Raw genomic sequence first — 285,296 nt, forward strand, 5'->3', positions numbered from 1 at the left:
ACTGAGTTGAGAAACACGGCACTAAAGAAATGAAACTGTTCAATGCAAACATTCCTATTGGTCTTCAACACGGAGGCATCTCTTTACCTTTATAATGTATAATGGCCGTGTTCTTTAAATGTCCACAGGGTCTTCCAATAATGCTTGTGTATCCCAAGATGTTGTGTCTGTGTTTAGTTGTCTGGATGGATTTGTATCCTTAAGGGACTCCGTTACAGACTAAGAGAAGAAATCAGCATTTCAGAGTAATGGTAATGACTGAGAGGTCTCGATAAACGCTAACAAGGAGGTGTCTTTCAGGTGCTTGTACAAAAAGGAGCAGGGATGAGTTACTGACAAAAAAACAACACATTAAGCACAGGAAGTTACATTAAAGAGCAACTGAGAGTTAAAATGAGAGGAACATTAACTAAAACCAGTTAGATTAGTGTGCTGGTTAAAGCACTAGGCCTCCACCCCTATTATTCCCTTTCACAGACAGATATTTTCCTCAGATTTGTTGAGCTAAATGAATCTCCTCAGTTTCACATTTCAGAAAGAAGAGGCACTGCATTACAATCTCAGTGAGCAGGTACCATGACACGGACAATAAAACCTCAATCCATTCATCTAATTTAAGAAGCAGGTCGGTTGGGCTATCACTTAATTTTTTTTACTTAAATTGTTTATTACGTAATTAATTAGACGTTGAATATGAACAAACATAGCTATACAATTGTGGGCTTTAAGCATTTGGCGCGCTGTAATAATATTCCCAAATTAAGGAAAGGTTCTCTTAGGGCTGGGAAGTTAATCAAATTTTAATGTCAATTATGACCATGGCTTCCAACGATTATCAAAACAAAATAATGCAGATAAAACGATTATTGTGCCCCATTTCATCTTGCATTGATGATCCCGTTTTGTGTTATAAATTCACTGCACTTCTTCCCAGTTCCTTTTATTTGTTTCTCAGTTGAACTATATTTGGAGTTCAAGGAAATCCACTGTTTAAAAGACAAGTTTATTTATTTTTTTATTTCAAGAAATGCATGGCATTTCCAACGTCAGTGAGTAATTGTGTTAAATAACTGTGATCACAATACTGACCAAAATAATCGCGATTATGATTTTTGCCATAATCGAGCAGACGTAGGTTCTGTTTTATGATGCTAAGATGTAACCTCTGCTTCAAAACGGAGACTCACCAAAAATTCACACCAATTACCAAGAGGGTGGAATTGGTTGGTAGGAGACAACCATGGAGACAGAAGTACTGCAGATACATGCAGATACTGAGGGTTTGAAGAGCATATAATTTCTTATCTCCATGGAATTGCTATGCATTCATTTGGCTCAAAACTCAAAACTGCTATGAACTCGAAATGAAATATCTGTTATCTGCATGTAATTTTTTTAGATGATTAACCTGATAATTCACAAAACTGACATACTAACTTGGTATGTCATTCCCTTTTTGGACTATGCTGCTCCAGTCCTCTAATTTGCCCCCCACTCCTACCCTTGAATTGGGACGCCGTGCCAGAGAGCATCCTGCCAGTTGGAGGAGCGATAGCCATTCTGCTAGCGATCCATAACTCACAGGTGCCTAAAGGTCCAATGGGACCATTTAGCTGTAGACAGTCATGCTGCCCAACTGATTTAAGCATCAAACTCCTGGGCAAAATGGGGCAAAGTTTGTTCTGCTGCAGTGAAGACCAGGTCACACTGCATTAATGACACAATTCTGGTTGCAACCGAGAACTCAGTTACAGCTAAATGCTTTTATATACTGCAGTGCAATTAATGATACTTTCAGCAAAGAATAAGTCTATTTTGGTCGAAAGAAATATGGTCCTTGTGCTCTGACTTATAATTTATTTTATACTAGATTCAGATTCACGCACAGAAAAGCTTTAAATAGCTTTTAAATGTTTGTGAACTAATTGATGTACTTTACTATTACAGAAAGAGTAAAATTATACCTCACAGTTTACCGTACTAATCGATTAATCGAGACATACTTTAGAAAAGTGCAATTAATCGGAATAAATTAGAAACAAATGCCTTCATTTGGCTCAAAACTGGAGAAATGCCAGTTTTGTATGAGAGCAGCTTCTGGTCTCGCCTGCTGCAGCACATGCAGTGCAGAGCAGTGACGCGTCAGTGTGCTGTTGTATCAGTGTGCCTGCCGTATTAGTGAATCGGTGCATTTCATGCGGTGTATAGTGCAGCTAATCAGCGAGCGTCTGCCGAAAAGCCCTTCAGTTTTCCCATCTACTGTGGTCCAGTCACTCAGAACCCTCATCCACTCCAACCTAATAGCCACTTCACTAACAGCAGTCTTCTTCAAAAGGCTCAGCATGGCCATTACATACAGATGCTTGTAGCTACTCTGCCATTATACAATGCGGAGTTAATGCGTTTATGCAAAAACATCAAACTGTGTTGTTTTCGGGTGACAAATACGTATGATTTTTGAACTTGGATATTCAAAATGGCTTTCTAAAGAGTGTGTAATGTTTGATGTTAGTGGAGTTGGGGGGGAGCAGGGATTTTATCTGGGACTGAGAGTGGAAACCAAAACATGGCGATTGGGTTCAGGTAAAGGGTCGGAATTAGGGTTAAGCGCTATCCTACCCTACAGACGCCAAACACAGTAACTACCCTGCCAATGAAGCTGAAAAAAGGGGCTTCAAAGGTTGTTACTGCCCCCTATGCATGTGTGGTCACTGTAACCTTCACACATCTTCCCAGCATTCAGCCGAGCATAGCCCAATTAAGATATCTGGTTATGAGATAAAACACTTCACGATAGCTGATTTCGGTCGTAACTCAACTCTCACAAAATATGCAGTTAGGGTGTTTTGCTTTTGTAGGGCAGCGCAGTCTGGACAGTTTTTCTGGACTGTGAGAAAACGGAACTAATATTATAGTCAAATATGACCATGAGAAATAGGGGCAAGATGACAGGACTAAATGTGGCCCCACCCTGGGTGGCCTATGCCCCCCCCCCCACCTCTTACAGTTAGTAGCTGCCAGTCACATATATAAGTAACAAGCCTCTTACAACTGAACATAACAGCCTGTGTAAATAACACAGCAAAACACAATAAAGGTTCAGTGTGTTACAGTTGCGAATGATATTTACAGTTGCGAATGATATTTACAGTTGCGAATGATATTTACAGTTGCGAATGATATTTACAGTCATTTATGTAGAGATGTCTGCCATGCCACAGACCACTCCGCAGGCTTGTTCTGCACCTTCTGCAGGTGTCAGACTGATGTGCGTAACGAGTATAGAGAAGAACGAACTGAAAGCGGAAATGATACGGGGGGGGGGGGGGGGCAAACACATTATAAGGGACTAATTAAGGAGCTCCGTGCCGGTCGGAATGGAGGTAATATGGAAGTAGGGCAGGCGTGGCAGCAGTGTCACTTAGTAGCCTAAGTGGGGTCAGGAGGTTAGGGTTAAATGTCAGAGGTCAAAGGTCGCAGAGCAGCGGGTCTTGTTAAAATACCCCTCAGCTTCCTGAAGAGATGTTATGTAATGGCTGTTGGGAGCTGTTAGTGTGATGGTCATCGCGTTTGTGGTCTGTCTCATACCGGAGGTATTTTATTACTATTTTATTAGCATTCACAATAAGTGCAGAGAGGTCAGAGGGGTCTGGGGTTAATGTTTACTTACTTCTAAAATGATCTTCCCTCTCATTTTTGCGTCGTGTAGCGTTTTTCTCAGTCCTTCAGATTCTCCTGACAACTCAGCCCCGACAGAGCCGGTGAGGGAATACATTTGAATTAAAATGCTGATCAATGTTCGGCAGATGGGATTTTCAAAAAGCCCCCTTTAAGCGTTAGGTCCCTTCCCGGCCCGCGGCTCTCAGGGTTCTCCGGCAATGGCTGTGCTTCAACGCAGGAATCATTCTCCGTCCACACTCCCTACCTCCATTGTCTTTCTGGACACATTTTTAACCTTGCCTTTTCATCCCCCCCCCCCTTCATTTCTCATCCTTCCTCCCATCCTCCGTGCTCTACCCACCTCTCTTTATCAGTCAGGTGTCGTTAAATTAATAAATTGATATTGACTAGCTATCAGCTAGGGGAATAAATTATTTGGGACCAGTAGGGTGAGATCACGTGACTTTTAGTACCCACAATTCTATAATTACTCCCTATGAGAGGGGCCGTGGTACATCCCCCACCCACAATCCCTCTACTCATATATTCACACTATCAGCTATTGACATCTGCCAGTACAGTGGACCAAACCAAATGCAATATGGGAGGTGGTGTTAAATTCTGCTCCTACAGCTACTTGAACATACAAAACAGCAAGAATAAACAATATATATACTTATCCAATTACTACAAATATCAAATAAACTATTTGAACCCAGAGAAATTGCAGTATAAACCATTAAATCATTTTAAAATGTGCTTGTGGTTATTGTGTATATTAAGGTTCCTTTGTGCCTGCAGGTATGGCACATAAAGACCTGAACTGCTAGAAAAGAACATTCAAATTATGGATTTTGGCTCTTCAGTGCCCAAATTTCAACTTGGATAGTTTATTTACAATACTCTTGTAGTACAGTATTAAGACAATGATTTACGGAATGAAGCTGTGAAGCAAAACGGTCCTTTTGGTCTATGGATGAAGGGTCAGCAAACACATCAGAGAGCCAATCATAGATGTGCTTTCACTGCCCTCTGGCATCAATGACCTCCTGCCCCTGGCCATGACCTACAGGTCAAGAGTCACTAGCTGGGGTCAGCAAAGATTGCTGCTGCACTGACCAGAGAATTGTAACCATAGCAACTACACTGTCCCAAGAGGCAGAGAGGAAAAGAGATGATGGGGGCAGGAGCTGGACTGTACTCTAACCCCCCCCCACGTACATCATCTTACCTCTTTCTGGCTGCATTTTCGGTCGCCTTCAGTCCAACACATTTATTCGACCCCTTGATATCTTTAACAGTGGGTAGAAAAATGATCGCTGACTGAAAAATAAATTATTGCGGATATGCGGAGCTACGTTGCAGCTCTTTGCCTTGCGTAATAATTTAGCCTACGAGTTATCTCAAAGCAGCCGAGCAACAAGGGGTTAAAAGGTTTACTGGTTCTGGTGTGGCATTAGCACATATATCTGGCATGTCCTTTGAAACTTTTCCTCGGCCTCTGCGAGAAGAGATAAAGATCTGTTCACCTACAATCAACATGTAAACTGGAAATCTTAAAGTCTGACACTGAAACCCTAAATAAGAGGACTAATATAAATGTGCATGTATAAAATATTTACAACCTTTTAATCAGAGTGCTGATTTGGTGGTCGCCGGTTAATTGATCTTTTTAATACTTAATTAAACGTAATTAGTACAGGAGTGAGTTGGAAATCCTTCTTGCTCCGTTTTTAATATGGAACCAATTGACATTAAAGGGTTTCTTTTCTGCTTTCATCTTTCCTGCTCGGTGTGAGATTTTTTTTATTTTTTTTGCTCCTCAAATTTTTTTCAGTTGATTTTATGCGATCTGGGGTCGGTCCAGCTACATAGTCACGAAACAGGGGGGTTTATGGGGAATACATGTGTAATTTTCTAACCAGACTGAATTATGACCCTTGTCCTGTTGCTGTAAAAAAAATTTAAAGTAATTCTTGTATACAGTTATTGCATACATACGTATATGTGTTAATACAGTGAATTTCCTTCAAATTTAATTTTATACAAGGACGTGGTTTTATGGAAATTGGCGATTTATGGGCTCCTTGCGTCACCTGGCGGTCAAAGCGCGGAACACAAACAGGTTGCGCTAGTGATGCTGCGCTCCCACGTGGTCTCTGCTCTTCCCTTTCAGCATGAAAAATAATCACTCACGGACTGCCAATCTCTCCCGGGAGTAGCGGTCGATGCCTCGTTCTACCATATGTCTGAGCCCAGCTGCCAATCAACAGGTCAACGCGACCCCAGGGAGAGAGAAAGGGATGGGGGAAGAGATCAAACAGCGTACCATGGGCTTGACAGATGCAGATGAAAAGAAGGGATTTAAAAACATTACTACAGAGATGGAAATGGGAGTTGGTGCACTGGGAGCCAAATTATTGTTAAAAGAAACTCGCATTCATGATCGATTGACTATTATAGGTTATTTGACGCTGCAGTGGCGCTTTTTGTTCCGGAGATGCTGCTAGACAACGGTCAACTTTTTATATTTCTCACTAGATGCATGGCAGTAATAATAGCTACTGCTAGGCCTAACATGCATATAATAATAATAATAATAATAATAATAATTAACAAAACAATAACATTGTTTCAGTGTGACTGATAGGGCCGTTTCACCTTGCTTAAAGTCACTATAGGGTGTTAAAGCGAATTAATCGTAGATCTACTAATACTAAACAAATGTAAGTTAATCCTATTTAAATCGCTTATTCATGTCATTGTTCATTAACCATTCTTAGCACCTTTGCACAGCAGATGAACATGCTTTTATCTAATGAGAAGATGAAATTAATAACTTTATTTGCCGAAAATAGCGCGAGTGCTAAAGCCCCAGTATAGGCCGATCCAGACACAGCACAACAGTGTTTCGATCCAATGCACGATTCTTCCTTGTTGCCGTCAGCTTTCCTGTCATTGGCATATTTGACAAGTTTACAATTAGCTATAAGATATAGGGCATAACATATGCTGGATATATTTTGCTGTGTGAATTTTTCTCGTTTTATCATATATTCCTTCAGGTTACATTAATGCCTGGCAGTAGCGTACTGTTGCCATACAAGGGCGCAGGAAAGAGTTTGATGCTGGGGGGCGGGTATAACTTCAATGCAAAGGTATTTTTATTAGGGGGGACGAATTTCGTTGTGGTAATTATACAACGGGATAGATTAAAAGGAACAAAGATTTTTTTCTATTTATTTTTTTTCTTGTCAAGAGCAGTATCGCCGGATTTACATGCATTTAGATGGCTAAAGCAGGGGATGCTTTGTTTTTTATTAACTTGAATAGGTAAGCTAGACATTTTATAGTCTATATACTGTTCACGTGCATGCTTTCCTTAGGGACATACTCACTTTCATACAGTTACAACTCATTTTTCTTTGTCGAGGTAAAAAAACACTGAATGCAAAATCATTTCACCCCACGATTAGGCCTATATCGCCTTTGTTTAAAGTAAGCCCCCTGAGGTACGATTTTCATTCAGCTAACAAGTTTATAACAGATTTAGATGGCACAGTGTAAGGTAAAGTTACACCTAATGCGATTCGACAATAACGTTAAGGGCAAAGCAGTGAGAATGTTATCGTATGCAGGCCTATATTCGCCTTTCACAGTTCAATCAGATACGCAGCATGAGCTAGCCTGTATACCGTAAATCCAGTCGTCTCACAACAACGTAGACTAGCTAGAGATCTCGTGGAATTTGGTTATTATTGTTAACCAACTAAATTGTTCTCGGCATCACTTCCCTTTTTATTCTATTAAGTTGATTAATCGGAAAAACTAACATACCTCCAACTACCTTTAATTATTTCGGTGTTCACGTATAAAATAGCTTAATAACGTTTTCGAGATCTTTTTTAACCATGTCCTTACTCCATGATGTGGACTTTGACTGATATGCAGTGATTTGACGATGATACCGGAGATGAATATCAGTACGTTATATTGCCGTTAATGGTTGTCATTTAACCCCAAGAAGACAATCCAGACTTTCAACGAATTGGCGTTACGTAATGCAGCGTGGTTAAGTATGTGGGCTCTTGACCTGAATCGTACAGGTTCAAGTTTCCGCTGCCCCCCCCCCGCAGCCCCCTTGAGAAGCGCTCATAATTTCACTTATTTTTTATTATTATATATATTTTATATTATGACATGGATATGCTAAAAAAATATCTGAAAATGGAGCAGAGGTTTATGCGGAATACGCAAAAATACAAACCCATGGACTTAAACATGCATGAATAAAGCTTGGGTGAATTTCCATCAGAATATGGACCAGAAGCATGATACCTCTTTCGATACAGTAACACTGCAGGTCAAAACTACTTTAACATGCTGAAAATGTCAATGTACAAACCACGACATGAAAATCTTTACAAAAGTCACGGGTTTGTATACCTCCGGCGTGATTTCTTGAAGAAACGATTATTTGTTAGAAAATAAGTAAATAAATGTTTAAAGGAGAAAGCAAATGTTACCATGCGTTCATTCGGGTTTTATAGAAACCGTTTTATGAGGGAGGAGACGAGTCAATATGCCAATGTGTCAAATAGGTTTGTTTCTTTCTTCATTACCCCCCTCCTTCTCTCTCTCCCTCCTTCTCGCTCTCTTTCCCTCTCTCTCCGTGCGCGTTAGTGATTCGTATACTACCGGCATACGGCGACCATATGCAATTGAATTAAAACCCTAAAGAGGTCAAAAGGAAGCGGATTTAATGTAGTCACCAGTGTTTCGAGACTTAAACAAATTAGTATTTCAAATTAGATTTTCTCTAACTGAAAGAATGAAGGGATTTCACCTGATTGGATGGACTTAAAGTAGGCTAATTAGAGTGAATATAGTCACCAAGTTAAGAGAAAAATACTTTCGAAGCGGTAGTCTCTTTTTAAGAATCAACCCTATTCTATTACAAAAAGAAATTATGTCATTACCGACCCGTTCAAAGGGCATTTTGCGGATCGACGGAGGAAACTTTTAAATTGTTTGCGTGTATATTGAGAAAAAAAACTGGCAGCAATAGAAAGCACACCTTTCAGTCGTGTATTGATTAGGGCGGCTATTGTTATCGCACTAGGGCGCCAGAGCATTCTAAATATTGTAGGTTTTCGGGATAGGAGTTTTTCCAACTAATCTTCATTCCGACTAGATTTGCTAATAAATTGTCCAAAATCCGTCAGTTCTATTTTATTTTGTTCCAGGTGTTAACCTAATTATTCATTGGTTTTGTGTAATCTAAACCTCCTTTACTTCTCTATTATTATGCAGGCCTATTTATTTTTCTTTTGTGTAGGCCCGTGTCTGCTTCCTCTCTATATACATACTCTGTGTTTTCTTCCTTAAGCTCTTAACACACATCAAACAACTGAACACGCACTTCCTTTTCCTTACTTCTCTGATGGATCTTTCCCTCTTTTCCCCATTCCATCTTTGGGGTTTCCCCTACGGCCGCTCCGTCCTCCACGCGCTGCGGGTGTCATCCCCACAATCACTTACGAGATTATGCTGCGTGATAAGCCTCCTATTTTTCGAAACTACTTGAAGATTTCGGGATTTAGCTGGATTCTCATCCCCAGATCCAGCTTTACATAACCTGCTTTTAGGCTCCTTAGTCACTGGGGATTTGGCCCTCAGAAGGATCAGTCTAGCTAGCACTTAACTATAGGCTCTGGCACGCGTATGTGTTCGCTTTTAACACCCCGCAGGAACACACACGCCGTGCGGAGTCTGAGCTCTTATCACTTAAGACGGAACAATCATACCGGTTATTTTCAAAGCAAAACCGAGCTGATCCACATCTGATATAAAACACGCCTGTTGTTGCCTTCAGTAATAATTCTATTAAAATATTTTTGGTAGGCCTAAATCTTAAGAACACATATTATCGGTAGCAACCACATTATTGCGAATGCACTATTTGTTATAATATTATTTATTTTATGGGACTTGTTCTTTTAAAAAGATAAATACAAAACAATATAAAATTATAAACATGCATTTCACGTGCATTATAACATGATTTTTATATTTATTCTTGGTTTTGGGGATGGGAAGATAAGTTAGCATGCCTGAGTGGATTTCTGAGTGAGATGGTTTTCGTATGGTCATGCTGTTCTGAAATCACCGTAATCGTTGTTTGTAAAACAATGGATATGATTAAGGCATAAGAACGGTATAACGAAATCAAGCCTTGTAGCTAGCAGATGCTGTATGTTTCGCTGGTGGCGACACTGTGGTGAATGAGCCTCACGCTTGTCACTCAAATATGGTTGACCTATCAACATATTCAACAGATTAATTTGCTTTTATGATTGGTTACGGATCTTGTCGGTTCATAGTGGGTGGGATCTAAGCGGCTCCCATTTTCAGCAATGCGAGGTCAAGCCTCAGGGTAATGAAACACGAAGTTATGGGAATTAACCAATTTTAGCACAAAAATATAAGCACGCAAATGCAGTGGTAGTCTCTAATAGAAAGTACAGTTTTTAAAATGTAACCTTAAATTTCGCGTATTGTATCAAGAAAACCATAAATGCAGTTTTTTATAATAATGTTTTACGTTTGATTCTATTATAATGAATGTTTCCTGTTCAGACACGCATCAGTGAATAAGTAAGAAACAGGTAATGTTCATGTTATTTTTAAAAATATATATTAACTTTAATCTATGCCAGTAATAATATTAAATATTACAAGGTATTTACAGTAATATTTTTCACAATGTGTAATTGTCACAAAAACTACAAAACATTTTACATTATATATTAAAATGTGGCCCTTGGTTAAATTTAGTTCTGAGTCCAACTGAGGTTTGTTTGCAGGTAAAGAAAAAGCAAAGTGAACACAAAGTGGGGTTGGCATGTTAGGGCAGTGGGTCGCACCTCTGGGACCCGGGTCTGGGTCTCTGCCAGGGTTCCATGTGTGTGGAGTTTGCATGTTCTCCCCGTGTCATTGTGGGGATTCCTCCAGGTGCTCCGGTTTTCCCCCACAGTCCAAAAACATGTTGAGGTTTCCTGGAGTTACCCAATTACCCATAGGTGCGAGTGGGCCCTGTAGTGGGTTGTACCCATAGGGTCTGAACTCCCCCCGCCCGCCCCCCAAATTAGGATAAACAGTTATAGTAGATGGATGTAAGATGAAGTAAGACTTCTCAGTACTACAATTTGTATCCCTGGAGGTTGGGAACAACCTGGGATAACTTAGACTGAAAGTGACGATCGTCCAATAAGAGGTTAGGTAAGGAGCATTTCTACTGGACAATCATAATTGTCCAATAAGAGTTTTGGTAAGGTGCATTCCTATTGGACGATCATGACTACTAGCTTGAGTTAACCCAGCTGAGAAATCCAGCTTTGTGGAACACCTCCCTGTAGCTCAGCATTTCTCAGCTGGTGGGTCCATATTCAATAGGTACTGGAGTGTGTGGCGTAATTAAAAGTAGAAGATGAAATTATCGCTCCTTCCACCATTGACAACTTTTACCTTTACTGCCCAATGAGTCGGCAGGACTTTTATTATGAAGTAGGTTCATGTCTCACTGACCAAGAAATAATGTGGCTCCTGACGCTGTCATTAAATAGCTGTGTAGTAATTACTGCAGCGATATGAAGAATGGCCTGGCAGGCCCATAGCACCCAGGCAGTGCCAGTTCCAGCTGATACTGGCAGAACAGCAGGCAAGCTGGTGGCTCGGGGGGCAGAAGCAATAGGCGGAGTTCCTGGGGTGGCGTGGCGGGAGATATGGAGAGGGCAGGGGGAATGCGAGCTGGGCCGGCATGCCGCGGACCCTTCTGCGGGCGCGCCGACGGTGGAAATCCCCTCGGGAAAAGTCGTGCAAGTTGGCGGGGTGGATGGCCCAGAAGTGGCCCTTGCCGTTGTCACTGCGGCCCGCTTTGACGAAGCACTCGTTCAGAGACAGGTTGTGACGCACGCTGTTCTTCCAGTTCTTATCCTGCACAACCAAGGACACAAAGAGCCTGACATTTGGAAACACAACAGCATGGGTAGCTGAATTCATGAGATAAGCTCGGTTCACAGACAGGAAGGCTTTTAGGAAAACATCTGCAGTAGCCTGAAGACATCCATATTTGAGGTATTTTGATTTATCTTAGTTAAAATAATTCAGACTTTGATATCACAGATTCTCCGACAATAAAACTCATGACTAATAAAACCGGAGATCAATCTGCTGCTGGTAATAAGCTTCTTTGTTACTGATTTACTGGGAGCTATGATCTTTAACTTGTGCTAGGTCGAGGAAGGCTAAACCGCTCCAGTAAACCTTTTGCTACCGTGCATAAGGTGCCAGTTTCACTGCAAACCAGGAAACCCCTAAAGTGGATTAACACACCGCCCAGCCTACTCGACATACCCAGCAACAACTAGATTATTCCATCACCCGGCAGGATGGAATTAAACCTGTTGCAGAATCTCACCACTTTATGAAATGGGTTTTAATCATGGACTCCTATTAAAACTCATTGCATTAAAATGAGTCATGGAAAAATGTGCCGAAAAGAATGTTGCCCAAGCTGCCTGAACACCCAAGGCCAACCCTGTTCAAGGTGCATAATCCATGTCATTTATTCTGTGTCACCATTTACTGCAACTGATATGTTTTATCATTGCAGCCCTTTACTATAGTTAAGAAACTATGGAAGATGGATGGATGATGAGGTTTATTTTTCTCTGTAAACACTTACAGAACATGAATGAATGATGTAGTTTATTAATGAGAATTATATTCAGCGCATCGTAAAGTTTAAAGGTTTTATATGTCTTGTGCTAGTGATTATTTAAAATGCACCTCTGGCACCAGGGTTTGGGTCTCTGCCAGGGTTCCGTGTGCGTGTAGTTTGCATGTTCTGCCCGTGTCGTCGTGGGGTTTCCTCTGGGTACTCTGGTTTACCCCCACAGTCCAAAAACATGCTGAGGTTAATTGGAGTTGCCAGACTGCCAGTAGGTGTGTGTGTGTGCGTGAGTGAGTGGTGTGGGTGAATGGTGTGTGAGTGACTGGTGTGTGAGTGACTGGTGTGTGAGTGTGCCCTGTGATGGGTTGGCACCCCATTCTGGGTTGTTCTCTGCCTGTATTTATTGTCTTAAACATTTTATACTATTCGATGTTTTTTGCAGACATGAAAAATTCAGTTAATTTACTCATACTTTTAAAATCTATCCATCTAACAACTGGTCTACAAGGACATGCTTACTGACAGCTGGGAGCCTGTCATGGGTGGCACAGGGAAATGTTTCACTCAGTACATCAACTTCAGGCTTTACAGTAAAGTATGTAGGACAATTGGGGGGAAAAAAATACATTAACGACAAAGCAGCAGACTAGACCAATGCATGCTAAAGCTGAACGTTTGTATATACCATCAGGGCCATACCTAAAAATTCAGCCCCCAGGGCCCCTATCAGGTGCTGCTCCCCCTGAATCTGCCTGGGTGTCCCAGCCCCTCTGACACCCCCATACCTTACTCTTGAAGTAGGGGTAATGCTCCAGAATCCATTGGTAGATGTCGCACAGCAAGAGTCTTTTTTCTTTTGAGGCAAGGATCGCCATCGAGATCAGAGCGAGGTAGGAATGTGCTGGCTTGTCCAGAAGGTTCTCTGGAGCAGAAGTCCCACTCACCATCTCCTTTCCATTGTCGTCCTCTGGCCCCTCTGAGTCTCTGTGTTGTACTGTCTGCAGCTTGAGGTCATCTTGTGCTGTAGAGACTCGTGGACTTGGGTCAGGTGCGATGCGACAGGGACTCCTGTTTGTTATGGGACTCTGATTGCTGGACTCTTTTCCTGAGTCCTGGCTTCCCTTGTTGAACAGCAGGTAGTCAATAGTGAACCTTAGACCCACGTGCTCTTGACCACCATGACAGTTTCCCATAACTTCCATGCTGCCTGCGGATGTCTGTGCATCAAATGTCGATGCAATAATAAAGTTACCTGTTAGCTCAGCTTCAGTGTTAGCTCGGCTTCAGTGTTAGCTCAGCTTCAGTTTTAGCTCGGCTTCAGTGTTAGCTCGGCTTCAGTGTTAGCTTGGCTTCAGTGTTAGCTTGGCTTTAGTGTTAGCTCAGCTTCAGTGTTAGCTCGGTTTCAGTGTTGTATGAACTACAAAGTGCAGAAGGACAGAAAAATTACTGCCCGGCTAATATGTGAAGCTTCAGCACCAGGTTGACTGCTAGTATGCTCCATCACACAGCCCGTCAGTCGGTGCGGAGCCCCATGTTCTCTTTCTGAATCCACAATGCTGATGAGATCTCAAAAGATTGGGCTTGAAGTGACCATCTTTAAATCTCCGCCGTGAGGTTAATCTCTGAGTTCCTCAGCGGTTCATGGCAGTTCAAACGAACAAGCATGGTGATCCCTCTTTAAATACGCCATCTAAGACGATACGGAGCACAGGCGGGTGGGGTGTGTTGGGGGGGGTGTCTGCAAGATTATTATCCCCCCCCCCCCCCGCCGACAAAGCTCAGTAATTACAAAGGATTGCGCCGAGAGATTTAGGTGACCAAGGTGTTTAGAGACAGCTGCTGGAAACGCCAAGCGGATTCTGGACACTTCTATCCTTCTTAATAGGTCTTCAGGGGAGAAACAGTAGGAGGATGTTTATGTACAGAAATCTGAGTAACATAGCAACAATAACATAAATGTGTATATTAAAATATCCCAAGTGACCTTTTAACAACTACAGGAAGCATTATGAACTATATTTTATTCTCGACAATATTACTATTACTAAAATGTCCATTGTATATTATATATAATATTTTAAATATATGTATGTGTATATATGTATATATACATATGAATGGCAGTAGGCAGTATGTATCAGCCATAAATGAGGTCTGAGAGCCAGCAGCTCGACATGTGAGCTCGCAAATCAACAGGCAGCAGGGTTGCAAAGGGGCTCAAGAATCCGTGTACAAATTCCAAGAGTATCGGGTGCCGAGGGGTACGGACTCAAAAATCATGACAGCATTTGACAAATAATGACATCATAAATAAAGGAATAGTGGTCATAAGTCAAATGACACTTAGCAGGATAGTCGCTAAACACATCAAAAGTGTTTTAACACATAACTAGAATTCCCTGTGGTGATATTCTCTTTTCGCCTATTTTGCTCCTTCCTGCTCTCCGTAGCACCTTTTAAACATCCTCTGTCACCCTGAACATTTCTAGACATGCATGTGTGACTGCAAATGTCCGAATCAGTCCTGCCAAACATTAAACAGACGTTACCCTGCTAACTCCCTAGTACAATGTCCAGGTAATTTCCGACTGACTCCCATGTGTGAAGAAGGCAGGGAGAATTCCGTAGAATTCACCGCAAACCAGTGGGCGTGTCGATGACATTTTTTTATCATGCGACTGTCACGAAAACAGATGAATACAAAACATCCGAGGGTGAAGAAGAAGGATCATTTACACAAAGACGACTCCAACGAACATGGCTAACTGGAGAGACGACGGGATTCGGGAGCTTCTGTCAGTGGTGTCGCAAACAAAACACTGCGATTTCCGTAGCGTACTTCTTGCATCGTGCCCTGGCTCATGTGGGCTCTATCCAAGCACCACCCGTCGTCTAAACCAGCTAGGGTATTTCTAGTATGGGTGAAGACGTCTGACACTGGCAAACTCCGATTGTGTGCCGTATGTGTGAAAGGGCAACTCTGGAAAATATCTGGGCCTGCTCCTCCGGACAATGTCCAGAATTCATGTGTGAAAATGGCTCACGGAGAGGCCCGGGATGTCCAATCGGAAGACAGCAGAATTCCCAGTGGGCCACTTAGCTGCTTTGCTGATCAGAACAATTTGAGTTTAAAATTGAGCCAGCCAGAAACAAAACAATTTTAATAATTTTAAAATTCTACATCAATGATTCAGAATGTTAACCGGTGAGTTTTCTCTCTCTCTGTCTCTCTCTCTCTCTCTCTCTCTCTCACACACACACACACAACATATCACGATTGCTCAAAGAAAATATGCAAATACTGTATGCGACATGCACATCAGCATGTTCGTTTGTCATTTAGAGCCGAATGAGCGCAGTGCGTGGTTGCAGAGGTGCCACCATGCACCTCTTCCAGGCTGAAAAAATAGTCCCAATCTGTGCTTGCTCAAGAGGCACATACAGGTAGGAGTAAGTCTAGGGGCCACAGCATGGGGTCAGCCTGGAGTTAGGGGTTAAGGGCCTTGCTCAGGGGCCCAGTGGCGGCATCAGTCAGCAAAACCCAGGATTTGAACCAGTGACCTTCTGATCATGAACACAGAGTCTTAACAAAATAAACCACATACCTTCCCTTCTTCCCCAGAGCTGTGACCCTGTCTCACCAAAAACTAAATCTTGCGAGCTACAAAATGCTGGAGTTGTGGCAGGGCTGCTGTTTATATTGACCGCTAATGCAAAGACACCAACCCTGGGGTAAGGAGCACAAGACCTGGGCTCCTGAGGAATGGGCCATGAGAGGAAGCCAAAAGACGCTGTCAACCCACAACATAGGGGATCTGCAATGGTGTGAGCAGTCATCTTGTAGGAGTCATTCGGTCTGATGATTGTTCTACTCAGTTGTATATTGGCCAAGAAATACAGGAATATGTAGCCATTTTAAACTGCAAAGAGTGTTTTTTCGTGATGGTTTCATGACTGTTTGCAGTTGGTCTCATGAACGCCAGGATGAAGTCACACTCCTGTCCCAGTCATCACTTCTATAAATCACTGAACCTTTGTGGGACAGTCTGGAGTGAATTTCCATCTCTGCCATTGTTGTCAAAGAATGATACAATAACTCAGTATGACAGCATTCTAAGATGGACTGAAGGTGGCCCTACTCTTCATCAGGCCCCTCATCTTCCCTCAGGACAATAAAAATTGCAGTATGAATGAAGACTTCTTTTAATACTTTTTCAATTAGATAGTCACCTAGATGTGAAGGCAAAACTCATTGCTTAAAGATTCTCATGTTTTTCTTGTGAGAGATAATATCTTACACTGAATCCCGTTATGTCTCACAAAAATAATTTTAAAACTGCAAATGCAGTTTTAGTATTATAGCATCTAGTTATCTCCTACACGATTTTATTTATAACTGTTACACAGTAATAGAAAAAAATATCCTCATGACAGGTAGTTATACTGACCGGTGCACATACTCTGTGGAAAAGAATAATCTCTTCTTCACATATGAGGTTACACAAGAGTACCTACTTTATGATACAATCAGAACTGGATGTTGCATTGTATTTTAGTATCACAGTGTGTTGTGACAAAATTAAGTGTTACCACAATTTACTAAAATGTATGCCGTTATTTAATTATCATAACCTGAACGTGTACTTGCCAGAACATGCATATCCTCCTGAGACCCCACCCATCCATTGTAGTGGACATTTTGTTTTTGCATTTATCTTTTCACTGATGTAAGGAAACATTTATTCCTGTTGTACACTATAGAGGACATGATGTGAAATTAAAAATAAATTTGAAAAAACCTAAAATGTAAGATGTCTTATTTCCTCCAAAGACAAATAACATACAATTGAAGGACATTTTTTTCCTTGGGTCTCAGGAGGATATATTGATTAGCAGAATGGAATAAAGTTTACTCAAAGGAGTCTGTAGCTTTAAGCTGTAGCTTCGACGCCTCAACCAGGTGTTTGAAACAACTTTGCGTTGTGAAATAAAATCCCACTCCAGTTTTTACTGTAACATCATAAATAACAAACTGCACAAGTTCACTTGTTTGATATTATCCCCAAGTACGTGGATGAGTTTACCTCCTTCTTTATTAACATTAGTCGGCTACGCTGTGGGGCAATTGAACCGCCCGCAACAGACGCAGCACGTCCCGATTTATAATATCAGAGTAACCCGGATGTCGGGCTGATTTGCGGCTGATGGTGAAACATGAAACATAGAAATTCATGAAAAATAAAATTTATCTTAACACGGAAATTTCACGACATAACATTCATGGAGCTTTGATTTCAAAACTTTTAGTTGAGAACCAAATAAACGCAGAATCAGCATAGTGTTTAATGTACATATCCGCTATCAATAGTTAGTGTCAAATAATTACATTGAGTTCATAATGAACATAAAACAGCAAATCCTGTATTCATCCATTCTTCTTCTATTATCTTACATTCCGTATCCACCCTCCTGTAATGCGAAATCATATTATTAACCCGTGAACGACGCATTTTGGGTTTACTGTGCTAAATGGTATTGCAGGCCTTTTTCCGTGCGAGATGACAGACAGTGCTCTGTTTCCCTCTACTGGCCGTACTTGCGTTGCAGAAGTGTGTCGTCATCTCACAATCGGTGTTTCCAGATTATTTTTAGAGTACCACCATTAGTACCGAACCTAACGAGCCCCGAAGGGCCGTGAGGGGAAAAATAAATTGTGAAATAGAAGTCGTGGCCAAGACATTGTATGGCTTTTCAGCAAAACACACAACTGGTGCTCAAGAGAACCGTTCAGTACGACTGGTTTTTATATGTTCTCGTCAAAGAAAAAAGAAAAACATATTTAGTTGCTATATATTTATTTATGAAGTTACATATTTATTTATATAACCACATCAAATAAAATTTAAAGGTAAAACTGAATATTAGAATCATCTTCATTTTCAGGTCCCCACAAAGATCTGTGAATGCAATCAAAAAGCAAAAAAAAAACACCAAAAGTCTTGTATTTTGTTTAGTTACTTATGGTTAGGGTTAGGGCTAGGTAGGGGTTAAGGTCGTCATGTTCGGATTAGAGTTTTCCCCATAGAAATGAATGGCGAGTCTCCACAAAGGTATAATTACAAACCTGTGTGTGTGTGTGTGTGTGTGTGTCCTCCCTCTGTTGTGTGGCGTTTCCTTTGTTTACACCACTTTCTTCCCACAGTCCAGAAACCAGCAATCAGGCAAACAGGCATCTGTAAATTACCCATATCAAGTGATGCTGTACCCTCCAATGCACTGGCATCCCATGCAGTATATCTGCCTGCCATGTACCCAGTGGTGCCTGGGATAGGCTCCACCCTCCCCCCTTATTCTGCACTGCAAAAGAGATGGATCCTTTTATTTTATACAATTACATATAAAAAATTAAGATACAAGAGGAAAAACCTAAAAGGGAATAAAGGAAATACAATACAGCAGACATATATAATAGCCCACATTTGTTCCATTGTATGGACGTACAATTGCATAAAAAAGATCCACACCTCCATGGCCCCAGTACTGCTTACCCAAGATGACCCCTAAATTTGTTCAGACAAGACACCATTTCAGCTCAATTCTAAAGCAGCTCATTGGAGTGAATCCTCTAAACCAGCCAAACTGTATTTAAAAAAAGACCAGTGTCACCTGTATCACATTTCAGCTGTGACATCTAGTAACTGTACCACCCCAGTCAAACCTGAGCAATTCATTACTGGTTGAAACAAAAACCACCACACACTGGGGGCCCCAGGGAACCTATGTCCTCAACTATTACAGGTGTAACGTGTTGCTCATTTGCTAACCAGGAGTGGCACGCTGACGCATCTTAAAGACGCAACGGCCCTTTTTGAAGCATATAATACTCAAACACAGATGCAAGGCTTGTTACCTGACCTAGGTGAAGAAAATGACTTTGGAGCTAAGCATTGTAGTCTGCTGAGGCCAGAACATTCACTGGATGAACAGATACCTTAAAGAGTTAAATTATGCACCACACCTCTCTTACAAAATGCTCTTTATAGCATGTGCTGCACCGTACTGCTTCTAAACCCAATGAACCTTGATATGGCATGTTAAACCTACTCCTTGGAGTGAGTACAAATATTGGACGACTCTGCAGCATTTCCACTCTAATCTTTACTTGCAAATCCTGTTGTTACCCTTTCTTACCCCACTTGACTCTTTTCTACTTTGTATTTGTTAACTATCCTAATTTATTTGCAGTTTCATTTTTCATTTTATGACCTGTTTTTATTGTTTTTATCCTTCATTTTTTCAAACATGACTGAGCTTTTCTCTAAATTCTCACCGATCTGACAATATGTTCAGTTCCAAGGTTGCTTAATTTCTGTCTTGGCGTTTTTAAGGATGTATGTGTCCAATTAAAGATTTTGTTTTGATATATCAGCGTAACCTCACTTATATAAATGGGTGTGAGCTAAATTAGCTCTAAAGTAATAATAAAGAAAAGTGGTGTTTAATTCAGTTTCCATTCTTGTTATAAACTCTCTAGATTTCAGATCCTCACTATAAGGTAATATAGATAAATACACATGAACAAAGTATTAACATGTTAATACTTTTAACGTTACAAGTTACGTGTTTGGGGCCATTAAGCCAATTCTAAAGCCTTTCAAAGCATGAATATGGGTGAAATATGCACTATATTTGCTTTGTAGAATCTGGACTGGCACTGATGAGGCAGTGCTTTGTTTCAGTCACAAAACAGGCTGCATTTTAAGGGAACCCGGATACACCGTTTTCCAAGGATTTCCGGTCCAGTCACGTGAGTGCCCTGTATGGGTGTCTCTGTACTGCCTGCAGTATATGAGAATCTGTGTGTAGGTGATTGTGAGCCATGTAATTAACTCCTACAGTGTTCCTTGTGCTTCTTGGGGTAGCCTACAGACTCATCCAGTCTCCGAACTGGATCAGTGGTTAGATGATGCATAGAAGTTGAGGGTGAAATCAGAATTAGATTTATTATTAATGTATGTTCACACGCACAGGGAATTTGTCTCTGGTTGTCAGTGGCTCTAGTACATTAGGTACAAGACAATACGACAGTCACATAAAGTCGGGTTTATATATGCAATGTGCATGTATGGTTGATAGCAGTTTTAAAAGGAATGCTGAAAGGAATATAATATGTGCAATACAATAAAATAAGTACTTACAACATTGCGGTTTTGCACGGTAATGAGAGGGTGACAGTGCAGCTGAGCTGAGGCAGCTGGGTCCTGAGAGTGATGGATTGTGGGAAGAAGCTGTCCTCATGCCTGTTTCTTTTGGCACACAGTGGTCTGTAGAGGAGAGAAGTTCAAAGAGGATGTGACCTGGTTGTGGGGGGTCTGCGATGATTTTCCCTGCCCGATTCCTGACTCGGGGTGAGTGGGTCCTAGAGGGGTAGCAGGTTCTGGGTGCCACTAGAGATTTTGGGCCCCACGAAATCATATTTAGCCCTCAACCCAGACCAATCAAATTATGTTCCAAATTCTTTTAGGGCCCCTGTCACTCAGGACCTTGAATCATCCTAACTTTTGAATCACCCCCCCCCCCCCCAGACCAAAATCCAGACCAAAATTTTATTTCAGCCAATCAGTTGAGCAAAAAGAGTCACCTTCACAGAGTACTCAACTCTGAACTCTTTGGTTGAAACAAAATCTTGGTCTGGATTTGTACTTTCTGAACCCGAACTGTCCACCTCTGGATGTAGGCTGATCTTTATTTTTTTTTTTGGTGCTTGATCTAAATCAGACTGAGATGGATAAAAAGAGGACAAAATGGATAGTTACTGTATAGAAATTGATCAGTAGCTCCTGGGACAGGTCGAACTTCCTCCGCTGGGCCTTTTTTTTTATCATAGTTTATGTTGGTTTCCCATTTCAGTTTCCATGGCAGACACAGTGCTATTGAGTATGGGAGGGGGCAGTGTGTGTGTGTGTGTGTGTGTGTGTGTGTGTGTGGGGGGGGGGGGGTTCCATATAAGGTCACTGTCATCTTCACAGTATTGAGTTTGTTCCACTTCCGTTTGTTATAACCACACTGGGGGGGGGGGGGGTGGGGGTGGTATGTAATATTGTAATACTACAATATTTAAATATAAGGGTTCATTAATTGTACATTTTGTACAAGTGATTTTGTTTTTTGTTGCATTTTGAGGTGCAAAAATTAAACAACTCATAATGACCCATTTAACTTACACTACGCACAACGTACCTTTCCTACGTTACTAAACGCTACATAATTTCTCATATGAAAACTTGATTGAAACAAAAAGCAACATAAGCAGAATCAGCAATCGGGAGTATTTTATATGAGAAGACAGACATGGTTCAGGGTAATGGGACCCTATACATTCGCACACTGCGAATCATTTCACAGCCCATTGCATTTCCAATCCCATACATTCTCTACAGTCTACACTGATGCGCGGATCATGTCCATCTTGTGACGTACGCCGGCGCTGATTGGTGGAGGCTAAACTTTGACACGTGATCCCGATGCCTCTCATTGGCGAACGACTGCCTTTCAGCTTTGGCTCTCGCGGGGCTGCTGCGCGAAGATGGCGGCCGAGCTGGTGGAAGCAATGGCAAGTTGAGCTCCGTTTGTCCGGGTTAACCGAGGAGACGCTGAGGGTGTTGCGGGTTTGCGTGCGGATATTAAGGGAGACGGGCAGTAGGTGCATTGTAGGCCTCCCGGGTTTGTTATAAAAATAGGAGCTGTGAAACGGAGTAGCTTGCGCTGTCAAGTACGACTAGGCAATGGGGCATATGGGAAATGAATGATGAGACCATAAATAAAAACAATCGCCTGCAGGGAGTCGGCGCGAAACTACATTAGCTAGCTAGCTATCTTCGTTATCCTTACGTTGTGCTTCCTCATCGTGTCATCGTGTGTTACTATCACACGCTGCGATACGTTTGACAATAGCATGCCCGTTAAGAGGAAAAGGAGAGTATTTCAGTGCTCGCACACTGTCGGGAAGTGTGTCTGCGTGATGTGCCACATTTTGTGCGCTTCGTGACAACACGCACAGTCGGGTTTCATCTTTAGTGCAACTTGGGAGCTTAATTCATCAGCCTTGGAGTCCAGGCCGGACTCCTGGACTGCGGGGATCGTGTTTATTAGCACGGTTAATAGAACAATGGGTTCTCATTGAGTGACGGTGCTGGGGTAGATCGGTTGAATGACATTGATTTATGGAACATGCATGGCTAGCGAGCGGTAGCAATAGCAATTAGTTTAAAGTGTACATCTTTGGAAAGTAACGTTTTGTAAAAGCTGGTATTAACTGATAGATGCTTCGTTTTGCTTAACCTACTTCAAATAAATGATGATGTCTTTTAATATTTGCGACCTACCTCGTGAAGCATTTAATTCACCTGACGTAGATAGCAATTCGTTTCTAAAGTAGGAAGCCTTGTCACTGTAACTTGGGATGCTCTTTTGATTATGAACTACTATTGCTTTTTTCGAACTGTATAATGTCATTTTGATTCTGCGATAATCCTCCATGTTAATTTAGATAAAACACTTAATGGCGTTTATCAGAATATCAGTATCTTAAAGTTGTCTTCCTCCATTCTTCTCCACCCTTTTGATGACTTCGCTCCGGCCACGACTAGAACATGGTGAAGAGTTTCAGAGTGTCTGACCTGCAGACACTGCTGGCTTCCATGGGACGCAGTAAAAGTGGCCTGAAGCAGGACCTGGTGGGAAGGGCCTTGAGACTGGTACAGACGGAATATAGCCCCGAACTGCTGAAAAACGTCCGCCAGCTCTATGAGTCGCGCTTCCCCAAGGCGACAGGCTGGCTTCCAGCACGCCGGCCCGAAGTGGTCCCGGTGACCCAATCCACTCGTAGCACCTCGCCATCCACCAATGCGCAGGGCACAGACTACCTCAATGGCCTCCCAAAGCCATCTCCCACCCCTGCCTCAGAAATAAAGCTGGTCTCGTTGCCCTTCTACCAAACTCTGGAGACACTGGTGCCCCCGACAGAGCTGCGTGAGTTGTTTTGTGTGAAATTTGTTAGTGATGAAACCATACACATCGTTCAGTGATCAGGAGGAAATTGCTAGAGTGATGGCAGTGTGTGTTTTATGTCTGAAAAAACTGATATTGATCAGTGCGAGGCTGGTAACAATACTCCTAGGAGATTCTTTCTCCAACATATCTGTCTTGGGAATATCTATTATTAATTCACACACAATTCGAGATTCCAGCTTTCAGACAGCACCACGTCTGCCTTTCGTTCTTCATCGCTCTTCCTGGATGGTTTTTGTTGTTGGTTCAGATGGACACAGCTCTTCCTTGCCTCTCTGTCCTTGCAGTTGCACAGAACAGTGAGAAGCTGCAGGACAGCCCATGCGTGTTCGAACTGACACAGAGCCAAGTGGACCAGATCAGAAACTCCAGGTGAGTGTGGCTTAGGGTCTAGGTTTTCCTGTATAGAAACATCTGAAACTGACCTATAGATAACCTTACATGTTTAACTGCTATCATATTGAGTTTTATACTGTGGAATAATATGTAGATGCTGGTCTTGGAATGACTGTGTTTTTACACTCTTTTTAAAAATTATTATTTCAGTGAGCTTCGTCCAGGGATCAAATCAGTCCAGGTGGTACTTAGGTGAGATTGCAAGAGGTTTTTTTTTTTTGGAGAAAGGCTTTCATGTTATCTGTGTCTTTTAAATTCACCTATTAGTTACCCATTGTTTAAGGGCAGCATGAGCTAGTAGATATGTTTTTGTTTTCATTTAAAACTGACGCATCCATGCGAAGCAGTAATTGGTTTGTAAAATAGGTCGTGTGCAGAATGCAGAAGTGCATAGTATTGGAAAGTACAGGCCATTTCCTCTTTTCCTGTTTTCTGTGTACTTACTGTTATTTATTTATTTTTTTGCTAGAATTTGCTACACAGACACTGTTGGCGTTCAAGAGGATCAGTATCCCCCAAATATTGCAGTCAAAGTTAATCAGTCCTACTGTCACGTCCCTGTAAGTAGATGTGAAGCTCCCAGCTTCCTCAATGAAGCTGTAGTATTTTAAAGATTTCCCATTCACTGATGAAGCCCATTAGCACGTGGTATTTCTCTGCCGTTTCAACAAGGATTCTGATATCGGATTTCGGGGCCTTTCAGGGCAAAGCAAGTTAAAACAAGTAATCAATTTGTATTTCTCAGCCTGATCAGAGAACAGAGCTTTATTTTAGTGTGGAGTATAGTGTGACAGTAAGTTGCATGCTGTGTTTCGGTCGAGTGATTTTTGTTTTTGACTCGGCGGTTTGTAAAATGACTTTGGTACTAAAGTGACTTTAGTGGGTCACGTGATTTTTGTCTGTGAAGATGCACATGCAGTGTGCAAAATGACCTCCACCATCTTATGTCATATTGTACCACTTCATTGTGAAAAGCAAATTGAGCCACCTTGTCTGTTTTTACACACACTCACCCTCCCCCCCTCCCTCCTCCCCTTTCTCTTTAATGACACCTGCATACTTTTACTTGGGTCTTTGGCCCTATGAGCTGCCTTAAAAGAACACTGGGACATTACATTTTTACACCCTTTTTATGTATCGGCCTTGTGAAGTTTAAAATCTCCAAACAGTTTTGCAGGATACATGATGGATCCCCTTGATATTAATTGAATGCAGATTCATGTCTAATAAATACCATACTATAAAATGCTCAGCATTTCTCTCTGGTATTCAAAGCTTTGATCTGTATAATAGTCCAACCCCTCACGCTGTGGAATGAATCTGATTTTTTTTTCCCCCCAGATTCACTTTTATACAGTGGAAAAAGCAGTATGTGAACTTATAATTTGCAGAACTGTTCTCCAGTGTGTGTGTTTGTGTCTCATAAGACTGACTGCTAATTTGAGTAAAAAGTCACACATTGTAAACATATATGCTGAGTGAAATTGAAATTATTAATATAAAACTATTAGGCTGCCAGACCGACCTGTGCAGTTACACAGTAGTAAACACCCATGTGACATCTCCAAGCCAATAAGAAAATGGTATTTACCAAAGCCGTGGTATAAGGTTTGCTGTTGCAGTTTTCCTTCTTAATCAGCCGATCTTCTCCTTCGGGGTTTTACCCCCTGAATGCAGGGTTACTACCCCTCAAACAAGCCGGGTGTAGAGCCCCGCCGGCCGTGTCGCCCCGTCAACATCACGCCCTGGTTACACCTGTCCACCGCCCTCAACCGTATCACCGTCACCTGGGGAAACTTCGGAAAGGTATGCCTGCTTGGTGTGTGGTTATGCTGGTATTATGCTTTAATGTCTATTTTCAACGATGGCTCCTCTAACGCTGTTTTATTGGCATGTTCAAAATCGCGTGTCTGAGTCGGCCTATATAATGCTTTGTGATGTCATTCGTATTATTACGATGGGGAAAAAACTCTGAGTTAAACGCATATTTGTTTGACACAGATATAATTAATCTTGTGTATGTTGGTGCTTGCACTCAGTATCCCTGTTGTCAGTTGATATCGGATTTGGGGCATTATCTAAAATTCGATAGTTTGTGGTTTTCGTCTGTGAGATGCGGCAGGCATGACTGTTTGCCTCAGCCTGCTGTTCTGTGAGAATCCGCCGTCAGAGGATATGTGTGAAAGGTCACGCCGTGGAAACCAGTGACCGCGGTCAGCAAGGAAATGTGCGGTGCTGCACTCATGGTTTTCCCCCTTCAATGACAAGGTCTTCCATCATCTGAACTTAAGCCCTAATATACACCCCTATATACAACCCACTTGGGAGTTGAAAATGCATGGTTAATCCATTAGGGAAATGCATTAGAGAGAAAAAAAAATAAAATATTGCTGCTTTTAGAAAGCTGGGAATTACTCAATAAGTTAAAGCACATGTCCAATACACACAATCTGGTATGCATATGTGTGTATATTTATAGTTGGTGTTGGAGGACCAGATTCAGAGATATTGTGGAAAATACATGCAACTATCAAAAGGTTGTGCAACATATCATTCTACATATGTAAAGCAAATGCAGGATTGAATGGGGGAAATAAAAATGTCCAGTCCCAAGGCAAGGTCTGCTAGTGGCACCAACCCCACCCTCCTGTCTTCTGTGTCCCCCCCTTTTGGTGTGTAGCGGTACTGCGTGGCGGTCTACCTGGTGAGAGTCTTCACCGCGGCGGATCTCTTCAGCAAACTCAAGCTCTGCTCGGTGGAGAGTGCCGACCGCTGCCGTGAGCGCAGTGAGTATGGAGTGTGTGTGTGTGTGTGTGTGTGTGTGTGTGTGTGTCACACTTTCAGGTCACACGGTGCAGATCTCTCGTGGAGTGCTTACTGGTGCGACTTGTGCTTATGGAATGGATGTTGGTATCAGGTGTTGTACTAAAACGAACTGCTGTGCCCCCCCTGCCCTTTGCAGTCCAGGACAAGCTGCGCTTTGACCCAGAAAGTGAGATTGCTACCACAGGGCTGCGAGTGTCACTCATCTGCCCTGTAAGTCCTTGTTCCTCTTCATTGCTGTGTGTTGTTCATACCTCCAGTCCAGCAGGGGGCGTGCTGCTATCCTGGTGTTTGTTTTATATATGGTTTGGCATCCTGTTTGTTGTTGCATATGGTTAACTCACTCGCGTGTTGACTTTTCCCCTGCGGCCAGTTGGTGAAGATGCGTCTGAATGTACCATGCCGGGTCCTGACCTGCGCCCACCTGCAGTGCTTCGACGCGGTCTTCTTCCTGCAGATGAATGAGAAGAAGCCCACGTGGACCTGCCCCGTGTGCGATAAGCCTGCGCCCTTCGAGCTGCTCACCATCGATGGGTAAGCAGACCTCTGGCATCCAATCGCATAGAGGACTCCGGTTCTGCAGGCTGGTTCATTTCCTGCTTTGCTATCCTCTCCTGAGCATGAGCTAAACCTATGACCTTTTGGATTTTGGGGGGTGGGTGGGATTGTTCAACAGGATTTCTGGCTGAATGATTTTGTATAGATGTGGACTGATGGACTTGTGATTTTGCGTAGATGTGGATTTGTGGTTTGACTCTAGTGTCTGATTTTTAAAAATGATGGACTGAGGTATGCGCCAAATTCTGGATGTGGTTTAACGTTATTCTATAATCTGAGCTGATGAGCTTCGTGATGTGTACGGCCAGGGCAAACTGAATGACATAATGAGTGCACACATTCTCTGGAGTAGGACTGGGAACCCTCTTGAGAAGAGGTTTAGTCATCGGTAGAATAATAATAATCCTGCAGGTGAAATGGTTGGTTTGACCCCCTTCTGTCTTCGAGGTGCACATGGAAGTTTGCACAAAAGTTTCTGCGCAGCCTTGCTGCACATCCCTCAGTTGACCTGAATCTAGGTCATGTGACACGAGTGTGCGCTCAGTGGGCAGCGGCGCGAACGAAGAGACACGCGCGCGTCCGGGGAGGCCGAAAAACCCTAACGGACGTTTCCATGGCACAGGCTGCTGTCTGAAATCTTGAAGGAGACCGAGGACGTGGAGGAGATCGAGTACCTTACAGACGGTTCCTGGAGGCCCATCCGGGATGAGAAGGAGAAGGAGAGGGAGCGGGAGCGCAGCCACACACCTGAGTATCCGCTGCTGCATATATGTAAGCCCCAAGTCTTTGGCGAAATCCGCCAACCACGCAATTTATTTTCTGAGAGCAACATCTCACATTGCTGTGCTAGATCAGGATGCATGATGCTTTGCATGCATAGTATGTGGTTATTTGATGTGGATGCATTTTCTTTATTAAGTAGTAGAATGAGCATTTTTGTTTCATTTCCTAGTATCTGGGTCATGTCTTGTAGTTTGCAGTAGCTTTCATAGAAATTCCCAGCAAGCTTTGTACTGTTACTGAGATCTTTTTATAGCACTAGTGTTTCATGGGAAATTTAGGATTAGACGACATGAAGGTGTAGTCCTGTCCTTTTTTTTTTTTTTTTTTTTTTTTTTTTTTCTCCCAAGTTTTAAAACTTGAGTGCATGAGTTCACAAGAATTAGAAATCCAGGTGGCTGGAGCTCCTCACTCAGGAGAATAACTCGCTCTCTGTGTTTGTCTGCTATTGTTGTTGACTGGTCTTGGTTTTTCCAACACCGAATACAGTCACTAGTTGCTTCCTAACCAAACCTAGGTTAGCTTACTGAGTTTTTTTTTTTTGTAAGATTGTACAAATGAAAATGACAAACACTGCTTATTCTGATGTAATCTAAATAAATTGCATTGATACTATACACCAGGGCTATTCAACTCTGGACCTCAATTCCAGGGTTTTCAGTTGTTTTCCGTTCTCCAAGGTAATTAGTTTAATAATGACTGATTCTGATTGGTCAAGGAGGCTTCACACCTGGCTCACGGGTAAAATAAGGCTTGAAAATCAGCAGTGCTCGGTCCCGAGAACCATGATTTGAATAGCGCTGCAAATACATTGTGCTGATTTTATGAATTTAAAGCCAGATTTATTGAGTTCACATGGTTCAATATTATACATCAAGTAACACTTTCTGATGTGACAGGACATCATTGTTATTTTTAATAGGAAGAATGTCCTTGAGGGAGCAGTCATGCTGAATATTTGGGGTTTGCATTCACTCACTCTTCTATACTCGTGATGCTTTTTTGTGCTGTAGGTGACTGATGCCTTGCACTGATGGCAGTGGTGCTCAGATTTCTCACGGTTACAAGATGGCTTCTCCGTGTCTGGATGTGTGCCGTTTTCTTTCGGGCCACAGAGAGTCTGTAGTGAGAAGTAGCCTGTTAGCTCGCCTCGTGTTGCTGTTAAGGAGGACTGGGACGGGCCGTCAAGCAGGCTGCCACTCACGGCTCCTGTCTGTCTTCTCAGGCTCTCCGGAAGCCAACGGTCACTCCCCGGCCCCCACCGTCACCAGCCAGCCTGCCAAGTCCGCCGCGGGCACTCTCGCCGCCCCGACTGGAACCGGGGCCGGCGCGGTGGTGGACCTCACTCTGGACTCTTCCTCGGAGGAGGAGGAGGCGGACGGGCCGACGGGGGACAGCGAAGACACGGACGACAGTCAGGACAACCCTGCCCCGAAGAGAGGCCGCTATGACTACGATAAGGATCTGGTCACTGCTTACTGACCTCCTGGACCTACAGACTTGAGTGAGGGGTTTGAGTAGAGTTGTGGAGGGTTCAAATTGACCTACTCCCCCTCCCCCCTTTTACACACACACATGCACACACTCACGCGCACACAAACACACACACACACAGCTGACTTCACTATAGCACTGCAGAAGCCACGTGATCCATAGGCTACTCTTCCTCATGGCCTGTTATTTTACTGATGTACATCTCACTAACTTCAGATGGACATGAGTAGCTCTTTCCCACTTTCTGTCCTCCCCTCTGTTTTTATCTCCCTCCTCCCCATAGCCTGTACTCCTGCTATAAGAGCCATAAAACGTGTTTCCTTCACCTTTGACGACTAAATTACACGCAAGGTAGGAAGTGTATTTGAGGACTGAGACCTTGCAAGCAGTGAATCTCTAAAGCATATTTCAGTTTCACTTTCATTATACTTATAGGATGTGGTATAAAATTGCATGGGGCTTAAGTCTATTTTTTTTTCTTTTCTTTTGTCCAAATCCTTCCTTATTTTGGTCCTAGAAACTGACAACCTACCTCAGTCAAAACAAACTTGATGGGGAGATATCATTTGAAAAATTCTGGCTGGAGTTTTCTTCTTCTTTTTTTTTGTTTTTTGAGTCACACTGGAGAGGGTGTCCATTTCCTTTTTGGAGATCCGCCCGCATTGGGGCATGATGACAGTGGAGCTAAATGTAATCTACTTTCTTACTGGTTCGTCTGCTGTCACATGCCAAATTTCTATTGGGATGCTCACATATACAAATAATGGTTGGGTGTCGCACTATCTGTTCAGCATTTTAATTACGATATCCATATTTTCATAAATACATTTGATCAAAAAAAGCATTTTTTCTATAATTTGGTGAACTGCAATAACTTTAATGGTAAAGTATTATGAACATTTGGCACATTTTATGAAATTGATTTCTGTTATTTATTTCCATGTTTGTATGTGTGAAAATGCTGGTGTTTTTTTTTTTTCTTTTTTGTTTCTTAAACATATTTTAATCCCGGTAAGTTAAAGCCTAGAGGAGGATGTTGATGGAAGTCGATAATCCATTCTGTGTTTTGTCCTCTTGAAATCATTGCCTGTTACAGGTTAGCCAACATCTACAGTGACTTTAAGTGGGATTCCATACAACAGCATTGGTAACATTTTGAAGTTCTCTCTTTCACTTACTGTTACATTACAAAATGTGCTACGTTGTGAACTGTTCATGACATTTTGAATTTGGGGCATTGGATCTGTTTTTGGACTCGGTAAAGAATCTCAAATGGACAGCGCAGTTCACCATAAAATGATCAGAACTGGGCTGCGATGTCCATTTTATCTTAAACCCGTACTTCTACAGGAAGCAGTTTGCTGCTGATTATATTGTTGCAGTTGAATGTTATTAGGCTTTGAACTGGGAAGGGTATTTTGACCTTCTGGTACTGAGGTTTTCTTTGTGAAAGATCGAGCTACAGGAAATGGCATCTGGTTATGCTGGCGTGGTGTGCACGCACCTTAATGGCTGAAGATTGAAAGAAAGGGCAATAAATGATCTGCACTCAGTCTGATTACAGTAGCAGAATAAGACCTTCGGAATATGCATTAGGAGGCGAGAATTCATAGATATTCTTCAGTTGTACGATTTTTGGTTAATTGGTGTTTTAATTGATATGATGGCGTTCATGTCCTTGAGACTGAGTTTCATTTGTTTGTATATGCCTGGCTGTTTTATTTTCAGCTTTGTAGGCCATCAGACATACTTGTAAATTAAGGGTGGTCCAAAAAGGCTTCCATATAGACAGAACCATCAGATGTGCCTTGTAACCACCTTTCTGCTTCTCTCTTGGTACATTTGAACTACATCAGACTGGGATAAGCATGAAATTCGGACCATTTCCCTACTGTGATGATGGATATCCCTTGTGGAAATGGCTGTAGTAGAGTTCAACTTTTAATTGACGTATCGGTATGATCAGCTTGGGTCTTGGTGCTTTTTTTTTTTGTTGCTTTTTTTTCAAATTTTGCAAATTTTGAAATTTTATGAAATCCTTGGCCTCATTCATTCCTGAACTTCAAGCACTTGCATCAACTCCCAATGTTCCCTTTAGAGAAAAGGTTTGCCAGTTGTGAAACAGCTACTACAGCTAATGTATATGACGAGATCCTTTCTTTTTCCGTCAGATCATTTTAAAGGCTTGTTCTTTTAAGAATAATAACTGCAAGCTGCGGCTTACTTTGGCTGGCGTTGTTACACAATGAAGGCCGTGTAGTTCACTAGGGTAATAGTTAGTCCTTGTGTGTAATTGTACAACATCCATAAGGGCTTACATTGGTGGAAACGGTATATTGTAGCTAATTGTAATAGACTTTTCCAACAACTTCAATCTTCAGATGCCTATGTGCGTGAATCTACCATTCGTGCTGATTAATACCCGACTTAAATGAAAAGCAACCTTGTATTCTCATTTTACATCATTGTCCATTTCTAATAAAGCCACTTTTTTGATAGCTGAGATCTATAGGCCCCTCATAATTATTTAGCAAAAGATTTAAGAATATAATTTGTAGGTTGTTTCCTGTGAACGCCTCTCAGCCTGTCTGACGATTCACGCAGCCAGGCTCTTCTTTTGACTTGTGAAGTTGATCAAAATAACCTCTTAATTACATATTAAATAGAAACTCATTTCCTCTGAAGTCTTATCCATGCTTTTAGTACAGCTGATTTAAAAAAATAAATTAAAAAAATGGTTCTGTTATTGAATTGTTTTAAACCTTGACTACCATTGCACAACTAATATCCGGTTTGTGTCCATAACTGAAATGAAAATAGGTCCTTGTAGAGTTTTTCAGAACGGGACTGTTCTTAGTTGAAATTGAGGGGGAGGATCGAAACAAGGGGAGAATATTGGCCTGTCTGGATCCCGTATTGCAATGCCTATGGTGCCATGGACAGTGGCTTACTATTCCCTATGTAAATGTTTTGTGTGTTGTGTCTTTTTATATGTTCATATTAAAAGCCAACAAAATGAATAAATAATATTTTATCAAGCTCTGATTTGACTCCGGTTGTTCCGATAGGCAAACACTCAGAAAACAGGACTCAGGTTTTAGTTAGTATGGCTTATATACATAAAGCTGTAAGCATGTGTGCTACTGAATGGTCTGGGGGGATCTCTAGAGGATACCGTTGTTGTTGTGCCATCTGTGTAAATGGCAAATAAGATTCGAATTTTACATAGCGACGTGCTAAAACCTGTTATTTACATGTAAAATTACAAATTAAACAAATTTTAAAACATTACATTTGTCCTGCTATTTATTTTAGTACAAGCAAAAGTAGATGCGTATTATTTTGTGCGCTAATGGAGACTAGTGTTTAAACTTAAAAAAAAAAGTTTTTCTCGGAAAATGAGATGTGTTGGTATCATTGTGTACTGTAAATAACGTCCCTGAAAATAAAGCAGACCCTGAGAACGCACAGATAGCCCTATAGCCACTGTGGGTATTGAAGCTTCTTTTCTAACACCAGTAGTCTTGAAAAGATTAACAATATTATCAGTAAGCCTACGTGTAATATCTCGAAGGAAAATCGATACGGCAAACGGGGAAGATAAATAATTAGTGATTTTTATAATTGTAGTTCACTAATGATTTCCAAACCCCGTTTAGTGTATGTAAACACCAGCGAAACATCCTTTAAATCATGTATTGTACACATTATTCGGAGTTTAAACACAATTTGTTTAAAATACGAATTCCAAACTCATAATACTCTTCTTATGTCCAGGATTTTGCATAAACTCTCCTTTAAATCAGCGCATTGTACTTAAGTGTTGGACAGTTAACAGTAGGCGCACAGTCCGCCAGGAGCTGTACGGTCAAAGTCTTCCATCAGCCTGCCTTTAAAGGTTATGTGTGCTTGTCGAATTTGCGACTTATAACGCAAAAAAAACGAATTAATATGATCAACTTTTTAATCGGCCACTTGCGTTGGAAACTTGCTCGTTCAGACCAGAGGGACCCACCAAGGACAAATTGACACCCACACTACAAATAGACGACAGACGTGCAACTGTCCTATGGAAACATGCAACATTTAGACAATACAATTCACATAAACAGTTGCGAGTGATACTGCATACAAAAGTAGTCCAAATTCAGACAGATGTGATGTGGACGAAATGGGGGTTAAACGTTCCTGAATCTGGTGCTCGGCGTTATAATTCTCCGAAACCTCCTACCCGACTCCAGGAGTAAGAACAGCTCGTGGCCGGAGTGGTTTGGATTCCGTAATACAGCAGAACAAGCATCCATCTACCTAAAACAATAAGATCAGATAATATAATAACACTGTAACATCGACTACCACATCACACTCGGGTCACTCGTCGTGAATGAACTATTAATTAAGTCATGACGTATAAAAACTTCCGGCATGCGCTGAATTCGGAGGGGCGGGACTAGTCAAAAAGTTTGGAAGGCAGCTACAGCTGAAGAATCGCGATATTTCAACCCAGCCGGGGGTTCCTGGAAGAGCAGACGCGTGATCTCGCGAGTTTTAAAGTCATCTCTGCATAGTTGCGGCTTCCTGAACCGGGTTCCGAAACGAGTCGCTACCGGCCACCCAAGAAAAATCCCTGTAAACCTCGCACTACGCCCTCATCTCCAAATGCATAGCCCGATGCTTCTATGTTAGGGCCGATCGTTAACGGACCGGTGTGCCAGCTGTCATCCGCCGGCATTTACCGGTATCCGCTAATATTAAACTAGCAAGGGCCGCTAGAGAAAAGCCCAAGACAGGGCTCTCTATCCGGAGAGGAAGACGAGGCGACTGGCGGCGATGCTTTCTGCTAACAGCTGTTTTCCTCTTGTTCAAATAACCGTTTTTAGCAGTTTAGCGATCCTTTAAAGTTAAAAATACATCTTAATTTCACTAGAAGAATTCAGCCGACGAGTGACCCTTTTCAGAGATATGAAGCCATAGGTTTAGAGCATATGACATGTTAAAAACAGTCTGGATAGCGAGTTTATGAATATTAAAAACCAAAATAAGCAATAGGTATTTAACTGGGTATTGTTTCCAAATAACGGGTTATTTTGTCGTTTTCTGTAGTTGCAAATAATTTGCCAGCGAGCTAGCTCCGTCTTAAGGGGACTCCTAAGTCACTTAAGTTAGACATGGCTCCAAAAAAGAGACCGGATCCCTTGACCATAACGCCTGCCGGAGAGGGACAGTCTGGCTCCACAACCATCGATGCGGCATCTGAGTGAGTACTACTCACAGCAAATGCATAGCGGAAGAATGGCATTTGCAACTACACAGATGCACTCGGCTACTTTAAATGCTACTATCCTGTACATATAATGCCTATAGGAAGTAAAGAGCTGTAGCGGAGCTCTGCTTTTTATTAGTAACACTTCCCCCCCCCCCCCCCCCCAAATATTTTACCTATATCAATTTATATTTGTTTGCTTTATGTCATTAATTGAATTGAAGAGAGCTTTTCAGCATGGTTTCTCCTCATTGCTGATGTCAGGGCCAACCTGGAAGCCCTTCAGAAGAAGCTGGGGGAGTTGGACCTGGACGAGCAGCAGAGAAAGCGCTTGGAGGCTTTCCTCACGCAGAAGGCCAAGGTGGGGGAGCTGAAGGATGATGACTTTGACCGTATCTGCGAGCTGGGAGCGGGCAATGGAGGCGTGGTCAAGAAGGTCCGACATAGACCCACGGGGTTGGTCATGGCCAGGAAGGTGAGCTCAGTACACAGGGATGGGGTTCTGGGGGGAGCCTTTCAAACACAGGACTTCCCCAAGCCTCCTGGTTGTGCTTGATGGGCCTTTGGCTCTATGTGGTAGACAGGGATGAACTCTATGAACTGTGGCAGTTCTTCATGTCCGGATGTCAAATTAGCGCCATAAACATGTCAGTTTACATCTCATGCTTCATTTCTACTTCTTTTGTGTAGTTACTGTATTATAATATTGTACCACTATTACATTATTTCTGTTTCTTATATTTTGAGTAATTCCTTCCCAAATGGCAGCGTTCCGCCCAACTTATGTTTTCTAGGTTACGGAACCGCAAAAGGCTTCTTAAGTTTTTCCAGGCTCTTGTCTTCAAGCAGTGGCGTATTCAAAAACTGACGCCCCCTCAAAGGCGGAACGATTTTAGCTGCATTAGCAATCCTTGGTAAACTTTAGTATTCGTTTCCTTTGGGTCCCAGAACAAAGTGATGCGTCTGGTAATGAGCAGGCAGACACTGCTGCTAAGGGACTCAACACAATGATCCAAGAGCACTTAACACCACCTTCAAACCTCAACCCTCCCTTGAATATAATGAGGATACGGCAGGCGGAATGGGACAAATGTAACTAAAAAAACTTCATGGCATCTTCGAAAGTTGCTGAGACCAGATTGTTTATGCCAGGTGCCAGATAGGACATGCTAGGCTCATGTTTTTTATTTTTATTTTTTTTTACTAAAAGTGCATTCTCATAAAGCACATTTTATTGAATTATTGTTCTTTAAATTGCATTAGGCAAATGTTCTGTTTAAGTACTTAAAGAATGTTTACATTGGTTCAGCCAGGGATAGTTATAGTATTTGTTGTCAAAGATCAGTCTGAAACCTCTTATATATAAAATGTGATAACTGTCGTTTGTTAATCACATTTATTGGTTTCTATGTCATGTTATCTTTTTCTGTCTTGCATATTTGTTTCTGTCTTCTTTTTTCTTCTTTTTACTGTTTTATTAGAACTCTGCTTTTGCCATCGATATAGTCTTATTTGCTGGAATGGTGTTAAAACCTGGTTCAAAAATACTCGAGGTCATGGAGGCAGTAGATAAACCAAGCAGTGCATATTGTTTAGAACAATAGTGTTTGGTGTGTATCGCTCACTTGAGTCTTTATGTGCTGGTAGGCAGCAACCATTGAAAGGCTTCCAAGCATCAGAGAGACCACATGCTAGATTAGCCTCTGTTTGTTTAATGTCATTTAATCTGAGTAAGGCAATACTGCACCTTGTTTTTTCTTTTTCTTTATCTTTGCAAGTATTTTAGGCAGATGTTTACCTAAATATCAAAGGTGTTGGCCATATGTTTCCAAGGGATAGCCATACATCGAATGAGTGTATGAATATGGTGGATGCTACTAACCATATCACCCTGGCCTGTTTACTTGTCCCACTCCCAAAAAGCTAATTCACCTGGAAATCAAGCCGGCCATCAGGAACCAGATCATCCGTGAGCTGCAGGTGCTGCATGAATGTAACTCCCCTTACATCGTTGGCTTCTATGGGGCCTTCTACAGCGATGGCGAGATCAGCATCTGCATGGAGCACATGGTGAGAAAAGCAAGGGGGAGAGGCAGCTAACTAGAGGTCTGTTTGAAAATCTGTACGGCATGGTAACCCGGCAAGGTTATCCCGTAAACAATACTGTAGCCATGCTGTTCTGTGACCCAGTAGCGGGCCGTGAACGGACTTTGTTGGGCCGTGGAACGGTGGTAGGAAAATGCAGTTCGGTCAGTATAGTGGGCTGCCACATGGACACAAGCTTGATTGCTGCCCGGGGAAATTTATTAAGAGGCCACCGACATGACAACTGATGAACAACTGGGCGTTGTGGTTGGAGAGGTTGACGGAGCCTCTTTTATGGGGGTTTAGATGTGTACTTTAACCCTGAATATAAACCTCATTTTGTTATAGCCTCATGAATGTTGTTTCATTGAACTTTGTCAGGATGTACCAAGTTGAACTACTTTCCTTTAACATATTTTTCCTTTATCATAAGTTTTAATGCTGCCACACTAATACACGATTCAGCCAGTATAAAGTATTTCATAGCTACGCTCTCTTTAGGACGGAGGCTCCCTGGATCAGGTGCTGAAAGAGGCTCGGAGAATCCCAGAGGAGATCCTGGGCAAAGTCAGCATAGCTGTGAGTACCCAAAGTTGACCTAAGGGTCTTGTAAAGTTTTCTGTGTCATGGGTTGTGAAATCATACAGATTTTGTTAGACCTGATTTGTACAAGTATGTTTGACAGGGGCCAAACATATCTTTCAAGTAAGAGCAGTTAGAGAGAAACAGATTCTAAATTACAGGCAACTTATTATACCTGAGTGTAATGTGGTACATCTGCACATCACTCTTATGGTCAAGTTCAGTGGTGAATAGTAGAGGTCCAGAAAGTCAAAGTCCAGACCAAGAGTTCTCCTCTGTACCTGACCATAAGAGTGATGTGCAGAAGTACCACATTACACTCTGCTGTATATTGTTGAGAGCCAAAGTTTCATCAATAGTCTATCAAACTTCTCAAATGGAAGTGGTTGAGTTGTGATACAGGACATCGCGATTACACCTTGGAAGGTACTCTTGCAAGTAAGGTTCTGCAGAGAACGGAGAAAACGGTCATATGGTCAGATGAGTCATGCTTCACCCTGTTCTCAAGAACAAGAGAACATGTGTGGCACACGGCATAAGCAGCCGACAGGCTTGAGAGCTTGTTTTTCACCATGGAAATGTTCCCATGTTTTTTTTTTGTGGATGTGAGGTGCAGTTCTTTGACATGATGTAACCCACTCAACCTCTTTGAGACCAGGGCAATTTTTAAATAAATCACTGAAATGTGATTTCAGTGATCGTGTGTAATAGTGAAGTGTTTTTTTTTTTTTTTTCCTCCTGGTGTTACTGAGATCTTCCGGCATGACAACACACTGACCCAAGTGGGGTCACTGAATCATTTGAACATCAAACAAAGTAAAAGCAAGCTGCAATGTAAGCTGTATGCCTTTGCGTTCCGAGGTACCTGATACCACATGGGGTTTTTTTAGGGATTTGGAGCATTGCCTATGGCAACCATCAATAAAACGCCAAATGATGGAATTTTCCAGTGAAAGCAGTGTCTCATCCCACCTGGAACTTACCAAACATTTGTAAAATGCATGCCACACTACATTTAAGCTGTTGTACTTGCTCATGGTTCCCCAGTCCTTGATTTGTTTATGTAACATTGCTTTTTTCATTAAAATGTATGTTTGTTCCCAGATTCTGTATAGAGTTCCTGCACAAAGCGGGCACCTAGATTGTGCAATAATTAGCTTTTTAATTAACTTTGCTTATTAACGTTTTGGCAGGAAAGAAAAGACTGCATACTTGGCCTGCAAGGTCTGGATTTGCTAACTCGCTGTATAAGTAGCCTTTGACTCATGAGCCTTTTGAGATGACATGGTGGAATGTTTTTGAACACCTTCTCACGCAACACGGCAGTGTTGCTAAACTTCAAATAGGAGAGTGACTTCACTAAAGAGGAAGGAACGCTTCTTCCTTTGGTATACTTTAAATTTTATTGTGTTACGCAGCCGGCACACAAAAAGTTGATTGTCTGTGTGGCTTCAGGGCTAAACATTTATTTAAAAACCTGAAATGCCTTTATGGCTTGGGGGGGTTTTTTGTGTCCCCCCTCCCACAAAGTTACAGCTGACAGTGCTAGCGGAGTGGACTTTGAACTGCAGACACCTGCCAAGTTCTAAACACAATAACGCCAGCAGGTGTCTGATCAGAGCGGGGTTCTGGTTATTTTCCAATGTTGCAGTGGTTCCTGTTGTTAACTGCAATGTAGTAAATGTAATTGGAAGCACAACAAATCAGGAATCCTCCGCATGGAAATCGATTGGGGTTAAATGGCCCTATAGGGGTGTGTTAACGCTTTTTGAATCTCCCCTTCCTTACTTTCTGCCTCTTTGTGCGTAACAGGTACTGAGAGGGCTTGCTTATCTGCGAGAGAAACACCAGATCATGCACAGAGGTAAGTGCCACACCAATACCTCAGATGTGTAAATATAATATCCTTATTTGTGTGTGTGTGTGTGTGTGTGTGTGTGTGACTCCAGTCCTGCCCAAGCCCAGTAGAACATAAACGCCTCCCAGTAGGGTTGTTTTTTCTTGTATTGGGGGAAAAAAATGGATACTGTGTTTTCTATGTACTTCCTTTACTAATGGGGCCAAAAAATTATAACTTAAGTTAGAGGAGTCCTGGGCATCTGACCTCACTGTTTGAAAAGCATTTCTTTTTTTGGTGGTGTGGTGTGCAGGAACTGCCTTGTGAAGCTGGTGTGTAGTTTGGTTCAGGTACCAGGTTCGCTGCTTTTGAGGAGTGTGCAGCCTGACCCTTGGCTGTTGTCCGTGTCTGTAGGCAGGTGGAGTGAAGTCGTATATTGTGGAGGCGTGTTTGGGTGGAGTGGGGGACCCCAGGCCCCTGGGTTGGTGCTGAAAGGGTTACCGTCAGGGATGTGGCAGCTGGCAGGCTGATGGAGCGCGACGCTGTCTGGAAGCCCAGGCCGCAATTACAGGCTCTCAGATGTGATTATATGGCTGCCGCACCCATGACCCCCCCCCCCCCCCCCCCCGTTTAGTCCTCCCCCTCATTGCCACTGCCCCCCCCTGAACATTTACCCAGGAGTGGCCAGGGGGGTGGGGGTCACCACAGAAGGATTGTAGGTCCGCTGAGGGATTTGGCTTCGCCGGTCCTCTGTGGAAAAGAGGGTGGACCGTCCTCGCGGGCGTGGCTTCTGGCACTCTCGGGGGGTCCTTCGCGCCATCCTTGGGGAGGCCGGGACGGGACGGGTTGGATCGGCAACCCCACGTCACGTGGTTTCTCCCGCGCCCCGCCACACAGACGTCAAGCCGTCCAACATCCTGGTGAACTCACGCGGGGAAATCAAGCTGTGCGACTTCGGTGTGAGCGGCCAGCTCATCGACTCCATGGCCAACTCCTTCGTCGGGACGCGCTCGTACATGTCGGTGAGTTGAGCCCTCTCTCCCTCCCCCCGCCGGGGCCCAAGGCCATGCCCGCCATCGGGCTGCCTGCCGCCGTCCCACACAGAGCCGGTTCTGCTCTCTTGGCCGCGTGTCTGTGAGTGATGCGAGCCTTCGCCCCGACAGCCGGAGAGACTGCAGGGCACGCACTACTCGGTGCAGTCTGACGTGTGGAGCATGGGCCTGTCCCTGGTGGAGCTCGGCATCGGTCGCTATCCCATCCCGCCCCCTGACGCCAAAGAGCTGGAGGCCGTCTTCGGGCGGCCAATATTGGACGGGGCTGATGGCGACAGCACCTCCCCACGCCCTCGCCCTCCAGGCCGGCCAGTCAGCGGTGAGCACCACCTTTTAAGTGCTTCTTTGTGACTTTTGTAGGTTACTTTCAAAATATTTCAGTCAATGTAAACAATACTTTATGGAGGAATTCTTCCAAGTCTTAGTCCGTGGGTAAGCTGGCGTGCTGACGCTGTCTGTCTCTAAGGACACGGGATGGACAGTCGACCAGCCATGGCTATATTTGAGCTGCTGGACTACATCGTCAATGAGGTCAGGGCCCTCCTCGCTCGCCTCCCCTGGATCTCCCAGCCCTCGGAGGCGTCTTACTCACCTCCTCTCCTCCTCCTTTTGCAGCCTCCCCCAAAACTCCCGCATGGCATCTTCACTTGTGACTTTCAGGACTTTGTGACAAAATGGTGAGATTTCAGACAGTCACTCTGACAGCAGAAAAAAAGATCAGCCTGAGATTTTCTCATTTTACATTTAACTCGTTTGTCTGATACTTCTATCCAAAGTGAGTACCGTAGAGGAATGGGTGCACGCTCCCTGGAGTCTGAACCCACAACAATTGCATTGTTAGCGCAGTGCACTACTTGTTGAGCTACTATACAAGTTCAGTGACTGTTCAATCCCCTTTGCCTTTTTACATGGGGAAAAGTCAGCTAGATCATCCCAAGGAGCACTTTGTGCTATTATAAGACGAGTAGGTTTACTGTTTACATTTGAAAAGGTAGCCCGACATTAGCATTCCGCTAAGACTTTGTATGCCCGAAATGTTTCCCCAGTCTCATGAAGAACCCAGCAGAGAGAGCAGACCTGAAGATGTTAATGGTGAGCAGACATGACCCGCCATGTGAACTGTGATCATCGCTTAATTTTAGCGAAGGGCAAAACTCCACCCAAAATGTGATTTATTTATTATGGTCATTTGGAGACTGTCACCTGAAATTCCTGGTCTGTTAAATTGTTCCAGTCAACGTAAGATGCGCGACTGATCTGGTCATTCGAAAAATGTTCTTGAGTAGTAATCGGTGTGGTCCTTTATTTTGCCAGGTTACTTTTAAAGAACATAAAACATCTGTGTTAGACAATTCAGCCAGTTCAGTTATGTCTCTACTAACCCATTTTGTAACCCTTAGCTTAATTTTTGTGTAAAATGAGTGCCACTAAATATTCATAGTGATCTGCACTTTTCACCCCTGCTGCCCCATTAGAGTATAGTGTCATTTAGCACAGTTTGCACTCTGGCTTGTCTTTTAAATGTATATCATTGCTGCGCCTGTCCCCCTCCCCCGCCTGTGATGCTAACTGCTGATTGTGTGTTGTGTTTAGAACCACACGTTCATCAAGCGCTCTGAAGTGGAGGAGGTGGACTTTGCCGGCTGGTTGTGCAGAACCATGGGTCTGAGCCAGCCTCGCACTCCCACGCGCAGTGTCGTTTGAGCGCTGCCCGCCTGTTTGTCTGTCTGTGTATCTGTCTCTGTCTGTCTGTCTGCTTATACCTCCCCCAACCCCTGCAATGTGCACGCAGACGGATACCTACATGTACATGTATACATGTCATCATGCTGGCCACGCCGTTTCAGCGGAAGCATACTCTATTTTCCTGCAGTACACAAAAATGGGGTCCATTTTGATAGTGATTGCTGTATCTGAATGTTGTTTTTTTTTTTTTTTATTATTATTATTATTATTGTACATTTAAGGTAACAGCATGACGGTGTATGTTACCAACGAATGTTTTCGTCAAGTCCCCAAAATGTGGGTATTTATATTCACTTGGGTTTTCCTTTCTGCAAAGTAGATTTATTAATCGGGTGTTAATTGTGTGTGTGCGTGTGTGCGTGCATTCATGTGTGTATGTAGAAGGGTGTGTGTATGTTCGTCTGTGTACTTGTGTGTGTGTGTGTGTGTGTGTGTGTGTGTGTGTGTATTCTACAACCATCATGTTATGTCCTGTCTGAAAGCCATCCTTAATGTGTCCAAGGTAAGCGTTTCAAAATGAGAAAGTATGAAATGAAAGCTGCTTTTTCTGGACTTGTAGCCAGTTCATAGCATTTTTACCTTCCAATGTGCCCCCTGATGTTGTGATTGAATTAGTAGAGCCTAGTTAGGTCAGTCACACTCCAAAGACTAACTATAGAACCTCTCAATATAGGCTTCTTGATTGACCAGTTTTTATGCTTAGGACAAAATAATTCTCCTACGTTGCTGAATTTGCTTCTGTGACTTTAGGAAATAATACATTTTTCTAAGTAAAATTTCTGCTGGGATTTGAATTTTTTTTTGTTTTCTTTTTTTTTTTTTACACATAAATGGAGGATGACCAGGCAGCAAATGACTGAGTTTGTGCTCTTGGGGAAACATGCCTGCTTTTTAGCAGCGGGCTGTGCTCTGGGTAAAAGGCGATTTTGTAAAAAATTTTATTTCCATCCTGCACTTTACTTGGTTTTAAAATTCGTATTAGGGCCTGATGTAAACGGTTCTCTCCGAGTTGAGCCTGTGTAGTTGGGTTAGGTTTTTTCCTAGACGGGGTCGACCGCCGTTCTCGCACGACTTAAGCCGCGCGCTGCAGATTACGATAACGCATCGGCGCGGCTTAAATGTTTATGGCCGAAAATATTCAAGGTTAAAGAGGAGTTTGGCGTGATGTCATCTAGATAGACAGCTTTCAGAGGAGGTAGCCTGCAGACCTGAGACTGTGAATGCTGGTGACTGTCCTAGGGGGGCCCTGCTCTGGCTCCTGTTACCTGCAGTCCGGGAGGACCTTCCGGGCTTTGAAAATGTTTATCTTTGTCTGTCTGTGTCTGTGTATTTCCTGTTTCTTTTCACATTCTGTGATATGCAGCCCTAGCCTAATTTAAGTACCATTTCAGCAGAAAAAAAATAATCTTCCCGTGTGGAAACTGGATTGGGTTGTGAGGCAGCAAATCATTCTTCTGTCACTGCTCATCATTCCTCATCTGAAAATGCTGGATTTTATTTATTTACATGTTGACATTTTGTATTCTGTCTCCCACTGTTTTTTTTTTTCCCCTTTTCAGTTTCCTGCAAAATAACACTCCATTGAACACATTCAGAATGTACTTGTGATCACAATAGGTAATGGTTTTATGTTGTTGTTTTTGGAATATGGGATACTAATTTTCTTTCTGTTGTCAGCTTCCCACATTGCTGAATGCGCACATGTATTCACATGTGTACAAAATGGTTCACGTATGTCTTTATATACATGTTTTTTTTTTGTCCTAATTTGGCTGATAAACAGTATTTAAATGTCAACAACAATAAAGGAAAATAAAGTGTACTAGCGGTGAAGGTGAATTTGTGCAAAATAGGCAAATAGAGTGTGTGTGTGTGTGTGTGCGCGCGTGTGAGCTCGCATTTGTGTGTATTGTAAAGCTTATAAATATTCATAAACAGACACATGTAAACCTGTGTTCATTAGAATAGCACTGGATATTCATAGCAGTGCTGTGCTGAACAAACAAAATGGCAGAAAGCTGAATGACTGGTACCTGCTGTTTTTGTGTGTTTTTTTTATACCGTAATAAAGGTATAAGTAATGAATACTGATAATTCAGAAAATACATGTTATCTATACAATCTCATTATAAAAAAACAAGAACAAGACAATCAATCTGTAATCCTAAATGTTGCAGTATCTTTACATTAAGAATTACCCAGGAGCGTTTTTGTTAATATGTTGCCTTTTATATGCTATTAACATATTAGCACATTTATGCTAATTAGATTTTTTTTTTTCAATTCTGATTTCAAACAAAAAACCTGGGTTTATTCATTATTCTGTAACTTCTATACAGTAATTCTAAAGATGCTCATTCAACAAAATACTAAAAGACAACTTTATTCACAATAACTAAAGTTTGCTTTGGTGGAGCCTAATGAGTGCAAGGCTGTTCATGAACTCGGATTGGGACAGACAGGCCCCCCCACCCCCAGGAGCTCGGATTAGCACGAGGCCCCCACCCCCTTTAGCATTTCATAACTTTCCTTTCTAAGTACAAATGGGGCAAAGCCTTGGTTTGCTTGCTGCATGTTAATGGCAGCTGACATATAGCACTGCGATGAAGGCCTGGCCGGTTGCAGTGCTCCAGGGCTGCAAAGCCACTGGTTTTTGCTTGCCTCACCTTTTAATTGCTGTTGTGAAGTAATTATTTGGATCGTTAGCAGGCTGCCCTGATGCTTCAGGTACGGTGCTATCGTTATTAAAACGGATTTTGAGGCTCGTCGTGTTGTGACTCTTACGAGGGAGTGGAGTTCACTGTCCGTACACACTGTAACTTTTATATATAGCTTTGTTTTTTTTTTTTGGATTGTGTATTACCTGCCCTAATTCTTGTGATCGCCCTCTGTGGTAAAACTGTGTATGGCAAGCCTTTTTAACATTAAATAAGTAGGCGGGATAGTCATTTTAGATATCTGCACTGTAATTCTTTCGAGTACAAACTGGCATTTCAGATATCTGTAATTCAATTCTTATGAGTCCAAATGAGCATTTGAGATATCCGTAGTTCAGTTCTTCCTAGTAGGCATGATGTGACTTTTCCTGTTCATCTGTACTGAGGTTTTCATTTGAGAGGGCCACAGTTCCATTTTAGATATCTCAAATGCGAATTTTAGATATCGTATTACATAAAATAAACATTGTCACTAGTACTAATTGCAGTCATCTAAGAATAAAATCGTTACTAGTAACTACTATGTAATTTCAGATATCTAGAATTGACATTTAAGATATCTAAAATGGAATTGCTGCCCTCTCAAATGAAAATCTCAGTACAGATTAAAGGGGAAAACTGGCATTCCTATAGTAAGAGCTGAATTACAGCTATCTCAAACGCTCATTTGTGCTTGTAAGAATTGAATTTCAGATATCTGAAATGCCAGTTTGTACAAGTAAGAATGACAAGGCAGATATCTAAAATTACTATCCCACCTACTTATTTAACGTTAAAATAGCCACTTAAATATTTGAATATATCTTGAATAGAAATTTGTCCAGGATAGTCTAAGTTATAGATATATTCAAATACAGTTTTTACTAGTAAGAATACAGTTTTGGATACATGTAATTTTCATTATATCTAGCAAAAATACAATTCTTAGATGGAGAATTAGAATTCTGAATATTTTAAACGCAGTTACAGACGGGAAAGGGGTGTGTTTAAATGTTAGAATGACATCGCCATAGACTGTGCAACTCCACACTTTATGATGGTTCATAATTTTTGCCTGTTTGAAAAAGGTTTCAGCTGTCCTTCTGTGATGCAGTATTTGAAGAGTTTACCTTCGCTAAGCTGGTAAAAATATTATGGTGCGTATAATGCAGGTGTAGGACCTGTCCTCTCAATAGAACTGGTAATGTATTAGCCCAAATTCAATTCTGTTCTACTTCTGTGTCCCCTGATGGACAGAAAAATCCATCCAACACAGGACATCTTACCTGAGGTCCAAGATTATCTTGAAATCCTGTTATTTTGACACTTTATAAGGAGAAATGAAATACAATAAGATATTTACCTACAAAACCAGCACACACTTTTATATAGGTGGAAACCTGAACACACCAGTGGAAGATTGAAAACAAGGAAATAAGCAGGAACAAATATGTAATGAAGGGTGTGTCACAGACTAATAGCTTTATTATAATGATGAGTCAAACTGGAATTTCAGTTTTTGTGTTTCGGGGTAAATCAATATTGCCATCTTAATTTGGTTTCTTTTCCAACTGTATGTAGGCCCGTGAGTATCTAGCCAAATGCAGGCACTGGAAAAGTTTAAAGTGAGATTGGAGGGTAGCTCTGGGATGGGGCACCGTATTAAAGAGTGATATTTGGAGAATGGGGGCCAAGGGCCGGCCGGAGCAGCCGCCACTGCTGAGGTCTGCTGGCATAGGCGTTGCCTAGGGGACCCTCACAGAGAAAGCAGATTCGAGAAAGGGACGCAGTGGAGAAAGTGGCGGGCGGGTGTGGGGGTGGGGTTGGTGGGGGGTGTGATGCTGGCAGTCCCTAAGTGTCCTGGAATGCGCTCAGGCTTGCGTTTGGGGTGGGACCACATGACCTCAGGCTGTGGGATGGGTGGGTGCGACTTGGTGCTCCCAGAGAGAACGAAGAGGAGGAGGAAGAAGAAGGAGAAGATTAAGAAGGGGGGAAAAAAAACGTGATTCAACCATAAATAGACCACGCTTTCCCACTTCCCTCCCCCCCCAAATCACTGGAAACTTCCTGATAATAATTTAAAAATGGAGGACATAAAACTAGTAATATCCATTGTTCGCTGCCCTGCTGTCTGCTATGTTTGTTTCTTTAGAAGCCAGTGATCATATCCTGACTTGAATGCAGAGTCATTTTTTTTTTGATCGTACTCCCCAGAGGACGATGAAGGAGAAACAGGGGAATGCTGTCTCTTTAAGAGAGAGAGAGAGAGAGAGAGAATGAGAGAGAAAGGGAGGGACCTCTTTGCCCTCCAGAAACCAGGAAGGGACTTGAGTTGATCTGCTGCTGCTCGGTTAGCGCATACGGGGCTTTGAGCAGCAGACAGTTTCGGGGAGAGAGAGAGAGGGAGAGAGAGAGAGAGAGAGACCTCTGTAGAGGAGGAGAGGAGGGCTGAGCTAACCCACAACAAGCAGCGCCACGGCAATCGCAGGTGAGCCAAAGTCGTCCCCGCTAAACCCCCTACCATCTGCTGGAGGCTGGTGGCTTGGGGGACCCTACAGAGATGGGAGAGAGACGGTGTTGTGGGATGGGGGGGGGGGTGGGGGGGTCGGAGAGGGAGGGAGAGAAGGAAGCAAGCAGGAGTTAGGTTTTTTTTTTAACACTTGAAGGAAGTTCTCGTTTTAATTTCGGCTTTCCTCACTTTGCTTCGCAGAACTTTATCTGCTTGAATTTCCCACTTTGTCCACGCAGGTGAAAGTACTGACAGGATTCAGGGAAGCGGTGCTTTTGAGGGGAACTGATCGGAGGAAACTGCCAACAAAAAAATAAAAAAGCCCAGGGAAGGACAAGGTGTAGTGGGAAGCAGTGAGAGCTACTTTTTGGAATGTTGTGGCTTTGGGTTTAATCGCCGTGAAGTGAGTAGCTGTTCCCTTCTTAATAAATCCAAATGTTTTTGATACTTGTTTCATTATGATCTAGAGGGGAAAAGGACTTAATTTAGGTCAGGAATTCGGAAATCCCAGGAAGGCCAGTGAGAGGCACGGTGGGACGAGGCTGGCTCCCCTTGTCAGTGTGTAGTTCTTGCTGCATCGCGAGATTTTTTTGTCATATGGAGCAAGGCCCTTGTTGTAGGCTGGACTGTACTTTCAATACCTGGCATCCTGCTAGCAACATACTGTAGTGTATAATTCAGCTTTGAGTGCTTACGTTGAAACAGGCTTGGTGAGGGGGAGTCAGAGGAAGTGGAGCCTGGGAGTTGTAGTTTGGGAATGAGGTTTTGCTGCATGTAGATTAGAATATCTGGACTCCATCTCCCAGTGTGCTTTGCACTCAGCCACACAGGAAAGGGAACGTTTACCAACCTATCAGGAATGGGAGGTGTGGTGAGTGATTAGAAGTCGAGCCAATCGCAGAAGCCGAACAAAAGCCAGGGCAGTGGGCTGAAAATAAAGAGGGGGGGAGTAGGTGTCTGCTTGTGTGGGATCAGGCTAGGGCTTGTCTGTATGACTAGGGCCACTCTGAAGTTTCCCCTTTCTGAAGGCTACGGCAGCGAGGCAGGGCCCTGTCCAGACACGGAGGCAGGCGGGCAGGCTGGGGGGGGGACTGACTGGACTGGGCCTGAGAAACAAAGACACACTTCTGCCCAGCTGGTAAGAGCAAACACAGCACACTCTCCACGCATTCTCCAGTCGCTCTCACTGCTGCCTTCTATGACAAGGGCTGAATTACAATAGTAACTAAATTGCTAAGGAGCAAAAATGCTCAGGGTCTCCTTTACTGGCCATTACTGGGGGGGACGGGTCTCAAAACTACTCGACCCACTTTTTAAATAAGGTAGAAGCAGAAAATTCTGTTGCCACGTATGTCCTTAGGGAATTTAAGAGAAGAAAGTTTTCGTGTAGATATAACTTTTCGCTGGCCAGGACAATGAAATGGTCTTTACGTGTGGTGATGGGTAATTATGGTAATGAATAATGACTAACGAACGTTTAAAGGGAACAGAATCGTTGCTGTTCCTTTCTGACAGCACATATGTGGCCCTTATTGACAGAAGCTCTGGAATAAATATCGATATTTAGTTTTATATCAGAATTATTATATTCCTGGGATTATTAACACCATTTTGATGTGTTGCAGTAATTAGGTATGGAATAGTAAATAACAGTGTTAGAGAGGATGCTATCGGTATGCAGTATGACTTTTGTGTTCTGGTTTGGGGAAACCTTTTGGACTTTTCTGGCTTGACTCGTGTCCTGTAGCATTTCATATGGAGGGCTCAGCACCACTTGTCCCACGGTGTAGCTATCAGTATTTATGCTCAAGCATATTTTTGCAGCCTCTACTTGTGGAACCCGTTTTGGGTGATAAGATATAGATGGGGGTGATATTAAATAATAGCATGCCAAAAACGGCCTATGAAAACCTGCTTTACCGTCCCGGCTCCTCGCTCATTCCCGTCAAAGCATACACACGCACCTTTTCAGAGCTCCAGGTGACTCCCCCGTCCAGAATGCACCAGTGTTTAATTATATTTCCCATGGGCCTCAGCGACTGTGTTGGCATTCCTTGGCCGTATAATTTCCTTGGAGGCGCCATGAGCCTGGTCTCATTTGAACCCGGTCCTACATCATAGCTTGGGCAACTGTGCTGTGTAGCCGCCCAGCTGCCGGGAAGAGCCAGGGGGTGGTTGTGGGTTCCCCGCGGAGCGGTTATTGTCGAGCAGGGTACCCGAGCGCACTCCGTGTTGCGGTCCGCCGCGGTACGCGCAGAATGCCGGCTTCGGAGTCCGCCTCCAGGTTCTTCTTCGCTTAGCGGCATCGAACTGGTCTCCTCTGAAGAATTTCTAACTTGCAGAACCTGATCTAATTATAGGCTAAGATGCATTTTTGGGCCCTGGTGTCACTTTGTAGTTTAACTACCCATAACTAGTAAGCTGATCTCCCTCCATACCTTAATTGTTTCTTAAACCAGGGGATTTTGTTGCATCCACCCTCTGTTCTCATCTGAAAGTGCATTTTCTTTTATTTTTGCGAAGTGCAGTCAAAGTGTGCGACGGAAGCGGCCTTCCAGAGTGTCCGTGCTTTGGCATTGAATCGTCCGCCTCCCAAAACAATGTCATGTAGAGGTCCCCTTTCGGTAAGTGCCACTTCCTGACTGGTGCTCTGCGAGACGTGTGCGGTGGGCGATCTATGGCTGGTGCAGGAGAAAGGGAAGTGGAAGTGCGGAGGGCTGCCGATGGGGGGGAGAGCGGCATGGTGTCTAGGAGCTTGGTCACCTGATAACAGAGGAGATTCTGTTACGTGGCCGTCCCAGACACAGGGTGGGGGGTTACAGCAAAGCTGAGCGGACGATGGGTCCCCTAGCCACGTAGCCATTGACCCTGGTTGTTAGAGGAGGGCGGGGTATTTTTGTTTCATTAATTTCTTCATAATTCATGAGTGAGTTTATTCATGCATGCTTGCTTTCCTGAAGGAAACCTGTCCGTGTGACGGGTTTAACAGTACCAGCTTCGGGGATTTTGTCTTTGGCAAGTCGGACCCGAATCGGCGCAGCCTCACTATGTTGGGTCCCTGACAAACAGTTGTCCACCCACTTGCTCCTGAGCATTTTTTTCGCTTCCTGCCATGACCTAGTTTTCAATGAGTCCCTTAATGACGCCTATGATGATCTTAGACCTTTGGATTTACGTCGTAAATGTGGGCGACTGTCTGGTCCTTGTAAAATTTTATTGACAAACATGAGACAACGGTGTTAAATTATCATAAAATTCTCCAATCTGGAAGGATCTTGAAGGGTTAGCTGAGGCTGTCGGCAGAAACCCCAAGAGTTGGTACTTTAGCAAATGAGCACTTGAGTTCTCTGTGTTACCTGCTGCATTGTTTTGGTTTGGAGATGGATCTTTTCAGGGTCTAAGGAGTGTCTGACTGGGCTTCAGCTACATAGATATTTTGTAACAGTAGGCTTTTGATTGCATTGCCCAATACCTTCAGGGGCTATGGGGGCGGAAGTCTGCTTTTCTGGCAGCATCCTGACACGACCCTTAGCCAAAAGCCCAACCCCATAACGAGTTTTATCAGTTGTCCTCCCCCTTCCTGCCTGCTTGCTGATCTACCAGTGAGGCCTTCCTCCTAGACTCTCTAGCAGTGACTCACGCTAGGACCTTGCTCAAAACCCCGTGCTTCTTGGAAGCTGCCCCCTTCCCCATTGGTTTTCCGATTTTATTCCATAATATCCTATAGGCCCCAACCTTCACCCTTAATTCCCGTACAGAGATACCCCTGTCTGTCTCCAGGCAGCAGCTGAGAAAGATGAAGTGCCTGAAGAAAAGTTGCGTGCCCTTAGTCCCCCAGCCCGGTTGAGCTACGGTTTGTTGCTGTTGCATATTGAGATTGACAGCGCTGCATAGGTTCGCTCCCCACCACCGATCCGGTCATCCAGCCTTCTTAAAAAAGTGGCATCATTACAAATGTGGGGGGAGGGTTGTGTTTCTTCTTATTTAACTGTTTTGGTCCTGGAATTTTGGCCTTTTGGACAAATCTGGCCTTGTGTTATGCAGTGGTGGGCAATGAAGTCACGCAGGGCAGTGAATATTACCCAAAAAAATAGGTGGCTTTTGAAACTGAGGTTCTTAAACTGCAGGAAGGAACAGTTGAGCTGGACTCCCTAACTGGGGCAGAGTTTCGACGTGTTCGGCACGTGGTAGAGTGGCAAAGAAACCCCCAATCCAGTAAGTTGTGGTTTGACTTGCAAAGCAGCGACTGCCAGCCGCTCGGAGGTGCTCCGCAAATGTGGGAGGGAGGAGAGAGGGGGAGGGGGGCTGCGTGGTGTCCCCCGGCATTACAGATACGCAACTCGGGACATTGAAGCCCCCAACCAGCGTCGGGATCGCAGATGTGCTGCTCTTGCCGTCCGAGGTGTTCCGGGACGGACCTGTGCCGGGTTCTGCGCACATTGCGGGCGGACTCAGCGTGGCAGGTCTGAACGTGTCAGGCTTAATCCCGGGATCCGGATCAGGGATATGCTTCTACTGCAAGGGCGTCGTTGACTAGCCGCCTGAATTCGTGGGCGAAGGCAAAGTGAGAGAGAATGCCTGTTTGAAGATCTGCTTCACCGGCTTGCCGATTCTGCTGGCCTGCTCCAGGACGCATCGCTCGCTTTTCTTAACGTCCCCTGTCGGGATATTCAAATCTGACATTGATAAGGCAGCCTGTGGGCAAATTCTGTTATCAGGTGCTAAGTGTAGGACGAGAGGGGCATGTGAGCAGGGGCTCGGGGTTTGAGTAGGCTGCTGTGCGAGATACCTGCAAACCCAGCCCTGTCACTCGGTTTTTGTGGAAAATGTCCGATTTTGGCCAGTAGCCTCTGCAGTGACTGAACTGTGAAGTATCGATTTCACACGTGGACAGACAGTTGACCCCAAGTGAAGGCTGTAAGTCCCGGTGAGGTTCTGGTGCTGGTCTGACCCAAAAGTCCGAAGCCTCTGGCTTGTCCCTAACTCTTGCTGGCTTTGGCGAGGCGTCTGCAGAATGGCCTATTTTTTTAACAAGCTGGAGGTTTTTAAGTTGGGCTGGTTTTATGCTTGCTTCCAAAGGGTCTTTATCTGAAAGAATGTCGTGCATACGTTGCCCTTATAGAGCATAATCTCCCTCCCGCTGGCTTTTACTGGCAGATGGAGGGGGAGTCGGTGTGTGTGTGGGGGTGGGGGGGGGGCATGGCTGCCATATACACACACACACCATGGTGTGTACCCATGGACAAATTGAAGAAGGTAATAGTCCAGTCCCTGCTGGCCACAGTCAATTATTTTCATCCCCCCCCTACACACACGTGAGCAAGCGGACAGCCTTTCCCAAAACTTGGCACATGGCACTGGGTGGGGTAACCGGCTCAGACCGGATTGACAACCTCCCTCTTAATACCATTCTCTCACAGCTTGCTGAGTATGTTGCCCTCCTCCAGTGGGTTTTTTCCACTGTGTAAGCTGCAGACAGCCCCTCCTGCCCCGCCCCCACCCCCTCCTCACCAAACTTTCAACTGCCACCGAGAGCTCCCCCACACACACGGTGCTGTGCGACAACGCCCAGGACACACCCCTCTCTCCGTTACCGCTGGCTGCCAGGTGGGCCTGAAGCTCCGAGCCGCTCGATGGGGCAGGTGCTGCGGGTAGGCCGAACGGCACTCTTGCACGAGAGCAATCGCTAATGCCCGTCTGTGGCGTAAAAGTGACTCCAGTCTGCTATCCTCGGGCCTCTGCATGAGTCCCCTCTATTTTGGCCAAACAGCAACGATGGGGGTTCTCCACGAGCCACTTGCACGCAACTGTGTCCAGCAGTCGCCTTGCTGGGCTTTACTCCAGCTGTGCCTGTCGCTACTGCGAAGTTTCCCGGAAGCTTCTAGCACATGTGCAGCTCCGATGTACGTTTGTTGTCTTTTCCTGGTTCAATTCCCACTAATTCCTCTTGCCTCACATTATTACATCATCTACGCCACCATCGTTATCAGCATATTTCCTTAGAAGCGCTGTGATGGAATAATCGTACCTAAAACTGCAGCTGGAAATGGATCCAGTCCTCACACTGCACACGACACTCATGTAGTCAAAGTCATTCAGCGGAATGAGACTGGCATATGTGTGGTCCCTGTGAACTGACTGTTTGATGCCCCTTCTTTGCAGCATTAAAATGCATGAAGTGAAGATCTGACCCAAAATTTGGCATGAAAGGATCTTTTATACTGAAGTATAGAGTCTGCGAAAATTTTTCAGTGGTTGGTGTCAAATTTATGGCCTTGCTTTTATAATGCATCATTTATGAAAGTAATAATAATAATAATTATTAGTTACGCTGGCTTTTGAATGGTGGCAAAAGCAAAAGGAATTTAATTTTGGTTAATTGTTGTGCTGTGGACAGGTGCAGCGTTGTGTTACTCTGTTGTCATCGTCACTGTCTTTGTCACCAGAATGAACCCTCTCACAGGAATTGCTCTCTCTTCGCATGTCCCGCCCCCTCAGAACGGCAGACGGACAGACGGCAGGACGGACACGCGGGCAGCGGCTGTGATCGGTGGCTCGGCGGCAGGCTGGTGGAAGATGTCGCTGGGGGCCGGAGGAAGGGGCGGGCGGCACGGGCAGGCAGGGGCTGGGGCCGGCGGTGCCGAGGAGGGGCCCCTGGGGGTGCCATTCCCGGAGCACTGCGCCGACGTGCTGGGCGGCCTCAACGAGCAGCGGCTGAGCGGGCAGCTGTGCGACGTGCTGCTGGTGGCGCAGGATAAGGAGTTCCCGGCCCACCGCTCCGTGCTGGCCTCCTGCAGTTCCTACTTCCACAAGCTCTTCACGTCAGGCGCTGCCGCCGACCGCCAGAGCGTCTACACCATCGACTTTGTGCGGGCTGAGGCTTTGTCCGCACTGCTGGAGTTCGCCTATACCTCCACGCTAACCGTAAGCCACAGCAGCGTGTGTGAGATCCTCAGCGCCGCTCAGCTGCTGGAGGTTCCCCCTGTCCGGGACGTCTGCACACACCTCCTCGACAACAAAGTACTCTCCCCGCCGGTAGGTCCTCGATTTCACTTTCCCAGCATTCACTGCACACCACACACACACACACACACACACATACACACCCTGGCATTCTCGTTCCGAGTCGGGACCTAAACTCCACACATGTGACCACCATGCGGCCGCGGGGCATCCTGTTTAGGAGTCTCCATGACGACAGCAATGATAACAATGTTTTTAGCCCCTATGGTCTGTTTGTGCTTCTAGGCAGGAAGTGAGCAAGGAAAGGAGGAAGAGGAAGAGTGTGGGGAGCAGGCGGATGGCGGCGGGGCCGCACGTGGCTGTCGGATCAGGGCCCAGGAGTATCTGGAGTACTTCCAGCGAGGGGCACAGTGGCCCAGCAGTTGCAGCACGCCCGAGCTCAGGGACCTGCCCACACACATGCACTTTACCCAGCGTAACGGGACTGGCGGCAATGGTGTTCCGATGGTTTCTGGAGAGTACTACTCCCCCCTGGACCTAGCCCAGGTGCCGGTGGGGGACCCTGAGGATGAGGATGAGGACGACGAGGACAGGGAAGGGCTGACGCCCGAAGCCAGGGACCTCCTGGCTTGGGCCAGGGGTAATGGTGGGGGCACGGCCCTGCCCCTCTTTGCCACGCCACAGAATGGACACCACTACCTCCAGCCGGACAGCAAACTGGAGCAGGAGCAGAGGCCGGAGCCAGAGCAGGATGGAGCAGCTGCCAGCGCCTTCCTCAAGCACATGATAGACTCCATGGAGCGGCCGAAGGTGGAGATCCCCGACAGCGAGGACCCCGACATGGACTTTTACTTGAATTACTTCAACAGCACGCAGCGGGAGGGGGTTGCCTTGGGGCCCCAGAGCCTGCTGCCCTCCTGGGGTGGGCAGGGCGCTGATGGCAGGGGCCCCGGTAGCGGCGGTGGTGGTGGCGGCAGCGGAGGGGAGAAGAAGATGCGCTCCAAAGCCTACCAGAAGTGCCCCATCTGCTCCAAGGTGATCCAGGGCGCGGGGAAGCTGCCCCGGCACATCCGCACGCACACTGGAGAGAAGCCCTATGAGTGCGCCATCTGCAAAGTGCGCTTCACCAGGTGAGAATAGGGTGGGCGGTTCCGCCGTGTGTCCACAGAGCGGGACGCGAGCCAGGGTTCAGTGCAGAAAGAGAATACTGCCAGAGGAGGTCTGGCTGCTCCAACCAAAGTAACGAACCTTAGGGGAACCTTAGCACAGGGGGGAGTTTAGCATGGCAAGGACATTAGCATGGGGAGGAAACTAGCATGGTGAGGACATTGGCACGGAGTGGTGGTTAGCATGGTCAGGACATTAGCACATGGAGGAGGTTAGCATGGTGAGGACATTAGCACATGGAACAGATTAGCATGGCAGGGACATTAGCATGAGGAAAGGGTTAGCGTGGCGAGGACATTAGCATGGGGAGAAGGTTAGCATGGCGAGGATATTGGCACCAGGAGGACATTAGCAAGGCAAGGACATTGGCAAGGTGAGGACATTAGCACAATGAAGACATTAGCAATTTAAAGGATATTCACAAAGGGAGGATGTGAGCAGTGCAAGGATGTTAGCACGGGGAGGACGTTAGCACAAGGAGGATGTCAAGACCAGGAGGATGTTAGAATGGTGAGGATGTTAGCATGGTGAGGATGTTACCACAGGAAGGACGATTGGCATGCCAAATACATTAGCATGATGAGGGTGGTAGCATTAGCACCTGAGCTTTAGCACAGGGAGGATGTTAGTGTAGGCAAAGGCATTGGGAGCACAGGGAGGATTTTAACATGGCAAGGACTTAAGCAGGGGGAGGACATTAGCATGGTGAGGACGTTAACACAGGGAGGACATTGGCAAGGCGAGAACATGGGCACAACAAAGACGTTAGCAATATAATGGACATTAGCACAGAGAGGACATTAGCAGTGCAAGGATGTCAGCACAGGGAGGATGTTAGCACGGTGAAAATGTTAACAGAGGGAGAACATTAGCATGGTGGGGACATTACCACAGGGAGGACGTTAGCACGGCAAGGATATTAGCATGGCAAGGATATTAGCATGGCAAGGACATTAGCATAGGGAGAGCATTAGCACAGGGAGGATGTAAGTATGGCGAAGACATTGCCACAGGGAGGAAGTTAGCATGATGAGGACATTGGCACAGAGAGGACTTTAGTAATGCAAGCATGTTAGCACGGCAAGGACATTAGCACGGGGAGGACGCAATCTGCGTTTTTGGTGGTTGTTTTTACTGGTCCTTTGGGTGGGTCTAGAAGCAATTGGGCACATGACAGTGCTGTGGAATTTTGGTACACGTGCCTTACGAACACGTCCCTGCGGCATGCCTGGAGGGAGCCATCCACAGAGAGGCCGCCCAGGTCCTTAGTGTGTGAGTGCCGCGTCTTTTCCGGGTCTGTGCCGCTGTCACAGCAGGCCGTCTTTCCGAAAGTTTCTGTTGTGTCTAACCAGCTGCCCCTGGTGTCCCTCCCACCTCCGAGTTAATGATCCAGGAGGGATGCACGCTGAACGCCTCTCAGAGCAACTCAGGCTGGGAGGATGCTATAGTGCTGTGTATCGCCATGTCCTAATCCTGCTCGATGGCTGCTCTCGGTGCGGTTGATATAAACCGCTCCTATTCTTCATGAATAATTCAGCCACACTCAGCCGTGCTTCACTCGCAGGTCTTGGTCGGCTTATAATTTAGCTCAGCGACATCGTGCGTGACAGGAGCTGAGAGGTTAGAGGTGGGTAAAAGCGGGGGTGGGGGACGGGAGGAGGGAACTTTCTCTTGTGCTCTGAGATGTGGCTGTGCCCCCCCCCACAGGCAGGACAAGCTGAAGGTGCACATGCGGAAGCACACGGGCGAGAAGCCCTACCTGTGCACGCAGTGCGGCGCCTCCTTCGCCCACAACTACGACCTGAAGAACCACATGCGGGTGCACACGGGGCTGCGGCCGTACCAGTGTTCCAGCTGCTTCAAGACCTTCGTCCGCTCTGACCACCTCCACCGGCACCTCAAGAAGGACGGCTGTAACGGAGTGCCCTCCCGTCGGGGCCGCAAGCCACGCCCCCGAGACCCCACCCTCCTCGGCGCCGAGAGCGGACTTCCGGGGCCCGGACCGCGGGGTGGCAGGGGCCGACGGCGGGTGGAAGCCATGACGCCCCCAGTGGCCGTGGACTCTGAGAGCCCCATGGACAGCCAGAAACAGCTGGAGGAGTTAGCGGAGGCGGGCCAGTGAAACGGAGGCAGTGGATTCGCGTTCGTTTGGGGTGGGGCGGGGCGGGGCCGGGGGGCTTAAGAACGAAGATGAAAAAATCAAAGGCAAACAAACAAACAACAAAAAAAAAAACTAACTACTTCTCTATATACCAAATCAGGGTGTCACGACGTCTAATGTTAAGTTTATTTGTCCATTTGCTTTGGATACGGAATAACCGTCAGCGCTAAAATCACACCGTCTTCTCTTTCCGGACCCTTCTGTGTGGTCTCACTGCATATTGGCAGAAATAACCCTTCCCTTGTGGCGTAAAAAAACAGAAGTCTGGGAGAAACTATGCAGCTGAAAGACATTTTATGGCTTTTGTTTACATTTTGAAGAAACACTGAATACTCTAGAACGGCTAGAGAGTCAGAAAGAGGCACCGAGTGCACTCCCGGCTGGATCTGGCGGGAACAGCCGTCCGCATCCGAACAGGAAACAACCGGTTCCTTTTAACACGCACACAGAACATCACTAAATTAGATCGAAATCCAGTCAATATGAGCATATGCAGAACAGTGCACAAGTACCACGCGATGGTACCGCTATGATCTGGAACGGCCGGAAAGAGTCAGACACGCTTGATTTTGGTGCTGCTCGCCGTGTTAAAATGGTTCCATCTTTCTGAATGGTGAGCACTGAATGGATCCAACTTCTGGGGAGGTCCACTAGCCGTCGGGGTTCCAGGAGAGGGGTGCAGAGGCCTGCGTTTCTCCAGAGCTACAGCAGTCCTCCACCCCCAGGGGGCGACATTTTCCCGTCGCACCCTAACCATCCCCAGATTTTCAGCTTTCTCATCCTTCTTCTGATTTGTCTTAATATTTTTGTTTTATTTTTATTATTATTATTACGTTTTTTTGTTTTTTTTGCTGTTCGTGTTGTTTGTTGAGCTGAGTTGAACGCTTGGGTACTTGACACTTTATGTTTGTATACGTGTATATATACGTTAGGTGGTTATCTTAATAGTTCTTTTTTTATAAGATGAGGCCTATTCCCTATTTGGTTTTATTCCTTGAACTTGACGTCTAATTTCTCAGAGAGCATGAGACAAGGGCAGAAACTGTGGACATGTAGGGATATGTTTGGGAGGCTTTCAGTTTCCGTTTTCCTTCAGTTGGGAAGTTACTTTTTCTATTTTCAGTTGATTGGCTTAGATGCTGTCGTAGGGAACACCTTACAAATGGATGAAGCCGGTTTCCCTTTTCCCCCACATCCCGAGGGGTGTGATCCTGCCACGCGACCGGCCGGGGACACGCGAGGACGACAAAGTCTGAGCGTTTGGGGAGAGAGACGGAGGACGAGAGAAGGAAGCAAAAGACAAGCACCTTTTGCCCTGATTTTTGCACATGCTAAAAAGAGAAATCTGACCAAAATATATGTTGTACTTTGAGAGTGTTGGGCTAGCGGGGTGGGGTGGGGGGGGGGGGACTTTGAAAGAAAAGAGCACTTATTCCAGTCTTTTTTTCCCCAGGGACCACAAAACCACAAAACAACTTGCGTGATGAAGAGAGCAATAATTACCTGTCCAAGCTGGGGGGGGGGGGGGGGGGGTCGGCGAAGGGGGGCACATAAATAAGGGCACAACCAAGCTGCATGGTGGGAGGCTGGGTTGGCGGTGGGGGGGGTTTCTTATTATTTGCACTCCAAAATATAACCCCCCTTTACTTCAGTCCCCTTAACCCCCTAAGAAAATTGCGCTCTGGGTTAGGTAGAGCGTCTTGGTGACGTGTTCCCCGCATTTGAGGCGTACATAGCATGGGCAGGTACCCCGCTGGGGTGGGGGCGGACCTGGGAGTGCTTCTGGCACATCAGGCAGAGAGCGTGAACATTCCCCAAAATCCAGAGGAGCACTTTAGCTCGGTGTACCTGGGTTGGTGTGGGTTCCACAGCCATTTGTATCCATTTTATTTTCCCCCAGAGTAGCTGAGAGTGCAGATATTTGGTATTCGTCTAACCGCTTCCATCTTCTTGGACAGCACAGTGCTGTGCATCTACGTGGCCCAGCTGTTGTCTGTCCTTTTGTTTTTAATATATATATATTTTTTTAAATCAAGTACCAGGAAGGTTTCTGACTAATATGTGGAGGGGCTCTGTGGCCCCCTGTGCCCAGACTATCAGTCCTTAGCACCTTATTGAGATGGAAGCCGGTTCTGGGAAGCACTTTGTTACTGAGAAGGGCACTTTTCTCCAAGAAACGGGTACTTTGAAACACAAAAAAATCAAAGAGGAAAAAAAATTCCTCCAGCTGTGGACATTTGGCTATTTCAGTTTTTTCTTTTTCCAGTTTTTGACGACAGGCTGCCAAAAAAGAAGCGTGTACGGAATCTCAGTGACAAGCTCATACAGGGAACAGTTGGTTTAGGAATCGGACGGGTCAGGTTTTGTGACTTAAAAAGTTGAAAACCAATCTAACTGATTGCACTTGAAGTGAGATTTTGGAATAAGAGTGATTTTTTTTTTCTTCCTCTTTCTGTTCATGTCTTAAAGGGGGGTTGAGCTCTTCGTTGGGGGTGCTTACGGTGTGTATGGCATCATGGTCTGACCACAGGACTTGTCAAACCAGAACAAGCCAGCTCCCATATTGCACGAGAAGGCCACGCTCCTGTGTCTGCTTTATACCATCTATGGGGAACAGTTTTTCCACTTAGTGGACAGTATACTGCGCGCTAACTTATTTTTCCAGGCTCAGGTCTGAAAGATTCTCAGTTTTCGACTTTATTTATTGCTCTTTTCCTGTAAGATTTATTTCCCGCAGTCATTCTGAAAGCTGAGAGTTGTGTGTCTAAGTGAATGTAAATAAATCGTCCCTCTGGTCTATCAGGACATAACTACAGCCAAAAACAGATATATGAACTTCACCTTAATTGCTGTCAGGTTTAATCTTAAGCTGAGGAAGCCATCTTAGTCTTTACTCAAGTAAAACTTGATGTGTGCTATCAGGACGCGTCGGTGGTACCAAAGGGATCGTCTTTGAGGCCTGAGTGGTGGGGTGACCCTTAGCAGAGAGGCCCTCAGGAGGTGATGGTGGTGGGGTGACCCTTAGCAGAGAGGCCCTCAGGAGGTGATGGTGGTGGCACATTCCCTGTCACGTTCCTCACGCTGCCATTAACCGCCCCAAGCCCCCCCCCCCCGCTGGGCTGGGAGCCGCATAATGCCGCGCCCAAATCCTCTTACTTCATGGACGTTATTGCCCCGCCGTGTCCCTCTGACCCTCGTGGCCCGGGCAGGAGGGTATATATAAACCGCGGAAAGCCGAGTGCCACCGATGCGAGGCGTGACCCGGGACGCATCTGGGACGCTCCTCGGATCTCGCGGATCTCGCGACTGCTGCAGTTTCTCAGTCGGCTTCTACCTTCCTTGCACGGCTGTTCCACTTCATTTTAATCAGGCGTGGAATGTGACTGTGGTAGTGAATTATGGGAAAATAAATCTTTCGCGTTGACGATGGGACTGCCCTATAGCCATGACATGCCCCCCCCCAAGCCAACCCCCTATGTATGCAACATTTTGTGTGGAATCATGCAGTATGTTACTTGAGTTCAGTTGTTTTCTCTTTGTTTAATTCATTTTGTTTTCTTTAACTGTTAGAATTGACTAATTTGTAGGTTTAATACATCTTTTTTGTAAATGTCATTTCAGTTTTGAACGGTGGCTTCACAGCTGAGTGTTTTTGTTTGCGTTTTTTTTGTACGAAATGAGTGGCTGTGAATGTATATGTGGGGGGGGTGGTGCTTTAGGAGAGTGGGGGTGTCTTAAGTGGTGTCAGGGAAGGGTGTGTTTGGGGCGGGTGGGTTCTCGGGGGGGGGGGGGGGGCGATGGTGGGGTTTTAGCGAAGCCTGACAGCACTGGAAATGGTGCTTTAGCTTTAGGGAGCAAGAGTTTGCACTAAAATGTCCTCGTCCTGCTCGGGGCAGAGCACAGGAGCTTGGTGGGGCCTCCAATCGAAATGGACGGCACGTGGTACACACTGTAGCCCAGTAGATGGCGCTCTTCTTATGCCAGCACAGTCCACTTCTCAGATACACAGCAGCCGACATGTTATCATTCCATGCTAACACCTGCGTTTGCACAGACTGTGGTCGCCGGACGTGACGATCCATTCCATGAAAGCTGAATGTGTGGAACTTCAGAGCATTAAAAGATATTGTTCTTCTCTTCTTCAGTCCTAAAATAGCAATCTGGCCGGGGTGGCTATAGGTGTGACTGAGGCAAATTGCAGAATGACCTGGATTCTCTGTCATGGTCAAAACACATGGTTATAAACACTTTGCCTAGTCTATACCAGCACTACAATCACGTCCAACGGTTAAGGATCACCACTGGCCAGAAATGCAGCAGTCAGGCAGGGTTTAAGTGTGTACCATGATGCCAGGCCTTGTCAGAGGTAAATCTATCTTCATTCAGTCCGGTTAAAGTGCAGGGCATCGGTTCTGGTCCAAGGGAAAGTTCTGGTGGGGCTGCATCATAAAATGTAACACAGTGAATTAAGTGACAGGATGGAGATTTATGTAAAAAAAAATAAAAGTCATATTGGCATGGCAGCACAGAACCTAACTGAGCACCAATTCATAAATTGACTCTGAGGTCACAGCTTTTAGGTTTCAGACGGCCAATCAGTGCGTTTGCGTCGGCCAATTGTCTAGCTGCGTATACTGTGAACTTGTGCGGCAGGCGAATCACAATAACAGATGAGATGAATGAACAAACTGCATTGTGCTGAGTAGAACTCGTTAAAGTGGGAGAGCATGAGTCCTGTTCTCCATTCTGGCTGGTGTTACCGCCCCCCCCCACACACTTTTCTTACCCAGCATCCTTTGCCCTGGACTGCAGTAACTCAGACACTACAGTGCGATTGTGTCCTAGAGAGTCTGTAATCCAGGCTTTTGTGTAAATTCTGAGCGGAAAATATTAATTTAATTAATGAAACCTGAAAGCATTCAAGCGCAAATCTTACTAGATACAAGAATAATGATTATAAACAGGGAAGATAAAGTCAGTGATGATACACATTTCTCTGTTGAAAGACGTCTTATCTGTTTGTTTTCTTGCCACTGCTTCCGCACAGGTGCTCTGCAGACTCATAAAACACCACAGCTTCAGCCGAGCGGACGTGAGCAGGGACGGGGGCCACGGGCCACTCTCGCACTCTCATGCCGCTGGCCTTTTGCACTAGAAATCCCTTTTTGGCTTAGGGGTGGGGCGGGGGACCCGTCCCAGGGTGGCTGTTTTGCGCGATGCACCTTGCTGTGTTTCATGGGTCTCTGCACCAGTGCGGCTCAGCAACATTCTCATTTTTCCATTCCATTTGTACCACCTTGGTTTGTATGATGCACTAACAGGCGTTTGATTTTAAATAGAATTGTTAGTCTATTCAGGTTGTGCTGAAGCTTGGGGAGTTATTCTGCCCCCCACCCCCAGTTGTGTGTCTGTACCCGCCCCCCTCCATTACATCCAATGCCACCGCCATCCATTGCTGTCAATTACGGTTTTGAAAATGTTTTACAAGATGGAATAAAGATGCAAATGCAACTCTTCCTTAGAGAACACGAGAGGGCTGATGGGAGGGGAGAACCCCCCCCCCCCCCGCCACATCCCCTGCCCCTCCCTCGTTTGTCACCTGACCACAACTGTGCCACAGTCCCTGCCGACTCTTGTCGAGCCGCTTGCGAGTGGGAAGGGGGTGGGGGGGGAGGGGCAAGGAAAGCACAAGAAAGGCCGTGTCATGCAGCCGAAGACGGGAACACGCTATTGGGCTTCGGATACAGGCAGGGGGCAGAGCTACGCTTCTGGGATCTCAGGTTTAGAAAACGACCCGACCCCAGTCACCCCCCCACAGAGGATACATTCCAGGGCTCAGTCACCGTTTTCTCTCCTCCCTCACCCTGAAGAAAGCACTTTGTGAAAGGCCATCCAAAAATGTCTTTTTTGTTTTCATTATTACTGTTATTGTTTTTTTGTTTTGTTTTTTTATTCGCGATGGTATGTTGTTGTCTTTCAAATGCAGAAGCCGCATGGAAACAATAACGCCAGGAACTTTTATCGTTGGATGTATTTGGGATTTAGGTCTATTTTTACTGCTGTTCTTCAAGGTCACACCAGCCTGTAGATACCACACAAGCCAGCAAGTCTGCTTAAGGACCTACTCAGGCAGTGGGAAGGGAACTACAGCTTCAAAAAGTCTGTCTCGTCATTCGATCAGATATGCTCTCAGGGGGGAAACAAAGATCCCCAATTTATCTTAGATATAGCTCACGATTACTGTCAGCAGGGTCTCAAGACACCAGTGATTGCTGCGAAAGAAAGATTAAAACGCTGAGTCTGCCCCATTTTGGAATCTGGGCTAGATCACTTTCACACCTAATAACAGAAGACTGCCCCCCCACACACCCCCTCAAAAGAAGGTACTGTTTCGATAATGTAAGAGCACAGTTTCGGTTCTTTACAATAGTGCCCCCCAGTGGCAGATAAGGGACCTGCAAAAGGAGTTAGGTGGGAACTGTAGTCTTGCATTTGAGCCATGCTCTCCATTGAGAATGATGCAGAATTGTTTGGATTATGCCAGACTAATAATGAGGGGTTTAGCTAATATCTGGAAACAAACTTGTTTCTGGATCATTGTAGTAGATGGTTAGCATATATGTGTGCATCCTTATTTAAAATGTATCTCAAAGGATAGTAACCTTTAACTATGCAATATTAAAAAAGGACAGTTCAACTATTTCATTGTCAGACAGCATAATTCTTGTTAAGGTCTGAAGATGTCATTTAACCCCTGCAAATCCCCTGAACATGCACCAATAGGACAATTTCTGGAGCTGGACGTTTTAGCGTGTCTGATTGCAATGTTCTTAGTCATTGTAGTTCATGAAAGAAAGGGATGGTGAGGGGGGGGGGGGGGGATTTACACTTCAGGCTGCAAAAAGACTTTTTATACAGCAGAAAACTGCTGAATTAACATTTTCCCAACTATACGGTTCTGTTTTTATTTCATTTTTTTTTTTTTTTTTTTACAAAATACATCCAAATATCTCTGGCATCCTGGATTAAAGCAAGATATTTCTATCAAAAGAAAATGTTTGCATTTTGTGAATGCATGTATATCTGTGCCTGCCCATTAAGAAATGGCATGTGTCTTCCAGAGATAAAACATCACCGTGGTATGCACGGTCATCGGAGTGGTGGTGGGCGGGATTCCTACCCGGGGTGTTACCGCGCCTGTCCTCCGCTTCCTGGGGTAGACTGTAGGATGACCGTAACCCGGTGCCGGAAAAGCAGCGTGGGAGAAGAGTGAATTGTCTGGTCCTTATATCCCTCCATCGTGTGTCCATTTATATAACTTTATTCAATTTTTGCCCAGAGACACTGCACTGGATAAATGGATGGATGTATTTAATTTGTCCATCTAAAACAAATAAGCATATTACAGCGATTTCTGTTTACTACAGAATATCCATTAGTCAAGACATTTTTAGCAAAATTAAGAAAAAATATAAATATAAACTTATGACAGGGTAGTAGTTCAGTTAGTCAAAACTTACATTTTACATGATTAGAACTTTGACAGGGGTTGAAAATATTCAGTAATCTCAAGGATGATATTAAGAATTGGTTCCAAAATGTCAACTGGACAGGTTTTTTAAAATCCCCGTTTCTAAACTCAGCAGAAACAAACAGCTCTTCTCTCACCAATAGATGGCAGCACATGTCATGATTCTAAGCTTACCAGTTGTGGCTGAATGAGACTATATGCAATTATACAGTAAGTGTAACATCTCCGCCCATTGGAGAGATGTGCATTCATCCAAAGCTCATCAGCGCTGCCATCATGATGCAGAGACCTTTTACGTGATGCTGCCATTGTCTTCAGCCTTCCAGCGTCTAATTCGCTATGGCCGACCCGTATGGCGTATGGGACGGGGATCCAGCTCGTCAGACAGCTCATTAACCCCACAGCGGCAGTCCTGATCTCCGCACAAGTTCACGCGCTACGTCATTGTCTACCCCCAGTCCAGCTACCCGGGCCGTCCTCGCTCCCCCCTAACGACATCTGAGAGGCCACAGTACATGCTGAGTGAGCGACAGGCTCTTGGCATAGTGCTGCATCGGTGTACTTTGGGTCTTCTTCCCCACCTTCGCACAACAAAGGTCATTATGATGTATCTGTGACACCGAAATCAAAGCCATTTGGATAATAATATATCTCTGTTAGAGGTCTGCATTCTGTCACTAAAATTGTTTCACGATTTTATTTGAATTCCATGTATCATTTGCAGATTCGGAAACTCTCTTACACAACCCCGCACCATTTTGCTGACATTCCAGACCCCTCTGTGTGACGCACATTCATTTCTAAGATCTAAATTCTTTCATTTTAATTGAAAACGTCTATGGGCGTCTGGCGGGATCAGTGCTCAGACGTCAAGCTCCTTCCTGTCTCAGTGTGCGAGTTCCTGTGCTTGACGGCCTACCCGTATGCCTGTGAATATTTATAAGCCGCCAGGCCTGCTATGTCTCTCGATTCCCAATGATTGCTTGCAACAAAGACTCTGAGTAGTTATTGTGGTGTGAATGAAAATGATTAACGGTTTCGCTGACAGAGAATAAGCAATCGCCTTCACTAACAGAGCTTTCGGTGCAGAGCCTGGACTGTCCAGGGCATCTTAAGTACTGATAAATATCTCTGGCAGTTCACAGTATCAAGATTTCATATCATCCTAACAAATTCACAACATAGCTAAACACATAGGTAGCAGTAGATTTAATTTGGTGACTAATATTCAATGAGGTCTATGCTAGGAAGAAAAACTGTATGAAATGTATGGTTCATATCATATGAGCACATTTGGGCCAGACACATACATCCAGTATATTACTGCTGCCCTTGTGTCCCTCCCAGTACGTGTTTATCCACCAGCGACATGCGACTGATCTCACTTCTGCTGCGTACACACACACGCATGTCTGGCTGCTGGTACGACACTAAGAGCTTCTTCCTGCTCTTTGTGCCTGGCATTTTATCCCGATTGTGTAGCTAATTAATTTAATGTGCAGATCCTGCAGAATTATTTGAGGTGCTCGCCTTTCTCATGCTGATCAGGGACACTGGCCCTTCACCCCTCTACTCTACTTTCCACCGTTCCCTTCCCCAAGGGTGGGTACTCGGGGGGGGGGGGGGGGGATTGTGTGGGGGGGGGTCCCTCTGAGGCCTCAGACTGAGCCCGTGGCTATCGTCCTCCCGGGAGAATGAGGACGAGGTGCCTTTAAATCACTGCGGCAAAACCCCCCACACAAAACTCTGCAGTCATTAATATGCACACATGCAAATGAGTAGGTAATTAAGAGCCTGAAATCTCCTGAGTCCCTTTGATTGCTAATTAATTCTAATCTGTGTAAAAGGGGGAGGAAAGGCAGAAGGAAAGAGGAAGGAAGAAATACAAGAGACAGAATGAAGGGAACTTGGAGACCCATGGACTCCCTGACTTCTGGAGGCAGAGTTGAAATCCAAGATCACATTTTTCGGTGCCAAAATCAGAGAGAGATTCAGCTTCCGCCAGCAGCAGACATTTGCATATCGTATCAGCCTCACCAAATATAAGCCCCGCTTGGACATATATAAGGCGATGGTGACCATCCGCATCTCAGAGTCACGTCTGTCCACGGAACTATGCTGACGGCGAGAACCGAATTGTGGAGCTGAGACATTCACAGCAGATAGGAGTGTGGCGAGGAATCACAAAGCACAGCTAAAGGCAAAAAAAAAAAAAAAAAAAAACCCAAAACAAAACACTGCAGGATAAGCAGCCCGTAATGGTGGGAAACGTTGCCGATTCAATTAAGACCCCACCACAGGATGTGTAAAATCGCATACCATGTCCAGGGGGAGAAGGGCACAACAGACAAGCAATAACATGCAATATGAACAAATTGCATTAAGTAGGTAATGTGAACGCCAACACGGTGTAGAGCACGACGGCGGAGAGCAACCTACGACCCCGCAAAGGAGCACCTCCTCCTCTTCCCTAATCGCTCACCACCATCAAAAAAAAAAGAAAGAAAAGAAGAAAAAAAAGCAGCTCAGGTATCTTGGCAGGAAGTGTATGATGGCAGCAGCTGTGTTGTGGGGAACAGGCGATGTCATTTCCTCAGTTTACGAGCACCGAGTCCCCGTTCTCCACATACACGCTGCTGTTATTGTTGATCCAGTGCTCCCCCGACACCTACCATCTCTACCTCCCTTCCCCCACGCTCGCATCCATCTCCCTTTTACTCCTTGCTTTCATCCTCCTCCCCTCTCCCTTGTCTTTTCAGCACAGCACTCGCGTCCTCTCAACAAATGAGCTCCCCTCTGCTGCCTGGGCCATTTATGCGTCAGGTTTGCCACCAGGGCTGACTCCCGTCTGGATCTGGCTCAAACGCGAACAGCTACTCTGGTTTAGACTCGTTTTCCCGGTCATGGACGGAGCGCCCTGTTGATGTCACCTGCAATGCTCCTTTGAAGCACCATGCACGTTGGCTTACTGTAGAGCACCATTTGTAGTGCAGTGCGGCATAACTTTATTCCACCCTGGTTATGAAAGTTGGTTTCTCTCTGCATGCCCCCTCCCCCCATCCCTAACCTCTTCCTTTTCACGCTTGCTCCTGAGACCGCAGGCCTGCACAGTAGCACAGTCGTGAGGTGCCTAGGTTTGTCAACAGGAAGCCTGTGCTCAGTGCACTGTACACCGAGCGTGGGCGGACGCACTGGGGCAGCCCAAACACACAAAAAAAAGAGAGAAACAGACGTATCTCGGTTCTGGGATTCCAGGAAGGCGGGGGCGTCCGACAAGGTGTGCAGAGGCGGTGGATGGGGATAGCCCAGAGAAGTGCCGCTCCGTCTTCGACAGAACACCCACGCGATGCCCCCCCCCCTCTGCGGCCTGGACACTCCAGGGGTGGCAAACAATGGTCCGCACATTTCATTTATGTGCGACATGACCCATTCCCCCATGTGTGACACCTCCATGAGTGATGCCTCCATTCTAGCCGAGATTCCAGAAACATTTGGGATGCCAGCTTCCTTTATTTATACTCCTATGGCACCATTCGCTCAAGAAACAGGAATCGAGTCTTAATATTATTTCCATGCAGGAGATGCAATACAAGCTTACAAGCGTAGATACAATTTATGCTTAATTTTTAGACTTGTAAAATGACGGCAAACTATAAACTCATATTTTATCACTACCTGTAGCAGTTGGTACCTTAAAAATTGGGGAAGTAAGAAGACAATGCATTCTTCAATACTACAGTTGTTGTTTTTCCCCAAACAAGAGAGAACGTGTATTTCTAAATGACAATAACATTTTATTAATGAGTTATAAAATTCAAATTTATTTTAAATGTATTTGTTTCACAATTAAACATCTAAAAAATATAAGCAGTACAGCCTCCTTCCCTTATATGGATCAGCCTCCTCTGGTCACTATATATTTGATGTAAAAATATTTATTGCAATTTATTTTTCGTTAATTTGACATAATATTTTCATTACATGTTTGCAATGGCGTCAATGAACTCAATAAATGATTGACCTGTTATATCCATTGGAAGTAGGGGAGGTAAATGAGACTAGACAGGAGATTCTGAGAGGGTGCTGGAGGCGTGACTTATCGTGTGAATAAGTCACTTGTTCTTTTCTGAGTCCCGCGAGCGGGTGGCGAGGGCGATGGTGGGGGGGCTCAGTTTGGACATTCTCTGTCTGCCTTTCCATAGCGCGAGCCCAGCGGGGGTCGGTTTACCGAGAGCGACGGAAGCAAAACAGATAGATTCCCCTCTCCTCCCCCTCGCTGGGAAAGAAGCAGGAGAGAACATGGGCAAGAAGCCAAAGCAATCCATCTATTCTCTCCCTCCAGCAGCGCCTGTGTTGCAGCTCTTTTAAAAGCCACTGCGACGTGTCTCCCTCCAAAAAAAAAAAAAAGGCGTCAAAGTCACTCCCTGTGTTGAAACATGGTCGATGAAAGCAGCTAACCTTCACCGACATTGAATCGTACGCAAAGAGCTCGATTTCTAAAACAAAAATGTGCACAGCCTTTACACAGGCTCTCTGGATAGGGGGGAATAGGTTGAAGGAGGTCTTGTCCTATTTCCTTGTCTGATCAGAACCCTAAACCCCAGCGCCCCTCCCCCACACTAGCCAACGCTGTCGTCACACAAAAGAACAGACTGAGAAGGAAAGGGTCATTTCCTGGCTCTAATACGCCAAATTACTCTTCTCTGTGTCAGTGCTGGTTTGACACACGGATCCTCTATGGCCAGACTTCTCAGGTTCATCGTCACAATGGGATATACCTGCCTTTTTTTTGCCCGGTCTGGTCAAGTTGTTGTGTGGTACATTTAATGGCTTGGTGCATATTTCAGGTGTGATTCATTGTCTGATCATCATAACTTCTGTTGCCATGTTTCTCAGGTGGACCCATCCATCTTCAAACCACTTATCCTGGTCAGGGTTGGGGGGGTGGGGCCTGGATCCTATCCCATTTAGCATAGGGCACATAGACGCACACACTCTCACACACAATCCTACTCTAACGGAGACTTAGAAGTGGCAAGTCCAACTGCACATCATGGGGCTGGAACAGAAAACCTAAATGCCTGGCAGAACGGAATTGTCACTAAAAGAACATACAAACGTCACACACACAATGGTGGGATTCGAACCCCCATTTGTTGAGGTGGGAGGCAATGGTGCTGCACACTTAGGCACCAAACCGCTATTTCTGGTTAATTGTTATATGATATGCCATACAATGGGTTTTGTCATATCAATTATTGTATAGCACAATTAATCGCTAGCTGGAAATTTTCGGCTTTGGTTCATTGCCTAATACAGAGTACTGTGCAAAAGTCTCAGACAGTCAAAAGAAACGTTTAAGGCTATTTATCTGGGTAGCAAATGCACCTTTGTTCAGAACAAAAACAACACACAATTTAGCATTAGAGCATATGCAAATTAAGAGTAACAATAAAAACTAGTAATAATTTCTTCTGTTCTCCAAAAGGTTACTGTTGGATGATTGTTAGATAAACATCGCCTCAGTTCTCAGATTCCTCCTCAGGGGCATACCAGCCATTCCATCGATTTGTTAAATTTCACCACCAGCTCAATTAATTAATTAATCAATTAATTAAGATATTTTAAAATGTCAATGAGATATTGAATAGCTATATGACGTGTGCTAGTGGTCAAGTAAAAAAATATATGGGTGTATTGGATGGTTACTGGAAATACTGGGGTGATTTTAGCGGAGGGTTTGAAATGGCTAAGCTGACACTTTGACAGGCATAAAATCATAGCTTTACACCAACACGAAGACCATTTAAACATCATTTACTTTGGCTGCCTAAGACTGTTGCACAGTACTGTACATAACTTTTATTGTTGGTCTTTTCCAGTCCATGACTCTCTTAAACACAAGGCTTGTGTGGCTGATTCTTTTTTCTAGGCTTTCTCTCTGTGTTATATTTGACTTCTACGGCTTTGTGATGTATGGTGGCTGAAGTTTAGGGGGTTTAGGATGGTAAGTGTAGTGAAAAGTAAGTGTAGTGAAAAGCAGTGCAGAAAATCAGTGCCCTGTGCTGCACTGGATGAAGACAGGAGGCATGCAGTCAGTGCTTGCTGTGTCCCACTGCGCTGGCTGCTACAGGGCATGGCGTTTCGGCAATATGCGTCCATTTGCAATTATCCTTGGATAAAAGTGTAGTACAGAGTGATGAGCTATTGTTTGGTTCATCCTTCCAGTTTTAAAATAAATGTATAAACTCACAGGCAGATCGTCATGGGGGTATTTTCCTCTTGGAGTACAACAACTGAAAAGCTTTGCAGGGTATCATTTGTGACCTTTTATTAGTGCCAAATTTCCTACAAGGCAGCTCACAATATTACCCTTTTATGCTGTGTAATGTTTTACTGGAGCAACTGAAGAGAAGCATTTTGCTCAAGGGTACACCAACGGAGTACAACAATGGGGTACAAGAAATTCTCTTTAAATCTGACTCAAACCATCAGATTTAAGGTTATAATCATGCATTGTCAACTGCCAGCTGTCCAATTTGAAAAACCTTTTTAATACAAATTGATAAAAGGTCTGACAGTAAGTTTCTCTAGTAAATGGTGGTTGGCACATAAAACAGTTGTCATGTTTATTGTGAAACAAAAAACACATAAAAATGATCTTTGATATTAACTTGCGGAATATGCAGGGATAAGGTGTTTTTCCTCTCTCCATCCATCTTTCCCACAAGCATGTATTCAGTTAAGGTTTGGGTGAGTCTCATGCCAGCCAGAACACCTCAGATAGGATTCCAGGCCAACAGAAGGTGATAAATGTTGCTGGATTGTCAATGGAACCAAAGGCTTTACAAAATGTAAAATTAATCTGTCCAGGTAATTAGTTAAATAAAACCACAATCAAAAATGGGCCTATCATGTGACTATTATTTTTCCATATTATATAAATACATATAATTACCTGCTCAATGAATAGCACATTATTCACACAGGCTAAATACACCGAACACAGTCACAGCTGTTTTAATAATCAAAATACATTTTTAATCAAAATTATATTTTCAGACTACTCACGGATATTTAAGTTGATTTGTGTGTTTCTCCTGCACGACAGCTTTGTGTGGTTGTTAAACCCTGCTCATTACTGGGACAGTGCTCTCCATGTCTTGCCCAGCTGTTATTGCAAACTGCCTTTACGGACCGAGTAGCCGCCATAGCTGTCATTGACACCTCCCACTATTCTGCTAATCTACAGCCTTTAAGCTTTAATGTCAAAAAGTCAGCCTAAGGGTGCCACCAATTCTTGGTGAAAATGGGCACGAAATGCCTGCTTACTAATATAGCATCAGAGATCACTTATGTGAACATACTGGAAGGTTAAATGTGATTTATATGAGTTTTTGCACACCATTTTAAAAATACAGTCAAGGTGAAGGCTTTTTCCTTAGCTTTACAAATGCATGATTAGTTTGACTGTCCTGTTTTATATATTTTATATAACCAGCAGAAATGACACCATATTGTCAACATGACAAGCAGAGCGTTGATTACGTTAAATGTCCAGCTATACAACAGTAAATAGACACAAATGACAAGTTAACAAACAAACAAATCAATTTAAAAATAAGGGATAGCATCTTAAGCATTTTTTTTAAATCATTTATTTCAGTGTATTGGAGTTTTAGTCACAATAAACTGGTAATTCACAAAAGAAAAAAATTGCTTCATGTGAAATAAGGTATTTTAACCTGATGCGTGAAAGTTTAAGGTTGAAATGTAAAGAACACTGTAAAATACATTAGAATTTTCCAGGAAAAGTTTGTAATTATTTTTCATTAACAGGCACTGATCAAACGCATGTATATTTTGCTTTTATTGTTTAATAAGAAACGTATCCCTACTTTTTCTCCGATCCACAAGCACTAGCGCATGGTACACTGGCCCAGGGGGGTAATTATCACACTTTGCCGTGGCTTTCTCCTCTCCCCTGAGCCACCCATTTGATTATTTCCCAACGTGTCCCACTGGAAGTCATCATACCATTCTCCTATTCAAATTCTGTAATCTGTGCAATTACAAGGCACGGTCTAGACACCTGGGAAAGTCTGCTATGAAGGGCATTCATGCTCTCCCCAAACTGGGGTGTCTGCAGTGGTCATCAAACAGAGCATTCCTGTCACCAAAGGTGACATTTTGTCAGTCTGTTTTATCAGCCTCTGTGACTTTCCGTTTTGCACTTCATTCAGCCCCGTTTATTGAAAATTTCTGCTCCAAGGTTGCCACCTCTTTCTGCCAAGTTTTTGGAGTGGCTTCTATGTTCATTCCTGCAACTCATTCCTTAATTTCCTTCATATTCTGCAAACCCTGTTTCCCGTATTGCTGTTTTACACCCACGAGGTCCACCACGTTTAAATCCTAAGTAACCCTCTAAAAAGTAATGCTGAGATCGTGTGTAACATAACCCTCCCGCATTCCCTCTCCTCTTCCTCCTTTCTCATTCTCCGTGTTGCCTAGCCCTTCTCCCCTCCCCCACAAACTGCTCTGTTATGATCCTGCACCCTCTGAGATCCCGTACTCCTTTTGCTCTCCCTCCTTTCCGCCGAAGATACTATGAATCAGTCACACCGACACGAAAAAAATTTATTTTCTGTTTCTGGTCATATTTAACAGTCGTCTTAAGCTAGCAATAACACGCGCGCACTATAGGATTGTTATATCTATCTCTCCACGTCACAAAATATAATCATATTAAATGTCGCTACGTCCAGATCAATAATAAAATAAAAATTAGCCAGTATTTATTTTAAGGGTATATTTAAGAGTATTTACAAATTACATTTCTTGTATTGTTACTTATTAAAAATGATCAGATGTGTATATTTTATCACGTGTCAACCTTAATAGATAATAAATTAATGTTGATACGTTTGGAGATACGTCGGTTGTGGATGCGCATGACTTGTAGCGATAATATTTAAGAAACTGATCGATCGCGGCAGGCGAGGACGTCAACCACGAAATTTAACGATCATGGGGCGTCTGTGTCCAGGCCTCCCTTCGCCAGCCGCAACTGAGCACACAGGCAGACGGAGCATGGAGAAGGGGGTCGGCCTTTGAGCTCAGTTGCGAGCGGCTATTGGTCGGTGCGTCTGCTCCTCTAGCGTCATCGTTGTTCTATTGGATAAACCGCTGCGGGTTTATCATTCTATCTAGCGCTGCTCCTGCTCCATTGCAGCTAACTTTTCGTGCGTTTTCTTCCGCTAACAAGCATAGTTCCTAAATTTTCGTATATTTAACTATACATCGGTAACAGGAAATGCGATTAGATAAATGCGAGTCGCTTACGCACTATTTGTAGAAATTGTTCGGCTCTTTGCAGGTTTTGAGGTGAAAACGGCAGGATTCTTGTTAGGCGTATGAAATTGGACACCACTTGCGTTGAGGTCCCTTTTCATGCGGATGGATACGGTATTGCTTCTGACAATGTGGATGGATGTTGTTAAGATGTCTTCTCGGAGGATGAAATGAACTCAGTTGTGGCAACAAAAAGGATTACCATAGAGTGATAGTTTGGATGCAAAGCGCTCTTTTTTATTTTGTCGAAGTGCACTGCCTTGCGAGTCAAGGGAGGCTATAAGAGAACAAATTGTCGCGCTGATACATACTGCTTTTGAAGCCCTGTGGGCGAAATTCACTTGGAAGTTTTATGTCTTTTCCCTGCGAGCGTCAGTCTTTATCTTTTTTTTACTGTTGGATGCCAGACATTTGAGGAAAAAAGAAAGGTAAAACCGCCTTCAGCGCACACATGCGGCGTTTTGAGACGTGTAGCGTGTTATTGAGTAGGATGAATCACTGACGCGGTGTGTTTTTCCATTTGAAAACGTTGAAGTTTGGCGAAATACAGAAGTTTTTGGGAATGGGGGACTGGGTGAAGCGGAGAGTGTGGCTGGACTTTTTGTCTGCTGTGGTGCTGACTTGAGCCTGTTTGTGGAGGTATCCGCACCAGCGCCTTTGTTCACTTTTAAGAGACATTGACAAGTTTAAAAACTGACTTTGAAGTTCACTCTACTATTATTATTGCCCTATCTCGCCTGCGCTATTTACCAGAGCTAGCTAGCCGAGTCGCCTGTGCACTTTCGATAACATCATAATTATCAAAAATAGTTTAGCAGTTATTGAAAATATAATTGCGGTGCTATCAGTTGTTTAATGGTCGGTTTTAGATGTAAATTTGATCACTTTGTTGAGATGTGTTTCTGCTGAAATCCCACAGTGGTGCTTGGCTACTGGAGCTCATTTATTTATGTTGTTTATTGCACATTTGGCAGGAAATTCCTTATTGCTTGACCCCCCCCCCCAACCCCCACCCCCCGACACACACACACACACACACACACACTTGCCCCCGTATTCCCAGGCAAAACTTAGCGGCGATATTGCGAGCTCTTTGTGTGTTAAGTTGGGACTTGTGCAGCCCTGTTAGGTGAAGTGCGCGCCCTCGGACTGCGATGCCACTTCGCCGTGTCCGACATCGCCGCTTTCGGGAGCCTCGACTCTTTGTGTGTGTGTGAGTACTGTGTCAGAGAGCCCCCCCCCGAGCACGGCCACAGTTTCCATGTTTTTTTTTTTTTTTTTTTTTTTTTTTTACCACGGCCAGTTCAAACTTGGGCGATTTAAAAGCATCGACAAATTCTCGTTTAAACACCTTTAATGTGACTTGTCTGAACTGCTTGGCTAGCACCGTTCCTTGTGCTTTGGAATCTTCTCCCGAATATGATGGATAGAATCTGAAGACGGTGAAGGAGGAGTGTATTACATTTGAAATTTAATTTTATTATTATGATTTTTTTTTCTGGCTGGGAATCTTGGTAGAGGAACTGAAGGCAACGAGACGCGTTTCAGTGCATCGGCGTACATAGGTAGCCAGCCAAGTTTTTCAGGTTGCTGAACACATTCACGGTATGGGTTTAATCGATCGTAACGCTTGCATATGCACATATATTTTAATATTTTAAAACAACTTGTGGATCAGGCGTCTGCTTCGAACGATATATTAAAAACAAATAGACTTTGATCGCGTGCCGGTAAAGGTTTCATATTGATAGTGATGAAATGTTGCCCGGTTTGTATGTGTGAAATTGGTGTTTATTGCAGTGTTTCGGGCGCACCGAGGCTGACGCCGGTGTGTTTTGTCACGTTAATATTATGGCCCGTTTGTTCTCACGGCCTCGCGGATTCGCACCGCGCTGTGTGCTTAATTGGTCTAAATCTGTTGCTTCCGAGCTGTGTTGTCTACAAAAGATGCCATTTTGTGTATTACATTGTTAACATGATATTACTCACATGCATTCTAACCCATGAAACAGCAGTGTACCGCTGACTTGCCAGGAACGGTACATTTTCGCGATGTGCACTGTGTGACTTCATGTGTTTGTTTCTATGCACCGATATTGTCTAACAGTCAGGCTTCAGTTAAGTTTTATTCCTTTACGACCGGCATATTATGCAGCATCTATACACACTTCTGAGGTCAGCAAAACTCCGCACCTCCTAATTTTGCTTGGTTTTCCGTGCTTAAATTTTACTAAGCAATTTGGAACAATAAGGGCCGAGTAGATTTTTGTGAAACCTCAGTTTTAAAAAATTACTTCAGTTGTGTATCGATGCGTATCAAATAAGCATACGAAATGGAGTTGAAAATACTAACAGGCCTGCCTGTGTGCGCTTGGTCCTTATTGAGGTCGATATAGACCTTTTCTTTGATTGAAGGTCTAGGCAGGGACCTACTTGTTAATTTCGATAAATTAATACCGCTCTAGCAGAATGTATACTCTTGGAGTGAAGTGCAACAATGGCTGTGAAAGGTCTCCACCTGTTGGTGCCCAGTGTCTAGGTCAGGCACTGAGCAGTCAGCATGGCAAATCAGAAAGTTTCATGGCATCTCTCACCTTTAGATTTTAGACTCATATGCATGGTGTACCCTGAAAGAAACTGGGGATTGGGAAGTTAGTCTGTCATCAGTTTGGCTGCGGTCATTAACATCCATTCAACCCTTTTGGGGGATTGTAAATGTCACGTGGAGCTTCTTGCCAAAATGGCTGATGCCTGAGTCTTTGTCAGGGATGTCTAATTAAGAATTATAGGGACAACATTTCAGAGGCCCTTCAGTCCCGCTTCTTGATGCAGGCCTGTCTTTATGCTTGCCGTATGTGGATGTTTTGGTTTAATAAGAAAAACCTTTTGGCTCTCAAGTAAGAACACACCATATGCATTTTATGAACAGGACATTGTTTTGTAGAAATTGTACCAGCCCCCCCCCCCAAAAAAAAATAAAAAATTTGGGAAAGGTCACGTTTATTGTGCTGGCCTATCATTCTCACATATGTGATTGTGTGATGAATGTTACAGGTTGAGGCATTTTTGCCTTGCATTGGATTTGTGATGCGTACATCTTTGCTTGTGCTGTTAAACAATGGGCTGTGACTTGCTTGAACTTCTGTCTGGTTTACCCTGTGCTAGTTTGGTTTCTGGTGCGTGTTTTAATGCAAAAATTTAAAAAATAGTAGTGAAAGTGAAAGGTTTTGTGGTGGTGAGCTGGGTTCCCTTTGAGTTATTCTGAAAAACCGAGGCAGCTGAAATTTAACAAGTCACATTAGGCACTGTGCCTAGAAGTTCACTTTGTAGAAAATATCTACAATGTGTCTCAAGGATGTCGTCTATTAGTTGTTGATGTATCAGGTGTTTGCCAAATGGAGAAAGCATTGAGGTAAATCTTTAGAAAAATTGAGGTGTTGGTTAAATCCCAAAACCTTGTTAGCAGTTCAGTTCTTTTGGAGATTTGCAGTGAGCGGCCATGTCCTGAACATTCTAAGGTTAAATTTAGTTTTCTTTGAACCAAATACATTTGAAAATGTAGAATTACTGTTCTGTTGTCTAGTGTTAAATCCCTGTGTGAGCGGTTGTTCATACAACTTAAATAATGACTTCAATTTTTAAAATATTTCAAGCCCTTGCTTTAAAATATCTGTGGATAGTGGTTTATCTTGCTTTGTTGCTTTTGTTTTATGCTGTGCACTAATAACCTTGACGTTGCAGCGTAAATTTGTCTTGACTTGCTGCCAGCCCTTTCAAACACTAGGGGGAAACACTGAAAGCAGCAATGTGCATTTTAGGTTGTCCTATTTAATATGACATCTCTTACCTGTGCAATTTGGCAGTGGAAGCCTAACTCTGATTCAGTGTTATCCCAGTTTGTGTGAAAGTCTTTTATGTGGTTTGTAGTAGTGTGGTTTGGAAGAGAGTAAACATTTTAGTGCATAAAATGTATAAAGTGTGTTTCATGGAGATGGATGTCAAATTTTGCATCAAGGAAATCTCTGTTTTTAAACCGGAGAGCGGTGCTCTCAGTTCTGTGTCTTCCTGCTGAGGTTGTGGGTCAGAGACAGTGAGCAGCCAGAGACTCCTGCTGCAGGCCAGGCAGTGTGTCCATTTGTTATTACTCGGGGAGAATGTTGCTTACTAGCTGAGTGTTCCTGGTGAAGGGAACCATTTTCAGATTACTCTTTAGGGTAGATTGGACCCTGTGAACAATTGAACATTAAGTCCTGCTATGTCCTGCTTGATGAGTAAAAACTGGGTGGAATATTCTTTCCTAATCGTAACGTGTGTGTTATTTGGATAAACAGGCCTAATCACTATTTATTTCTGACCGATACCCAATGGTGAGTCACTGGAAAAGCAGATGAATGGCTTGCACTTAATAGTAAAATGTTCTGCTGAGTCAAAAAAGAAAATCTGTTATTTTAGGGTATAGGGCAGAATTTTTCTTGCCAACTATACATTACTACACTAGATTAAAACATGTCTGTCTTAATATTTGACTTGTTTAGATGCGTTTTTAGTACTTGCTGGTCATCTAAATGTGCTGCTCACTTGCAAAAGCGGAATCTGATTATGGTATTTGCACTGCTGTTGACTACATATCTATGAATCCCTGAGCACTGAATCATCGCTGACCTGGCAGTGGGGCATTTGTTCTGCTTGCCCGCATTTCTAGTGCATAGTGTATGCGCTTCTGGGGCCTCTGCTATATGAGAGGATGAGCACAAGTTCCCTACATAGTGCCTCTTTGGGTTAAATCAGGATGCTTTTCAAATATTGCTTTTTGTTAGACTCCTTAATGCGTCGTGCAGTCAGTGAATTTCCTCTCTCAGTTAACTATTTTTTAAAATTATTATTTAAAAACATCTCTTGTGGGTCAGAGTAACGGTCATTCTGTCCTCTTCATAGGTTTGCTAGTGGCTAAGACCGGATTGGCACGTACGAGCAGCAACAGAGAATGGCTGCTGTGGGAACAGACAAGGAACTCAGTGACCTTCTGGATTTCAGCGCGGTAAGAATTTATGGGGATGCTTGTATCTGGTGGTCAAGAGATCCTCTATGAGTGGCCTTTCTGAGGGCTTGGTGCCGGGCAGCAGGGACTGCCTTATCTCCAGTGGCCACTGCTTATGCTCGGTTTTTGAATGACGTCTTAGGTGCATCTGAATATTTCATGGGGTCATCCTAGTGTTTGCCTTTTCAGAAAAACCAGGCATGTTGTGCGACGTGTAATATGATACATGTAGATAAATAGTACCTGAATAGTCTTAATAACCTGTTCCAGTGTGGGAGATTTAAGAGAATACCTTGCGCATAGTAGACTTTGAGTCTCTTTCTTTTGAAGGTAGGGTAGAATTCAGATATTTCCTGTGCTTTAGTGGTCATGCTCATCACTTGCTAGCTTTTTTGGTGGATTTCATGTTTTCTGGGGTTGTCCCATCTGTATGGACCTTTTAACAATATAACTGTGACCTTTTTGCTATAGATTCTTGAAATATTACCATGTAAATTACAGGAGAACTGCAGCAGGCCTGTGTTACTGGTAGTGTGGTCTGATGTATTGTTGAATTAAGTTGGTACAATACAAAAGTAACAGAAGTCTGAAGAGGCTAGTGCCAAAACAACGAAGTGTTTTGAAGTATTATAGGGCAGATGTTGTCCTGAACTACTTTCCACTTTCACATATGCATTCAGGCAGTCGCCACACAATAGGGCTGTTAATCTTTGGAAACATGGGGCAGAAAAGGCTAATTCCTTATAGACCTGCATCTGAAACCTCAGCGCTGGTGCTGCAGGACTCAAGCTTACAATTAATGTTTGCAAATGCGACCGGGTTCAGGACGTATATGCCGCTGATTAATTTCCCTCGATGGTAACGTCAGGTACTGGCTTTCCTCTTCTGCTGAAGCCAGAAATGAGCAGAATGTTGCTCAGATGCAGAACGAGTGCTTGAAAGCAGGAGGCACTCTTCAGCTCTGAGAATGACTTCATAAATGGCAAGGAACCAAGGCAGTGCAGTGAAAATGGAGTGGACCGGATTAAATGCATTGAGCCCCTTAACTGGTTAACATTCATGGGGCTCGTTTGTTCCCAGAATCGACCTCACAAATTGCTCCATTCTAGCGTGGGGTCTCGTCAGAGGCCCGACGTGTTGACGGTGTGCTGAAGCGTTGTCCTAGTCAAATTTCTGTGTGCTTTGCTTAAATGTAACCAGAACACGATTCAAAAAAAGGAAATGATTGCGAATAAATACCCAACACAAAATAGACACAGCACCAAAAAAAAAAAAACCCTGATTAGTCTTCTGTTAATTCTGTATCTGTCATTTAGATTTTGGGCTTCCAAAAATATGGCCTGGCTTGTCATATTGTTTAAGAGCTGGTGACTTTTTGGGTACATGCTACCCTCAGCCCCCTCTTCAGCCTGAATTGTGGTGGGGGTGTGTGCGCCAATACTTTTTTTAAATTTTTTTTTTTTTTATATAAACCCATAATGTCTTCTGTGTGTTGACGCTCTTGTATTAGTGGTGGGTCATAGGGGCAATTTTGTAGATGTTCCTACTGGTTTCTCCTGCTAACCATGTGGCTTGTAGGACACTGAAGATGCATGTGAGATGCATGGAGATGGCACATAGCGTGGACAAAAAAAATGATTAATTAGAAACCTAAGGTGGACTTAATTTATTGTAATGGAAATTTGCCATCCCTGCAGAGTGTCTAGATGTGTGGCTGCAAATGCTAATTAAGAAAATGTTATCGTCATCTGGCCCAGCTAAAATAACAATTCCACGAGTAATTAAAACTTACTGGTATTTAAATATGTCCTTAAATTTAAATGCAAACTCTTGGTGAACTGGAAGGAATTATTGTCTGAATACTATGTGATGTAATGTAACTAGTTGAGGAAAAATGCCACGCGTGTCTTAGTCTAAACTTAATAATCTAGAAAACGCAATGACCACCAGCTTAGTCTGTTTTTTATAGGTAGCTAAAAAAAAATCTTTAATATGCTACAGCTTGTCGCGCTGCCTAGTAGACTGCTCTACATACAGATTCTTTTGAATTTCAATGGCTGCTTGTGTGTACGTCCCTACCCCCCTGTTCAACCACAAGTCGGCTTGGTTTTTGCTTGAAGTAAAATGTGTTGCCGTTGGCGAAGAACAAGAAGATGTAGTATCTGTCCCGGGAAAAGTTAGTGGTGTGACGATGCATGGCGTGCTCTGCTCTTATCTGAATGTTATTGTGGTGTCAATCATGTCTCCCCCCCCCCCCCTTCTGTCACAGATGTTTGCCCCACCTGTGGCTAATGGGAAGAACAGGCCAACGACACTTGCCAGCAGCCAGTTTGGAGGATCAAGTAAGCACATGCATGATTGAGCTTGTGACATGTTTTCAATGTGTTCGGGGCATTCAAATTACTTTTCCCCCTTAAATGTTTGAAAGTGAACTTCTAATTGATCTAAATTAGCTTTTCTTTTAAGGCTAATTAATGTCTTGATGACGGTGTCCAGCATATTGCCTGGCGCTCACTGCTCTAAAGGCTGAATTGTAGAGTGTCCTGTGGTGGTGGAAATGCTCTTGTGTAAGTGTTCCCATTCCCTGGCTCTCCCCTGTCATTATCCTCTGTCTGGGCTTTCTCATCGCTGGGCCAGCGAGCCTCCTGCCCAGCCTTATTGCCTTTGATCAGCCTGTACTCTGTGAGCTCACAGGAGACCAGGGCAGGCACATGCATGCATTGATTCCCTCCCTTCCCCCACCCCTTCCTTTTTATGGTTCTGAGATGGTTGAACAGAGCAAAAGCTTCAGGCTGTTCATGATGCCTTTGAACTTTGTAGATGTATTACATATCATCAACTGGAGATCTGGAATCCTAGAACGGGGGACCTAAAATGGGTCCTTTTTGGTCAGATGGTGTAAGGATTTTTTTTTTTTTTTTTTTTTCACTTTCTGACAGGTATTCCTTATCCTTGAATTTTGCTTTAGTGTCACTTGACAAATTTCAAAGTGTCGGTACTGTTGGATGTACTTTTTTAGACCTGTTACCCGTTTTCCCACAAACTTGAACCTGTGCGGTTTATTGGTTTCTTTTCTTGCGGAAAGTTATGAAGTAGTGCTTGAAAATATTAGCAATGAGAGTGTGCGTTATTAACATATGAAATGTAAGGCCGTCTTGCTCCCCACGTGCCACACAACATTCAGGGTGTTTAAGGCTCAAATAAAAATGTATATTTTTGCATCTGTACAGAGATCCGCATTGTTTCGATACTGTTGAAGTCCGCACCCCTTTTTCTAGTCAGTTACACTTGTGTTCTTTTTGCACACAATTGTACCATAATGTCGTAAAGCATTTGAATGAGACTTTGTTAGTATAAGCAAACTAATGGCATATGGGTAAACATTCACACGTCCCTTCTATCTAAGAGGTCGTTTATTGTAGGAAATACCCAGAAAGGGGATTATAACTGGAAGCGTGTCACTGCTCCAGCTCGCAGACTGAGGCTTCATCAGCTTTTCTGAGGGTTTTTTTTTTTCTCTCTCTCAACCCATTATGATAATTTGAAAATGTTGAAAAGAGCATCTAAATTTCAAAATAAACATTTCCTGTTTGGTAATTAATATTTAGAAGAGTACTGATTACCTTAAGTTTTATTCTGCGTGACCATGGTACGGAGCTGTCTGTTAATCCAGTTTTAGTTTCTCCTTAAATTTTATCTTTCTGTTCCTGTAATTTCTGTGCCTTGTTTTTAGGAGTGCTCATCCCCAATTAGAATCCTCCATAGTCGTTTTTAGTGTTAGCTCTTTGAGCTAACTTAAACTGCTAGGATTTAGTCCAAAGTGGTGTCAAGGAAAAGTTCTATTTTCTTTTGCCTCTTGACGGCATTACGTTCCAGCTGTTCTCAACCCCTCTAATATAGAACTGTAAATGCTGTAATGTAACATTCTGTGACCAATCCTGGAGGCTTTATGCTCTGTCAACATAAATTTTAATGATACCATCAAGTGTAAGAGTCCTTTTCCTGTTCCACACAAAGCCAGTGGTCACTGGCTCTTGTACGCTAACTAAATGCATTGATTTTGTCTGAATCTAATTGAACTTGCAGAGTAATTCAGTTTATATGCGAGCCAACTTAACATTTTTATTTTTTCAAACAGTTTACTTAATTGTTCATAATATTAAAGTTTACTTTGAGTGTTAAAAGGATAAAGGATTAAATTCCATCTCTGCTAGTAGGCTTTTGGTGAATATTTAGTTTATTCTTCAGTCCAAATCTTTGTTTAACTAAAAATGAACTGGCCGTTAATTTTTTGGAAAAGTTTAGAATTCCCTTTCTGCTGTCTCTCGTGTCACATTTCGCTCCCACCTTAAATGCAGATGTCAGACGTCTGTTTGTGCATTTGTTATGATACCACGCATCTGCACATAGTACTTTAGCATCTGTACAGTGTAACCTTGTTTACCCAAAGTAGCCAAGCACTCATTGCCCCATATGCGTTTTTGTGTACGGATTATTTAGCTTTACAGATTCTTCACTTGGTGGAATCTTCATTTTATACTTTGCCTGCTATCTTTTAAATATTCCAACAGTCTGTCTCATTAGATGGTTTCAGACCATATTCCCCATGCATGCTTAGAAATTCCCTCACCCTACTACATGTGCAGAACACATTTGGGCAGGAATGAAGGCTGCGTAGCTGCTCGAATTCGGAAATCTTTTTTTTTCTTTTTCTTTTTTTTTTCCGAAAAATCTTTCTTGATGCATCCTGGAATTGCAAGAATGTTGCATTGACAGGGTATGGTTTTCAAGTTTTAAATAATGCTTGCAAACCAAAGGAAACTTGTCCATACAGACCAAACAATCAATATTCTGGGGATGATTACAGAAAGAGACTCATGTCCATAGTATTGTTGCCTAGTAACGTGAAAAGAGCAAGGAACCAGTTGGTGTACTGCCAATGCTAATGAGTAACACAAAAATTGCAACAACAAATTTAGCAAAAGGCCTCAGTCACTTTGTCATAAAAGCATGTGATGACCTAGTTTTGATGGACAAAAAGGTAAGATTTTATTTTTTGAACTTGTTTTTTAACCAATTGCAACATGCTGAATAAAAGTTGCTGATTACTAGACAAACTGTTTTGTGTATCAGAATGTGAAAGCCATTAAATACTACTTAATCCAGGGTACATCAAATGCATGGCTTGTCATTGGTTTGCGCATGATGAGGGAGAAGATAAAGAATGGAAATATGGAAATAATCAGCTGCCATTTCACATCTTCAGTGTGATCGAGCCGCTATCACCTTACTCTGTGATACTGTTACACATCACTATCAATTCTCTTTAAACATGGTGACACATCTCCAGAGTGTTCTTAGCTTCTGGAAACCTGTGTTTCCTAATGTGTTTTCCCACATATATATGTTGGACATTTACAAATATTAATTGATCATTGCCTTTAACTGCCAGAATGGGTGACCCGGGTATCATTTAAAAAAATCCATACCCAGAATCCTTAGCCCAAGGAAGAACCATTATCCCCGTCCTTCGTTTGTTTCATTAGCAGCGCCGATTTTTGTGGGATTTGTTAATCTGCTGTGAGTTTAACAAACAGCTTTGCTGTTATTGCAGTCTGTCAGGTCTCTCAGTATACCATTGAACTGATTTTTAGGTGACTGGGCTCTAGGAGGAATATCAAAAGACACTTGACAGTGTGCTTCAGCTCAATGTCTAAGAACTTGTTTCAAAGTAACCACACATTTATTTCAAACTAGACAAATATGGAGATTCCAATTTCACCCATCCTTTTGTTTATTTAGACTTATTATTAATAATAGCATTATTATTATTATTATTATTATTATTATTATTATTATTTATCTGGGTTAGGGATGTGTGTTTAAAATTTCTTCAAAAATTGTCTAACTTATTTTCCATTAGCATGTTTGAGATTTATAAATGCAAATCCAGACGTGAGAACCTGGTTAGTCTGTGTTCTTTTATAGTGGGAATAGTGAGCAACTGAAGCTGCTGTTTGGATATTCCTTAAGTAGGTTTAAATTGGTCTGCAAAAGCATGACTGTTATGACTGAATAATGAAAATGGATTTTTTTTTTCCTTTTCTGAAGGACCTCCGGCTGCTCTGATCGGGTTCGGGTTGTGCTTCTGAAGTCTAGCTTAGCTTAATGCCAGTACCACTACGATATATGCATTTTTTTTTAAATGCTTTTCTTATGGGTGATATGATCTGTGACTGTAGGTTAGCTTTGGATTCTAAACTTTGTGTTCTATGCCACAATCATGTTTACTTGTAATATTGAAACCTGGATGCTTCTGCAGATAGAATCTGTAGCGTTCGTTCGTTCATTCTTGATAAAGCTGTCGACTGTCTGCTCGAAGTTCACCCGCTGGTTGAACGTGTCTAGCTTACTTCCCCTTACCTTGTGAAATTGAGACATTATGGTAACCCCCCCCCCCCCCTCCCCCAAAGTGTGAGAATACATCAAGGAAACAAAGGCGAAGCGTGGCTCATGTCCTTTAAAGGCTTCACCCGCCCCTTATTTGGAAAGCCCCCCCCCCACCCCCCCTACCCCCCTCACCCGCTGGCTTGCAGGAAATGGTCTGAAAGGCTTGAAGAGCCGCCCCCCCGCCCCATGTTGACACAGCACGGAGGCTCTATGGCAGCCCTGCAGCCTCTCCCGCTCACCTCTGCAGCTGCTGGCCCTTCATCACTTTGCACGTGTCAGATACAACAGTCCTGAGCAATGGAGCAGCTCGGTCCCCCCCTCCCTCTCGTCACCTGCCGCCTGTCCCCATCGCCGCCTTCCAGTCATTAACCCGTGCGACTGCCTCTAAATGGGTTTGCTGCAGCTTCCAGCCCCTGCACCGCAAAACGTGTCCCGCTCTGCCCCGTAGGAATGTTGGTATAGTCCCACCCCACGCCCCCCCCCCCCCCCCAAAAAAAAACATTTCCTTTGTCCTTTCCCATTAAACCGAATGCAGTTCATTAGCAGAACTATGGGATGGCAGTGTCATTTTTAGGCCCGCGTACGCGTAAGCTGACTTGCTAATGTTCTCCCGTTTAATAATGGAAATGCTCATGGTGTCACAGAGCTACAGATGTGAAAAGGGTTTGATTGAATTTAATAAATCATTTGCTTCTGGTGTTACTGTTATGATTGACTTATATACTTTTTGTTTCTATAGTGCTGTTATTCTGTATCCTACCTCGTCTACGTTCTGAAACATTTTCTAGAACAGTCTATGATATGCATTGTCCCCTCCACCTCCAGCAGCTTAGCACATGCATTGCAGTTCCTGAACGAAAATGCGGAAATATACAAATGAACGTATGTTAACAGCAGCATGTACGATTAGTGTTGGGCTGATGCTAATGTTTCAGTGCCATTGGTGTGGGACTTGCCCTTCTGTTAAGGTGAACGGCTGCATCAGGAAGGGCTGCTGCTTTTCAGGAAATTCGCTCATTAAAAACCTGTCCGCTTCTGGCCTGCGCGGCATCTCTTTGGTTCTCGCATGTGCCTCCGACTTGATCCGTCTTAGCTTCTCCGTCACTGCCTTGGCACGCCCTGGGCGGTTCCGATCTGTGCAAAGATCCTCCGGTTCTGTGTGGAATTAGCGTCTCTGCTCCGCCGTCAGTAGGTCCCCGTGAGCGGACCCTTGCGTGCCGTGTACTACTTTACAACTTATCTGTAGTGCCGCAACTCAAATCTTTTATACATGTTAATCTATGGCCGCTGCCAAAGTCTGACTTGTCCTACATAGTATGTTGTGATAGCAGCTGACAGCCAGGCTCTGCTCTGACTGACGTGTATTAGGATCCCCGTGTAGATCGTCTCCCGCTAAGACCTTAAGTCCGGCAGCATTTGAACAAAACGATTCTCTCCGTGGGAGCTAAAGCATGGATTTGGCGGGGAGGCCCGCCTGGTACGCGGTTAGCGTCGCTGCCTTGTAAGACGGGCGCACGTACCTCTCCCCTTTTGACTTCATCTAGTTGTCATATTAGAGCTTTTTTAATTAGGAGTGAAATTAAAAAAATCGCAATGAATATGCATAAGACTTAATTACTATGCACAATTAGATCTTCTTTTGCCCCATCACTTTTTTGATAACCCCTGTATGTAAAACCTTGCTACCTCCCCGCCCCCACACCTTTTTTTTTTTTTTTTTTTTAATAAAAGCTCTTAAAATAAATAAATAAGCAATACCCCTCCCTGCCAGAATGGCACAAACGTATTAAGTCTTGTGTACTGGCTGCCTGCTGATTTCTCTTACACTTGAGCCTGGCAGAACTGCCTGGTGTCTGTCACTGCAGAGCCTCTCTACACCCTGCTTTAATTGCTTTTGAGTTAATTACTCCACAAAATGTGGTAAACATTGAATTTGGAACATTAATTTCCCCAGCCAAAAGGATGCAGTCACAATGCACCTCAGAGAGTGGCTTAAAATGTCATTTTAGGCACCAAATGTGAGAGATTACACTACTGGACCGTTGATTTGAAGATGCAAACGGCTGAGCCTTGCTTCCTTATTTAACGTTACACCCGTCAGGTTTAGTTTTGAATTTTGTCAGGAGTCCAACTTTTGTTCCCAAATAGGTATTGATATATTGAAGCAAATATTGTGTTGATTGTTGATAGTGAATCAAAGGACATCGGAATCTGCACATCAGGCTGTCACACGTGTGAAACTTGTATTTTTGTACTTTTTGATAAACTTGCTTCTGATTTACGCAACTCCCTGTATTGTTTTTCTGATGGCATGGTTTAGCCTGTATGCTGCGTGCTCATGCTGGGGATGTGTGAATGTGTCGCGGCCGTCCGTGGGTGTACGCGCCATCCAAATATGCCTCGAGTCAGACCCGAATTTATGAAGCCTTTCCATGATGGATGCCGCGTCGCGTGACGAAAAACCGACATGTCGCAGAGAGCCTGCATGGCGACGCCTTTCGGTGACCAGCAAACGTCGACCGGCGCTGATCTGTGCCCTGTGACACCGCAGGTCTTTCCTGCTGGGTGCCGTGTCTACTCCGGTAATTACGGGCACGGCGGGCTCGTCAGCTGGTTTGTGGAGCAGCGTAGGGGATAACGTGGCCGCGCTCTCTGGCCTCTTGCGCTCGCGGCCGTGTCCGTCGCTGGGAGCCGCGGCTGGTGGCGCACTAGTAGGAGCCTGTACTGCTCTCTGAGCCCCGTCGCTCATTCTCACTCTCTGCAGTTCAGATCCTCCCCCGCTTCCCTCTTTGTTTTAATTAGACAACAAAATCAAAAGAAAATATGAATATTCATAAGGCATGCACATTAATATGCACAATTATGTAAATCAGGATGCAATTAAGACTCGTTTCTCCAGAGAGCCTGTGCAGCTTTAACGCACGACTCGGAAAGGAGGGGGGTTATTAGCGGTCTCTGTTTCAGCAGTCTTTAAAATGCTTTCCCCATTGCCAGCCTGTATTTTATATGCTGTGTTTTAAAGGTGCATTTCTGTGGCTGTGAGACCATGGCTGTGGAATGAATGGCTAGGTTTTATATTCATGTATACAGGCATATATTAAACTTATCGTTTAAAAAAAAAATTAAAACTTACCATTTCCTTGACTTAATTAGTGTAAGACCACAAATTGGGGGGGGGCTTTTTGGCACAGAAGCCCATGCAGATGCTTAAGGGGGAAAATGCCTTTTTTTCCTGATGATGCTGTGTGGTGGTGCGGAGGAGTTTAAAAAAAAATATATATATAATATATATTTTTTTTTAATTAAATTATTAATAAAACAAAGTTCACCGTTTGTCTACAGGCAGCCTTGTCAACGCAGAGCTCTGTCCTCTTGCCTTTTGTCAGGGGTCTTTGTAAATGAACTGGTGAGAAATGAGAGTACACATGACCCTGATTGTGAGCATGTCGCATGGACCCATGTATGTCTGTAGGGGGCGCTGCACCATCTCGCGTCGTGTTTCTCGATGGGTAAACGTGGGTCTTTCCTAGGTATGGACGAGCGTGCTGGTTCCGGGTCCTGGCCCCCCGCAGAACAGAACAGCCCCTCCTTCAGCCAGGGACGGGTAAGCAATGTCAGGGAGTCGGCGCTTTTCGGACATTTGCGCCGCGTTGAGTCTGTTACCGTGGCGGCAGGGAGCCCCGCGCTCAGTGTCGCCACGGTGCTGCGTCATTGACCCCTTTAACATCGCCGGGTTCCGTTAGCGTGGCCCAGCTGATTCCTGCTGGGGAGTTCGCTGTCTGGTAAACAGCAGCCTCAGCCTGCTGGCTCTCCACGAAGGGGAGGACCTCTGAGAAACATGATGAATAATACTGGGAGACCTTTAATAGGTTTTTACTTACAAATTTTTGGACTTGCTGTATTAAGCTGAAGTATTTAACTGATGTTTTTATGAGGAATTGTAAATGCAGAATGTTTGAGGTACGACTTAAGATGTCAGTGTATACCCTGATAAAATGGGGGGGGGGGGTGGTTATGCCGGTTTCTGTCAGGCTGAGACTGCAATCATGGTCAGACTGGAGAAGGGGTACAGTTTAAATAAAAAAATGTAAAAAGCGGCACAATCTGAACAACTCCCTGTCCCAACAGGGGTACGGCGAAGGGGCGCACTACAGCGAGCACGAGGGGCTGTCCACGGCGCCCTACCTCAGCTCAGGGATCGGCGGTAAGTGGCTCGCCAAATAGCCATCGTTGCGTGCTCGCCCAGCGCGCCATGGGCACACGTGACTGTTTGAGGCCGCGTGCGGGTGGAGGGCACGGGTGAGACGCAGTGCCAAAGTCTCCCCAGACTCGGCTACAAAACGCTGAGGGGGGAGGGGGCGGTTTAAGGGCAGTCAAGCACAAACAGTCCTGGGGGGTCGGCTCTAGATGCAGCTGGCCTGACACTAAGGCTGCTCTCATTCTCTCTGGTCTGTACGTACCATAGAAATTTTCCATCTTTGAATGCAGGATTACAAGCACAATTTTTCGGGGGGGGGGGGGGGGGGGGGAGTGAACCTCAGCAGGCGAAGAGCCGGTTTATCCTCCGCTCATAACGCATCATGGCTGTCACGTGTTTTCTGTGTTGATTCCATGCATCGTTTGTGCACCAACACTAGGAATTAACACTATGCATACATGACATGCAGTACCACCAAAAATCTTGGCCAGTATGGTCACCCTTTGTCACAGGTCTAGGTGTTAATGTATGGTACAGTTAGTATTAAAGTAGCGTCTTTTTTTTTTTCTCTTCCTTTTAAGAATGAGTGGCTGAAAGAAAATATTCCAAGCCCTGTTGTGTGCCTCTGTGTACAGCATCGTCAAAATGCCAGATTGTTCCTTCTGCTTCTGAATTCAGTCTGAGCGAAGGAAGTACTGTCATATGTACAAAGTACAATGAAATTCTAACTTGAAATTCTTATTTGACTACTTTGATAAGCAATGTTATTTTTCAGTACAGTTCCGGTATTTAGAAATCTTGTTGATAAAATTTGCTGAGAGCGTTGGGTTTGTTTCGCTAGAATATTTATATTGTTATAGGAAACAATTTTAGCAAGCTGTGGAATTTTACTGACCGCTGCTTTTCAACATTATCTAGTATATGTTTAATGTTAGTTTTAAAGTTTACTGCCACCTTCTGTTTGCGCTCTCTGAGGCATTGAAATTAATTTATGTATTTCAAACTTATTTTTGCTTCATAAATATTGCAATATTTATTGCAAAAAATATTCTCCCCCCCCCCAACGGTATTGTATAGCTGTAATACTAAGTAAGAAATACTAAATAGCACAAGATATCTAACAACCATATGATGCGAAATTCAATATGAGGTAGTGAAGTGATATGTGGCAGAGTGCTGTGATATGAGTGCTGTGTATCATACGCAGCGGTGGGTGGAATATTGAGAATGCAGCAGTATTGCAGAATTAGCACCTGGCTGTGAAGGCAGTGAGCGTACAACATTTCATGCCACAACCCCATGCAAACAAGTAAGACTGTAAACGACAGAGCTGACCGAAATGGGTTTTCTCGCACTGCCCCCTGGTGGACACGACCTTTAATCCTCCAGATTAACGTAAACTACTCGTGCAAATATGAACAGCAGCACTGCTTGTGTAGCAATAACGCCTGTAAACGCAGGTATAAACCAGCCCTAAGTAGGTTAGTTTAACCGAAGTGTCGTGATGATGTAAGCGAGCGGAGATGAAGCAGCATTCACGGATTTCAGATATTTTGCCCCAAATCTGTGTGTCTGTTCAACTTGGGGGGCAGATGGGTGAAAACTATTGAGAATCTAAATATTTAATGCCGTTTGTCTGCCATTATTGACAAGGTTACTGCTGTTCCTGATCAGCGTCTTTTGTTGCTAAGCTTAGTGTCACCTTAGTGTGTCTTACCAAACACCCACATGTATATATATATATATATATATTTTTCTCCTCAAGGTAAAAACGAAAGGGGCCCATACTCATCTTTTGGAGCTCAGGTGAGAGAATATTTGCACATTCCCCCCCCCCCCCCCCCCCCCTTTTCTAATGGTGGCCTACAGGCAGTAGGCTTCCACCTCTGTAGGAAAAACTGTGAATGAGGCGGAGTTGGTACATGTATCTTCCTGGTGGGGGCCAGAAAAGAGCCTTTCCCTTAGTACCAGTTTCCGAGGGTACATTATGTACTGAGGCTTGTGGCCCCGCCCCCTTTGACCCAGTGTCGGCCTTACAGCTACGCCTGCGTGCGGATGACACATCGCATTCCTCCCGTCTGCAGCCCGGCTTCCTGTCAGGAGACATGGCTATGTCCAGCCCCGACGCTCTGTCTCCCTCAGGCCTGAAATCTGGCTCCCAGTTCTACTCCCCATATCCAGGCAACGCGCGGAGGCGTCCTCCCGACGGCGGCATCGGTAAGCCGCCGCTCGCTCCTCCAAGGGGAAGGCCGCCGAAATTCAGCCATGACTTTGACACGATCCTTATTTGCTGTTGTCCGGAGGTCCTACTCCCTAATGTACCTTAATGTACAAATTGAGGGAGGCAATAGTTTTAAATGCATTAAATTCCGTTTGTTTTTGTATGGCTCCCTTCTAGAAGTTTGTCCCAAAGTCTCAGTTGGTATAACTGACCTACCATAGTTGATTTTGCTTGATTTCCCCAGACGACAGTGTGCCGGTCTTTCCCTAAGATTGAAGGTTTTTTGAGCGGTGTCCAACTTTGAGTAATGCCGCTCAAATAAACTAATTCAAGTTAAGCAGCATCTTTTTTTTTTTTTTGACCTAATAAATTTAGTCAGTGTTGTACCATTACGACACTTTTCCACTAGATAAGATTTCATTTGATATTTTAGTTCCTACTTCCAAGTGAGAGGTCTCTATATTTAACAGGCAGTGGCTGTGAAATCATGAAACTCTATTGCCGTTTTATTCTGAGTGAGGGCAGAGTGTCACTGTGTAATTCATGGTGGAAATTCTCGCGAAGCAAAGTGAGAGGCTTGCGATTCTGAGGTCAGGCACTGGTGGGAAACTCAGGCCCTCGACGGGGCTCTTACAGGGTCCTGCAGACCGGGGTTTCTTACTCTGCTTCATTGGCAGTATGTTGCATCTCTCGGTTCCCTTTCAGATGCTCAGCCAAAGAAGAGGAAGGTTCCTCCTGGCCTGCCGTCCTCGGTGAGTCCTGCCTGGGGCTTGTCCACGCCGGCCTAACGTCCGGAGACCCTCCGCTCGGTGCTCTGCAGGCCGTCAGGCCTGCCCTCCTCTTCCTCTACGCTCACCCTTCTCATCTATGCGTCTCCTGCTTTATGCGAATCTGACATCTTCACGTTGATATTCACGCAACGTTAAATTAGGGTAATTTTTTAACGTTTGTCGATGGAGAGCCCATCAGCCAGCCGCTGTTTAATATTGTACAGTGAGTGCATTTCCATGTAGGTTTGGTGCAGATGAACTCGCAAGCTAACTCCCCCCCCCCCCCCCCGCACATTAGTGCCTGTGAGTGTGACCCAGTTGTGACGATGATGCTCGGAGGCGACGGAGGCCGCCGTCTGAGCCCAGATTACGGCTTGCTGTCTTCCCTTCCCCTGTGTGCCGAGCTTCCTCCTGTGCCCTGTCCACGCCCTGGACAGGCAGGCCGTGTGGGTGCAGATTCCCTCGCCAGCTTCAGGACGTCTTTACCCTTATTAAAAGTTACCGTCTGCACCATTCAGTTGGCCTTTACTGTTGACATTTAAGCAGGTTTTAAATTTTTTATACATATTTTTTCCTTACTTCCTCCCTCCAAATCTGTCAGGTCTTCATTGAATCAGTGAACTGTGCCGCACTGTGGTTCATTTGTAACACTTTCCCATTATCCAGTGCATACTGGTTTATTCTCTCTCTCTCTCTCTCTCTCTCTCTCTCTCTCTCTCTCTCTACCCCCGGTACATTTGTTCGTTCCTCTGCTAAATTCTCCTTTCCCCAAATATGGACTCATTCCCCTAATTCACCTCTTAATTCTTTTTAAAAGAGTCAAAGCCCCTAAATCCTCCTGTCTGAGCGTCCGCCTGCTTTGAGCCCAAAGCTGCCCCCCTCCCAGTGTATCCTTGCTTTTTTTTTTGTGCCCCTTCCTCTTGGATTATTTTGGGTTTTACAGTTTTGTAAGTTTCCTTTTTATATTCTCTGTCTCTCCCCGCTCCACCCCCACGCCCACCACATTCATATTTGGTCAACGCCTTTTTTCACTGCATTTTTTTTTTTTTCTCCCGGCTCTGTCACAACCCCCTCCCGGGCCGAGCCAACCCCCCTCCACCAAACTCCCCCCACCCCCCTCTCCTCAGCCCAGCTGCCTGTGGAGTTGGACAGGCTCCAGGAACGGGCAGATGGCTCCGTAATTAGAAGTGCATCTCTCCGTTCCCTTTCCACTTCTCCCTGTTAAATCAAATTACAGAAAAAGTCAGCTAGCTGGATTTGCATTCTCTGCTGCCTATGCTTTTATTTCTTCCTTGCAAAAAAAATGTATATATATAAAAATATATATGTGTGTGTATGTATGAATGGGCATGTGATGGGCATCAGGGAAGGGGGTGTTTTTGCACATTTGCCTTTGGGGCGGCTTTGCAGTGCTGGCTGCCCACAGCGGGCACCTCCAAGGACACATGCTGCTCCTCTGACTGTAGTCGCCACTATTCCATTTTTAGTTGTGTGCCGATATTCGATTTATTTATTTTATTTTATTTTTAAAAAAAGGTTTTCAGGCACATAATAGGCACCTGAGACATGAGAATTACCCCAGGTGCCCCCTCAATCTGGGGGTGGCAGCTTCCAGAGCCCCTCTGGATGGGCTCGTGCTTGGGGACGTGACGGTTGGGGAACTGGGCAGCCTGCTCGGGCCTTTCGGGTTGGGGGGGCGTGGTAGCTGGGGGTCCGGGCGGCTGCGGTGGGCTGCGCTGCTATTTTGGCCAGCTCCAGGACCGGAGGAAGTGTCCGCTGCCTGCCGTCCCCGATGACGCCGCTCCCTGTGTGACACAGCTGTTGGTCGCCAGGCCCGTGCGGACCCTGCCAGCCCCCCGCCCCCTCCCCGTGGCTGCTAGCCGTGCCGCATGACAAACCCCCCCCCCCCAAACGGAAACGTGTGTGAAACGAACGGCGTTGTTAGTGTGCCGCTAGACGGGCTCTGCTTACCTGCCGACGCCCCGCCCGCCGGAGGAGCCTTTGCGGTGGCAGTGGGTAGCAGCTCCAGAAAACACCCCCCCAGACTGAAGCATGATGGTACGTTCCTGCTGCTTGTCTTTTGCAGGTATATGCCTCGACGTCTGGGGACGAATACAACAGGGACAATACGGGGTACCCTGCCCCCAAGCCGGGGACCGTCTATCCAAGCTCCTTCTACATACCAGGTCAGGAGCCTCGGGCTCTGCTGGGGGCAGCTCTGCTTTCACATACAGGATTGTGTGTTTGTGAACAGTGCCTCTTCCCTTGACACCATTTTCATCAGTGTGCATTTCACTCATTTAGTCAATACTTTGCGTTACTTTGTACTGTTTACAGAAATAGGAGACCCACACAGGCCGATCATTGAGCTGAATGCTCAACCGACGGGCGTTCTGTTACGGCCCAAGTCCTTTATGCCCTGTGATCGTGTTGAGTTTACATTGTGTTTAAGTCTGAAGTTGTTTGGATCTTTTATTGATGGTTACAGAAGCAGGAGGCAGCGCCGACCCCAAAGAATGTCCCTGTCTCATTCCCACGTTCCTCTCAGCTGCTTTAAATTTCAGAAACTTGTTGACAGTGGTTGACGGATTATGGCCGCGTGTGCGTCCTGGGGTGGGGGTGGGGGGGGCGCTCTTTTACTGTGGCGTCTCGTCCAGCACGGGGCTCCGGTGACTTCTGTTCATCTCCCTCTCTGCCTGTGTTTACAGAGGGTCTGCAGCCCTCCTCAGATCCCTGGGGCTCTTCTGGTCCACCTGGCCAGCTGGGGTACTCCCCGATGCTGGGGAACTCGCCTCACATCGCCCAGCCAGGGTCCTTCACTGCCATTAACCCCCAAGACCGCATGGTGAGCCCTCGCATCACTCCCAGCCCTTCCTGCTTTATTCGCTTGCTTTTCCGTCTCCCCACCGGTCACCGGAGACCCCCGCTTGTCTCTTTTGGATCATGCTCTGGAGTGCGCGTCTTGATCGGGCCCATGTCTGCCCCCTACCCTGCCCTGATCCCCGCCTCTTACCCCACCTCCAGAGTTACCCTCTCCATGGCAGCGAAGTGAACAGCAGCTTGCCCTCAGGCTTCCATTCCAACCCGGGGGGGTACGGTGTGTCCAATCACACCCCCCCCATCAATGGCGCAGACAGCATAATGGGTATGACGCTCGGACTCCTTACCGCTTAATGCGGTTACTGCTCTCTGATCTAATTGCCCCCATTATATGCACCTGTTTCTGGAAAGTTCTCCTCAATGGCAGGGGCTGCACGGTGCATGTCTTGCCTTGCAGACCCCGTGTGGTTTTTGTTCTCTTTTTGGGAGTCGTGCGTGTGTCACTGCGGTATGTTAGCGCTCTGACATGTTTTGCGGCTTTTCCTTCGCAGCCAGCAGAGGCACGACGACGGGGAGCTCCGGGGACGAGATCGGCAAGGCTTTGGCTTCGGTCGGTACCCCCCCCCCCCCACCACCGACGCTGCCCCAAGGGGCTTCAGCCTGTCGTCTCTGTGGAGCCTCTTGGTTTACCTGCATTTTTTTTAAAATTGCAGATCTACCCCTCCGACCACAACAGCAACAACTTCTCCTCCACCCCGTCCACTCCAGTGGGTTCCCCTCAGGCTGTTGCAGGTACGGCATGCACACTGAAGTTGTACCACGGGATGGGGGGGGGGGGGGGGTGGTTGGAGCTACGTTTTTAGCCAGGGCCTCATGCTTGTCAGATTTTCGAGACATGCAGAAACGAGGAACATAGTGCAAGACCGCAGATGTTCCTTAACTGTGGTCAATGGCTGTCGAAGTCTCAAAATGGCTTAACAGCGCCATCTGCTGTGTACCGAGGGAATAGCAAATTACCAGTTATGCTGCATCTTATGGATGCGATCTACAGAAAGCTGACACTTGATCCCCAGAAATCCAGATTTATATATGGATTTGGTAAGAATCTAGATTTAATTTACCGAGGATTGTTAACTAAGGCATGTAAAATGTAGTTGTTACTGTCTATTTTTTGAGATGCCTAAGTATTTAAGTGTTCAAAAGTATATTTTCTTCTGACTCATTGGTGCAGTTTTTGTAATTGGAGCAGAGATCCTAAGAAGACCTTTCGAGTCCTGAATTCAGGTTCGTTTGTTCATCTCTTTGTCCACTCCTCAGCGGCTGGATCTCAGTGGCCCCGGACCCCTGCGCAGACCCTCTCGCCCAGCTACGAGGGCGGCCTGCACACGCTGGTAAGTGGGGGCGGGCGTTGGCGTGGGGGGGCTGCTCTGTGCTCTCTGACGGACACGCCCATGCAGCGCGTCTCTGATTGGCTCTGACCTTCCTATGCCCACCCCTCTGCTGCAGAACAAGATGGAGGACCGGCTAGAGGAAGCCATCCACGTGCTGCGCAGCCACGCTGTGGGCCAGCACTCGGACATGCACAGCATGCTTAGTGCCGTGTCCTCCGTGCACAACGGGGGCCTCGGGGGGCTGACGCCGGCCTTCTCCAGTGCCGGCCTGGCCCTGAGCAGCCGGCACCCCGCCATGGTGAGACTGAGTGCCCGCGGGCCAGTGACTGGCGCTCGGCTGGGCGCCGATCTCTCAGCTGCCGGCTGCTCCTCCACTTCAGGGCTTTTTGTTCTGTAATCTCCTGCGGAAAGACAATAAGAAATTGATTTTGTTGTATTGGATTAGATAAATTCTTGCGCATACTGGTCCCAGGATAGGCGAGCATACGCTTAGTGCACAGCAGATGTTGCATGGATGGTCCACAGTGCAGAGAAAAGGCTAAAGTCTACAAGAAAATGTATGTTTATTGTATAAAAGTTATCAAATGCCTTGGAATAAGATGGGGGAATATAAATCCTAAAAATGAGTGTTTATAATAATAATAATAATATAGATACGACCCACAGATGGATGATATGACAATTTGCTATAAGCAGAGTTATACGCCATGATTCTCAGAGGTGGCTAAAGGTGCCCGTGCCCCTTAGGGTGCCCACCACGAGGATTCGGCAGGCCTCCCCCACAGCGGCAGTCTCCTGCAGAGTCACCATGCCTCAGTCCCCACGCAGCCTGGAGGACAACCTGAAGGCTTTGCCAGTAAGCGTCCGGGCGGGCCGACTGCCCCCCTCCTTTAGGGCTCCGACGGCTCTGTGCCGCGACAGATGTTAACACGGCCTGCCTCCGCAGGCCTGCCCGGGGCCATCGCTTGCTCCTCGAACTCCAGCAGCAACTCCGACATCAAGAGGGAGGACAAGGAGGGCGACGAGAATGCATCCATCGGAGACAAGTCTGATGATGAGAAGAAGGACTCCAAGGTCTCGCACTCGAGAACAAGGTGTCCGCTCCGGCCCGCTCTGCTCGGTACCCTCCTGCATGGGGGGCTGCTCACTCGCGCACTCAGATTATATATCTGCATTTTTGTGGGGACTCTCCATTCATTTCTATGGGCATAACTCTAATCCCAATTATGAGAACTTTATCCTTGAACCGTAAGTATTCTAAACAAGATGGAAGACTTATCGTTTTTTGGCAGCAGTCACAGGTTTTTATAAATGAGTTTCCCCCTGTGGGGACCAAAATAACAGCTTTTTGTCACATTGTGGGGACATTTAAAAAATATTGTGGGGACCAATATATCAGTAATGCATACACATACAGACACACACACATTTGTATTTTGTATCTTTGTGGGGACTCTCCATTAATTTCTAAGGGGAAAACCTCTAATCTCAACAATGATAACCCTAACCCCTACCCTTAAGCTTAGGTATAAGTAACCAAGCAAAATACATGACTTTCGGTATTTTTATTTTTTTTATTTTTATAAAATTGAGTTTCCCCTCCCAAAACAATGGTCCCCACAAGGTCAAAATAACAGGTTTTTGTCAAGTTGTTTGGACATTTTAGTTCCCACAATGTAATATTTACGACACACACACACAAAACAGAGTCCCGCTGTTCTCTTATGGTTCTGTATTCCCTGGCATATTTTCACACTGTGTTGCTGTCTGCTGTTTTCTTTGTGCGGCACAGGAAGTCCTGACTGTGTTGTATTTTACATGACATGCAGGGTTAAGTTGCACCTCAGTCGCTTCTCTTAACTTATTTAGACTGGACCAACATTTAAGACGCCACCTGTAAAAGAGCTCTAAGTGTGTTTTGTGTGCATGGAGGCGTCGACTGCATCATTAAGTTGCGTGGTTGTAAGTTGTGTCCCAACAATTGAAATCCGGAGAAGGAGACTCTGAGCACAGATGTTGCATTTGAGTTCTTCTGGATTGACACTAACGTAGCTGGTGTTGGGTTCTGAGCAGCGGTATGGTGTGGCATTGCGATATGAGCAGGCGCTCGTTCCCTCAGGTGACACTCAGGAGAAATGGGGGCTGTTTCGCAGCCGTGTTCATCGTATTAAGACACGGCAGGAAGAGGTGCCTTGACTGTGTGGAGCTGCTGGCTCCACGACGTTGCAGCCTGATGAGCTTTTGCTGCTGTTTCCATTTGGCCGTTTGGTCGTTCGCTGTAGCTTATTGGGGCCACATTATCGTCGACGGTCCGGTCTGAGTGTCAGGGCACGTGCTTTGGTGTCCAGCTGCAAGGTGCCTCTCCAATATTCGTTGCTGCTGCCTTTCAGTCAAGACGAGGATGATGATGAAGACCTCCCGGCCGAGGTGAAGATCGAGCGGGAGAAGGAGCGGCGGGTGGCCAACAATGCGCGCGAGCGGCTGCGGGTGCGAGACATCAACGAGGCCTTCAAGGAGCTGGGCCGAATGTGCCAGCTGCACCTGAGCAACGACAAACCTCAGACCAAACTGCTCATCCTGCACCAGGCCGTCAATGTCATCCTCAACCTGGAGCAGCAAGTGCGAGGTCAGACCCCCGGCCGGCCGTCGCCCACGTCCCTGTGCCGTTTCGCTCTGGAGCGGCTCCTGTACCTGGCCGGTGCCGCTCTGGAGCGGCTCCTGTACCTGGCCGGTGCCGCTCTGGAGCGGCTCCTGTACCTGGCCGGTGCCGCTCTGGAGCGGCTCCTGTACCTGGCCGGTGCCGCTAATTATTCCGGACTTCTGACTTTGAACAAAAATCTGATGCAGACCTTTGACCAAAAAGTTACACGACCCCTGACCCAATGTATGCATCAGGAAAATTTAGCATTACTGTCTGTCTCATCACCCATCTTATCTTTAGTTATTCAGCTCACTGGTTTTGCCCAATGGAGCTGCTTCTAAAAAAACTGGTCTCTCTCTGAAGTTGCTTGAGGGATGTGGTACATTTTGTTTTGAAGGTCTTAGCAGAGTATGTCCTCCTTGATGCTGTGTCCCGTACACTGCAGTGCAGCAACTGATGTTTGCATTCTTCTGTCAAAGAACGCAACTTGAACCCCAAGGCCGCCTGTCTGAAGCGGAGGGAGGAGGAGAAGGTTTCTGGGGTGGTGGGCGATTCCCAGATGTCGCTCTCGGGGGGGCACCCTGGCCTGGGAGGCGATGGGCACAACCCCGTCAGCCATATGTAACACGCAGGTAGGCAAAGGCAGGAAGACACCAAACAGTAGGTTAGGATTCATGCAACTGAGTCCAAAGAAAGACATGTTGTTGTTTTTAAGACTGTCTATTATTTACAGCACATATTAATAATAATAACATAACATTTTGGCAGAAAATAGTGTCCCATTTTACAGAGAGCCTCTGCCCACCCCTGGGCCATGGAACATAAAAAAACAAAATAGAAACTATTAACCTAAATAAGGGAAAACTAATGAATGAATAATTATATTATATATTAGAACTAATAAATTGTATTCAAGTTACAGAATCAGTCTGGTTATTTAGGCCCTGTTATTCTAACCTTTGGTTTGGTGTTAATGTACAACTGTCTTAACGGTCTGGAAATATGTGTAATGGTGAATTTTTTTTCATCCTACAGATCCTGTGGAATTTCCTGGGTTCTTGGAAGATGTGGCCTTATATGAATCTTCCATCATTCTTCTTAGTGTGTGCATATATTGATGTCTGTGTACAAACAAGTGAATAGCAATGCACATACAAACCTATACACACATCCATACTGCCAAAACTGACATAGTGAACTGACGGATCAGAGCTACCAGCGCAAATGTGAATTGTTGTGGGTTTTTTATTTTATTTTATATATATATATATATATATATATATATATATATATATATATATATATATATATAAAAAAAAAATCAACATTGGGTATCAATCTTAACGTTATGGATCATGGATTAGTGCTGTCCTGCAGCACGTGGACATTTCACACTGCCCAGAAAGTTACTCGGAGGAGAGGACATCATCAAAATGAGTCACGGAGATCTGTGCCTAGTCGCATGTTTTGTGAGACATTTGAACACAATTACATCTTTGGAACAAAGTTTTTCTTCTTTTTTCTTTTTTCTTTTTTTTCTTTTTTTGGGAATTGCTTCTACGAGCAATTGCAGTTATTTTATTTTCCTGTGTAGTTTTGTCATTAATAACAGTAGTCTTATATACGTAGAGAAAGAACCCCCAGCCATATTTATATTGAAGAAACGATCCGGACTTCTCGGCCTTGACTTCCGCATAAGATGGGGCCTGGAGCGGGACATGCGGATTTGCTCATTGGACTTTCTGCATGGGGGGGGATGGGGGAGGGGGGTTGGCTCTTCCAGTCCAGTGTTAAATGGCAAGGCATGGGGACCCTGCAGTATTGTGCTCCACAAAGTCTCTCTAGTGGCATATCTGTGTTAAAGAAAAGTACTATTTTAAGACAAATATTATATCGTGGGTTGCCCCCTTTCACTGTTCTTTTCAAGCCAGGTGTGGAGGCTTCAGTTGACACGTGATCCTCATCTTCTCCCTCTCTTGCGGCGTGTCTGTACTGCAGCGAGCCCGGCTCTGTCAATGCACGTGCGCGGTACTCCTCTACGCCGGTCCGTGTCCGGCTCCCGAGTAAACAAAAGGGATTTCAGGAAGTTTAAAGTGACATGCTCTTTCCCTCCGTCCGGCATTTGACATTCCCTTTCTGCTTGCCCCTCTGGAAAAAATCGTGGCTTCCCGGGACCGTCGGCAGACCGGTTCCGCTGGAATCGGGGACGCAGCCCTTCCCGGAGTTACCGCCGCCTTCCTGGCTTCTTCCCGCCACGCTCTTCTGTTGGCACCGGCTTTCCGGAGCAAGCGTGGTGTGAAGCTACATGATCTGTGTCCCAGTTCGTGCATAGGTAAAGGTCAGGATGTTATTTTATGTCAGATGAGCAAATTTAAATATATAAATATATATATTATATTTTTATCAAGCTATACATTTTAGGTGTTTAAAGAATTATAGCTGGGACTTTGTTTTTTTTTTTGTAGAAGGGAATAGAGATGCGATCCTTGCTTTTTAAATCTCATAGGAGTCACCATTCTGTTTAAATGTCCTCTTTGCTTCACAGTTCAATTCAGAAGGTGATTTTTTTTATTTTTTATTTTTCCCCTTAAGATCAACAGTAAAACGCAAACTAAAATTGTGAGGAACTTGCTCTCTATAGTACTCTGGATGAATTGGAGTAAAATTTGTCTTCTGATGTAATTCCACTTAAGCTGACATTAAGTGGAGCAGTCATTTTTAAGGTAACTATATATAGTTCACTCTGTCTATACTGAACAAATTCAGAGATGTCAGTGTGTCAAAAGCACAGATTGCTTTTGAAAATGGGATGGCTTCTTGTCACGTTTGTGGTCTGTTCGAAGGCAAATGCTAATTACCAGCTATAGAGAGCAGGTGTATCCTTAGAATTTCACGTTTTGGTTGAAGAACTTCATGAAATGGGGAGAAGATAATTTACCTTGTGGCATTACTTTCTGAAAATGGTGAGAACAAAGGGTTTGTTTTTTTCCTCCAGGTCGTGTAACTTGTATAGTTATAAGTGGACTTCCAATTTAGTCATTAGTGTGATGCTATTTGTTAACAAATGGATTCTTGGCCATTACGTTTGTGTGGTTGCGGGAAGGTCCACCCATCTTTCTTGAGGATTCTAGGGATGTTTGTGGTGTCAAATTGAAATGTAATGTCATTTCTGTTTTTGAGATATTAATTTCCTTTAAGGAAGGTTAGACACCATGTAATAACCCTATACCCATTTTAAGGGTATATGCTTCTAAAGAATACTATTTTAGAGCATCAGGCTTTGAGACTGGAGAACCTCCCTCATTCATAGTGGTTTGGAATGTATAGTTCAGATGCTGATGCTGACTGGTTCTGGATTTTCAACTAAACGGACATCAAGTTTATTCCTAAAAAAACAAATCTGTTTTCCACACATGAATAATAGGTTTTAGGCTCCAAATGTGGCTGCAGTATCCTGAAATTTGTTGGGAAATGTGTAAATGAAACAGTGGGGCTGTTGCATGTCAGTTACAAAAAAAAAAAAAAGGTTTCAATACATCCATATTCATGCCTGTTCGAATACGACTGAATTCTCAGGCAATTACCAGTTCAAACAAAAAATGTATGTGCATTGTTAGTCTGGAATGGGGAAGTTCTTTTGAGTGATTTTCTTTCAAGTTCACATCTAAAAAATGTCAGTGGCCTTTTCATTCTAAAGACTTCAGATGTCATGATGGGAGGGTGATGCCTTTTCAGTGCCTGAATATGTTTTCAGATCAATCTGTTTGTTTTTAAAGAATAATGTGTCCTGTATTTCATGATGTACGGTACATCCTATTTTATGTGACTTAAAAAGAAGTTAAAAATATACAAGAAGGAAATGGAACATTAAGACAAAAGAGCAAAACCTGTTTTTTTTTTGGTAGATGTTTTTAAACTGGATTTGATCGTTTCTCCAAGCTACTGTTTAGATAATGCTGTGGAGTATATTTGTTGTCCTTCTTTTTCGTTCTTCCTTCCTCCTCCCTTCCTTACTGTGTGCAGCGGCCGCATGACTGACAGCCAGTCAGTGCTGCTCGAGACATGAGTTTGGAGACGCCAGGTTCGCCGTACAGATTGCTGTTCTAACATCGCAGCGTTGAGTGGTGTGGACTCGACAGTGTTCAGCCCCTTCTGGTGGTTTTAGAGAATTTAACAGTGCTCTCCTGAATCCAAGGTTGCCGTTTTTCCCCCCCCCCCCCGGGAAGGCTGAACATTCTCGGTGAATTGGTGAAAGTGCATCTCATGTAGAATGTTTTGCTGGTGGTGAAATTGTCTGATGCTAATAACAAAAGGATACTCTGTCCTTCCAATCACATCGTGGATGCGCACTGCTACGGAACCCGGCGTCTCATGTTTGCATTGAGGACACAAGTTTTGTGTTCTTAGAGTGCCTCCTGTCCTTGTCTTCTGTTCTGTCTCATACATATATACATTATATATATATATATATATATATATATATATAAAATATACATATATATGATGTATATGTAGCTACTGAGAACTGTCCTGTATATAACAGTAATGTAGCAATAAATGTGCCATTTTTAATAACAGAATTATACTTTTTCAGTCTGTCTTTTGAAACTTGTATAATTAAAAAAATAAAAATAAGGGTTTGATCATTTTTTATTATTGATGATTTTTTTAATATCTAGCAAACCCGTGATCTATTGGAAAAAATTCAAGTCTTAAAATTTCTACATCATGACAGTCATTCACAGTGGCCTTTCAGTGCTGTGTTTATGCTGCTGTTTGGAGTGAATTATGGCATACAACGGTAAGCAGTTATTGATCTATATATAATTTTAGGCTGCTCCAAATTCGTTATAGCTCCAGATAACTTTTATGTGGATGGTTTGAGGCAAATAAAATATTCCGAACTGCAATAATCAAAGCTATTTCTGGAATTCTCACCATAAACCAAATGCCATGTTTATTCTAAGCAAATGCTATAGAGCGGGAAAAGTGTGGATAGGCCTGAGTAATTTACACTTCTGTTTGCATTACTTAAGCCTTTTCTAAACAGATATTTGTTATTGAATTGGGGTTTAGTACAAAATTAAATGTCACTTTGATAAAACGGCATATTTAGGCTACAAGGTCCACAGACATTTGTGTTAATTTACTTGGCAGATCCTTTTGTTCAACAGTGTGTAAGTGAGCAAAGCATGGGGTCAGAGTCAGACCCAGTGACGCTGTGATTGCCTACACAGACTTGGCGGTGTGACGCCACACGCCTTCAGCTTTCTGCTCAGAATGTACTTGCTAGAACAACATTTCAATGGTTGACAAACCTGGGAGCAAGGGTTGTAGAATATACCATACTGCAGGTTTCTCCAATTGCGGTCCTGGGAAGCCGATTTGCAACACTGATTACAGATTTCCCTGCTAAGACACACCTACTGTACTGGGTGCTTGGCTGATTAGGATGTTTGACCAGGGAAATCTGCAAACTGTGCTGGATTCCAACCCTCCAAGACTGGACAAGGGGAACGTTTCCATGCTGTATAGCTGAACACACGAATATACCAGCTGATGCTAAAATAGTGGTTTCACAGATGAATCTATAGGCATATATATATTTTTTTAAACTTAATCTTAGGATTGCTTTTTCAGAATGGTTCTTCAACTGATTTTTATTCTTTTTTTTGTATGTTTCATTCCATCTGGTTTCCAAGTCCTAACACTTAGAGAGCCCAGCATGCTGCAGTGCTGAATGTCGTTATTTGTTGAAACTGCCTAATCTGAAAATCTGTATCTCAATCTGCAACAGAATCTTTAAAATAAAATTTCAGTTTCCCGGCAGATTAAAGAGAGAGTACTTAAGTTAGGACATACTTTCCCCATTTTTCATAGTTTTAAATGCAAGGTTAACCAAAAAATGTAGCATGCTGTTAGGGTCACTGATAACCTGCATGAAGGGAATTTGAGAAATCAACATTTAGCTGTAAGATTGCTGTAAGAATGTGAACTGTATATGTGAGGCTAGTTAATGATTCAACTGAAATTGTTAAATGCATGTTTATATACATGCCTATGTTGGAAGACTATTATAAGTCACATGAAACTGCCTGAGGCAAATCTCAAGAAGCACAAGGCTGGAGCCACCTTGGATAGAATAAGACTTTAGAAATTTATCAATTAATGCAATTTGGTGCTTATAAACTTAACTTTTATGGTGGAATGCAAATATACACACATCATTCCTTAGTCAAAGTCCATGCTGCACACTTGGCTGTTTGACCCCTGTATACATTCCTGCCCCCCACTGGAAATTCAGTGGCATGTCTGCTTCCTTAGTAACTCATCAAAATGACAATGAACAAGTGCACTCAGTGCTCCCTGTTAACGAGTGAATGTGGAGAATATTCACTGAATCGTGTTATTCCCATGACTTCGTGTAGAAGTTTCATGTTGTGCATGCGCACGCATTTACATGTATGTAACAGTTTTATTACCTTGAAAATAGTCTGTAGGGTTTGAAATCTACCGCAACGCTTTTGAGGTAACTAATTTTAGGTTTCTGATGGAATAAAATAGATTGCCGTAAGATTTCTTTCGTCTGCGTGAGTCAGAAAGCGCGAGTGTCGCACCAGATGCGTGAGTTAGCAACCCTGTTGCCTAGTGCTAAAAGACGTTATTAGGACTTCTTTTGGTGTTTTATGTGTATTTTAAAAGAATCCTAACACCATACTCTAATTCGCAACGTCCTTCTAAATTAGCCGGTATATTTAGTAAGTATCTTCCACTGCTGTTCTAGTATTGAATACCTATTCGCCAAAAAGTACTGGGTTTAGACGGAATTCTTAAATGCAAAAAATTAAGGCAGAATTTGTGTTTAAATCAAACAAAATTAAGCATTAGGTGTTAAACCATACATGCATCACAACTGTGAAAGAAATGAATACCAAACTACTATATAGATAAATTCCGGTTATTCTCGACGGTTTAAAAAAGTGAAGTGCCCGGCGGCGTTGCAGTCGTTATCCCGCATGCGCAGTGGAAAGGCCACATTTCTAATTTTTGTGCAGGCGCTCAAGACGACTACAGGGGTCCTAGCATAGTCATCAGACCCTGTACTGTGCTACAGAAGAAGGTCAAATTTGATCATGCTTACTAAAGCGGTTGGACCCAAATATATTTCCATCTTCAAAGCGTGGTAAGTTTGGGACAATTGCGTTCGGTGACTGTGAACCGATATTAATACGGACTGTGACTTTTTTTCTCGTTACTGTGAAGCGAATGGCCCACCTTCCTAGTGTTCTTTGACTCTGACGCTGCTCCCACTAGTGGATAAAATACCACAGAAGACATTGAATTATTTAGCATATAGAGGGGGATACTTAAGGACATCAGTATAGTAATCATAGGTGCATGTTTAATTTCTGTAGGTTGATGCAAGTAGATAGTAAGATTCAGTCCAAGGTTAACCCGGTAGTTAATTGTTTCTAAAGCGTTATGTGAGCAACCAGATTAAATACAACGTGTTATTAAATAGACATGATATCTATTGTGATACTCACAAGGGAATGCACAATGTAATTTTCATATTTACTTTGTTAAATTAATTTATCGTGTGCATTTTCATTGACAGGGTTCCCACAATGGTCGGCTGGGGCACCGTAGGTGCGGTGGGTCTAGTCCATTTCACAGACTGGAGAGTAATTCTGGATTATGTGCCCTACATAAATGGAAAATTTAAGAACGACGAATAGATGCATAGCCGTGGGATGGACGGTGAGTTGGTATTTGAAAGCTTCGTCGCCCCCGCAGCCTTTCATATTCGCTGCAGATCACATGAGGAGCGCATTCAGGGCTTCCTTAGAAAAGTTTACACTACAGTTCAATGGGTCTAAGCACTTCTGTTAAACGAAATAAATTACTTAGAGATACTGAACTATTTCTGTGTAGCGATGTACTGTAATATTTATAAGGAGTAGATGGAATTATTTTTACTCTTTAAGAAAGGAACTGCAGAAGCATCAGGTACCTACATTGCTTTTTTTAAATTGTCTTGCAGACATACTGACTGTTTATTTGTACAGGGCTGGAGTGTGCCGATGGTTTGGGGGTGGCCCTCTTCGTCTGCACTGAGCTTGGAGGTTCCCTGGCACAACCACGTGGGCTGTTGGCAGTGGGCACCGTCCATAATCCGCTACTTTTATGTTCATTTTTTGTAATTTATGTGAATAAACTTTACTTTCAAAGCTATTTCTGTATGTGTCCGATTCCGTTCACTTTCTAAAAAATAATAATGATAACCAAAGTTCTGTAAATGTATTTTAAGCGTTTCTTATTTCAACTATGTGTGATGGGTTCCAAAATAATTACTACTTTAACTTACATCAGTTAAGATTGTTTCTGTTGAAGGGTTTAAATTAGTCTTTTCTATTCAAGCAACTGACTTTTTCAGAACACTGCTTTTTCAGAAATAAAATGGTTCAACCCTAGCTCTGTTGCTGAAAGATATTTATGGTCCGCTCGCTACACAAGGGTGGAACAAACAACCGCTCGTGGATGTAATGGTGTTTTTTGTTTTCTAATGGACAGTACTCCTTGATCGGATGCCCATACAAGGCAGCTTACAGCCCAGCTGTTATAAATTTCCTTAAATCGCCAAAACAATAACCCGTCACGCTTTCACAATAGCGTTTAAAAAACAGCTACTTTTGTAAACAGTCTTTGTAAATTTCTTCTAATTCCCAATGGAAATCTACTAAACTGGTCTGCATTAATTACCACATGTATTAGTTCAAGACATCTGCTAATCGTGACTGAGACTGTAATGCACTGCCAGAGTAATCGAGACCAGTTAAACTTTTGCTGGAAAGTTGCGCTGGAATTAACATCAGAAGAGACCGTCTGTATATCATATGGTACAAATTTTCCTTGTTCGCACCTGCGTGTCATGGTATTTATAAAGGCACGTACATGTCAAAAACAAACCTACAAAAATATGCATTCGTTGCGATAAATTTCTCTTTCGTGGATTAAATACTATTAAAAAAAAATCCCCGCCTCCTTCGGGTTCTATTGCATTACCAATTCTCCAAATCTGGCATCGTTTTTTCCATGCTACTTGCACAAATGATGTCCTTGATTCTCTCATCGAAGGGGGAGGGGAATGAGAGAGGGGAAGGAGAGAACGGATTAAGCGCATACACCAAAAGGGAGAAATCGAGGTAGTATGCGAAATGGACAAAAACGAGTAAGTAATGCCCGCGCAAGAAACAAGAAAAAATAAATGGCGAGCAATATTTAGCTTTGTGTCGTAGTTAGAAAGACAGCTAGTCGTGTAAAATGTTTTTGTCTGTTTCATGCATGTCTGCAGTTGAGCCGGTGCAGACAGTGGCTTTTTGTATCTCTAAAGCTTTTGGTATTAAAAAAACGTTTATAAATAGCATACCATTGCCAAGAAGGCTTGAAACTAGTAATGGTAATTTTGAAAATCTTTTGTTTCTCAACAAACGTGCTCCGTTTGAGAACGGAAATTGTAATACTTCGCGAAAACGATTTCTTTCTCTCGTTCTTTTAGAACAAACAATGCAAATATATATTTGATGATGTTAGTTTTAAATGCAAACTTCGGTTTCGTTGTGCGTTTTCTGGCCCTGCAAATATAAATTGGTGCAATATGGCGTGCACGCACGGTTTTCATCTGGCTGCATTTAATGATTTATAAATTTAAGAACAAGCTCGGATTAGTGCTTTGTTACGAATGACAAGACAGCAGCCGTGCAAATCACTTTTTTATTTTGTTCCTAAAATATTGAATATGCAGTTTATGTTGAAATCACCTTATCTTCTAGCCTAATTGTTTACTGCGAGGAGATATCCAACTGCAGTTGAAGTATTTGCTTTTCTTTCATGTAAAACCTCTAAGAAAATATATTTATTAATTATTCCTCTTGATTTTGATGACACTAGCGTACTCTACTAAGTCAAATACACACCTTGACGTTATGTATGTCAACTCAAGCTTAAAAATTTCATGCTGTACGCTTTGTGTGTGTTTTATAAGAATATCTTGAATTAACTTTTTATACACCGCAGCGTCATCATCAGTTACACGATGGTGGAAAATGCTTCTTTTTTGAAGACATACACTGACGCCTAGCGGATGAATCCTTCTTTGCCCTATCTTGACAGGAGGGTCGTGATGCGGTTTAGTGACGGCGGAGGGATATGCTGAGTGACAAAGGGGAAAAAAGATGCGATATAATTACTGGAAAGATAGCAACCGCGCGGCTGAAGGGACCATGTGGTATTAAATACAAGAAAAATTAAGATTTGCTGAAGCTGTAAAGTTAACGTTTTATTTATTCGGGTTGGGGGGGGGGAAGAGAGTACAAAGTCTCCACTTCGGCGGAATAAAACTCGGGAGAAGCATGGAGAGGAAAAGGTGGGAGTGCTCGGCTCTCCCCAAGGGCTGGAAAAGGGAAGAAGTGACCAGAAAGTCGGGTTTGTCTGCGGGGAAAAGCGATGTCTATTATTTTAGGTACTGAGTGAGGAGGAGATGGTGATACTATGTAGTTTTACGGGCAGTACTGTCGGACGGGGCATGGGGGGGATACAAACAAAGTTGGTGGGGGTGGTGCTATTTTGCGGCGTCAATGAATTTGCCTTTGGCTGCTGTTTTTTTTTTTTTTTTAAATACTAATATTAGTTTCAACTAAAGTCTTGTTTTCGTAATGCTACAGGTCAGGAACTGGGTACACGAGGTACTTGGCTGTTTTTGTTTCTCTTTTGGCGATGGCCGTCTATGGGCGTCAGATTGTGCAAGTGGAGGGAGGGGACTATGGCCACTATTCTTCCTTCCATCATCGGAATCGCATGCTTAGCTTACTATGCACAGGAAACGACCCGCGCTGTCCTTTTCTTAGCAGAAGCGAGGAAGAGGAGGAGGAACAGAGGCGAGGAAGGGGGGAGGCGGGTCGTGTGTATAGCTTGTGGTACCGTATGCTCGTTTTATTACGCTGCGCTGTGGTGCACGCACGCAAACTGGTTGATGGTCAGTAGCTATGGAGATTGTGAGCTGTTCCGGGGGGGGGGGGTCCTGCATGTGATGAATGCTAGCTCGACGTCTCATTGTATTGTCAATCATGCAACGTGTTTGTTAGGCCTTGCATATGCCGGTGCATCACCCGGGGTTGGGGGGGGGAGGCACTGATTAGGCTGGCTGCTTTCGGGCATAGTGATCCCGAGCTGCTAGGCCGGTATGTCGGCATGTGCGGCGGCATCCGCAGGAATGGCCGTCGCGACGAATTAGATCTAATATTGCGGCCTTTAAACCCCGAATAGCTGCCTGCTTTCACGTAGTAGTATATAGGGCGCCAAAAGTAAACTACAGATACATATGTAGGACTTCAACGCCGCAGTATGCAGTCGATCGTATCGCTTTGTGCCAAATGCGACAAACAAGTCGCAGTGAAAGGCTAATTTTACCATTCATTTGTTGGCACTCGACTTTTGAGTCACTCTTAGCAATTCGTATACCCAGCTCGTAACACGTGATCTTTCGATCTATCCAATGTTAGTCATATGTAAAAATGACATTAAGTAAGCAGTATAATGAAAAACAATAATTAGACGACAGTTTTTTTCTCATTGTTAAGAACATTATTGATTTGTTGCGATCGACGATATTACGTTTCAGATTGATAAACACATTTCAGCTGTTTTCACCTTCGTGTTCAGGTTTAGTTTAAGCCCCCAGGGTAACAATTGCATGCCCATGTTTTTGCCCGTTTTCTGTTCATATCCATGTCTGGTTCCTGTGTTTGATATTGTCTGGACTTGTCTTTGGCTGGTAAACTCTGCCTTGCTAATATGCTTATTTTTGCATGTATGTGTGTGTTTGTATCTGCAGTACTGAAATCAATGCACATATCAGAATGCAGTTGTGACTTTTGTGTCGCCCCCGCAGCCTTTCATATTCGCTGCTGCTTGCCCACCTGCTCCGACCTATCAGTGTCCGGTGCCGACGTGATGGGACACTGTAATGTGTGCTGTCCCCCATTGTCTCCCCCAGCCCAGCTGGCAAGAAGTTCCGGAGCAAGCCACAGCTGGCCCGTTACCTGGGCAACTCCATGGACCTGAGCTCCTTTGACTTCCGCACCGGAAAGATGTTGATGAGTAAACTGAACAAGAATCGACAGAGAGTTCGCTATGATAACAACAACCAGACAAAGGTAAAGGCTGAGGGAAGAGTGCAAGATAATTCCCTAGAGCTCCAGGCCGTGCTGGTATTGCGAAGAGGGATCTATATGCTGACAGAATCACATAATCTTGGTCTCTTTCAGTGCTGTTGTTCTGAAAGAACTCCTCCCGTAAATACTATTCATACATGTAGAGAGTAGTCAATCTTAGGAGTAGAAGCTGCAATCTCTAGTTGTCCGTATGTTACTAAGTGTATTTTATTATCAACCATATTTCACTCATGAATCATTTTATTTTCTTAACCGTTCTTATGCTTGCTGCATAAAAACATTATTAACCATCTAATGCTGTTCCTTTAGACCGTCAGCCATGACATTTTCAGTTTTATCACATGATTATCTCTAATCCCAATATCTGATGATGAAATGCCCATCAAACCAAGTCTCACCTATACCAATGAAATGTTTGTTTGAAAATATGGTGAATGTGCACTTTGAAATGAATCAGTTGCTATGCTACAGTAGTGGTCCATGAACAGCTAGCTAACACTTAAACTTGGTTTCGATAAAAATGAGCTGGTAACTTGGCCAGGTTTAGTACGTTACCAATCTGTCTTCACCTACAATATGTGCATTGTACATGTTTGACAAGCATTTGGTTTTAAGCATCAAAATTAATTCCATTAAGACAGAAGTACACTACAGAGTATCGAAGGCTTGGCTTTTTTTCCACATCAGTAATCCCTCACTCTTCCTCACACTGAAACACTGAAACAACTTCTGATGGGTTAACTATTATGAGTTTTTTGGCCTGATTGATCACTGTTTGAGATGCATGAGCTATGCAAGTGAACATTATCTATGTTGCTGACAGTTTGAAGGCACATACCCATAAGGGATTCTCACTTTGGCCTGTAAGTTTATTAATCTTGTATCATAAACTTGTCATGTGCTCTTTAGGTACAGTGTGTGTTCCTGGTTAGTTCTTGCAAAAAGCATTTTTCTCAGTCATTCAGTTGAAATGAAAACTTAGTTTGGATTTTTTTTTTCTGATATGCACACCAACACCTTTTTTCCAAGTTTGAGTAAAAAGGCTGTGATGCTTTAAAGATCAGCTAATGGCACAGGTTTCAAACACCATTTTCTTGTTGCATAAACAGGATGTATTGAAAATCTTCTGTTTTTTTTTCTTCTTCTTCAAACTGAGGTTAACAAGTACTGTTTTAGCTTTGTTTTTGCTTCAAGGAAACAGTATTTCACAAACCTTCAGTTACTTATTAAGGGGGGAGGGCAGTTTCCTTGTTTGACAATGCAGACCTTTGTAACATGCAGACATTCTGAAGGCAAAAACTACTGTTCTGTAAGACTGACTTATTTGTCTCTAGCTTTTTTTACATTTCCTTCTGTTCATAATGATTTTTTAAAACCATTATTGGTAGAAGCCCTCTACTTGGCTGGTTTGTCTGGTGACTGCAGTTTATCTGGATTTGCATGGTTAATCTGAGTTTTTTTCCCCCCCAGTTCTTTATGGTTTGCATAGGTTAGTTTCTGGTTGTTAGAGGAAAATGTTTTTAATCTCTGGACAACATATTAATCGAAAGATGATTAGAAAGTTGTCCATGTGCATTAGACAAAATTCACCATTTTTGCAAGTCCTCGATCATTATCTTCTCCCAAATGGAAATTTATAGTGTCGTTTGTTCCTTAGAGTGTCTGTGATTCTTGGATATCGGATGCATATAGTCATACTCCAGTTTCTCGGTACCCTCTTCACAGATGGTATTTTTTTCATTTATATAGAAATATATGGTCCCTCCCTCCTTAGTGTCCTTAAGAATCCTCTGTGCCATTGCTTGGGGGTTGGGGGGGGGGGTGGCTTTGAAATGATATTTCTAGGAGCCTGGTAACAAAGAGCCCCATGGTTTGGCCGAGTAAATGTGAGGAATATGAGAGTCTCGTCTCATTTGTTACAAGGGCTGCAGTGGTTGGTGGATTAAATATGAGGAACAGCTCAAGTTGATCAAATTTCAAGGGGATTTTCCTGTAACTGCATGGAGGCTCCATATTTAAGGGGAATTACTCTGGGAAGAATATGAAATTCCTTTTGTATATTGCATCAGGCCTTCTAACTCTCCATAGAAAACTGTTGCATCAGTCTTGAACAGCCCTTTTGTATAGCCTCTAGTTACCTGGAGATATTCCTCTTTGGGGTTGTTAAATTGGTGAACTTCGAAAGTCAACTGAATTTCTGTTTTTTTTCTTCCTTTTTTGTACCCATGGAATCTTTTTTTTTTCTTCTGATCATTGTGCTGAAATTAAGAAGCTTTACTGAAGGCCATGATGTTTTAAAATGTTTTGCATATTACCCAGAGTGCACCCTGAGTGGTCTGAAACCCCCCCCTTGTTTGGTTCTTTCTTTGGTAGTTGCTGTGGTCTTTTTGTTCAGCCGTTAAGTGGTAGAATCCATTGTCGTTTTTCCACTGCCACCAAGGAGTGATCTGTACCCAAGCTGTACCGCGAAGAGACAGTTTTCCTTTGTAAATTATGCAAGCCACACACAACCCCTTACCTGTGCGGACATGGCAAGGCCGAAAGTGTGACCAAACCACCATCTGATTGGTTGAAATGCACGGAGATACTGCTGATCTGTGTCAATATGCATGGATTATCTGAAGGATATATATTATTTATTATTAGTAGTATCACACGTTGTGATGTATTGATGCATTGTCAGTAACTACTAACTTAAAAAATTTTCTACCTGCTAAGTAAAAAGTACTATACACTCCTGGGCAAAAAAATGGGCCAAAGCTTAATGTGCTATTTGGGTTTGGCTCATTTTTCTTTGCCCATGAGTGTAGAATGGCTGAATGGAATGGATTCGTAATGCAAATCAACACAAGCTAATGCTAGTTTTACTAGTGTTTGATACTAACATAACATGGCCATTCTGACAGAGGTGCTCGTGGAAATTAGCGTCTCCGGTTTTGTCACTGTCTTGTTCCAAACCTAAAGTGAGCTGGAGCCGCGCTATAACAAGTATCTTTGCGTAGTACAGGTCGAGTAAGGCCCGGTTCCTGTATGCCAGTGGAAAAGCAACCTATATTGTGGGTAAATGTTTCATTGTTCTTCTGCTCATTTAGATCAAGGCAGACTTGGCGCCTTTGTGAAAATTCCCTGCTACTGCTTGTATATTGCTGAAATTCACTGCTGAAGCTGCATTTATGTAAAGTAGTATTGACAAGGAATGGTTCTTTGATGGAAGGACATTAACAATAAAAGGTTTGACTGTATATGTACTGCTTTGGTCTGGCCTTATACGGGATAGACGCTTGCATTTCTCAGAGAAGGTCACAGTGACATTTCTGACTAGTTTCTGTGGCTCATTCAGATTTTTAAACAACCCTGATCATTGTGGAACAGAATAGTTCTATGTTTTTACAGCTGCTGTTTAAATTCCCCAGTATTGAATATATGGTGGTGTTTACCTTTGTGTCAGTATGTTTTTCAGCATTTTGCTGCATCAAAAACTTCCTAGAATTTCTCCCTACCCTGTTGAATAGCATCAAGCTCTAACCGGACTGGAGAGACAACATAACCATAGATGTTTATTCATTTTTAACTCTTTTTTTTCGGTGTGAATATGATGCAAAGAACACCCCCTCCCTTCACAAACCTCCATTGTCATCCATCCATCCATCCATCCATCTATCCGCTGTACGGGTTTGTCCTATTCAGGGTCATGGGGGACCAGAGCCCGTCCCAAAAGCTCTTAATATTCAAAAGCTATTCCAGTTAGTGGTTGGCTGTCAGTATAACTGGGGAATTGATTCAACGATGGTTGTAGTGTGTGACAATAGTGCAGTTCAACACTTACCAGGTTTGCAGCTTTGAGTTGGGCTGGCTGCTCGGCTAACGGTGCCTTTGTTTGCACGCTAAAGGGAAAGCCTGACCTGAACACGTCATTGCCAGTGCGACAAACTGCATCCATCTTCAAACAGCCTGTCACCAAGGTCACCAATCACCCCAGCAACAAGGTGAAGACAGACCCCCAGAAAGCAATCGACCAGCCAAGACAGGTAAACTGCAGTCTACAGTGTTAGACCTTAGAATTTGGGGAGGGGGTGGGGGTGATGGTTCAATCATGAGTCAGACTCTTTTAAAGTCCCCCCCCCATCTAGTAAACCAGGTTATAGGCAGAAGATGGTCTGATGAGGTTATGCCTTAAGCCAGGGCTTTTCAAGCCTGGCCCTCCATTCCAAATCCAGGCCTTGTATTCAGTTCTCCCAGGTAGTTAGTTTAATAATGACTGATTCTGATTGGCCAGAGGCTTCACACCTGACTCACAGGTAAAGGAAAGCTGGAAAACCAGCAGTGCTCAGTCCTGGAGGACCGTGATTTGAATAGCCTCCCTGGACAAAGCATAAAAGTATAGTCCTTGACTTGGACAGGTGAAATACGGCAAATGTTTAGCCTTTGTGTGTGCGTGTAGGTATGTGTTGGTAAACAGTGTGTTTTTTTGTCCACTCTACATGATGGATTGTTGAGTAATGAAAAAGATGTCCTTTTTTTGTGGTCTGGAAGCTGTTCTTGATTTCTAATGTGCCCTGTCCTATGTTATTTATGCTTGCAGCTGTTCTGGGAGAAGAAGCTTAGCGGCTTGAATGCTTTTGACATCGCGGAGGAGTTGGTGAAAACTATGGACCTTCCCAAGGGCCTTCAAGGTGAATGAGCGCGGAGGCTGGGTTGGCTGTGTTGCATTCGCAGCTATCCTGATCGCGCTGGGAGCAGTGCGGCATATTTGTCGTGGGTAACATTCTCAATCGCACGCGTTTATCGCGCCTCAGGAGTGGGCCCGGGGTGTACGGACAAGACCCTGCTTTCGGCCATCGCCAGTGCCCTGCACACCAGTGCTGCTCCCATTACGGGCCAGTTGTCGGCCGCCGTGGAGAAGAACCCGGGGGTGTGGCTCAACACATCGCAGCCCCTCTGCAAAGCCTTCATAGTGACGGATGAAGATATCAGGTACCCACTCTGATTGGAGATTCTGCAAGGAGAGCAAGAGGCCATGTGTAATGATTATTTGTCTGCCATCTTTCTTCCATTTACCCTGTGTCGTAACTGTCGGTGCAGAAAATGAGCAGGGTAGTCGTGCTTTCTTCAATTGCATTTTTTTCCACATGCAAATCTGATACGAAAATGCGATTCCTTTGGGCTCCATGTAAAATGTGACAGTTTTTCTGAGGCATCGCCTGCTTATGCACAAAAGGAAAAGGCTTCGAGGTTTACAGGCATACTTGCCGTTTCCTGAATCAGGAAGCAGGAGGAGCTGGTGTACAGCGTGAGGAAGAAGCTAGAGGAGGCGCTGATGGCTGACATGCTGGCCCACGTGGAGGAGGCGTCCAACGACGGGGATACGCTCAAAGAGGAGGGGAGCGGAAACGACGACATGGAAACGGTATAGCAGAGGTAGGCTGTGCCAAGCTCTGCAGGAGGTTCCTAGTGCCCAGCTGGTCCTCAGGTGGTGCTCAAGTAGCAGGTCCTGGTATCTCCACTGTTAAAAACGATGTATAACAGACAGCGAGTATCTGTACCATAACTGGCATGCAACATTTGAGTTTGTGTTTAGGCTGATGCTAACCTAAGTGCTGGTTCTTAAGTTAGCATCAGTCCGTTTTTTATTTATTTATTATGAAACATTAGCTAGTTACATTACGAAGCATTACTAATTAACGTTTATAACTATTTGCTCTTTTTTTTGCTGTGTAGATTTTGTATTTGTATTTCACATGTACAGATAAACGTACAAAGACGGGCATCACACATAGTTTGAGTAAATCCACGGACAAGACATTGGTGTGGCTTAATAATCCCTGGATTTATTCAGATGCAGCTCATTCAAAACTTCAGTTTCACCAGAGTCATTTGACTGACTGTCACTGTGTCGAACATAGACTCGGGAGAGCAAGCACCAGTTTTTGATTGTGTAAGGAAACGTGTCACGGTTGCTCTTTGCAGGCCAATACTGAATACAAATCAGTGAACCACTCAAACTTTTTACATATCATACTGTTTTGTGTTGTTTCCCCCCTTTTTAAAGTTATATGTAACATTTAATAATTTACTCAGTACTACTGATGCGGCCTCTACTGTAATTTCCGCATGTTTTCAGCAAATGCTAAAATCAAACAAAACGTTTAACACTGGGGAGGGAAAAGGTTTACATACACTGCATTGTTAACCCCCTCCCCACATTCTGACGACATGGGTTTGCAGTTTCAAACGGGCAATTTTCTGGTGCTGCAGCCAATTTTTAAGGCATGGCAACAGTTAATTTGCAGTGGAAAGGTACGGAATTGGTTTCAAATTACTCACCAGCAACCAACATTTCTTTGTTCTGTTTGGCACAGTTCATATGGTATTGTGGCTACCTGGTGTGGTCTTATCCAAAACTAATACCCCTATTTTTATGTGTATTAAACTACTGCAACTGAAGTATTAATGCATGGTGTTCTTGCGTGGTTAATTGTAGTCGTTATTACTTTTTTGTTTCTAAGCATATAATTCATATTTTGAGGCACCAGCCCACATTTAAGAGTCATAGTCATTTACATTATGTTTATGTAGCAAACACTTCTGTCCAAAGCAACTTGCAAATCAGAATCGGTGAGCAGGGTCACACGATGCTCTTGAGCAGTTGGTGTAACGTCCCTCTGCTAGCCAAGGGATTTGAAACGGTGACCTTTGCCAAACAAACCCATAGAACCTTGCACTGAATACCCCTGGTGGACAGAAGATTCTGGAATACAGGACTGGTTTTATAAAACTGAATGTTCATTTTCTGCAATGTTAAAACTGAGCAAATGAACTATTTATGCAATCTCATGCTGAACTAGAAAAATGTATGAATTGTTGGTGTAAAAGATTTGTCTGTCAAAGTGTCAACCTTTTACCATTACAAAGCCTCTTCACAAGTCACCCGAGTAACTGCACTTGCTGTCATATTTTTATGAGCAGCATATGAAGTGAGTTAAATGTCTATGAACTGGGCTCATGATGACAATGGTATTCATTGCATGATGGAAGAAATCAATATTGAAACAGGACAAATCCTGGCCTTATAAGGTTTGCTGCAAAAGTCATAAGCACCAATTCTCTATTCTGGAAGGGCACTGGAGATGGAATCTAAGTATACAAAATCCTGAGAGCAGTAAACATGGCTGTTTCCTCTGATAAGAGAACATGATACCACGACTGAGAAGGAGACCAGTGTAGCCCAGAACAAAGAAACGGTTCTTCATGTAAAGTGTACTGAAGGTTTTAAGTAACACTTGTTCCTTGGCTTTTGAATGTCTATATGAGAAGTGGACTGAAGGATGTCCTTTTTGTTTGACATTTTTATGTGTGAGTTTAATCTTTTTTTTTTTTTTTTGGGGGGGGGGGGTCCTTTGCTGCAGTGAGCATTAATTTTATTGCATATTATGTTTGAAATTTATCAGATGTTAACTGGCTCATGTATAGTGTACAGACTGAATAGTTGTTCATTTGTGTAAATAGGTTGCTAATCAATAGGAAAAAGTCACTCGAATGTCATGTATACACCAATTTAAAAAAAAAAAAAAAAGGCAAAATAGTGACTTATAACCACACTTGTACCAAAAATGCCCGTCACGATCAGTGTTTTGTAAAATGATCGATCGCTCTTCCTAGACTTAGTAGTTGAAATATGTGTTAATTGGCTGCAGTAGTTCAGTGTGACAGAAGATCTCTATGAAACCTTTTCTTTTTCTTTCAGGACTGGAGGGTGCAGTAGGGCTGCCTGGAACGCAGGATTACCCCTAGTTCTTCACAGGACCCCGACCAAGACCCCTGTACCAAACCAACAAAACACTGCTGTCCCTTTCCCTGACTCGTCTCCCTGACTCTGCCTCGTCTCCCTTTCCCTGCCTCGTTTCCCTGACTCTGCCTTGTCCTCAGCCTTTGACCCAGCACAGCATGGAGACATCTGGCCTCACTGCTAGGAAAGTCTCCAGTTACAATCCTGAATCAAATTGATTAGTTACATAATATGAATCTTTCATTTTAAATAATATTTTAAGGTGCAAAGTAATGGGAGAAGTTTACAGTAGGTCTGCAAAATCAGTGTTTTTTTTTTTCTTTTAGTTTGACTTTTTATATACATTTGCTTTTATGGACTAGGATGGTAACTGTGTTAACTAGGAATGGTATTATGACAATCTTGTCAACTGTATCCAACCCATATGCACAAACTTTCTTGTAAGAAAGACTTTTAAGAAGTGTGTGTTAAAAAATTGACATCCAAATTTCTGACGACCGACTGGTTATATCTTGCCCCATTTCTTTTTGGACTTTTCTTCCAACCAATGAGATGTTAAGAGAGTGCAGTGCGTTTTTTTTTTTTTTGGATGGGGAGGGGGGTGTCCTAGTATTCCAGCTTTCTCCAGATGTAAAGGAAGGACTTGAATGACTGAAAGAGGGGGGGGGAGGGGGGGTAACAAAGTGCCACTTTTTTTTTTTTTTAAGCATTTGTGTGATTTGATTACAAAATAAACTTAATATTGGGCATGAAGGTGATAATGACCGTTGTTTCGTAATGGTTGCCAAAATGTATATTCTTTTTTTTTTTTTTTTTTTTACCAAAGAAACTTAATCACATTTTAGATATTAACTATCCTGCGCAGTCAGTCTGATCTACAGCTTGGTAGGATCTCACCTTACGGTGCACACCGTCCATATTTATTTCCAATGTTCTCATGCCCCCAATTATGACTTAATGGATTTTTGGCTTGTTTAATAAATTGGGCTCTTTATGGCAGTACGGTATATCCCAGTCCCCAGTTGTCATCGCATTATTCTGTATTTGCTTACAGTCTGCTTTGTCCTTGGAGCATGCAGACTCCTTTTATTAGGTATTATACCTCTCAATCAACACATCCATCCTGTTTTAACATCCAGTCTGTTATGTTATAAATTATTGTGAACTTTGTCCCATCACAAGTGCTGCTTCCTCTGTCCATCACTTAAGCTCGATGAAAGTAATAGTAAAAAACAAACATTTGTTAATTCTCCCTCAGTTAATCTGCACCTTGGCAAAACCTGATGAAAGACAATGGTTGGAACACTTTTAAATATTGATTTTTTGACAGTTACACCTTTTTTTAAAAAAGTTTTCTTTTTCCAGTTGATCCACCCATTACCATGTTGGTCTACATTTGTAAAACTGCGTGACTGATTAAAATGTTTGTGTATATCCAATGGGGATTGTGTTTTTGTTCAGTGAATTACACTATCACCAGGCTATTTAGCTTACTGTTATGATTAGTTTAACCCTTGTTTTACGTAATTTTGAAGGGATATTTTATTCCACAGATCATTTAGAGGGTGGCATGTTGGCTCCGCGTGTACTACTATTGCCTCAGAACCCCAGAATTGAGGACATGTGAAGTTTAAATGCGCTCCCTCCGTCCTCTGGATACTCCGTTCCTTTCTGCTGTCCAAAGACATGCGAATTTATAGTGGGACTGTGTATGTATTTTTTTCCGTGCACGAGACTGGGATCTTTGGCCAGATTGTGGCCACCCTAACGCCCCCACCCAGGATATGTGGTTGTGGACTGATGGACTATCATGATCGTCATGTCAGGGCTGTAAGAAAGGAAAATTCCCAATCTAGTGCGGTTACGCTGCTGTTTAGAAGAAACACTGAAATCGCACATGAACTTTTCAAATTAACCCGAAATGTAATACTTGCGTGTAATGCGGTTAGATACAGAAATTGAAAGTATACCGGTATTCATACACTAAGCTGAAAGAATAGTTTTCGAGTTGCATTATCAGCTTAGCCAACTTCCTTATTTTATCATAAGGAAAATAGATAGATCCGATAGATTTGTAATAAGAAGAATACCACCGGTTGTGAAATCTGTTACAATATTTATGTATTTATTTTATTTCTGCAGAACGTGCTGTCATCGGTTCCGGTATGGCCATCTGGAATTTTCATGTTCATTGTTGTCATATAAAATTGATCGCCTCCCGACATATTCAAAGTTAAGGAAGTCTTTCCAGTGCCCTGAATACCCATTTGAAGTAAATATTCACGGCCATCTCTCCCGAACGTAAGTATCACTAACATAACTGAAAACCCTCTTATTCAGGTCACCGCAATGTATAAGAACTACAGACTCCCAAGGCGTGACAATGAGTGCGAATACTATTGGATGTCTGAGTATGACTGTCATCATGCTACATTTTGGTTTATCTTTTTTTTTTAAAACAGATTTGGACATATATTTTGATTATATTTGCAATAAATCAAATGCGATCGCACGCGTCATATAACTGTTGTCGATTACCCATATCCTACAATTGTCTCAATGTGCTTGTGTCGATCACACTGGACGTTTCACGTACATAAGGGAGGGGGCTGCAAAACAGCAATGATTTCGACGGAGACGCATTAACAACAGAACTGCGCGATGCGCACCGCCGCTTAGCGCGGAGTTATTCGGGGTGAGTGGAAGCACGCGGAGCGTGGCCGCGGCCGCGCGCGCCTCTGCCGCGTGGCCTTTGAACCCATTGTTGTGTCGCGGGTGACGTCGGCGCGGTGTGCACGGGCAGGCAGAGCGGCGTGCGCCTGGCGAGACAAAGGCGGCGGATGTGAGCACGGCACGAATAAAGGTGTGTGGCAACAAACACCGCAAGGTAGACGCGCTTCACTTTAAAGAAATGCTTTTTCTTCGATAGCTAGCGGAACGAAGAAAGTAGAAACTTGAAAGGGGGGTAAACGCGAGACCTGCTTTCTTATTCCATTGATACGGATTCTTTTCTGTTTTGATCTGAGTTGCATCTTTATTGCACTGTTAAATTGATCGCGGGTGATCAACTAACGAGGCAGACTTCATTTAGGACTCGGGAGAAATATGAGAAATGACATGTCTAGGGCCACATCGTTGAAAGCATGTTTAGCAAGCTAGTTCACGGCAAACCAGAAAACAAAGAACTTGCAGCTAATATCTCGTAGGCATGCTCAACTCCGTCAGTGCGCGATCTAGCCAAGTTATTGTGCTTTTTTAGACAAAGGCCAAGACAACGTGAGCAGGGACTTAAGGTTGCTGCCTACGAAAAAGTTCTTATTTCAAATTTATAAGCTTTTCATGATCTCTTTCAGTAAGGTGTAGGGGAAGACTGCAGTTTGAAAACAGTCAGCAATAAAGTCACGGCAGGAAAAAACAGCACTGCTTACAACTAAGCAGTGCGAAACCTGTGATGCAAACATAGGGAGAAATTATCTTCTGAACAACAAAAAAAACAGGAATAACAAAAAGAAGGGTGAAAGAAAAAAGTGATTGGGCTTGGGAGTGGAACTGGGAAGAAGGGAAAGGGGGAAACAAAAAGAGGATCATCTGAGAATTATGCGCTGATTTAGATGTTTACGTTAAAGGTGTGCTTTGATTGAACATTTTTGTAAAATTGGCATTTTCGGTGCATGGAGAAGGATTAGAAAACTGCATCGCACCGACACTAATGCAGAAACTCAGGAACTATGCCTAGCCCGCTTTTTCACTCCGAAATAATGGATAGTGAGAGAGTGATAAGCAGTCAGCACTCCGGGGTTGTCTTGCCCGATGACTCTGAGCCAGAGTCCCGGGACGAAGAGCATCAGGACGCGCTCCGCTTCGCCCTCGATCAGTTGTCTCTCATGGCCGTGGAGACGGACTGCAGCGACGGGGGAGGAATGGTCGACTCCCTTGATGCTACAGACTCTAACCCTGAGACTTGCAATGGCGTAGGAGGAGGGTTTGGCAGCTTGCAAATCCTCGATCACTCCGGTGGATCGCCCAGATCTTCGGTATCATGTTCTCCTCCCGAGGAGTACTACGGCACCGGTGGTTTTCATATGAACGGCCCGCTTACTCACTCCATGCTGGGGGAGACGAGCTCCGCACTCTGCAGCCGAAAGAGGAGCGTCAATATGACGGAATGTGTGCCAGTCCCTAGTTCGGAGCACGTTGCAGAAATCGTGGGAAGACAAGGTAGGAACAGTTTAATGTCCGCCGTTCTTTTGTAATTGGGGATAGACTCTACGCGCACAGTGGCTCTGTAGTCACGAAATATAGTATTTTGTATTGTGAAAATCATTTGTGCTATTTAGACGCATGCCGTTAATGCTCTGCAGATGTTCCCTGTGTCTGGGGAAGCGCTTCTGCAAAGCCACTACAACAACGTTAAATAACCACAATATTATCACGTCTGCTGTTTATTAGTTACGGCTGTGTATCGTGGCTGCATGTCGGTCATGTCCTTAAGCTAAATAAGCATTAGGGGAAGTAGTAACTTCAGGTTAAAACTTTAAAAACTACGGCTGTAGTATAGCCCAGTTGTCAGTTAAGTAGTTTCTGTCATTTGGGTTAATGCCGGTAAAAAAAAAGCAGTAGTTTGGAAGCCTTTGTTTTCAGGACTATTGCAGTTGGGTGCGACTGTCTTGCGGCGGTCAAAAGTTTGGCTGCTTATTCACCGCGGCCTGACAGCATCTGGGTCCGGCGATGGGGGAACTTGTCCTGCGTCTTGTACCAGATCGACAGCGCGATCGGCCGAGTTTATTAATGCAGGGGTGCATTATTCTTCGGGCGAGTGGCTTAAAAAGTGCCCGTTTAGGAGCGGTTGGCTGCCGCGGTAGTGGGGAGAGGGGGAGGGGCGCAGACAGTCAGACAAAGCGACAGCTTGTCGGAGTCTGGGCATGTCTGCGGAACTCCAGCCCTCGTAAACAAAGGATATAGGCTGTTGTGGAGCCTCGGTGTTTGCCCGAGCAGGCGTGGCTGTCCGTATCACCTATTTAAAGGAGGCATTGCAGATCTATTCGAAAACAAGTTATTGGTAAACACTTATTCGTTTATTAATAATTGATTGTATGCAGCAGCTGAACAGCAGCCTGGGACGATCAATGCGCGCTCAACGGGCTGAGACTGCGGACGCGGATCTGTCCCTTTACTGTCTAAAGTGCGTGTAGGAAAATGCATTTTCAGTCAGTCGGAGAAGGTAAACCTTACGCTGACTAGATTTTGAGATAAACGGTTCTCTGTAAGAGAGGGAATTCATTGTTCCCTTTGTTTGAAGATGCCATGCTTTCTGGCTCCTGGAATGACATCACACACTCTGCACGCCATTGGTTGTATCTTAAGCCCCACCCCTTTTTAAAGGCGTACGACAGTGTATTCTGCGAGTGTGTATTGGCTGCAGTATTGTTACTTTATGCGGGTCTGCATAGTTAAGATGTGTTGACAATGTTATTATTAAAACGGAAAGCCTGATAGCCTTTTATTTACTTCCTTCCAGACGATTCTCGGGTAGATTAACTACACCGGTCTAATGCGTAATTCTCAGCATACTTAATTGCACCTTTTTAATGCAGATCCATTGAGCTTAATAATGTCCCATGTTTGTGTATAGATTCACCTGTTATTAACTGGAATTATACATGAGTCCTCTGTCTGTCTTTCCTTTTTTTTTAAACCAGGTTGTAAGATTAAAGCTCTGCGTACAAAGACCAACACCTACATCAAGACCCCAGTGCGAGGAGAGCAGCCAGTGTTTATTGTGACTGGGCGGCGTGAAGACGTAGAGATGGCCAAACGGGAAATCCTGTCTGCCGCCGAACACTTCTCCATGATCCGAGCTTCGCGCTGTAAGGCCGGGGCCGGCTCTTCTGCCGGAGCCGTACCGGGACCCCCCCATCTGCCGGGACAGACCACCATCCAAGTGCGGGTGCCATACCGTGTGGTGGGTCTAGTCGTCGGGCCCAAGGGGGCTACCATCAAGCGCATCCAGCAGCAGACTCATACCTACATCGTGACCCCGAGCCGTGACAAAGATCCCGTGTTTGAGGTGACGGGCATGCCCGAGAACGTGGACCGGGCGCGGGAGGAGATCGAGACCCACATCACGCTGCGCACTGGGGCTTTCGTGGACCTGCAGGGGGACAACGACTTCCACAGCAATGGCACAGACGTCAGCCTGGAAGGGCTGGGTGCCATGGGCCTGGGTGGCGCTCTGTGGTCCAGGGCCAGCCACCCCGCCTCGCCGTCCGCCCCCCTCTCGCTACACCACCCCACCAGGAAGGTGACACCCGCGTCCTTCTCCGGCGGCGGCAGCCTGGGCTCCGAGTCGTATTCCGGAACACGCCGGGCACCTGAGAGCGCCAGCGGCCCTGGGAGTCCCTTCAGTGCCGTCGGCGGCGGCGGCGGCGGTGGTTTCACCTTCGGCGGGGAGTCGGCGCCCGGCCTCCCCACCGCACCGGCAGAGGAGCTGGCATTCGAGTTTGGCGCTGCCCACATCTGGAGACCCTTACTGAATGGGTCGCAGCGGCGCAACAGCAGCGGCCTGAGTGGTGGCACCGTCACCCCGCGCCTGTCACCCACCCTGTCTGCGGACCAGGCCGGCCTGGATCACCCCCTAGCCCGACGGGCCCAGAGTGACCCCCTCAGCACCCTCTCCTGGTTGCAGGCCGGTAACGCATCCTTCTCTGCAAGCAGCAGCAGCAGCAGTGGGGGCAGCAGCACCGGCTACTCGTCATCCTGCTCCGCCTCCTCTCTGCCTGGGGGTTCTCCCACTGAGCTAGAGGGGGGGGTCGGCACCTCGGGGATGCTGGGTCACTTTAAGGCCGGCGCCCTTGCCGTGGGTCCTGCAGAGGCGTCCAAGGACTGCTTGGTGTGCTACGAGAGCGAGGTGACTGCTGCCCTAGTGCCCTGCGGCCATAAACTCTTCTGCATGGACTGCGCTGGCCAGATCTGCCAATCGGGCGAGCCCAGGTGCCCTGTGTGCCACACGCCCGCCACGCAGTGCATCCGAATCTTCTCCTGATGTCCCGTATATCGCAGCCAGAAATCGGGAGTGGACGGTGTGTCACCGGAGGCGGAGATCCAGTCGTTTCGTTGAATCCCGATGACAATGTATGCTCAGAAACAGACAGCAGATGCATTAGTCACAACACTCAGAGTGATTTCAGTGGACGAGGCAGTATACGTTCAGCATATGTGTCGTTTGGAAAGGGAGACATTGCTTACTGGATCACATGACTACTGTCCATCACTGCAGGTTCCGTTCTGGAGTTAGGGGAAAAAAATACAGTGTCTTATCTATCTTCAGGAGTTAAGCTTATTAATGCAGTTTGTTTTAACTTTGTATACTTTTTAATTGTTAAAAGCAATTACTGCGTAAATGTAAGGATTCCGTTGTTTTGCTACTTAAGTTATTTAGCTGCAAGGACCTGGTGCACTTTTTAAATGTATTTTTAAAGAGAATATAATTCATATAAGGGGCTAGATATTTTTAAACGATTTTTATCCTGCATTTAAACTTTTTTTCCTTGAATGATGACAATTGTTGCGAGGTCACTGCGGTTGTGGGAGTTCAGTGTCCTCGCGTTGCAGTTTTTCATTGCCAGTTATCTGTGAAGTTTCGTGCTCTGGTGTAGTTTTAGGCTTTGATATTTCTGTGTGCGTGTGTCGCGATAATGCTTAAATTTATAGGATAGCGAAGTGACTGATCGGAAATACAGATGGATAATCATATTTTTTCTTTGTGTGTAGGTGTTGATAAGAGAATACTTTAACGACAATATATTTATGCATAATTACTGCGAACTCATATTCTTTTAATCGGGAGATTTTACTTGAAAACTAAGACTGAGAGACCTAAGATATCTTTTCAATGGCTGATTGTGTTTTTTTAAACCCTTTTCTCCGCTATTATTTTTCCAATTTTTATAGAAGCTTATAGAAAGAATTTCAGACAATTTTGTGATTCTCCTACTTTCTTGTGGGTTTTGTTTTATAATAATGAAACCAAAATCCATGCGACCACCCGGATCCCGCTGCAGGTTGACTGTGACACTTTCCGGTCTCCAGTCAAAACTGGTTGCTAACTGTTGTGTCTGGTTTAAATGGTTTTCCAAAGCCAGACCTGCCAGCATGTAAATATCTGTTAAGGAGCCTGTAAGATATATGGTTGTTTTTATCTGTATGATGGCTGTGCTTTGTGGCTGCGGGGTCTGGTCTCACACTAATGTTTGGAGAGCATCTGAAGAGTCGTGGCACTTTATCACATGACTGTGGAAGACGGTTTGGTGATCGGTAAACACACCAGTGTCCTTTTCAATGGACTGTGTCGTAGTTTTCCTTTTATTCAAAGCCACTACACTTTCTGCCACTGAGTTCAAGTAAATATGTCATTTTGTTGGCATTTTTAATAGCAATATACAGTGGCAGGTGTTTGGCATCCTCTCCGTATGTGTGGATTTTAATTTTATTTCCCCTCCTTATGCCCCAAATGGCGGTCTTCCATTTTTATAAAGTCCCTCTCTTCCCAAACTAGGTATTTGTTTAATTCTCAGTGTATAAAAAATGAATTGCTGGGATTAGCCCCTAAATGCAAATAGCATAGACACCCAGGAGATGCGAGAAGCCATAAATCACTCATGTAAGAAGGGTCTACAAACACTGACTGATATATTTCACTGTTTACCGTCTTTTCAGCACACTGTCAGCAGCGTCGTCTTGTAGGAATAAACCGCATCAGCGGCAGCTACTCAAGATGCAGAGCTTCCAGGTGCTTGACGTACTGCTGCGGCTTTTGTTAATTGTTAGTTTGTTCCATTGACCATAACAAAGATCAGCTCACTCCCAAAGTGTTGGGAGTATCAACGTTAGGGTTCGGTGTTGGTGTGTGATCGTTTGAGCTGAATGCACGTGTTTAAGTGGCATTAATGTCATGAACCAGATTTTTTATTTTTTTTTTTTAATATTTTTCTTGGATCTTTCCTTTAATAAAATGTATTAAGGCGCAGAGAGACATGATCTTATGACTGCCTGTGGTGACACATAAGTGTTTCTTTAAAGCATTTCTGTTTTCTTTCCAGTCTGGGATGCTGCTGGTGAATGTTTTTGTTTTGTTTTTTTTTGGTCGTGGATGGTAGGTGATGCCTAAGATTACCTCTGGATTACCTCGTTTAAGGTCAACAGGAGCTGTACAAAGCGCACTATGGTGCAAACGATGGGTACGTAAACGGGGATCCCCAGGCGGCAGCCTGCAAAATGTACATCGGCTATGTGAAAGGTACGATCCAATCAGAAATTTGTTCCTAGGTGCATTGTGGGAACAGTGAACTGTTACACGGGGAGGACGGCCATCTTCACTGCCCACCTCCCTCTCGAACTGCCCACTTGTCTCTTCCATTCTGTATTTTGGTCACTTCTTTAGCAGTGTTGCATTATTCAAGAACCAATGTGGACTCTTTATTTGTTCACAATCTGCATGCCTTGAATTAATTGGCCGATAGCCAATACGATTGTCTTTTTTTTTTTTCGTATTTGCTTATGACCTAAATGTCCCTGATCATGTGACCTTTTTTTTTTTTGAGAAAAAAAAACTTTTTTTCTTTAATTGTAGGCAATTTATGACAGATGGCAATTTTATTGAGTAGAGTTTTACATTGATATATATTTTATTTTAAAGTTTATGGACCTTTTAACCTTAAAGGGAAGTACTTCTATATAGTACATATATATCTGAACTGACTTAATGGTTATGAGAGATTGTATCAAGAGTTTTATTTTTTATGGTTCTTTAATAAATGTTTTTTGTTTCTGTTTTTTTACTGTAAATGGTATCTTGTGTCATTGTGCATTACTTCAAGCAGCCAGTTTGGCGGGGGTGGGGGGGGGCAGCATCCATGCCGTTTTAGCTAACTGCTATCTCAGTATGATTCACAGCTGCGGAAGTTAGTGATGTCTGGCTTGTGACACACAGTACAGCAGGACCATCTCTGCGTTCATAATAAGGGAGTCTTTGCATACGGCTGAACGAAATAAGGATGTTACTGTACCACACATCTGCAAAATTATTTGGATAGTTTAATTCACATATGATCGGCAAGACAGGAGATTGGTTCAGATGCTAGCACTGCTGTAGCCTGTGATAGGCTGGCAGTCCTGTGCCGTGTGATAGGCTGGCAGTCCTGTGCCCTGTGTACCCCAGCCTTGAGCCCTGGGACTCCAGTGGCCTGTACTACGAAGCAGGGTTACTGGCTTATCGGGGTAACTTGTCGGATTTAAGGTACCGCAGTTTAATTGCACTTCATATTCGTTCACTTACATTTTGCCCGGACCACCTTAAATCCGACAAGGTACATGGGTCATCTAATCACCAAGTTTTGTCAAGAATGTTCACATCTTACTGAAGTCAAATTGAGTTCTAACAAGATATCCTGAAGGCTCAGTGCTACTGGTCTGCACAGAATATTTTCTAATATCGTTCAGCTACAGCTGTTTTGTGTAAGACCCAGCAGGACATTAAATGTGGCCCTAAAATAAACAAAGACATGGTTTCCGGAGAATTCTCCACTGCCATCATCAGAGCCCCTTCTCCCTCGCATATGTAGCCTCATAATAGGGTCGTTCTTCCCCAAAATGCCCCAAGGTCCAAACATGCATTTCAGTTAATCATATGGGTCTGACTTCACACAACACTGATTTACTAAATATTCATCTATGATGCAGGTCAATGGCCATAGTACTAATAAAGCTCTTTGCACCCACAGCTCTCCATAGACATATTTCTTTAGACCAGGGGTGTCAAACTGCAGTCCTGGGGGGCCAGAGCCCTGTGTAGCTTAGTTCTTTCCCTGTTCCACCACAAATGATTCAGCTCAACTGCTATGTGGTAATTAGCACAAGAAGTTGAATCAGGTGTGTTAAATGAGGGGAAACCCAAAAATGTGCAGGGCTCCGGCCCCCCAGGACTGGAGTCTGACACCTGTGCTTTAGACTGTAGCAATTACTGACCCTTAGGAGATTTTTTTCCCACAAGGGTGTGTTTAGAAAACCCAACGGCAAAATGAAAGTTACAGCCCATAATGGGTGTGTGGTCCTTGCTATGTGCTGCAAAATCCCTCAGTGAAAGTCCTGAGATTCCAAGGAGGTACCAATTTCTGACCATCGACACGCGGCACAGGTGAGAAATTAACAGACCTCTAACTCTTCCTACCGTAATACGAAGCTAACACTGGCATACTTTAGAGGTACCTTTAAAAGAATCGGTGCTGAACGTTTTTTTTTTGCTGATGATCAGTGGGTTTACTTAAAGGAAATACATTTCTCTTACAGGTCTGAATTTTTTTAAAGACAATTGTTTTTCTCATATGTTCGATTAATGGAAACATGGGAGGAGATCTGTGGCAGTTGAAGGTTTTAATGAAGTAGAAGTTCTTTAGAAGGCTATTGAAGTAAAGTACGAAAGGTTAATATTCCCTTGTGATCAAAGGAAGTAAATAAGGTTAATATTTTGCACGTGCAATGGTCTGTTGAATAGCACCAAAAAGAGGAAGGAAGTTCAAGTGCTTGTAAATAACATGTCCTCATCTCAGCACGTGCACAATGCCAGGTGTGTGCACGGCTGGTGACTTTTGCGTGCCCCTGACTCGTGACAATATTTGATGTAGTTTCAGAAGGGCGCAGACTCTGCAGAACACTGGAGTATAACGTTTACCTGCGATGCTCTTCTTGTTAAATCTCTGTGAAGCGCTTTGTGAGGCCTGTGGGAAGGTCGACATAAAAAAAAGTTGAATTGATTTGGAAGAGGCAGTCAGTGCAGATAGAGCAGTAAACTCATTCCTGCAGAGAGAACCTCCCCCCTCCCACACACACTACCAGCCCTCTCCGGTCGTGCTTCCAAAGACATAAAACTTTCAAAGTTACCTGAATGAGCGCTGAGAATTTGACTCGAGGACCTTGCTATTGAATGATCCAATGACCTTAGTAATTCAACGATTCCTTCGAAATTTTGAGGGGTAAAAGGCGAGATAAGACAAAGGGAGTTTTATTCCCTTCTGTCAAATGCCACCGTAATGAATGTGCAGATACTAGAACACAACAGTGCAGGTTTTATTCATTTAAGCTGCTTCATTGGTCTCGTCCCATAAGAATCTGTGTCCGGGGTATTTACTCGCTGAATCTCAAGATCATCTCTCATTGATGAGTCGGGGTAGTAGCTGTGCTGTGGTCACTCATGAATGAGTAATTAAAGCCACGAACTTGTAGTTAATTAGCAAGGTAATTAAGAAGTGTCCTGCAACGTAGGTTAAGATTTGTCTCTGAGGTCCAATTTGAACTCTACCCATCACTCTACCTCTAAGCCAAACACATTTTTTGGAGAAGCTAATGCACGAAGAGCCTGGAAGCTTCCAGCAGGCTTCTTGCTCACCGCTTTTCACCTACAGATTAACTGTTAACTTGGCTGTCAAGGTTCCTCTTGTGTCTTTCCTAGTTCAAAGTGCACCAGGGTGACTCCTCCGCTGGAGAGGCAGGGATAGCGGACCGGTGAATGGGGACGATCATCTCAAGATACATAGATTTGTAGTATCAATGTTCTGACCTGCCGTCTTCCACTCCGCGCTCCGTGTTCTTTCTCGAACTCTCTAGGGAGACATCCCAAAGCAGTCAGGTTGATCCAGAAGATTATGGCCGCCACTGACCTGTACACCAAGGTAGGGGTGAGGCAGGAATCTTATTTACCCTAAATTCGACTTGAATATCCATTTATTATGATGTCTTTGTAATTTCCTTTATGAACAATGGCTTGTGTGCTTTCTTGTTAGCTAGGTATTGGCAGATTTAAACGTTGCAACTGACATGAATTTCAGTAATGATTCATATTTAAAACTGTTAGCTAACGTTAATGTTGTTTTTTTGTTTTTGCTAGTGTGTCAAGGCTTTTCAAACAAAATTATATATATCACAATAATTATATCACAATAATTCTCAGGTATCTGCTTTTCAGTTTCTGTTGATTTGTAGTGATTGTGTTCACAGACATAATAGGTACATGAAAACTGCAGCAGAAAGTGGAATAGGTCTACTGAGCAGAGAGTTATACTGCAGGCGAAATTCTAGAACTTTCCATGACTTTGATATCCGAAGGCTAGGCAGTACCTGCTGGCTGATTCCTGTCTTTTGATCAGAAGAGCGCCTTCGTTTGATTTTCTGTATGGATCAAAATGTCGGATTTGATGGCTGAAGTAAACTGCCCATTACTGGGAGGAGAAGACTGTGTTATACTGGGAATAATGAGTAATCTCAGCTGTCAGAGCGCAAATGGAGGTGATTAATGTTAATTTTTAACCAGGAAGATGAACTTTTATGCTGATGAGAGGTAAACCTGCAGTCGGGGTGAGGATGAGGTATGTACTGGGCATGTGAGAATAGTCAAGGAAACAAGCGAGTCGGGGTTAAGTTGTACTGCACCACACAATGTATTCACACTTTTGCATTTTGGCTTTACCAATAAGGCTTCCAGGGTTTATTCCGCCTTGCACTGCCGGATGAGATGTCGGACGATGGATTGATTACTTTACGTGTGACCGTGCATTTACGTGTGTATATGACAGGGGGCGTGCGTCTGGTTACCGGACCCAGATGCAGTGTGGATTTCTGGCCAACTTCTACAGGACCTCCAGCTGGAAGCCGGACACCTCCTGCTGCAGCTCAGTGACGGCAGGGTGAGGCGGCGACGTCGTCACTGATAACAGCTCAGCTACTGTGTGCTCATCCTTGCCACTGCGTGCGTCTCCACTCCCACTGTAACTGCACCTACTGCATTTCGCAGGCAGATCTCACTGGCAAACACAGAATAACCGTGTCAGGCGTTATCATGTATAACATCTGCTATTAGCTGTTCTGCTGATACATCAGAACCAGTCAATAGTTAGACTTCCCCTGCTTGAAATGATACTTGTCTGTGTTGTGAAGTTTATGCATCTCTCTATTAAAGTCAGTTTTATGGACTGACGCATCAAAATTTGAAGTATTTGGGTTAGGGATGCTATGTAAAATGTAAATAAAAATGAATGCAATGATTTGCAAATCCCATACAGCCCTGTAAAAAAATTGAGACCACTATATATTTTTTTTAAATGTGCATTTTTAAATCCTGGTTCTGCTGGCAGAGGCTACACTGCATGTCAGGCTGCTTCCAGGCTCAAAGTTTCTAAGACAGCAGTAAACAAGAACAAGGTGAAGCAGGAGACACTGGCAATAACCAAACACCAGCCAGGTAGAGGGCAGAAGCAACTTTCTAATGCCAGAGATGAACGTCAACTTATCCGGCAGTGCCTCATAAATTGGAAGACGACCTCAAATGACCTTCAAAAAGAATGGGAAGCATTAAGTGGTGTGAAGTGCACTGCTAGGACGATCACAACAGGCTGCTCGAAGCATGACATGTTCCTCAATGTAATATTGCAAAGAATTTGAGAATTCCATCTTCCACGGTATATAATATCATTAAAAGATTCAGAGAATCTGGAGAAATCTCTGTACGCAAGGGAGAAACCCGAAAAGCAATATGGGATCATCGTGATCTTCAGGTCCTCAGGTGGCAGACAGAATGCTATAGTGGAAATCATGTAATATATGTTGTCTACTGCTATTCTGTCTAAAAATCTTGGGCCCGTCTGTCAGATTTCTTCTGAGTTAGGAACGAGATACATTCCCGAAGCCTGTCTTTAAGTCAGATTTGTTGGTAAGTTGGATAAATAATATCACGATACATAATAACGACACAGTAATAATAAAAGTTATGTCGTAGAGCACTGTACTGTACCTCAGCCGGCAAACCGCTGAAGACGCGCAACCTTTTCACGAGTGTCACAAAGCAGCGCGAGCCTACGTTACTATGAATACTATGTATTTAACGCAAATTATTAATATAATAAGCTCTGTTGCAGTGAGTTGTCTATAACTCAGGGACTGCCTGTATTAAGGTGCATAATATGGGTTATGAAGATTCTCTGTCATTGCAGACATTTCATAAACATCCCTTTCGCTCCCCAGGAAGTGCGGCATTCTGTGGCATCGCCATCTGATCTCCCTCCGCTGGGTAACCCTGAAATCCTGGAGGGGGAGAATGACCTCACCTGCCTCAGCTTCCTCCATGAACCGGCTGTATTGCACAACCTGCGCGTGCGGTTCCTTGACTACAACAACATCTACACCTATTGTGGTGAGAGAGTCTGAGAAACCCGGAGAAGCACAGATGTGGATAGGACTGCTTGAGCCAATGGCGAGTTGGTGTTAAAGGTCACATGATCTCTGCTTCTAAACCTCATTTTGTCAGGGCCTTAGTTTTCATTGAGTGTAAAGTTCAGTAAGGAGACAACATTCCGATTTGTAACAAGTCTTTTGTGGATGGCTGCCTACTTATTAACCAAAGACCACAGCTGACATGTCCTGAAACTCCTGTCCAGAATCATTTTTCTGAATGGAGATGGAGATTGTCTTTTCTTGATATAAGAAACTCAAATATGGTAAAGTCTTGAATAAAACACCTGTTTGTGCTATAACTCATCATATTTAATTGTGCTGTTGTCTGGTTAGCCCAGTGCTTGCTGTAATGTTATGCTTTGTAATATCTGGCTCAATAATAAGTGAAAAAACCTCAAGTGATTTTTTCTCCACATATTTCTATGCATGTTAGCTAAATGCTAACAGTAGCTGTTTATCCACGTGCTGTGCCTAATAATGAAATTACCATGACCTGCATTCTTTGCACTAAGATCTTGTCAGCTGGACCTCTTGTCCCTTATAGGAATTGTCCTGGTGGCCATCAATCCCTATGAGCAGCTTCCCATTTATGGCGAGGAGGTGATCGACGCCTACAGTGGCCAGGATATAGCCGGCATGGAGCCGCATATCTTCTCTGTGGCTGAGGAAGCGTACAGGGCCATGATCAGGTCAGGGCTGAGGGGGCGTCTGTGGTCTGTAGAGGTTGAGATTTCAGGTCCAGAAAGTACAACTCCAGACCAGGATTTTGTTTCAACCAACCAGTTGAGCATGAAGAGTCACAGTTACAGAGTACTCAACTGGTTGGTTGAAACAAAATCCTGGTCTGGGTTTGTACTTTCTGGACCTGAAATCTCCACCTCTGGTGGCCTGTGGCTCTACATGGGCACCTATTGGCGGGACATCGCTCCCTGTCATGCCCCTGCCAATGTCTGTTACACAGCCCCATCATGATCTGCGTTGGCTTGACCTCATTGTCATATTATTTGAGGAGGTAAAAGTATGTGCTTTGGTGTGATTTATAAAACTTGCAGGGCCAAGGGAATAAAACAGGTACTACCTATGTGTAGCTGTGAAATGTTACCCTGTGTGGTTCACATGCTTATTGTGAATGCAGTCACACTGCTATTGCATTAAATGACTTTCCTACACTTTTTGGCTCATATGAAGATGTGGCTGAAATGCAAGCTGCTCTTTACTGGAGAACTTAAGTTTACACGGGATGCAAGGCACACACTTGAAGATGGATGGTTTCCTGTCACTGTTTCCAGAGAAAAGAAGAACCAGTCCATTATAATCAGTGGGGAATCTGGCTCTGGGAAGACAGTTTCGGCGAAGTTCACCATGCGCTACTTTGCCGTGGTGGGGGGCGCAGCCCAGCAGACCAGTGTGGAGGAGAAGGTCCTGGCTTCCAACCCCATTATGGAGGTATAGGGGGTGTGTTTGAGACGCGTGTTGTACATGTGGCTGCTTGTGGGTGTCGTCTGCTGAGACATAAAGGCTCCGTTTCATTCTGGCTTCTCAAACTCAGCTAAAGTTAGCCCTGGAATAGAGGTAGCTCACATTATTGTTGTTTTTCTGCTGAAACCCCTGAATTAATGAAAAGTATAGTTGCTTTTTTGTCATTTAAATAGGCCATTGGAAATGCCAAGACTACCCGTAATGACAACAGCAGCCGTTTCGGAAAGTACATCGAGATTGGTTTTGGAAACCATGGGGACATTATTGGGGCAAACATGAGGACCTACCTTTTGGAGAAATCCAGAGTTGTCTTCCAGGTGCCTGTATATCGACGGTTCACTATGCATCCAATTAAATTACTTAGCATTTAATGACTAAATACGTTTAATCAGCTATATCTGTAATCTGATATTATGTATAGTGTGCGGTTGTTAAACTCATCTTCAGTAAGTCTTAAATATACCTCTTTAGAACTGTTTGTGAATATGGTCTTGACCACTTTTTGTATGCCGATCATATTTGATTCATTTAAAAATGTGTTGCATGTCAAAATGTTGATTAAAAGCCTGTTTTGTCTCTAGGCCCAAGAGGAGAGGAATTACCACATCTTCTACCAGCTGTGTGCAGCCAGGAAGTTCCCAGAGATGAGAACGCTGAAACTGGGTGATTCTTGGCTCTGTCTTAAGTATATCCCTGTCTTCAGCTGTGGCAGACGCTGATCAGAGCCAGTACACATGATGGTACTGTTGGTACAGTACAGAGGGGGCACCGCATGGCCTTCGCTTGAGTGTTTTGTCATGTTCTTGTCTTGCAGAGGCAGCTGAATGCTTCCGCTACACAAATCAAGGAGGGAGCACTCAGATTCCGGGCACAGACGACCTCGCTGACCTTGAGCGGGTTCGCAACGCGCTCGCCGTTCTGGGTAAGGATTTTTGAAACCCTCCCTGTAAAGTCACATCTTCGGTGGACTTCTCTGATTGATGGTTTCATGGCGTTTGCTCTGTGCGTCCAGGTATTCGCTCTGACCAACAGATGGAGGTATTTCGAATTCTGTCCGCCGTCCTGCATTTAGGAAACATCAGCATCCAAGCCAGCGGGAGAGGCGGCGATCGAAGCTACGTCAATGCAAGGAAGCCTCTTTTTTTTTCTATAAAATTTTTTCTTTGTATCTTGTCAATATCCAGGCTTTTGTGAAGGCGGGCCTTAACTATACTATATGCACACCGCCCTATGCCATGACTCTTGAAGACCACTAGGGGGTGCTGCGATATCTGTGTCCATCCATCATATCACAATGTTTTCCTAACCTGTAGATCCATCTGTTATAGGCTGAGGACCCTTCTTTGCTCGCGTTCTGTAAGCTGCTGGGGGTGGACCGCGCTCAGATGGCTCACTGGCTGTGCAACCGGCGGCTCGCTGTGGGCGGGGAGATGTTGGTGAAGCCCATGTCGGGTCAGCAGGCCGGAGACGCGCGAGATGCCCTGGCCAAGCATGTGTATGGGCAGCTGTTCTCCTGGACCGTCAGTCGGCTAAATGTGGCTCTACGGGCAAAAAAAGAGAAGCCCGATTCGTTCATCGGTGTCCTCGACATCTACGGGTGGGCAGACAGCGTGGCATTATGCTTCTGTCTTTATTACTTTTTATTCTTTATATATGTACTCCTTGCCTTATTATTTATTAAATTACCATTTCTCAACTGAGAAGTTAATGTGCTCCATTATGCAGTATCCACAATTTTTCTGCCCTATATATTATTTAGACATTGGGGAAACATTAGCATTTTGACAGTGATAGTTATGTGAAACAAAATGATCTTTGTTATATCCTTTTCTTGATATCGCCGAGATTAAAGTCAGCGCTCGGAATGCCAGGGAAGACTGCCGGCAGCCACATGCTGTCATCTCTGCTGTCTGACTTAATGTGGCAGGTTTGAGACGTTCGCCAGGAACAGCTTTGAGCAGTTCTGCATAAACTATGCTAATGAGAAACTGCAGCAGCAGTTCAACCTGGTAAGTCTCGGTGGGAGTCTCTCTGCGTGATAATGTGTACGTGCCGATGGCCCCCATCAGCCGGCGTTATGTAAAGCCTATTCTGGCCGCCCCCGTCCCGTAATTGTCTCGCCGGCGCTCCTGTCTCCTCCCTCTCAGCACGTCTTCCAGCTGGAGCAGGAGGAATATGAGAGGGAGGGGCTTCCCTGGAGCAGAATCGAGTTCAGTGACAACCAGCCGTGTATCACTCTGATCGAGGGGACCCTAGGGCTTCTGGATCTGTTGGATGAGGAGTGTAGGGTGAGACCCCTCATTCCCACGTGGACACAGCACACAAGTACTTACACTAGAGAATGACGGCCGATGGGTGTCTGTAGCATTGATTAGGATGTTGGCTTCCGAGCTGTGCAGAGACTTTTTGAGGGGAAGGTGTTCAAAGGTTGAAAAGAGGGAATTCAGCACCATAAAACTTAATGCACAAGTTCATTTTAAATAGTTCAGACAAAATGGACAAGTACGTTTGTTATTAATGTATATTAAAGTTGTTAGGGTATGTTAGGATGTTAAGGTATACTTACATGCTGCTTATGAATGTTCTATGAATGCATAATGAAGGTGCAATGAATGTTTTACGAATGCATTATAAAGGCATTATGAAGGTGCAGTTAATATAAAGTATATCACTTACAAACAACGTGAGCTGTTATGGGATTATACTAAACAGCCTGGATGTTTGCTGTTATTATTTATTTACCTCTGAAATGTTCCCATTCAACAAGGATAAAGAACAACTGGAAGATGATTCAGTTCACATCATTAAGAGTTGATAAGGACAGACAGTGACAGAAATAATTGCATCCAGTTTATCAAATCCCACATCAGGGAGGACGGCGCAATCAGAGTCATTTGAAAAAAAGTCTTGCAATCAGAATGGATTCAGAGAACTGAAGCGGGTCGTTATTGTTCTTCTGCAAGCTGGGCACACAGTGAAAGTTTCTTGGTAGCTCCGGGCCACATATGATTCAGTAATTTGTCTCTGACTGCTAGTCACCCGTGTCATGTGACTAGGGCTGCGAATGAGCTGCTGGCATACCGGGCGGCTTGTGACCCGTGCCTGCCCTCCTTTTCTCCCTTGGCTTGCCCTGCTTGCTGGTAGATGCCCAAAGGCTCGGATGAAAACTGGGCTCGGAAGCTGTACGATCAGCACCAGAACCACAGCCCACACTTTGGCAAGCCGCGAATGTCCAACTTGGCTTTCATCATCTTTCACTTTGCTGACACGGTGAGCCCCCACCTTGACTCTCATACTGCTCTGCTTTTCACAGAGACCCCCTGGGACATGAAGAACATGAATTTAATACAAAGATGACACACATGTTCACATACCAGAATTTTCACGGGTGGATCCAAAAAATGAATCTCTGCATGACCTGTGTCTTTCCGTGTCTTAAGGTTCGGTACGAGTGCGATGGGTTTTTGGATAAAAACCGAGATACGATATTTGAAGAACCTATCAACATCTTGAGAGCTAGTCAGGTAAACCTATATCACCTGAACTTCTTGATGTTCTGGAGTTCTAAGTGCTTAGAGGCTGGAATACAGACAGTAACCCCTGAGTTCTTGGCCTGCACCTAACTGAGCTCTGTCTGCTACAGTCTGAGCTGGTGGCAGAGCTCTTTCTGAAGGAACCAGCAGGGGGAGTTCTCTCCTCCTCGAATCCCAGCGTTCCCAATGGGAGCCTACACTCTGAAAAGAGGGCTCACAGGGAGCACAAGCAAACAGTAGGGTTCCAGGTAAACCTTTTCATTGCAACTTCCTGCTTCTGATGCAGTATGAATCCTGGATGTTCCACTTTTGGAGTGGAGTCATTTCTGTTATTTCATATAAAAATAATTTTAAAATGGTAAATAATGGCAAAAATATATTTTGAATAAGGAGGAAGCTCAAAATAGCAATTTGTTCTTTAGTAAGTCTTTTGGTCAGTCTTTAATGACAGATTAGCAGTATCCTTGAATGAAACACTTTGGTATTACAGTAATAGTAATGAAATGCATGCAATTATGGATGGATGGACGAATGGATAGATAGATAGATAGATAGATAGACAATTGATTGATTGATACATACATACATATATACATGCATAGACATGCATAGATCCCATAGGAAATGTTAGATTATTTTGCCATCGATTGCAATTTAAATGTTTCCGTCTTTCTCCCATCTTGCTCTCAGTTCCGTCAGTCCCTGCAGCTTCTGATGGAGACCCTGAACTCCACAAACCCCCACTATGTCCGCTGCATCAAGCCCAACGACCTCAAAGAGCCCTTTGCGTGAGTTATGAACCTCCTTCTCTGTGCCGGCGAGGCTGCGTTCACGCGTGTGATACTTTTGGGTCGTCTGTTTGCAGGTTCGACCCGAAGAGGGCGGTCCAGCAGCTGCGGGCTTGTGGAGTTTTGGAAACCATACGGATCAGCGCCGCTGGATTCCCTTCAAGGTCATAAAAAAACAACTTATTTTTTCCACTTGAGTTAGGACGGTGTCATGTAAATGAAATAGATTTTAATATCCGCCAACTGCTGTTTTCAGAATTTCTAATTAGCTTGGCTAATTTATTCTGTGGATTATGTATTTGTATTGATCTAACGTCAAAGGAGAATTTTAATTAGATGTGTTCACCTGTATAATATGAAAAATGTGCAGATTTATAAATTGGCCAATATAGGTCTGATTAGCTCGTGCTGCTAGCTGATCGCATTGTGGCTTCCTTCTTGATCTCAATCGGCTCCGTGGCGGCCAGGTGGACCTATCTGGAGTTCTTTAGCCGATACCGCCTCCTATTCCATGGGACGGTGGACCAGGAGGAGCTGCGGGCCTCGTGCCAGCAGGCCTTGGCGGCCCTCATCCCTGACCCGGATCAGTACTGCTTTGGAAAGACCAAGGTGTTTTTCCGGGCCGGCCAGGTGGCGCTGTTGGAGAGGCTGCGTGCAGAAAGGCTCCGGGAGGCCGGAGTCACCATCCAGAGCCGGGTCCGCGGGTGGCTGGCCCGGCGCCGCTACCAGAGAACCCGCTGGGCTGCTTTAACCCTGCAGAGATATGCCAGGGGAGGCCTGGCCAGGAGGTAAAAGGCAGATTTTACCGTGGGAGAGACGCTATACTTCTGTATTCCTGGCTCTTTGCTGTGCGCTGTTATGGGCCATGTCATCGTGTTTGCTGCCTGATAACATATGTTACTGAATATTTAAATATCGGTGGCACTGAATAACTGTGTTTCTGGTGGGACGGCGGCTAGCGCAGAAGCCTCTGGGGTTATGGGTTCGAATCCCGCGCCTGCTCTCTGTGGGTGGACTTTGCATGTTTTCCTTGCGATTTGTGGATTTTTCCTTTGCAGTTCAAAAACTTGATGTTTCTGTGATGGACGGGTAAATTCATAGTACAGCGCAGGAGTAGTGGGCACTCAACGAAAATGTTTAAGGCTGTTTATTTGGGTAGCAAGTATATATTTGCTCAGAAAAAAAGTTTAACATTAGAACCTATGCAAATTAACAGTAGCACAATAAAAAAATAAGATCGCTTTATGTTCTCCACCAGCTCACTTAATTAATTAACTAGTTACTGAATGAGGTATTGATTAGCCAAACAAGACGGGGTAGCGATCAAGTCAAAAAATACATTGGTGTACTGGACCGTTGCTGCAAAAAATGGTATTCACTGTAATTTTAGGAGAGGTCTGCAAATACCTAAGCTAATATACTTTGACAGATAGCAAAGTTTTACACCAGCATGAAGATGATTCAAACATCGTTTTCTTTAACTACATAAAACTTATGCACAATGCTATAGTTATATACCCATGATATGTATTGTACTGGGTTAATATTGTTGAAAATGTATTGTTGTTTGTGTGGTACCTTTTAACTAAAGCTAACATCTTAGCATTCATCGGTAAAGGGCAAGCCATAATCAATTAGCAGTGCTTAATTGCTTCCAGAGCTGTTAATTAATACAGCGCCTCTGATTAAGTGGTACAGTGTGTCTTTGTGTGTGGTATGTGCAGTGTGACGTGAAAAAGGCATTTCCTCTGCATGCCAGGTTGGCACGTACTCTGCGCTGCACTCGCGCCGCCCTGCTCATCCAGAAGACCTTCCGCATGGTGGCCGTGAGGAGGATCTATCTGCTGATCCAGGAGGCCACTATCACCATCCAGGCCTTCATCCGTGGCACGCTGGCACGCCGCCAGTACTGGATGGTGAGGGTCCCGGATGGGATGCTGATTTCCCCATTCAGCCAGCAAAGATACACCCATGTTTTTATCATTTAAAGGCGCTTGGCTTTTGCCGCCCTCAGAAAGTGACGGCTGCAGAGTCACTCTCTCCTTCCGGTCCAATGGGGTCACCCAAACCCAAGGCAGCTCCACAGCACCCCTGCTGGCTGCCAGCAATGGTGTCACACCTGATCCAAGCCGGTGTCACACCAATGAGACGCCTCCTGTCGATTTCAGATGTCCTACTGTCACCAGATCTAGCTATCAGGGGCGCCGTAAGGGGGAGGAAAGCTAGGACGATTCCAAGGGCCCCTGAGTGACAGGGGCCCTAAAAAATTAGGAAAATAACTGGATTGGTTTGGACTGGGGGGCCTAATATGATATGCTTTCATGGGGCCCAAAATCTCTAGCGGCGCCCCTGCTAGCTATAAATATAAAATAAGGTCTGAGAAGTGACTGAGCAACAGTGGTGGAAAGTTCAGGTCCAGAAAGTAAACATCCAGATCAAGATTTTATTTCAACCATCCAGTTGAGTGTAAATTGTCAAAGCCACAAAGAACTTAAGTGGTTGGTTGAAATAAAATCTTGGTCTGGATTTTGACTATCTGGACCTGAACTTCCCGGCTCCGCCGAGCAGCAGATGCGGTGTGGCTGTGTGTCTGTCCCATGGTGACACGCTGGTCCTCTGTGTGCCCGGTCCCCAGCTGGTGGCCCAGCGGGCGTCAGTGGTCCTCCAGACGGCAGTGCGAGGCTGGCTGGCTCGCCGTGCGTACAGACGGACTCTGGCGGCCGTGCTGCTGCTGCAGTGCTGTGTGCGTCGCCGCGCTGCCCGGCGGGAATTGCTGAAGCTGCGGGCAGAGGCTCGCTCCGTGGAGCGCTACCGAGAGCTCAACAAGGGCATGGAGGTGAAGCTGATGCAGCTGCAGCTACGAGCCGACCAGCAGGTCAGCCGCCTTCCGGAAGGGTCCGCGGGGGTCTGGGGCCATACAGAGATATTGTAGGGAGAGTATGGGCCTGACTGTGGTGATGCGTTTCAGTGGGAGGGGCCTGGTCAGTAAGCGGTCATCACCCCCCCCCCCCCCCCATTTAGGCCCGTGAGACTGCCATTCTGCGAGAGGCACTGCATGCAGAGAGGGAGTCCCACACCCTGGAGCGGGCTCGCCTGAAGGGGGCGCTGCTGAAAGTCGAGGCCCAGCTGCGGGAGCAGCCTCCCAAGTCACTGGCGGAATCCCTGAGGGACGAGGAGGAGAGGCGGAGGGCAGAGGAGAGATCAGCGCAGGAGGTGTCTCGGCTCACGCAGGTACTCCGGCTGCCTGTGAGGGTCACCTCCGGAGAGTAGAGGACTCACACAGGCCTGACTGCTGGCCCTTCCAGGAGGTGCAGGGCCTACAGGCGGAGAAGCAAGCTGTGGAGGACAAGTGGGCAGCACTGCGATCCCGTTTGCTGGACCAGGAAGCACTGCAGGATGGTGGGTGCTGCCGTCTGGTCTTTCCTCTCTGGTGTGCAAGGTCCCGCTCAGGTGCGGAGTCGTTTCTCTCGTCAGCGAAGATCTTCTGCCAGGGCAGCGGTTTTTAGAACTTTTTGATTGTGACAGGAGCCATCCTGGGGCAGAGGAGAGTCAGCACATCTTCCTGCGAGACTCGCGGAGGCCTGCCTTATCTCCAGCTGGCAGGGATACGTCAGCCCGCCCATTCGCAACACGGCCTGTTGAGCGATCCAGTTCATTTATGACCAGTTTACTTATTCGCCGTCGTGCTCGTTCACGCCAGAGCGGGTGGCGCGCTGTGTCGCAGAGGCCAGCGAGGGTCTCCGGGGGGAGCTGGAGGAAGAGAGGGGGCGCTACCAAGGCCTGCTGAAGGAGTTCACCCGGCTGGAGCAGAGATACGAGAACCTGCGTGAGATGAGTGTCCTGGCTGAGGTGTGTGGGCAGTGGACTCTGTGTAATGGTGTGGGGGCTCATTTATGTGAAGGGCTTTTCCAGTGCTGTAAAGCTTATGTCACCTGCCATTTAATGGTCTATTCAAACAAGGCAGATTTTAGGATTTGACCTGTAGGGTGGTCTTGCCAGATTCAATCTGACGAAACATGGGATGCCCCCCCCCCCCCCGGGTCCCTGACAATAAAATTAGAAGAGTATGGGGAAGGGTCCTTTTAGAATCTGTGTGAAATGTGAAGAAAAAATATCTGAAAGTTTACTAAATGGCTTTAAATAAATGTTTTTTTCAGAGGGACTGAGACAAACAGTAGTGTGACTGAGGCACCCATACATAGGGTCTAGACTCACCTATGTGTTTCAGTGTGAAAGCCACGTTGATGAATGAGTTGCTTTGTGTTATGTCAGCGTTCCAGGGGATGTCAGCGCAGCGATTCCAGCCAGAGCCTGGTGCTGGATCTACCATCGCCGCCGTCCTCCTCGTTGTCCTGCTCCCCAACGTTCCCCGTGGCCGAAGATGAGCGGCGAGTCAGTGTGACGTCGCCCTCTTGTGAGAGGAGGCTCTGGAGCCACGACCCGTCGCTGGTAAGCGAGGGGCCTCCTCAGGGGCCGTTCTGAGCCCTCCCTCAGTGCTGGGCTTGCTGAGTGGTCCGGTCGCTTGTCAGGACGCTTTGATGGGAAGCATGGAGGTACCTAAGGATGCAGCAGAGCGGATTCAGGGGGAGGACCTCAAGCTGGCCTACGACGCTGTTCGTGTGGCCAACAAGTGAGTCACTGTGAGCAGCACTGCTGTGACGTGCTGATATTTATCCCGGTATCTTGACAAATGATGTTAGCTGAAAGCTGATTGGCCCCGAGAGTGGCCCCACCCCTGTCAATCACCGATTCGAAACATATCATTGGTTGGCCCCTCTATATGAATTTTGATTCTCTTGTGACCCCCACCTTAAAAAATACTAGAATTGCCCCTGAATATTGTGCTTTAGTACAGAGTCCTTGATATCTAAGCGTGGTGGGGCTGCTACATATGCAGATTTTTTCTGGGGTCTTGTCTTGGGGGGGGGGGTGCATGCTAAGGGCTTGAAGTGTGAGATCCTGTTCCAGGGTAGGGGGCTGATTTTTCAAAGAGCACCCCGCTCTCCGTTATCCAGGTTCCTGGAGGCCCAGCTGATCTCACAGCGCTCCCAGTGGCGGGAGGAGCTGTCTGCACTCCGGCAGCGGGTAGAAGGTCCCCGGCAGACTCTGGCGCCCCCCGGTGGCCCCTTTCCCGCAGAGCTGCAGGACTTTATTTCTGCTTTGTTGAGTGAAAATGCGGTGAGCTGAGGAATGGATGTGGGAAGGGGGGGCGCTAGGGAGTATCTGTGTGTCAGAGTGAGGAAAGCCTGCAGGGTGGTTAGTGAAATGGCGAGAAAATAATAAACATAAAATACATAAAAAATATTAATCTGTATAAATGGGCAAGATTGGAGCCCAAAGAAGGTGCTGAGTGAGGCGGCTGCTCGGGTCGGCGTGCGGGCCGGTCCTAAGCGGTACTGTGCCCATCGACTCAGGAACTGGCAGAGCATGTGGATGCTGGACAGCAGGAGTGTCGCAGACTGGGCCGGGAGCTCGGGGACCTGAGACGCACCAGCACTCTGAGGAAAGCGCTGATGAGGACGGGTGTGTGCAGCACGGACACGTGCACAAAAATGCACACGCACGCGGGAATGCACACGCACGTACTGAACACACACATATAGACACACACATGCGTGAATGCACATGCACACGGGAATGCACACACACACGCACACAGGAATGCACACGCACCGCACACGTGAATGCACATGCACACACACGAACACACACATGCACACACACACGCACGCAGGAATGGACACACATAAACATAATTATGTCATATGTACAGCTATATTTTATGATATATAATGTTATATGTCATAAAAACTGCTACATTAAAAAAAAAACAGATAAAGATTGCTGTTTTATGGAGAATTCTATGCACTATGGAATTTTTTTGAGCTTTTGAAAAACACGGATATAATTTAAGCTTTTATTTAATGAGGCTTTATGGGTTTGCATTAAACTATTTGTAGGTGGTTTTCCCGTGAATGCTCATCCGAAAGTCAAAACAGCCCCCCCCAACCCCCCCGCACCCGGCCCCTCCCCTCCCCTGGGTGGCCTCTTCGCCTTTGTATATCTATGGGGAGAGCTCTAATACCAACATGGCAACCTTAACCCCTACACAGCTCTGACCTTAACCATAAGTAACCAAACAAAATACAAGACTGTTGGCATTTTTAGTTTTTTGATTGCATTCACAGATCTTTGTGGGGACCTGAAAAATAAGAAAAACATTTAGTCCCCACAATGTAATATAAACATAATCCACACACACACACACACAAATTCAGACAAACATGCCCACTTACACTAAACATTACCTCATCTCCCACCGCCTCCCAGCATCTGCCGCGGGCTTGCCTTTCGGGCAGGAGGTGCGTCCGCCCCGGTGGAGGGAGCAGGAGGTGACAGGCTTGCTGGAGTGCAGGAAGAGGGACGAAGGGAAGCTGATCCGGAACCTCATCACGGGTCTGGCTCCTACTCACACAGACATGCACACGCCGCTTTTACAGCAGAGATGTGTTTTTCAAAGCTGATTCTGTTCTGCCTTTGTGACATGCAGAACAAGGTTTAAATGTAATGCCTGGCTCTTATTTGCTCTTAAGAATGCATATTGTATTGTGACATGCCCACAGTTTATACTCCACTGCTGAAGGTACGATTTTTTTCGATTGAATTTGGCATGTGGAACAGAAGCATTCAATAAATGAGGTTTAGAAAGATATAGATTTGGATTTAATCAAAAAAACTGATAAAATATCCCCAAACAGTCCTCTCTCTTTATTCAGACTTGTGGAAGGAGGAGAATTGGCTTAGTTAAATTTTTAATTGTTGAATTAACTGCCCCTTCCGGGACCTTTCCCCCGTCAGACCTGCGAGTGGACTGCGCCCTGTCCCTCCCCCCCGGCCTGCCGGCCAGTGTGCTCTTCCTGTGCTTGCAGCAGGCAGACTGCACCGGGGACCAGGCCCGGGCGAGCTCCCTCTGCAGCGCTGCCATCAACGGCATGAAGGGGGCGCTCAAGGTACAGCCCATGCCACGAGCTATGCCAGGGGCGTGTGGCTCTTTCTCTAATGCTCTGTTATTACTGTGCCCATGAACCCGACGGCCCCAAACAGAAGCACAGCGCTGACGTGGACATGACAGCCCTCTGGCTGAAGAACAGCTGCCTGCTGGGTGACATGATCAGCCAGCACCATGTGAGCCTCCTGCCCGTGAGCACTGCAGCCTGTCTCTGTCTCTGTCTCTGTCTCTGTCTGTCTCTGTCCCTGTCTGTGTCTGTCTCTGTCTGTCTGTGTCTCTGTCTGTCTCTGTCTCTGTCCCTGTCCCTGTCTGTGTCTGTCTGTGTCTGTCTCTGTCTGTCTGTATCTGTCTGTGTCTCTGTCTGTGTCTCTGTCTCTGTCTGTCTCTGTCCCTGTCTGTGTCTGTGTCTGTCTGTCTCTGTCTCTGTCTCTGTCTGTCTCTGTCCCTGTCTGTGTCTGTGTCTGTGTCTGTGTCTGTCTGTCTCTGTCTGTCTTAGAGCTTAGATCGGGCCCAAAAAATTAAACCCGACCCTACCCGAGCCCGTGCACCTTGTGTCCGAGCCCGACCCGGTCCGACACATTAACTGTAATTATGAGCCCGAGCCCGATTTAAACCCGACTATTTTTTAATACGTGAGCCGTTGTAACAGACGTTCTCAACTACAATTCTAAGTTGTTTGAACTACAGAAATTATTTTAGATTTATCTTAATGAAAAATGCAACAAGGACGAAGCATGTAAACTGCATTGTTTGTTTATTCAGAATTGATTTTTGAGACACGTTTAGAAGAAAAGCACGTTTTCACTTATCCAGTTCGTTTGCTGCTGGAACCAGTTTGTGTGCTCGGCATCGAACTTTAAGTAAAGGGTTAAGAAAAAGGTTAAATCCTTCCGTAAGCAGCCAACGAGGTATGTGATGTTAATTAAGTTTTAGTTAAGTTTGTTGTATTTAGCCATGTAAATGTAAATGCTAACTGAGGTTCGTGTTAACTGTATATGAATTCTCTAAGCTGTCTTTATTGTTATTTATGTTTATATTTCATTTGAATTTCAATGTTTGTTAGCTAATATTGTAAGTAAATGTGCTTGATTTTGTGTTTCCGTATCTGTATTTAGTTCTCACGTCTGCCATGATGGTGATAATAACGAAGCCACTGTCTTTCGAATAAACCGTCGGCTCAGTTAAATGCAAAGGACTCTTGTGCTCGTGTCTTACGGGAGGGAGCTACATTTATAATTATGGCATAGCTCTCCACCCAATTAGGCTAATTAAGTAATGATTTAAAAAAAAAAAACCACACACAAATGCTTGATCATGGCCCCGCCCAGCCCGGCCCGGCCCGAAGATAGTGGCAGGAAATATCGGCCCGACTCTGTCTGTCTCTGTCTCTGTCCCTGTCTGTGTCTGTCTCTGTCTGTCTGTATCTGTCTGTGTCTCTGTCTGTCTCTGTCTGTCTCTGTCTGTCTGCTTATGTCTCTTTGTATGTCTGTGTACATAATGTGTCTGTTCACCTGTCTGTTTGTATGTCTGTTTAAACACTTTTTTTGCATATATAAATAATGTCTCTTTGACTAAGTATGTTTGTGTAAGTACACATCTCTTTGAGTGTATGTATGTGTATGTCTCTTTGAGCATACAGTATGCATATGTATGTGCATGTCTCTGAGCGTATGTATGTATAAGTACACATCTCTTTGAGCATATGTATGTGTATGTGCATGTCTCTCTGAGAGTATGTATGTATAAGTACACATCTCTTTGAGCGTATGTTTGTGTATGTGCATGTCTCTCTGAGCGTATGTATGTGTAAGTACACATCTCTTTGAGCGTATGTTTGTGTATGTGCATGTCTCTCTGAGAGTATGTATGTATAAGTACACATCTCTTTGAGCGTATGTTTGTGTATGTGCATGTCTCTCTGAGCGTATGTATGTGTAAGTACACATCTCTTTGAGCGTGTGTATGTGCATGTCTCACTGAGCGTATGTATGTATAAGTACACATCTCTTTGAGCGTATGTATGTGTATGTGCATGTCTCTCTGAGCGTATGTATGTATAAGTACACATCTCTTTGAGTGTATGTATGTTCATGTACGCATCTGTTTTTAAGGGTGTATATCCAGACCTCTCACCTCTCTCAGAGTCTCCCGCAAACTGACAGCAGCTCCCTGACACCTGCAGATGATGCACAGTGCCCGGGAAACCTGCTGCTCCACAGATGATGCGCAGTGCCCGGGAAACCTGCCGCTCCGCAGATGATGCGCAGTGCCCGGGAAACCTGCCGCTCTGCATATATGCGCAGTGCCCGGGAAACCTGCTGCTCCGCAGATGATGCGCAGTGCCCGGGAAACCTGCCGCTCCGCAGATGATGCGCAGTGCCTGGGAAACCTGCTGCTCTGCATATATGCGCAGTGCCCGGGAAACCTGCCGCTCTGCATATATGCGCAGTGCCCGGGAAACCTGCCGCTCTGCAGATGATGCACAGTGCCTGGGAAACCTGCCGCTCTGCAGATGATGCGCAGTGCCCGGGAAACCTGCCACTCTGCAGATGATGCGCAGTGCCCGGGAAACCTGCCGCTCTGCAGATGATGCGCAGTGCTATTCAGTGGTGGTACAATTTCCTGGCTAGAAGTTTTACTACCACAACCCCCCCCAGAGAGTTTTCATTTTTAATACTGTCCAGACATTATACCACGGGATACGGTATTTAAAAAAGCAATTCCGGTATTTACCGATAAAATTTGCCGAGTGGGGAGGAGTGCATAGCCAGTCCATCACCCCCCCCCCAGTTGTCCCTCATCCCCCTGGAATCTATGTCTCTAAGCTTATTTATCTGTGTGTATAATGTCTGTTCATTCATTTCTGTGGATAAACCTGTATGTGTGTGTGTATGTCTATATATATATATATAGACATATTTCTGTGTACGTAGACGTCATTATATTTAGCTGAGTGTATGAATGTATTTATATATTTCCATGTGTGTATGTATGCCTGTTTATTTTGCGTATCTGCATATTATCTGTATGTGTGTCTCTCTAAATGTGACTTATGTAACTTGCTTGCCTGTTCGGTGAGCATTCAAGCTGCCGTATGAATATAGTCTCCTGCTTGTCCCAGGCTGGCCGCCCTGTCCCCGGAGCCGTGCTGCCGCTGACCTGCGACCTGAGTGAGCAGCAGCGCCTCCTGAGTGACCTGTCCATACAGACCTACCAGCAGCTCCTCTCCATCACCGAGGCCCGACTGCAGCCCCTGATCGGTATGCCTCTGATGGACGGCGCGCCGTGTGCGCGTCTCGTCTTTGTCCTCCGCTGCTATACTGTCCTTTGTTTAGCGACTATACTGCGGTTTCCCTCTTTTTAAAGTGCTACACTCCATTTCTTTGCTTCATACTATACTCCATTTGTTTACGGCAACACCATGCTGTTCCATACTATACTCCATTTGTTTACGGCAACACCATGCTGTTCCATACTATACTCCATTTGTTTACGGCAACACCATGCTGTTCCATACTATACTCCATTTGTTTACGGCAACACCATGCAGTTCCATACTATACTCCATTTGTTTACGGCAACACCATGCTGTTCCATACTATACTCCATTTGTTTACGGCAACACCATGCTGTTCCATACTATACTCCATTTGTTTACGGCAACACCATGCAGTTCCATACTATACTCCATTTGTTTACGGCAACACCATGCTGTTCCATACTATACTCCATTTGTTTACGGCAACACCATGCTGTTCCATACTATACTCCATTTGTTTTTACGGCAACACCATGCAGTTCCATACTATACTCCATTTGTTTACGCCAACACCATGCTGTTCCATACTATACTCCATTTGTTTACGCCAACACCATGCAGTTCCATACTATACTCCATTTGTTTACGGCAACACCATGCTGTTCCATACTATACTCCATTTGTTTACAGCAACCCCATGTATCTTTAGTGGCCATGGTGGTGTAATTTTGCAGATTGTATGAATGCCTTTGCACACGACATGCGGCTGTGGATGGATGGACGGAGGGACGGATGGGTGTTAATGCCTGCCTAGGGCTGACGTGTCGCCTTCCTCCTCCTCAGTGTCCGCCATCCTGGAGAGTGAGATGATCCCAAGCCTGGCAGCTTCGGGAGGGAAGCCGGTCGGCTCCCGCAAGAGGGCAGGGTCTGACGCCAAGCCCGGCACTGCGGAGCCCATCACCATGGCGACGGTGCTGCGGGAGCTGGGTGCGCTGCATGCGGCGCTGTCCCGCCAGGCACTGCCCCCTGCCCTGCTGGAGCAGGCCTTTCGCCAGCTCCTGCACCTGCTGGCCGCCACCGCCTTTAACAACCTGCTGCTGCGTAAGGACATGTGCTGCTGGAGCCGGGGCATGCAGATCAGGTGGGCGGGGCCGGTCGCTCTGACTCCGCCTACACAGTGCCCTTGTCATCAATCCCAGGAAACATCGGGGCTTTCTCAATATGCGCGCTTGACCATATTTGCGTTCTTGCCCCATCCCATATATCAAGGATACATCTCTTGCATCAATCCCATGATTCATTGCGCCCTAAGTACTTTCTTGGGAGGCAAGTTAGCAAGACCAGTCTTGCCAAGACCACGAGTACGATCTTGGTGTTCTTGGTACCGAGAAACATCCAGTATCCCATTGGTCGGCTGACTGATTTCACTGTTGACATAGATGTCAACCTAGCTGCGGTGACAATAGTGGGATGGGTGATAGAGCCATCAAAAAATATGGCAGCGGGTGGGGGGTTTGCTGACCGGGGCAGGGTCCTACATGGATGCATTTATTTTATAGTCATTATTGGAATCCCTTTTAAAATGACATAAGATGTTGCAGCTGACGGATTCTCCTGATTTTTTTTTCCAAGGTATAATGTGAGCCTCCTGGAGGAATGGCTTCGGAGCAGAGGGCTGCAGACAGGGGGCGCTATGGCGTCCTTGGAGCCTCTGATCCAGGCTGTCCAGCTGCTGCAAGTTAGCAAAAGATCAGACGCTGACGCACAGGCCCTTGTCCAGACCTGCACTGCTCTCTCCAGCCAGCAGGTGGCGTTTGAGTTTGCGCTCATTTCGCCAATTTTGAGTGCCACCGGAGAATGACATTTAACTCTCGCTGGCATGAATTTTTGCAGATTGTGAAGATTCTGATGCTGTACACCCCTCACAGCGACATCGAGGAGAGGGTGACGCTGAATTTCATTCGCACAGTGCAGGTACAGCACACAGAGGCATCGGGGGGGGGGGGGGACCTCCCGCCGTCCTTCTGAAACTGCTCCCTGAACAGAATTATTTTATTAGTCTTATTTTAAATGATGAAATCTTGATAATTTAAAATCTTTCACGATAGTACTGTTGCACGTGTGCCCATTGCAATGTCATGATACTCATCGCACCCCCCGCTGGTGTAAATTCGTCCTGCCCCCCCCCGTTTCAAACTCCCTCCGATGCCACTGACAGCACAGACATTTTCTTTGCTGATTATGTAATGATGTCGGTTAATTTTTGCCACGTCAGTGCTGTCGCTTCTGCACTTCCGTGTCGTTCTGCTCTTTGACGTCCCCTTGGTTCCGTGGTTTCTAATCACCTCTTTTTTCCTGCATTCTCAGGGCCTTCTGAAGGAGCGGCTCGACGGTCAGACTCGCCAGCTCCTCCTGGACGTCCGCCGCGTCTTCCCCGTCACCTTCCCTCACTCGCCATCCCCTCTCCTAAGGGCTGACCAGCTGACCATCCCAGATTCTCTCAAGATCTCCTTCCTGCGCAGGGTCTGAGGTGTGACTCATTCTAGGGAGTCGCTTGGGTCGACAGAATAAGTGGCCCTAAGGCAGGTTCCTTATGAGGAAACCATGCGTGAACATGCAAGAGCCAAACGTTTTCCTCACAGCAGTATGTGGTCCACAGTGCTAACTCTATGTGATGCTAAAATATATGTCATTTATAATATATATGAAACAGCATTTCGGCCTTAACACCACTAAACACTATAAAGTAATGCTTCATAATGCATTCATAAGCAACATGCAAGTATACTTTAACAACCCTAACCTACTTTAACAGCGTTAATATACATTAACAGACATTATATGATAACAAACATTTTAATCATATAAGAAAAATCATAATCTCATAATCATGTAATGTTTGTTAATGTTTGTTCTACAAAGGCATTATGAAGGTGCAGTTTATGTAAAGCTTTAACCAATACAACCACATGATAATTCTATCAATAAATAATCAGCAATGAATAATTAGTTAACCACAGAAGTACTCAAGACTGAGTGGTAAAATACATAAGCCGTGCGTTTCGAACAAATAAATTCTGGGCGCTGTAGTTCATGTCGTTTGTGATTAAAAGGACCACGCTGGAATCTGCAGAAGTGCATTCTTTCCGGAAGTTTTTATTGGAAGCAGAAACAGCGATGCTGCAGTCCCCCACCTCTATCCCCAATAAGAACAATCATAATAATAAAAAAAATTATAAACATCTCTGTATAAAAAAATTCTCTCATGCGTGTATTTGCACCACTACACATCAGTAATACATATTTATATATTCACAAGCCTTCGAAAAATAGAAAAACTGAAAATTAAATTACTCAGGTTGAAAATAAAATTTAAAAAAATGAAAAAAGACAATAGTCAGCGAGTTACATCAAAAAGACACGTGCAGCACAAGGAAGACGTTTCCCTTCATGCACTCCTTATTTACAGGTGGGCGTCACTTTTCCTGTCTGCATGCTTGTGTGTTAGTTTCTCTCAGATGTTTTGTGCTTCGGTGTGTTTATGCACTCTTGCATGCAGGTTCCTGGGTGCCCGTGTTAATTCCAGCACCCACGCTGACTGATTGCAGGCCTTGGGTTTTGGGCATCGATCGAAATCGTCAATGGCATCAACATTGTGCCACAGCTTCCAAAGCTTTTTCCTACACAAGGTTAATTTTGAGATTTTTCTAATGCAGTACCGCCCGTACAAATAACGTCAACACTGAAGGGATGTTGTTCAACTCAATATTTAACAATATTTACTGCCCAACTCATGTGGCACCAAATGCAAGCTGACTTTTAATGAAAATAATGGCATTTACACACAAGCTACAACCAAAACCAGCTGATTATGTGGCTCTAATGGCCAAATCCCTGCCATACAGTGAATTTGCATAACTCTTTGTGTCGTATGAAGAAGAGGAATGCATCACTGTTTCCCTCTGAGAAGATCCATTTAGCTATTGCCTAAGATTTAGTACCACTAAACACAACCTACACTGTCACATTTAAGTCCTGTTTAGTAGCAGTAAACAGCTGTTGCAATTAATGTTTAATATGCTCCTTTTCTTCATGTTGAGATGAAGCCTCCATTTGTTGTTTTCCATCTTACCAGGCCTGTTAGCTATATCTTACACTGCCATGACATGCGTATCAAGCACTTGTGCTAACATTAATAATTTGTACTGTAAACATTTCAAGACTAATCAGAATGGATGGGTCTATTTCGTTGTTTTACTGAATGCATAGAGGTACACCGAAATTAACCGCGGCAGACACCGTAAGACGTCGATACGAAGTGCTTTTTGGGGATAGATCAATTTGTGTAGTTCCTATGGACTGTTATGCGTCAGAATGACAGCTACTCATAGGACAGGGCACAAATGGCACTTCTGGCTACTACTCGGCCAATGGGAGTCCTGCAAAATGTGTCAGACTTTCCCGATAGGTTCGGCCGGGTGTATAGACTACACTGGACGTAATACTCAACCCAAAGAGAATCAGTTGAGTCAAGGGTGTGTTTAGTTGACCACATCTATACTCAGGATAACATACTGACTACCTCAACAGGTTCACTTGAAGATGCCATCCTCTCCAAATGTGGGGATTCTGAAATGTTATCTGATCCTAAATCCTAAGGAAGACGCATGTCTTCATTACACCCTCACCTTGGCTTGGGACAGTTTCTTCTAATGGTAGCGAGGAAAAGGCTGGTGTCTTCTGCAACACTGATGCCACCACAGCCCATGTATGTTAGGGATCTCGCCTCGGCTGCCAAGCAGTGCGGATTTCGGAGGGGAAGTGGTCGGGTAGCCCTTTGCGTCTGTCCCGGCAGCCCGGTCTGCGTGCGTAAGTCAGACAGATGCCGGGGGACTGTCGTTGTGCTTTCCCGGAGGGGGTAGAGGTAGGGGGGAGGAGGATAGGTTAGCAGGACCGTAATGTTGCCAGACACAACCTGGTATTGTTGCCGTGGCAATCCATCCACGTTGGTGATACACCGGGTCAGGAAAATGGAGAATGCGCGTTCTTCTGGAAACAGAATGGTGAACATCTTCAACATCTTCACGCCCACTGCATCTTTGCTACGATGTGCCGCCCAGTTTCAGGTCTCTACAGTGGATTGTAACTGGCTAACCAGCGGGCAAATATTTGGCAATCGATTTGCCACTGTCCCCGTGTAGTAGACCATTGGCAAGGTTCTCAAGCTGACTGTCTAGACAGATACGGCTCTCACCTGACACTGCTGTCTTCTCTTACTTGGCCTCGGCCACTGTTGGCGATACATTGGTCTACTGGCATCCACCGACCACGATCAACAAGGACACGTCTATTTCATGCTGGAGGAAAAGCGCTTTCATCATGCGGAGAGCTACATATATACACAGAGAAGGGTGGCTGACAAGATGGGGCAGCATGTCACGGGGCTCCTGGACACGTGTAGAGACACATGGAGGTAGTTACTCTCACTAATGCATGACATCTACACATAAAGCTCAGGAGCAATCTTCTTTTTTCTCATGTGAAATATCACTTAAATGATGATAATTGGAATTGCCTTAACCCTTTGACACTTCATGAATATTCCATATGCAACACCAAGGAATATAAGGTCTGTAGAGCTCGCCTTGATGTGGCCCCAAATATCTTGTTTATTTTTTATTTTTTTTTTTTGTTTTTTTTTTTTGCCCAGAGTGGCGATTGTGTGGCTGATGGGCTTGAGAGGGTTTGAGGAGCAAGGAAGGGACACCGATCCTGACTTCCTGTCCCAGCATGTTGATACGTTAATATCGGGGACGTGCACGAGCCTCCTGTGCGGATTCATCTGCTCAGACAATGCAGATAGAGGAGAATTTGAAGGAGGGAGGAGACCAGAGAGATCAGAGCGTGAGAAGGACAGGACATCGTGGGAGGCATGCTGCTCTTTTCTCAGCTTCATACACACTACCGTCTTGATATTGTCGATTTTTCTTCATCAGCTAAAAATATAACATATTTTATACACAATTAAATATAATTTTACTCTGCAAGTCTGACGTTTTTCTCAGTTGGCGACTGACAACATCAAATACTGGAACCTCAAGGTGAACGTCTGGCTCAATCGAAAAGTGCGACTGGTAGAATTTCGGCGCCACCAACCGACGAAGCAGAGTAGGGTCTGGATCAAATGCATGTTTCTTTATGAAAGAGACACTTGCACTAGGATACCGTTTATGGAAGGTGGAACAGGAAAGTGAGTGGAAAGAGAGAGGGCAGTATGCTGTTGGCTGCAGAGCTCATATTCACAGTTAGGGGGCGCCTTCACCTCAGTCCCTAGCTCCCCCTGCCCTCTTCGGCAGAGCGCTGGTCGGACTTGAGCTTGACGAACTCCTTGGCCACGTCGTCGTTGTTGCGTTGTGACAGGATACGCAAGACGGTCAGGCCCGTCTCGTCCATATGGACCCGCTTTCCCAGGGGCAGCCAGCAGGCGGCGCTTCCCCGTGCCACAATGTCCTTCAGCTGCATCACCGCCATGCCAACTGTGCGGTCTTCCCGGGCGAAACAGTAGTCCTTCACGCACACCTGCAGTTCGTAGCACTCTGGCCCTACCTCGCTGCTTAGGGTGCTGGGGAAGAAGGTTGCAGTTCACTTACCAGTGTGATATCTAACACAGAAACCTCAATACATTATAATGAGTCCAAAAAAAGGTACCATAAAAGGGGAGCCCTGTAAATCAGTACTAAAAGGTATTACAACGACAGCTACCTCGCAATCAAGGACAAAACGGCGGTGGGCCAACACGACGCTTGCGTTAAACTTACAATTGGAAGGTTTCGCTGTATTTCGGAGCCCAGCTGTTGTTTTTGGATTTGGTGGCAAACTTTCTCTTCTTGTCGCTGAGATGCGGCCCGATGATATAGACCTCCACGAAGGGCCGGAATATTCCAGAAGTCTGCCACCTCAAATCATTCGCTGCCACCACTGAGGAGGGAACAGAGAATGCCACTAGCACTTGTAACAGTTACTCAACGATACTATGTATTATATAGTGTGTAGTACGTATATAATATGTCGCACTTAATGGCCATTGAATAGTCTTATTAGGTTCTTAATTTATTAATGGTTATTGTGCAATTGTTGTGTAGCTCCTGCTCCAAAACTGCTTACATTCACACCTGAGCTTTCGCTGGAAGCTCAGCCTAGATGCACTATTGCCTAGTTGACTCCTTGACAGGACAAATGTTGGCAATGTGCTATTTGCCTCGCTGGACAGAGATGTCTGCTAAATGTGTAAAATTTAAATGTAGAATATGCTCGGGTAGCATAATGCTTAGATAATCCGTGTGGGAGAGACTCGCCTTTCACTGTGACCTTGTGTTCTCCTGTGTTGGGGTGAGTGAAGATCTCCACGTGGATGGATACTTCTCCCACTGCGTCATCCACACCTGAACCTGGGAATGAAGCAGGCCAGTACAAGAAGGAACAAGGAATTAGAATAATTAAATCTGTATTCTTCCAATAGTGGTTTGGTACTAATCAAGACAAGTTGCCTCATCTCAACCATCTTCAGTTAGGCACCAAGTGAAAAGTACATTTCCGCAGCTCATTAGCTCAGGCAGTGCACCGCTAATGATATATGTCAAGAAGAATTGAGATGATGCTTCCTGTCATGTGATTAGGCTGTAATCTGGGTTGAGCAGAGGTCACAGCTATGAGTGGGATGCTTTATATATATATTTTTATTTTTGGGTATTGTTTTTCTTGGGAGGAATCGATCATCAGTGTGGAACAATGCCATTATACACATTGCTTGCCCACAGTACATCTAAGAGACGTGCTCCTAGATAGACAGTTGGGTTGGTTCAGCTGCCATCCATAGCTGCAGTTTGGCTTTACTAGCCAACGAGACTCTGGTGCAGAGCAGGAAGAATGGGTTGTGGGAAACAGGATGTGTTAGAGGAGGTATTTGGATTATTAGGTGGTCGTCTTCTGTTGTCCTTCGGTTCACCAGAGCAGGCAAGGTGTAGAAGAGTCGCATGCTGACATGTATCCGGTCAGATCCATTCCTGGATTCTCCTTGATTAAAGCAGGCATAAGGAGGAGGTGATAATGGAAACGGGTCTTACGATCCAGCCCGGGCTCTGTAGAACCTGAGAGCAGCCCAGTCACTTATGGACTTTCATCACCAGAAACTAAACTGGCGTCGAGTGTAGAGAAAACAGAGAACCATCTGGAAAGCCAGCCTAAATGACTGGGCTGCATGAAGAAGGTTTAAATGGCTCACTCTGCAACTGTACTGAGAGAGAAGATCCTACGATCTTTCCAGGCATACAGCTTCCCAGACGGCGCTCACATGGGTCTCAGCGCCAGTCAGTGTGCTCACACTGCAGGGCATCTCTGTCCTTGCTGGTTTTGGTTCTGACGGAGCCCTGGGCAGGATAAGGCCTCAGTTCCATGCTACTGGTTCTGGGAGGCATGCGGTGCGGCCCAGTTTGTCAGCGGGGGGTGGGGTGGGGGGGGTGCTTGGGGCATGTCAGGCTGGAACGCAGGGAATGACGGAGCGTTACAGCCGATCTCAGCTTCGCCGCTGCACTTTATTCCTGAAGCTGAAGACTTAATCTTCAGCTCTCTTCCACACCACTGATATTATATCCATCTGTCCCTCCCAGTGAAAATCTCTCCAAATGACAATTTTCTTGTCCAGTGAAGCCAACATCAGGACCAGGACCAGTTAGTTGGAAGAATATCTAAATATATCGAGGTGACTCAAACCCACCCGCCCCCCCAAAATCCTATGATATGACTGAGTGCTATGATTCATGTCCACTTAGATGAGCTGCCATCTCACTGCATACCACCACCTAACAAAAGGCTATCATGCATAAAAGAAATGGACACTTTTTAGCAGGCGAAAATGTTTTTAAAATATCAAATCGAGAGCTTGCTTATGTACCCGGTAAGTGCTTCTGTTGCTGTTTAAGAGATTCTTATTTTCTGAAGGCGAGGTGGCGCACGAACCACGAACAGCCCCAAGGCTCCGCCCAGAGGGAAGCGGTTCTGCTGGGTGATTAAAGGCCAGTGAACAGGCCAGTAAAGTTCCCTCCTTTAGCACCAGGGGCAGCTATGGCAGAACCAGCAGGACATCACTGCATGCAGTGAAAGGTGCCCCCATCTGCCTGTGCTTTCCCCAGGAAGACTACCAGCTGGTTTATAGGGTCCTCGCTCCTTCATAATTTTTTCAGAAAATCATACGCTTCTGTCTTTAAGATGAGTCACTTGCACCATGCACGTGTACTGTAAATGCATGTAGAGCGTAAGGTTTAACTGTGTGTCAATCAAAATCCTTACTCGATACGTCAATCCTGATTAGAAATTTGAATTCAGCACAATACTGTAAGATTCACCTGTTTTGATCTGTGTAACAAAAACAAAAGCAAAAATGCAGAAGGACGTGCATGGGCAGTTCATTTGATTATACTTGACCCACCTATGCATGCACTAAAAAAACAGTGCTGTCGAGTTAACATCCTACGCAGGGGTGCCGTGGGGGGGTAGATTAGGACCCTAAACAATTTGGAACATACTTGCATTGATCTGGGTTGGGGGCCCGATACGATGTGCTTTCATGGGGCCCAAAACCTATAGCAGTGCCCCTGATCCTACATGAGATTGAGGCAAACAAACTTGCCTGGATAAAATAAAAATCCCTTAATTGAAGGTAATGCAAACACGGTCTGGCAGCTATACAGAGTGTAACAAACACTGCAGAAGAATCTCACTCGGGTTACGACTGAGAAAATCGGGTCACTGCAAGCTACAAACTAGAAGTACAGGTTTTTACAAGAATAGATCTGAAATACGGGAACACCAGGTGGTGTCCTATTTTAAACAGTGACTCCTATAGGGAAAAAATAGGGCTGATGGGAATATGTGGGATTGGATGATCCTCTTAGGGTGATGCCATTGGCCACGCCCATATGATGCGAAAGGGAATGAATGCATGGTTCCTGACTGCACGGGGAGGGGAAATCGACTGTGGAAGGGGGATGTTAGCCCCAAAGAGGCTACCCAGGAGTGACAAAGGGGCGCCCCCTGCAGACAAACTGAGCCAGCCATCGTTTCCATCCAACATTCATAAAGACCAAGCAAAAAAGAAGTGAGACCCTTACATTCTTAGCCCGTCGCGACAGAAATAAGCGCAGATACTCACCCAATCGCTCACTCATTCAGTCATGTGCACGCACAGGCATAAGAATGTCCGCTACCGAGCCCCACAACGGAGGCGTATGCGGAACATCAGCGGGCCGCGCCCCCACACCCAACTGGCGTTCTCTGATGTCTCAGAGGTGACGTCCGGTCACGCCTCTGAGGGTTCAGAACTCCCATACATACACACATATGTATGTCCACAAACGCAGCGGTTCGTACATGCATGTGTGTACACAACACACACATCAAGCCATATGCTGTGTGTGTGTGTGTGTGTGTGTGTGCGCGATCGCTTTCAATGCCAACGGGCAGCTTTGTTCTTGGAAGTCCGGCTAATATGGGCCTGCAGGCCCCGCGGACACACGTACCCTTCTCCGGGTACGTATCCTCGGAAAGGGTGTATCTGACCCCTTTCCCTCCGTGAACTAGCGGAGAGACGGGGGAATGGGAGGGAAAGAAGAGAAGGGGAGAAAAAAAGAGCAGAAACAGAAGACAAAAAAGGAAAGGAGCAGAATCAGAAAAAAGGGCAGTTAGAAGACAGCCCAGACTCCCAGATCCCTCAGCTCCCTCTTCTATGGAAACCGCGCAGTGTGAAGGAAACTCACCTGCATGTGTCAAAGACACTGACTAACTGTGCAATGTGGAAAATAAACCCTCTCGGCTTCCTTTACTGAGGTTTGCGTACTTATATAAAGGCACAGGAGGGCTCTGGGATATCAGTACCGCATCAGCACTACTACAGCTGGGAGCTGATAACAGCTGAGCTGGATTAACGAGAAAAGGCTGTAACGGAAAATTCTCAGTTCTGTCATTATTAAATAGGGCCTAGGACTATGAAGAGCCTGAAAGTCCAGCATGGGCCAAATTTCCGCTCTACAAACATTAATAAAAGATAAACCATATGCTTTTTTTTAAAAAGAAGCAGCTTGTGGAATAATGAGAAGATATAGTGAGGACAGGGGCCTATCAGAGCGTGGGTTCGGATGTGAAGGCCGAGGAGATCAAAGGCGGATAAACAAAGGGGTTAGGGGCTGAGGAGGATGATGGAGGAGGGGGGGCGTACTCTGTGCATTCTGTGATTGGACGAAGGTCTTGATGAGCTTGTCTGTGGCCTGAGTATAGAGGGAGAGGGCGTAGTGCAAGGACTGCAGGTCTGGGCTCTTCTCCAGGAAGGTCTTCTTCAGTCCCACTCCGCCTGCATGGAAGTATTGCTAGGAGAAGAGGTACAATAATGACATCTGTCAGACTGGCACAGTCAGGGCCGTATGACGCGGCCAAACCTTCACAGATGAGTGATGCGACACTGGAGGATACCATTAGGCAAAAGGCAAAAACCTTTTACTGCATGTCAGAATTACTCACTAGACTCAATTGACCAAAAGACATCAGAATTTATTTGCTGCCATTATATTCAAAATCTACCCGTCAAAACATGTTTATCTGTGTATAAAGCAAATAACTTGAGCTTGAATGGAGATACACAATCACTGGGTGTTTCTCAATACGTGCACTTCACCGTATCTGTGTTCTCTCGTACCCATTTTACGTCATCATCCACTGCTGGAGACCAGTTCTGATACTAAGAACGGAGGTACAGAAGACCCCAGATGTCGTTCTCGCCTCGCCCCAGATAGCAAGGATGCATCTGGTGCATCCTCGCCAAATGAGAACAATCCCATGATTCATTGCGTCCTAAGTTCATTCTGGGGAGGGAAGTTAGCAGGACCACTCTTGCCGAGAGCACGAGTACGATCTTTGCATTCTTGGTATTGAGAAACACCCACTGTGTGCCTGTGATATCAAGCATGCAACTGTTGGCTCCTTTGTGACATCGGGATATAAGACCGGAAGAGTCCTGACAGGAAGGGACGTGGTGGAGTACCTTGATAGTATCCAGGGCCAGTTCCACCACGGCACACTGCTTGGGGGACAGTGCTTTGGCCTCCTCACGCACCATGTGCTCCTGGGAAAAGACAGCAGAACGTTAAGAGTGCAACCAATCGCATTTCCTATGGTCTTTGGGAGGAGCACAAGCCCCAAAATGACTCAACCGCTAACTCTCAGCCATACCTTTAGCTTGGAGAGTTGCCCCAACTCCTTAGCAGCGTTGAAGATGAGCTGGGTTCCCTGGTTGGTGTGAATATGACAGAGGTGGACAGGGAGGAGGAGAAAGGAAGAGAGGCTGTATTATTATCACAGGATCTTGCAGCACGTCTACAAATCACAATAAAGAGGGCAGCCACAGACTGAGAGGTCAGAGGAGGTTAGATACCACCACGACACGCGCAGAACTCCGTGTGCGCACAAACATGCACGCCTGCATGCTCTCAATCCTCATGACCCACAGCGCAGGGACCTCCCTGTCTTCCAGAGATGCACACACACGTAGCAAGGCAGCGCAGACGGAAGTCACGGCATGGAAACAAACTCAACAGAGAGAGACAGAAAGTCACAGGTCTCAGCGACCGGTGACCCCCATGCCCTAAGTGATGGGACTACGAGACTCATCATGTACACGAGACTCTGGAAACCTTTTAACAGGATATAACGACGAATGAACAAGTTCCTAAGAGTCAATTACAACATGCTGGTGAAAAAAAAGAAAAGAAAAATGCCCTATCCAATCAGTAACAAACATCCTAGATTAAACATCCACTTTTAGACATAGTGAGTTCCAAATCCATGAAGAACAATCGATGTGGATCCAAGGATCATAGCAAGCTGTCAGAATGGTCATTAGTAGCAACTAGCCCAGTGTTTCTAAATTCATTCCTCGGGGACCCCGTAACAGTGTACATTTCTGCTCCTTCACAACTCCCAACACACCTGTACCAGGTATTCAGTGTTTTTGATTGGCTGGGAGCTGGAAGAGATCAAAAATGAGAATTGTGTGGGGGTCCCCTTGGACTGGGTTGAGAAACGCTGGACTAGTCTCAACACAGTCTGTGTGTGCGTGTCACCTGTGTGTTCTGTGTTCTTAATGCTAAGGTCAGACGTTAGGTGTTTGATGTGCCGGGGGTGTGGGGCAGGCAGACAGGCAGCTAACTGAGAAGAGGCACAACAGAGTGGCAGGACTACACCATCTAAAAACAAAGGTGAGCAAGAGCTGCATCCACCCATTTGTTTCGATGAAGAGCCAAGTAACACAAAGTGAAGAGACGGAGAGAGAGAGAAAAAGAGGGACAGGACACATTGATCTGAAGTGTTTTAATTCTTACATCACTGTGACAAGCAAGCTTCACCCTGCCCTGCAAAGAGAGGATAGTTGTTAACGATGCAGGAAAAGCCACTCCCCCAGGGTCTGATTGGATGACGATGTAACCTATTGAAACATCGCAACCTATCTGTCACAGCCAATCAGCCCTGCTCATTTAAATAAAAGGTACGGTACATACCAAACTAATGAACTCATCACAATTTATTCGACATATCAGAAAGGTGGATACTGATTTTGTTATTTTTAAATCGAATGGCCCAAAGTTAACTCCCCCGTGCAAAAAAAAAAACATTCTGACATGAAAAGAAAAAACACAAAAATGATTGTCACTAGTGCAGTGATCATTGCTGCGTATGTCTTCATGTTAGAATATGGAGCCTGTACTCCAAATCACACCAATGACACCCAGCAGGTCGGCTGATTGAGATGCAGGGAATGTACACTCAGTCTGCCTGGGGAGATGGAAGATCTGGCAATCTGGCAATCCTTATGGAGATATAGTAAAAACAAAAACTTTACTTAAGGCCATGCTTTAATTAATAATTTATAAACACATTCTTAACATATAATAATGTATTCATAAAGCATTATAAACATGGCTATAAATATTTATGAAAAGACATAACACATTATAGTCATGTTTATTATGCATTATGACTGCTCTGTGAATCTCTCATATATAATGCACTATAGATACCTTTATAATGCAGTACAAAGCATCCTTAATGCTCATACCAACCATTATAATGCATTAAAAAGGTATCTGTTGTGCATTACAGATGACAGCTTCATAATGCATAATACAATGGCTATAATATGTTACGTTATTTTTCTAAATATTTATAGCCATTTTTATAACGCTTTATGAATGTATTTGATTGTGTTTGTAAATAACTAAAAGCATGACCTTAAGTAAAGTGTTACCAAAAAACATCTTTTACAAATCCAGTTTGTAGAAAATCCAATCAAACAGCATAATCATAACGATAACCAGTAAAGCTTTACATTAATTGCACTTTCATAATGCATTCGTGGAACATTCTTGAGCAGCAGGAAAGTATATCTTAATATCCTAACATACCGTAACAGCTGTAATACACAATAATAAACATTATATGATAACAAACATTATAACAGCATAATCATATAATGCTTGTTATTAATGTATATTAAAGCTGTTAAGGCATAATGTTCTATAAATGCATTATAAAGGCATTATGAAGGTACAGTTAATGTAAAGAACCTTTAAAGTTAATCTGCGGAATTTTAAAGGAAGTAACCAAATTATTAGATTTTTCTGAAAAATGAAGATAAAAGTGAGCAACTAGACTTTTTAATTAGCATCTGTGTTGGAACGGTGAGTTATAACAATGTGTGCATCTGTGAGTGCATGTGTGAGTGCATTTACACCAACATAAGACGTTGCATTTGTGTATCAATTTACACAGGCTGTTTACCATGCAGTCCACTGAGAGTAGGAGGGTATACAGCGAGTGCTGAGTAAACACCAGCTATACTCAGCTCTTCATTAAGATTAATCCAAACAGGGGTAAGACAACAGAGAACGGCCTTGATGATAATGTACAGCATTATTAAAGCTTAGCCTTCCCACTTGGTCAAAGAAAATAAATCAAAGAAAGGTTTCTCGAACGTAAAAACATGGAACCATACCAAGACAGGCAAACACAGCAGGCCTGTATCAACATGAAGTGCAGACTACAGTGGATTAAGTAGTCCACACGCAAGCAACGGATCCACACGGGGGACAATTCAAACAAGGGCAGGGTGGAGGAGGAGGCGGAGAAGAGGGGAGGGGAGGGGCAATATATATTAAACAACAGTGCTGAAGTAACCCAGAGAGAAGTCCCAGGACACGGTGCAGAAGTACAAGGCAACATTGGTGGCAAAAGAGTGTCTCTTCCGAAAAAGAGAGTGTAAGATAGAGACAGAGAGAGGGAGAGAGGCAGTGGGAGGCAGGAACGACCCAATCGGGGGCTTGAGAGAGGGGGAGGAAGGCCTGGTCAGAGTCAGTCAGGAATGCACCATGCTACTGCTGCAGATAGAGAGGAGGCTAGGACAGAGGACCAGATAGAGACCAGGACAGAGGATGCAGAAACAACCAAGGAGGATGAAACCTGAGCCCGTGTGGAGAAGACGGGAGAAGACGTGACGTGGAGGAGAGAGGAGGGGAGCCTGGCAGCCATACACAGCAAAGGACGGAGCACCTGCACTGACAGACTGCGGACAGACAGACACACAGAGGAGTGCCGTACTTACAATCATCTGTGGTGGGAGAGCGGTGGGCGCAGGATGTAATAATCAGAAAGAAGGGTCAGTCAGGCCGCAAAAGAGCCCCAGATCAGCCAACCAGCATCAGTCAACAATCCCAGAGGCCATTGGGAAGCTGCGCCGCCCAACAGCGAGGCTACGCTGTGGCACAAGCTCCTGGAGCGGCTCTCAGCCTGGCCTTGGAGCTGCCGGTTGCTGCAGCCCACAAGTCGCTCTTGGTTGGATGTTAGTGGTCACATGACTGACCACCAACTGACTTCATATAAGCGAATCTCTGTTGGGGAGGAACCATGCTAACAAGAGACTCTCAAACTCTTTCTGGCTATTCTCCAAGAGAAGGATATGGGGCTCTTTTCAAATAAAAAGACAGATATATCAAAATAAAATTTTATATATATATATATATATAAAAATAAAAATGGACAAACATATAATGCTCAAACCAAAAGTCACAGTTCTGAGTGGACCAATATCTGCATCACTTGAAAGAAAAATCTATCCAATTTCCTCCCGGTTATTCAACACTGGGTCAATACCAAACCAAAAACGTATGCAAATGTTACATTTAAGGTTTACTTTAGAATAGACAAAATGGGGTTCGCAAGACAGAAACTGTGACTTATGGCTTCGAGAACAACTCGAGCCAGGGATATAATGGAATGGTGCACTCCCTTGTCTGTCGCCAAATGGCTTCACTTAGAATGGCTTTTGTAATGGAAACTTGGAGGGTTCTCTGCTGGTAGGTAAGTGGGTTGGGGTATTGCAGGTCTTTCCTCCTTCAGCGGGACTACAATGACGTTCAGATGCAGGAAATCATACAGCCTGGACTCCGTCAGACACTCCCATTCTCGCCAGTGCGAGCAGACGCCCCCGCAGCAGGACCTGACAGCGCCGTCCTCTTCCGGTCGCTCTTCCACTTCCCAAGGAGCCATCGCAGACTCCCGGCGACGTCTGCGCCAGACCCTGAGCGGCAGCGTGCGGCTGCAGTGCAGTTTGCGGCGCTCTAACGGAGTCTGAGACGGGATGCGAGTCCCGTATGTGCAAGAGTGTCCTGGGACACTGGGCGGCACTAACCGTTTGGTCGGTCAGAGGCGGCAGCACGATGGTTTTCTCCATGGTGTTCATCACCAGCTTCCACAGCTCCTTCAGTACTCGCTTCAGCACGGTCTTCTCACAGATCTTAGCAAACAGCGTCAGGCTGGGTGACGGAGACAGAGAGACCACGTATCTCAGCTATGGTTAGCTAAATCCAAAACCTCTAAAATTCCATTATTTCAGGAGAGTGGAAAAAACACATGTTCTCAAAGGCTACTTTGTAAAACTTAAAGCCACGCAATGATACACCCATAGCACTAAAAGTAGAAACCTACACAGCCATCAGTGTTTAATATTTTAAATGGGCTTATTTGGAGTGTTTGGGAAATATGTCAAGTATTAACTAATCTTGCTTTATATTCACTGTTAACATTGACGTTCATTAGCTAGATATTTAGCTATCACCGTTAAGTTGTTAAAATTAGCAGCATCCTCCTGAGATCCCACCCATTCATTTATGTCCATTGTAGTGGACATGTTGTTTTTGCATCTATTTTTTCACTGATGTAAGGAAACATATTTATTCCTTTTGTACACTAAAGAGGACATGCTGTGAAATTAAAAATATATTATTATTTTTTTTAAATCTATATTGTAAGATGTCTTATTTCCTCCAAAGACAAATAACCTATAATTGAAGGACATTTTTTTCCTTGGGCCTCAGGAGGATATAAAGCAACCCACACAAATGACCCTCATGAATATGAACATCGACTAGTGCAAACCTAAATACTAGTTAAACATCTTTTCATTGGTCAAATGCTATCACTAGACAGAGGAGAATCCCATCTATAGTAAAAAGTCATAGTCATCAAAAAGTGGACAAACATGGATTTCGTTGGACAGTGGCGATGCATTGCATGTATGTGGAGACACGTTCTGTTACATATACCGGTATGAGATCAATATCAGGCACAAAGAAAGCTGTTTTTACCTGCAAAGTATGCATAGCTAAGAAAATCCCCAAATTCTAGTCTCCGCTTACTCATGTTGAGAGTCTGTGTCAGACATGACTGTCAGCGAGGATTCTCTGCCTGCCACAATGCCGGGGATGACTGTTCCGGGTTCCTTTGATCCACCTCCATAGATATCGGTTTCCTTTTGTCATACAACATCAGGCAGGGGAACCTCTCACCAATCCCTACACAACTAAACAAACCAACCCGACTCGGACACCCTACCGTCAGCCCGTCTCCGCTTCAGTTCCCTGCGTGGTATCTTAATGGAGGGATCAACACTTGCTTCTTGACAGCAGGACTAATTCCTGCAGCGTACTCCAAGCCAATGACAATGTAGCATTGTTCCCACGAGTCCTCCCACGTGCGGCAAGTACACCAGCTACTTTGGGACGAGAGACTACTGCCTACGGATTGGCAGCTGACAACCGATGGCTTGCACGTGTCTAAAGGGACCAGCGGCACCCCCAAGCCCGAACGATCAAATCCCTCCTAACCACGGCCAACAACCACCAAATGAAACAGCTTAGATCCCAAACGTAAACCCCAGCCATAGACATTACCCTACAGTTGTGTTTTGAACCTCAGCCAGTCAGTCAGAACTTCATCCATATTACTTCCAGCTCTAGACGTGAGAAGACTCACTTGCTGTCCAGGAAGTCCATGATAGGCTGCAGCACGTTGTCGGCGTCCTGGGCGACACTGCTACAGGCGCTGGCTGGCACATTGCCTGTGCCCTTCACCTGGCTCAGGATGTCACCCATCTGCTTCACACACTCCTCTATGTGCGGCTGGAAACTAACCAAACCCACGAGACAACTGCTTTAGTGGATTCTGTCCCTTAAAAACCACATGACTTCAATGCCAGATGTTCTAAGCACGCCACACTGAATGTGGGAGGTCATTACTGACACTCAAGCAACTACCTATCGTACATAAGTGTTCTTACTGAGTACTTATCCAAGCAAAGACCTGGGCATCCTGAACACTCACCTGGTGGCAAAAACCCTGCTGAGGTCATCCAGAACGTTGTTGAGCTTTACCTGTAGCTCCTTCAGGATATCGCTGGCCTCCACGTTAAGCTACGAAAGACAGCCAGTTAGGTGGGGGAGATTTCGCATGGAGGTACGGCGGCACGCGAGCGTGAAGGTCACAGCGGCAGAGGGAGCAGCGAGGCATGCAGGGAAATACCGGCTCCCGCTGGAACCGAAGGCAAGGACGAGCGGACCTCAGCAAACCCACTCACGTCTTTCCCCCCCATGGCCTCGAACATCTTCTCAAGCTGGACTCGTAACTGCTGAATGTTGTTGATGAGGATGCAGGGCTGCAAAGACGGAATTCATGTACACGTGGAATCCACACCCACCAGGGATATTACCATTTAATATTTTCTACCATTTGATTTCAGGTTATACACATAGTATCCACGATGTTTTGAAGCATCTTTCAGTTCAGCTCAGGAAGAGAGTTAAGAGCTGAATATTTCCATCCCTGGCCCCGGGATTTCAATGAAATTTGAAGAAATTCATTCAAATAGCTTTTAAAGAGACATCAATCAACAAATTATATGCCAAAACTGACTACAAATTACTCACTTAAAGAAGTGCTGATCTAAAAAATAAATGACTTGAAAGATATTTAATTTCAGCCTTCATAAAAACTTTGAACTCACATTCACTAATTGAACACCTCCTCAAAATAGGCAGCAAGACTTACCACTTTCTCTTTGGAACAGTAATTGGCAAAGTCCTTAGCAATAATGTCGGCGTAGGACAGGAGAACGTTGCTGATAGTCTGAAGGAGAAAAAGAAGTAGAACTGAAGAATATGGACCGAGGACCAGAGTGCAAAGTTTTCTGTGCGAATGTAGTAAATTTACATCTCATCAACTAATACATCAACAAATATACAGAATCAGTCAGAGGTATTTACATTACCAGTTAAAAGTCTGGACAAACCTATTTTTAAAGCATTTGTCTCTATTTTAGCTGTTATTCACCTTATAGGTAAAAGGCTGGGAGGCAATGAAGTAACACATATCAAATATCGCAAAGACTAAGGGAAGTGACCAACAACTCAAGATTTTCTCAAATTTTAGACAGCCTCCTTTTGCTTCGATGACAGCATTGCAGGCTCTTGACATTCTTTCAGCCAGCTTGCAGATGTAGCCACCTGGAATACTTCTCCAACATTCCTGCAGGAGTTTCCACAAGTTCTGGGCACAAGTTGGCTACCTCGCTCTTACTCCTTAAGCCAACTCAGGATAGGGTTGGGGGGGGGGGGATTGTGGGGGCCAGGTCATCTGTCGCAGCACTCCATCTCTATCCTAATACTTAATACCATAACCTCAAAGTGTGTCTAGGATCTTGTTGAAAAACCAATGATTTTCAGTAGGTATGTCCAGACTTTTGACTACTACTATAAGTACACATCAAATGCTGTAATGTCAGTAAGAAAAGGAATACAGAAATCAGCAACAGGCTAAGTGTTGTTAGTTCAGGATGTGCATATGCTGAAACACTACATGAGTGATACCTTTGCAAACCTCTTCATGTAATGACCCACGATCTGAGGATCAGGGCACTCTAACTTCTTGATGATCTCGAAGCTCTGGTTGAGTTGAGAGAAGACATCCACCACAGAGCAGGAGAAGAGGGCGTGCTCAGAGGTCTGCTGGAACTGCAGGTGCAGAGAGATAGATGGAGATGAATTTTAAGCTTGACAGATACAAAAGGACAAAGGGAACGGAAAGAGAGACTACAAGGGCCGTTTACAGACCAAGACAGCCAGGTGGTAGTTGTCCAGCATGGCAGTAATTGGTTCGGGGGAAAGTCTAAGGACACTCCCAGAGGAGACCTTAGCTAATGAATCGCGAACAGCTCTTATTAGCCGCCCTCCCTTTCAGAGATTTTGAGAATTACCTCATTAATTCTCTACAGCGACGGCCCTAGTGAGCTGCAGATGGCCGTTTCCTGCCCACCTGGGCTCACGGACCTAAAGCCTCCCATGCATGTTTGATCACGCAAGACTCCACAAGGTTCCAGACTTTCTAGCCCTGCCACACAGTTTAGAATCTTCCTTCCAGTCTATCCTGGTGCTCTCCAGTGCAGAGCGCACCACTGTGTTACACAGCTAGGGGGCATTCTTGTCTCTGCCCAGTTTTTCAGTCGAGCAATTACAGCGATTTCATGAAGAGAGAGGAAGAGAAAGAGGTAGAGGGTAGAGATAAAAGCGACTCAAACTCACGCCATCCTTTTTGTCTCGCTCCAAGGCACCGTGCAAGAAGTCCCTTGAGACTTCCTCGTTCTCATCCAGCCACTGAATCACAAATGGCTCGAACCACCTATAAATACCACAGAAGCACATTGCCACTCATGTCAGCACAGGCTTGATTTAAATAATAACATACAATTATCTTGTATTGCTACAAGGCTAACGCTTGTCTACCATTGTTAATCGTATCAATTGTATGAAGTGTTGAATGCGTTGGTGGGCTTCAGTGTCTGACAGGCCTCCGTTGAGCTGAACTTTACATGTTGGCTGCTACACTGCAGTGCACGACACACATATACTATGGGGTGTGTTGCTGTACTCACGCTGGGTATTCTGGGACGCGGCTCTTGAAGAAAGGCAGGTCTTTGCAATATTCATTGTACAGCCACTTCACCTTGAAGTGTAGGTTCATGTAGTCGGCACTCTTACACAAGCGGTTCTTGTCATGCTCTGAGAAGGGAGGATAAAAGGCAGAGCTTTCAATTAACATTCTTTGAAATATTGCCCATTAAGAATCAGCCGTCTTGGGACATTTTCTAAACCGGATGCTACACATAAACCCTTGCTTTTGGGCAGCCTTGTGCCCAAGGAACTATCGGCTGTAAAGACAGAAATCGAAGGTGGTAGACTCACCCTCCATAGCATACTTCATGTCCTGAGCAAACAGGTTCCACATCACCTCTGCGCTGATCTTCCCTACGTTCAGTTCCTGAGGGAACCTGAGGAGGTGGTAGGCCAGATCATGAGTAGTGTTCACAGACTACTTGAACAAGGAGGATTATCCTGTGTACAAACTGGGAGCGTATTACTTACTGGTTGAGACAAGGGGTATAGGAGTTTTTGTCCTCCTCTATAATGGACACAATAAGGGTGATGAGTTTGGACCAGAAGTCCAGGTTCTTGATGCTGGGACCTTGTTCTTCTGGAGGAACTTCCCCCTTTTTGTTCTGGAGACACCAGCATATCACAGTGATAGAAGTCAAGAATTCCAAGTTATTATTACGAAATACAAATTAAGGAAATAACATACAGAAATCCCTTTTTGACAGATTAACATTTAAAGACATTTCTTGCACAGCTTGGACAGCAGGCGAACAAGTGTCCCACATATCCAACTGACCGGGTCAGTCTGATACTCGCGGCTGTAGAGCTCATGGCAGTTGTTGAAGATGTACTCGTAGGTGGAGTTCAGGCAGGCCTTCACGCAGTCCTTCACTACCTGGCTGGCTCGAGGTGGACTCTGCAGCTCCTGGACCTGGGACAAGCATTGATTTAAGTCTCTGAAAACATGGGGAGCTCTGGCGTGACCTAATAAATAACTAAACCGGGAATTAAATAAGAAAGGTGCAATTAAGGAAAACGTGAAAAGCAAAGGGAGCAATTTAAACAAAGTAGGAGACCGGACAAGGAGAGCAGCTAAAAAAAAAAAGAAAAACGCTAAATTTGGGCAAGAATGGAAGGAAAAGAGAAAATGATACCTTCATTCTGAAGAAAGTGATACTAGTAAGCAGGTCCACTGTGGATTTCAGATCCTGCAGTCTCTCAGTACTGCTGGCGGGGAAGTTGTTCTATACACCAACACGCACAGGCAAGCACAGGCATACAGACAGACAGGCGCGCAGGTCAGGAGGCTGCGCCTTGAGACGTCTGCCAAAAAATCTGCATCGCCAGTCATTACCGCCCACACTAAACTATGGTCATTCGTCAGACTGACAGCATCCAAGATTACTGCGGGCAAATGAATTCAGCAGCCTATGTTTAATACTGTTAAATTTGTATGCAGATATCATTGTAGACGTAAAGGGAAGGATTTAACTGTAATGTGGACCTCGGCCCTCTAAAGGCTGATAAATAATAATTAATGTATAGGAGTGAATAACGATACCCGGTACATGGAGAGGTCGATGCGCAGAGAGTTGTGCAGCTGGTCCAGTAGCTTGACAAAGCGCTCTTTCTGTGGACATATCAGACACGACCAAATACACAGACGGGGTTAAGATAAAAACATTGGAGCTTGAAACATTGAGCAATTCTGAGCTGGTATTTTCCAGAAGCGCACTCCTTAAATAATGAATGCAAGAGGAAGGTCAGTGTCTATGATTCACTCCTAGCTATGTATTTTAAACACAGCGGCAGCCCACACAACTTTTAAACCCGCTATCCGCGATGCGACACCCAGCGCCTAGTAAACATGCGAGACTTGGCCTGGCTTCTGCTTGCATTGGAGGGTGGTGGTGGGGGGGGGGTGTCTCTCTCGCATGCTCTGCCTTGCGAATTCCACGGGCAGCGTGGATCCATGCAGAAACTCACCCCGAAGTTGGAGGCGGCGAAGCGGTCGGAGGCGGAGACGTTGTTGGTGGCCTGGGTGGTGTGAGCATAGTAGGCGTTGATGTTGGCCAGCAGGGTGCTCATCACCGCCGGCACGCCGGGACACATGTACTTTGATGACAGGCAGGCGAAGTGGCTGAAGCCGGGTGCAGGACACAGGGGGCGCTGGTTAGCCCCCGCGGAGCCAGACACTGGGGCTCGTCACTGCAGGATCAGGCTCAGCCGGGTATGCGAGTCGCGCATGTGGCAGCATTGCAAAGCCAAATACAAAAGCAACTATAAACTAACTAAAAAATAACTGAAACTAATAACTAACTAAAAGCAAAAAAAGTATGTGAGGGGCTTTGCCAGTAGCAATACAGACAATTGCATTCATTTTCTGCAAATGCTTGTCCTATTCAGGGGTCCAGAACCTATCCCTGAAGCTATGGGTGCAGGGCAGGGAACAACCCAGGGTGGGGCACCAACCCATCACAGGGCACCCACCTAGACGCCATTCACTCACACATGCACACCTATGGGCAGTTTGGTAGCTCCAACTAACCTCAGCATGTTTCGGGACTGAGGGGGAAACCGGAGCACCCAGAGGAAACCCCACGATGCCTCGGGAAGAACATGCAAACTGCACACATGGAGGCCTGAACGCTGGTCTCAGAGGAGTGAGGCGACTGTGCTGACCACTGCACCGCCATGCCGCCCCAGGGAACCAGCTATCATATGAAAATGTATGCAAATACATGAGATGGACCATAACTTTCTATATTTGGTAAGGGTGCAGGTTTGGCAGATGGTCCAAAGTCCTTTATTACCTGAATAGTTTAATACTTTAATAGTTTAACACTGCAAAAGCAGACTGGCAGTGCATGTGCGACTCAAATCCACAGATGACTCTGATCCCGCGCTGACAGGCTTCATTCTCGCCACACACCGCGTCATATGACTCCCTTCCATGTTACATTTTAACAACAGGTCTCCGAGTTACACTGACACGGTGTTGAAATGCTCGTCACATTCTCAGAGTAATCATGTTAGGGCATAGCTAAGCAAACGACTGAAGAGACGATGTCATGGTCTGATTGATTCCTCTACGGGCGGCTGTGATGGTGTGTCTGAACACTTACTACAAAGCACAGTGTCACCCCCCCAAAGAACAGATGCCACATAAAACTTACACTTACGACTTGCTATTCTCGTAGTAACTTTTAATGCATCATCTCTAACATTAATAGAGGACTCTATCTCTGCCTATTAAGGGGATAGCCAATAAACCCATTACAATTATACAACTAGTTAATTATTACTGCTCACATATTATAGCTTACATATATTATTGCAGTTTTGCTGTCCTGTGCTTAAGGACATAGTCAGTTACCATAACTGTTATAAGGCAAGGAGTAAAATGCCGGTGATTTGCATTCACAGAAGGTTGCAGGATGTTCGGGCTGCATCCGAGGGCTTACGTCATGGCCTGGTAGATGGACTCCACGCCGTAGCGCATTGCGAACTCATCGACGATCTCCTGCGGCGTTTCCTCATAGTATACCTTCCAGGCGTCGTCACCCTTGGCATCCGGGATCTTCACCACGCCGTTGTTCTGAACGTCGGTCACGTAGTGGAACAGGTGCTGCCGGAACAGGCCGCGGCCATCATCGACCGGCTGACCGAGCGCGCGGGCAAGAACGAGAACGGCGACGTCCGCGGGGCGGCGACGGCGCCAGGTGGTGAGAGAGCACCGGCTGCTACCACTAGCTAGTGTGAGAGCCGACTGTCTGTCACTCATTACCTCATTCCCTTCTGGGTCATATGAAAGTCGGCTGGAGGTGTGAAAGCAAGAAAACCCTGTGGCTGGCATCAGGTTCGAAAAAAAGGCACAGAAACAAACTTCGTAGCGGCAGAAAAATCCGCATTTCACTTGCAATAAATTTGAATAGCATAGTGGGCAAGAAATAAGCTAATTCAAGGGAAAAAACAGCTCAATTTTTACTTGGGTGAAGTTTTTTGATTGGAGTGATGTGCGTAATTGGTTGGTCACAATGAGGTGAAGCCATTCAGTGAGCAGGAGTGACTTCAGCAGTAATGCGGGACTCACCTCATGGAGACAGGTGTACTGGACGTGGTACGGAGCCACTGTCTCCTCCCCCTTGATCTCGACACTGATGTGCATCCGAATGGCCCCAGATACTGCAGACTTGTCTGTGCGTTTGTCTGAACGGTGTGACCAAAGACAGCACCATCATTACGTCTGACTTTTCCGTTGCATGACTGCTACAGTTGTGGTGGAAAACGTTACTGCCCTACGCTCACAGCATCACTCGCATTTAAGAGTAACGAACCACTTCACCGCAATAGCGTTGTGAAACCTTTTTGTGTCGGGAAACTACATCGTTTTTGAGTTCCTCCGGTGTCCGAAATATTCAAAGGTTTCTGTACATTTCCTGCCAGCATTCTGGGGAGAAAATTCATTATGCACTCTGAAGGCTTTTCATCTCTGATGCAGTCTGGACTTACCCAAGTTGTACCACACGTCCATCTCCCCGCTGAGAGTGCGCACCTCAATGATGGTCTGCCCCAGGAAGTCATCGGACTCTCTCTTGAACTTCTGCTTGACCCGGGACTTGATGTCGTCATCCTCATCCCAAACCCGCACTTTGATGCGGTCTGATGAGTTGTGGCATTCGCTTTGGGGTACAGAAACACGCACTCTATGATGTGTCTGGCAGCAGACTGATTTTTTTATGGCTCTTTGAGGTAGAACCATTAACTCCACAATTTAACAGACATTCTGAGGCTCTTTATATATCTTAGAGGAATACTGATACCAGATATAATGGTAATTACAAAGGCAATTCTGATGTGAATTTCCAAATAAAATGACTGAAAATGTCAATCTGAAACGTGAGCAGGTGGTTTCCCCAGGTTCAGTCTTCACAGAGAGTAATACTATGTTCAGGGTCTTTAGAATCCTTATCATACCCAGAGATTACACTTAGGAGTAAAATGGAGCACAGACTCTGAGCAGTGGACTACTGAGTCATCAGTTTCCAACAATGGATGAGGACCCTGTCTGACACCATCCCATAACCAGCCAAAATGTTTACCGATGTAATGTGTCAGGGTTTGGGCCACTCAGCCGCTCTGAGGAACATTTTTATACCATTAGGGGTAAATTAATGATGTTTGTACCTCTTGGAACAAACTCCACCGGGGCTGTACCCTTTATTCTGACAGTGTAGGAGAGGAACATTTGAGAATGAAGACTTCTCCATTCACAGGGCAGAGAAGATTGGCACTGAACGGCTTGATTAGACATTAAGGGGGGTTCTGGATCTCTATCTGGCAGGGTTTTTCACTGCCACCCACTTGGAGGAAGGGTCTCACGTCCCTCAAGCACAATTGTGGACAGTTGCAGAACGAATGCCAAGGTGCAGAGGCTATTCTGGTGGTTTCTTGTGGCCCAATGCTGGTCTTTCTTTATTTGGATAGATACTTGCAGGAGGGGCAGTTTTCTGGAGGTCAGTATAGCAGATAGGCTGAGTAACCTTTAACTGTCAGGCATACAGTCAGAGGGTGGGAGAAATCTGAAGCTGCAATGGATGCACTTAAACTCGATGCTCTGCCATACTCACAAATGGAAGTTCTCGTCCCACACGGGATTCAGATTGCCATAGATAGTCTTGGTTCTCTTTTTGGTCTTCCCGACTTGGACGGTGACATAGGGGTCACTAGAGCCTGTTTTGTCCTTCGCCTGGAGACCCTGGGCACACAGAACTGTGGAGAGTGATACATTAATTGATGCACCTGCAAATGTAGGAGGTGATTTTATATCATGAGGAGTCTCCTTCATTCTTTGGGATCCTGGCAGTTGGTTTCCTTTACCTGCTTGAGGTTCTAGAACCCACTCGTCACCCAATTACATTTACGACCAATTAAAATTCAAATGAATTCAATTTATTGTTATATAGCGCCTTTCACAACAGAGTAAACCCCAAGGTGCTTTACAGGGGTGTGTTGGGGTACATTACAACATCATTAAGACAGAGAAATACAAAAAACTGGGAAAAAAGAAGGACAAAGAAAAGAAGAGAAAGAATGAATGAATGAAAAAAAGAAAGAAAGAGATATAACAGATGAGAGGAACCAAAAACTCCCCAAGTAGGGAGAAAAAAAGACATCTGGAGATCAAAGGTCATCGGGTGGCCAAGCCCCCAGGGTACATTGACCTCTGGAGATCCAAGGTCACCGGGTGGCCAAGCCCCCAGGGTACGCTGACCTTACCGGGCCTGCTTGCTAAAAAGCAAGGCGTAACCTGTGATCAAGGGCAAAGCCAACGTCCATCAATGAGTCAGATCTCCACGTTGGCCTGTATAGGGTAGCAGACTGAAGTCTGCACCCACAATGTTACAGTTCATAAGTCACATCTACCATGAACATAAAGGAACAAAAAGTGTTGAAAGGGCAAAGTATTGAATGATATTATCATCTGCTTTTGAGTATTTAAAACCAGGTACAATGAAAAGGAGGCTGTGAAGATACAGAAAACATGTTTACATGGGTTTCTGTGCCTGAGTCTCCCTACCTGTGATGCTGATCTTAGCCGACCACTTGGAGGTACCGTCCAACACGCTCTGCTTGATCTGCTTCATCTGCGTGACGTGGGTGGCCTTGACCACGGTGAAGACCTCCTGGATCATCTCGAAGATCTCCGGCTTGTTCCGCTCTCGGATCTTCATGCGGTCTTTCAGCACCATGATGATATTCTGGGTCCGGTCCTCTGCCCCGTGCTTGGAGCTCTTCTCCGCTGCCCCTGAGAGAGACAAAAATGGAGCGGAGAAGCTGAAGAAATACGGTGCTTTGCATAAAAGGGACATAAGTCCACTGTGTGTCTGACATTCTCCTTGCCTCTTGTGGTTTTGATGAGGAATCAATGCGGTTGATGCAAATGAAAGACGAACAAATTACCGGCATGCATTAGAAAGATACGGCCTCGTTTTTGCTATTCATCTTGTGTTACTTCGCTGAACAGATTGCGCAATATTAATGCCTGCCAGCGTTCACAGGGTTGAAACATGCCAAGAAAGCTCTTCGCACTTTTGGATGTGAATCAGGAAGCGGGAGCTTCATAAGCGACACATGGCGGCACCACAGACACGGGGAAGATATTCAAGGTGGTAAAGTGGGTTCTTAATTTAGCAGAAGAAAAACTGAAGAGGATTGTTTCAGTGTGGGCGGGACAGCAAAAGATGGTGTGGGAATGAAGTTATGCAATGGAGGGAGACGATCTTAGACGAGAAGGACCTCACTTTGCAGGCAATCAGCGTTGAGCAAGTCCTGGCACTTCTCGTGGCACTTGACGCCACACTCGGTGCAGCGCATGCCCTGCCGCGCGATGCCCCACAGGAGCCCCTCGCACTCGTAGCAGTAGGTAGGCGTGGTGGCCGTCCACACCTCGAAGTTGTGCGGCGTGGTGCAGGAGATGGGGTAGATCAGCGCCTGAAGCGTCTTGCGGTACACGTGGCTCTTCTGCGAGTGGGTGGGGGGGGGGGCGTCAGAGAGACAGACAGACAGGGTGCCTGAGATGTTAGATGAAGACACTGGAGGATCGGGGGGGGGGGGGGTGGCTGGCTAAGGAAGTCAACTGACATGACGAGGACACGCCGAGACGGTCACTGACCAGCTCTTCGTTGTTCAGCGTGCTGGACGCCAGTGCGGAGGTGATGCCCGCCTTCCGAGAGTTCTGGACCAGAGACTGCAGGCACACAGATGGGGAGACGCAACCGAGTGTGACTTTTACCCGCGTCGGCCTTCATTAAAACCACATGAAGTATTACAAAAATCAGCAAATACTCATAACTAACAAATGAAGTCTCTACACACCAAGGAATGTTACCAAGGGCTGACAAATAGCAGCTATACAAGTATCCATTCCTCAGCTGTTAGTAATTTAGTGCATAATGGTCTGGCACCAGTTAAACAATTCTGTTCAACAGTGGCCCAACTAAAAAAAACTGGCAGATGACAAGTACGTGGGAGACGTGCATATTCACACCTCATCTGATCTACTGGTTTATAAGAATACATGAGGAGATGTGTGTACGTCCATAGACTTAATGTAAGAACTGGCACAGTATGGTTCCATAAAGGAAGACTACCATGTAGTAACAGTGAGTAGCACACGGTCATGGGGGAGGGGGGGGTCAATATTCAGTCCTGAGAACACATTTACAAACGAAACGGCTATTTCATGGTGACACTGGTTTTAGAGGAACGGTGTCCCTGACTCAGGGTTTGTGGTACTTACCATGGCCTGTGGCAGGCGGGGGGGGACGGAAGGGACGGGAGGAGAGAAAGACAGTGTTAGGCGCAACATGGCAGACTTCTCTGGTCCAGAAAGACCCACATCAAGAGCCACAGAGAATAAGGACAGACAGGAGAGTAACAGAGGGAGGCTATGGGGCGGACGCTTGGGGGAACTGCATGAAGCCTGGGAAGGTCGAGGAAAAGGAGATAGAACAGACCAGTCGGCAGGTGTGTGAAATCAGTGGAGGTGTAACAGATATAAGGAGGAACTTGACAGTCCTTTAAGAGTAACATCAAAATACAAGAACACTGGTTTTGCTTGACTTTATACTTTCCCTGTGCTGAAATGTCATTTCTGCATTACCTAGACCTCCCAACCCGGTCCACGGGGACACCCAGACAGTCCACGTTCTTGCTCGTTTCCAGCTCCCAGAGATGGGAGTGAGAAAAACGTGGACTATCTGAGGGTCCCCAAGGAATGGGTTGGGAAACACTAAGCTAGACCATCCAGGCAACCTAAAAGTGTAGCTGCATTAAAACAGAGGGACTGTTAGACTTTCTAGCACAATATGCTAATTCGTCATTTCAGAAGGATTCCTGCCAATGTGCTCAAATTTCACACCGTCTTTCTGCATAATTATACAGCCGACACGTCCCCGGCAGAGCGAGTGCCGAAGGCTGTTAGGCTACGCAGGGAACATGGAGAGCGGCTGGAGCTTTGAAAGAAGAGAGCATTAGTGTATATTAAAGGTACAGTGACGACGAGGCTTTTAGGGCCTCCTGAAAACAGCCGCGAGTCCTTCGCATGAATCCTCATCTCAGCACGCTTCTCATTTCCTCTTGCGGGGTTTCCGTCATCGCGGCGGCACCTGCACGGGAAGCGGGAGCAGCCAATGCCGAGGCACTTTTCATCAAAAGGCCGAGGCTGAGCAGCTTAAAAGGAAGGCGACGGGGGTCTGTGCTTTGGGAGCGGGGAGGCCTGCTCCTGATGGCTTCCCTTCTGCCATCTGCCTCTCACTGTCTGCTGGGAGGAAGCCTCGCTGATGCGGTCGCCTGGTAGCGTAGCCACGGCAACAGTGGGGAAAGGGGGGTCCGAACCACCGATTTACACACGAGGCTGACTCAAAAATCTTAGCCCGGGCACAAAACCGAAGCACACACACTTCACTGGATTCATTTAAAAGACGAAAAATCTCTTCCATTCCATGCATATTAGCAAGGATGGGAACAAGTCACTCTTTGGTGAGTCCGAGTCAAGTCTCGAGGCATGTGCCCTCAAGTCCAAGTCGAGTCCAAGTCTTTCCATCATTTTTGCAGTCAAGTCATCAAATCCAAGTCCAAGTCGAGTTGTGAGCCATGTACCTTGAGTTCCTACCTATGTCTTTTTTTTACCCTTTGTGATTAAAACCCATTTCATAGGCAGAGACAGGTTGAAGAAAGAGTCTCCACTCCATTGCAGTTGTCCTCACACAGTTTTTATGTCAGTGTATATGCACAGAGTGATGCATCTTTCCGGCAAACTATCTCAGGAGTCCTTGCATTCAGCAACAGAGAGTTCATTTACACTGAAATGATAAAATTAACATTATGGTATCCAGAAGGGGGACTATAACTCAAAGTATTTTCAAGTCATACAGCTCAAATCGGGTCCAAGTCTCGAGTCAACAGCCCTCAAGTCAAATTTGAGTCCAAGTCTTTCCATCAGTTTTGTTAAGTCGAATCACAAGTCATGAAATTTGTCGAGATGCGAGTCAGTGACTTGAGTCCCCACCTCTACATATTAGTACATATATAAACCTGCATGTTATCTGTATTTATACTACCTATGAGGCAGAAATGAGCTATAATAACTGCATGAAATTGAAGAGGTATATTAGTGGTGTGTTATTTGTGATTGCCTGGAAATAAGTGCGGATCTTTTCCAGTGTGAAATCGTGTTATTTCTGGATGAACACTCATTGGTTGAGATGGGCCGCCCGCGAGAGCTCAGGCCCATAACCGTGGCTTCATTCCCTCTACAGACATGCAAATATGCTTAATCACTGCGGGGGCTAAAAAAAACCCTGAGAAGATAAAAGCAGACGGTAGCTTCAAGAAGGTCTGATGAAGCCCAGGGGCAGAGCTGAACTTGACAGGTGCTCCGACCTGTGAAAGCGGCTGACCAACGGAGTCCTAGCAGCAGCTAGGAAGAGCCTGATTGTGTGATCGGATGATCGCCCACGAGGGTGTTACACCAGCCCAGGTGAGGGTCTGTGGCTGCCACCACTCTGGGCATGGAAAACACGCCCTAGCAGCGTGTCTTCTCAGCTCACGGTGCATATCCACTCAGCACCTTTTAACCTGTAATTCACCTCCTAATGGAACTGTGGTGGATGATGAGAAGGAGGAGGCTGTAAGAAGGGACCTTTCCAATGGATCAGCTCAAATGGGCACAATCACCACACACTCTTTTAATTACTGACACGCCTTGATTTGTGTTATAACATGACCCTGAAACTAAAAATACAGCAATGAAATCTGTTTATTTTTAACACTCATTTTGCCTCTATATATATATACACACACACACACACATATAATGCGAAATATGTCGATCGCTGTAGTGCTTGGACTTTGAACCCTGTTATTTGCAGAGCAGTGGCAAGACGTCCTCAGACATCATCCGATACAAATACAAAAATACAGAATACCCCGCCCATCTTTAGTTCATAGCTATTTATGTGATCGTGCATTAGTGGTAGGCGTTCCGTAGCTCTGGTCTGGTTTCACTAGGGGCCTTTACTGGAAAAACCCCTAATGTAGAGGAAAGCTTAAAAGCTTTTGATCGGTAGGAGTTTAGGGAAGGAGAAACAGGTATAACATAGACGGAGATTAGGGACAGGCATCCCAGCGACGGAGGCCGTCCGGTAGTTCTCACCAAGTCTCTGACCAGGGGAATGGCTTTCCTCTTTCGGAGATCCGGCATGCTGTCAATGCTGTAGAGCGCCCCACCTGGGCTGTAGAGAAACAGCAGCAACAAAGCTATTATCTAGTCCTCTGTGTCCGAGCCACAGGATGAGTAGAACGCAAGGCAGAATGCATTTATAATAGCGAATGGTTACAGCGATTGGAGGAGTTAAGCAGCAATTTATCAGTCTCTTCCACATCTAATACAGTATTTCCCGACAGGGTCGTCGGGGATCCACAGACGGCCCACGGTTTTGCTCCCACCCCAGCTCCAGATAGAAAGGCAGCAAAAACGCAGACTGTCTGTACAGGGTTATGCGGCCTGGAGCCAATCCCAGGCTGGGGAACACCCTGGATGGGATGTCAGTCCATCGCAGACACATGCACACGTTAACTGCGTGTTTTTAGATGCTAGACGGGAAGAGAAGTACCTGACGGTGACGGGGGGCACGTAAACGTGTGCATGTGTCTGTGATGGACTCCCTCTGAGCCACGGTGCTCACAGCAATTTAACAGGTTGATAGATGCATGATGTACTTTTTGAATCCTTTAATGTGCCTCCCAACCTGGTCCTCTGAGACCAGCAAACAGTCCATGTTTTTGCTCCCCCTCCAGCTCCCTACTGGGGAGCAGAAAATGTGGACTGTCTGCCAGGGAGCTGGGAGGGTACGTGGCTCAGCTGGGGGTCCCCTAGGACCAGGTGGGGAGGCACATTAAAGGATTCAGCTTCAAGAGAGATCCTGAAATGCCCCTTTGATCATATGAATGAAAATAAGTGTCGAAGGAACAGCCAATGAGAACACGGCGAAGCTTCCCAGTCAGGAAGGTTACAGTAAGGTAAAACTCAACAAATCTTTGTAATGGAAAAAGGCCTAATCACTTTAAGAGGCAATCCACTCGAAAACTGTTTCAATTTCCTGTCTCCAGACTTGCCTCTTCCATCAAAACACCCTCTAAAAAAATAAAGAGATGTGTCACTGTTGGATTAGTTACTGCTGCAGGGCCTCACTCAGTATGGATTCTAATCACCTCTTCCACTCGGTGCCTTGCAAACCGTGACTGAGAGCCCCTATCGAACACACCCTCGTCATCAGCATCACGCCTACCCCACCCCCACCCCGCCCCGCCCTCGCATCCTCTACAAAATGGCAGGGGAGCCACTGGAGGCGGGGCTGCCCTTGGGCTCCCCCCCCCGCTCCTGACCTGGATCTGATCAAGGAGCTGGGAGCTACGGCGGAGCAGAAACGTGGACCGGCTAGAAGGTCTCCAAGGACCGGGTCGGGAAACTCTGCTCTACAGCACCGCTCCGGGCTACTGGGAATGAAGTGTTAGACTCACCCTCCTGGAAACCACGGCGACTGGGACCCGGCGGTCTCACCGCGGGCCTGTGGGGGAGAGGTGGAGGAGAAAGAGAGATGAACGTGAGCTTGGCCCGGTGCCCCGGGGAGACAGCCCCTAACGTGCGAACGTCCATTACCGCTAATGAGATAGTAATCCCTAAGGGACGCCTGGTCGGGGATGATACTTCTATACAAAAGTGACACAATGACCCTCAAAGCCAACATTAATATCTGCCTGTAATATCTGGCCCCTTTCATTTCACGGAACGGCTCAAACGGTCCCTTGTGACCGCGTTGGAATATTCAGTCTCACCCACCTGTCAGTCTCCTCCAGCCCCGGCCAATCAAGGAGCACGACATGAAAGTTGCAAGGGAAATGACAATGAACTGAAACAAACAAAACAAGGTGGGACACAAATAACCATAGACAAAAAAAAAAAAAGGCGAGAGCTCAGGCCAGTGCTTCATCAAATCAAATTTGAGGATTGTAATGCCGCAGACAAAGCATGTGAAACGCATGGGGAAGGAAAGAAAATAACCGTAATCAAACAGAGACCAAATTAATCGTGGGTTAAAAAAAATGCAAACGATGCAAACCCAAGTAGGCTCTGGGGAGGGGGGTGGTGGTAAGGGAGGGCTAGCCAGCTGGCAGAGCGAGAGCAGCCCGTTAGAGGCAGCGGGTAGCGATGCGGCGGGTCGAACCCTGCGGGACGTACCTCCTGCAGCTGCAGGCGCACCTTGTTGAAGAGCCTCAACCAGTTGGCCTTGGCGCGGACCGCTGGGTCCAGGGGCTCCTCAACCACAGGGTAGCTGGAGCGTGAGGAGAGGCAGGAAGGGGGCAAAACAGGTAAGCAGGAGGCATGAAGGTGATGACGTCAATATGGCAGCGCTGGGAGAGCCGGCCCACACCCAAGGCCTACCTGTCTGGCGGTGCCTCTGCTTCCTCTATTGGTGTAGCAACCAAGGTCTCCTCGTCTTCTAGAACTTCTTCAGAAGGGGGAGGTTCCTCTATGGAGGCGGCTTTCCTGAGGACAGCCTCGGGGGCCTGAACAGGGGGTGCGGTGGTTTGGCTCATGGGGGTGGGTTGACTTGCCATTGGTGGGGGCTTGGAAATAGTGGCCTGAGGGGGGGGGAAGGCTGCGACCTGTGGCTGGCTGATGGGGGGCTGGGTGTGAAGCTGGGCCTGGGGAGGCTGCTGCCCATGCATGGAGGTCTGTTTTTCCAGGGGGGGTCTCACAGAGGGGGTCTCCAGGCCCGGAGTGCCGCCCATGCTGGTTTGGCTCGGTGTGTACGGCGGCTCCTGATCTTCACTCGGTGTGCCATCGAGGGGATAGAGGTCCTCATCCTCCCCGTACATCATGTCCTCCTCTTCCTCCTCATAGGTGCGCTCGGCCTCCTCTTCCTCCTCATAGGTGCGCTCCTCGGTCCCGTACAGTTCGCCGTCCTCCTCGTCATAGAGAGCACCCTCCTCTCCTCCGTCCTTGATGTAGCCGCCCTCGTCGCTGTACCCACCCTGCGGCTCTTCCGGGTCCCAGTCGGGTGACTCCTTGCCATAGCTAACGGAGGAGTGGCAGGAGTGGTAGGAGTCGTTCTCGTCGTAAATCTCGGAGCCCCTTAGGCTCTCCCCGTCCTCAGGGCCAAACTCCTCGCTAAGCTGGGAGCTGCCACGACTCAGCTCCCCGGAGGAGGCGTAGCGGCTGCTGCCGGTGGGGCTGCGGACAAACGGACAGGGTGGGGGCTGGGTGAGGAAGACTGGGGAGGACGGCAAGGGAGGCGCCAGGAGAAACGACGGCCACTCGGCAGCACTGAGCGCGATGAGCTTAGGAGGGCCACGGAGACAGAGAACTCCCATCACCTCCCCCCTCCCCTCACCGGATGTGGCCGACCGGGGGCGGCGGAGAAGGAGCGCGTCAGGGTGGGGGGAGGACACCCAGACGGAGAAGACGTCATAAACGGAAAAGCCGAGTGCGATGCTCTGGCACGGCGACGGGCACGGAAACAACCGGAAAAAACCAGCCGTCAGAACTAATGACGCATTCCCCCGCGGGGGGGAGGAGAGGGGAAACCGGCGGAGATAAAACGAGAGAAGCCGCGGGGGTGGGCAGCTTCCATTGAGGTGACAGTGGAGGGGGGGCAGTTTCTTGTTGGGAGACACCCAGAGAAGGGACATTTACCCCGTGTGATGAATGAGGCTGGAAGAGAGCTGGGCAGACGGAGGGAGGCGGAGGGAGGCAGTCTCTACGAGGACACGCTCACACTCCCTACCGCTCACACCTCCACACCGCTCCTCACGATCGATCACAAGGCAGCCGGGTCAATAATTCATGAGGCTGAATGACTTTTTTTTTTTACTGCTCCTTTTTTTCCCGGAGAAGGAACAGTGAGACTGTGGCAGGGAGACCCAGGCGGGATGTTGTAATGGGGGAAGCACAACACCTGCCAACGGTGGCTGGAGGGGGTGAGCTTCTCCTCACCGACCGGCTGGCTGCTCAGAAACACACACACACACACACACACACACACACACACACAAACACACACACATACACACAAACACACTAAGAGGCAGATGTCACAGGCAGTCTCATACATGCACACACACACACACACACACACACAGACAGAAACATACAGACAGAAATATCTGTGTGCACACGCATGGCATCTAACGTCACGATGGTGCCCTACCACAGCATCAGAATAAACTCACTCCTCCATGGCACTGAACCAAGACAAATTATTCATAACAAGAAGCAGAAGCTACAGGCTTCTACTCTGTTTTAAGGGCATAGTTACTGGACACAGGCCTTCCACTCAATGCCTATGGAAGAAACTGCCAGGTCATACAGGCAGCATATTGGACTCAAGGGGCCCAGGGTGCACCGTGAGTGTGCGAGGCGCTATATCACCACACATCCGCTAAGTGGAAGCTTGTACGATGCCATCAATTACCTGTCACTAACTCCAGTAACTACTACAGACAGCTACTCAGAAAAATACACAAAACACACAATAAGAATTAAATTAAAGGGTAACTAGGAGAAGATGCATACAGAATATCATAATATTAAACATCAGCTATGTAGATATAATTACGCAAATAAGTATGGGGGAGGTGCTTGTGCCATGCATGCAAACACAGCAGTCACGACGTGACAAGTCCACCACTAACATCAAAGCGGGACGATGTCACAGGCTGGAGCAGACGGGCAGGGGGGAGTGGGGTGGGGGGGGGGTTGCGGTGCGTTGACCCACCTATCGGAGAGGGAGTGCCTACTGTCTAGAGAGTACTGGCGGCTGGTCAGCCGACTCGAACCCGAGGCCGAGTCGAGATCGCTGCGGCCGTTGGTGGCGGAGTCTAAACTATCATTGCGTCTGCTGGAGGGGGGGAAGGCAGGAGAGGAGGAGGATATCAGTGACCTGTGCCCCAGCCACGGGGACAGCCGCACACCGAGAGCTGACCCACACGCTGACGGAGGAAATACTGCACAAAGACGACTCAACCGGGGCCCCCGGGTTCCGGAAGCCCAGCCCCAGCCGCACAGTCAGTGGCCGGAGATGCCCTCAGTCTTTATGCAATAACACCTTTCGCCAGACAATAGAGAGTGTGGACTGCTCCTTTACATGGAGACAGACAGACACACAGACACACACACGCACACACGCACGCGCGCGTGTGCCCAGGTCATGGACACACACGGCATGTGCCCATTCCTGGACAAGGCTCTTGGATCGCGGCTCGTATACAAAGACCCACTGCTCCCCCGGGTCTGTATACAGAGGCCGAAGAATGTTGTGAGGACGTCTGGGAGGATCGGGGGAGTCGGACAATGTCGGATTCGTAAAAACAGCACGAGACAGAAAGTTGGCCGCCTAATCTTCTCCCACTCTCTGCTCTTCTCCAATAAAAACAGCCTTTATGCGATTTGGGAGGCCCCCAACTGAATCAGAAGTACCTAAAAGACTAAAAAAAAAAAAAAGATTTGGTGGGTTTGAGCTGGCGAGCTTGGGCCATGGATAGAGGGAGGGGGGGGTTACCTCATCGCCCTCTGGTGGTCGTAGTCGAGGTCGCAGCTATTCATGGAGTCGCCGTACGGGCCTCGCAAGCCGTGCTGCTGCTGCCTCATGGGATATTGGTGCATGGAGGCGTTGGGCTGGGAGGTGGTGTAATACGGAGGGGGTATGCTGTTGCTGGTCTCGCTGCGGTAGTCGCTGTCCCGGTCGTCCACCGCGCTGTCAGGGTCCTCGTCTGTCCGGGCAGGAGTGCAGCGTCAGGCCCTGTCTACTTCAGGCCTCATCACGTTACACTGGATGAGTACGACTCGTCTGTACAGTGTCCCGACAATGGATAGCAACTTGGGAGCTACGCAAAGCTGGCTGCAGTCGTTCTACCGGCCTGTAATTCCAAGCCATCCACCCCTCCGTCGCCTGGAAGGATGGAGAATGCTTGATGGCGGGGGTAGGTACTTAAGCATCTGCCCCTTTTTGCCCAAACAATTGAAAATGCCTCCCTTTTGAGGTTCTTAATGCCCCTTTTCGTTAATCTACGATCAAGCAAAAGTTACCCCCCCCCCCCAAATTTACCAAGGGCACCCATGCCCCCCCCAGCCCCCCTAATATTTACCCTAAGTCACACCACCCCCACCCTTCAAGCACCTATCCCTTGAAAAGTCTGTAAGTCTGTGCACAGCACTCCCAGACCTGGGTGCACTAATGGTCGAGGCATGAGTGCGATTTTAGGCTCTGGGATTTAAAGAGAAGAAAGCCAAACCCGTAAGCTAAGAAATTAAAGGACAAGCCATTACCTGGGGATGCTTACAAGCGAATAAGCAAAATCCCTCAAAGAAAACATGCTTCTGAGACTCGCCGGACAAACAGATGACAAACAAAAGCATGACAGGCAATTAGGTCTGATGAAAGCGCGGCTGCCGCCCGGAACTCACTTTGCTGGTCTCCCCAAAGACTCCAATTACCTGCAAGAGAAGGGCATTGTGGGAGATTTCAGACTGACCAGCCTGGGTGACAGAGGAAGGCTAACGAGGGTGGGAGGACCGTAGGAAACCATGCGAGCCGATAAAAGGCATGAGGGAGGGACCCCGGGATGTCTCGATTGGCGGGTAAACCTCATGGCCGTGACCGTGAAGCTGAGGAGCAAGGTGACACCGCGGGCGCACCGGTCCTCCAGCCTGCCACGTTAGGGCGAGCTGAAGGGATGAGCCACGTCCAAGGGGACAGTGGGTACTCCCTCACCCAGATCCATACCGATGATGTCAAAACGCCACCCTCGAGGACAAAATGGAAGGCAGGCCTGCTGCCCAACATGAGGTTTAATGACACCCCCCCCCCCTCACAGAGATTGCCAAATACTCACAACACTGTGTGGCTGGAACTGGCAAAGGTCTATCCTGCTCTTCCTGGTAAGTGTACTACAACAGAGAAAATGGCACCTGTAAAACCACGAGGCTGGACGGCAAACTTAAAGTACAGATCTTCGTACATCTACACACCATTGCTTAGTTATTAACCAGAAGTCAGAAATTTTATTAAACTGATGGCCTAATTGTACCCTAAGTAGCTTGTGTAGCATGCTAGCCAAGATGAAAAGCATGCTAGGAAGCTTCAAAAGTGCAATTAATTGAGGTGATTTTATAGCTCGTAAAATGAAGTGCATGATCTCCCTGATTAGATATGATGCTCACCAGCTTCACTGACTGAACCAATTTCTCACGCTACATCAAAAATGCGATTTTAGCCTAAAGAGAATATGCTGAAACGCTAAAGCGCTAATTCTAAGCAGAGCTGGGCCGGCGTCCTTACGTCCTGGTCTCTCATGGCGTTGAGTTGCTCCAGTTTTTTGGCCCAATAGCGCGCCTCCTCCTCTGGGATATCTGCAGCGGCAAACCCACGCCGTCAGTCAGAGGGGAGCACAGGCCCCCCCACCGCTCACATGTTCCAGAAGCCCTGGCGCTACCGCGTGCTACACGCCCCCGGACGACACCGCAATTAGCATTTCCCAGCCTGGAAATACACGTGTTTGCATGCAGATTACATTCGGTGGAAAATGCACGGTGCTGTGCTGCCGTTTCGCTGCCCCTCAGTGGCAGTCCGATATCCATGCCCGGGTCGAGACTTTACAACTGTCTGTGCAGGATGGGTGCAACACAAGAGCGGCCCAAATGCCGGACTCCTGTGCAGTCGGCGTGCTGCCGGAGATGGAGGTGGGATGGGAACAGCAGCATTTCTCACCCAGCGGCAGCTCGAAGCGCGTGTCCAGGAGGACGCGGTGGAAGGTGGGGTCTTTGGTGCCACAGATTTCGTTTTCCGCCATGATGGCCTGCGAGTCCAGCGTCACCCACTGTCCTGGGCCTTCCTGTTGGACGAGGCACAAACCATACGCTCTCTTACTGGCCCTAAAACACTACCGTTATTACACAGAAGGTGACAAAGTCGAGAGAGACCTAAAAGAAATTAAAGCTATTCATTGGTCTCTCTAACTACTGCAGTACAACTGGAATTTATTAATGAAGCCATACAGGCACTGAAATCAATTAAAAGCTTAAACTGATTTTAATAAAAGCTTACACTCATGTTCATGCACATTCTTTATTTAGCACTTTTTAATGGTTGTTTGTCCACTGGGTTTGTTTAGCGAGCAGCCGCACCTCATTGGACTGGCGGATGTTCCGCAGAGGGATCCACACTGTGCCCACCATGGTGTCCCAGATCAGCCCTTTGTTCCACACCTCCACCGTCAGGCCCAGGTCCAGTCTGTTAATCTCACTGCGTGGCCGGGGGCCGGATACCAAAGTGTGTGTGTGTGGGGGGAGCAGAGCGATAAAGGGAAAGAGCGATGGGGAGAGGGAGAGAGACAGTGAAAGTAGGAGAGAGACAGAGAAAGAGAGAGGGAGAGAGAGACAGTGTGGGTAGGAGAGAGATAGAGACAGTGAAAGAGAGACAGTGAAGGTGGGAGAGAGACAGAGAGGGAGAGACAGTGAGGGTGGGAGAGAGACAGAGCGAGAGAGACAGAGAGAGGGAGCGACAGACACAAACAGGGACAGAGAGACAGAGGGAAAGAGAGAGAGAGAGAACAATTAGAGCAGCAGACCCAGACCACCTATTACCGATGCCAAACACATTCTTTTCAAATTTCTGCTTTAATCTAATAGCTTGCAGTGAAATACAACTTTGCCTTCGGCTAAATGACTCACAGAGGAGTCATACACGGAGGCCTGGTGATGTTTTTTTTTGTGCAAAGGGGCAGAGAAGGACAGATCATATGGGTGGGGGGGGGGGGGGTGCAGGAGGAACGGTGATGAGCAGGGCTTTTCCACGTCAACCCTAGCTAATGACAAGCTTCAGGAAATGTTTGCTGGCGGACGGCTTTTTAAGAGGCCCGGCATGAGTCATGTCCGCCCTTCCTACCATGAAGACATACTTCACCGCTACATATCTTGCACACCAACACCTGTGAGTTGGAACGTTTCCGTAAAACAGAGGCAGAGATCAAAGACAGAATCCCCGGAATGTCCCTGTATGACAGTGGCGGACATTTCCATGCGCATTTAACCGACTGCTACAGTATTACGTGCAAACACCAAGTGTTTATTTGTTACTGCTTTCTGGCCATACAGATATGAGCTCATAGAAGGTTTGGATAGATACAGATACTCAAAAGATGAAAATAACTAGTAAATGACACAGAGAAATCTTAACTCAGCGTGACTAATGATGACGCTGCAAACAAAGCAAAAATATTCCAGAAAACAATTTTAGCACCTTTCATTTAAACAGTTTGTTAGAAAAATATGCTAAGTAAGCAATTTTAATGGTCTAGTAGATACAGGTTTAACCAGCCCATATGAGACCAGTGAGAATATCACATTACATTCAGTTGTATGGCAGGCCACAAAACCACCTCTTAATGATGAACTGCAGGCTCAAATCTGTGAGCATCCCTACAGGCATTACTAATCAACATTTCTGAAGTCTTTCTGCCCAGATTATGCAACCTTAAGCGGCGGGCTGTTACGTTAGCATGGAGGGAGGCATGCATTGTACGCTGTGAAAACTCTCTGATAATTCCAGGGCTGCATGTAGGAGCAGAAATCAGCCCACAGTTCCCATGTGACACCGTGGTGGGACGGGGCGGAGGGGGCAGATCACAGCCCCCCCCCCCCCCCTCGAGGATTCGGCAGGCATGGAAGGGGGTGGCGGAGAACTCACAACATGAAGTCTTGTTCCCAGCTGGGCTGGCTGCCCCGGACGGTAATGGTGGTACTCTTAACATTCTGCACCTTCAGGGACACGTAGGTGTTGAATTTCTCTGCGGGGGTGGGGGGCCAACAGGCTGCCATTAGTACGCACCTCGGGTTTACGACATTTTTTACTGAAAAAATATGGAGGGCATGGCTCACCTTGGGGTCCATCGAGTTTGGCCTTCTTCACTGCAAAACAGAGAGACAGCAATTGTGACTGAGGGACGTGCATGTCTACAAACTCATCATCAACATTGATGTCCATGGGAGTTTTACTTACATAAAAATGTTCTGAGGGCATAAGGAAAAATTAATGGCTCAGAGAAATAACCAATCATATTGCAGACCAGGAGGGTCCAAGCAACTCGAGGCACTAACCAATCAGATGTATTGCCCCTGCCTCCTCTAGGAGCTTAGACCCACCTCCTTGACAATCTGATTGGTTATCTCTCTGAACCAATCATTTTTTTCTTCTGCCCTCAGAACATTTTTGTGTAAGTAAAACTCCCATGGGCAACACTGATAGTCAACCTGCAGACTCTGGTTTCAGATGACAAGGCCAATCAGACTGACAGTCGGCGCACGTGGCCAATCATCACGAATTCCGTGAGGATACAAAAACCTGAGACTGGGGGACTGGAGGCTAGAAGCACTAAGACAGCATTCATGAGAAGGCCGTTCACATCAATGACTGGTCTGTGGTTTCCGATATTCAGAAGACGCCGATGAGGAATCCTGGGTAATGGGGGGGGGGGGGGGGGGGGCAGGTGAGCTGGCGTAAATGGCTTTAACCAGAAGCCTTATAATTCACCGCCTGACTGGGAGGCTCAGAAATTTAGGCGGGAAATGGGCGGATCTCCGGGAGGGCTTGCGGCCAGCGTCCGCGAATCAGATATTGAAGCTGAGGAGCACTCTAAAGCTGTCAGCGGTTTGCTCAGGATGGAGGAGTGGAGAGGGGAGCGGGGGGTGGGGGGTTAGGAGCACCTGGGCACTCTGGAGCTCAGCGTGAAGGATGAAAGGGAGTGGCGGGGCGCCGGAAACAATGGCGGCCGAGCCGGGGCAGGGGAGTCCCCGATGGAGCCTGCGGGCCGCGGCTCACCGGCCGAGGGAGAAGCTCGTCCTCCCCGGTGGCACCACTCTTCGGGCAGCGCTGACGTCAATGGCCCATTCATAATTAATCCCCAGCCCTGCTGGTGCCAAGCATCCCCCGGTCAGGACATCAATATTCAACGCCCTCGTCTTAAATCTCCCCGGACGCTCTCTCCAGCTCCCTGCCTCTCCACAGCTGCGGTCAAAGTAAGAAAAGAACGCCTCAAATTCCTGAGTGTGCAAAAAGCATCGCAGACTCTGCTCCAGCTGGGTCTGGGAGGGGCCACATCCACTGAATTTGCCTGGTGCTTACAAAGAAACCCCTTCCCCCACGTCCGATTGAATTGGCACTTACACAAAAATCAACCATCTTGTCAGTATAACATGGGGCTAGCCAAAGGTTAGGCCATGCCTGGACACTCTCCCCAAGCTAAGAAAGATTTGTTTACTGTTTCCTTAGCTCTGCAGAACTGAGGAGTGGGAGATATAGCAGTGCTCAAGTGGGGGAGGGTTTGCAGATATACTTTGCAGCCAACAGCCAATCCATCCATTTTCTGTAACTACTTGTTCTATTCAAGGTAGTAGGGGGTCCAGAGCCTATGGGCACAAGGCAGGGAACAACCCAGCATGGGGCTCCAACCCATCGCAGGGCAACCTCACACATGCTCACCTATGGGCAATCTGATAACACCAATTAACATCACCATGTTTTTGGACTGTGGGGGGAAACTGGAGTACCCGGAAGAAAGCCCACGATAACACAGGGTGAACATGCAAACTCCATACACGGACCCAAAGCAGAGGCTTGAACCCTGGTCCCAGAGGGCTGAGATAACAGCACCTACCACTGGGCCACCTCCAATAACCAATGGCAATCCTTAAAGGAAAACCCGTGCATCAACCAGCATTTTCTTATCAACTGACATTACCAGTAGGAGCATTGACAGCATGTAATGACTGCTTATTGCTTCTTAGGCTAGAGAAATCGAAAGATTTCATTATTGTCAGAGAAGCCGGTTCATCTGCGATAATCACATTCATCACTCGTGACTGATAACGTTCCTTCCAGCTTGTTTCCCTGAAGGCCACTCTGGCGGGTGACAACATTTAAGGATGGAAAAGGAATGGCACTCCTGTTTACCGCTAGCACCTGAGAGCAAAGACACCGGGTCGCCCGCCTCCGTCTCCCCGCGGTCCGCCATCGGCCTCCGCCCGTCTTACCGCTCCCGCCGCGTGCGCGCACGTGCGCTTCCCCTTCTATCGCCTTCCCTCGCGCTCCATTAATCTCCCCGCGTGGCCGGGCGGAGGCAGACCGCACTGCACTCCTGCCGCTAAAAATAACCGGGAGCAGGAGCCAGGGCGCAAAAGAGGGGACTCGCGGCACGACCAGACAGACAGTTTATGTAAAAGCGCAGAAAAACACTGTAAAGTGGATTTCGCACTCGGACCGATTACAAATTACAGAAAAACATGAAGAAATTACTCAGATGTAGCCTAGATGTAGCAGTTCGCTCCAAGCCTATTCCTCTAAAGCATTTCTAACCTCTCTTGCTGAAACACATAGAGTCTCTGCCGCTCACATAGCTCTGTTACGGTGAATCGTCTCCAAACAAACAGCGCGGCTATAACAGGTTTCACCGATTGCTTTAGTACTACCCTGCGGTGTACAGCAACACGCCACGTTCACTACAATGTAAATGCATCTAGATTTCCCGACAGGTTTCAATGTGAGGTAGGGAGTAACAAAGGCTGTTAATGATCGCGACTTTAGAAAGCTGATTCCGTCGCATACTGGCAATTAATTTTGCATCCTAATTCTTTAAAATGAATGCATTCTTCATGCCCGTAGAAGGGAAACCACGTCATCAATATGAAGAGGCTGTAAAAACAAAATTCGGCTGGTAAAGAGAAAAAGAAAAATCTAAATTGTTCACTGCCCCTAAATGCTAAAGGATGTCACCTAGGGGCTACAAAAGTTACTGTGACTGATGACTAATGACAGCTTCATGTGAAAAATACAGAATACAGAGTAATATGACGTAATAGGGCAGATAAGAATATATATATATATATATATATATATATATATATATATATATATACATACACACACTGTAGACATGTAAGCCATAAAATCTCAAGTGCCCCCTTTGCAATTCACTGTTTAACTGAAATTGGGCATTATATTTAAATTATGAAGATCAAATGCAAGTGACTCCATGCTGGGTCAAATTACATGAAATGGTTTGCACTGGTGCGTTTCAGAAGATAACACACTCCTTGTTCAAAAACAGGAATCCTACGCCAGCATAAACAAGGCAGAAGATCCCAAGGAAATATTGAAGATCTGATGCAATTACAGCGTGATTGTTGATAATGACTATGGAGTGGGAGTGTGTACCAAGCTGCCACATTCTGACGAAAGCAGCTTCTGGTTTTCATAGGACAGCGTAAGTGTGGCGCATGTCACATCTATTACATTTGTGTCTAATAAATTAAAACATATATCTGAAATTTGATCTGAGTAAACATGCCAATGAGAAACAGAATCAGCGGTGCATCTGCCGCAGGGGATTCGCAATGCAACGTTAACAGAAGTTTCACCGTCACCCGATGAACACAAATCAGACTGACACCAGAAACGGACTCCTGTCAGACAGTTTTCAAATATATTTAACCTTTACAGACTTTGTGTTTGATGATTAGCGATGTCGAAGTCGATTTGGCCTATAACGTTTACGGTTCTTGGGATTCGTTAAAAGTAATTAGAACTGAATATTGATTCCAGAAATAAGACAAACAACTTTTACATATATGTGTACATATATAATTTACTATATGTACAGGTTATAAATATACCAGTGCAAAGTACTATTTATATAGACTGTAGTCTTAAAAATAAGCACCATCTCTCACAGCAGAAACTGGCAGTTTCATTGCAGGACCTCAATCCCATAAGCACATATCAAACATGGAGTAGGTTACATATACAGGGTGGCAGGGAGACCAATCCATCACAGAGCACACAGTCACGCACTCAGGGTGATTTGCAAACAGCAGTTCTCCTAACCTGCACCTCTTTGGACTGTGGAAGGGAAGCGGAGTACCCAGAGGGACCAACGAGTGAACCTGCACAAACAAGAGGGCAACAAGCAAGTGATGCCCATGCAGAGCCGTCACGGGAATTAAACCTGAGACGAGCCAAGCGTTCCGGAGATAGGAGGCTACAATCCTGCCCACTTAACCACTGTGCTGTCCATCGGTAAGGATTCCTTTAGCAGACCCCTATCCCATAATCTACATGTTTCCCATTAGTGGTGATCGCAATTTTCGAAACTAGAGTGGTACGCTTCTAGTGTATGTCGCACATTTAAAACCTGCTGCTCTCTGGACATGAATTACATAATCACTGTTTTAGCAAACATTCAGAAGCATATAACTGGGTAAAGTGAAAAATGACATGATGTGTAAGACTGAAGCCTGGCTGGCAGATTATTAGCTGATCATATGGTGGTTTGTACAGTGTAAATATTTCCTCAGGACATGATATTAGCCCATTTCAAAAAAAAAAAATCTATCATTCACAGGGAACCCCCCCAAAATGAAGCAGCCCTATGCTGAGAGTCCTCTGAACTTCTCATAAGGCAAGAACAAGACTCACATGAGCACCAAGCATGTTTTTAAGGTGACTCATGATCACCGCATCAGAATACAATCTGAAAATTCAGGCACTCAATTATGCACACAATAAAACCATGGTTAAAAAAAGAAAGATTATGATGACTTCAAAAATGCACGAAAGCAAATTACCTTCCATACAAAGACAAAAATAAAAATTGGAAAACAGGTGCACTTGAATACCAGAACAGTTGGCATAAACTAATTGATTCCAAGAAACCATCCACTCCTTACAGACACCCACACATCCACTTTTGACTTTGGATTACAGTGTTGGTACCTATCCCTCTGTCTCCTTAATTACAAGGATGTCACAGTCATACCCAGGGTGATAAGTAATTGTGTGGGTGTGTGTGAGTGTTATGTGACTAGGGGAATGCCATGTTTTGAATTTAGGGTTTCTGTTTTCCATTCAACCTCAAAAAAGTAGTTTTTTTAGAGTTAGAAAAATAACAACAATGACCTAAATAACCACAAGATATTCATCAAAACACTGACCGCGAGAATAAAACTAAATGGTGCAATTCACAGTCCCTCAGCCTGACACGTTTAAACCACACCCAACCATAAAATCAGAGAGCATACGCTGGGGAAAGTGCAAATGTAATCACAATCGCTGCATCGATCCAGCTCAACAACTGCTACAATTTATAGGTAGGGAATGCGATTAGCAAACTGCCTTAAATAAATTCCTGTGAGCGTGTTCGAATCTCAGACTGTCCTCACTGTTAGAAATACTAGACATACTCTAGCAAATGTGAAGTCAAACCGGAAACCAGAGCGAGGAATGATCAGCCTCAGCTGAAACTAAACAGGGCAGCAGGAATTTTATGCAGTATATGTACATTAGGGCTTATTCATGATTTTTTTGTAGTTTACATTTTCACATATTTTAAATGGAAAATATATAGTCATTATATACAAACGAATCCATGATTCATTCTAATTGTGAACAAACTCAGTTTAACTGAAGGGAGTTATAAGTTCACAATTCAGAAAACGAGGGTTGAATTATGAACAACCTAGAAAACCCAAAGAGGAAAGAAATTTTGTATATCCGCGTCTACTAGAAGCGAATTACCAGTGATTTAATTGTTTTTATTCAAGATATTGCAGCATGTTTGTATTTCATTCATACTTTCACACATAACCTATATATAGCCATCAAATGAATTTAAAACGCATTAGTGAAAAGTAGATTTTCAACCAAAAAAAAAAAAAACTGCACGACAAATAAAAATTGACAACACCCGCCGATCCCACCCCAGGATCGCCACGGGAGACCGTATCGCTCAGTCTACGTAAATCCAGTCGAAGCTCTGTACGATCCTTAAAAAACACAAATAAATAAATAAAAAAATAAAACTTATCCCATATGAAATACTAAACTTATCAAAACATACCGAGTAACGTACAAATGAAAAATACATTATGTGACCGATAGTCATTTTTCCCCAAAGATGTTTCATTTAATTTATCTTGGTTATGAAATCAAATCGTTCATCCGGTTTGGCTGTCGTAAGGACAAACCAGTATAACAAAATATTGTAGAAGTGGAATCAGCAACAGCAGCAATAATAATAATAATGATAATAATAATAATAATAATTATTATTTAATACCAGAACACAAAAAATATCACCACATTTACACGAATGATCCCAATATACCAGCGTTAGATCCCTCCATGACTTAAGTACACAAATCTGCAAAAAATTTTTTAGTTTATTTTAGAAATATAGACAGAAATAAGGGTTAAAAATATACAGATAGGCTGTAAAAAAAAAATCACCCACTGAGCACATCATGCAGGACCGTTCTTGTCACTAACCATTTACTGACGGTTTCAGATTATAATGCAGATATTTATCATAATAAAATATACCGAATGTGGAGGAAAACCATTCGTGCCGCTATTTGCGTGCCCCGTGGTAAACGGGTCCCCCGGTCCGCTGTGGCTTGGGCTCCATTCGCACTTACCTCCGACACACAGCAGTGACATCTCTTATTCTGGCAATGAGCGCTCCCAGCTGTCTCCTCCCGGCTCCCCGTGTAGCTTTTCGCAGCGATTTGTCGGACACGCGTGGAAATGCAGCCGCCGTCCCTACACGCACATCACAGTGCAGTGCCGCACGGTATAAACGCGTTATAAGCGGCACCGCAGGGCGCGCCCCCAGCTTATCCGTGGCGCAGAGAGCGTTTCTGGGTGTAGCGCCGGTCGCCTCAGCTCTCCGCTCCCGGACGCACAGCCATCTTGTTCAGCACCGCCGCCGTGAGGAGAGCTACGGACCTGACGTCACGGCGGGTCGGTGAGAGGCAGAAGGGACCGGGGCGCCGGATCGGAGCCCCGCCGCTCCCCCCTCGCGTGCTTTAACTCCGCCGCTTCCGTCGTCGGCGATCACCATGACGGGACACACCCATAGGCGTTAAAGTTAAAGCGATCACACGCGTTTTAACTCGGAAGCATTCATAAATCCGGGAGCATTACGACATCGGCCTGAATGAAGCATCGCGGACACATGCTGAATGAACCCAGCAGCCAGCCGCTGATGGGGAAAATACGAGCGCCGGCTTCATTTTAATTGTGATTTTTGAACAGAACGGCTTTAGGGAAACTCACACTGGGCAATAATCTGCTGTGGAAATGAAGAACATCTACATTGATTTCGATGTATTGAACATGTCCTACAAAGTGTACTAGAATGATTTGGCATGGAAAACATGAGGTGCCTTACTACAATGAAAAGGAATTAAAACAGATTATCCGGAACGTTGCTAAAAATGGCACGTAGTCCGAGTTCCCCCATAGATAGCTTCTGAGTTACCATCAGGCACCTTGTATATATTTTGTATTTTCCACTGAAGCTACATTGACATAAGTAATTATAAACTATTATTAATATTGCATGACTAGATAAAAAATGCAGCACCATGCAAATGTATTGACCTCCCCCCCCAACTGACAAGATTTACCTGAACTACAAATGATACATACATAATGTATAATTTGTAGTTCAGGTAAATCTTGTCAGCTCTTGTATTCTTCCTTTCAGTATTTTTTATTGCAAACTCAAAGTCATGCAGTACATTTTCAGCAGACCTTTTAAAGAAAACCAAAAGCTGAAAATACTGCTTGCATAAGTTTTCAGTCCCCGTGCCCTGGAAGTTCCAGATGATTGAGTAAAAAGAGGCATACTGCCTTACCAAGGACACAACTGTCTTACAGTTGGCCTGCACCTGTGATAATCCTGCCCACCCCCTCAGTTTTACTCTCATTGGAAACACAGTTGGTGGGAAATGAGGCGAAATGAAGATTAAAGAACATTGTATGTAAGCTAGAGATAAACCAATCGAACTGCATGCATTTCGAATACGGCACAAGAGACTGGCGGGGTAGGATATCCCGGTAGACACTGCTGGATCAATACAGAGGAAGCAGAAGCTATGCCTCACCTGCTAGGCCGTTCCTCAAAACTCAGCGAGCACACAGAAAGGAGACTGGTGTGGGAGGCCAAAATTAGACCAACAATCACTCTGCAGGATAGTGAGAATGGAATGAACACACACCAGCCAGCCATTTTAAGAGCACACTGCGTATTGCTGGTCTATATGGAAGGCTGGTTAGAAAAAAAAACATTATTCAAGAGCAGCTACATGAAAGCATGTCCGGGTTGCCAGGTTCAAGTGTGACACAACTGACCTATGGGCCTGCGATTATCTTTTAGTTTTTGATTTTCTTTAAAGGATTTGCTAAAGAGTTTGCAATAAAAATAGCAACAGGAAGAATGTGTGCATGCATCGTTTGTAATTCAGGCAGGTCTCATCATTTCAAGTGGGGGTTCAATAGTTCTGCAAGGCACTGTAACAACATTTTAATTACTTAGATAACATAAATGACTTAAGACGTCACCCTGTTGAGTTTGCTTTCAGGAGGGTAAGGAGCAGGGCTGGATTGGCCGTCTGGCATACAAAGCATTTTCAATCTGGGCTTATGGGTTTGTGGGCAGGTGAAATTGATAGCGGGGACCCCAAAGTTCAGGGCCTGCTTTTTAAAATCACAGTCCAGCCCTGTAAGATAATATACATGACAGCATTCTGGGAAATGTAGGCGAAGGGCCATTTTTATTCAATTTAAATTATCACATTGGAATGTAGAGACAATTTAACCAGAAGCACACATGCTTTAGTCATACATTATATAACTGACACCTTTCAAAACCCAGATTAATCTGATCAAAATATAGTGTGTTGTTGTTCAACACATATTCATTGACTCTAGTTACTTGGCTCATATCTCAGTCTCTTGCTTTCAGAAGAAGCAAAGGAATATACTTATAGAAGACCAAAAGAGAACTATGGAATAAGAATATACATTGTCTGTTAAGTTAGCTCCTGAAGCGGCAATCCCGCATCGGACAGATACTGTTCACAAAGGAAATTTTGTAGTACATACATACAAAAATCATGTACAATTTGTGTATTCATTTCAGAGACAAAATTCATTACAAACATACTTAATATGACAAGAAATTCATGTTAGACATCTCCTTAATCACGTAACACATAAGCTGGTCCTGCAGTGAATTGTAAACCGGAACTGCTTTGACCTGATGTAATGCGTTCTGCACTGGTCATATTACTATACTACATCTGAGTAGTAAAGCTGTACGATGGTGGAGTATTCTCAGTCTCCTTCGCATAGATCAGATCCTGGCCCAGCACTGCGGTCCACCGTGTCGCCACCGTTCTCCAGGCTCCTCAGAGCTTCTCACTGGGTGCAGGGTGCAGGTGGGACAATGAGAAGATGGTAAGCAAGGAGGAAGCAATGCCTAAATGCAGATCACCGAGGTGACCGTCTAAGGCAGATTGATCCTGCTGAACCTTGAAGAAACTTCATGTCTGCAGTCTTTAGGTCTTAATATCGTAAACCTGTCTGACTAACGATATATTCTATGAAATAAACAACTCTAAAGGCATCTGGGCACTTTTTATATTAAGATTAATATTTGATTAATATTCAGATTAGTTAGCAGTCTATAAACTAGTTATTTTAGGGCACTTGGTGTCCGACTCTGATATAAAATTCCCACCTGGCTCTTGTCTTTCTTTATTCTTGCTTGGCACAGTAGTGGGGGGGGGACTGCAGATTTTTTTTTGTGTTGTGCGCTTGAGTTATGTTTTAATTACAAATGGGAGGATTCATTAATATCAGTGCTGTCGCCTGGGTATTGACCACAAGCAGGAGTGGGGAGTGTGTGAGTGACAGTTACCTATCAAAGTGAGACAAGACCTCTTTGAGCTGGGCCAGCAGGGCACGGTGCTCGTTGGGGCTGCTCTCCAGCATGCTGCTCATCCGGCTCAGGTACGAGTCCAGCGTACCCAGTGAGGGAGTCTCACCAGTACCTGGGGGTGGTGAGGATTTGTGGTTCCCACCGGCAACGGAGCAGCAGGAAGTAAAGACCACGGATATATAATAGACCAAACAACGTGAGCAAAAACACTTCAATGAAAACATCAGCCAGTACAAATGCGTAAAATGACTGTAAGCAACCATGCGTTCAGTGGCCAGTTTATTAGGCAAACCTGTTTGCTAATGCTAACAGCCTGCACCTGAATAATGCAGCCTCAGCTGAATACACAAACACTAACTACTTCACAAAGCACTAGCACGGCTAAGAGATCTGATGTAAGCAAATCTGAACTCAGTGTGATTGCTGGCACCGTAAGTGGTGCTTTGAATATCTCAGAAACAGCCCCCCCACCCCAGGGAGACAACAGTCCTCCAGCAGAGAAGACCTCGTGAATGACAGAGGTCAGGGAAGAATGGGCAGATAGCCCACCATTGAAGCAATTATGGAGGCAAAACTGGGTCCTACCAAGCAGGGGTGTAGCTAGAGATTTAGGGCCCTCATAAAAGCATATTATGTAGGGCCCTTGGAATTGTTCCAACCTCCTTTTTGGTGTCCCTGGTACCAGTTAATAGCTAGGTGTACCTACTGAGCATATAAAAAATCCATCACAATAAAGGAAGAATCACAAGTAAACTTTTGTCGAACCTACAGTTAGGGTCGTCTATTAACAGATGTCATGCAGGAGACTGACCAGGTAGGGGCACCGCAGCCAGGCTGTTGACAAGGGTGTGCTTGACGGCCAGTAGGTGGCGCTGCAGGGCCTTTGTGCGCAGCTCGTCCTGGCCCAGCTCGGCCTCCAGGCGCTCCTTGGCACTGTACATGTCTGCGATGTGCTTCTGCAGCATGTGGTTCTGCTCCTCGAACTCCACGTTGGCTTTGCGGAGGCGCCGCAGCTCAGCCTCCCGTGCTGCAGGCACGGCAACCAGCGCCAGCCCATGTGAATCAGGACAGAGGGGCATCATGGGATTCTCACGAGCAGCGGAATTTTTTTAGGAGAATTGGGCCTCGTGATTGGACAGTAACGCCCCTGGTTCTTAACTTACGGTTTTGTTGTTTTCTTAACCAAGCCGAAAAGCTTAACCCAAACCTCCAATAAAGCCCTTACCAGAGAAAACTTACAACAGGTTTCTGATTCGTTTGGTAGATGGAAGGTATGTACAGACAACCCCAAAGTTCCTACCTTTATTCTGGTCCAAGAACTCTTCTGTGAAGATGGGAACATCGAACCTGTTGGAGAGGTCTGAGCCCTGCAAAATGGAGAGAGAACGCAAACTGTCAAAAAGACAACACAACCTGTCACTACTGAAAGACCCGTCCCACCCTGGACATCATGGGTTTGACCCACTGCCTAATGGTAGACATTTCAGCTCTATCATATCACGGACAAACAGACTTAAAAACGGCTTTACGCCAGAGCCATATGAGACCTGAATACTGCCACATAATGACACTGTTTTGGAACCCATGTGACCAATAGCACAACACTTAGTTGCATCTAAAGAACACTGCACAAAAGAACACTGCACTCACTTTCATATCTGTGTTTAGATTTCATTCGCACTTTGGTACATACATTACCTTCAGTTCTTGCTTTTATTGTCGGGTCGATTCTTTTATTATTTACTTATCTATTAATTTGCTTATTTACTTATTTATCTATAATTGTCTTTCACGTCTTTTGTCCCTTTATTTTACATAGTTTGGGTGAGGGTGACGGTAGGGGTGGGTTGATGTTATTTATTATGCAAAACACTTTGTGTTGCATTGTGTTTGTAGGAAAAGTGCTATATAAATAAATCCTGATTGATTAATTGATAGATATATTTCCTATTGCAATAACAGGCCTCAATGTGCAATATCTCAGCTGCTATTTATATTACAACAATATGCATTCTATTTATATACATAACCAAATACATTTGCACATATTATATTTGTATGGGATATTCTTTTCAGTACTTTAAATTAGTCTGATCTGTAGTTTTACTATTTTTCGTTTTAATTGATTTCTGTCCAACTTGATATTTGTTGCGTGTGTAGGACTGCTACTCAAATTTGTTGCAATGACAATAAAGGAATGGTGAAATCTTGAAAAAAGAAAAAGAACTTTGTTAAAATGGTAAAGTACCTTCATTCCAGTTTGGCCAAAACTACTGGCATTGATAATCACAGATGGAAGTTCTTCTGCAAGACATATTAATGAATGACAAAAATTACATCAAGCTGCAGCACTTAAACTTTTACACAGAAAACATATGACAGCTTAGCAGGTGCAGATGATAACGGAGAACAGCTGCCATCCTGCACAGAACAGGTGTTACACTGTATAATCAAAAGTTAATCTATTCCTCTGCTAAATTATTGTGCCAGCGAATGAACTCAGAAACCCACATTTTAATGTTGAAATAGGTAGATGCCTAATCGGCTTACATTAGGACAGAAAAGCAGAGCGGGGCTGTGATGTGGCAGAGCAACCCTCACCTCTCTTGACTTTTTTGTCCTGGATCTTGGCGCTAGTGATCTGATAAGCCTCACTCTGCTGGTATTCCCTGAGTTCCCTTGCATACTGCTGTTTCTCCCGTTCAGCTTCATCAAGGTATCGCTGTAATTACATCCAGATCCAAAATGAAAACAAATTCTACCTTGCTGATCCTCCACTACACAAGTAGTATTCAAACTTTTTTTGATGGAGTCATATTGTACTGATATTTATCCTGATTTCCTCCCCAACAAATACACACACCCCAAATAAACTTTACCATACAGCTCAATGAGAAGCATGCACCTATTTTCCTGCACATGGCTTATCAAAGTCTGTGGAAATTTGACACTGCACGTCTCTCTATTTTTCATGTTCAAAAAGTTGCAATTTCAAAATAGGTCTGTAGCCACCTCAAAGCCCCCAAACAGTTTTGTTTCTTTTTCCATCACCTGTGACTAAGGTTGCAAAGGGGTGGAAAACTTATAGAAACTAAATAAGTAAATAAGTTGGAAACGTAACATAGGAATTAACAGAATAGAATATATAGGAATTTATGGGAAAATTCCCACAATTTTGCAACCCTCCTGCAACACCCCCCCTTCACACCCCACAGTTTGAGTACCTCTGCTCTACACCCACGCTGACGCACACCACAAGGATGCAGGCCAGAACATCCACCTTATTTCTTAAGCAGCTTGACAACGCTGCATGTGCTTAGCGGCACGGCAGGCGCACCTGTTTGTCCAGCGGGGCTAGCCGGCTCCACTCGGCACCCAGCCTCTTGGTTATTTCTGGGAAGGGCAGGTCAGGATGCAGGGCACGGATCTGCTCGCGCCGCTCATTGAGGAAGCGCACGTAGCCCGTCACAGGGGCCTTGGGTCCATTAGGCAGTACCTTCTTCCTTTTCTTGCCTTTCGGCCAGCCTCTTTTTTTCACTGGCTGAACAGTCAGGGACAGAATATTCTATCCATGTTCCGGATTGAGAGAAAAAAAAAAACTGTTAGAATCGAGCAACCAAACAAAGGAATTCAAGCACATTGTTATGTGGTGTTTATGTCCCCTAACCCATGTTACCATCTGTTAAATTATAAAACAGCATCTTGCACTGCAATAAAAATAAGCACACTTTATATATGATTTAGTGCAGTGGTGGGCAATCTTATCTGCAAGGGGCCGGTGTGTATGCAGGTTTTTGGGATAACCTTTAGGTCAGCTGTTCAAACCCAGGCGTGAGGACTCTTCAGCCAATCAGTCCTCAAATTAGTATTCTAATTAGAGAGTTGCAGCGAAAACCTGCATACACACCGGTCCTTCGCGGATAAGATTGCCCACCCCTGATTTAGTGCATTGAAGCCCTGTGTGTGCGTGTGTGGTATTCTTGTATATTGCAATGTAACATGATTTCTGCTCTTGCCTCTTCTTGGGCTGAGTCCTGTGAGCTGGTGCCACGGGGAAGGGGGGCCTCACTCTGTTCCTGTTTTACTCCCCCCATGACCAGCATCCCTCTATTCAAGTTGGGGCTACAGGAAGATCTGGAAGAGAAATCAATACCATAAGATGTTAGAGGGAAATAAAGAACACCCAAACATTTGTAAATATTTTAGAAATATATACTTTTAAACCTCCCTTTCCTCCCATACTCACTCAGTCTGCTGGTGTTTAGTGCTTTGAGACATGTCTAGGTCACAAAACCTGAAACAATTATATAGAACGCAAAACGCTAATCTCCAATCTTGCGTTATTAACCAAACAGTAGAAATAAAGTTGACGATCCCCCTCCCCCAATGGGATAAAAGTATTACGGTAAATGCGCGTTTACAATACTTGCAATGTTTATTTGTTCGTTTAAATAGAGAAAACCATTAGCGAGTCCAACTTAGTTTAAACTACAAAATGCTGGCGAGCTAACTACTGAAAATAGCAAGGAAAACCAATTTAAAAATCATAACATCACCACGTCTAGGTGTTTGTGCATGTAAATATTTTCGGAATGTTTCTGTTTCGTTTCTAAATTATTCAAACTTCTTAACTATCAGACAAGCAAGACTACCAGACAAAGAAGCGTATTTTTATAGTCGTTCAGACGACGACAGGGAAAAGCACACGTCATCATTTAGCAAGAAACTGCTAAACCTGTGTATATCAAACACATTTGATTGAATATAATAGTTTTAGACAGGTAAATACTAACAAGTTACATGTACGCTTACCTCGTCAATAGTACCTTTCCCGTCTCAACCAAACCTGGATCAATAGGCCCGCCCACGACAAGTTTTGATTGGCTCACACAAACGCTGGCTTAATACCATTTCCGCCGACCGACTGTAAGTTCGGTTGCATGTCTCTATTTACGCAACTGTCAGGCGGTGTTTTACACGCATTAGTACAATGATTTAACAGTAATATGTCGATATTACTTGTACTGAGTTGCCTCATTTTTCGGAAGCATTACTATGAAACAAATTTTAGCATTTATGAAAAAAATGTTTTTTTCATATATACCTAGCTTGCAAATTATCATAATGAGAGCTTTATAATGGTCGTTATTCATTTGTGCAAAGCAACGTACAGCCAGCATAAGACCACACAAACTTAATGAAAGGTGTAAAATGAAATGATAGAGGTAAAAAACACACTAGTCAGTAGGAACGGTAAATAATTTATACTCTTACTCCACATAATGCATCTAAGGTTATTAGATATTATCTCAGTTCTTATATACAATGGTATACAGTAACAAAACATCGAGACTAAATTAGTTATGAATGAGGGACTATCCAGTCATTCAAGGATAATAAGCAGGACATTACTTCAGAAAATTAATGGTGAAATGCTGCTTTAAGTGGTGGATTTTTGATAAGGGGAGGAAAGTTCTGGTGTGCGGGAGCATAAAGGAGAGACCAGGATTAGATTTCGAGTTCAGATTTTGCATATATTCAAGCAGTTTACTGTCATTGTGTAACACAACAAAATCCTGCTTATTGTATTGCACATTAGCAACATAACTTATTGCACATATTCGGTGAGTTAGTAGTCCTAAAGTCCACAATGATTTCTTTGGTTTTCTTGGTGTTTAAGACCAAGTTGTCGGATCTCAGTGAAGCAACTGTAAGATTGCAAGTTCGTAATGATCTCTATTTGGTGTGAAGGTTTGATGGGGAGCCTATTCGTAGAATGTAGGCAGGGTCACCGTAATGGGGGATAATTCCAATAAGATGATTCCAAGGGCTCAGGAGTGACGGGGGCCTTAAAAATTGCAACATTATGTGATTGGTTTGGGTTGGGGGCCCAATATGTTTTCATGGGGCCCAAAATTTCTAGCCGCACCCCTGAATGTAGGGTCTCATATATTAATACAAAAAAATTGGATTAGTGTTGCAGTGTTGCAACACTAATCCAAATAATTATATGTAGCACAACAGGCTACATATAAAACTGCAGAAAATTCAATCAGTTAAAAACTGTAAATGTTAGTTTGTAAACGACTTATTCCCATTCTACATTTTGGAAACTTAATTATCATGTATTTAGTTTTGTACAATCCATTTTAAAGGGGGGGGGGGATATTTATATACTTTTTCCATTCTTAAAATCTTAACCTTAATTCATGCTTATAATGTATTAGCAGTGCACCGCCGCTAAGTGGGGGCATTCGGCAATTGGGAACAATTCATTCATAAAGTAATAGTAGGGAATAAATCTATGTGGATGGGGTTCCCCCTCCCGGGTCAGGCCGTATTTGTGCAGCCTCCGCTCTCCGGGAGCCGCATCCCGCTCCGGATTCCGGGGGATGCGCTGCTGTGTGTATTTATTTCACTCCGCTCCGCAGTGCTCGAAATCCAAGATGGCTGCGGGGGAGAGCGGTGCGAGAGCTCCATGTCTCAGTTTCTCGGCACCCGGGCCTTTGGGCAACGTTCAGCCGAGCAACAGCGCTCATTCTTCTCCGGCCAGCAACGGGGCGTCGGCGGGAGCGACTGGCGGAGCGCAGGGGGCCACGGGGCACTCTAACCCCCAGCCGGGCCGAGGTAGCGGAGGAGGCGCCGGTGTTGCTTTAGGCGCTCCGCCGAACACGCGCAACCCTAGCCAGGCATCGGCGGCTCAGAACGCGCCGGCCGCTGCGACAAACATGACGGCGGCGGCGACGGCAGCGGCCGCTTCCTCGGCAGCCGCGATCGCTACGCCTCCCCCGGTGCCGGCCGCTCCGCCGTCGGCCGCCGTCTTGGTGTACCGAGAGCCCGTCTACAACTGGCAAGCGACGAAAAGCACCGTCAAGGAGAGGTTCGCCTTCCTGTTCAACAACGAGGTGCTCAGCGACGTGCATTTTTTAGTGGGCAAAGGGATGGGTGTGCAGCGAATACCCGCGCACAGGTGAGCCCCTTTACACGCTTTCACTTATATTGCAGGGGCAGTATAGCTATATCGATTCTGCACAAACTAAGGCTACACTAAATTATTCTCGTCTCGATGAAAACATCATGCAGAGATTATTTGAAAGGAAGGTTGCAATGCATCACACTGCAAGTGAGTTAAATGGCACAAGATGATACTTTTGTTGCAGATAGTCAAGATGAAATTGAATTAATATCCGTTATTACTTGCCCGGCAATAAATTGCCTTAGCATATATATATATATTTTTAATTGCGTCGGATAAGGAATGTGATCCGTACCTAATCTGTGCACCACACACAGGTTCGTTCTGGCAGTTGGCAGTGCGGTGTTCGATGCCATGTTCAATGGGGGTATGGCCACGACCTCTACTGAGATAGAGCTACCTGACGTGGAGCCGGCCGCTTTCCTCGCGCTTCTCAAGTAAGATCACATTAAAGAAGGATGCGATCTCCCTGCAGTAATTTGTGCTGTACTCTAACCTACCAAGTTGATAATATAGCTGTTCTTTGCTTTAAGAATGTGCAAACTTTTTTCCCCCACTAATTCCTAAAGTGATCCTGGTTGTGTGCTGTAGGATGTTACCTGATTGAGTGACCCGTGGCTGTTGTGCCTGCAGGTTCCTGTATTCGGATGAAGTGCAGATTGGCCCTGAGACGGTCATGACCACGCTCTACACGGCAAAGAAGTACGCCGTGCCGGCTCTGGAGGCCCACTGCGTGGAGTTCCTCAAGAAGAACCTGCGTGCTGATAACGCTTTCATGCTGCTCACGCAGGTGTCTGAATGTGACGTGTTTTTAAGGAATGTTATTGTGTTGCCCTATCCTGTATCACGTAGCTGGATTTTTCGGTTAGCAAGATAACTTGTCGACTTTAAGGTAGTCTGGGTTAAATTTAAGTGAACTAAGAGACATTTTAAACTGCGGTATCTTAAATCTGACGCGTTATATAACCAACAAATCTTGCTTCATGATGGAGGCCCTTGTTTTGACACGCTTGAGGCTTCTCATCTCATCAGTTATCTTGAATTTGCACTCCGTGACCCAGTCACGTGCTGATTTAATAAGTCATACAGAGTAGTGTCAGCCATATTTGACGATGACCACAACTGTACGCTAATGTGATGATGTCACGGATCCGAACATCACCCGGTGTGTTTATTGGTGCGTTTCTTAGGCACGGCTCTTTGACGAGCCTCAGCTGGCCAGTCTGTGCTTGGAGAACATAGACAAGAACACGGCGGACGCCCTGGCGGCTGAGGGCTTCACAGACATCGACTTGGGTACTGCAGCTCGAACCAGCTGCCCTGCAGATGTGCATGCGCCTTGTCTGAGCGTTAGCCGCTCTGTTGCAGCCCTCACATTCACTAGGCTGGGGCTCCATAACCTTTTGTTGTCTGTGGACCGGTTTATATTTGCTGAGTGGAATGTACACAGAAATATGGGACAAATCACCTGTTTTTGTTGATCAGTGCTGGGACATGGAATTTTATTTTTCAGTTTGGGGAACACTAAAATATGGGATGTGTGGCAAATCAGTCTCCAGCATTTTGTGGCCTGGTGAAATACTGGCTGAAGACCGATACTGGTTCGCAGAAAGGGGCTCAGGAATCCCTACTTTAAGGCAACCAGCTATGTAATCCAATGTAATGTAGTTCAATTGGAAAGCAATGTTGAACATGCCATTGGAAGTCCTGAAGACGCAGATAGAAGATAGAAAACATGTTTCCAGAATGTTCTCTGTGGTTGCTATGAGGCAACACCAGCCAGACACCCTGTAATAATAACCAGAGAGAAGTGTTACGTTCTCGATAGTGATGTTGTTTTTCCTTGCCCAGACACCCTGGTGGCCGTGTTGGAGAGGGACACTCTGGGTGTCAGAGAGGTGTGTCTGTTTGCGGCAGCGGTCCGCTGGGCGGAGGCAGAAGCCCAGAGGCAGCAGCTCCAGCCCACACCGGAGAACAAGCGCAAGGCGCTCGGCAAGGCCCTGGCACTCATCCGCTTTCCACTCATGACCATCGAGGAGTTTGCCGCAGGTATGGCCGCACCTCAAGTGCCCGTCTGCCTGCCCAATGGCTAATGGTCTAGCCTGGCGAACACGAGACTCCCAAATGGTGCCTTTCCACTGGTATACAGGAACCAGGCTGTATCCGAGCCGTCCCACGAAGAGTCTAGTTACAGCCCGGTTCCGGCTCACTTCGGTTTTCCACTGCAGGAGGGTCGGCTCGGTAAAGGCATCGCTGGGTTATGAGAGCGACAGTGACGCAGAACCAAAGAGGCGCTCATTTACTGTTCACACGGCGTACATCATGATTCACTATGTGCTGTTTTGTGCTAGCACTTCTGTGAGAACTGTCACAGATCACTGGTACTTCCGTGCATTCCGACCAGTCAGGTAGTGGTGACTCAACCAATTTGCTTTCGTCATGCTTTCAGACCTGCTAATAAGCAGGGTTGTGTCAGCACGGGCACAGCTTGGGTATAGCCCGCATAATTTACAATGGAAAACTGTCTCTTCGTGGTTCAGCTCAGTTCCTGGTGGCAATGGAAAAGCACCATTAGTCTGTTTGTGCTTCACCCTACCCCATCCCCCGCTCTGCGTGTTCAGGCCCTGCTCAGTCCAGCATCCTGACGGACCGGGAGGTGGTCAGCCTATTCCTGCACTTCACGGTGAACCCCAAGCCGCGCGTGGAGTTCATCGATAGGCCGCGGTGCTGCCTGCGGGGGAAGGAATGCAGCATCACGCGCTTCGGCCAAGTGGAGAGCCGCTGGGGCTACAGCGGGACCAGCGACCGCATCCGGTGCGGAGCGCGACAGCGGCCGCCGAAGCCGTCCTCGTAACGCAGCTTACAGATGTGCAGATTTCGCAGTTAATAACACAGATTCCGTCTGGCTGCACACAGGTTCTCAGTGAATCGCAGGATATTCGTGGTTGGATTTGGCCTCTATGGCTCAATACATGGACCTACAGACTATCAAGTTAACATACAGGTAAAGCTCACCTGCCATTATCTTACAAGTGTACTAGCATGTGTACTGTAAGTAATTTAAAAAAAAATAAAAAATAGTGATGGTAATTATTTAGTAGTGATGTTGGGTTATGTGACAAACTTCCATTGTGATTAGATTATAGTCAAATCCAAAGAGTGGCTATCCTGTAGCAGTGGAAAAACAGTCAAACGTGTGGTTTGACTTTGAAGGAAGCAGGGCTGGAGACATCTACACTCTACTTATTGTCTTTAAGACGATAGCAAACGGTGCTAAAGTGGGCAAGAAGCATCAATAAAGACGCTTAGAGAAACATGGTGACTGCTTTGTGCAGAAGGAATATAATGTTGCTGATTTACGTTGCGCTGGTGGTGTTTCCACGCACAGATCATTCACACAGACAGCAACACAGTCCTGGGCCAAAATGACACTGGCTTCAGCTGTGATGGGTCTGCAAACACCTTCCGCGTCATGTTCAAGGAGCCAGTGGAGATCCTTCCCAACGTGAACTACACGGCTTGTGCCACACTCAAGGTATGCTGCTACCACTCCTTAGAGAGCCAAATATCAGTGCAGACGCTGCCTTTCTCACCCCCATTCAGAACAGGCTTTAAAAAATAAACACACACGTAAATCGAAACATTTATTCCTAGGAAACCAACCTAGCTATACCGTTCATTAATGCACCAGGCTTTGTAGTGGATATATAAACTAACCAAAAAGGCGTGCATGATCCCATCGCTTTGTGTGTGGGTGGCCATTTGGTTTGTTTGTCGTGCAAGTATGTGTTTTAGGAAGGTTGTTTTTTGTTGGGTTTTTCTCAGTCTGGCTAGTTTTCTGCTTGTAATTTAATAGCACCCACTAAACCAGTGGTAGGCAATCTTATCCAGAAAGGGCTGTTGTGTATGTGGGCCTTCGCTGCAGTTCCGTAGGGGTGTCGAGTGGCTCAGAGGGTTAAGCCTCTGTGCCCGTGATCGGAAAGACACCCGTTCAAGCCCCGGCCTCGGCAGAACAGTCACATGTCCGTGGGCCCTTGAGCAAGTCCCCTAACCCCCAGCTCCGGGGCCCCACATGTTGTCTGACCCTGTGCTGTGACCCCCCAAGCTATGTAGAGCAAGATGGGGGTAGGCAAAGAAGAGGATTCCAGTGTACCTGTACTCATACTTGTGCAAATGGCAAATAAAGGATTTATCATTTATTAGATTACTAATCAGAGGACTGATTGGCAGAAGAGTTCACACACCTGGGTTTGAACAGCTGACCTAAACGTTATCCCCGGAACGTGCATGCACACTGGCCCTTGGACGATAACATTGCTTACCCCTGCGCTAAACAATTTAATGATTGAAACTGAAGATTGTATGGTTGTCACATGCATAAATGTACTGGCACACGAACGGTGAAATGAAATTGTCTGTCTGGAGTAGTGACAGGCGAGGTAGGAGGGTAACAACAAATAATGTTAATAGCACTGCAACTATAGAAATGTAAAGAAAGTTATAGGAAAATATTTGAGAAAATATTTAAAGTGCAGGTATCTGTTACTTTAACTGGTAGTTGGTGGTTAAGGATCGGCATGGTTGCATCTGGTGTAAGTCGAGGATCAATCTCTGTCCCTCTTCTCAGGGTCCAGACTCTCACTATGGCACCAAGGGCATGAGGAAGGTGACCCACGAGGCCGCAGCCACGGGCACCAAAACCTGCTTCACGTTTTGCTATGCAGCGGGCAATAACAATGGCACCTCTGTGGAAGATGGTCAGATTCCTGAGGTCATCTTTTACACATAATGCTCAGAGCCCCCCAAGCTCCTACATGACGACCTTTGTGGGATGTTTGTAGTGTAGTGACCCTGTACCTAACTCATCAGCTCTGTGCCCACGGACGATGGATGTAAATACCAAGGGCGACCACTGCGAGGGCGCGGTTGACGAGCAACGATTTAAGACTATTCTGGCACACAGACCTCCTGAGACATTATTTTGACGGAGTGACCAATGGACTGCTGACTGAGCAGATGATTCGACGCATGTACTCGTAATGAGTTGAGGTTAACATTTCGGTGGCTGGATACAAGTTAATTCAGAGTTTCACGTTTTGAGTCGGTAAATGCAGTCGGTTGGTCATCCAGTCAATTTTTGATTGTACGCCTAGTATTTTTCGTTTGATGTGGAATGCATAACCGTGACATTCCTTAAGTCCTAAATCCCAGCCCACGGCCTCTACCATGCTCCGCAACCCCCCCACCCCCAGCACCCTAACAGGCTCACTGTTGTTGCTCACCAGTTTGTCGCTCATCTGTTCCATCACACGTTCTGATTGGTTGCACTAAAGCACTTTTGAACACGGACTTGGCCACAGACAATCACCGAGGAACGGCAGTCGTGTGACATCTTACTCTTTGTTTTTGTCAAATGAGAAGGTGGTTTAGGTGTGTTTCATCTTCCTGGTAAGCATTTCCTGCTTGGATTTTATGAGTATAGTTTAAACATCTCTAATCCTATACATGCAGATCACTTAATGTATCTTACATAACTTATTTAGTCTTGTGCATGAACCTAGTTTGCCATTTCCAACCAAAGTGTTTTATGGCTGTGTAATAAAGACCTTTATGCGCTTGATTCTCTGAACTGCTGGAGGCAGACAGACTTACCTGCCTCATTCTCATGGTGTGGTGCATTAACACATACCTAACTAGAGCAAAAGAGAGACTGAAACAGACATGAAGTAGAAGTTCATGCAAGACCAAGCGGGGTGGGGGGGGACCCAACAGAGAAACTGGGCCGACGTGCATCCAACATGGAGTGAAAGTGACATTGGCTCAGCCAATCACGTCCCTGTAATGTCTAAGGTGTGCTTATGGTAGAAATGTTGTAGAAATATGTAAATATTAAGCACAAACATTAAAAATCCTAAATGAAAAGTCAGCCTGCTCAGTGAAATGAACGTTGAAGTATCATTTGACTTCTCTGAATTGGTGTCTTGCCATATACTAGTGAATGTGTATTTTGCAAACCCAGTTACTGATGGCTGTAGTGTATGTGGAAGAAGGTATTTTGAAAATAAAATACTTTCTGATATCGAGGTACCAGCAGGAGTCTCCATGGAGTAAATTTTAGACTGCTTTAGACGTTGACAAATAGCTCTACTTCCAAGATTTGGAACGATCCTCTGAAGCATAATATCCTCAGAACAACTCGCTTGAACTGTTCTATTTGGGGTTCTTAAAATAAACGCTGCCTACATCCTTAGAGAGCTAAACATCAGTGCAGATGCTGCCTTTCTCACCCCATTCAGAACAGACTTTAAAAAATAAACACAGACACATAAATCGAAACATTTATTCCTAGGAAACCAACACAGCTATACCGTTCATTAATGCACCAGGCTTTGTAGTGGATATATAAACCAAGTTGACCGGCCAGGTTATTAGATATATTTTAGCATCGCCATGCCAAACTGGTCCATTTTTCAAATTTTCAATATTACAATAACAAATAACTGCAGTAAGTAATCACTGTGATAATTTATGGGGGTCCCTATCCATCTGTACATATGGAGGGATATTTAAAAACATAACTGATCTTAAAAGTGACCAAATGGTATTACCACTGCATGGCATTTACCCTTCTCGTGAATAAACACATTTCATCAACATTTAAGGGAGATGCATGAATACCTTTAGCGCTCGTCATCGGAACTGCCACGTGAACCACGGCAGTAACAAATCGTCACCCTGATTCCCAGACGCTAATGTAGAACACTGACATGCCCCATTCCGAAGTCATAGTACAAGAGTTGTGGCCTAAATCGGTAGCGGACACTTACACCAGCGTCCCGTTGCGATGTAAATGGGGCTAAGAGTATATAATACATAACGATGTGCAACGCTGTATAATCCATCTCTCGCTTAAATGCATTTAAACTGAGCACAGGATATTCTTCAAGGTTCCAAACCAGTTAATTTACATCTATCATTAAAGAGTTTAATAAAGACTTAAAATTTGCTTCCACTTTAATTTGGCAGTAATTATAAGTGCTCCAGATATCCTGGACAGTACCGTCCTTCTGTGGTGAAGGGGTTGGGTAGAGTTGGGGGGGGGGGGAGGTAGGGGAGCGTAAGATGAGTTTTACAACTTGTCCAGGAAGTTGTCGAGGGCGGGGATGCCCTCCTTGAGCCCCTTGCGTTTGCGCGTCTCGCCGACGACCTGGGAGGGCCTGGAGTTGGCCTCGAAGGGGTCACCCTGGAGAATCTGCCAGTGGTCAAACACGCACTGAGGGAAGGCCTGGCCACCGGTGTTGGAGCGGAGATCAGCGGTGAAGCCTGAGAGAAATGCCAAGGTGGGGCGAATCAGCTGCAGCTTCATGACACCAGTTTATATAGAAGGGGGGGGGGGAGAAAACTCACCAAATGATTCGTTAACGGGCAGGAAAGCCTTGACGACAAACATGGGCGTGCCCATGACTTGAGACTCCTCGAACACGTGACCACGCTTCCTGTTCAGCACACCGTAGATGCCTCCCACGACCTGCTCTGGGCACTGCAGACACACACAGCGCATCAAGACACCAAACCGTGCCTAAAGGGATCCAGAGGACCCTCAGGGAGGAGAAGGTACCTGGATCTCGACCAGGTAGACCGGCTCCATGAGCCTGGGCTTGGCAGTGAGTTGACACGCGTACAGCACTCTTCGGGCAGTCGGGATGATCTGGCCGCCTCCACGGTGGATTGCGTCTGCGTGCAGTGTAACGTCGTGGATGTCAAACCGGACGGCGCGCAAGTTCTCTTCGCACAAGGCCCCCTGTTGCGATAGCAAGAAAGAAAACGTCTCTACAAACTGACGGACGTGGTGTCCTGCATTAAGGACCACTGGACACAAAAATCTATATACAACCCTACAATAAAGGCGCACCTCCTTAGTTGCCCACTGGAACCCGGCCACCACGCTGTCTTTGATCTCGTTCAGGTACTGTACACCCTTGGTAACGTCGACCAATACGTTGGGCCCGGTTCCATCAGGTCCAAAGCACCAGATCTTCCGGGCCTCTGTGACCTCCCACTCGTACTTGTCGGACAAGTAACGAGCCCGGACCTTCAGCTCCTGCCTGGCGGTGACCTCCCCTTTGTCGATGTCCTCGGCCAGGCCATCAGGGAAGGGCCGGGCACGCATGTATAGGCGGTTGTGCTTGTTGGGCGATTTGGACAGGCACATCTGGTCGGACTCCTCAGACACAGTCTCTCTGTAAGACACCACCGGGTCGGATTTCTGCGGAGGAGAAGAAAAGCAGGTAAGAATGGTCATTCTGCATCATCCTGTCCCCAAACAGCAGAGACATTCACTCTGCATCAGCTTACCTTCAGTGGAATGCAGGCATGGTCCTCCTCCAGATCTTTGAGGCAGATCTCCAGGTGCAACTCCCCAGCTCCGGCGATGATGTGCTCGCCGGACTCCTCGATGATGCACTGCACCATGGGGTCCGATTTGGCCAGACGCTTCAGGCCCTCCACCAGCTTGGGCAGGTCCGCTGGGTTCTTGGCCTCAACAGCCACCCTCACCACAGGGCTCACGCTGAACTTCATCACCCTCATGTTATGGGCATGTTCGAAGGTGGTGATGGTCCCAGTCTTTACCAGGAATTGGTCCACGCCAACCAGACCGACAATGTTCCCGCATGGTACATCCTCAATGGGCTCCACGTAGCGTCCCATCATCAGAATAGTTCTGAAGGCAAAAGAAATAGGAGTTACTAAATGCAATTAACTAACTATATTATAGAGGACGTCTTGGTTCCTTGTACTAACCTCTGGATAGGTTTGATATAGAGGTCCTCCTTTTTGCCAGGGGCAAAGTTTGGTCCCATAATACGCACTTTCAGGCCAGTCGAAACACAACCAGAGAAAACACGGCCAAAAGCATAAAAGCGGCCTTTGTCACTGGTCGGTACCATCTTGGAGATGTACATCATCAATGGGGCTTTGGGATCGCAGTTCTTGATCCCTGTGGCAAGAGCGATGTGATTAATGATGACATTCTGTTAAACACTATCAATCCACAATCCAATCTGTCAAAAATTTGCACCCTGGGATACAAAAAGCAGGTGAAGAGCTTTACCCATAGCAGCTTCATCGTCTCCTGGTCCCTCATAGAGCAGCTCGCAGCGGTATCTCTGGGCGGTGACGGGAGATGGTAGGTGGATGGTGATCATCTGAAGTAGAGCTTCGCCGGCAGGAAGCCAGCGTCGCATGACGGCCTTCAGCAGGGGTTTGCCTTCCTTGTCCTTGTCCTCAGTGTCCAGCTTGATGTCAAGTTTCTCGATAAGCTTAGCAGTCTCCTCCTTCCTGAAGTTCATGATGGCATCAAACACCTGGGGGGAACGGAAGACGCAAGCCGAGCTACTACTAGGGCTGTAACGCTACACAAATTCATAATGAACCGTTCGATACGTCAGTTTCGGTTCAGTACGCACAATGAAACAAATGAGCACATTTACGTAACTTTAGGCGAAATCTTGAGAAGTCACAAGTGGATGTTCGACACAAAAAATATCATGCTGATTGTGGCTATGAGCTGGTTATGAATAATTCTGGTCATAATTGATGGTTTATGAATATTTTGGTTTCCCAATAAATTACACCAGTACGGGAGAGAGAATAGCTGATAAGACCGAGAGCATCTGCTGGTTTACCGAACACAGATATGTTGCTGGAAAATTCAGAATGGGCTAAAAAAATAATAATATTTATAATTTTTTTTATGGCTACGGTTAAGAAAGAGAACACAGGGTGTAGACAAGATTTAGTTCATTATAATCGTTATGATATATATATTTTTAAATTTATTTAGCATATTTTTTTGTGGCCACGACCACTAACATGCACACCTATATGAAAGTGCAGACTGCCTTTAACATTATCGGTGCCCTGCCAGGCTGACACCTCACCTTGAAGATGGGGTCTAGGATGAGCTGAGCAAAAGTACGCGGGAGCTTCTTGCCATCAGGTCCAGTTGCAGTTTTACTGAATTTGCCGGAAGCTGGATCAAAGTAGCTATAAAACATCAGAAGTGACAGTGACTCAAAACAGTGAGAAGCAGCACAACGGACTTTTGGACATGGCAGGTCCTCGATTAGCACTCAGCCGAAGCACTTTATGCACACGGCTAGAATTAACTAGAGTATCATACTCAGGATACCCACATCTTGTGTCTATTCCGACCAACAGAGTAACCTTTCACTTGGCGCGATCTGGCCGCAGCAGAGCGCGGAGCCCCTTACCGTTCTCCCCACAGCTTCTTCATCATCTCCTCCACCTTCTTACAGCGTTCAGCTGGTCCCAGCTGGGCGTCACCCTTAGCAGCGAACTTGGCGACATACATCTCGGCGAACTGCTTGAGGGTGAAGGCCCAGCCGTGGAGGCCCGATCCAAACCCCACAGTGCCGATGACTGGATCGACCTGTTGAAGGCACAAGAGATTCAGTAATTAAAAAAAAACAAACAAAAAAAACAACACAACAGAACTTGCTTGAGATCTAGTTAATAACTGAGGCTTCACACCGTGCAGTCAGGTAGAGCTATATTCATGAAAGCTATGTTACACGGAAATGTTGGAAAAACAGTAATAAAAACCTGACTAGGTAAAAACTTAACACACACACAAATAGCAAAAAGATTGCCTAATCACAGTCATAAAATTCTAGTCACACCTAGTCATAAAATTATTTAATTTAATATTATTTAATTATATATATATATATATATATATATATATATATATATATATATATATATATATATTAAAAAAACATCTAAAACTGCCTGTGGTTTAACGCTAGTAAAAACACCTTGCAAACTACTGGCTGAAAAAATGGTTAAAAGACCAACAATATAAAAATATGCTTAAGTGACAAAGGACTTGGAATGTGGAGAGAGCAATTAACTCTTCAGCTGTAAGTAAAAACAGGTACATGGCCCTACTGTGACCTCTATGAAAGCTGGTATGAATGAACATGCCTGAAGTCACTTAAATTATGAATCAAGATCAAGCGAAATCAAGCTGGAAACTGTCATTAAGAGTCAAAACCAAATTTTCTGAGAAACATCTATACAAGACTGATACCTTGAATTATCATGGATGCCTACCATGATATTACCCATGGGCCCACCTTCATCTTCCCCATAGGTGGAGATGATGACGTTGACGTTCTCCACGATGCGCTGGAAGGTCTGGTACAGCTCCTCTGGCTCCAGCTGCAGCTCCAGCAGGGCGCGGTCCATCTTGTTCATCATCAGGACCGGCTTGATCCTTTCCGCAATAGCCTGCCTCAGCACAGTCTCAGTCTGCACGCACACACCTGGGGAGGGGGTGGATGACGTTCAGATGCCTGCAATCTGCCGAGTCCGACTAATGTTATAGGAAGATAAACAGAGAACGATGAGCATATTCGGTGGCTGCAGCCGGATCCCGCTATGCTGCAGTATTAGTCCCTCACCAGACACGCAGTCCACAACGACCAAAGCGCCGTCAGTCACACGCAGGGCAGCCGTGACCTCAGAGGAGAAGTCAACGTGACCTGGCGAGTCGATCAAGTTGATCAAGAAGCCCGACCCGTCCTTGCACTGCTTAATGAAGGCTAGATCGTTTTCGCTGAGCTCATAGAACATGGAGATGGCACTACGAGGGAAAATCGTTCAGGTTATTACAATGAATACGTCAGGTGACAGAATGATGCCACTTATTACAACCACTCGGAATCATTCTGCCAATTAGCCCAACCATTAAGCAAATATCTCTGCAATTAAACACAGTCCAGTACCAGGGAAATTGGTAGATGGAAAGTCAGACTGAAGCCATTATCCGCGTTCATTCAGCACACAGAATCCTTGAGACCCAGACATCTCAGATATTTCCAATTGCAATTTGATGGCTAATAGTTTTGGTGCTATTCCACAACTTGTTACACTTGAACACTAAAATACCTTAATACAATTTCTTAAATACGGCAAACTCATAGCTAATGTAATGTAAATAAGTGTATTATACATTACTATCACATGACGAATTAAAAGCTCAGGCATGACTAAGACCTCAGGTGGACTGAAAAGCAGCGTGTGAGGATGAAGATAAAGAAACCACGAGAAAGAGTTTAATCCATCCATCTCTCTACCTTCAGCATCAGCACTGTTCAGTGCATAAAAACAAAGAACTTCACCACAGCTGAGCTGTTCCTGAACCTATTGTGACCAGGCAAAGCTGAAATGGCACCTTTCTCTGCACAGACTAACAGCGATTCTATGATATGAACATCTGAGTAATAAATGTTTGTCTGGGATCAATCCCAAAAGCTAAAACGAAGGCTATATGAGATTACAGCATACATGAAAAAATTCAACAAAATGTGTTTTTTTTGACAAAATGTCTGTGGGATAATAAACACAAATTCTTTGTTAACGTTTGCAGTTCAAATGAGTCTTACGTTGACTTGATGGTGATGCAGCGCTCCTGCTCATCCTTCCTGGTGTCAGTGAAGCGAGTCTCGCCAGCCCGGGCGGACGCGATGATGCCAGCCTTAGAAACCAGCGAGTCCGTCAGAGTGGACTTCCCATGGTCCACATGCGCAATCACAGACATGTTGCGGATGTTGGACTTTTTGTCCATGATGCCACGGATTTGGTCTACCGTGAAGTTGACCTAAAGCACAAAGATTAATATGTTCACTTTCATCAGATACAACACATTATCATCACATTATTTAAAAATGCTCAATCTCAGGATCCAAAAACAAGAATGTGTTGTAACGTTAAAATGCTAGCGCAAAGTGTGTTGACTTGGTACCATGTGAATGCCGGTTAAAGAGTTAAAACATTCCCTCATTGACATGCAAATGGTATTCATCCATTTTCAGCCATTGTAAAATATCAGCAAACTTACCATTTCATTTTTTTTTATTATTCAATAAAAATTTAACTTTCTCTAAAAAAAAATGTATGCGACGTTTCAATACTCCACAATGCCCATTTGGGTAAAGCAAAGCATGGCAATACAAAATGCCAACACAATAAAAAACCTTTAATATGATGCATCTCAACCAGTCAACTTAGTAGAATACATTGTTAACACCTGTCCTTGCAGTACGTAAGGATGTTTGCCTGTAGTTAACAATGATGGATCGATAAGATACTTAGTTTTCCATTTGCACTATTGCGAGTAAGAGAACACAGGTATCTTTCCTTTTCGAATATTCACAGACGCAGATGACAGGGCGGGGACAGCATTCATCCAGCACCCCGGAGCATTTTGCGGGGTTAAAAGCCTTGATCAAGGGCCCAACAGAGAACCGAACACTGGCACTGGTGCCTAACCGGCAGAGGCGCACACCGCCCCAGCGAGCTTTAGAAAGCCACGTCAGTCACCTCCACACGCAACACCTGAAGCACTTCAAGAGAAACTATCACGCCCTGAACGTCAGAGAAACAGCCAACGGACACTCGTATTCTGACCATTTGTAATATCAGTAATACATGACAGTTAGTGAAATGAATGCAGCCAAAACACACCCACTGACATGTCAAGGTGGTGTCCGTGCTGTCAAAATACCGTATGTACAACGACAACTCGATTTATACTGGTGGCTAAGCAGGTAAGCGGGGAGGGCACAGCCCCTAAAAGAAGCACGGTCCATTTGACAGTTTGACCACTAATGTGTGATAATAAAGTGACAGCAGCGATAATTCCAGCTTGGAGTAGCTACTTAAACATAGGGACTGTAAAACAGACTGTATTACCACGAAAGCTGCCATTTTGTTCGGATAGGCACCGCTCTCGCATTTTTTACATTAATTTGTTACACATCCCAACTTTAGCTAACAGAACGTCATGACAGCTGTTCTGGTAGAAGCCGCTATTTACCCGACAGCTGCCAAAAAAAACTTCATTCACTCACCATTTTGACGGATGGTTTCGGATTCCACCGGGAAAGAGAACACGAACTAGCTTATGGTGAACACCGTCCACCGTGACAGGGTACTGTCTGGGAAGGGAGCAGTGACGTCAGCGCCTGTTTTTATATAGGACCAGCCCATAAACAAATGTAAATCATTTCATCATAAGAGTGCGCGGCTACGAAAAGCCGGAGGTACCAAACTGTACGACACTAAAGCGATTCGCTGAGACTTGTCCGCCGAATAATTGCAATTGACGTTGTTCGTCCGTCAGTCTATCCATCCATCCATCCATCCATCCATCAATAACTATCATAAAATCTATTTCCTATACCCGCTTTTCCTGTAAAATTGAGGATGCAATTAACGTTCTAGTATATCCATATATTTTCACGCCGTACATTTCTAATGTAAACATTTTAAGGAAAAAGTAAAATTAGAATCCAACGTGCACAGTGTATTCTAACACCCATCACACTGACACCCAAAAAATACACGTAAAATGGCAATAACTTTATGGTGATGTTTTGTAATGATGCTTCTGATGATGTCATTTTTATTTGAAAAATTTGAACCAGTTATCACGTGATATAAATATAAATTTAAAAAAAAATGCGTATGGGAAGGTCGGAATGTTAGTTTCAACAATTATGAACATAAACACAGTTAATTTGTTAAACATGCATATAATCATCAGCTTTACATAACAGCTCCCTGGGCGCCGCTACAGGTGGCTGCCCTTCGCGGACAGCATGCTCCACAAAGAGCAAGTTGAGGGAGGCGTAAAAAGAATTTCCCCATGAGGGACAATAAAGGATTGATTATCATTTTTATTATCCAATATGTAATCATGGTGAGCATAAGCATAAGGTACCACATGGGGCACAAGGCGGGGTGACATCCTGGACAGGAAGCAGGTCATTCTCAGGGTGCACACACATACACTGAGGCAGCATAACATAACATGTACACTTTAGGGCTACCAATGCACCAAAACTCAGTAGACAGTGGGAATAAATTGGAGGGGAAAAAATGAAATGAATTGTAAACAATTTAAATTTCGCAAACACGTGAAACACACAGCAGGCACAGCCATGAAACCCAAACACGTGACGATAGAAAGACAATTTCCCCACGGAGATCAATAAAGTATCTATTATTATTATTATTATTATTATTATTATTATTATTATTATTAAAAGCAGTCTACTCTGACAGCCCGCACATTGCAATGCTTTGTGTTGCCTCCAGGGGGAGGCATTTTAATAAGAACTCATCAAAACGTGGCATTTTATGCTTTGAAATTCAACCATTTTGTCCAGCAGGTGGCACCTGTGATGCACCCTTTGGAATTATTTTCTCCGTAAGCGTATATTCTAAGAAACAGAACTGTCAAACTAAACAAAGCGCGAAACTGGGCTAATGTGATGCATATCAGGTTTATGTTATGCATTACAAATGTTTGGAGTATTTGTGTAACCTCTGGCTACATTCAGCATACTTTTGTTATAAAAAAACAGCAAATCTGTACAACCTATACAACTACAATGGTGTTTTACAGGACTGGGTGGCCACATGTTAGAAGACTTTAATTGACTTTAATTGAGAAAAAACGGCTGCCAGACACATGCACAAAACACAATTCTTTGCTAATCGAAGCAAGGACAAAGTTCATTTGATCTGGGGTAACTTAAATCTGGCAAGCTATCCAGGTAAGCAAGAAACCCAAATTCGTGATATAGGCTTATACATCATATAATCCAAGAAATGCATTTGATACAAAAATACACATCCATGTTCTATACCAACCTGTCCTATGCAACCTGTCCTATTCCCCAGTCCAGAGGCACTTAAAAGTATTCCTCTACTGCAGGGGTGGGGAACCTGATCCATGGAGGGTCAGTGCGGGTTTTTGGGATTGGCTGATTGAGAGGTCATTCCAAAAACCCAAACCGGCTCTCCATGGATCAGGTTCCCCGCCTTGCTCTACTGGGTGAAGGACACATATCACAGCTCAGCACCCAGCTCCACATCATCTGGCCTTCAGGAGAAATTATATCAATGGAATTATAAAATATAAATATGACTAAATTATCTAACAGGACACACACACACGCAACACAATATAAGATGCCCGCAACTGGTGCATACTGCCTGAGCACCAGGAAAAGCATCACCTAAGGCAATATGGATCACATGAGCACAGCCTGACCACAAAGACCAGCAACTTTGGCCACCAGGGGAGAGGCAAGGAGCCTCGTGCTGCCACACCCACCACCTCAGGGATGAGAACCCAGGTGCAGCTGGTGATACCTCAGCACCACACTAGACCAAATAGACCAGTGTGACTTTTCTTCCGGTGGCTGGAGTGCTGCCACCAACTCCCAAGTTCTTCCCTGTAAGTTGGAGGACCTTGGATGTAGATTAACATCATACCCAAGATGAAGCAATTGCAGGTTAAGGGCCTTGCTGAAGGGCCCAATGGAGTTGGATCACTCTGGGCATTCACGGGATTGAAACCAAGAACCTTCCAGCTGCTGGCACAGATCCCAAGCCTCAGAGCCTCCACTCCAGCCTCTGGACATGAAATGTTCACAATAATACTCTAATTTTCTGCAAGGCGACTAGAGGTAGGATAACCTGGTAGACGGACAATTTGTGACTGAAGCAGCACAGTGTGGAATAACTGTCTGTAACTTCTGCGAAAAAGAGAGGTAAACACTCCTGCCGGGAGGGTGAATGGCTTTGTGACCGAAGGGGTTCAGTGAGTTATCGACTGATTCTGTCTCAGGATTTCAAACGATTGCAAGTGTGATAATCCAGCCAACTTCCAAGCCACATGACACAGGGACAGCATGCAAATTCCACAGGCGTAGAGCTGGGGTGGAATTCAAAGACACTTGCTTAGGTGTCTTTCTTTGATCAATTCTGAGGATCTCTGATAATTTTTTTTCTGTCAGCTGTTCCCCGGATTTAACGCATTGAGCTCTGAGGCCGTGCGTGTTCCTCCGGAGAGAAATATGTGAAATACAATGACCAATGAAAACACCCGGTCCATATCAGATTAGGGCTGTCACTATTGATTATATAAATAATATGGTAATCAACTAATTAATCTGACAAGTCATTCAGTAATCGTTTATATATAATATAATATATCTGCTTTGCAATGCTGACAGATGACATTCACTTTTAATTTGAAGCACTTCCACACAACTGATCCTTTCGCGCTTTACTCGGATCCACATTCTCTTTGTGGTGTCGTCCTTAATCCAAAACAGAGAAGGGAAATTTTAATCGATGCTTTTTGATAATCGAGTAATCGGATTTAATATCAGATGAAAACAAAGACAAGCAAATGAACAAAACCCGATAAGGCAGGCTGTTGAAATGAGACTGTGATTGGTGTGGTTACCACACTGCACATATTACCTCGTTTTATTGAACGGGCCCAACTCCTTCTGTGCGTTGCTTGTGTGGGCATAGTTTGGCAAAGTCCACAGCATAGCGCTCATCTCAGCTTACTCTTGGTAAAGTAGCCATGACGCAAGGTTAAATACTGTAAATATATGTATTTTTTTCAAAAACAAGGGACAATTATCCTTTCTTCTTGGTTTTACTAATTTAAAATGGGTTATAAAGATATCCTGAAAACCTGTACATTTCATGAATTAATTCCTGCCTGTGAGGACAGTAAAACCCAGGCTCAGAAGTAGTACTCTGAAGGGGGACACGGAATTGGCAGGATTGAGGAGCTGCTTCGCAGTGGCAGATTCATGTGGAGCGTGATCAGTACGCCATCAGAACGCGCCTCACAACACTCTTCTACATGGACAGCAGGAGCTCCGCTTCCAGTAATTGACCCCGCTGTGGCACATCTGTTCGATCTGGCAGCCGGCTGACCTTCTGCTTTCCTGGTCTTATTTTTTCTATCTCTAGGCATCCGCACAACGAATAATTGTTCGAGGTCCGTGTAGCCGATGGGATGCAGCCGCCAGCTGACCTTGGACCCCAACAGTTTCTTCTCCTGGACTCAATTCAGGAGTTCTGTTTCCTTGGGGAGGCTTTGCTTACACTCACAGATATGATTTTAATGGCTCTGCTTTATAACTGTTGCAATATTAACTGCCTGAAGTCTGTTTGTAATTCTGCCATTTTCATGCATAGTTATGTGTTTCATGTGTATTCAGTATAAAATGCTATAAGGCAAATGCATTAGGATATATCAATAGTGTATTTACTTTATATGCATAATTATGTGTTTTATGTGTAGTCTGTATGAAATGCTATAAGTCAAAAACATTAGGATGTACCATCTATGTGTGTGTGTGTGTGTGTGTATGTGTGTGTGCTCTACATGCACACTAGTGCTATCTCTATTTTTGTTCCTTGAAGTATATATATATATATAATAATAATAATACATTTTTATTTTTTACATTTTATATATATATATATGGATATTGGAATAATTGTTATTCAGCTTTCGTCTGCTTTAAATCTTTGTCAGGTAACTTCTGTTCTGTGTTCACCTTTGCCCCCAAATGGCAGATTATCACAACTAATCCAGTATGTTTCCATGAACGGATTCAATGTTTCCCAATCCGGTCCCCGGGGACCAGCAGGCAGTCCCCGTTTTTGCTCCCTCCCAGCTTCCAGTAGCGAGTAAACATGTGGACTGTCTGGCAGGGAGCTGGGAGGGAGCAAAAATGTGGACCGTCTGTGGGGCCCCAAGGACTGAATTGGAAAACACTACCATAAGGAGACAGTCTTAAAAAGTTACATTCATTATCTAGGACTGGCATTTAAACTTTCATAAAATACTGAAAAATATTATTATTATTATTCTTATTTTTAAAAAGCTTTTTTTGGTTGCACAGGATAACAATCTACCCGGGAATAAAATAAATAATGTAAATAACTGAGGGTGTTTTATGTTGTGGAAAAGGATAAACAAATAAATTATGTATGGAGACTTGTCTGAACGTTTGTTTTTTCCACGAGGGTCTTTTCCATTAAAGTCCACTAGCATTTGTCTTGTTTTGAGAGTCGAGGTCAAAACCTCCCACCAGCAGGTTAAAGTGACCCCCAGCCCAGCATGTCTCCTGCTACCCGACACCACTAATGCAAGACTGAGAAATCAATGCAGCACTTAAGAAAAAAGACATGTACAAATTGGAGTATTCACTCCTTTTTATAGCTTTGTGGGGAAAATGAAAGATAATAAATCATGCAAAAGAAGGAAAGAAGAACCTTGAATTAGAGCAAAACTAACTTTATATCTTACCAAAAAATGATCATTGACATGTAAAGAATTTTTGTATGGATTTTCTTACCGAAAAATCATTGTTCAAATTTCATACCTAAAATGTTAAAAGATCATTTGTAGGACAAACTGTTTTAATGCTACATAGCATAATATTCAGCACGAAATACAGTTTATTAGCTAAGAGCTTACATTTATCCACACCTTAAAAAGATACATGCATGTGGAAGAATATGGATTTGTTTACTCTGCTGCCTTTGAAAGAGTGTATTCCGGCTTTAGCTGTTCAGATTTTGTCCTGTGGAGCAGGTCTGAAACTGTAGAAACTGAAGCCTACCTGATTATTCCGAGAATATCAGTGATGCTCACTTGCAAAATAGAGCTGGAGTGATGGAACACAACACAGTGAATATTTGTGGTGGTTTTGTGTTGTTTCATCAATGTGCTGTATTTTTGGGGGGTAAATTCCATTTGCGTACAAGAGGGATATTACCTGAACAGTCTTGAAGATTAGATAGATAGATAGATAGATAGATAGATAGATAGATAGATAGATAACCCTTGAAACCTATTTTGGACTGAATTGAACAGAATCCTAGAATTCTAGAAATGTTTATATTTGGTAATCAGCAGTCTGGTTTTTCCAGTATACCAAGGCAAGTCAAGCCTGACTCCAAATAGCCCCTTTTCTAGAGGTCATTATTCCAGAGGGTTATATTATCAATCAACGACCTTGATTGTTTAAATCATCTATTTCATAGAGATAGGACTATATTGTTTGCAAAATAATGCTGTAGTTATGTATCGCTACAAGTATGTAGTAGTACAGACGCTCCCTGGGTTACGATGGGGTTACGTTCCGATTGTAAAGTGAAAAAGGCGAAAAGGAATTTTACCAAAAAAAAAAACAAAAAAACAATAATTTCTAATTGTTTGTGCTGTGACTTTAGTCAGTTTGGCTCTATCAATGCACTTTGCCATGTGAGAATGTGACAGGACAGCATTGTTGGTGTGGCTGTTTGATCAGGCTGACAGAATCCTTCGTAACCAGGAACTGAAACGCCACGGCAACCAGCCTTGCCCAGTGACATGGTGCCAGGTAATTCGTGTCACGACTACTTGTCTTGAGCTGCATGCACCTTTATCTTTGTGATCTAGGGTGAGAACATGCGGAACGAGGCTCTCCTGTCCCCCCTTGCTGACCTGTATGACTTATGGCAGGTCTATGCCCATGCATCACACATATCGTGGTACGATGGTGTGTCTCCGTGACCCTGGCTGGACACACGGTGAGAGCACTGCCTTTTGTTGCTGTAGATGCCAGGGCTTACAGATGGCGGTGACGTTCTCTCCACACCCTGCCAGGTGGCTGTGATTCCTTGCCGGAATACCCCCGGTGTTTACCCTCCCCTCATGAGAATGCCCCCGCTGAAGATCCTCACCTCAATCAGATGGCTGGCCCCCCTCCCCATGAGAGTCCTCAAAGAAGGCAGTGCACGGTTCTCTGGGGATCTGCAAGCTGCAAAGAAACTCAGGTTCCAGAACTCACACATACAATAGTAATCATCTTGTATCAATCAATACAAATAATACATTGCAAAAAATACAAGATCATTCTGTTGTTCCGTAGTGAATGCTGTGTATAGAATAGAATAGTGGTCTAGTGAAACTCCCCTCACTACCTCTACTACCTAAACCTGGGGGTCACAGCAAAGGGGCACCCCCCTGCAGCAGCTGGGGGTTATGGTCCTTGCTGAAGGGCCATTGAACATGTGACCCAAGGCTGGGTTTGTTCCAGCGACTTTCAAATCTCGAGGCAGAGAGACTTACCAGCGGAACCACATGCCAGCATACTCTATTGACAACTGCAGGATAATGTAAAAAACTAATATTGTATGCCAGGGATGCTCTATTTTTCCCCAAGGTCCAAATTGTATCAGCCACAAAAAGCTATGGCCCACAATATTTTACCAACAGAGGGAGGGGTCCACCTTGGTAAATTTTGCTGATCTGTGGGATGGTGGGGGAAGGTCGATTAAATGGTCTAGATTATATTGTGCTTCTGTCAGGATCTGGACTGGAGTCTGCCATGCAATACCCTTGTTATATACTAAACTAATTAAACTGGCAATTTAAACACTGGACTGGAATAATGGTCTTAGGTGACTCATTTCAAACATTAATTGGGATTATGTGTGTGAGTGTGTGTCCTGCTGGGGCTGTCATCCCATCCAGGGTGTTCTGTGCTTACTAGCTCCAACAATATCATACTGGACAATGAATTCCTGCACTTGTGATTGGAAAATTTCCAGGAAAGTATTCCATCTAAGCTTTGTCTTTTTACCCAGATTGCTGGCACTTTGGCTGCTTCTTACTGCTTCCTGGAAAAAGCCAAGCTTGTGCATCATGGAAGTCAAGGGGACTGTCAAGAATTTGGAGAATAACATGGTGCCGCGTAGCGCTAGTCCTCCTCCTTCAGTGGACTTTTGGGAAAGTAGTTCAAAGTCACTGTTAGCTTCAGCCCATCAGCAGGGAGCAGGAGAAACTAGTGACCAAAGAGGGAGTGGCTCTGTCCAAGCAGCCTTCCCCCCTCCAAGGCATTCAACAATGGATTGCTCCACACTCCCAACCAATCAAACACAAGCTACTCAGGATCCCATTGTCCAAAGCAGTCCGCCTTTACCCAGCCAGGTGCTGCAAAGACTCACCCGGTCTGAGCATTTCCCCAATGCTGCAATGGTGCAATTATGTTCAACCTAACTTGGTCCATGCATTAATTTCCTTTGATAACTGGCTCACAAGATTACAGCAGATACTTCTGAGCTGAAAATTTAATGAAAGGACAATGCTGTGTATTAATATTACATAACACTTTTGTCAGGGGAATGTGTAAAAAGCAAACTCTCAGAAGCTTTGATCTTCTAATGGAAAACATGGAGGATGCACTGCGATTGCAAATCAAACACCTATCTCACCTATAGTTATTTCTCCATAATTCATTCCCATGCAAAATTCGACAATTTCCCCATATTTACCAAGTCTGCACCAAATGATGGTAATCTCTTACAGAATATAAAAGAACACTGTGTGTGTGTGTGTGTGTGTGTGTGTGTGTGTGTGTGTATACTGTGCAAATGCAAATCAGATACAGCAGCAGGAAACTTCCATGCACTATTGCTCTGTCACGTTTCTTTCTCCGTAGAGCAAAGGATTTGTGGGAAGCAGACAGTCACAGCAGCGATGATTATCTTCCACTGACATCAGAGGACAACGTTTTTCAGGATGCAAAATTCTGCACATTAAGTTCATTCAACAAAGGACTTTCTTGTAAAATCTCATTTTTATATTTATCATAAAATGTAACGTTCTCCCAATTTGTAATAGTGCTTTTTATTTTCCTTTTTTTGGACTGTAAAGTACTCAGGTAACTGCATCTGCATCCTTCTATAGTTCTCACCTTAAAAATAAACTCTATGAGTGAGCCTGCATCTTGTGAACTTCTAAATCATCCTCTTCAGACCAGTTCATGTCTCTTCCAAGTGCGATTCCTTGCACCTCCACTGGACTCTCCCTCGTACGGGTTGGGGGACTCTAGGGATGGGCTTACGGGGATTAAACCGGATGTTTATAACAAAGCTTCAGCTTTATGATGGGAGACAGTATCCGGCATAAGCGCCAGAAATCTTCTGACCCTTGAACCACCGTCGCTTTTACAAGTTCTCGCCCTCTGTCTGATGAGCCAGTCCTTAACAAGACTCTCAGAGTGATTCAAAGCAAGCAGTCCACCTACGACTAAAAGAAGAAGCAGAATCAGTGTATTGATGGTCTGCAGGACAGGCAATAAGAACACATTGTGGCACTTATCTTAACAGATAGACACATTCACATCAATATAATGCACAATGTTCAGCCCAGATAAGATTGACAGGTGATGGATAATCATTGAGCATTATTGCTCAACATTATGACATGTGAAACAAGGGTCACTATTTACATTGACAAAGCATGTCGGACACAAATTCAGAAAAAAAAGTAATTGCTGAAGGAATAAAAAGTTGCAATGTAAGTCACAATCACAGAGAAACACGGCAGGATTCTTCCTGAGTATTTCTCCTTCCTGGGTTAAAAAGAGCTGAAACACCAACCAAATGCAATCTTTGCAGAAGCATTAAGCAGGTGATTCCAGCCCACAGTAATTCCACTTTAGTTACATAGCCAGCTGTAATTGTGTCGCCGTGGGAAGTCAAGCATGATTAGGACTGGAAATGCAGGGGGGCAACTGTCTGGAGGGTAATGGGATGTGTCTACTTAGTGGGGGGGGGTGGTTTGCGGTGCAGAAGCAGGAGTTGCTGAGGAAGGTCTTCCAGGTAGACGGGCAGGACGTGACGGATTTCTTATTATCCGTTTTACCGTGGCACTAGCTCTTAGTTCCAGGAGACCTTCTGTGACGGTGAACGGGCCCAGGAAAGCAGCGGATCTGGTGAGAGCTCCGGAATGACAGAAGCAAGCAGGAAGACCCAGTAATGGCCATATAGGAACACTACCACCCTGTGTTGGGCATTTCAGGTCCGGAAGCTACAAATCCAGACCAAGATTTTGTTTCTACCAACCAGTTCAGCATAAAGAGTCACAGTCACAGAGTACTCATCTGGTTGGTAGAAACAAAATCTTGGTCTGGATTTAGTAGCACTTATCTGGAGACTGATAAGTGCGTACTCAGTGTAAAACACCGTTTTTGCCGGCGTGGACTGACTTAATGCACTTTTGCTGCTATAACCTCAGGTCTCCAGCCGGGCTGACCAGCATGGACATACTGACACAACTGACACATGTGCTAAAACACTGATCCCACATCAGTTACATAAACTCACGAGGCTGTAAAGCATGGGCGAGCTTTTCATAAACCATAAGCCTTGCATGAACCATAAACCTGCATTGTTCTACGGCACATTAATACTGCAGGCCAGAAGTGAAAATATGCATGGAAAGAGATTAAGATCATAATAAATGGCTGTGGATTTTGTGACTGCTACATTATGAGCATTGCCCTGTTATACACTGTGATAAATTAGACTTCTGCACATCAATAAATAAAATATGCTGAATTTATATGTATACAGAGCTCTGTAAATGAATAGGAGACATAGCATTTAAAATTAGCCACAGGTTATGTAAGAGATATTTTATGCATTTCAAAAATGAAGCAGACGGCTTGTCTACTTTAGCTCATTGCTTATTCATTTTCCATTTATATTAATTTATTTTTAAAACATGATTATATAACTGCGAGGTGTTGCAGGTAAACAGGTCCAAAAAGATGGAGTAATCCGACATGATGATGACAGAGCGGTCATACCACGGTCTGGCGCCTCCAAGGAGCCGTCCCATTGGCTGGCTGGTAGACAAATCGCAGGGCTGGAAAACACCAAGGTAAGCAAAGATGAAGGAGGTCATGGATCCAAAAGGAAAAGACAAAGTACAAGAGTTTTCATGAACACTCTCCGTGCGGGCTGCCTATTTACATTATCAGCCCCCCCCCCACAGTGATCAAACGCAAAAGCGTCTAAAAATAATTCAGCCAGGAGGGTGGTGCCATTTAGCACATTAAAAATTCGTTAACCATCTGTGAACCTTTTTTAATTAGCTACGGTGTCATCGTGGGGATAGAGAGCAGGAGAGTTACTGGCCTGAGCAGAATCTAGAAGGTTCTCTTGATCCTGCACTGGGCAAATCTAAGGGGTGAAGCTGCTTCTGCAGTGATTGCTTATGTGTTTCCACATGATGGGAGATAACTGTTAAGCTGAAGGGCACAGGGGGCGGTATGAAATACAGGCTTGGATTCACCCTGAGCTCATCCACCGTTCTGGAATGCTTCACTCCACAGCATCTATCTTCTCTTTGAGTGAAGGACCTCAGTATGGTGATCGATGTTTTCATTTTTTAATCCCATTCCACTCCTTGATGCCCAATTTTGACATTTCATTTCATCTGCAGTGTATCTTTGTTGTGACCCTGTCTTGATAAATGGGTGTTAGTATATACAGGGCTCTGGAAAAAATTAAGAGACCAGTCTATATATTTTTAAAAATCTGCATTTCAAGTCCTGGTATAATTCTGGTTCTGTTGGCAGAAGGCTATGAGGCAGCTGCTTCCAGGCTCAAAATGTCTAAGACAGTAGTAAACAAGAACAATGTGAAGCAGGAGACACTGGGAACAACCAAACACCAGCCAGGTAGAGGGCAGAAGCAACTTTCTAATGCCAGAGATGAACGTCAACTTATCCAGCAGTGCCTCATAAATTGGACCTCAAGTGGCCTTCAAAAAGATTGGGAAACATTAAGTGGTGTGAAGTGCACTGCTAGGACAATCACAACAGGTTGATAGAAGCAGGACTGAAGACCCATAAAGCAAGGAAGAAGCCCTTCATCAATGGGAAGCAGGGAAGAGTCAGGCTGGAGTTTGAAAAGAAAAAACACATATTTTACACAGGCACTTACCCATAAATTGAGAAATGAGTGAAACTGAAAACTTTGCTGTGGACACTTAATTTTTTCCAGAGCTGTATGTTAATAAAAATGTTAATATTTTCTTTTCATTTTGTTTCTGAGACAGAACATGAGGTGTGAGTTGATTTTGATCAACCATTTTAAACTTTTATTCTAGTGCTCAGCTGAAATTTACATTGTTCATGCTCTTTTTGTCAGCAAAAGTGGGGCAACAATGAAAGAATATTACATAAGCCATGGTACAATGCACAATTTCAAAGATAATTCCAGACATCAAAGTGAATTCATTCAAAAACAGCAGGTCTTCAGAGGAAATTAAATGCAATCTCTTAATCAGACTACAGGATTAACCTATTATCCAAGAGCATAATAAAGTCTATCATTTTCAACATTTTCTGATATCAGAATAAATGAGTTTTTCTTTTCAGGACAACTTTAGGATCTCCTAAGCTTCTCCTCTCTCACCTCTGTACCTGAAAGTAAGATTAAAATTCATTTTAATTTTACATGACTCTTGCAGGCATTAATTTCTAGTTATTGACTTTTGCCTTTCACAGAGCACACTTTCATATTTGGGGGCCACCTGCTGTAATCTCCATTGTATTTAGCACATAATAGCAGTATTTTTTCCTTTATTCTTTGCTGAAATTCTTATGCATAACAAACATTCCTGAATCAGCCTACATGCAGTCTGGTGACATCATTCAGATGTACATCTGTTGCCTTTAATCTCCAGGAAAGCCGACTGTGCGTCTCCTGTGTCACCTTCCTGAACACTTAGCTCATGGGAGTTTTACTTACTCAAAAATGTTCTGAGGGCAGAAGGGAAATGATTGGTTCAGAGAGATAACCAATCAGATTGTAGAGGAGGTGGGTCCAAGCAACTAGAGGAGGTGGGACCAAGACATCTGGTTGGTTGGTCCTGCATCTTCTAGTTGCTTGGACTCAACTCCTGTTAATCTGTTGCAGTAGAGCTATTGGATTAACACTATTATTAATTTCTTTGAGTTCTGATTGGCTGGATGGATGATGGTGGAAGGAACTAGGAAGGAATGACAAGATGGTGGACAGAGTGAGGATGGGGCCTGTATTACTTTCTGGATCACTAAAACTGCTCTGCTTGCAGTTTATGTCCATCCTGTGTTTTTCCCACTCAGATACATAAGCAACTATACAATTAGCAATTCTGTTGAATTGTGATGGCGGTCGCTTGGCCATATTGCTCTTTGCCTTCAGCACCTCAAATACATCTCACGTCTTGTCGATTCACGCTCCGAGATACGGGCAAATTGAAATTTATCAGCCATCCGCGGCACCGGGGATATTTGATTTATATTCCGCTCTTCAGGGGAATCACGCACCAGATATTTCTGAGGAGGCAGTAATGACTGTTGAAGTCCCATAATGTTTTTGTCAGTACAGTTGTGACTTCAATGAATATGTGTTACGCAACATTTATGTAGATAATTCTAGCATATCTTTTATTATTTAGCCACATTAGCAAAACAAAAATGTCACATTTTATATAAGTCAGGAGTCACTCAAGTGGCAACTAATCATGTCCAATGGCTACCTATTAGATCCTGATGATGTTCATGTAGTGTAATCACAAACTAGACACAGCTTCATGCCATGGTAGAGGCAGCTGACCATGCTGTCATGTTCTGCGTTGTTGCTTTCAGCATTGCATAAACTAAAAGGCTTTTAGTAGAACCATGGTTGATTATATGAAAGCTCTTACAGAGCAAGTAGAATGGATCGGCTATTGCGTCTGAAACGTTGGGATAAATCATTGTTTAGAAGCAGGTGTGTGCTCTGAGGACATCATAAAGCCATTAAAATAAGGTGACATGTCGGGGTGCGTCTGGGTGGATTCCTGGGTCTGTGTTCTATCTTTCCCTACGGCCTTCACAGCCTTTGTGTACAGGGGGTGTTTCTCAATATGCACACTTGGCCGTACTTGTGTTCTCGCGCACTCCTTGCACGTCAACTTCCACTGGCAAAGACCAGTCACACGCCATGTTTCACAACTGCAGGCTGGATGAGCAAGGACATCGCCATGGAAACCCTGTTATCGGGCGCATGAGAGGTATGGCTAGCAGACCTTCAATCGCATGCCCATCATGATGACATGTGACGAAGGCAGGAAGTTGCCATTTGTGCAGGGAAATTTGATTTGCGCCTTTTGCCTCTTCATTAACTACACATTTCCTAGAGAGCTTTCTTTTGAGCAACAAGTTGAGACTTTTCATTTGTCGGAACTGAAATTTCCCCAAGGAAAACTTAAAAGCAAAATTAGTCTGTCATTTTCCTTTCTGTTTTTATGTCTGTTTTTTTACCTGCCAGACTTTATTAATTGCTCATTGCGCTGATGTGTCAACGCTCTCAGAATGTAAAGATCCTTTCGGCCTGTTGATGGAATAAATGAGATTGTTAGATTCCCAGATAAGCTAAACATACCACTTCTGAAACTGGCGTTTGAAAATATCAAGCTGAAAACATCAAATCCAAACTGCTTTTGGACTGAAGCTATGCTTTGCTAGTGGTGACACTTGTCTGGCCCAGTTTTCCCAAGAATATAATCAAGGAAAGAACTTCTTCATGACCAACATCATTAATTAGCACAGACTTTCATCACCTTCATTATCCATCTAACATAATCAAAGGCCAGAACCATCTACTGCCTGCCGCTTCAGACACAAGAAATGTACATCATGAAAGAGACTGTCTAGGAGACTCTCTTGTTTTTAAATCCATCTGGCAAATTGTTCTCTTTTTGCTGTGTTGTTGGGCTAACATTGCCAGATAAATACAACTATTTGAGAGCACTTTCGTGGTGGTTAACCGTAAAGAGTTTTCAGGTTTTTTCCTCATCCTCATGCCATTTTTCACCTCCACAAATCCAACTGCTAGCCACATATTCTGGGCAGCGTTGTAGGGGGCCTGGGGGCATAGGCTGTAAGGCAGGGGTATGCCCCGGGTGGGATGCCAGTGCATCACAGGGCACATATTAAGGGGCAAATTATTGATGCCAATTACCTGAACTGCAAGTCTTTGGACTGAGGGGAAAAAAAACATGACATGGGGGAACATGCAAATTATACAGCAAAACCAGAGACAGGATTTCAACCTGCACCCCCAGAAGTGTGAGGCAGCTGTGCTGGTCTCTGAGCTGCCCCTCAGTTCCTCTAAAACGTACAGCCTAACATATTAATTCCAGGGCTACTTCGTACATTTTTCTGATACTAGACATCTATGCACTCTTCTTCATGCTTTAATATTTATGTAAGTTTTAAAAGAAAAAAATCAGACCATCCATCCATCCTCCATCCATCTTCTGTGTCATGCCCTGACCGTTCCAATCCTTCTGTGTGCCACGCCCCCTCGTTTACCTCATGTGGAATCCACTTGTTATCAGCTGTTTCCAGTTGTGTTAATTAACTCTGTGTATTTAAGTGAGTGTTTCAATGTTTCCCCAGTCTGGTCATTGATGTCAGTCCTGCTTGTTGTGTTCCTGAGTGTGCCCCCCCCCCCCCCCCCCCGCCCCCGCCCCCGCCAAATTAATCCCTCATTCCCCCAAATCCCTAGACTTCTGTGTCTGTTTCCCTGCTCCGTACCAGTTTGTCATGACATTCTGCTTATCCAGAAAAGGGTTGTGGGGAACACGGTTAGCCAAAGTGTATGATTTGCCTGAGCTGAGGAATCAGAAGAGTGGGGTAGAAACTGAGAGGCAATTCTAGGGACACTGGGGGCCCCCAATTCACCCCGCCTAACATGGTAAAAATTTATTACCATTATTTTAGTGTGAAGTCTAAATTCATAATATCATTAAAGAATTTCATAAATACAATTCCTTTATTTTCACCTTACTGTGAAAAACAGAATACACAAGTAAAGCAGATTTGTCGTTGCAATGTATGATGTAATCGGCCGCCCTCGGGGGCCCCCTCCCAGCTCGGGGGCCCCAAGGAGTTGCCTGTCTTGTCTATGCTGTCCCTAAAGAACATTATGAGATTCAGCAGTCATTACTGCCTCTTCGGAAATATCTGGTGTGTGATGCCCCTGAAGAGCAGCTCCTGCCTGGAGACTGAAGGGGTTAGAGCATGTAGATAGGCAGATGGTGCATAGAGTGGAGGCAGCAGAGCTTGAAGGCCTCTGGGCCAATTGTTCATTTTGTATAGAGCTGATGAATGAATGTTACATTTATATAGTGCTTTTCAAGTCACCCAAAGTGCTTTAACGAACCAATGGGAAGCCACTTCAACCATTACTATTGTGTAGTACCCACCTGGATGATGCAACAGCAGCCATTCTGCACCAGTATGCTCACCATGCAGTAGCTAAGGTGGTGATGGGGCAGGAGAGAGTTCACCAGTTAGATTTAGGGAATGATTAGGAAGCCAGATTTGAAAGGGTTACAATGGGCTATTTTAGCCAGGACATCAGGGTACCACCCCTACTGTTTTGTAGAATGTCCAGGAATCTTTTATGACCTCAGAGAGTCAGGACCTTGGTTGCATGTATCATCCAAGGGATGGCACCATTTTTACAGCACAGTGTCCCCGTCACTGCATTGGGGCACTGGGATCCACACCGCCCCCAGGACGGGCTCACCTGCTGGCCACACCAACACCTCTTCTGTGGGGCAGACTGGACACATTGAGTTGTGCGCAAGTAATGACCCTGTTGTCAATGATAAGTATCATGAATGTCATCAAGCAAACTGATGAGTAGAGATATGTTGCTTGTCTAGGTCAGTGAGGCATTACACTGAGAAATTGTGTCTTGTAGATTGTAGATAAGCTCTTTGCATTAAGCTGCTTAGCAACCCTCATTAGATGTGGTAAAGATGTTGCTAAACCTTAAGATCATGAGAACTTTATGATTACTGTGACTCAAAGAATGTCAGCTCCTTCTGTGAGGTACATGTCCAGCATTCCATACTTATTATTACTATTATAGACATTTTGATGGTTCACAGGTTATCTATCTATCTATCTATCTATCTATCTATTTGCTGGAAGGTTTATTTTCCTGGAGATCCATGTTGACAGGAAATCTTACTAGATTGTACAGGGTTTAGAAATGCAACTCATTCTTACAGACATCAACTAGGTCAAGATGGCAAATAGGAGCTGACCAAGAATCGAGGCCCTACGTTGCTGAAGGGAACAAAGTTCTGAAGCTGTTGGACAGGTTTTGTAGATGTGTGAGCAGTTTTCCAATAACCCTCTTAAAAGGTTATTTGTTGCTTCTTGGGGCTTCACAAGCTCCTCCTGACCTTCTGCTTGCTTTTTATGCAGATAAGAAAGATGGTGCTTGTTCCTCTGCTGCTATGAAAAATTGCTCCCAGGCTATATAATGGACTGCAGTGAATTGCATGACCACTGGCCATGAGCCTCTGAATAGCAGTATTTTTGAGTACAAGTGGATGAGCCATCAATCTCAGTTAGAGTGCTTGTACAGGTCTATCGGAACGTAAAAAACTGTATATTTGGGGGACCTACCCAAGAAATTTCACTCCTCCGTCAGGGTTCTTCATCATCACCGGCTTTTAGCCCAGCTGACTGTTTTATTAGTGTTTGCTTTAGCTTAGTCTGAAGAAACACGTCTCATGTACAAGTAAATTCTCTACGTTAAATGTATTGTCAGTGTTTAAAGACTCAAAACCCATCCATTCCATTACAATGCGATAGCTGTGGGATGTATATGAATACATTTGAATACATTTTGGGACTAACTGACAAGCTGTACCACTGATGCAGACCTAACAGTGTCATCTAGTCATCACCATCTGCCAGTCAAACGAGTTGCTGGTAGCAAGCTGCGAGGACAGTATTTCTGAACTGGTGGATCACGGAATGCAAGAAAATATCGCACAACGTTTATCGTGAATTGAGTTATTGACTTATGAATGTTACATTTATATCGTATTGATTTTTTTTTTGTTCTGTGACCCCCATACTCTAGGGTAGGTGAGGAGAAGCGTTCCATTGTACCTGTACTTGCACTTTTGCAAATAGCAAATAAAGAATTTATCGGAGGTGGAGATTTCAGGTCCAGAGAGTACAAATCCAGACCAAGATTTTGTTTCAAAATTTTGTCACTCGAAGCCCATGCAGAACCTCACAGCAGGTGCCGCCCTGGTGAGCTTCACCCCAGAGGGTGCCGGCATATCAAGGGGCGAGAGGTATGTGGTGTGCAATGTCCAAGACAAAGTGAAATCTCTTTGAAGTTGGTGCTTCCCTTGGTGGCCACCTACTGTACTGTAAGTCACCGATAGGATCGGCCGGCACTTCACAAGAAAGTCTAGGGCTAGATTTTAATTGTTTAAGTTGTAAAATGTGCAGACTGAAACAGCCTATATTGTGTTTACATATAATGTGATAAAATGTTTTTGGGCATTTGGTTCTTAAGTATGGATTTCCAGATGGAACTGGATGGTTGGGGGGGGAGGGGCGGGTAGAGCACAAGAGAGAGATTTTTGACTTTTTTCTGGGAGTCCAGCGAGTGTTAAGCTGAGTGTCCGATGCCGTTTTGGCCGGTAAATAAAATAACAGTTTATTTCAAATCCCCTGTATCCCAACTCTTTTTATCCACGCCTCTGGAAACCGGAGGGAGTATTTTTTATCGGCAAAATAAGAGGATTACAAAAGTGTAAGTCAGTCACTGTCAGTGTCAGACTTGAATTCCGCTGAGGTTCTGTGGAAATGCCAAAAACACAGTGTCTGTATATGATTTCCGAGGAGAACCTCACAGAGCTTAAGTAAGATCTTAAAATAGCAACAGCAATGCACCACTGATTAAAAAACTTTCAACCCTGATGATAATTGTTTCCTTGTTTAAGATTACGGAATTTAGGATTTAGAACAAAATTATGTAACATAAATTAAACACACACACAAGTTTGTAATTGTATCTTTGTGGGGACTCTCGATTAATTTCTGTGGGGAAAACTCTAATCCCAACATGACGACCTTAACCCTAGCCAGCCCTAACCTTAACCATAAGTAGCCAAACAAAATACGAGATTTTTAACATTTTACGTTTTTTGATTGCATTCACAAATCTTTGTGGGGACCTGAAAAATGGTCCCCACAATGTCAAGATAACTGTTTTTTATTACATTGTGGGGGGCGATTAAACTGGGATTTAAACATGCAGATTTGTTTAAAAATATAGAGTGATTGTGCACACACACACACACACACACACACACATATATATATATGGGGGTGGGTGGCGACATTTTTTGTTGTTTTTTATTATATATTATTAATACAACGCCTGGTGCAAGACGATCGACAAAGAAGTGCGGAGAAGACCGAGCGCGGACCGAGGGAGGGGATGGGAGAGAGAAAACAAACCATATTTGGATACAATATTCTGAAAGAATTACTGATTAATTAACTCTGTACCTCAAAGGCACAGAGCTCAGTAATTTGGGCAGAACAGTAGAGAGCCTGACACTCTGGCCCACTTGAAAACCCATCAGCATTCGTCACTTTTCATTGAACTATCCCAGAGCGTCTGGGCTGTTCTGCCACAAACAAACGCTACCATACTTGGTGTGGCTGAAATGCTGCGCTACACTCACTCACACATGTAAACCCCTACAGATGAGAGCTCTTAATGGCCCTTTACATGCAACATTCAGCATCTGTAAACACTCTGAGGTGCTAAATCTTCTAAATCAGATCTCTGACTTTTTTGATCAGCATCTAGCACAGGGAGGGTCATACAGTCACACAATTCATATGCATATTTCAGAATGTTCTCTTTTCTACACGGTTTCCCCGTGGGACAGCATTATAGTCCTTTTTTTTGTTTGTTTCTGGTTTACTGTATCTGTGTTATTTTCCTTCATCACATCTGTATTTTTCATTTGCTAGACTTCATAATGCAAACTGTATGGATATATCATATTTAAAAATGAATCCTAAAATGTTCCCTTTTATGCATTTCAGCACTATAATACTAATAGAAAGTGACTAAGGTTCTGAAGGTGGCCAAAATTGGGGAAACACTTCCAAGTTTTAGAGATTAGAGATTAGAGATTGAACTTTATCCCAGTTACTCCCGTTACTTATTGAATCATCCAGTGTATGATATTTGTAAACACACATGATTCTTTATTGCCAAATTTTATGTGGTAATTTTTAAAGTGTAATGCCCAAAATGCTAGGCGTTTCCACAGTTTTAGCCCCTAGTGTAGTTATTTGGTTATTGTAAGCATAAAGATAGAGAGGAAAAAATACAAATAAATAATCAGGTGTGTTTAAGCCCCCAAACACATAACACTATCATTACCCTAATGCTGAAACACGGTTTAACACACGCTAATCAGCAGTATTAATACTAAGCTTTACAAAGGAACTTTGCTTTTGTACTGATTTCTCCCATGCTTAACACTGTGTCGTCTCACTGATTATTTGTTGCTAACTCTGTAATTCTGCTGCAGCATTCTCTGCCACATTTCACATTGCTACCTCTTGTTGAATGTTGTATTATATGTTGTTAGATATCCTGTAGTAGCTAATATTTTGTATTTAGTATTTACTGCATTACAACGCTAACTGTTCTGTTAATTTTATGCAGTCTGTGGAAAAGGCATTCCAGCAAGACAAGACAACTTTGAATCTTGAAAACTTTTGAATCTCGTAATGTTGTTGGTAGATATAAAATGTGACTGAAATCTGAAAAAAAAATTTTACTGTCTGACAAGTACTCATTCAGCATTTCTGCCTAACTCAATATCGAATTTTCATTTTCCATTCTGTAGCTGTTGACGAGTTGCCACAAAAGGCAGATTCATGGGACCGATGCGAGGAATCTCTCATGTCATCAGTAATAACTTGTCCAGGCTTGTTAAAGGTTTGGAAAGCAGAATTCATATCCCAACCCTGCTTTTCCCTCCACATCGACATACTCATCATAATCCATCACCTGCGTCATCAAGCAGGATAGTAATCTGACTACACATTAATAAGACACTAATAACTTTAATTAATAATCACAGGGGGCAGACAGGGTCTTACCACCCTAAAGCAGTTTGGATTTGTAGTACAATTAAAATTCTCCATGACTGCATTGAATCTCAGCTAACCAGCGGTCTGTATATACCCCATGTACAATCACTAACATTTAGTAACACAATGCCAGTTACCCTATGAGACGAAGAGCAGCCCATTCTCAGGGTTCATCTGAACCCCAAATCATGCAGCATAACTAGATACACAGCCACAACAGTAAATGTGATGTGCAAAATGGTAAAGACTGTAGACAAACCGAAAACATTGTTTCCAAATCAACAACTCTAGTTCCCCCTGGAGAAATTTACCCAGAAATTGGTCACTGACAAATATAAATAGAGAAAAATTCTGCTGTCTTGTGCTCTCCTGTTCAGCTTTACCGTCAAAGACTTTTTCATTCTTCTGGACTGTAACAGGATGCGGTGTTTAACCCATAATGACACGGGACGTCGGAGCTGCCCATGTGACAATCTCCGGTCCTGATAATTCCTGGCAGGCAGCAGGGCCAAAACATTCATAAATTCACAACAAAGTCATGCTTCGATTTTTGTTTGAAACCATGGAAGTGGAAACACCATCCTGTATGTTAAAGATTGGTATAGTCAAGTACAGAAATATGTTTATGCATATAAATAAATATACAATAAAAATATTTTATAAATTACTACAACACAGCATCCATCCATCCATCCCCGACCCACTATTTCTGGCAGTGGAAACACTAAGCAAACAGACTGCTATGGGTAAACCACACACTTACAAGGGCCAAAGGCTGTGTGTCACAGTTGCACTCAATTCAATTTTTCAATTCAATTTTATTTATATAGCGCATTATCACAACATTACATTGTCTCAATGCGCTTTACATTTCTGCCTCGTAAGGACCCCCCAGTGAGTAAGCCAAAGGCAACGGTGGCAAGGAAAAACTCCCTAAGAGGAAGAAACCTTTGGAGGAACCAGACCCAAAGGGGGAGCCCATCCTCCAGGGGCCGGCAGATGAGTCAAACAAACAAGATGAAATGACTAAGCTAATACAGACAAGATGAAATGACTAAGCTAATACAGGGGTTGAAATATCAGTCTCAATGCAGCGGCCGACCGGTGCAGGCACGTGGTGCTTGATGCACGATGGCAGGATTAATAGAGGCACAGCCGCAGGATGGATGGCGAGGCATCGCGTGAGCCAAGGGCAGGCAGGTTGGAGGGTAGTTGCCGGAGGTGGAGGTAGTTGTCTTGCAGGCAGCAGAGGCATAAATTCTTCAATGACATTGTGCTCCAGGGAGCACACCCCAGAAAGGGTGAGGGAGGAAGTAAGAATAATTGTGTATTAGCCAGAGTTGAGGAAACCAGAGGCAGTGCAAGCAAAATGATCGAGTGCAATATTCGTCTAGGCTCCGGCAGATCTGAGTATAGCAGCATGAGAAAGAAGGAGAGACAGGCGGGAACACAGGCATGGGGACTCCCTGAACATCAGCACTCCCCAGCTTACTGTGCACAACACACTGCTATGTCAGATTATAACTGAGTACTGGAGCAGGAAACATGCTTATGCAGTATCAAGTACTTACGGCCTGTTTGAAAGCCAAAACAACAATAACAAGTACTTCCCTAGTATTTGCAACACATGCAGAATATCTTTCCAGCATATACAAGTAAATTATAAAACTATAGGTGGTACACTATTATTGTGAGTATATGTAGGCTATATGAAAATATTTTTTATACTTTTTATTGAGAATGCAAGCGAAGTATGTGCTTTTCTTTGAGATTTTCTAAGAAAACGTTAACGTTACTAACTTGTTAAACAAATATGTTTATTGGTAAAAAAAATATTAGATATATATTTTCCGTTTGTCTTGATAAGTTTCATGACTATTTAGTGTTCTTCGGGAATGATTCCGTGATGTTTAAAATGGTTTTTAGACAATGTTGCCTAGAGAAGGTTTAATTATTTTATATCTCTCTTATGTCTTTGACTTTAGAGAAAAGAAACAAAGAAAGACGAGTGTATCACTGTATTTTCGCAATCCAGGAATAATTTAAGGCTATCGGTGACATACTGTGTCGCATACATAATCACGAAATTTAAACATATATGACGGGGTGGTCACGGGCAATTTTACACTGATTTTCCATCGTCCAATAGGCTACACTCTCCACCCAGATCTGAAAGCCGTACAGAATATGTTGAAAAGCAAAATTTGCCAAATAAAGACCTGTAACCTACTTGGGCATGACTTGGATTTGACAAAACAATATAAATACAATAAATATGTAGACACAAAACCTTGCTACAAATATTGATGAACAGTTTTTATTATTTGTTTATAAGCAATTGTATAGACGTATATTATGTATCTCATTTATTTTAATTTTAAAATTTGTTTTAATTTTATTGGATAGTCTTTGTTTCTTTGTTATACATTTATTTCATGCATCTAATACAGAAAATCCCTAAATACATATTTACGCGTTTTACCGCAGTTCTACTGGTCGTTGATGAATTTAAGCCAAATGATTCAGCGTCTATACTTACTGTACACGATAGCGCAGTGATGACGCGGAACCCGCTAGTCAGCTTTTCAAAACTTCTCTTAATGTAGTAAATAAATGCTGAATGAAAACCAATACAAATTTCCTTATGTAATACACTTTCATTTTTAAAAACGCAATAGCTGTAAATACCCACTTATATGCCAGAAAGATTCATTAATCAACGATGCATTAATTTAATTCCTAACGATCATTTGGATTCAACTATTTTACTAATGATAAAATAGTAGCGATAAGTAATTATTTCGCGTTCTTCGTTCTGTTTCAATTACAGGAACTCCACTTTAGTCAATAAGCGTGGGAAACTTGCGGTGTTTCACCATCACTCATCGATTGTTCGATTAGTGACTCGATCCTACAGATTCGACATTTTCTTAAAATCAAACAAATCAAACCAGACTAAAACTGAACCAAGACATGAGTCTTAACTAAGGATATTTTTCATAACGCAAGCTGTCATGTTAGAATCGCAGTTGCACCGTCCCGGATCGGGAGACCGTGAAGTAGGTCGATACTGGGGAGCCGGGGCGCGTTTTTACGAGAGTGTGCGCAGGTATAAAAGAACGCGAGGCGCGCTGCTGAGCTCACAGTGGTACAAGGGGACCCGCAGAGAGGAGCTGCTTCCTTCCCTATGCCGCAAGTATCTCTTCCAAATCCAGGGAAGGGTAAGATATGATCAATATATACTCAAAATGAACTGCTTTTATTTCTGTAGTTGCTGCAGTGACCTGAGTTGCTACTTCAAAAAGATTAACAGCTTAAGATGTGCTTTTAAAAGCTAAGGATCCAGTGTATTAGTCATGCAGAAGAACAACAGTGTGCAAACATTTGGGCCGGGTTTGTGTGGAATGGCACTGGAGGACAGCACTGGGCTGGCTGGCCATTTGGGGAATCTGACTTTACACTGCTGGCTACACTTCTTAACCAGGGAGGCCGGCTCTGAATTGCAGGGCGACAGCTCGAACGTGGCGATGCGTGTGGTGATCGCCCTGGTGTACTCTGTGGTGTGCGCTTTGGGGCTTGTGGGGAATCTCCTGGCGTTGTACCTGCTCCACTCACGCCACCGGCACAAGCGCTCCTCCATAAACTGCTTCGTGATGGGCCTGGCCCTCACTGACCTGCAGTTCGTCCTGACGCTGCCCTTCTGGGCCGTGGACACCGCCTTGGACTTCCGCTGGCCGTTTGGCAAGGTCATGTGCAAGATCGTCAGCTCGGTCACCACCATGAACATGTACGCCAGCGTCTTCTTCCTGACAGCCATGAGCGTAGCGCGCTACTGCACCGTGGCCTTCTCGCTGAAGATGTACAGCGGCCGGACGGCTGCCCTGGGCTCCAGGTGGGCGAGCCTGGCCATCTGGGCGGTGTCGCTGCTGGCCACTCTGCCTCACGCCGTCTACTCCACCAGCGTGCAGGTTTCGGATGACGAGCTCTGTCTGGTGCGCTTCCCCGAGTCGGGCAGCTGGGACCCCCAGCTTCTCCTGGGCCTTTACCAGACGCAGAAGGTCCTGTTAGGCTTCGTCATCCCTCTGGTAGTCATCTCCGTCTGCTACCTGCTCTTGCTCCGTTTCGTGCTGAGGCGGCGCATCAGCGCATCCACGGGCCCCGACACGGAGCCAAGCAGACAGCGACGCTGCCCTAAAGTCACCAAGTCCATCGTCATCGTGGTGCTCTCCTTCTTCCTGTGCTGGTTGCCCAACCAGGCCCTCACCATGTGGGGGGTTCTCATCAAGTTTGACCTGGTGCCCTTCAGCAAGGCCTTCTACAACGCCCAGGCATACGCCTTCCCGATTACCGTCTGCCTTGCCCACACCAACAGCTGCCTGAACCCTCTGCTGTACTGTCTAATCCGGCGCGAGTTCCGGGCAGGACTGAAGGACATCGTCCTCCGCGCCACGGCCTCCATCCGCCGTCTCGTCCGCTTGCCCCGGAAAGCCAAGGTGGCCGAGGCCCCCCCCGTATTGGTGCAGATGGACGCTGGGGTGTAACTAGCTGCAGAGCTGCTCGATAGCCTCTTAGTGAAGGGGTGGTTTATTCAAACTTTCTAAGTTTTTTGTTTTTGATTGACAAAGCCATGCAGTCGTAGCCAATGTCCTTCGAGACGTGGCCCCGTTTCTCTGCCAACTTCCCCCTCATAAGTTCTCCAACCAAATTTGTTTAAATTATGCACTGATCTCTAACATTTTCAGCTTTCATTTGTCACGTATGTTATGCCGATCAGCATCAGTCGGTGCATGCAATAACTCCAAGTTTTCCTTGTGTAAAATAAGGTGTTCGCTCACTTGACCTCATTTGAGAAAAAGCCGTCCTCACTGTCATCTTTCATCTATTATAGATCAGTTTCTGATCTTTCAGAGTATGGGGTAGTGGTATAGTAAGGGTCGTGATCGGGACTGGCATTGAAAACAGAGCCAGATAAATGCCTCATTATTCACGATTATGGTTTGAGGATTGGCGGGTGCTTTCAGTGGTGAAGTAATCATTAATGATGGACATTGACTTACATATTGGATTGGCAATAAAATATGAAATAAATTTTTAGTAAAATTCTGACACTCAATAATTCATATCTGTTTAGATGAGCTTCTATACAGAAATATCTATCTATCTATCTATCTATCTCTCTCTCTCTCTCTCTCTCTCTCTCTCTCTATATATATATATATATATATATATATATATATATATATATATATATATATATATATATATAAACCCTTGGAGTGCCATGGACTTTTTGTGCCCCCAGTGCCGTCATAGTTATAAAAAAAATCCTTCTGCATGTCTGTCTTGCTGTTTATTGTACGGTGATTAATATTTCAGGGCTCAGTATGTTTTGTTTTGGTTTTCGTGTGTCACACTCTAGCGGAATATTCAGAAATAAATAAGTAAATATTTTGCTGAAATTAAATCGGTTGAGGTAATTAGACATCCATTCTTATATAATAAACATCAGTCCACTTTTTTTTTTTTTTTTTTTAAAGTCCTCAGAATTATAGAAATAAAACTGTCCATCACATGGTAACGATAAATGCTTCTTTCCTAGACAATATTTACTATTCGTGGAATTTTTGTATTTCTTCACATTTTTGCTGCTTGTACAATTGCTGTTACAACTTTTTCCAACAAAAACAACTGATAACGCTGATTAAATTGTTTTGCTTGAACATTCAAATTAGTTTAACAGAAATGCACATTCAAAGGAAAAGAAAAAAATAATGCAACGGGTTGTTTAATTTTTAAACGAGAGGCGTGACGCCTATCTCTGAATGCACAATCTGAGCGTCTGTTCTATTACGCGGGATAGATTGTTACTCATTTAAAAAAGCATAACTTTTAAAAGGGGGAAATGTGCGCAGCATCTGGGGGGGGCTACCGATGCTGAGAGCGGCAGAGCCATGTGCGTATACCGCAAACACGCACACGCGTGCACACCAGCCCTTTTGGGCTTCATTATGTGCATAGCACAAACGCACAAAGTGATCTTTGCCCCAGGCTGGTTACTTTTCCTTGCTATTATGTATTTATTAAATCAGTTTGATAAAAAATGTATCCACAATGAGAAATAAACCTTGGGGCTTCATGCTATGGCAGAATATAACAAAAGATGAAGATTGAGCATAATGACACTGAAGATCTATACAGTTCTAATGATGCACTGACAGTTTTACATAAATGTGTGAATTTATCTAGTTCCATTTATTTTGAAATAAAAACTTACACAGGTCTGAAGTGAGTGTGTGTGAGTGTACTGTGTTTCCTACATCAGTGCCACAGAATTAGTGATTAATCAAAATGCATGGATGACTGTAAAAGCCATTAAAAACATAAATTTTGAGCCGTATAAACATGTTGTCATATGTAATAATTTAAAGGATGCACAGATGTCATTACTGACATTAAGTTGCAAATACATTTTATTTACAAGATGCTTTTATTCAAAGCAACAACAGTTTTTGGGAGAAAGCAGCGTCAGATGAGGATGTGAACCAATGATGTTAAAATTACAAGCACAGGGTCCTAACCTGCTGAAGCACACAGCACCCAAACGAGCCTGACCCCTGTCTGCCCTTGGCCTGCCTCTCTCAGCTATCAATAGTGTAGGGTACCCGGCTGTCGACTGTGTAGGGTACCCGGCTGTTGAGAGTGTATGGTAACAGGCTGTCAACAGTGTAGGGTACCCAGCTGTCGACAGTGTAGGATACCCGGCTGTCGACAGTGTAGGGTATCCGGCTGTCGACAGTGTAGGGTACCCGGCTGTCGACAGTGTAGGGTACCCGGCTGTCGACTGTGTAGGATACCCAGTTGTCGACCGTGTAGGGTACCTGGCTATCAACAGTGTAGGGTACCAGGCTGTCGACAGTGTAGGGTACCCGGCTATCAACAGTGTAGGGTACCCGGCTACCAAGGTGTAGGTTACGCGGCTATGCAGCTACGGATGATGTAGGGTACCCTACCAAGAGTGCAGGGTACGTGGTTACGTGACTACCGACGGTGTAGGGTACCCGGCTGTCGACAGTGTAGGATACCCGGTTCTCAACAGTGTAGGGTACCCGGCTGTCGACAGTGTAGGGTACCCGGCTGTTGAGAGTGTATGGTAACAGGCTGTCAACAGTGTAGGGTACCCAGCTGTCGACAGTGTAGGATACCCGGCTGTCGACAGTGTAGGGTACCCGGCTGTCGACAGTGTAGGGTACCCGGCTGTCGACTGTGTAGGATACCCAGTTGTCGACCGTGTAGGGTACCTGGCTATCAACAGTGTAGGGTACCAGGCTGTCGACAGTGTAGGGTACCCGGCTATCAACAGTGTAGGGTACCCGGCTACCAAGGTGTAAGGTACGCGGCTATGCAGCTACGAATGATGTAGGGTACCCTACCAAGAGTGCAGGGTACGTGGTTACGTGACTACCGACTGTGTAGGGTACCCGGCTGTCGACAGTGTAGGATACCCGGTTCTCGACAGTGTAGGGTACCCGGCTATCGACAGTGTAGGGTACCCGGCTGTTGAGAGTGTATGGTAACAGGCTGTCAACAGTGTAGGGTACCCAGCTGTCGACAGTGTAGGATACCCGGCTGTCGACAGTGTAGGGTACCCGGCTGTCGACAGTGTAGGGTACCCGGCTGTCGAATGTGTAGGATACCCAGTTGTCGACCGTGTAGGGTACCTGGCTATCAACAGTGTAGGGTACCAGGCTGTCGACAGTGTAGGGTACCCGGCTATCAACAGTGTAGGGTACCCGGCTACCAAGGTGTAGGGTATGCGGCTATGCAGCTACGGATGATGTAGGGTACCCTACCAAGAGTGCAGGGCACGTGGTTACGTGACTACCGACGGTGTAGGGTACCCGGCTGTCGACAGTGTAGGGTACGCGGCTACGTAGAGCCCGCATGGTTCTCCTCAAGGTTCACCGTGCCAAAGAGCTCAGTCAGCAGTTTCTCTATATCACATGGACTAAAGACAGCGATTGTTTTAGTATCCCTTTGAAGATCTGTCCATTTTATGTTTGCTGTTTATGTTATGCTGCTCGTAGTTCATTTTTGATTGCTGTGTTAGTGGATTTGTGATTGTTTTTAAATAAATAAAAATATTTCTCATTCACAGACTCATTCACTATATCCATATTCCATGAATACGTAAAATTTAAATTCCAAATTATTAAAATACAATATTATTCCCTGTATGTTGTTGTAATATATTCACAGCAATGCTTGTTCTGCTTTGCTCCCCTGGTGCGGAGAGCACTCTGATTAGCATCATGAACATGCTTTACCTTTGTCTGGCCGCAAACATGTACATTTGTATACTCTCTAACAGCAGTGAGCTTCTACTCATGAAGAATCCAAAGTGCTTTCAACATCCTCCTGTGGGGCCATCAAAGATCATACAGAAGAGAACGATGGCAGGAAAAATGCAGCAAGAAATCAGGGGTGAAGAATGTGGAAAAATAAAAGTACCAGATAAAACAGGAAAAGATGCCACAGGCTGCTGGGTCCATCATCCTGCTTCTGAAGATTCAGACCTTTAGAAACACGCTTTTATTTTTGGCAAAGAGGAACCACACTGAGGTACAATTGCTAAAGCTGGACTGGCAGCGGATGTCTTCGTATTATCCGTCTAAATGTCAACATAATCTTCTTTCTTCATGACCCTATGTTCTAACAAGGTTCCCTGTACCTGAAGCAGCAAAACAGCCCATAGCATTATACTGCCATCACCATACTTAACTATGGGAAATGCGTTTTTACGGTTGAAAGTCTCTCCCTTCCTTTGCCAAACAAAAGCACAATCCATATGTCCAAACAGTTCCAGTTTTATCTCAGCAGACCAAATGACAGACTTCCAAAAGTTTCAAATGGTTCCGGGTAAACTTGAGTCTGACTTTGCCGCTGTTTGAGTTAATCCTTGGGCGATTACCTCAAAGCCCACCACGATGAAGAGCCCTCACAACAATCATTTTTGAGACTTCAAGTCCAGAAGAGGCCAGTTCAGTGACAATTATCTTTGCAGAGATCTGAGGGTTCTTGCTGACATCTATGATGATTTTCCTCTCCAAAGAGCAGATGTGGAAATTTCAGGTTCAGAAAGTAAAAATCCAGTCCAAGATTTTGTTTCAAACCAACCAGTTGAGCATAAAGAGTCACAGAGTACTCACCTAGTTCGTTGAAACATAATCTTGGTCTGGATTTTTACTTTCTGGACCTGAAATTTCCACCTCTTCCAAAGAGTATTGACCAGTTGACCAGGTTCAATTCTAATAGAATGCGTCTCCTTGTATTTCCAGATGATGCAACATACAGCTGTTCTGAATACCGTGAAATGCATGGAAACGGCAGTATAACCGTCCCCCTTAAGATGGGCAGACACTGCCTTCTTCCTGAGATCTCAACTTACTTGGTTTTTGGCAATGATGAAATTACTTGTTACAGATGATGTACAAGTGGTGCCTCTCAATCTAGCCTTCAAGTGCCACAAGCCCTTATCATCTGAGTCCATGACTGATTGAGCTAATTGAGTCAAAAGGGGTTCAGGTATGGTCTGAAATCTGCAAAACTATTCCTGAAGAATTCACTTGGGGGTCAATAATGTGGACTGCCCAAATTTTCAATCAATTTGTAATACAGCAAACTAGAAAAATATTAGAATGTGCACCAAACGGGGGACTCTACATTGATGAATGCTTTATTCTGTAATGTTTTGGGTACACTGCGCATCTTTGTCTCAGCAACCAGCCTCCCTCACACGTCAGCTGTCTTTGTGACCCTGGAATCTCATGTTTCCCGACCGTAACTTTTAAACTTTTCAGTGACTTTAATTTTGTATTTGTAATAATGGGTCCAAAGCGTAGTTCTTGCAGTGCGTATAGTAGTAACTTTCTTCATACAGCATCACTATTTAGATTTTAGAATTTAGGTTTGTATATTAGCTAAAAAATGGAAAAGATAAAGCAATTTGACATGCAAAATGTACAGTGCAGTACAGTTTGTTGGGGAATTGGTAATAAATATATTTTTTATGTCATCGTTCAGGCTAACAGACTGTTATGATTGAGGTTGGGGGGGGGGGAGGTGGCGGGGGGGGGGCAGGTATTATTTGTGAATTTGTGAACCCCTAACCCTCACAAATGTGAAGGAGTTACACCACACACATCCTTAGTATTAAAAAGTATTAGAAAGTTTTGCCGTGCAGAAGTCACAGCATAAATTGTTCAGTGTTGTGACCTTGGTCTTAACGAAAACACACGTGACAAACAGGTACAGAGATCGCTGGAGGTGAGGAAAGGCAGAGGGGTACGAGGTCAGCTTATTTTGCTGCAAATCGAATGTTTAAGAAGCGTTATAAAGGCAGTGGCCTGGAATGATGCGTTATAAAGGCAGTGCCCTGGAATGATGCGTTATAAAGGCAGTGCCCTGGAATGATGCGTTATAAAGGCAGTGCCCTGTAATGATGCGTTATAAAGGCAGTGCCCTGGAATGATGCGTTATGAAGGCAGTGCCCTGGAATGATGCGTTATAAAGGCAGTGCCCTGTAATGATGCGTTATAAAGGCAGTGCCCTGTAATGATGCGTTATAAAGGCAGTGCCCTGGAATGATGCGTTATAAAGGCAGTGCCCTGGAATGATGCGTTATAAAAGCAGTGCCCTGTAATGATGCGTTATAAAGGCAGTGCCCTGGAATGATGCGTTATAAAGGCAGTGCCCTGTAATGATGCGTTATAAAGGCAGTGCCCTGGAATGATGCGTTATAAAGGCAGTGCCCTGTAATGATGCGTTATAAAGGCAGTGCCCTGGAATGATGCGTTATAAAGGCAGTGCCCTGGAATGATGCGTTATAAAGGCAGTGCCCTGGAATGATGCGTTATAAAGGCAGTGCCCTGTAATGATGCGTTATAAAGGCAGTGCCCTGGAATGATGCTGTAGCACCCCCCCCCCCCACACACACACACACAATATTCCTTTGATGTTCACTTGCAGAGAGACACGTTGGTCACTCATGACCACGGAAGGCCTGACTATAACTCACCTGACTGACAGTCCGTTTCATCTTCTGGTCTCTGTTTCACTGCTCAGCTCCAGATGCACTATGTACATACTAAGGGATCAATGGTATGCAACAAGCCTTTGAAGAAACGGCGCATAAAATAAAACTGAACGGAGGATGTTCGGTGATTCAACGGCAAACACCCACATCACACTTCGATACACTTGAAAGCTGCATTCAGCACGCCAGACTGAAACTTTCTTGCAAGACATGCAGATCTAAAACCCTTTACTTTTACCTCAAATCATGTCAAAATGGACATAAAATGGGAAAACAAGTGAATATTATATCCATTATTTCTTGAGTGGGGTACTAGATATTTAGATAAAATAGAATGTGATACCTAAGCGATATTTTCATTGCCTACCTCAGTGATATTGATAGCATAGATTTTCTGTGAGATTTCTCGTGTGAGAGTCTGAAAACGTGAGTGTGCAAGAGCTGGCAACCCTGCGGAACTTTCTAGTGCTATGAAACACTATTGAGATAAGTACAGTAAAATGAAAGAAATGCGTGCATTATAATTCTAATTCAGTATACTGTAGAACTGCATTTGTGTGCACTGCATACATATTTAGGAGGAATTTATTAATAAAGCAAAGCATCTCTGCGTTACAGTGATCTGCATTAGCGCTGTATTGTATGATGAGATTCTGCTTTGCATTTTATATGCAAAACGGACTTATACATAATTTTACCTTGGACCCATTTTAGGTAGCAGCTGACAAACACTGACATTTTTGAAAAACCGTAGATTGACAGGAGGAGTTACGCTGCCTTTAGTCATCAGTGGTAATTCCGTTTGGGATTAATCCACAGGAAGGTGCTACAAGGCTCACTGTGGACTTGCTTCTCAAAAGCTTATAATAGGTAAGAAAAATCCCAGGGTGCTGAGCTGGGAAACGGCAGGATGGGAAGCTGAGTGACCTGTCAGCAGCTCCTGGGGCCCGTCAGCCGGGGCCAAGTCGCTCTTATGAAACCATCACTAAGCAAATGATGTTAACCGCATTCTCACCTACTGTACTTCTTCACTCTCCTTCCAAACCCGCGGAATTAACCGTTTCCTCACTATTACCTCTGTATTAATATAGCTCGACATTTGTTATAGGGGCCCCTAAATATGCACAATTATGTGTAAAATTGGGGGGGGGGGGGCAAGGTGACATTTTGTCGGGGGGCCCAGAATTTCTGTGTAATCCACTGAATGCATCTATTTGTCTATAAGTGGTGAATCATTATCAAATCACCAGCACAAGATATAATGTGAATCGGTAGTTATCACATGGTAGAAGTAGCTGGGGAGAGGGGGGGTCTGGGTATTTAGCCTGAAGCTGCTACCCCCGCGACCCGAACCCCGGATAAGCGGATGCTAATGGATGGATGGATGGTTGTGTACATGTGCAATATAAAAATCCCCAGTGTTTTTTCTATTATTAATTATATTATACACTATTACAGAAGGGAGGGAAGGAACAGAACAGCGACAATCATTATACGGCCTCATAAGAATCAAGCCACATACTCTTCCATTTTGTATTTGAATGATCATATTGTCATACAATTCATTTTGTGAGATCCTTTTGATTATGCAATTTTAAATCATTGCATAATATTCATAATATGGTTATCCTTTTATTAATTTTATCAATAAATAAAATTTCAATTGTTTTTCCACAAAAACCACTTAAAATAAATGGTTGGAGACCTAGAACATAGTAGAAAGCACAGCTAAAGCACAGCCAAAGCACAGCTAAAGCACAGCCAAAGCATTATAACCACCCCTATGTGACACCTCAAGTATCCTGTAAAAACGTCAGCCGAACTCGCAATCAGACCCCCCAGCCTCCAAAACATCACATCAAATGCTGTAGGTCCAAGGAAACAAGGATTGAAGATCCCAACCACTCTTTTCTGTCCTTAGGTCTGGGAAATTCTACTGCTGCCCAAGAGCCAGCAAAGACTGGGGAGGAGCTTCTTTCCACAGGCGATTCGGATCCTAAACGAGAACAGTGTTCAGGATCTGCACACACAAGGTTCTCAACAGCTGACCCAACTCACATGTACATACTGTAGATAAATACATACTTATTCCTTGACTCCTGTACTGCACACTATGGATATTTATAATTATTATTTAGTGTTTAATGTTTAATATGTTATGTCTTGTCTCTTAAACATATGTCCTCTACTGTTTTAGCGCTTGTGCATTTCACTGCACATTGCACTGGGTATAACTGTGTATCGAGAAATAACACTTTGAAACTCATAGGCTAATAAAGTGATAATTCGATTATAGCAGGTAAATGCATTTCAGTTTGGATGTGATATGTGACATACATGATTGAGGACAGGAGGCTGGTAACGACTATGTTCATAAAACAACATTCAGATAACTTCCTTGAACATACTATATGAAAAATCAATCGCTTTTGCCCCCGTCTGTGCAAACGGAGCATTAAGAAAAACAAGCTGTAATGACCAGTGTGTGTATTTTGATGTGAATGCAGTGATATAATGAGGATGCTTTAATCACCAGATGGATTAATTCAAAGCGATAACGGCGGGCATCCACAGCGCTTAGAGAAAAACACGCTGTGATCTGCAGTGCGCTGTGATTCCCCCAGCATCCTAATTCCCATCGATGTCCTATTTCTAGAATTCGCTGCTACAAAAATAAAATATGCAAAGGAAAAAAAAGCTAAAAACCCAGAGGATGCCTGCATGCTTATAACCACTATAACAAAACACGCTTACACTGGTTTTTTAAAAATCATGCCGTAAATATTGTGTTTGTTCGACTCTCCCCTCTGAAGGATACAAATGGCAGTGATACCATAAGGTAAAGAGTGTTTTACATTTAAATTTGCCCAAAGTAAGTGGAGAAATGTGCATTCAGAATATCTTGATTGGTTTCACATGTTCAAATCGCTTCACTGGATTTTGAGTGTTGTTGTATCTGTCAGAATAAAATCATAAGCAGAGGTGGAGAGTTCAGGTACAGAACGCACAGAAAATACAAGTCCAGACGAAGATTTAGAACCTGAACTTTCCCCCTCTGATCATAGCATATAGATGATGATAAAAAATGTGCTAAGTGCTTGTTAGGTTACAGTGACGATATCTGCTGTCATTTATAAATGTGCTTATTGTCTGCTGTGCTTATTGTCTCATATGTAAATTGGCACTAAGATGTGCAGGACGTATGAATGTCACTGCACTACACAAGCCACAAAAATTAAAGCTTTAGAGTACTTTTATGTGAAAATGTGAAAAGGTATGTGAAGATGCCTTGGCTTTGATGGGAGGGTGGCTGGTTATGGCCCGCAGAATGATTTCACCATTGGGTCCTTAAGGAAGGCCATTAACCCCAATGAATATCACTTCGGTGAAAGCATCTGCTACATGTGCAAAAAAGAAAAAAATGTACTGCCCTCCTCCATTATAAACCTATACTGCTTGCTAGCCCTCCTCCATTATAAACCTATACTGCTTGCTAGCCCTCCTCCGTTATAAACCTATACTGCTTGCTAGCCCTCCTCCATTATAAACCTATAGTGCGTGCTAGCCCTCCTCCATTATAAACCTATACTGCTTGCTAGCCCTGCTCCATTATAAACCTATACTGCTTGCTAGCCCTCCTCCATTATAAACCTATAGTGCGTGCTAGCCCTCCTCCATTATAAACCTATACTGCTTGCTAGCCCTCCTCCATTATAAACCTATACTGCTTGCTAGCCCTCCTCCATTATAAACCTATACTGCTTGCTAGTCCTCCTCCATTATAAACCTATAGTGCGTGCTAGCCCTCCTCCATTATAAACCTATACTGCTTGCTAGCCCTCCTCCATTATAAACCTATACTGCTTGCTAGCCCTCCTCCATTATAAACCTATAGTGCGTGCTAGCCCTCCTCCATTATAAACCTATACTGCTTGCTAGCCCTCCTCCATTATAAACCTATACTGCTTGCTAGCCCTCCTCCATTATAAACCTACACTGCTTGCTAGCCCTCCTCCATTATTAACCTATACTGCTTGCTAGCCCTCCTCCATTATAAACCTATAGTGCTTGCTAGCCCTCCTCCATTATAAACCTATAGAAATGGGCTCTGAGGAACATTTTTGTACCCCTGGGGGCTCATTAATGTTGTTTGTCCCTTGAGGTACAGGCCGTACTAGGGCTGTACCTTCTTCTGAGAGTGTAGCAGATCAGGCTGAAAAGAATTGATTCACTGAAAATATTCATGGTCTGCATCTCTAAATTCCCTAAGTTGTTAGACACCACAGGAAACATTTGTTCAGCAGGAGGACTCAGTATGGCTGCTTGGTGGAGCTGGGGAAAAGGACTCGGAACTAAAGGACAGAAAAAATCAAACAAATTGATTGCAAAACTATAAACATGAAACTGAGCAGATGGAAGCTACAAGCCTGAGCCTCGAGCAAATCTTGCCGGTCAGTAAATATCGAGCCTGAAACATCTTCTGTTAATTAAGTCCCAGGTGATGCAGGTGTAACGAGTGCTGGATGCCACTGCTGACCAAAGTTCCGAAACAATTCCTGCATCTCAAACTTAAATTCCAAAGTTATTCCAAGCACATAACCAGTGTAACCATGAGAACCTGCAGCTATCTGCACACATCTGCTGCAAGCGAAGTGGCAGACATGCTACACTATATACACCCTATATTTATAAAGAATCTGCATTTTTAAATCCTGGTTTAATTGTGGTTATGCTGAGCAGCAGGTTGCTTCCAGGTTCAAAATTCCTAAGACAGCAGTACACAAGAATAAGGTGAAGCAGGAGACACTGGGAACGACCAGAATCCAGCCAGAGGGCAGAAGCATCTTTATTATGCCAGTGATGACTGTTAACTTATCGGACAGTTTCTCATGAATTGAAGGATGATATCAAGTGACCTTCCAAAGGACTGGGAAACATTAAGCGCAGGTGTGAAGTACATTGTTAGGACAGTTCATATCAGGCTCTTATATGCAGGACTGACAATCCATAAAGGAAGAAGCCCTTCATCAGTGAGAAGCAGGAAGAGCCAGGCTGCGGTTTGCAAATAAATATATTATTCATATACACACACCCATAAATTGAGAGATGAGTGAACAAAAGATTGTGCTGTGGTCTCTTAATTTTTTCCGTGGCTATGTGTGTGTGTGTGTGTGTGTGTGTGTGTGTGTGTGTGTGTGTGTGTGTGTGTGTGTGTGTGTGTGTGTGTGTGTGTGTGTGTGTATGCACATATAAGTACTAGTACTTGTGGCAGATAAAGACAGACCAAAAATACATTATGAGAAAGGCAAATAAAAGTCTAAGATGTATGAGAAGTAAGTACACAACTAGAATCTGGACTTGCCTTTTACACAAACCAAATCCTCTATGATTAAGGGGTTAATAAATAACTCTCAGCCCAATACTCGCTTTCCACACAAACAAACAAATAAATCACAGGAAAGTGAACAGCACCATGTATAAATGCGGCAGAAACATGCACGATGCATTATTTAATGACAATGCAGTGAGGGATCCGTATGATTTGGGTTACTGCCCTCTAGGATGGGGGTGGATAGAGACATGGACAGTAGATTGATTATGCCTCAAAATTAATCAGCAGCTGAAATTCAAGATTTTAGTTGATAGTTGAGTTACCAGTAATACTGAGTTAATCAGTATCAATTAATTAGGCCATTTATCAAAGTGATGTTTTTGTCCATTCACAAGTATCACGTCTGTCATACCCAGGTGTGTTAGATAATGGAACAACAAATTAAATGTCAGCATAGAAGATCAAACATGCACACGTTTCCTTTGTTTATGGTGACTTAAATGAAGGCTTATTCGACACTCTTCTATTTTTTCATCAGTAGTTACCAGCAGTCGCACGTCAATTAAAAACGGGGCAACTGATACAGAGAAGAAACATCTAAATGTTTCACTTACCAGACTTGAGCAATAATTCCCTGAGTATAGGAAGAGTGAATCAACATTAATTACTTACAAATGAACCGTAACAGATAGTTCTTCATCATCATCTTCATAGCGCTTCTTCTGCCATGCAGGTTGGATCCCGCCTCTCTTTCCAAGGCTACAGACTCTAACCAGCTGGGAGATACGACTCCCTCGGCGTGTCCTTCATCTGTCCCTGGGCATCTGGACAGCTCCCTTGCGAGTCAACTAGATTATGTCCTTATGAGATGCCCAAACCGCCAAAGCTGTCTCCACTTGGCCTGACGGAGCGACAGCTCTATTTCAATGTCGTTCTAGATCTTCAAATTCCTAACCCTGCCGCGGAGCTCAGCAACCTTGCACAGAAGCTTCATTTTGGCTGCTTGTACGCATAACCATGTAATTTTGGTCCTTACCCGCATCTGTAGACTGCAATAACATATTCTCATGATTGCTCGCACAATTGTTCAACAGCTTACAAAACCATCTTTGGGCCCACCTCAGTCTCCCTCCGTGGCCTTTCCAAACTCCTCCCATGCACGTTTTTGCTTCTGTGGTTAACTTTTCTGCATCCCTGCTGGTCAGTCTATGCCTTTGAGATGCTTCTGAAGAGTCTCACCTTGTCGGTCTTCTTTTTCAGCCTGACAGTTTCCCTCACCGCAGGTGTCCACCAGCGAGTCCTACTGTAGGGTTACTGCCACCAAAGGTGGAAAGTTTGGGTCCAGAAGCTACAAATCCAGACCAAGATTTAAGTTCAACCAACCAGCTGAGTATAAAGACTCACAGTCACTAACCTGGTTGGTTGGAGCAAAATCTTGGTCTGGATTTGTACATTTTGGACCTGAACTTTCCATCTCTGAACACCATAATGGGACTCTGAACTTTCCATCTCTGAACACCATAATGGGACGTGACCGCCTGCAGCTCTTTGAGGCCGCCGCAACATCTGAAACCTTGTATATGGTTCTTTCAGGCTAAATGTCCACATGGGAGAAGAGTGAGGTGTGAGGAGAATGGTCAGAAAAAGCAGGAAGATCATAAGGGCGTAAATGACAGCTTAGTACGGCAGTATCATGCAGAAAGGCACCTCCAAACACACAACTCTTCAGTAGGAGGTCCTACCTGACACTACATGGGCATACATAATAACGTAGCTACTGAGCGTATTACTGCCTGATTTTGTTAAAGACTAGTATCTTTTTAGTATAAATTATACTTCGGAATTCCATATGATTTTAAGAATTTTTTTAAAGGGGTATATTTTGTACAGTATAGGTAAGTCCAAAATACACTCACCTAAAGGATTATTAGGAACACCATACTAATACGGTGTTTGACCCCCTTTCGCCTTCAGAACTGCCTTAATTCTACGTGGCATTGATTCAACAAGGTGCTGAAAGCATTCTTTAGAAATGTTGGCCCATATTGATAGGATAGCATCTTGCAGTTGATGGAGATTTGTGGGATGCACATCCAGGGCACGAAGCTCCTGTTCCACCACATCCCAAAGATGCTCTATTGGGTTGAGATCTGGTGACTGTGGGGGCCATTTTAGTACAGTGAACTCATTGTCATGTTCAAGAAACCAATTTGAAATGATTCGAGCTTTGTGACATGGTGCATTATCCTGCTGGAAGTAGCCATCAGAGGATGGGTACATGGTGGTCATAAAGGCATGGACATGGTCAGAAACAATGCTCAGGTAGGCCGTGGCATTTAAACGATGCCCAATTGGCACTAAGGGGCCTAAAGTGTGCCAAGAAAACATCCCCCACACCATTACACCACCACCACCAGCCTGCACAGTGGTAACAAGGCATGATGGATCCTTGTTCTCATTCTGTTTACGCCAAATTCTGACTCTACCATTTGAATGTCTCAACAGAAATCGAGACTCATCAGACCAGGCAACATTTTTCCAGTCTTCAACTGTCCAATTTTGGTGAGCTTGTGCAAATTGTAGCCTCTTTTTCCTATTTGTAGTGGAGATGAGTGGTACCCGGTGGGGTCTTCTGCTGTTGTAGCCCATCCGCCTCAAGGTTGTGCGTGTTGTGGCTTCACAAATGCTTTGCTGCATACCTCGGTTGTAACAAGTGGTTATTTCAGTCAAAGTTGCTCTTCTATCAGCTTGAATCAGTCGGCCCATTCTCCTCTGACCTCTAGCATCAACAAGGCATTTTCGTCCACAGGACTGCCGCATACTGGATGTTTTTCCCTTTGCACACCATTCTTTGTAAACCCTAGAAATGGTTGTGCGTGAAAATCCCAGTAACTGAGCAGATTGTGAAATACTCAGACCGGCCCGTCTGGCACCAACAACCATGCCACGCTCAAAATTGCTTAAATCACCTTTCTTTCCCATTCTGACATTCAGTTTGGAGTTCAGGAGATTGTCTTGACCAGGACCACACCCCTAAATGCATTGAAGCAACTGCCATGTGATTGGTCGATTAGATAATTGCATTAATGAGAAATTGAACAGGTGTTCCTAATAATCCTTTAGGTGAGTGTAATTTAACATAGACGATATAATAAAATACAGAAAAAATTGCATACTTATAGTGAATAAATAAAATAAATACTGTATAAATTACACTAAATCGAAGTGTAATTGAATCCTGTACTCCTGTGTGCTTGTTAAAGGACTATATAAAGCACTATATACCCTTAAATCGGGCAGCGCTGTGGGAGGCTATTAAGGACATGAGGCCAGAAGGGTTTATCTTTGATTCTCATTGTGACTAATTACCCACCCTATGATCGTTAAACATGCTAATCCTTGGCTGGTATCGATGACCAGCTAATTCCCTGTGGATTTATTAAACGGTAACTCCTTGATAGCCACAGGAGCTAAAGGCAGGGCAAGCTGTAGGGCAAGAGGGGAGGGCGAAGGCTCTGGTTTCACTCGGATTATACTCCATGGTCCCAGTTCTTTGCTTTCCTCTGGTGGCTGTGCAACGTCACCGCTCCCTGTGTGGCCCCCTACATTTCACAAACAACCCTTCCGGTATAATAATTTAAAGTGATGGAGAGTGAGAGTAAGTATTAGTTTCTGAAACGCCAAGAAAGAAATTCAAAGACTTTTTCAGTCCCTCACAATACCACATTAATAATCTGTGTTAACAACCACAGTTGTTTTTAGATATAGACAGGACATAAATGGCAGACTGGAAAGGAGCGATAAGGGTTGTTTTGGGCTCTTAAATCACTTCAGATCAAATCAAAAAATTTATTTAAAGAGCACATTTAAAGCAACAAAGTTTGACCAAAGTGCTCCACAAAGTCCAGTGCAACTAAGACATACAGGAATAAGAAAAGAGACAGAAAATCAGGAAAAAATAATAACAATAAAGTAAATAAAAATAGTGGAAATAAATAAAAGACTGACAGTCGTATTAATCAAAAGCCAGGAAGAAAAAACAGATTTTCACTTAAGGGTTTATCAGCTCATGGGAGATTTACTTACAAAAAAATTCTGAGGGCAGAGCGAAAAATGATTGGTCCAGAGAGATAACCAATCAGATTGTCAGGTAGGTGGGCCTAACCAATCAGAGTCTTGATCTGATAATCTTTTCATATTCTCTCTGACCTGCAGGCTTATCATCAATACTTGATGTCTTTTCTCTGGTTTATACTCCTACTCTAAGGTAACACCTATCAGTGTCCCCTCTGTGGACAGAGACAAAGTTGGGGCATTTAAGCTAATAGTCAAAAGCCATCAGTGTCTATTCATGAGAAGTCGGTTACTTGCATGATTAATGTCCCTATGCTACCCTGCTCCAGTGTCTCCCAGAAATACTTTCACACAAGGACTGTCAAAAACGGGCCATCTCTCCAAAGGACACGCATACGCTATAGGTTGCTGTCATACTGAGTTGTGAAACGTTGAAACGTTTCACAGGCTTGACAAATGTTTTATATATAAACACAAATTGTTTGGACACATCCAGGACAATCATATTCTGTCGGCGTATCTCTGGATGCCGGCATGACATGCCGCACGGCGCACCATTTTGGAACAGCCCCACGTGACATATTCAGATCTTTGAAGATCTACTTGAATGGATTGATTCCAGTCGTGTTTCGTTTCACCCCGATGGATTCCGTGGAAGAATAAAACTGGTTCCTACATTAATAAGTAAAAACAAAATATTAAACAGCTAATTTGAGAAATGGGTACTGATTTTCCTTTTATCATCATTCAAAATAGATAAAGAGGCACAAGAACTATTTAATCTACTAAATATATTTATGAAGACATTCATTTTTTCCCTATGCACTGTGGTCAGTGCAAGTCAGCAGACTGAATGCACTTATATGGCAATGAATGAAAGTTTAGGAGCTGAGTCCACACACTTGGAGCCATGGTGACTTTTGGGAGAGTCAAAACTCATGAAGGTTCATTTTTGTACCAAAGAGAAGACAGCAGAGGTCACTGCTGGTCCTCTGGAATTCTCTTGTTGTCTTCCCAGCTGTGAACTGTTCTTAATCCCCGATCTCAATGTGGTAAACGTCAGCCCTCCTGATACCTGTGCCTCCCCCAGAGTCAGTCTTCCTGCTTTGACCCCTCGCAGTCCTGCTTTGTTCTCCAAATACCTACCCCAGAGTTCTTCATCCCTCATGACAAGACAGACACACCATCTGAAGGTGATTAATGGATAGATGTGCTTCCTTCACGTTACTGCCACTATGGATATGTATAATTATTGTTTAAAGTTTAATGTTTGTTAATGCATTATAACTCTTATACGTATTCCCCCTGTTCACAGTCTCGAGTCATTTTACTGCACATTGTATTGAGTATAATTGTGTATGTGACAAAACTTCAAAACTTTGAGTATAAATGTTAATTGGACTAATTCCACCATTCTAATTTCTTTAGGATTTACTCAGTAAACACTTTGACCAGAAACAAATGAAACTGTCAGCGTACCGGTGACATGCAGCCAAATTGGTAAGGCAGCTGTTTTATTAGAAATGTCACAAGGAGGTGACCGATACCAGAACTCGACGGGCAAGGCAAAATTTACAATTAAATTTGACCACCATTCCCAAGGAAAATGGAACCGCTCCATAAAGCAAATGACTGTCATGTCAGTCACTGAAATACTTTGAAATGTTGCTCTAAGTAACCGGGGAAAATGGGCATGTCGGCAAAGGCAATAAAAACAGTAATAAGCTGAAGAAATAAACAACACTAACCACTGACTCACGAGAACTGGCTGCTGCATGCATCATTTAAGCAGAGAGAAGGTCCAAACCTGCCATCTGAACCCTAAGGGGCACCCTTGTTAGCATAAGACAGTGAAGTCAAATTTAACTTAACTGCACTTTTAAAATAATGCGGGCCGACAGTGACTTCACCCTCCCTCTCCCCGGGGAACGGACTATTTCCTTACCACAGTCAGGAAAAAAGCGAGCCCTTCAGCTCTATGCATACATTTCCATGTTCTCTCTTCAAACTGGAGCCCACTGATCTTCCAGACACTGACTCACCTGCACTGCATCAGCTGCCTTCTTAGAGGCGCTACTCTGGAATGCGCAGTGCGAGGGGCCAACTGCCCACCCATAAATTTTACCCATTTGTCTAAGTGGATCATTTTTATAAAACAGTTACACTTAAGTACCTCTCTCACTCTACAGAGCAAAGCAGCACGGCCTCTTCTAGTGGTGCTTAAATGTTATGAAGCTTTGTAAATGTTACTATAAGATGGTAAATTATAAGCTTGAATTCCACCAGACAGTCAAGGTCATTGCTCCTTGACAGGGAGGAATGTACGTAAAATATTCATCTGGAGCCGTCGAGAAAGCAGGAAAAGCCATTAAACAAATGCTGATCTCCAAATGGACACTGGAATCCCAACAGTCAACGTGACAGGAATCACTTTATTTTATGCCATAAATTCAATCTCTACAGGTGAATGACCTCTGGATATAATATTTACCGCAGCACTGCCAGCAGTTTCCACTTACTTTTCCTGGCATCAGTCATCTGAATCTGCTATATGTAGCAGTTTTCCCAACCAGTTCACTGCATGAATCCCTGAGGTCATTACTGTGCACCTCTCAGTACCCCAGGCTATGCAACTGAGTCTAAAAACATATAAATGCTCTAGCATCAGTGATTATTAACAGGGATTAAACTCATATGTCTTGACTGTTTTGTTGACGGATGACTGTTGCTTAATTGTGGGGCAATACGATAATTTTAAATACTACCCATAGTGGCCATTATTCCTTTTGCATAATCCAGAAATCATAAAAAAACAGAGATGTGATATGCAATTATACTGCATAGCAAAATTATTAGCAAAGCAGATTTTCAGTTTAAGATTGCACTTTGGGTCCCTTCAGAACCATCTCCAATCACCTGAAGAGTTCTGGAAAGTACAGTCTGGACCCGGATCCTGCCTCTACTCATTTTCAATTTCATATATGTTTGTTTGGCAATTTATTTATCTATTCCTCTGTAATGATTATGTTTTTCGCACCTGTATGTATATTTCCGAAAATTAGCCGATTGAATCTTTTTTTCACTTTGACTTTATGTTTGCTGCTAAAACGTCTGAATTTTCCCCTCGGGATTATTAACGTATTCTTCTATGTCTATGTCTAACCTGCAGTGGGAAAACTCGAAAAGCTTGATAAATACGTGATTAAGTTTCTATACAGACCGCCTTTTGCGCAGCTACCTGTGGAGTACGAGATACATAGAAGGTTGCTGGGCCTCCCGTTAGGTAGGGTGACCATACGTTCTCTTTATCCCATACATGTCCTCTTTTTTGGTTTTCTACACTCAGAAAACTTTGTGTGCATATTGGCGTTGCTTTGACGCCTCCTGAACCCGGCGTCCTCTTTATTGCGAATCAAAATGCAATCGCGCTAGTTGCTGCTGAAGCACAGCTTCCCCCTTGTGGTGACAGTAAAGTACTACACGCAATTCGCGTACTGTAATAATATTAATCAAACCATAAAGACGGCATTCCTCCGGAGCGCTTTGAAGCGGTTCTCTGTTGCCAAGTTCCCCACCCTCTCCCGAAGATGTGCTTGTATTTACCAAGCTCCTGTAAGAAATGTTTCCTCGATTGGGAAATAAATTTGACTCAGCCTACCAAAATAAGCTGTTGCCGATAACATGACAATGTGTTTGCACCAGGCAAACAAAGACATCGCGAAACAGGCGAATGATGGGGAGACTCGGTTACGGAAAAAAAAACAACACGTTATTATATTACATCCCTTACAAGGATTATAAGACGCATCCAAAAAATGCAATGTAATGCAATGCTAGACACGCGGGGATCGGGCAGGGTTCACGCGAGGTACAGCAAACACACACGCAACAACAGGAAATGCAACAAGTTATTAGCAATAACACAAACGGGGGCTATTTACAGTTACTGGACATGCTGGGACTTGCAAACCCCGCCGGCGTACTGTAAATGTTTAGGAAATGGATACGATTTTCGAATGACTTAACTTAATAGTACCGAATTTACCAACCCTTAGCAAATGGGAAACAATAATAACTAAACCTGTAATACACTACCAGTAGAAATCAGGGCAGGGAGTGTTTGAAAATCAGAGTGTCTGTTCTTGGTTCAAGGTGCATGTATTCATCTTTTCTTCGGACACAAAGCGCATAGTCTGGTGATGATCAAAATTAATTTAATGCCATTTTTTGATGGAATTCAGCTTTAATTGAGTACTGTGCATAGATCTCTTTGTATGTCTCTGGATCCACTGTAATAAAAAATTCAGCATTCTTGTATTAAAAATGCATACAGTTTCCAATCTCATCAAAAGCACCTTCACCAGACTAGTTAATATGCAGAATTCAATGTGCTAGATAATTCAAGCCAATGGGAGCTTCATATTCCGACTGATAACGGTGGGTAATTACAAAAAGTCACTAATAAATTATTTTTGAATAAGAAAAGCTGTACCTATTATTGTAGAGTAAATTGAAAATCAGCTTATAATTAGATGGGTGTTTATTTCACGTCAAACCGAGGCGCAATTAGCATTTATATGGGGCTCTGGCAGCCATGTTGTCTTGGCCGATTGTAACTTCTGGTGCATCACGTTCCTTTTGGTCTCCACTGGTGGTCAGTTTCCCATTGACACTAATTTTGGAGTCACCTTTAAGCAAGGGTGTAGATTTGGGTATGGATGGTATACGGACGTGTCCCACAAATACTGTGGGAGTCCCGTGTGTGTGTGTGTGTGTGTGTGTGTGTGTGGGGGGGGGGGGTTAGGGCTGATTTGATCCCTAACAATGTTGAAACCAAACCTATAGCATTGCCTTAGAGAATGCATTAAAGCACAAAGCATGTAATCTGCAAAAGAGGGAATGCTGTCTGAAAAGCTGACTAGCTGAAAAAGCATTTTAAATGTGACATTTACTGATATTTCAGTCTACCACATGTTCAAAAACAATAAAAATTACAAATCGAGCTAATGGAAGTAAATATGAAAACTTGTCTTATACAAAGTTAGCTTGAACTTTTTTTTGCTGAAATCAAGGTCATGGATTGGATCATATGAGCCACAGGAACTGGTTTCATAAAACCGAATCATTATTATATTGAATGTATGTGTAGCTGAATACTGCTATACTGGGAACTAAACTCGTGTTACTGAAGTTCACCAGCTGAGCTACTATGATCATTGCGCTGTTTAGAGCTGAATTGTGCCTTAAAACCGGTATCAGGTCTGGGTCAGAAAGACATAGAAGGAACCAGAATCTGAATGCAGTAATGACTGCTGAATGTCTCTCTGCTAAAACTGTGCAAGTGGATATGGGAAACAGGTGGATGGATGGATGGATGGATAGAAGGATGGATGGATGGATAGATGGATGGATGGATGGATGGATGGATAGATGGATGGATGGGTCCTTCCTGCACACTTCTAACACCTAGCCACTGCTTCTAGTCTTTCTCACATGTTCAGATGAATAGCAGTGAAGAGACAAACCTCAGACACTATTAACATGGATGGTTAGCATTCGCTTCCTTACAACCAATGTCCGAAAAAATGCTAGACTATTGTTAATAGAAAGCAAAGGGAGGGGGGGGGGTCTCTTCTCTGGGACATGTCATTAAAGTGAGATACAGAGAGAACCCATAGTGATGACAGATGATAGATATCACAGTGCTGGGTTTGTGACCGACCTAATAATAAAAAAACACAGAAAAGCCACTGAATTATCAGCATCAACTGTCATATTACCACGTTAATTACAAAAGTAACGAACAAGTGAATGGATACACACAAACATGAAAGTCTGAGGATAAGTGAGGCACAGTACAGCCCTGGAATTTTAAGTGACCCTTTCTTTCTTACCTAATGTCTCCCTTTTTACTACATCATAAATAGCAATAAATAGTTTCAGACCGCGCCGATGTGCAGCTCCCGACAGCACGCTGATGCAGACGGCCAATTCACACGCGCATTAAGTTAGGTTTTCGTAATGCTGACCCTCAATGGATGGTCCTATCACTAATGTGAACAGCCCCCTGCTAACAGAGAGAGCTCATCAGCTTTAGCCCACTGCTGACATTAGCATGGAGCGAAGCACGCGGCTCGCCGTCAGGGGTTGCTTTGTAAAGTCTGACGCAGAATATGGCGTTTAAGTGTAAAGTGATAAATGACGACAGTCGTAAAGCTACGCTGTGCACATAACTAAGCCTCCAATATCGTTGTTCATTCTTGTCCTTGACGATTCTCCAAGCTCTGTGGAAATACATCTTCCGGCACTCATGCCCAATGGCAGCTTTGATTTCAAAAATAATTTATGCTGGGCCATGTTCCTGTTAAGCTTTATTTACAACATATTTACATTGAAACCAAAGTAATGAGCTTATTGGGATGCTGATTTGGGGATTTATGTTAGAACCTGTAAAAAAAAAAGCAGGTTTAAGGGGGGAGGGGCTGATGATGCTTAAAGAATGAAGATTTCGGCTAAGAAAAATATTGCTGATGACACAAAATATATGTATAAAGAGGACTGTGATGTGGAGTACCTATGACAATGGATCCGAAGTCGGAGACTTGAAGTAGGATAAAGAGACAAGAGGACTGGACATCTGAGACGACAAAATTGAGGTGGAAGATAAATGATAAATCCTTTATTTGCCATTAGCACAAGTACGAGTACAGCTACACTATGGAGCATTATACTACATTTGCCTACCCCATCTTGCTCCTCATAGCTTGCGGGTCACTGCACAGGGTCAGCCAACGTGCGGCACCCCTGGAACTGGGGGTTATGGGGCTTGCTCAAGGGCCGATGGACATGTGACTGTTTTGCTAAGGTCAGGGCTCCAAATGGCGATCTTTTCATCACAGGCCAAGAGGCTTGAGCCCCAGGGTGGCAGGACTTAAGATGGGAGAACGGAGATGACCGATCTGGGCAGGGAATCTTGTGGTTTGGAATCCCGAAAGATTTAAAAATTGTTACCTAGAGTGGCAGATTATTTGTGGCGACTGAAAGCTGCTTTTTAAGTCTTGTCCATTTCACATAACCAACTGAAAATACAAATATTACACTTCATAACATTCATCTCATTTAAATAGCAATAGACTTGCTTTATGACAATAAAGCAAGTTGTGGCAAGTTATAGGCTATTGACTTGGATAACACAGGAAAATAATAAAAAAAGCCCTTGAGCATCTCTAAGGTTATGCTGTTGTATGCTTATGAAAAACCTGACTATCAGCTATATCTGGGTTTGATAGGGACACAGCCATCCTCCAGTGATCCTTGAAAACCCTTCGTTGGCGAAAATTTGAACAAGTACCTGTCATGTAAAAGTCCAATTTCCATTATAAAAAAATCCATTGAGTAAAATAGGCACATTTTAAATATGTTAATATAATAAAGACACATCTAAAAAGGTAAAATATAAATTACGAGACAATTGAACAACTGTCATGTAAGAAATTCAACTTAAATTTTGCCTTAAATTAAATTACTTTTAAATTATAGTTTAAATGGGGCTTAGTGAACTTCTGATGCTCTCTGTGCAAGTTTTTAAAATGTTTGATGATAATCTTAGAGATATCTGTCACTTTACATGTTTCATTTTCAAAGAATAATTTAAAAAAAATTCAAATAACATTACAATAACAATAATATGAAATCAATACAATAGACACAAATGGACAAATGATAATATTCTAGGAACTCTGTCTCTGGCAGCTAAAATGGTAACAGTACCATAAACCGAACAAGGCATCAGTGTTTGGAAGCAAAATGGTTTAACAGCACTGGAGCATCTCGTACTCGTCTGCATGACATGAGGGCTCAACCTTCTTCTCAAGTGACTTCACACACGGTTCTCCTTCACACTGCATTTATCTAGTGTCAATAATATATCAGTGTACAAATTTACCACAGTCACATTTACCACTGCCCTTTCCCCAATATCCTCCAATGGAGCAGTGTTCATGAATGGCCTTATTTTAATTGATAACATTCAAATGGATAGCTAAAGAGTAAGCCCACATATTAATATTGTTATTATGTTACAATCCCAATTCCCTTTTTGGTGATACTTGATCAGAGTAGGCCTGAGCTGACTTTGGCTCGGTCTTCCTAATAGCATTCATATTATCTCAATAGACACACAATTCCTTCAGAGGGAAATCTACTATATAAAGGGTGCTTATGTTCTGGAAGATGTATAAATACTCAACATTGTGGTAATTAGTGTGTCTTGTGTGTCTCGAACATATGGCTGATTTTCTAGTATAATGTTTGTTTAAGAAACAACGAGTAACTTTCAGTTTCATTTCCTTAACTGGTTCCAGTATTGTGGAGCCTAAATTCTTGGAAATCTGAAAGCTATTGTGTATCATTAAATCCTTATCGTAGCACCCTGGCTGAAATATTAACACCGTCTTTTGACATGTTTGCATTACAATGAAATGTCTGTTACAGTTTCTCTTTGTTAAGTTTGCAGAAGTTGGTTATATTGTGATATTTTAAAATTATTTATAGTTGCATTTTGTGTAACCTATGACATCAAACGGAAGCATAACAACAAACATCTTTCATCAAAACAACCACCATCTCTTGTGTATTGTTCCTCTGCTGACGTAAATATTACAAGCTCATCATGTGTACCTTCAAAGACACAAAATTACTCTGCAATTCTGCCAGAAAAGTGTGCTTTTTCTGAAATAGAATCTTTTTTAGGACTTTTTATTTTCAGGTTTACTTACTGAAGAACAACACTTTCTTTCTGCACCATTTTATCATTTGCTTACAGGTCAAAAAAAAAAATCTAAAATAAATTCTGAATAAATGAATACAAAAAACTTAAATTTAAACTTAAATGTGTTACTTGTGTCATATGATAACATAAGCCATCCTTTATGAATTGACTCCAAGTATTTCACATGACACCTTCATGTCCAGAAAAATCTGCCAGTAATATTTGTGGATTGTACAGGGGCTCTCCTTACATTCCCACCGTTACTGTGGACCTTATTTTGCAAACATAAAATGTAATTACCCCAAGCTGTATTATGACACATTGATAAAAGACTTGCTCTAGGGGTGCAAGAGAGGTACATGACTTTAATTTCCTTCAAGACTGATGATAAATATGTATATGATCTCTTTTGCTAAGATAAGCCATGAGCGTTAGCTAATTATACTGACAGTTGGTCACTACTTGTATTTCAGAGCCATTTTTGCACAAACTTTATCCTAAATATCAAGATTAGGTAATAATGAATTTAGCTAATTTGATTGTAAAACTAGCGTTTGCATTTCTTAAATATATCCCAGAAGGGAGTGCAACACATTACTGTCTGTACATGAGCATACATGCATTAGGTGGCATATACCTTATGGATATTCAGCTTTTTTATCAGTTTATATTCTTGTCAGCATCTTATAACATATGATTTAGTTACATGTTCCTAATAGTACAGAAATAAGGAGCAGACACACATGGAGTCTTCTTGGTTGGGTACGGCTGGTTTGACTTTGTCAGTGTTTGCTCAGTGAGTCCCAATTGAGGCACGTTACCTGCATTGTGAGGGAGCGTCAGTTACGGCACTACGGCCATGTGGTGCGTTTCCCTGACGGCGATCCGGCTCCGAGTGACTGGCCCAGGCCGAGGGGACGCCCCCGTTACACCTGGCTGCGGCAGATAGACGGCCATTTCCGGAGGGTGGGACTGGACTGTGTGTTGGCCTGGGGGGTCACCAACTGGGATACCGGGATCTTGAGGTGTACTAGTGCCTGCCCCCCAACCCAACCTGACCTGTTTTGAGGGGACACAAATAATGTGATACTATCCTCATTCTTAATGTATTAATTAACCAGAAACTCAGTGTTAGTTACCTACTGATCCCATGTTAGTTCATCATTAACCAATCAAAATGGTCCATGTATTTCCTGCAGTTACTATATTTGTGCATGATTTGTACTTCAGTAGCAACTGAGTTACTACGTTACTTGTGTCCCCTCAAGTAGCATTACTGACTTTTTTTAGCTTAATAAAAATATCAGTCCTGCCTCATTCTGTCAGTAGAATAATGCAGACTTTGCTCTGAGTCCGTCTGTATAAAGATGAATTGGGAAGCGGTAGGGAGAGGTTCTCTGACTAATGGTGAAGGTGTTGTATGAACCTGCTAGAATAGGGGTAGCCATCAGAGTGTGCTCCTGTTTGACTGAAGCCATTATTTAAACATTTAGTCACCGAATCTATACCTGTTCCCGGCTGTTAATTAACGTGGCTGAAAGGTAATTCTAAAGCCCATGTGCCCAGAAGATGTGCAAGACATCCTCCTTCACCTCTTTATTTGAGTTGTTCCATTGGAGCTTCTGAGGAGGATGTCACCAAACCTGATGTTAAACTGAAGGGAGAGATGGAAACGTGAAGACAGGCCTGGTGCCCCCTCATCCCTGAGCTGGAGTAGAGAGAAGCATCGAATGGCAGGGACGTTTTCAGCTGCGCTTTAGGGCTACCTCCTATTTATTATTACTGCTACTTATTTATTCAGAAAATCAAGTTATCTGAGAGCAGCTGATGTGTCCTGCAGCTAGTTTTCAGAATTGTGGCAATTTGTTTTGTAAATCCTAGTAGGCGGCCTGGGGAACTTAAGCATGCCTACCAGCAAAACTCCAGTGCTGTGCTGTGAGCTTAAAACGGCTGCATCACATTTCAGTTCCAAGCTGTGTCTCGCCTTCTTCCTCGCCCTGTCTGTTCAGCTCTATCATACACGACCAGAGCTATACTCCCCTCTTTAGTCCTTTCCACATTCAGGTAGCATAAATTGTATCGTTTCAAATTTGTTTTAAAGTAATTGATCGAAAACGTACTTGGGTGCAAAGGTACAGAAATTTTCTCAATCAAAACGGTAGTTTGGCTTTATGGTCGTAATGCAGGGGTGCCGTAATGGGGGTGGGGTGGGGGGGGGGGGGACTTAGAGCAATTCCAAGGGCCTCTGAGTGACAGGGGCCTTAAACTGAATTGGAACATAATTGCATTGGTCTGGCTTGAGGGCCCAATATGATAGGCTGTCATGGGGCCCAAAATCTCTAGCTGTGCCACAGTTATAATGTACAGTAAATAGTATTAATGGCTGCATGATACTGTCAAGCCAAAGCATCATGGTAACACTGTGCCATAATTCTCTTACTGAAACAGCACAGTGGCAGTAATATTTGATTACAAGTCATTTGATTATAGTAAACCAGGACTGTATAATGAAACATTTTAATATTTTACAGATTCTGTTACTTTGGTGAAAAGAAAATATCTAATAAAAAGTTTTCATTTGTCCTAACGTTTCATTCCTTTAAAGTTTATGCAAGTTTATCTAGAGGATTCCTTGAAATGTGTTTGGTTTTTGATACGAATAACATGCTGGATTAATTCAATATTTGTGAATCATCTACACTCTTCTTACATATTTGGAAAATGTAGAAAATGGAAAATGAATCATCTAGGACAGTGGTAATCTATTAGCCCGATTCCGAATGGAAAGTGAAACTGGTTTACAATACCCAAGTAGGGTAACCCAAAATGGGTGTGTTGCAATGCCGTAGTTTGTCCACTTGATGTCGCACACGAGTAGATAATGGGACCATCTGTGGGAAGCTTCCCCCTCGCCCTCCCCCTCTCTTGTACTATGTGTACTGTGTGTTGTGTGTCTGATAAAAAGTGAGCCTGGGTTTCCAGCCGAGTGCTTCCTCTCGCTCAGTGTGTGTGTGTCTGTGTGTGTGTGTGTGTTGTCATTATTATCCAGTCTGCTCCCAGCTCGGAATGGCCAGATTCACTCAGACTGAAACAAGGAGGCAGCAGCAACTACAACAGCCCCATCCCGCTCACACCGGCCTGGTTTTCACTGGACCGGGGGCCGCACCGACCCAACATCCACTACTACTGATTTCGCACCAGCACCAGTACTCTCTGATCACATTTACAAAACCCATGAACGGGTCAGAATCCATTTCCATTCATCCGGACAGCGGCAACATGAAAGACCAAGATGCCATAAAGCTATTTATCGGGCAGATACCGCGGAACCTCGAGGAAAAAGACCTGAAACCCCTATTCGAACAGTTTGGGAAAATCCACGAACTGACAGTTTTGAAGGACCGATACACCGGCATGCACAAAGGTAACGCGTGTCCCCATAAAACTGTATATCCTACATGACTATCTGCGGTCGGTTCGCTCTGAGTGGGGAATCATATTGTCATATTCAGTCTAATATCAGTTGCGTATGACTGTTCGTTGGCCAAACGTGGTATAACTGACTACTTGGCATTTTTACCCTACTATTTATTCAGTAAGAATAAATGTGTCATGTAAAGCACACGGTACAGTCGGTGCGTTGACGATGTGTATTGTAATGTAAACTTGCATGCTCTAAGTATGGGGGGGGGGCACATTTGTGGTACATTTTTTTTCCAGAAGCGTACCTGGTGAGCAAACTGTATCTGGTTACTACATACACACAATGGCATCATTTGCATAATTCGGGAGGGATGTAAACAGGTATTCGTGCGTTTCCTCCATTTAGCGCAGCTGGACGCTCTTTAAAAACCCCCCAAATCATATAGGATGCCGCCTATTTTATACACATTTTGCGATTTTTAGTCGTCGCGCAATCGATTGGCCATATCGGTTATTTTAAGGGGTATTTAATACCACGTTTAATTTGCATTTGATAATTTGGCGTTCTTATCTTCTCCTTTTACAATTTAATTGTATTTCTGTCACGCTTTCACAGAACTGGGTCAGTCACGCTTAAGGGGGATACATTTTTAAAGAGCCTTTCTTTACTCGCCCATCTAAGGCATAGGGATGTATCTTTTATTTATCCGTGTGCTTTCTTTAACGTGTCTTTGTGTTGCTTAAATACGGAATGCGCTAATCAATAAAAAATCATGGCGTTAATATACAATAAAGGGAGAATAGTAGGTTTAGGTCGTAAGATGCATATAAAGCCGATTTCCAAATCTCCGGTCAGACTCCGTGCTCTAAAGCGGTCAGCGGACGGGGAGGATTTACAAGGCTGGTTGTAAAAACATAGGCAAGAAACAATGTTAAATATGAGACAGTGTAATCCAATGTACAGATCGTCGCCATTTAAATGCTTGTAGGAAATTATGGTGCTTCCATAATCGCCATATTCCCTGCCGTTATTGTTAAGAATGTTGAGATTTTTTTTCCATGGGATTTAAAAGGAAATTTGTAGTTCTTTTTTTTTTTTTTTATAGAAAAACATCTAAGCTCACCAATTTAGGATAATGCGTTCTAAAGAGGGTGAAAATAATATTTTCACAATTTGAGCTGAGAATGAAAAAAATTACGTTTATTTGTCGTTTATTTGTGAAAGGTGCCAGACTAAGAAATTACCAATTTAACCTGCTCCATTTTACATCGTCTGTTATCGTTTATAAACACACTTAACTTGCAATATGTGCATCAAGTATGCTACTTGCACAGAAATCAGACTGGTATAAATCTATACTTAATAAATAAATATTTAACTTACGCAGACTAAACACAGGCAAATTACCATAATCGCTACCCCCCGAACAAACTTATCCTTCACGCTGATTATGATTATTAATAATACATTTTGATTGGAGGTAATAAAGGGGAAATTTGAATTGACATTGAAGTATAAACCCCCTCTCTCCAGAAGTACAGGACAAGGCCTGTCTCTGGGATGTTGTTGATTTTGAAATCCTAGGCTGAGGATAAGAGGAGACTTATTTTAGTTCCGGTTCTGTGCCTTTGGCCTATTCCTCAGATGTATGATATGAAAAGCTGCATTGGTTTTGCTGTGCACTGTGTAAAATAATTGTATCATTAATACAATTTACACAAGCATTAATCGGTACAGGGCCGCAGTGCGCCCAGGGCCTGTTTCAGGTAGCAGGGCACAGAGGGGACACCATGGATGGGATGCCAGGCCATCACAGGGCACTCACTCGCACACCGTGGGCAATGTAGAGGTGCCACTTCAACCCACCGCATATCTCTGTACTGTGGGTTGAAACCGGAATACCCAGTGGAAGTATATACAAACAGGAGCAGAACATGCAGAGTCCACAGACACTGAACTGAGGCCGGCATTCGAACCCCTAACCCTGGAGGTGTGCGTGTACGATGTGGCCTACTGTGCCACAGCAAATGCCCATAACTGCACCCTATAACAGAAAAATATGCTGCCATAATAAATTCAAATCAGTAGGCATTTATGGGGATAATTCTTAATCAGTAATGTGAGGTGCAGTGCCAACGCAGGGATGGAAGGGGTTTAATCTTTATGTCGTGCTTGTGAAAGTTAATAAAAGACAGACTTAGCTGGTGTAATACAATACTGGCTGATCATCTGATTTGAATAATTGCTCATAAAAGTTATGTACATTGATTGAATGAAAATAGTATGGTTACCCGTTTCACTTAATCACAAACATCATGCAGGAAAACACAGATCTCCAGTTGTAATATATTCGTATTTAACTGAATCTAAAACGGAATGAACAATACTGAACTTTCACTGTAGTAATGTGAGACGGGACTCCACCCTCACACTCTTCCCAGCCCAGTGTATATAAGCTAAAGGTCAATTTATGTCAAAACGGATTAAAGAGACAACTTATAAGATCTTGCGGAAATGACGTTGGGGTGTATAATTAGGATGGCTGTGGACGACACAATAGTTTTGCCAGCATATATAATGAACGAAGGAGTTGGGTCGAAAGGGGATAAATCGGGGCGTTTCCTGATAGTTCTTCGAAACAAAATTTTCATATAATCCTTTTACTAAGTCACTGTTTTAAATGTCAAATAATGTTTATTAAGCCAAATAAGTTCTACCAAACTCTCAAATATATATATTGATGTATACTTGAAAAATATTTAATAAAGATTTACAGATATATTCGGTTACTTATTTAGAAGTACATTTCAAGGTAATTATACCATTTACTGCGACGTGTGAACATAAGGTTTCTTTGCATCATTATCAGAAAAAACTCGAAATGATTGTGAATCGCTGCATTTAAGCGATGGATTTAGTTACAGATCTCATTTGCTTAAACGTGCTATTGAATCCACATGTAAACACACGCACGCACACACCATGACGTTTATAGACATGCATGTATGTGTACATGAGGCATATTTATAGCAATTTGTCTCTGACTGTACCTCAGCAAAAAGAGAAGCTGCTGTCCGCGGATTATTGTCACACGATGTTCACAGAGCCTCAGCTGGATTTTTACTCCCGCCCCCAGTGTCCTTTGTGTCCAATGTGGGCAGAGTAATATGATATTTATCTCGTTGCTTTGTAAAATTGCGTTATATTAAACTTGATTTGTGTTTCGCATGTGAAAATGTGGAAATGCGTTCCCATGGGGAAATGTAGCACTTGATCATAAGGAACGATAATTATACGAGTTATAACTCGACTCAAGAGGATTTGCAAACATGGATTGTGTGACGCATCCTTTGACTGATCGATTTGTTACAATAAACATGCGCTTTTGCTCCACGCTTCAGTAATCTACGCAGATTTTACAACTGATGGACAATTTATGTGGGATCCTTTCATTCTTTTTTCTGTAGTGGGGTTTGCAAAGGTGATTATTCGTTTGATTCTAGCCCTTTCACTTCAAAATGCAAAGCCAACATTTTATGGTGCGGTGAATATCCTGCATGCAGAATCTCTCCCAACTTTTTACATACTCTTTTTAAACTAAAAGGGCGAAATGAATTCAGATAAATTCGTACTCCCAAATATACCTTGATACAGCTGCAGTTGCACATACGGTGAAACTTAATTACTGTAGCAATTAGCTGAATTATCAGATGTACTTGAATTAGCTAAATTTATGTTACAGGATGCCAGTCAAATCACCAGCATATCAGCAAGGCAAGATAGTGGAGAGGGCATGATAGATAAGGAAGATAATACCATGCAGCAAGAAGACATAAACCAGAGAGAAGATGCAGTGTGAGCATTGGTCATTTGCTCTGTCTCCTATAAGCTATCAATGGGATTTCAGAAGAAGGTACCAGGATGATGAGACATTCATAGCATGACGGAAATGGGTGCACTATACCTTGACGTTTCAGTTTTACTGATTAGGGTTATAAAAGGTCAGGAGGTGTCAGAGAAAATATGCTGACCCAGATAATGGAGGCCAGGTTCGTTTCTGCATGTAGACTAAACAAATATACGTCAAGCACTTTCCTAAAACACATAGACGACAAAATACCGAATACGCCTAGTCAGCAGATATATGCTCGGCCGTTTTAAGTGTATATATTTTATTAAACGTTGCTTTCAGGAGGTTAAAAGTCCAGCCAAGACAGTTTTGGAAAAGTTATCAGCTGATAACTGTAAATTGCTTTCAGTAAGTGCAATTTCAAATGTGTGAGTGGAACACATGATTACACTGGAACTGGCCTCCATCAAATTTAAATCTTTGTTATTAGAGGGTGGTGGTGGTGTGTGTGTGTGTGGTGGGGGGGGGGGGGGGTGGGGGGTGGCAGTTGATCTCTAAAGTGAGAAGCACAGGACAGCACAGGCACTATAATGGCACTATAATGATATTTGGTATCAGTATTGAGATAAATTAGTGAAGCAATGTTTCTTTACACAAGGACGTGATAAATACATTCTACATTTATCCTTTGTTCTTCCGCTACACCGGTAAGATGCTTTTTAAATTTTTTTTTGTTGGGTCTTTTTACAGAGATTAATCGCAACCGTGTAATACACCATGCCAGACACCGTGAGACAGGGGAATCACCTTGCAGTTTTATTACCGCACGGTAGTGAAGCACACCTTCACTGTCACACGCTGCCGCACGCGCATGTCTGCACACCTTCTCTTCAAGCCCTGTGCCCATAAATCACTGTTTGCCGGCCAGTAGCAGATTGCACATTTGATCTGATTAAACTTGTGCTAAGACCCCTTAACCCCAAACCGTTTTTATCTGAATCATACAGCAGCCCCCCCTTTATGATTATCCGCTCACTTTGTCATGTTTGTCTATGATTTATTATGAAAAATTATGTTAGCCTGGGTCTTGGCAGCGAAAAGGGCAACTATACCACATTAATGCAATAATAAGGCTCTGTTCAGAGTACAAGGAGACGTCTGTAAATATTATAACAAGCAACAGGGTCTTCTCATAAAAGATTCAGCACCTCAGCTTGGATTTGACAGGAGCTAAGAGCTTTGACTTCAAGATGAGCTCCCGCTTACTCAGTAGATACTGGCCAAACTGTAAGGAACTTTGTTTTCATATTGCTCCACGCTTACCTGTAACTGCTCCTTTTCTCATTGGCTTTTTATTTATGCTGGGGAATTCAAAATATTACGAGGCCGTGTCAAAACCACAGTGCATTCTCACAATCTGAGTGGCATTTCACTTAAATGGGATTTTTTGAAGGGCGCGTTAAAAGGGAGCCTCTTATGGAAAACGGCTGATTGATTGAGGGTAATCCTATCATTTTGCTTTCTTATTTTATTCAGTTTTTTTTATGGGAGCCAAGGCACCATGACCTGTAGAATGTACACAACATTGTGCATGTGCGTCACACCTGTTGTGTAGAGGACTCCATTGGTCATTAGCATGTTTGCAAATAGGATCTTTTCACATACTGATTGTCTTTGCGGCATAAAAAAAATGTAAAAATCAGGATCGGTGATTTGTATGGCTTTTCTTTTGTGCATGAGACATATGCAATGAAGATAATACATTATCACAGTTTGTTTGCCACTACTTTTTGAATAATAAAAGAAATATGTTACTTCAGTGACCCTAAGAACGCAACGTAGAGGTTGGAGACAATTTGGTGAAAAGAAGCTGTAAGATTTGATGTTAGGAACAAAAACTCTGTGTTAGAACACAATGCAAACACAGACGGAAACTATGAAGTTTGTTAGTATTTGCGTACTGCCTCGCCTGAATGATTTGCTTCATCTGATCAATCATACTCATTTCTAGTAATGACAGCAATTCTGCTGTGTAAATTCTGAATATATCATGCAATGTGGACACAGATTTAGTTGTGTTGTTCAAACTCAGACCCGCTATGTGAAAGTTACACAAAATATTTACTTATATCTCTTGACAAATACAGCTGAACATTTTTAAGATGCATTTCCTTATCACAAGTGCAAAAATACTTTCCCAAACTCAATCTTAGTTGAGCTAAAGATTTAACGCGATTAAAGATTAAAGACTGCCACCATTTTACTGAAAGAACAGAGGTAAAAAAGTCATACCATCGCATTCATATCACATTCGTTGATATATAGTAATGATATTAAGCACAAACAAATTAATATCTGTGTTAAGCAGAGTTTAAGTTGATGCCTGAAAAAAAACAGTAACTTAAGGAAAATGACTCTGATTAATGTTAAATTTGTGTCCTGCAACTGTCTTGCACATACGCAACATGAATAGAATAATTTTTTTAAGTTTCATAAAATTATGTAGCTAGTTCTTATTTTTATCACCAGATACTTATGAAATACTCCAATCTGACACAAGACAAAAATCTATTTCAAAACAAATCATACACTCTTTGTGTTTAAATACTTTAGTTGACTGAGGAAAATCTAAAGCCAACCGGGATGCAGGAATGACTTATTTCATTATAAACACAGCTGATGGATCAGCCTTATTTAAAAAGAAACAAATAATGTTTACAGAGAATGACTCTCTTTCTTTCTCTGCTAATTTGTAAGCCAGGCCAACAGTGAACAGAAAGAATGAACAACATATATTACAGTGTTAATTAGGATATTTGGGTTGAAAGCACATGGAAAAAATGTAATTGTATCAACGCTGCAACCTTTCAGCTCTGCACATGGCCGTTCCTGCCTGACTTGTGAGGCAGATATTAATCATTAAATCTCCCGTACGTGATTCAGTGCTTACGTGGAAGGATTTACTTCACTCTTTTAGACAGAGGATTCAGAAATAATTTTAGTATAACTAAATGCTTTTTAATAGATACGTTAAAATAATTTAAATTAATGTTTTATAATCAAAGAGAAAAAGTATTGCAAATTGTGACATTGGCCACCTTCTGTGCTAACAGATTCTATGGCGCAGTTAAATCTGTTTTCACTGGAATTCCCATGGCTCACTGGAATCCCAAACATGCATATGACAAGACTTACGTCAATTTTCATTCACCTTGGGCTGAGATTTTTTTTTTGTTTACTCTATTTGTCCATCATCTGACCAAAAAAATACCATGGGAAAAGAATAAATTATCCATCCACCCATCCATCCATCCATCCATCCATCAGCAACTACTTCTGCTCAGTGTCTCAGGGGACCCCTATAGCCTCTCGCAGGAAGCACTGGGCACAAGGCAGGAGGTACCCTGGACCCCAGGAAGCCAGTCCTCCT

General features: G+C 44.4%; 15 protein-coding genes and 2 long non-coding RNA genes across 52 annotated transcripts in view; 13 read left to right on the forward strand and 4 right to left on the reverse strand.

Moving 5' to 3' along the window:
- Positions 1–11,277: 11,277 nt before the first annotated feature.
- On the reverse strand, positions 11,278–13,596 carry foxq2 (forkhead box Q2). The gene is made up of 2 exons (XM_023844127.1): positions 13,180–13,596; positions 11,278–11,655 (listed from the first exon to the last, which is right to left on the reverse strand). Exons 1-2 carry the CDS (start codon positions 13,594–13,596, stop codon positions 11,278–11,280), a joined length of 795 nt encoding a protein of 264 aa, XP_023699895.1.
- Positions 13,597–19,473: 5,877 nt separating this feature from the next.
- On the forward strand, positions 19,474–32,803 carry pias4a (protein inhibitor of activated STAT, 4a). 2 transcript variants are annotated; one of them, XM_023843840.2, is made up of 13 exons: positions 19,474–19,506; positions 20,095–20,201; positions 20,715–20,802; positions 23,044–23,425; positions 23,752–23,836; positions 24,011–24,052; positions 24,330–24,420; positions 25,538–25,666; positions 26,541–26,646; positions 26,823–26,896; positions 27,057–27,217; positions 27,864–28,012; positions 29,247–32,803. In XM_023843840.2, exons 4-13 carry the CDS (start codon positions 23,047–23,049, stop codon positions 29,501–29,503), a joined length of 1,473 nt encoding a protein of 490 aa, XP_023699608.1. In that variant the 5' UTR covers positions 19,474–19,506; positions 20,095–20,201; positions 20,715–20,802; positions 23,044–23,046; the 3' UTR covers positions 29,504–32,803. The 2 variants fall into 2 exon arrangements, with proteins under 2 accessions (XP_023699608.1, XP_023699607.1); XM_023843839.2 differs by lacking the exons at positions 19,474–19,506; positions 20,095–20,201; positions 20,715–20,802 and adding an exon at positions 21,938–22,007.
- Positions 32,804–34,041: 1,238 nt separating this feature from the next.
- On the forward strand, positions 34,042–43,902 carry map2k2a (mitogen-activated protein kinase kinase 2a). Its single transcript, XM_023843998.2, has 12 exons — positions 34,042–34,144; positions 34,619–34,772; positions 35,043–35,253; positions 36,702–36,848; positions 37,365–37,442; positions 39,258–39,309; positions 40,180–40,304; positions 40,446–40,653; positions 40,801–40,865; positions 40,950–41,011; positions 41,381–41,426; positions 41,928–43,902. The coding sequence occupies exons 2-12, from the start codon at positions 34,684–34,686 to the stop codon at positions 42,036–42,038; spliced, it is 1,194 nt and encodes a 397-aa protein (XP_023699766.1). The 5' UTR covers positions 34,042–34,144; positions 34,619–34,683; the 3' UTR covers positions 42,039–43,902.
- Positions 43,903–47,083: 3,181 nt separating this feature from the next.
- zbtb7a (zinc finger and BTB domain containing 7a) lies at positions 47,084–59,093 on the forward strand. 10 transcript variants are annotated; one of them, XM_023844082.2, is made up of 7 exons: positions 47,085–47,264; positions 47,525–47,688; positions 48,314–48,423; positions 49,809–49,909; positions 53,784–54,320; positions 54,534–55,378; positions 57,123–59,093. In XM_023844082.2, exons 4-7 carry the CDS (start codon positions 49,886–49,888, stop codon positions 57,535–57,537), a joined length of 1,821 nt encoding a protein of 606 aa, XP_023699850.1. In that variant the 5' UTR covers positions 47,085–47,264; positions 47,525–47,688; positions 48,314–48,423; positions 49,809–49,885; the 3' UTR covers positions 57,538–59,093. The 10 variants fall into 10 exon arrangements, with proteins under 10 accessions (XP_023699848.1, XP_023699850.1, XP_023699854.1 ...); XM_023844086.2 differs by lacking the exon at positions 49,809–49,909; XM_023844080.2 differs by lacking the exons at positions 47,525–47,688; positions 48,314–48,423; positions 49,809–49,909 and adding an exon at positions 53,448–53,539 and having other exon boundaries at positions 47,084–47,264.
- Positions 59,094–59,106: 13 nt separating this feature from the next.
- LOC140578462 (uncharacterized) lies at positions 59,107–64,276 on the forward strand. The gene is made up of 2 exons (XR_011982639.1): positions 59,107–60,576; positions 60,620–64,276. It is a non-coding gene; the product is annotated as an uncharacterized lncRNA (long non-coding RNA).
- Positions 64,277–74,316: 10,040 nt separating this feature from the next.
- tcf3b (transcription factor 3b) lies at positions 74,317–104,638 on the forward strand. 3 transcript variants are annotated; one of them, XM_072699561.1, is made up of 20 exons: positions 74,317–74,886; positions 79,394–79,496; positions 81,766–81,838; positions 89,477–89,550; positions 90,075–90,150; positions 91,910–91,950; positions 92,229–92,361; positions 93,071–93,117; positions 95,222–95,321; positions 95,844–95,980; positions 96,160–96,280; positions 96,507–96,565; positions 96,669–96,747; positions 97,273–97,346; positions 97,462–97,644; positions 98,094–98,202; positions 98,293–98,440; positions 99,737–99,972; positions 100,467–100,619; positions 101,023–104,638. In XM_072699561.1, exons 2-19 carry the CDS (start codon positions 79,443–79,445, stop codon positions 100,610–100,612), a joined length of 1,890 nt encoding a protein of 629 aa, XP_072555662.1. In that variant the 5' UTR covers positions 74,317–74,886; positions 79,394–79,442; the 3' UTR covers positions 100,613–100,619; positions 101,023–104,638. The 3 variants fall into 3 exon arrangements, with proteins under 3 accessions (XP_072555662.1, XP_072555664.1, XP_072555663.1); XM_072699562.1 differs by lacking the exon at positions 74,317–74,886 and adding an exon at positions 75,793–76,063; XM_072699563.1 differs by lacking the exon at positions 79,394–79,496.
- A 1,954-nt stretch (positions 104,639–106,592) lies between these two features.
- uqcr11 (ubiquinol-cytochrome c reductase, complex III subunit XI) lies at positions 106,593–108,222 on the forward strand. 2 transcript variants are annotated; one of them, XR_002842010.2, is made up of 3 exons: positions 106,593–106,611; positions 107,043–107,170; positions 107,606–107,745. XR_002842010.2 is itself a non-coding variant. In XM_023843913.1 (3 exons), the coding sequence occupies exons 1-2, from the start codon at positions 107,121–107,123 to the stop codon at positions 107,724–107,726; spliced, it is 171 nt and encodes a 56-aa protein (XP_023699681.1). In that variant the 5' UTR covers positions 107,043–107,120; the 3' UTR covers positions 107,727–107,748; positions 108,057–108,222. The 2 variants fall into 2 exon arrangements, 1 of the variants encoding a protein (XP_023699681.1); XM_023843913.1 differs by lacking the exon at positions 106,593–106,611 and adding an exon at positions 108,057–108,222 and having other exon boundaries at positions 107,606–107,748.
- Positions 108,223–109,066: 844 nt separating this feature from the next.
- LOC111860284 (methyl-CpG-binding domain protein 3) lies at positions 109,067–121,445 on the forward strand. Of its 10 annotated transcripts, none has more exons than XM_023843828.2 (8): positions 109,068–109,219; positions 110,895–110,963; positions 112,043–112,202; positions 116,111–116,248; positions 116,803–116,893; positions 117,017–117,194; positions 117,486–117,638; positions 119,965–121,445. In XM_023843828.2, the coding sequence occupies exons 1-7, from the start codon at positions 109,206–109,208 to the stop codon at positions 117,631–117,633; spliced, it is 798 nt and encodes a 265-aa protein (XP_023699596.1). In that variant the 5' UTR covers positions 109,068–109,205; the 3' UTR covers positions 117,634–117,638; positions 119,965–121,445. The 10 variants fall into 10 exon arrangements, with proteins under 10 accessions (XP_023699601.1, XP_023699596.1, XP_023699598.1 ...); XM_023843830.2 differs by having other exon boundaries at positions 109,086–109,219; positions 110,898–110,963; XM_023843825.2 differs by lacking the exon at positions 109,068–109,219 and adding an exon at positions 110,073–110,509.
- A 1,325-nt stretch (positions 121,446–122,770) lies between these two features.
- On the forward strand, positions 122,771–129,852 carry LOC111860161 (RNA-binding protein MEX3B-like). Of its 2 annotated transcripts, XR_011982772.1 has the most exons (3): positions 122,771–124,224; positions 125,706–128,794; positions 129,162–129,852. XR_011982772.1 is itself a non-coding variant. In XM_023843578.2 (2 exons), the coding sequence occupies exons 1-2, from the start codon at positions 123,735–123,737 to the stop codon at positions 127,046–127,048; spliced, it is 1,833 nt and encodes a 610-aa protein (XP_023699346.1). In that variant the 5' UTR covers positions 122,771–123,734; the 3' UTR covers positions 127,049–129,852. The 2 variants fall into 2 exon arrangements, 1 of the variants encoding a protein (XP_023699346.1); XM_023843578.2 differs by having other exon boundaries at positions 125,706–129,852.
- LOC140578527 (uncharacterized) lies at positions 122,787–129,852 on the forward strand. The gene is made up of 2 exons (XR_011982773.1): positions 122,787–122,869; positions 128,722–129,852. It is a non-coding gene; the product is annotated as an uncharacterized lncRNA (long non-coding RNA).
- Positions 129,853–131,005: 1,153 nt separating this feature from the next.
- LOC111860221 (unconventional myosin-Vb) lies at positions 131,006–154,592 on the forward strand. Of its 2 annotated transcripts, none has more exons than XM_023843683.2 (36): positions 131,006–131,197; positions 132,656–132,728; positions 133,629–133,739; positions 135,073–135,241; positions 135,827–135,971; positions 136,572–136,728; positions 136,935–137,078; positions 137,343–137,424; positions 137,576–137,683; positions 137,774–137,886; positions 138,090–138,358; positions 138,689–138,770; positions 138,909–139,049; positions 139,906–140,031; positions 140,202–140,285; positions 140,405–140,542; positions 140,985–141,082; positions 141,160–141,246; positions 141,550–141,870; positions 142,842–142,998; positions 143,718–143,957; positions 144,104–144,313; positions 144,388–144,481; positions 144,783–144,931; positions 145,355–145,531; positions 145,612–145,712; positions 146,098–146,260; positions 146,497–146,605; positions 147,413–147,538; positions 147,941–148,092; positions 148,187–148,282; positions 151,213–151,351; positions 152,194–152,491; positions 152,983–153,157; positions 153,244–153,324; positions 153,718–154,592. In XM_023843683.2, exons 1-36 carry the CDS (start codon positions 131,100–131,102, stop codon positions 153,877–153,879), a joined length of 5,175 nt encoding a protein of 1,724 aa, XP_023699451.2. In that variant the 5' UTR covers positions 131,006–131,099; the 3' UTR covers positions 153,880–154,592. The 2 variants fall into 2 exon arrangements, with proteins under 2 accessions (XP_023699451.2, XP_023699453.2); XM_023843685.2 differs by having other exon boundaries at positions 131,108–131,197; positions 132,664–132,728.
- Positions 154,487–200,815, reverse strand: unc13a (unc-13 homolog A (C. elegans)). Its single transcript, XM_072700094.1, has 42 exons — positions 200,299–200,815; positions 193,711–193,740; positions 193,520–193,619; positions 191,959–192,076; positions 191,543–191,666; positions 191,114–191,184; positions 190,668–190,722; positions 190,240–190,269; positions 189,335–189,545; positions 186,217–187,008; positions 186,013–186,106; positions 185,295–185,341; positions 183,928–184,006; positions 181,012–181,017; positions 180,385–180,459; positions 180,014–180,233; positions 179,290–179,517; positions 178,340–178,481; positions 177,222–177,391; positions 176,803–176,918; positions 176,174–176,337; positions 174,696–174,849; positions 174,271–174,339; positions 173,864–173,953; positions 173,506–173,640; positions 173,199–173,332; positions 173,019–173,104; positions 172,709–172,835; positions 172,359–172,455; positions 171,648–171,791; positions 170,830–170,907; positions 170,360–170,437; positions 170,107–170,195; positions 169,759–169,911; positions 168,137–168,260; positions 163,627–163,683; positions 163,439–163,519; positions 162,620–162,767; positions 161,925–161,981; positions 158,706–158,798; positions 158,169–158,328; positions 154,487–157,972 (listed from the first exon to the last, which is right to left on the reverse strand). The coding sequence occupies exons 1-42, from the start codon at positions 200,318–200,320 to the stop codon at positions 157,681–157,683; spliced, it is 5,340 nt and encodes a 1,779-aa protein (XP_072556195.1). The 5' UTR covers positions 200,321–200,815; the 3' UTR covers positions 154,487–157,680.
- Positions 200,816–202,421: 1,606 nt separating this feature from the next.
- hmg20b (high mobility group 20B) lies at positions 202,422–208,526 on the reverse strand. 2 transcript variants are annotated; one of them, XM_023843663.2, is made up of 10 exons: positions 208,422–208,511; positions 207,856–207,903; positions 207,626–207,743; positions 206,947–207,174; positions 206,211–206,331; positions 205,858–205,913; positions 204,910–204,976; positions 204,421–204,636; positions 203,589–203,721; positions 202,422–203,089 (listed from the first exon to the last, which is right to left on the reverse strand). In XM_023843663.2, exons 2-10 carry the CDS (start codon positions 207,885–207,887, stop codon positions 203,077–203,079), a joined length of 984 nt encoding a protein of 327 aa, XP_023699431.1. In that variant the 5' UTR covers positions 207,888–207,903; positions 208,422–208,511; the 3' UTR covers positions 202,422–203,076. The 2 variants fall into 2 exon arrangements, with proteins under 2 accessions (XP_023699431.1, XP_023699432.1); XM_023843664.2 differs by lacking the exon at positions 207,856–207,903 and having other exon boundaries at positions 208,422–208,526.
- Positions 208,527–209,775: 1,249 nt separating this feature from the next.
- On the forward strand, positions 209,776–216,672 carry btbd2a (BTB (POZ) domain containing 2a). The gene is made up of 9 exons (XM_023843662.2): positions 209,776–210,579; positions 210,903–211,022; positions 211,219–211,375; positions 211,776–211,881; positions 212,437–212,634; positions 213,207–213,399; positions 213,502–213,589; positions 213,974–214,120; positions 215,213–216,672. Exons 1-9 carry the CDS (start codon positions 210,002–210,004, stop codon positions 215,372–215,374), a joined length of 1,749 nt encoding a protein of 582 aa, XP_023699430.1. The 5' UTR covers positions 209,776–210,001; the 3' UTR covers positions 215,375–216,672.
- A 239-nt stretch (positions 216,673–216,911) lies between these two features.
- On the reverse strand, positions 216,912–224,665 carry LOC111860207 (elongation factor 2b). Its single transcript, XM_023843661.2, has 13 exons — positions 224,526–224,665; positions 223,059–223,273; positions 222,075–222,256; positions 221,725–221,936; positions 220,860–221,038; positions 220,527–220,632; positions 219,698–219,950; positions 219,388–219,583; positions 218,941–219,307; positions 218,498–218,851; positions 218,204–218,386; positions 217,993–218,125; positions 216,912–217,908 (listed from the first exon to the last, which is right to left on the reverse strand). The coding sequence occupies exons 1-13, from the start codon at positions 224,526–224,528 to the stop codon at positions 217,715–217,717; spliced, it is 2,577 nt and encodes an 858-aa protein (XP_023699429.1). The 5' UTR covers positions 224,529–224,665; the 3' UTR covers positions 216,912–217,714.
- Positions 224,666–248,526: 23,861 nt separating this feature from the next.
- Positions 248,527–249,865, forward strand: rxfp3.2b (relaxin family peptide receptor 3.2b). Its single transcript, XM_023844101.2, has one exon. It carries the CDS (start codon positions 248,681–248,683, stop codon positions 249,863–249,865), a length of 1,185 nt encoding a protein of 394 aa, XP_023699869.1. The 5' UTR covers positions 248,527–248,680.
- A 27,714-nt stretch (positions 249,866–277,579) lies between these two features.
- The window catches only part of celf5a (cugbp, Elav-like family member 5a), a 142,061-nt gene continuing 134,344 nt past the window's right edge, over positions 277,580–285,296 (forward strand). For all 11 annotated transcript variants that reach the window (XM_072699722.1, XM_072699725.1, XM_072699728.1 and 8 more), the window contains exon 1: positions 277,580–278,016. In XM_072699722.1, coding sequence (XP_072555823.1) covers positions 277,659–278,016 — 358 coding nt within the window. In that variant the 5' untranslated portion in view covers positions 277,580–277,658. The remainder of the gene's footprint in view (positions 278,017–285,296) is intronic.

The sequence above is a fragment of the Paramormyrops kingsleyae genome, chromosome 15 (assembly GCF_048594095.1).
Source record: "Paramormyrops kingsleyae isolate MSU_618 chromosome 15, PKINGS_0.4, whole genome shotgun sequence".
In the NCBI taxonomy this organism is placed as follows: Eukaryota; Metazoa; Chordata; class Actinopteri; order Osteoglossiformes; family Mormyridae; genus Paramormyrops; species Paramormyrops kingsleyae.

Bases quoted from the DNA above. Each gene is read 5' to 3' on its own strand.
- uqcr11 (XM_023843913.1), top strand. From the start codon at position 107,121: ATGCTTACTAAAGCGGTTGGACCCAAATATATTTCCATCTTCAAAGCG. The intron at 107,171-107,605 runs GTAAGTTTGGGA...TTTCATTGACAG, and splicing joins ATTTCCATCTTCAAAGCGTG to GGTTCCCACAATGGTCGGCT.
- hmg20b (XM_023843663.2), bottom strand. From the start codon at position 207,887: ATGTCTCAAAGCACTAAACACCAGCAGACTGA. The intron at 206,332-206,946 runs GTGCGCCTGCCG...ATGTAATTACAG, and splicing joins TAGCCCCGCTGGACAAACAG to CGATACCTTGATGAAGCTGA. The intron at 204,637-204,909 runs GTAGGAACTTTG...CCGTGCCTGCAG, and splicing joins GTTCTTGGACCAGAATAAAG to CACGGGAGGCTGAGCTGCGG.
- unc13a (XM_072700094.1), bottom strand. From the start codon at position 200,320: ATGTCACTGCTGTGTGTCGGAG. The intron at 180,234-180,384 runs GTCAGTGACCGT...ACCCACTCGCAG, and splicing joins CGCTGAACAACGAAGAGCTG to AAGAGCCACGTGTACCGCAA. The intron at 178,482-179,289 runs GTAGGGAGACTC...CACTCTCCACAG, and splicing joins GGCTAAGATCAGCATCACAG to TTCTGTGTGCCCAGGGTCTC.
- LOC111860284 (XM_023843824.2), top strand. From the start codon at position 110,764: ATGGCCGTCTATGGGCGTCAGATTGTGCAAGTGGAGGGAGGGGACTAT. The intron at 110,964-112,042 runs GTACCGTATGCT...TGTCTCCCCCAG, and splicing joins GGTCGTGTGTATAGCTTGTG to CCCAGCTGGCAAGAAGTTCC. The intron at 112,203-116,110 runs GTAAAGGCTGAG...TGCACGCTAAAG, and splicing joins ATAACAACAACCAGACAAAG to GGAAAGCCTGACCTGAACAC.
- pias4a (XM_023843839.2), top strand. From the start codon at position 21,981: ATGGCGGCCGAGCTGGTGGAAGCAATG. The intron at 24,421-25,537 runs GTAAGTAGATGT...CCCTGAATGCAG, and splicing joins AGTCCTACTGTCACGTCCCT to GGTTACTACCCCTCAAACAA. The intron at 26,647-26,822 runs GTGAGTATGGAG...TGCCCTTTGCAG, and splicing joins CGACCGCTGCCGTGAGCGCA to TCCAGGACAAGCTGCGCTTT.
- zbtb7a (XM_023844080.2), top strand. From the start codon at position 53,489: ATGAAAGGATCTTTTATACTGAAGTATAGAGTCTGCGAAAATTTTTCA. The intron at 53,540-53,783 runs GTTGGTGTCAAA...CCGCCCCCTCAG, and splicing joins TCTGCGAAAATTTTTCAGTG to AACGGCAGACGGACAGACGG. The intron at 54,321-54,533 runs GTAGGTCCTCGA...TTGTGCTTCTAG, and splicing joins ACAAAGTACTCTCCCCGCCG to GCAGGAAGTGAGCAAGGAAA.
- LOC111860207 (XM_023843661.2), bottom strand. The intron at 218,387-218,497 runs GTGCGCCTTTAT...CTATCGCAACAG, and splicing joins TCCAGTGGGCAACTAAGGAG to GGGGCCTTGTGCGAAGAGAA. The intron at 218,126-218,203 runs GTACCTTCTCCT...GTGTGTCTGCAG, and splicing joins TCTACCTGGTCGAGATCCAG to TGCCCAGAGCAGGTCGTGGG.
- map2k2a (XM_023843998.2), top strand. From the start codon at position 34,684: ATGGCTCCAAAAAAGAGACCGGATCCCTTGACCATAACGCCTGCCGGA. The intron at 37,443-39,257 runs GTGAGTACCCAA...TGTGCGTAACAG, and splicing joins TGGGCAAAGTCAGCATAGCT to GTACTGAGAGGGCTTGCTTA. The intron at 40,866-40,949 runs GTCAGGGCCCTC...CTCCTTTTGCAG, and splicing joins TGGACTACATCGTCAATGAG to CCTCCCCCAAAACTCCCGCA.
- foxq2 (XM_023844127.1), bottom strand. From the start codon at position 13,596: ATGGAAGTTATGGGAAACTGTCATGGTGGTCAAGAGCACGTGGGTCTA. The intron at 11,656-13,179 runs GTATGGGGGTGT...TTGGTTGTGCAG, and splicing joins ACCCCTACTTCAAGAGTAAG to GATAAGAACTGGAAGAACAG.
- btbd2a (XM_023843662.2), top strand. From the start codon at position 210,002: ATGCGCTGCTGTGTGTATTTATTTCACTCCGCTCCGCAGTGCTCGAAA. The intron at 213,590-213,973 runs GTAAAGCTCACC...TTCCACGCACAG, and splicing joins ACTATCAAGTTAACATACAG to ATCATTCACACAGACAGCAA. The intron at 214,121-215,212 runs GTATGCTGCTAC...CCCTCTTCTCAG, and splicing joins CGGCTTGTGCCACACTCAAG to GGTCCAGACTCTCACTATGG.
- LOC111860161 (XM_023843578.2), top strand. From the start codon at position 123,735: ATGCCTAGCCCGCTTTTTCACTCCGAAATAATGGATAGTGAGAGAGTG. The intron at 124,225-125,705 runs GTAGGAACAGTT...TTTTTAAACCAG, and splicing joins AGAAATCGTGGGAAGACAAG to GTTGTAAGATTAAAGCTCTG.
- LOC111860221 (XM_023843683.2), top strand. From the start codon at position 131,100: ATGGGTGTGTGGTCCTTGCTATGTGCTGCAAAATCCCTCAGTGAAAGT. The intron at 144,932-145,354 runs GTGTGTGGGCAG...GTGTTATGTCAG, and splicing joins AGATGAGTGTCCTGGCTGAG to CGTTCCAGGGGATGTCAGCG. The intron at 145,713-146,097 runs GTGAGTCACTGT...TCCGTTATCCAG, and splicing joins GCTGTTCGTGTGGCCAACAA to GTTCCTGGAGGCCCAGCTGA.
- tcf3b (XM_072699561.1), top strand. From the start codon at position 79,443: ATGGCTGCTGTGGGAACAGACAAGGAACTCAGTGACCTTCTGGATTTC. The intron at 89,551-90,074 runs GTAAGCAATGTC...CTGTCCCAACAG, and splicing joins CCTCCTTCAGCCAGGGACGG to GGGTACGGCGAAGGGGCGCA. The intron at 99,973-100,466 runs GTCAGACCCCCG...CTTCTGTCAAAG, and splicing joins CCTGGAGCAGCAAGTGCGAG to AACGCAACTTGAACCCCAAG.
- rxfp3.2b (XM_023844101.2), top strand. From the start codon at position 248,681: ATGCAGAAGAACAACAGTGTGCAAACATTTGGGCCGGGTTTGTGTGGA.